The 253307-nt window shown below is 45.7% G+C and overlaps 3 protein-coding genes across 4 annotated transcripts; 2 read left to right on the top strand and 1 right to left on the bottom strand.

Annotated features, from left to right (window-relative positions):
* The first annotated feature begins 47233 nt into the window (after nucleotides 1-47233).
* INPP5A (inositol polyphosphate-5-phosphatase A) lies at nucleotides 47234-224175 on the top strand. 2 transcript variants are annotated; one of them, XM_062496501.1, is made up of 16 exons: nucleotides 47234-47308; nucleotides 88584-88625; nucleotides 96965-97065; nucleotides 97617-97704; nucleotides 136746-136809; nucleotides 140205-140308; nucleotides 147872-147924; nucleotides 151543-151662; nucleotides 166769-166853; nucleotides 194857-194952; nucleotides 195294-195368; nucleotides 207099-207172; nucleotides 218384-218495; nucleotides 222606-222674; nucleotides 223870-223957; nucleotides 224055-224175. In XM_062496501.1, the coding sequence occupies exons 1-15, from the start codon at nucleotides 47234-47236 to the stop codon at nucleotides 223948-223950; spliced, it is 1239 nt and encodes a 412-aa protein (XP_062352485.1). In that variant the 3' UTR covers nucleotides 223951-223957; nucleotides 224055-224175. The 2 variants fall into 2 exon arrangements, with proteins under 2 accessions (XP_062352485.1, XP_062352484.1); XM_062496500.1 differs by lacking the exons at nucleotides 223870-223957; nucleotides 224055-224175 and having other exon boundaries at nucleotides 222606-222821.
* Nucleotides 224176-227965: 3790 nt separating this feature from the next.
* NKX6-2 (NK6 homeobox 2) lies at nucleotides 227966-229700 on the bottom strand. Its single transcript, XM_062496604.1, has 3 exons — nucleotides 229286-229700; nucleotides 228850-229022; nucleotides 227966-228214 (listed from the first exon to the last, which is right to left on the bottom strand). Exons 1-3 carry the CDS (start codon nucleotides 229698-229700, stop codon nucleotides 227966-227968), a joined length of 837 nt encoding a protein of 278 aa, XP_062352588.1.
* Nucleotides 229701-243570: 13870 nt separating this feature from the next.
* Nucleotides 243571-250243, top strand: LOC134046254 (vertebrate ancient opsin-like). The gene is given in 5 exon segments (XM_062496587.1): nucleotides 243571-243931; nucleotides 245414-245624; nucleotides 246225-246342; nucleotides 248655-248894; nucleotides 250001-250243. Coding segments are annotated over 5 exon segments (1173 nt in total).
* The last annotated feature ends 3064 nt before the right edge of the window (nucleotides 250244-253307 follow it).

Raw genomic sequence — 253307 nt, 5'->3', positions numbered from 1 at the left:
GGCAGCCAGGAGCACCTGCCCTGGCCCTGGGCACCACAGGGGTTTGTGCCAGCTGCTCCAAGCCCTCCAGAACACAGGGAGTTACTGGGGCAGATGGTGCTTCACCCACACACCAGCTGCTGCTGTCAGGACATGTATGTGGAGGATGGGGCACGAGGCAGCGGCACAGAGCTGCTCTGATGGCTCAGCACATCCATCCACCACGGAATGGAGAACACAAGGTATTCTTGGCTTTCAGTATTTTAAGGTCTGGTTCCATAGCCCTAAAATAGCAGCTTTCCTTGTAATAAAACACCACAGTAGCTTAGGAGTGCCCAAAATAATCTATTTCCTAGCCCACATCTTAGAGCTGAGTAAGCAGATGAGCCACAGAGGGATAAAGCTTGCTGTGAATGGGATAATGGGCTTGGGATATTTGGGGTCACCTGAACACTGGGACACATCTTTTGTTGAGGGAGGCCCTTGTGGCAAACAGCCTCCCCTGAACTGCTGTTAATTGCCTCCAAGGTTCTGCTTCCTAGACTACACCATGGAAAACAGTTTTGTGAGAAGTGGAGCCCTGGGTCACCTTCAGCAGGGATTGGGGTGAAATGAACTCAGCATGTGGGGAGAGAAATGCTCAAGGGACCAGGGCAAGGATAAGGCCAGGGCTGTGGCAGTGGCTCCAGGGATGATGGCTCTGGTGACAATGGCTCCAGGGATGATGGCTCTGGTGCTGATGACTCTCACGGTCACCCACTCACCTCCCTGGGGGAAGGGGGAGATCAAGGCAAGGATGAGCCCAAGGGTGGGACTGCCTGGGCTCTGCCCAAAGCTGGTTTGCTCTGCTCTGCAGACTGGTCAGTTCAGAAAGTGCTGAGACTGAAGTGGTGCCTACAGCTGCTCCTGCCAAGGCATCACTTTGTCTCTGCAGCCCCCCATCCATGCCCCTGCAGGCTGCAGCTCATTACCCACCCTGGGCTGGGGTAAAACTGAATTGTACATTTGTGTCTTCATTGCCCTAACTCTGATCTGGCCTGTGAAGTAGGAGCAGAAGTAACTCCCTCAGGAGAAAGGGAGAAATAACCTCCTTTTTCTATTCTTCAGGCATGAGTCTACAGCCACAAGGAAAGGCGGATAATTACAAACTAGCTTCTGCAGGCAAATGAGATACTGAAACCCACTAATTATGTGTCTCCACCCAAACCCCAAGGTCCTGCAGCCAAGTTGCACTGGGTGGCTCAGGGCAGCCTCTGTGGGCACAGACTCCTACAGGCACACACCCACAGACAGGGCTACAGCTGCCCAGTCACTTTGGGAAACCCAAAGACATAAAATTACATTTGGGAGCATTTGCAAGGGGAAATGGGGAGGTTTGAATGCCCAGCAGTGTCTGCTGTGAGAGACTGGCAGTGGCACAAGACAGTACCCATGCACAGCACTACACACATTCCTTTGCTTTCTGATCCCAGGGGCCTTGGTGGCAAAAACTTGTGTTATTTTATGTTCCTCTGACATACAGGACTGAAGAGCTTCAGTGAAATTCCATATGGAATTCCGGGTTAAAACAAGGAGTGCTGCCTTATGCACAAGGTTTGGCAGTGAGCAGAGGACTTGTGGAGCTCTCAGAGCAGCTCTGGCTTTTCAGGGAGCTTGCTGCCCACACCAGAAGCACAGACAGTGGCACCAGCAGCTCCCCGTGGCTGGAGGGACCCAACCCGGGCAGCTGGCTGTGCTCACCAACTCATGCAAGCAGTATTCCTGTGGTGCCATGAACGTGGCAAAGGAAGGACCTGGGCAATCCTGGCAGCAGGCTTATGCTGAGCCCATCAGGGCACAGCCTCCCAGGAAACTCTCCTTGCACAAAAAATGTACTTTATTACAATAACTCTGCCCATGACACACCAGTACAGCCAGGGAAGATGCAGAGGCTGGCTGGATCTGGTGTTGCCTGCCCACAGGTGGGAGCAGCCAACCTGTCCCTCAGTGCCTGTGCCCACAAAACCAGTGGCCAGGGCAAGGAATGAAACCCCTGGCGACAATCTGAGAGGCTTGTTCCAAGGGCTGCACACGCTGGAAGAGAAGCCACAGAAAGGGCTCACTTGCATACTCATGGTTCAGGAGCCAGAGTGTTTCTGACAATTACAAATCCCTTCCCTGAAGCAGTGCAGGTCTCTGCTCCCATTCCATGCTCACTGTGCCCCCTGAGCTGGCAGCAGCTCCCCAGGTGCCCTGAGGAATATGGAACTTCTGTTAACTGTGAATATGGAAGAGAGCTTCTCCTGGGATCTGTGAGACCTGCCCTCACAGACACAGCCACATCTCATCACTTGGGACAGGACTCTCCAGTTCACACATCAAATACTTGGGTTATGCCAAACCCTTCCCTATCATGGTCTATGACACACTTCTGTAATTCCCTCATTTCCCATGTGAATGGGTGTTGGGAACAGGTTTGGGAATCAAGAGACAATGGTCAAACTTACAAATGGGGAAGCAGACAATTTTCCCCAAGAGTCTGGAGGAGTTCCAGTCAAGAGCTCGGTGGGGCCAGGCTGCATTTGGAGCAGCACATCCCAAAGCTGCCCTGTGGTTCCCAGGGAGCCCAGCCCATGCCCAGCAGATCCCAGAGCTGCCCTGTGGTTCCCCAGGAGCCCAGCCCATGCCCAGCAGATCCCAGAGCTGCCCTGTGGCTCCCAGGGAGCTCAGCTCATGCCCAGCAGATCCCAAAGCTGCTCTGTGGCTCCCAGGGAGCCCAGCCCATGCCCAGCAGATCCCAAAGCTGCCCTGTGGTTCCCCAGGAGCCCAGCCCATGCCCAGCAGATCCCAGAGCTGCCCTGTGGCTCCCAGGGAGCTCAGCTCATGCCCAGCAGGACAGAGCCCCTGGCCCCAGCCCCCAGGCTCAGTCAGCTCAGAGAGCTGTGAGCCAGCTCCCCCTGCCCAGCACACTGCCCCTTTCCTGTGGCTGGCCTGGCAACTGCTTGCACATCAGAAAACAATTTTGGATTAGAGCTATGTGCTTTTAAGCTATATTTGATATAATCAGTGTGCACTTCTCTCTATTTTAGAACATAATTTGTTGTGCTGTTGGACTGGCTTTCCTTTAATGTTCTTCCACAACCAGTTCATTGGAGGGATGGATCTGACCTGAGAAAGTGATCTGAGAAGAACCACCTCCCTTTCCTGTGAGCTGGGATCTCTCCAGCTGTTATCATGTTCTTTCTCACTTGCATGGGATCTCTCCATCCTTTATCACGTTATTTCTCACATTATCACTAAATGCAGACATTTTCCCAGTATCACATGGCAAAGCAGATGTGAATGTAAATCTCTCTCTGAAAAGGCTCAAATGAATAAGCATTTAAATAAGAATTTTATCCCGTGTCATAAAAAGAATTTCATGAAAACCCCACTGGTTTATGTGCAGGAACTGTATTTACTACAAGCAATTGAAGAAGAAATAAAATTCAACTTCAACCTGATTTTGATTTGCAAGTTATGAGAAATGTTTCTAGAAGGAGCTAATAAATGTGATAAATGCGCCTAGCAGTAATTGATCATTTATATAAAAAATTCTGGCAAACATTTAATTCCACTATTCATTAAAATGTTGCCCTTGTGAGACATAATCCATAAAAATGATCTATCTAATAACCAAGATGTCAGGGAGATGAGATTGAGGGTGAAGGTAACCTGGGATTCCAGGAGGCAAATTCCAAACGCTGGTTCCCTGCAGGGTTAATGTAGGTGGTGCCTGTGCCTGCCCAGCCCGGTGTAACAGATGAGGAACAGCCTCTCTCCCCCTTGCCTGACTATATGATTTTTAACCACCTCTGCACAATACAAGATTTGCGCTGCTGGGGAGAGCAGACACAAGTTCTGGACACGTTTTTCCTGGGCAGCTGCTGGGCTGCATTGTGAGCAGTGGCACGTCCTGCTGCAGCCCCCACTGCAGCCCAGTGTCACCTGAGGTCCCCAGAATGGCTCAGGTGCATGTCCTGTCACAGCCCCTGTGTCCTGGGAAGGCACACTTGGCTTCTCAGGTGATGCTTGAGGGGCCTGCCCAAGCTGTGGCTGAGGAGATCCGCCACCAAACCACTGCTGGGGCTTCAGGGTAGCCACAGGGGCATTAATGTGCCACATCCAGGTGTCCTGCACGTGGGGAAGGAGGGGCTGTGAAGGCAGGACAAGAACTGGGGATGGGATGGGATGGGATGGGATGGGATGGGATGGGATGGGATGGGATGGGATGGGATGGGATGGGATGGGATGGGATGGGATGGGATGGGATGGGATGGGTGGGAGCTGTGGGTGGCACGGATGCTGTGTGTGGTATGGGCAGTATGGACAGGATGGGCAGAGGAGCAGGGTGACTGCTGGGGTCAGTGCACAGTGTTGGGGCAGCACCAGCTGATGCCAAGGCAGAGCTTCTCACCTTGGGGTGTTCCCGGGGACTGCAGATCCCCCCCAGGGCTCTCAGGCCTGGGGGAGCACAGGCTGTGCCAGACATGCCCCCTGCTCTTACCTAAACCAAAATCCTCTTCAAGGCAGCCAAGAAAGACACTGCCTGGTAATTCTAATTAGTTGGAATGGCAGGAAAAAAATAAAACCAGTTAAGGACTAATCGCAGGGTTGCCCTAATTTAGGGAGTGATGTTCTCTTTCTGAGCAGATAAACAAAGGCAAGGGGTTTATCTTTGCTGGGAGCTGCAGTGCTTTAGGGAGGGACAGATCCCGTGGCCAAATCAGAGAGGAAATTCAACATTTCAACATGAGGTTTTTTGCCTCCTGTTTGTCCTTTTTTTCCAGTTTCTCTTCCCAGTAATCATGAAAGCCATGTGGATGTGGCCTCTGGAGACATGGGTTACTAGGGTCCTTAGCAGTGCTGGGAGAATGGTTGGACTTGGTGGTCTGAGAGGACTTTCTGGGCAGAAGTAATTCCTGATTTGCTACCTGAGACCTTCCCGGGAGCAGTATCTCATCACAGGCCCAGGGGCTGGTGCTGGCACAGGTCCTGTCTCAGCAGGCACTCCAGCACTGCTGCTGGTGCTCTCTGCTCCGAGGCTCTGACGCTGCAGTGTGCCTGGGAGAGAAGGAAGGTTCAGGCATCCCAGTGACCTGGGCCTGCACGTGTGTGCCAGCGTGATGCTGGTGCCTTTGGTTCCTATTCTAATTGCCACTTACAGGGCCATGCTGAGAGGGGAGGGGAGCAGGACTCCAGGCACAGGGAGAGAGAGGGGCTGATCGTGGCAGAAGACCAGGCTGCACAGGACAGGTAACCCTGCCATGCAGAAATGTCCTCCAGAGAATTGATTTCAGTAAGTTTTTACTCAATTAGTGTCTGCCTCAGGGCAGATGGATGTTCAGCTTCCCAGGGCACTGAGAACTGGCAGCCCTGACACAGGCTGATCTGTCCCTCCGTGTCCCTTGGGCTCATGACAACAAAACAGCCTCCCACTAGCACCTGGGACATAACCCAGCCTAAAAGAGGCAAGAAAGGTGGAATGTGGCTGGGTTTGTTATTTTTCAGTTAGCACAGAACCCCACTATTAGCCAGCATGGCACAGGTGGGGGAGAGCGAGGCGGGCACAGCCTGAGGCAGGGACAGGGACCGCCCACCCAAAGTCAGAGAGGTATCAAGCCATAGGCTGAGGAGCCTGGGGGACAGAATTGGACAGGCAGGTGGCTGGAGGGACAGGAGCTGAGTGGTGCTCAGTGGCTCTCAGAAGTGTTCTGAAGTGCTCGGAGGTTCTCAAAGGTGCACAGGGGTTCTGAGGTGCTCAGATGTTCTCAGAGGCTCTCAGACGAGCTCAGAGGTTCTCAGAGGTGCTCAGAGATTTTCAGAGGTGCTCAGTGCTGCTCAGAGGTGCTCAGAGGTTCTCAGAAGAGCTCAGAGGTTCTCAGAGGTGCTCAGAGATTCTCAGAGGTGCTCAGAAGAGCTCAGTGATTCTCAGTGCCCAAGCATATCTTGAGCTCTGACCAGATGGGCCAGTGACCATGTCAGTCCTCATGTCTCCTTAATGAGAGGGCAGGTTTATTTTAAGTAAATTGGGTTTTTCTCAGTTAATTCTGTTATTTCAGAGCTTTATGAAGAGCAAACATGACTGCCCTTTTGAAGGCACCATTTATATCATTATGCAACTGTACTGCAGAGCTCTGTTAGAGATTTTATGGTTTTCTGGACAAATTCTCCCATAAGAGAGACATGCATTCCCCAGAAATGTATTTGTGTGACATTACAGTGTTTTCTGGAAAACCTCAAGTCAGTTATGACAATTAAGTGGATCATGATCATTTTGAAGTACTGTGTGGGATCAAGGGGTGTAAAAGACATTCTCTGAAGAAAGCTTATTGCTGGGGCATTTCAGGCCGAGGTTGCAATGAAAGTTGACCTAATTAGACAATTTACAGATATTCAGTTACCTAATTTAAACTGGCTGCAGTGCAAGTGCCAAAAAAAAAAAAAAATCCCTTTACACCTCCCCTCTGCCAAGCCTTGTCTTTGGAAATTTATTATGTTTTAAAACACCACTAGAGCAGCATTCCAGGTTTATTTTTCATTTTAAAGCCATCACAGTGTGCTTCAGACAAGGTAGAGTTGCAGTCTCACAGAGCTGTTTCCAGGGAGCAGAGTGGCTCCCACAGCTCACCCTGAGCTGAGTGAAGCACCTGGAGGCACATCAAGGGGTCTCAGGGATTGACTGTCTTAAACCCATTTTGTTCAAGGATTCTGTGGAATTCCAGAATGTTTTGGGTTGGAAAAGCCCTTAAAGACCACCTGGTTCTAAACCCCTGTCACAGGCAGGGACAACTTCCACTAGACCAGATTGCTCCAAGCCCTGTCCATCCTGGCCTTGACAGCCCTTTCCATGAAAAAATGTTCCCTAATAACCAACCTAAATGTCCCCTGGCCCAGCCTGAGGCCGTTCCCTCTGCTCCTGTCCCTGTTCCCTAGAGCAGATCCCAGATCCCAAATCCCAAATCCCCCCCGGCTGTCCCCTCCTGTCAGGGACTTGTGCAGAGCCACAAGGTCCCCCCGAACCTCCTTTTCTCCAGGATGAGCTCCCCAAGTTCCCTCACCCAGTCCTCATCAGACTTGTGCTCCAGACCCTTCTCCAAGCTCTGCTGCCCTCCTTTGGACAGAGGTTTGGGGTCCTGTTAGCGCTGGGCTCCTCCTCCAGCTCTGCAGCTGCTCCATTAACTCGCTCAGTTCCCTTTTCCAGTGCCTCTTGGTTCATTTGTGTTTAGGGAGCTGAGCTTGGAAGTCAGGCTGGCAATGGGCATTAGATGTGGAGCAGTGTAATTTGGAAGTCCTGACAGATACACTCGATATTGTCAGCTCAGTGGTTGGGGTGCCTTCAGGGGTTTTATGGTCAGCACTGATGCTGTGACTCTTGTAACCTTCTCAGGTAACGTGTGTGCAAAAGGGCACAAGCCACGAGAGGAGGTGACACAGGCTGTCTCCCTGGGGAACAGCCTGCTGCAGATGGGAGTTATGTGCCTCTCGTTAGTCTCCAGTGACCCTGGTTCAATCCAGCCTTTTTCTAGCACAAGGAGCTGCTGGGGCCGTGCAGTCACTCTGGCTGCAGGTGCTGTGGGAGCAGCTTCAACAACAAATGCTGCCAGAGACCTTTGTGATAAGCAGCTATTCTGTACCATAATTTCTAACACTGAAATGCTGCAAAAGCAGCAGCTGACAGCGTGGATTAACTGAACATTGCTGGGGAAGGAGCATTGTTTCCTCTGCTCTGCATGCTGGGGAGCCAAGGCCAAGCCTTCCTGTGGGTGCAAGCCTGGGGTGCTTGGATCCATGTCCAAGTTTGATGGATCCGTGTCCAGTTTGACTGGCCAAGGAGGAAAATTAAAGAAATCCTGGCTGAAGTTTTACTCCAGTTCTCCCCAAGTTAGGTGGCTGATGGGATCACAGTGAAACAGCCAAGGGCAGCTGGGTTGAAATGGGATGGAAGAGCAGCAGCCCCTGGCAGAGGCTTCTCTGTGGAAGAACAGGAGGGAACAGATAAATAAATAAATATCAGATAAATCCTGACACCTGCAGTGTCTGCCTCTGGTCACTGCTCCAGGGGGTCCCAGCCCACACTGCCCTGTGTGCCCAACGCTGCAGTACCCTGTGAAAATGTGCCTGGTGCTCTGCCTGCTCTCACACCCACACCTCTCAGTGCCAGTTTGGGATGGGATGGGGATGCACTGGAGGCAGGAGGATGCTGGCCGCAAGCAGCGAAGCCAGGAGCACTGATTTCCTGAAGCTGCCTGTGTGAAATCTGCGTTGTTTGGAGGCATTCTGCAAACAGTCAGCTCTAATTTGTCTGATTTTAGTAAGACACTTTAAAATTATATTTTGTATTTTACAGCTGTACCGGTTGTGCAATTTGCAGTGGAAATACCCCCTTTATTCTAAAAAGTGTCTTCCTAGCTTTCATTTGAGGGCTTGGTACATGGCAGCTCCTGTGGAAGAGCTAGATTTAGAAAAGACCTGGAAATTTTGCTCTGTCCTTCAGCTCCAGAAGAGATGCCTGTCCGAGGGAACTGAGGTCAGTGGGACTGGCACCCACTTGGCCAGAATAACAGGACACAGGGAGAGGGAACTAAAAGCAGGCTTAATGCTGAAATGTCCAACTGGTGTTTGTAATCTGCAGAGCATTACACTGATCCCCTAAGCAGTGTGCGTGGGACTGTAATCCCTTTATGTAACTCCTGAGGAGGAAGCACTTACCCCTGAGCAGGGCTCTGCCCCACCGCCACATTAGCAGGTGCTGGGTGGGTGATGTGGTGGGAAAGAGGCAGCAGGGGGCTGTGGAAGGAAACTATTCCCTGTAAATCTATTGAGGTCTCTGAATGGGTCAGAGGGAGAGAGGGAGTGCTGTGTTCCGAAGAATGCACCTGGATTTCAAAGAGCTTTTAGTGGTTTTGCATCCAGAGCCTACAGTTGATGTCAGTTGTAGATCCCAGTGGGAAGAGAGAGTTGGTGTTAAAGGGAAAAAGACAAAACAAACAACACAAAACAAACAAAAATCCACCAACTCCCGGAACAAAACAAAAACTACAAAAAAAAACCCAACTGCAAAAGAGTGGGAGTGAGGTGCCACTGCCTGCTGACCATAACACAGTCATATGGGTACCAAGCAAAAAAAATACTGAGGAACTGCTCAAGGTGGGCAAAAAGAGAGAGGCAGAATAGAGGAAGATGAGGGAAGCTAGAGGCAGCAATGGGTTGTGGGGTGGCTGTGGGCAGTTGTGCAAGAGGTGTTGGCATCGCTGAGAATGCTCTGTCAAACACCAGCTCATCACTGCAGGGGCAGGGGAAATGCCAGGGAAACGCTGCCCGGGAAGGAGCTGGACTTCTCCAGGACATTACAGGGTCACAAAGTCACCAGCTGTTTCCGTAGTCTGACCTTCAGAATGCTGTGTTTTATCCCGAGGTACCAGGTCTGAGGGCACAGCCCAGCCAGGGGCTCTGTGCCATGCACTGATGCTGTGTCACATCCTTTGTCTCCTGGCATGTGCTACCCCTACCCCTGTGATCGTGCTGAGCACTTCTGGTAGAATCACCCACATAACCTGCTTGCACACTCATTTTTAGGCCACTGTTAACAAGTTTGTTCCATGTGTAACATGTCCCAAGTCTGTCACTTCCTAAAAACCTGCAGGACACTCACTCACAATAACTCACAATAAGTCACAGTAACTCACAGTAACTCACAGTAACTCACAATAACTTTGGCACGATCCGAGCCGAGGCTCTGGCAGACGTGGTGCTTTGATTTCAGGAAATCATCCCTGGAGCACTTCCCAGTGATCTGTGTGCAGGTTTCTGCAGGGGAGAGTGCTGTCCTGTCCGGATGGCAGAGCTGGGAACAGGGGCAGGCAGGGACAAAGGATCTTTTCCAGGAGAGATTGTTTGTGTTCCTGCAGGCAGAGGGAGTCTGAGCCTGCTTGGGACTAACTCACCTCGTTCTTCTGTGCTGATTCCCAAAGACTTCTGTAGGAGGAGGAAGAGGTTTCCAAACACAAACTCAGCCCAGGAGCAGCCGTGGAGTGCCCAGAGCCAGGCAGGGCTGGGCGACCCCGCGGGGCCCGTGCTGGTCACTGTGCTGGTCACACTGTGCTGGTCACATTGTACTGGTCACACTGTACTGGTCACTGTGCTGGTCACACTGTACTGGTCACTGTGCTGGTCACACTGTGCTGGTCACATTGTACTGGTCACACTGTACTGGTCACTGTGCTGGTCACACTGTACTGGTCACTGTGCTGGTCACACTGTACTGGTCACATTGTACTGGTCACACTGCACTGGTCACTGTGCTGGTCACTGTGCTGGTCACACTGTACTGGTCACACTGTGCTGGTCACTGTGCTGGTCACACTGTACTGGTCACACTGTACTGGTCACACTGTACTGGTCACACTGTACTGGTCACTGTGCTGGTCACACTGTACTGGTCACACTGTACTGGTCACTGCCTTTGCAAACAGAGCACAACCCTTCACCCTCCCCAGCACTCACTCCCATGGACACAGGAAAAATTGCTATATCAGCCGGTCCTCAAGCTTTTATTTTCTTGAACAGAACTGCATCCAGGTTTTATCTCCAAGGATTTTGGTAGGTGAAGAGCAGACCCTGCAGAGCTGCTGAGCAAGTGTGAGCAGTGAGTGGTGAGAGGTCACTGCCACAGGATCACAGCGCTGCACCAAGAGCTGAGTACAAACCATGCCGGGCTTTGTCCTCAGAAAGGATCTCCAAGGACTTACCTTCTGTACATTAGGGGTGCGCAAATGGCAAAGGCGTGATGAGAGGGGGAGTCACTCACTCCTGGCAGAGCTCAGGCTGACACCTCACACTGCTGTGAGCAGGAGCAAGTGCACAGGGCAGAGAACAAGTCCCACATTGCTTCCCAAACCTTGGCTGGGGACAAGCCTCGTGCTCAGATCCTGCAATGTCCCAGAGACTCCCACAAAGCTGTGACTGAGTTTTCCTTTCACACACTTGATGATTTTTTTCATGACTGTAAAATGCAGCAAAAAGCATAAATAACACCATAAACTCCAAGGGTGGGCCATTAGTCATCTGAAAAGCGTTCTCCCCTTTGAAATACAGTGGAGAGTGTCTCAGCAGAACATTTTGAAGCAATACAAATAGTGATGCCAATTCTTAGGAAGCAAACATCGATAAAATACCTTTTTTCTCTACATCAATATTGATAAACATGTCTTGAAAAGCTATAGCACTAAAGGTTAAAAAGTAAAATTAACTTGTGCCTATGAAATTCACTTCTTTTAATTTATGTTTATTCTTTGAAAACAACCATAAAAAGCTTCTTGTCATAATTTATTCTTGAAATGAGTATTGCCTCTTAAGTTTCCATAGTTACAGATGTTTCTGGGTTTGTAGTGTTTGCACAATTGACATTTACTGCACAGTGAAAAGCTCTGATTGATTTTTCTACCTGGAGAGGAGAGCACGAGCTCCAGGCGATACCCAGGATGTCCAGGGGCCAGGTTCTGGGGAACCCGGTGCTGGAACAACACAGGGCAACACCCATAAATAATGTGACAGCCACAAGGTGAGACGGTCAGCGGAGAGCAGTGGGGGGGGGGGGGGGGGGGGCAGCTGGTGCCCACCCATGGAGCCCAGGGCTGCCAGGACTGTCCTCATTGCTGCAGCTCCCAGGGACACTGGGCAGTGCCATGGCCCTGCACCTGGCACTGCCACCCCACACCTGGCAGTGGCACCATGACACAACCCCATGAACTCAGACATAGCTGGAGGACCCTGTTTCCCATCCTGCTCATGCTGCAAGCTCACTGGGATGGGGGAGAAGTGTTCCCAAGCTCATCCAGCATGGCTGGCTGTGTTTGTGAGGCTGCTGGGGATGCTGATATCTACACCAGCCATCCAAAGCAGCTGGTCCAGCCCCCCCACAACCAGCACTGTCCCCATGTGGAGTCTGCCCCTGTCCCTGGCTGTCACTGTGCCCTCTGCTCTCCCACAGCCAAACACACCCTGCAGGGAGCTCAGCTGGCCAAAAACACTACCAAAGAAAAAAGTATTTTCACTATTAATTATTTTTAAATGTCTTTTTAAGTGTTGGTCCTAAGCTAGCTATATTGACAGCAATCTTAAGTCCTAAAAGTGAAGATATGGATATATAGTGCATTAATTTTCTCACTTGCCTTGTTCCATCTTCTAAATAACAGGAAAAGATGACACATGTTGGGGATAAACAGCATCAATTTATACTGAGCAAAGTAAATCCATCCTCAGCTGCTGTAACTCATGGAACTGTTACTTCCGTAAAATATCTGAACTCTTTTTTCAAATGTAATCCCATTTCCTAAAAACGCCTCTCACTAGGATATTCTTTTTTCCCTCTTCCCTGGCTCTTTGATTATTTTCAGCTACTTCTAATCAGGCAACAATGAGATCAGTAGAGAAGTGTCTGGAGGAGAAAACAAGGTGGATTAAGGCATTAGGGCTGTAGCAAATCAGAAAAGGTTAGGAATTCCAATTTATAGTCCCAGAGGCTAATGCTGCTGAGCACTGCAAGAGCAGTTGAATGAGCCAATGTGAATGCCATCAGCTCAAACTTCTTGTCTCCCTAAATACGTTTTCCTCATCTCATTGTTACCCAGATACTACCTTTTTTTCTTTTTTTTTTCTTTCCTGTTTTGAGGAGATTCAGATCATGAGATAAAACCATATTATGAAAAGAGACATATGGTGTGTTTTGGGGGTAACTCCTGTTGGGAGGCTGCTCAGGGTTGTTCTGGGCTCCAGGGACCAGGCACAGGGGCTGTCAGGGATTCCTCTCTGTCAGGGGGTGCAGCCCTAAAGATATCTCTTTTAAAAAGCCACCCTTCTTCACAGACCTTATTCCTGTGCAAAGCCTTAATGATAACAGAAATTCCTTAAGAGAACTGAAATTACTTCTAAGAAGTATTAAATATGGCTGAAAAAGTGCTTAAACCTGATCTGGATTTGAGGGTACTTTAAGAATTAAAACACATTTTTCATGGAATGGTGACGGGAGTTTGTTTCCTGCATGGAGAGTTTCCTGGGAGCCCACAGGACTCATAAACTCAGTGGGGTTGGATTATTAACCACGACCATACAGCCTAACAGGAAGACTGGGGAACAGGAGCCAGAGTAAAGGTATTCCCACTGAGAGTCATGGTGGAAAGTGAAAAAAACTAAGAGAAAACACAAAGAGTGATGAGGACCGATTTTGAGTGTCAGGCAGGGTGAGAGAGCTCTGGGCACTGAGAGAGAGCTCTGGGCACTGAGAGAGAGCTCTGAGTACTGAGAGAGAGCTCTGGGTACTGAGAGAGAGCTCTGGGTACTGAGAGAGCTCTGGGCACTGAGAGAGAGCTCTGAGTACTGAGAGAGAGCTCTGGGTACTGAGAGAGAGCTCTGGGTACTGAGAGAGAGCTCTGGGTACTGAGAGAGCTCTGGGCACTGAGAGAGAGCTCTGGGCACTGAGAGAGAGCTCTGGGTACTGAGAGAGAGCTCTGGGCACTGAGAGAGAGCTCTGGGTACTGAGAGAGCTCTGGGCACTGAGAGAGAGCTCTGGGTACTGAGAGAGCTCTGGGCACTGAGAGAGAGCTCTGGGTACTGAGAGAGCTCTGGGCACTGAGAGAGAGCTCTGGGCACTGAGAGAGAGCTCTGGGTACTGAGAGAGCTCTGGGCACTGAGAGAGCTCTGGGTACTGAGAGAGCTCTGGGCACTGAGAGAGAGCTCTGGGCACTGAGAGAGAGCTCTGGGCACTGAGAGAGCTCTGGGCACTGAGAGAGAGCTCTGAATACTGAGAGAGCTCTGGGCACTGAGAGAGCTCTGGGCACTGAGAGAGAGCTCTGAATACTGAGAGAGCTCTGGGCACTGAGAGAGAGCTCTGGGCACTGAGAGAGCTCTGGGCACTGAGAGAGAGCTCTGAATACTGAGAGAGCTCTGGGCACTGAGAGAGAGCTCTGGGCACTGAGAGAGCTCTGGGCACTGAGAGAGAGCTCTGAATACTGAGAGAGCTCTGGGCACTGAGAGAGCTCTGGGCACTGAGAGAGAGCTCTGAATACTGAGAGAGCTCTGGGCACTGAGAGAGAGCTCTGGGCACTGAGAGAGAGCTCTGGGTACTGAGAGAGAGCTCTGAGTACTGAGAGAGCTCTGGGTACTGAGAGAGCTCTGGGCACTGAGAGAGAGCTCTGGGCACTGAGAGCTCTGAGCAGTGAGTGCAGTGTGAGCAGCACTCGAGTTTGATGTGCGGAAAGAAGAGGGAGAGTCAGAAATGGAGGGGCAGGAAAACTGCTGCCGTGTCCTGGGAGGCTTTGGTCAGTGCCAGGTGTTGGCATGCTGCCCTGTGTTACACCCCTCCTCAGTCTCCACATCTTCTACCTCAAAATTCAGCCTCCAGAGTAATCAGCAGCAATATTTCCAATAACAACAAAGGCTAAATTGGATTCTTTTTTTCTATTAATTTCTGGTTTTCAGCTCCTATGCTTTAATTACAGCTGGCAATTCCACAGAGCAGGGGTCATTGTTGGGCTGCGAGCAGCCCCAGCAGAGCTCAGCTGGGAGCACATGGAGGTGACTGGCAGGAGTCACTGAGCTGTCAGCAGGGAAATGACAGCAGTGGCTGCTGGGCTCAAGGCTGGTGCAGTGGCACTCCCTGCTCCATCTGCTGCCTCATCCCTCCTCACACAGGGCACAGAGCTGTGCTCCAGCCAGGGCTCAGGGCTCCACTGCCCCAGCCAACAACGTCTGCAGCATCTCCAGTCCCTCTTTCCCCACTGTTTCAAGCCTCAGATTTCAACCGGTGTTTATTTAAATTGGTTGGTCATAGCAGAGTTAATTTGTTTGAACGCTGAGCCAGAAACTCTTGGCAGCTGGACAGGAAAATCTCAAACAAACAAACAAAACCTCCTTAAACTGTAGGCATTGCTTAATTCTTCAGTCTTAAGTACAAAACACCTTAGAGAAATCATCAGTTCTGTAAGGATAATGAGGCCAGAGCTGTTTGATTCCAAGATACAGCCTTTGGGTTTTGGGTGCTCGTTGCTGTGGGCACAGCTCAGGGCTGGCACCGAGTGCCACAGAGCCCTGGGCACCTTCCCCACGGGACAGGGCATGAGCTGGGGCAGCCAAGCAGAAGCACATAGCATCTTTTCCTCTGCATTAATAACAAAAAGAAAAGAGAATAAAAAGCAAAACCAGGAGTCTCCTGTCTGTTGTACAGAAGCACACCCTCATTTTGGCAATGGACGTGAGTGCATGCACACACAGAATGGAAATGGGAGCAAGGAAGTGAAATTGGCTGAAAGGAAACATCCAGTATTTCCCCTTGGAATGCTTTCTACACAAATGCCCAGCTTGTGGATTTCATGCTGATTTGGTTACTGGTGCAGACTGAGGGTGATACCCTGAGGAAGTCTACGATAGCCAGTGGGGTAGGGGAGCCTTTGCAGGAACCCCATCTCAGCCAGTGCAGGATAACCCTGCGTGGCTCCGGGGACTCTGGGGGGCTCTGGCTGCTGCTGCAGGGTTCAGTGATGCCTTGGTGTCCCAGACTGTGCTTCCCTGCCAGGCCAGGGCCAGCTCTGGGGTTCTACCTGGCATGTGCTTGTTGAACTTGCACTCGGGAATATCCAACAGTCCAGACACAACATAGTCCCTAGAAAGTCTGTTCTGCCATCAGCTGAATTTACCACTGAGTTTCTTTGTGTGTAAACCCAACGTTTCTTGGCCAGGCTAAGCACACTGGGTTTGTTCTGAGGCTGCAGGATGAAGCCTTGTCCCTGTCCCCGTCCCTGTCCCTGTCTCTGTCCCTGTCCCTGTCCCTGTCCCTGTCCCTTCCTGACACCTCAGGGTGCTCCAGGCTGTGCTCCTGTGTTTGGCTCTGCAGCCCCAGCAGCCCAGTTCACCTCCTGTGGTTTCTGGTTATTATCCACTCTGTCCTAGGGACTGGGAGCCCTGCTGCCCTGCCCTTCACTGCCAGGCTGGTGGCCATGCTGGTCAGGCCAGCCCTGGGGACATGGTGCAGGTCCCTTCCTGCTCCTCTGCTGCCATGGTTTGCTCCTGGGCTGCTGAGGGCAGAGGGGAGCACTGCCGTGCCCTGGGGACAAGGGCAGCTCTGAGCGGCGACACCCCAGCCTTGGGCTGGCACCATGACATCTGCAGGGTGGCACCAGCCGTGGCCAGGCCAGCGTCCTGCCGTGCCACCACGTCCTCCCCACACAGATCTGGGGACAATCCTACTCCCCGGGATTCCTTAGGGAAAAACTGCTGATGCTGAAAAACCTCACAGGACTCGGTGATGCAAACAAACATCTGTCAGGATCCAGACTCAGAATCCCCGTCTGGTTTTACCTTGGCCCCAACACACTTGAACAAAGTTTTCAGAAGGAGAAGACTAATAAATCAAGACCATACTTCTGCAGGCCCTTCTCGAGGGAGCTGGTTAAAATTAGCAAGGAATGTGGGCCGGAGGAGCCCTCCCTCAGCCGCAGGGCTCGGCGTCGCAGCCAGCCCGGCCCGGCTCTTCCAAAAAAGGCCAGAACAGTTCTGGGCCCTGTGCTCAAACCCCACACACCCCACACACCCCACACATGGCACAGGTGCTGCCCTTCCCACCCGGAAAGTGGCTCCTGCCAGTGTGAGGAGAGGCTCACTCCAATTTAAATACTGGGAAAGGAGTGGGATGAGATGAACCCAGGTCCTTGTGGGCTTCAGGGGTTTTTCTACACATCACTAAATATTAATGGATCAATGAGCCCAAACAGATGAAGGGAGGCTGCTGAGACTGCTCCGTGAATCCCATCAGGAGGTGATGGAAGGAGCACCTTGGCCATGACAGCAGCCACAGCACGTAGCAAGGTCAAGGAAAAGTCCTCTGGATGTTCCAGAGCGAGGTCCTACAGTCCCAGGCATGCAGTAAAAAATCCTGATGGAGCCAGCAGTAGGCTTTGGGGAGGCAGGGACAGTGCTCAGACAACCCCAGGACACCTGCTCCCGGTGCAGGGAGGGCAGGAAGGGCTTCCCAGAATTTACTGCTTCTGCTTGATGGGAATTGAGCATGGAAAAGGATGTCTGGCTGCTGCATAACTCCACTGTGCAGGCAGCAGCTGGCACATCCTCCTCAGCACACAGTAAAGCCACCACGAGTTGCCCCGACCTTATGTGCTTCAAATGGCACACAGCAGCAGATCACCTCTGATGAGCAGATACCTGTTTCAAAAACTGCATGTCAGATTTTCCTGCTTGTTCCCAGGTAACAAAAAACCTGCACCTTTAAAAAAAAGCTTTCGTTTTTTCTGAAGAAAAGACACTGATGGTGGCACATTCACCAGGAACAGTGTCCAAGGCCAGGCTGGACAGGGCTTGGAGCAGCCTGCTTTAGTGGAAGGTGTCCCCGCCTGTGACAGGGGGTTGGAATGAGATGTGGGGTTGGAATGAGATGTCCCTTCCAGCCCAAACCAGTCTGTGATTCTCTGACTGATTCTATGCCAGCCAGGTGGCAGTGCCATCTGCTCCGTGTCTGCCACCACGTCACACAACTCACGGGAGAGGGGCACAAACGCTGAGAGGGGAACCAGACCAGGATCAGCTGCTGCATCCCTTCAGCGTCATCCCTTCAGTGTACTCTCCTGCTCCCGTGTGTGAGCGTGCAGGAGGTGGCACTGCCCTTCCCTGTCCCCACAGGGTGACATGGCTGTCACCACAGCTCCAGCCCACAGCAGCTCTGGGGCTTGCCACAGCCCTGTTTCTCTCCTCCAGAGTTCAAAGCAGGAGCACTGGAGAGAGCAGTGCCATGAGCCGGAACCCGAGGGCTCTCTTCACTATTGCCTTTCTATTTTAAGAACAGCAGATTATTGTTAATACATTTCTTGTGTTTGGTTTCTATCAGAGTCAGTTTGTTTAACTAATAGGCAGATTTATTTACTGAAAGGAGGAGGAAAGCAGCAGTTAAAAGCATACGGCAAATCCAGCAAATATTAATCTTGTCCCCAGAAAAACCACTGGCAGCACCTTGGAATTTTTTCAATTTTTCTACAAGGTCTTTAGATTGTAGTCAAAATAATGCCTTAATCTGCACATTCCCAACTCCAAGGTCTGGAACAGGAAGGGCTTGTGCTGAAGAGCAGTCTTTGCTGTAAAATGCAATGGAATTCATTGAGCAACTCAGGAACAGATGCCAAAAACGTAATTCCCATTTATCTCAACAGGAGATTCCTTACTGCTGCTCAGGGACTACAGTATAGGCACTTTTCCAATTTAAAAGAAAAAATCTCCAGCAAGAGAGGGCAACAATTCCAATTTAATTTTGCCCCCTCACTTCTACCAGACAGAGCAGATCCATTCTGTTTCTTGGAGACCACTAATATGAATATTATCCTGAAGCTAAAATTGACACTGACAAACTTTGACCATCCTGACACTCCCACAAAAATCAGTCAGACTGTTGATGTGAGTGATAACACACAATTACCACAGTTTATTTGGGATTAATGATTTATAGAACCACAGGTTCTCAGAATTTGGGTTTGAAGCCATGTGCAGGGCATCTTCCGCCAGCCCAGGTTGCCCAGAAGCTGCTGTACAGACAAGCACAGGATGTTTATCTGCCTTCTGTGACGCTGCGTGAAGGCACAAGGTGTGAGCATTACTGAAACATCCTTTCTCTCTGGGCTCACACATCGGGGACGGGTCAGGGAGGGGTGGGACACTTGCTCACTTTCTTAACCATTTCCCTTCTGAGTGCCCCAGGACACAGGATTGCATCTGGGCCAGCATCCAAGAAAAGTGAAATTAATTTGTACAGAACATAGAACAACCATTTCTTTGCTCACAGAATTTGTCAGAGCTGCCTTTCTCCTTCATTTGCTTTACAAAATGTTAATTTTGCTTAGCCTCCAACACACAGCATTTTCTAAAAGAGAACCATTTTATTCTCATTACAATGTTTATGTTAAGAGGAAGAATGAGCAGCTTTGTGACAAGAAAACATCTGAGTTTTCCAAAGAGGAGAGGAAAGCTGGCTGTCACGTATTGTTTTGCCATTCTCCTGTTTGCATGTCAGAATGATCTTTGTTAAAGGTTTGCAGATGAAACACTTGAGATCCATTTTTAGGCCCCAGCTGAAGGCAAGAAGCCGTGGCCAGGGTCACCACAGAGGGGGGAAGGACACGGTGCCACTCCTGCTCACATGCCATGGGCAATGCCAGGGGGCTCACCCACCTCCCTGCAGCTGCTGGCATACTCAGCTCTGAAGGAACGTGGATTTGCCCACAGCAAATCTTGTTCTGGATGTAGAGCTCAGCAGCTGTCTGGACTCACCTGTCCTAACCTGTTCTCAGTGTCCCTGCTCTGTGCAACCCCAGGTTTTCTGCCTGCAGAGCTGCGTGAGCTGTTCTGTCCTCTCCACAGTGGGACGAGGTTTTCCCAAGAGTGAGCTGCTCCCACTGCCCTCTGCAGTCTTGGGACCGCGGTTTGGGGTGCAGGCAGCAGCACCCCTCCTGTGATGACTCAAGGCACTCCATGGAAAAGTAGATGGGGAAATATTCCTGGTACCACCGTGGAGCTCAGGGCTGAGCCTGCTCTGCCAGTGGCACTCACCCAACAGTGCTCCCGCAGGTCACCCCAGTGGGGATACTCCCCCTCCTCAGGCCTCAGTGCAATTGGAATATCCACCTTCCCCAGGAAGTCCAAGAACCAGCCTTGGGCTCAGTTGTGTTGAGTTTCAGGCTTTCTTTTATTCAGGCCAATAGTTCTTACTTCTTTGATGCTGCTCTGTGCTCATCTTTTGTATGTTCATTTTACCCTCTTCCTGTTTTATATGTTCCCTAAAGCCACCAAATCAGAGACACGATGGGTTTGGCTTGCTGAACCCCAGTCTTTGTGTCCATCAAATACTTGTTATCTTCAGGACCCAACTGTTTCTCACCAAAAAGCTGAAAAGATGCTTGCACTCAGTCCTCAGGAGTCACCCTGTGCTCCCCATCCTCACAGGATCTCTGGTCCAAAGGGACAAGATTGATGCTTCCTCCTGTCACCTGCATCAGGCCTCTCTTCTCACAGCTTCAGGCACATCAGCCAATGTAAAACCCTGTCTTGATGAGTCAGAATCAGGCCTTGCTCTTCCTTGAACCAGCTGATCATTAAAGGAGACTTATTAATGGAGACATGTTAGTGATTTGAGAGGTCAACCATTTCCTCTTGTAAGTACAGAACAGCACCTGGGATGGCATCCATCCCAAAGGTGATGGTGCACTGATCTTCAGAAATCCAGGAAACTCTCCTGGTAATCCTGATTATCTGCTAATTTGAGCTGCATTTTTTCTGCTCTCTTTCACCCTCTTTATCTCCTTGCACTCTACAGTTTTTTTCCTTTGTCTGTGCTTCTCTCTCAGGAAGGCTGTGTTGGGAGAGCAGATTAAACCTTTACACAGGTGATTATGAATAAACATCTGTGAGATTTTGGTACGTTCCAGCAGCTTTAGCACATCTCCTGGAAGGTGCTGTCTGTGTGTGAAATACAACAGGCTCCATCTCAGCTCATCCAGCAAACTCCATCTATGGAGAAGTCACCTTCTTTCTGTGACTGTATTGAGTCCTCTTGATACCGGCTTTTGTTTGCTTCTTTTGTTATTTCCTGTTTGCACGGGCTGATAACCCTGCAAATCAGCCCCTGAACAAGAAATCTTGGAAGGGCTGGTTGTCTCTGACAGAGCCACAGCACCCAGACATGATCCATGGCTCTACCAATCATCCCCTGCACTTCTCTGGGGAAAGGCATCTGTCACAGCACTCTGCTTTGCATCCCTTCCAGCAGAACTAATGCATGCATCTCTGCAGAGTTCTTTCAGGCCTCTTTCCCAGCAGCTCTTTGAAGGGAAATACTCCAGCAGCTGAGCAGTGGCTGGATGCAGAGGCATGTGAAGCAGCCCTGAGAGTGCCAAAACAAACGAGCTTGTACAGTGGGAAAGCTCAGGCCTGCATCCCAGGGGTGAGTCCTTCCCTCCATAAATCCTTGCCAGCAGCACATGTTCCCTGCAACACAGTTTGGTTTGCGTTCACTTCACTGGATGCTCTGAAAAGCCAGATTCCAACACTCAGGTACATTTCACTCCCCTCTTGCTTGTCCCCACCTCCTGAGAAAACACAAAGCTGAACAGAAAGGAATGTGGTAAAGGTAGATACATGTTTATGCATTTAAATAACACACAGGAAAAAGAAATAGCATGAGTCAATGGTAAAGTAGTTGCAGAAAAGAGCACAAAAATAATCTCCATGACATCACCAACATCAAAGGCTGTGTATGACAGAAGGGCACAGAAGGTAGCATCGGGCACAGATGAAAGCACACCTGGGAAGGGCAGACAAGAGAAAGCAGCAGAGCTCGGTCACAGCAGCTGTGGAGGTGTCTCCCCAGGCACTGAAAGCCTCTTTGCTTGGAGAGCAGCCACAAGAGAACAAGGCTGAGCTGCTGCCCCTCTGTCAAAGGGGGCTGACCTGGCTGAGGAGAAAGGCAGCCTCTGTAAGGTTCCCTTCCCCGCACAGCCAGGGACCAGCTCTTGGTTCTGCTGGTACTTTTGTCTCCTGTGGAAAACCCCAAAGAAGTAAAGGCAGGAGCCCAGTGTGTGTCACAGCGAGCCCGTGCTCTGCCTGGCACCCCTCCGGGGGTCCCCTTGTCTGGAGGCAGTGCTGCAAGCCCCACACCTCGTGTGCTGCATGAGGATGGTGTTGATGCTCACAGCAACACGGGGTTTGGACAGAACAGAATTGTTTCAAGAATATCTGCTTTATATAAGTCTGAATGTTGTTTTAAAAAGTGAAAAATGCAGAAGACTAGTTATATTTGTTAACATTAGTGTAGAGGTAAGTGTGGGAAAGAAATGGCATATCTAAGGACTCAGGGGAAGGTGGGAGGGGCACAATCTAGGAATACGTGGATCTTTTTGCCAGAACCGTGGGTTGCATGTTCCTATTTAAATATGTTGTTAACGTCTTTATATAATTAATTTCTAAGCTGGTCACCATGGCAGCAATGGCAGACTCACATGAGTGAAAATAGACTTCAGCACAGATGAGACCAGAGAATAGCTGGATGTTGTTTTTGCCATCTCTACTGGTCTTGGATCCTGTAGTTCCCAGGAGAATTAGTTTCCCCAGCCAGGGCTGACTCCTTTGCCAAGCTTCTGGGAGCTTGGGTACCCTCTGCCTGCCTGGGATCACCTCCCAGGCATGGCAAAGAGCTCTTTTACATCACATTAAACTTAGGACCCAGACTCAGCTTTATTTCCATCTTCCCAGGTTTCTTTGGTCAGCAAAGACAAATTTGCTGCCACAACAACACAAAATCTCTGCCTGGTTTGTTTGGTTGGCACCCGTGTAAGGAGTAAATGAGCCCTCATCCTGTATCCTAAATCCAGCGGGGTGATCATCCCCAGGGACATCACCCAGCACTCAGAACATCATTTCCAAACCCTTCTGCCAGGGGTCTCAGGGGAGAACAAGGCAGGAAGAAGCTGATGACAGCACAGGGCTGTGGTCTCAGCTTTGGCACTAACCCCCTCAGCATCCCTCCCCATCAGCTGTGCCAGTCCTGTTTTCAAGGATGAAATATTCACAGCTGGAGAGGGGGAAGAACAGACACCCTTTGGAGCAGCTGAGTAGCTGGACATTAATTAAAACAAATCTAGGGATATTAAATTATCTGTGACTGGTTAATGACACTGCAGAAAGCTCGCCAGTGAGAGAATTATGATGTTACCATGGGCTCGTGGCACTGGCAAGGACAGCAAGAACAGACACGGACACCAGGATTTCTCACACAGAAGGAAAACCCCGAGGTGCTCCTGGAGTCCTGTAGGGAAGTGTCTGCAACGCTGGGGCCATCTGGCAGGGCCACCAGGAGGGGACACCAGGAGCCTCTCTGCTGACACCATCCTAATGCATGGGGGAAATGGGGCTTCCTTCACTCTCTGCCCTTTCTCCTTGAAGGAAATCCAGTGGAACATTTACATATGTCTACCTAAGTGTAAACAGAGAGTGGAAAAGGAAGTTTACCCCAAATGCAAAGAGAAACAGTTTTCCAAACAGGCCTTTTGCTGAGCCTCATCTAAATGAAGCAGCTGTGCTCGGCTATCCAGGGAAGGTCCAGGAGGGAGCTCTTTGCTGGGGGGTCACATGGGCACAGGATGCTGGGGATTTCACTGCTGCACTCAGAAAAAACTGACTGAGATCAGACTCATCGGGGATTAGGTAAATAAACTGCTTTCCTGTTCTGCATAGAGAGAGGCTGGACAGCCAGTCATTAGGCAGAAGAGAAAAAAACTAAAGCTAAAGAGGAAGGTGGTGTCAGCCCTTCATCCATTCCTAAACCACAGGTACCCAGCAGCAGCATTTCTGAAACACGGTTTTGATCAGAGGTAAATTTGCTTCCATGACCACGAAGGTTTCTGCCAGAGGCAAGGGCTGTCTCTCCAGGAAGGGAAGTTCAGCCAAAGGCTGTTCCGGGCTCGGTTTGTTTCCAGACCCACTGCACTAGTTTTCTACTCTTCACCAATTTCCATGTAATCTGATAGGGACTGAAGCGTGTCACCCAGCTGCAGGTTCCACTGAGAGGAGGCAGGAGGAGGTGAGCACAGCCAGGAGGGACCCCTGGCACTGGCACAGTGGCCACAGCTCTGAACGGACAGACGGACACTGCTGCAGAGAGATGGACACCGCTCCGGACAAACGGACACCGCTCCGGACAGACGGATGGACGGACAGTGCTCTCCAGCCCAGGCTCAGTCCTTGGGCAGGGACTGCCCGGTTCAGACCTGCTGCTCATTCCCAGTCTGCCCAGGGCCCTGGCATTAACGAGGTGATAACTTGGGCTCCCCAGCACAGGCTGGGCCGCAGCCCAGCACGCACAAAGTGAAGAACCAAACTATTTATGTTCCAGTTCCTACAGCTATTTTTAATACAGCTTCAGAGACTTGCTGTATTATCCTGCCTTTTAGTGTCTGCTTCTTTTCTTAATCTCATTTCCCCTGCCCTTTCTTTATCTTTGGATCAATTTATACCATCCTTTTTATCATACTCTAATCAGAACACACTTTATGATTTCAGATAAATGTAGTCATGGTAATTTTCCACTCCATTTAGGTCAAGTCAGGATGAAACAATTTTTTTAAATCTTATCTAGTAACCACCAGAAATGGCTCCTTGTTAAACTATCTGTCCCCTTGCTTTTCTAACTTTATTAGATTTTAATGTCAACTGTCAGTCTCCTTTTTTGGGTTCTTCAGGAAATCTGTTCTGCACTGAAAGCCAACCTGTCAACCCTGGAAGAAAGGCAGGGTGGCCCTTTTCCCAGCAGGGGTGGCTGATGGTGCTCTTCCATCCCTTTGGTCCCACAGGGACATCCATCCCCTGACCCCGCTCAGGCCACAGCAGCTGTGTGGCATCAGCCACACTGCCCCAACACAAATTCTTCACCATCTCAAACTGGCCCATAGGAGAGGGGCTCCCCAGCACCCACGTGCACAGGGAGTGGCCGGAGGAGGGCACGCAGCAGCACTATGGCAACCTGCACCAACCCACAGAGAGCTGGCACCTGCCCCCCACACCCCCTCTGGGGATGGCCATGTCTGGGATTTATCCATTTGGGGGTGCCTGGGAAGCTACAGCAGCTTTGGGAGAGGCAGCACAGGCTGGGGAGAAATCCCGTGCCTGAGCTCTGTCCCAGCGAGCCAAGCCCAGGTTCTGCTGCCATCACACCAAGGGTGGGGCTGTGGGCACTCCTGGTGACCCTGCCTGGGTTCAGCCATGGTGTGGGGACTTTTGGCATCTCCTGTGACCTTGGCTGGGGCTCCACTTGCTCTCTGCAGCCTGCTGAAATCTGCCTCACTCCTCTGAAGTATTTGGAGCAGGACTTTGTTAGCTTTGGGTGACACGTGCTGTCTGAGGTTTAATAACATCACTGAGATTAATATTACTCAGCTTTGCGCAAGCTCACAGAATGTTAACAATAATTTCATTTCATACTGCATGTTTTCAAAAGTATTTATGTGCCAAAGTGTCACACTGCTCCTCTGCTCTGTCCTCTGAGGATGGCGTTGGCTCCAGCTTTGAAGAGCAAATACCAAGCCCAGAGCTCCCACCTCCTTGCAAAGGTTAAGAACACATTCATCTGCTGCTCCTGGCTGGCTGGAGAGGGGCAGGACTCGGGGACTGGGATGAGGGCTCTGGCACAGCTCAGTCCCAGTTTGGCTACAGGACAGGACTCGGGGACTGGGATGAGGGCTCTGGCACAGCTCAGTCCCAGTTTGGCTACAGGGCAGGACTCGGGGACTGGGATGAGGGCTCTGGCACAGCTCAGTCCCAGTTTGGCTGCAGGGGGCTTTGGAGCTCTGCTGGTTCTGTTGTCCCCTTGCATTCAGTTCATATTCTGTTCACATCTGAAGGGTTGTTTTATTGAATATTGCAGCTATAGGCAAAGATATGTTCGAGACTTCTGAAGATGTGTGAAGACAGAAGTATTTGAGATAAACGTTACTTTTAAACCTCAGTGTAATTAGGGTAGTTAAATATTTTGACTTTAAAATCACAGTGGGATTGTTGGCCAGCATACTCTGAGGATGGACAGTGGAGCACAGATCCCCTGCAGATGAGGGGTTGGACAGAGTTTGGGCATCAGTGGAGCTTTGGGCAGGGAACAGCTCCTGTTCCTGGGGAACTGGGCACATCTGGCCCAGGTGGGTGCAAGGGCAGGGGAAGGAAGCCCCGTTCTGCAGGAACAGTTTTTGTTTGTTGGGAGCTCCAGGGCAAGCTGGAGGATGCAGCCCCTGGCTGTGGGATGGGGACTGGGCTGCCCCAGCTGGAACTGCCCCAAATGTGTCAGGTACCAAAATTCTGAGATGGTGTCCGAAGGTCTCATCATAGTCAGTGCCAGCACCTCTCTGCTGTTCACTTATGCGAGCTCCTCTAGAATAAAATAACACCTGTGCTCCCCAGAAGTCTACAGAATTTAAATTCTGTGGGTTACACCACAGATATTGCTGCCTAATAATTAAAGGTGGCAGCACTAGGCCCAAGAGTGCTAAAATCAAAGGGAAGCTAAAGGGAAATTTACTTGCTAATGCTTTTATTGGGCTCTAACAGCTGTCAAACCACGGCATAAAAGGCTTAAACTGTGTAATTTCTACTTTCAAAATGAAACTAGACTGGAAGAGAACAGAGTGCCTTAGCATTAATCTCTTGTCTTTCACTGAGCTACCTGAGACACACCAGGACTCTGCTGACTCCTCTTTCAAGGAGCCACCAGCCCTACACGACAAGATCCTGTGTCCCAGAAGGGTCAGTGAGGTGACTGAGGTCATTTAATCTGAAAAATCTCTCTAAAATCACCGAGTCCAACTGCTCCAACCGGCACTGCCAGCATCAGCACCGCCCCTGTCCCCAGGTGCCACATCCACATGGCTTTTATGTCCCCCCAGGAATGGTGACTCCACTGCTTCCCTGGGCAGCAGTGCTTGGCCTAGACAGTCCTTTCCAGACAGGAATTCTCCCTAATAGCCAACCTAAACCTTGCCTGGTGCAACTTCAGGGGTTTCCCTCTTGTTCTGCTGCTCTTTCCTTGGGAGAAGAGACCAAACAACACCCAGGGCTTTGCTGACCTGGGAGGGGGGGTAGCTTTCTAAGACATTTGTGACTTACCCAGGGAAGGAAGCTGACATGTGAGGGGACCTGATGCATCCAGCCCTTGCCAAGTTTCACATGTCTTGCTTTTACAACAAGAAAAGACAATGTCACATGTCCTTATGGCCCTCAGCTCCTCTTGCTCCGAGGGTGCCACTGACACTTGGAGGTGGAAAAGCCTCGTGCTGAGCCCTCCTGCCCAGCTGTGGTTACAGCAGCAGCAGCAGCTCTATGGAAACAGCTCTCGTGAAAACTGATTTAACGAGTTTAGAGCAACTGGCTGCTTGTTTTGGTCTGTGCTGTGACAGGGGAGAGGGGAACTGTTCATTTTAAGGTTTTAAGATTTCTTCTAGGTACAATTTAGGAAGTAAACAGCCTAAGACTTGAAGTGAATGTTATCAGGAGTATGGTGCTCTAATTATAATTGCATAACTCATATTTCAATTTTATGGGAATATTAAAAGGATTCCTGGGAGAATTTTGAACAGTCTAAAAGTGCAACAGCACAAAACCCAATAAACCTTGCCTTCTTTTGGAGGACATTTCCTTAAAGGGCCCTGCTCAGCTGCCAGAGCTGCAGCCTGTGCACAGCTGAAATTTCCTCAAAGTCCTCAAAACATAAACTGCTTCCACACCAGAATTTTCTCCCCTACACACTATGGAGTAATGATAGCTTTTGCTGTCAGGGGCTGGAATCCAGAGGACTCTGTGAGTGGATGCAATGTATAAATATTTTCAGTGCATGCCTGATTTGTATAGAATGCAAGATGTATTTATAGCCCTCATGAACACGAGATGGGTGTGAGCTGTGAGGGAGCCCTGTCTGTGTGGGCAGGGGCACTTGCTGACCTCCACAGCAAGGTCAGGGGGGTTGAGGGCAAGGAACACCATCAAACAAGGAGGCAGTGGGTCCCTGGAGCTCCATTTGTGCTGCAGCCCCAAGAGAACCAAACTGCCAGCACAAACGGGATGGGGACAGCCTGGAATGGCTGGCTGGCACCTCAGGGCTGATGCCTGGGGCTGGGGCCGGGGGGTGCCAAGGGCCAGGGCAGCCTGGGGAGCACAGGGCTGGGGTGCACAGTGCCCTGGGGTGATGGGGAGCCCTGCTGCTGCTCACAGGGAGCACATGTCACAGTGAAATTCAGAAGCTTTAACCAGAGTTCCCCAGCCCTTGTCTCTTCTGGTATCCAAACCCACCCTGTAGGAAATCCTGCCTGTGCTCCCTGGAGTGGCAGAGAGGAATGGAGGGAAGGAGGAAGGTAGGGGACAGGTCCCAGCTCCTGCACCCATGGCCTGGCAAAAAAGGAGCTGTAGCCCCCAGTCCTATCTGTCCCCCAGGTCCACTCAGCCCCTAAGATTCCACGGATCCTCAGGTGCCCCATCCACACCCCTGTTAGCAGAGTAACAAAGGCAAAATGTTGAAGCTTCATTCCCACTAAGAAATAAAAAATAACCTTAATATCTGGGCTGTCATCATCTTTTAGGTCTTCAGATACTGCTATTTCATGACTTGGGTATTTGTGCTCTAACTGCTTCACACCCTGAAGCACTTTCTGAAAGGAATTCATTTGGGAATCCTTCTCACAAGTAGGGTCTGCTGGCACGAGCGTGGGAGGAGACCAAGAAACCTGAGCAATACCTTGGCTTTCTTCACAGCTTCACTGCTTTTAGTTTTCAGGGCTAAATGGATTTTCTGAATCTCTAGTTATTGGTCTAATGAAACTGCAACATACTTACTGTGTTATTCATCTCGTTCTCCAGGCACTCTCAATCCTGACTCAGTCATAGTGGCAGTTCCTGCAGGGGAATATGAACTGGATCAAAAATCAGCTCTGAGATTGTAAACCTTCCCAGGAAAGGATTAAGCCTTGCCTAGAAGCAAAATTACATGTAATATTAACATGTTCATTTTGTTATGATTAATTTTAGACAAAATAAAGCTTAAATAATCAATTTCTGTACTACATTGCAATGCTCAGTTTTATATACTGAGAACCAGGGGACTGAGTGGGAACTGGGAACCAATCTGAAATGTGCTCTTGTGTGTAAATGCATGTACTAAATACAGGCACAGATTTAGGCGTATGAAAACGTTCCTGTGACCTTTCCTGTTCAGACACATCCTCCCTGTGTGCAGCTCATGGCTCCAAGCACAGCTCAGTCAGGGGATCCTGCAGGCAGGGGATGATTTTTGGGTAAAGTAGCACAAAGAGAGCCCTCCCCACCAAAATGCCACTCTCTGGAAATCACACTGACATCCCAACAAACGCCTGCTGCTGCAGAGCAAACGCTCCCACAGCTTTCTGTGCTGTGCCAAGACATCCATGCAAACCCTTTTGTACAAGTTTCCTCTGTTTCCTTTCCAGAAATTTTCTGGGCTTGCTCAGCCTATGCTAAGCTAAAAAATGAGAAGAAAAACTAACCCTAGGAGATGTTACCTTGTGAGGAACACAGTGTGGTCACACTGCCAGAAGAACTCCCCAGCCCACAGCAGAGGGAACGCAGCCCTGTGCTGATGCTCGTGGTGTGAGGGGTGGTTCCTCTTACAGCAGGAATGGCTCAAAGACCAAAGCAGACCCAGCTCAGGAGGGGAAGCAGGCTCAGGCCTGGCTGCAGGCACTGCAGTCTGTGTCCCTGGAGGAGCTGGGTCCCTCGGGGTCACAGCCTGCCTTGTGCCAGGGCCGTGTGCCTTTTCCTGGTGGCTCAGCTTTGTGAATCATCAGCTGCCACCTCCCCCAGGTGAGACAGGTGACAAACTGGGGCTTGTCCCCTGCACCCTCCAGGGCCTGGGTGCCTTCCCCCTGCTCCTGCCAGGACAAGGAATCTGCTACCACAGAGGGGCAAATCCTGAGAGCCAAAGAGCACTTCTGCCCAAGAGAATGTGATTTAGATGAACTATTCTTAGCTGGATCTAGTGGGAGTTGAAGAAGGAGAGTGTCTTCCAGGAGATGCAGAATACGACTCTATATCGGGCGCCAAAATCGGAGCAGATGCTTCCAATTACACTTAATTCACCTCAATTATAGAAAAAGTAAAGAAAACCAATTATAGTTACATTAAGAATATCCTTTCTCTGAAGTTACAAGTGTTTGGCACTGCAGACTGTCCGTGTTGAGGAGTGGGGACACTGTGACACAACCAGCCTGGGAGCACTTTGGGACCCTCTGCACACCCCTGCTGCTGCTGCACTGCTGCTGCACTACTGCACTACTGCCACACTGCTGCACTGCTGCCACACTGCCACGCTGCTGCGCTGCTGCTACACTGCTGCTGCTGCACTGCTGCCCCACTGCTGCACTGCTGCGCCGCTGCTGCACCGCTGCTGCACTACTGCTACACTGCTGCACTGCTGCTGCTGCACTGCTGCCACACTGCCGCACTGCTGCACCACTGCTGCGCTGCTGCTGCACTGCTGCTGCACTACTGCTGCTGCACTACTGCCACACTGCTGCACCACTGTTGCACTGCTGCTGCTGCTGCACTACTGCCACACTGCTGCACTGCTGCTGCTGCCCCAGGGACACAGCGCTGGCTGCAGGGAGGGTTTCACTGCACACTCCCTCTTTGGGGCACTTTATCCAGTGGCTGTTTCCTGGCATCAGCCAGCTTTAGGGTGTATTAATACATCCTGGAAGAAGTATTTTGTTGAAGTTCACACAATGATATGGTCTGGTGCTCATCCAGAGCATATTGTGCCTGGTGACAACAGCGTGTCACCCTGTTCAGGTGACAGAGGCTGACTCTGCCTGGAATCACAGCCCAGCTGCCTCACCACAGCACAGCCACGGCAAACAGGAACAGTCTGTAATGTGCTTGAGGCTGGGAGATGCTCCGGAGTGCCTGTGCTTCACATGTTCATCTCCTGCTTGGAGAGCAAGAGCTCTCCCAACTTCTGGGTGGTGCATCCCAGGTAGGCAAAGGAGCTCGTGTTGGCACACTGTGACTGCTCTGGGATGGCACTTCCTCAGGGCCAAGCCATGAGTCACTTTTTCCTCTGGCTTTTCTCTCTGACAGACTGTTTCCCACAGCCATCCTGCCCCATTTATCAGCTGGAGACAGACATCAAAGCTGGGGTTTGCCCCTGCTCCTCGCTCCTCAGGGAGGGCAGGCAGCTCCAGCTCAGCACCGGGGTGTCCCTGCTCAGCTCTTGGCTCTGCTGCAGCCAGAGGCTGCCAGGCACGAAGGGTCCATGGCCCACCCCATGTCCTAGCAGACCCCTGGCCCCCAGGCTCTTCCAGCTCTCCTGTGGTCCCAGACTAACTTGGGCCCCCATCCTCGTGCTGCAGGCTGGACAGCTTCTTGACATTTTGTCTTAAGGGGGGAAAAAGTTGTTCAGTCAGTGCTGATTTCCTAATTCAGTGTAACCTTTTCATATCCAGGCTAAGGACAGCTTGACATTTCCTCTGCATCCCAGGGAGAGGCTGCAAAGCCTCTCAGCTCTGCTCCTGATGCTGCTGCACATCTCTGTGACACATTGTGCATTGTCAAACATTTGGAAAATATTAAACTAATTTTTAAAGCCTTTGTTCACCCACTTGAGTCACTGTCGCGGAAAACCTGCAGGGCATTCCACTCTGCTCCGCCCACTCCTCCCCAAAATTCTCCAATTTACAGCTTCCCTGGCAGGGTGGGCAGGCCCTGGCACAGGGTGGAATTCCCAGATTTGCTGTGGCTGCCCCTGGATCCCTGGCAGTGCCCAAGGCCAGGTTGGACATTGGCGTTGGAGCCCCTGGGACAGTGGGAGGTGTCCCTGCCATGGCTGGGGTGGCACTGGGTGGGATTTAGGGTCCCTTCCAACCTAAACATTTCTGTGGTTCTGTGATTTTTCTCTAAAACATCAACAGAACCTTTTCAAGAGAGAAAGCAGGAAAGGGATATGTTATCCTTAGAGTAAGCACCAAAAGGAAGGGGAAAGGAAAGCTGTCTTTCAGTCATGGAAAAGCACCAATCTTGGCTCCCTTTTCCAAGCTTCCAGTGCTGTCTGAGCACCCTCCAGCAATTTAACACATGGCCAGTAACTGCTTTGTCCTTACCTATTGCTCTGCTCAAAGGCAAATATTATTTAACATGGCAGAGAAGTGTTTGAAAATAACATCTTGGATGAATTAACATTTCATGTCCAGGCTTGATTTGTTGTCCCTAGATAATGTAACAGGAACAAGCTTTTGCCAGGCTCTCCCGTGGACCCTTTATAGAATTGTGGGAACTTTTGAAGCCTCCCTTCATCTGAAAGTTCTGCAGGTGGTGCTGCTCCAAAAAGCAAAGGTATCTGTCACCTTGAATTAAATCACCATGTGGGAGATTAAAGGACAACTTTCCTTCCACGTCTCTGACTTCCCTTTTTGTTCCAGAATCAGCCTGTGTCCTGTTCCCAATTGAATAAGTAGATCTTTTTCCAAACCTTACAATTTGCAGAGAAACTTTACAGGCTGATTGTCCCTCAAACTGGCTGAAGTTGTTTCTCTTTTAATAACCATTTTTCAAGCTGCCAGCAGCTCTTAAAAGTAGTTTTGGATTAAAAAGAAAGAAGACATCCCAGGACTTCATGTTTCTAATTATGCTCCCAGAGAGCCTTGAAATTACTTTCATGAATCTATACCCAAAGCAGCCAAGTCTCTTGCTGCTCACCATGTTTCTGTCCTGATAAAAATCTATTCCCTTTAATGGGACTATTACTGTTTTTAAAAGGCTTACATAAGGGTAAGCCAGTGTGTGGTCTCCAGCTCATACCTCTTACTTGGTTTCAAACAGCTCTTGAAGGAACAGAACCAAGTTAGTTAAAATAAGGTTAAAAAGGCTTCTGACCAGGTAGAAAAAGGGGCAACAGATGCCCACCCATTGTCCACCCTTGGTCACAAGATGAGATGAACTCCTGAAGTGTTGAGAGTGCTGAGCTTTCTAAAGCCAAACACTCCTGGTGGACCCAAGATTCCCATTATCTGCAGGTCCTGGGTCCATCCACTGTCTGGAAAGAGAAGTGAAATAATATTGGCTATGCCAGGCTGGGGCCCAGCGCTCCTGAGCAAACCCACAGGAGCCAGCTGGGTCAGTTTGGAGAAAAAGTTATTCCTAAATAATTGTATTTACAATTGAGGGAATTGTGCCCTTATAACAAGTTTTCTGTTAAAGGCTGGATTTAGAAAAAGGCACTTTGCACTTAACCACATCCAGGTCTTGTCCATTCCTGTTCATCTCCATGGCCCTCAACAGTAACATGGGAAGTACACTTACCATATTTTAGGCTACCTGGTGAGCTGGCATCAGTCTCCAACATGGGCTGTCTCACAGAATTTTCAGGTGAAAGGAAGCACTGGATATTATTCTCAGATTCACTTTCCTCTACTAGTCTTCTTGGCAAAACTAGAAACAGGATCACGAGAATACTTTTCATCTGGTTATCTGTCTCTTGACAGCTCCTGAAAAAGAAAAATGAAGCTGTTTCTTTAAAATTGCAAACAATTTTGGCTGTGAGAGGGACAATAAACAATACAGGCTCATAAAGAAATTGAAATGCAGCTCTACAACTAAACTCATGGTGAGGTGTATGTGTGGATGGCTTCTGGAGCACAGGGAGGAGTAAGGAAGTACTCACTGAAAATAACCTCTGTCTTGCCTTGGAGTTACTCCAGTTCCTGTTCCTAGTTTCCTGCCTTCATGTTCTAGAGCAGAAGAAACAAAAGAGTGGTGCCTGCATCCATCCCTGCCTCTGCCTCTTCCTCTCTGGGCAGTCCCTCCACCAGAGCCCTGGGAGCTGTCAGAGCTGCAGGGAGCTGCTCTTGCTCAGCCATGGACATTTTGTGAGCAACTAACATGCTCTGTTCCTACTTCAGGAGATGGACAAACTTCTAAAAGCCATTTCCAAGGGTTTCTGTGGGGTGAAAGGTCCTGTTGGCAAGGAGCTGCTGCTGCAGTCCTCAGCAGAGAGCTGTGCTCAGCATTCCCTGCAGGTGAGGAGAGGTGGGTTTGGGAGCTGGGCACAGACTTTGCTTCAGGGCTGCTCTGACACTGATTCTCAGGGGCTGTGCCTGCTCCTGGGGAAAAGCTCTCCGTAAACCTGCTCAGTGGGATGCACAAGAGAGAAAAGGCAACTCTTTGGAGGAGCTGGCACTCAGTATGAGATGCTTTTGGTTTGGCACATTCCCTTGCTCCCTATCAGTGTAACCATGTGCAAAGTCCCAGCTAGAAGTGCTGTACCTGACCTGGACCGTGTACGTGGCCAGGAGCTGCCAGAGGATGGCAATTCTCATGCTTGCTTGCTGAAACACAAACACATCGCTGTGACAGCGGGGCTGGGTTCAGCTGGGCTTTGCAGGAGCCCAAAATCCATTTGCAAAGGGAGATGCTGCTCCTAGCACTAACACTCCCGGTGCTGCCATCCCACCGGGCGCAGAGGCTTCCCCCAGCTCCTGGCACGGCAGGGACACCTGGGACAGAGGCTCGGGGCAGTCAGCCCAGGTGGTGGCAGAGCAGCCCTGGGGCAGAGGGAGCAGAGAGCAGAGGCTGCTTGGGCAGGGGTGAGAGCCAGGGGTGGCTGACTCAGGGAGGGACCTGAGCATCGCTGCCTGCCGAGCAAACATCCCACATTCGGCTCAGCTCCAGAGCCCTCCGCTGAAGGTGAAGAGTGGCACCCACTGAGATCCCCAGGGGAGGTTCCAGCCCTCTGACGAGTTGTCCTGTGGCTGGAAAAAATCGAAGCTATTAAATAGAAAATTCAATTGACACAGGACTCCTGGCTGTGCACAAGCCACAACCTTGCACACGTGTGCAGGTGCTGGGTGGATAAAACCAACCCTCGCCTTGTGTTCATGTTTGCACATGGGGAATTGTAGGAAAACCCCACGCTGACTAATGACACAGGTATTCAGGACTAGAGCAAATAGCTGTGAATGCTGATTGAAGCAATCCATTGTCTCCACCACAAGCTGAATAAAAGTTCAACTTTGGCTCACTGTGAAGTTGTCATACTTTAAATAAAGTGGCACACTTGAACCGGAACAATTCATTGGCATTTGCTGTCAGGATCACTGTAATTCTCTCTCCTTTTTTTTTTTTTTTTGTGGGGTGGGTGGGGGCCGAAGATCCTTGCTGTCCAGCTATGGTTCCCAGCACAAGCAAGGTCTGTTATCTGAGGGTTTGGGTCTAGAACAGCAGCTGCCATCAAGCAGGAGTCACTCTGGGGGTCGTCTCCAGGGCACATTGCCCACTCTGCCCTGGCTATGGTGGATCCTTCCCTGGCCATTCACTGTCTGGTATGGTTCAACAGGTGTGTGTGTGTCCTCAGCATCACCCTCGGCTTCATCCTTGCCTTCATCCTTGGCTGTGCCTTCAGCTCAGTCATCTCTAGAAGACCTGCTTCCTCGTGGCTGCCCAGCTCCCCACTATTAACAGGATTTAGCTAATTAGCTGTGAGCAGTGCAGTTCTCCCTCACCAATGTGAAGGGTTTACTATTTTTATCTGACTCTGGATGTTTTTGGTTCCTAGGGGATTAAGGTCATAGGGCACATATTTATTCAGATGCTGGAATTCTTACATCGTTTTTCCATTACTCAGTTGGGAAGGAGGAGCCTCAGCCTTCAACTCCCTCTTCCTCCCTTCTGGCTGCTGGCCCTCCCTGCTCTGCATGGGAAGCCATTTCCTCTGAAACAAGAACGTTCTCTACTTTCACTAGTGGTACAGAAACCAAACAGCTTATTTTTAAACACAAGTGGTGTCCTAGGGAGCGACAGAGCCGTGCAGCCACTCCATGCAGTGCCCTGCTGTTTATCTGCAGCAGGAGAGTTTACTCCAAGCATTTTTGAAGCTATTGCTTCCATATGTTGCTGTAAAAGAAGGATTCTGCCTTGCAGGACAATGATATTTTCCTTCAGGAAAGCTCTCCGTGGGTACAACCCCAAAACCCCATGCCCTGAACTCTCTATGGCTGTGGTATTTCAGTGCTCCCAATGATGCAAAGCAGAGCCTGAGAACATTCCTGATGCACACACACCTCTGGTTAGCTGAGTCCCACCATGCCCTGAGCCAGACTGCTGCAAAGGAAGTTTCCATCCGTAGTTTTAACAGCAGTGGAAGCAGAGCATCCTTTCAAGAGCTGTCCCTGCATGGCTGCAGCCATTTCAGGGTTCAGCTGCTCCGTGATGGTGCAGCCTATGAGGGACAGTCTGCTTTCTGCTGCAGCAATCACACATGCTGTGAGGCATCTCCCACTAGTGTGCAGCATTTAAACATCCATGAGGGATATGACAGTGCCCAAGTGAGCAAGGTAAAACCACTGAGATTCAGGTGAGCCTCAGATCCTGCAGGAATTTCTGCAAGAATCTCAAGCTGGTCCTCACAGCTCTGCTTTCTGCTCTTAGGATAAATCATTACAGGTCTTTACATCTCTTTTCCAGATGAGCAAAACTACTGATCATGACTTTCCCTGCACATCCACTCATCTGCTGATCTGCACTGAGGGCCTTGCAAGGAACATGGTGATGCTGCTTTGATAGAGGTTCCCTAAAGACTCTGCTGGAGTGGAGGGGCCGAGCTCCTGCACCCTGGTCAGACATGCTCTAGAACTCATCTTTAGGTAAAATCTCCCAGCTGATGGCTCTGGGCTCAGGGAAGTTGTGCTGCTGTAGCTCAGGTGAGATCTATGTGTTTTGTAACACATCTTTGGCTGAGGATCCAAAACCCCACCAGGTTATGGTTTAGTCCTGATTTTCCGTTCATTCTGAGCTCATCTTTTATGATAAAATAATTTACAAATTATGGCCCATTTCCTCCCATCTTCCCACAGAGTAAAGGCCAGGTTGAACAGGGCTTGGATCAACCTGGCCCAGTGGAAGGTGTCCCTGCCCATGGCAGAAGGATGGAATGAGGTGAGCTTCAAGGTCTCTTCCAACTCAAAGCATTCTCTGATTCTATGATTTTATGAAAGTACACAAGTTGTTGGTCTTTAAAGCCTGCATCATCTCTGAGTCTTCTTTCTATCTCCTTCACACTGTGAAATATGCTACAAGATGAAAACGATTGGACAAAGAAGGCAGAGAAATATGGTACACATTTAACAATAATATTTCTATATAGAATTCCATAGTGTATTGAATCTATTTAATGAGTTTTCTAGATTAAGTAGAAGTCTGGGGAATTTTTATAATAATGCCATATCCCACAAAAATATCTATGGTCCTGGGAGAACAGACACCATGTTAATCTATTTCTTTAATGTTAGGTGATTAGGTAATAGCCTTTCTGCAGCAATGATATTGAGACTCTTTGTGTAATTCAGTTTAAAAGTTCTGTTCCTCCAGGCCTTCTCCATCCCAGCCTCAGAGCAGGGTAAAAGGGTGAAGGTGCCAGCAGATGTGCACCCTACAGGCTGCAGACAAAATTTATGGTATTGCCCATTCTCAACTACATCCAGATGTTTCTATTTCTGTGTATTTGTATGTGGGCAGTTCAGGGAGGGATTTCATGAGGAATGGCTCCTGCTTTGCCAGCCTGCTGCTGTGGAGCCCTGAGCTCCCTGGTTCTGTGGGGAGACACATCCCAGGACCTGCCTCCCTCCTGGGGTCCAGAGCCCAGCAGGACTCACTGCTGCCTTCACCTCGCTATCCCACCCTGGTGCCTTACCCACACTGCCTGGGGTTTTTAAACAGATTTCAGGAAAAGCAAATTTCTAGAAAAAGTTGGGTGCAGAAAAAGAACTGAAGTAATTCTGCTGAAGGCAGCAGGTTTGGCCTAATCACAGACACCCAAATTATATCATTGTTCTTGTTCGAAAGAAACCAAATTCTGAGAAACAGTAAGTGCCTTCAGTTATAAATTAATTGCTTCCATGTGTGAATTATTTGCTTATGAGAAGGGGAATTTCCTTGTCATGATCTTGGGAAGGGGCTGGGGCAGCCACACAGATCCCTCACTGACCCCTGCTGCCACCAGAGCATGTCCTGGTGCCCTGTGCAGCACCTGCAATCAGGGCTGCAATCCCAATATCCCTGCAGGGCTGCAATCCCCCTGTCCCTGCTCCTGGCCCCAGCTGCACACCCAGGACATTGGGACCACTCTGCATTGGAACCCACCCAGGACATTGGGACCACTCTGCATTGGAACCCACCCAGGACATTGGGACGCCCCCAGGACATTGAGACCCCCCAGGACATTGGGACCCCTCTGCATTGGGACCCCCCAGGGCAGTGGGACCCCTCCCTGCCCCGTGCCCCTGCAGCTCCTGCCCCGTGACCTCCCTTTGGCACACAGCACCCAGCCCTGCTGTCACCTGGGCACCAAGGCACCTGAGAGTCATCCACAGATATACAAAAACAATCCAGTTATGTGAAATGCCCGAAGGAGGGTTAATTCTTCTTATAATAAAATCCTTTGGGAAAGAGGGTTTTAAATTTTTTCATGAGGAAATTGCTCAGCATAAATTCTTAATTCCCTTCGTGTGTCACCATGCATCTCACGGGCCCCCTGTGGTTTCCTGAGATTTTTTCTGTATTTTTGTTGTTCTACCAGGTATAAATGGGCAATATAATAAATCCAGATTTTCAAAAAATAGTTTATAAATATTGTAATACCTGCTGTGTGAATATATTCATGCTCAACAAGCTCTGCTTTCTTCTGTGATGATTTTCCACACTAATCCCATGACACTGTGGTCTCAGTCGTTTTTTCTTTCTGCTTTATATGAGAGTGAGGGATTGGTACCATGGAGCAGAACTGGGCATTTCTTAATATCCCCTCAAGTCCCTCTTGGTCCTTTCCTGGTAGAATCAACTGCAAGTTCTCAACTTTTCTTTCTACACTCTTTACAGGAGATGGAGAAAATGGTGCAGTTCACGCCTTGTCTCACAGGTTGTTACTGGGTTCTGGGAGATTGTTACCCAGGAGAATGACCAATGATTTGTTGTTTAGATATCCTGCTTTCTCTAATCTCTTTCACATATTTATAAAATTTTCCATTTCACACCTTTCTATACACATAGCTTTTTTTTTCAGCCAAGACTAAACTTTAGCCAAGAGCAAACAGAGATAGTTCATCCTCAGCTGGCAGAGGCCCAAATCCAACTGTAATAAGTTTTGAATGCTCTCAGCAGAGAATCAGGGTCAGAGCTGCCCTGTTGCTGTGCCAGGGAATGGCCAGGTAAAGGTGTGGCTTTGAAAGCCATGTGTCCTTACTGTTCTACCAAAATGCCAATGGTTTTTAGCTAGTTCTTCACTTTTGTATCAACAAAAGATCCAGGAGACAGAACCCCAGTTTCACACTCTGCCTTGGAGAGCAGGACAGGGGAAAAAAAGCCAAAGATTTTCCTGTTTGTGCCAAGAGCACTCTGGCTGAGATGCTGAACTCACAGTACAGTCCCTGCCCAGCCACAGCCCGTGGTTCTGGGACAGACGGACACAGGCTGCTCAGTCTGGGGGCACACTGCTCATCCTGGGGATACACTGCTCATTCTGGGGTTACACTGCTCAGTCTGGGGGCACACTGCTCATTCTGGGGATACACTGCTCATCCTGGGGATACACTGCTCATCCTGGGGGCACACTGCTCATCCTGGGGATACACTGCTCATCCTGGGGATACACTGCTCATCCTGGGGGCACACTGCTCATCCTGGGGGCACACTGCTCATCCTGGGGATACACTGCTCATTCTGGGGATACACTGCTCGTTCTGGGGATACACTGCTCATTCTGGGGATACACTGCTCATCCTGGGGGCACACTGCTCATCCTGGGGATACACTGCTCATCCTGGGGATACACTGCTCATTCTGGGGATACACTGCTCAGTCTGGGGGCACACTGCTCATTCTGGGGATATACTGCTCATTCTGGGGATACACTGCTCAGTCTGGGGATACACTGCTCAGTCTGGGGGCACAGTGCTCATCCTGGGGATACACTGCTCATCCTGGGGATACACTGCTCATCCTGGGGGCACACTGCTCAGTCTGGGGGCACACTGCTCATTCTGGGGATACACTGCTCATCCTGGGGGCACACTGCTCATCCTGGGGATACACTGCTCATTCTGGGGATACACTGCTCATCCTGGGGATACACTGCTCAGTCTGGGGATACACTGCTCATCCTGGGGGCACACTGCTCATTCTGGGGATACACTGCTCATCCTGGGGATACACTGCTCATTCTGGGGATACACTGCTCACCCTGGGGGCACACTGCTCATACTGGGGGCACAGTGCTCATTCTGGGGATACACTGCTCATCCTGGGGATACACTGCTCACCCTGGGGGCACACTGCTCATACTGGGGGCACACTGCTCATTCTGGGGATACACTGCTCATCCTGGGGGCACACTGCTCATCCTGGGGATACACTGCTCATTCTGGGGATACACTGCTCATCCTGGGGGCACACTGCTCGTTCTGGGGATACACTGCTCATCCTGGGGATACACTGCTCATCCTGGGGGCACACTGCTCGTTCTGGGGATACACTGCTCATCCTGGGGGCACACTGCTCGTTCTGGGGATACACTGCTCATCCTGGGGATACACTGCTCATTCTGGGGATACACTGCTCATCCTGGGGGCACACTGCTCATCCTGGGGATACACTGCTCATCCTGGGGATACACTGCTCATTCTGGGGATACACTGCTCAGTCTGGGGATACACTGCTCATTCTGGGGATATACTGCTCATTCTGGGGATACACTGCTCATCCTGGGGATACACTGCTCATCCTGGGGGCACACTGCTCATCCTGGGGATACACTGCTCATCCTGGGGGCACACTGCTCAGTCTGGGGATACACTGCTCATCCTGGGGGCACACTGCTCATTCTGGGGTTACACTGCTCATCCTGGGGATACACTGCTCATCCTGGGGGCACACTGCTCATCCTGGGGATACACTGCTCATCCTGGGGATACACTGCTCATTCTGGGGATACACTGCTCATTCTGGGGTCACACTGCTCATCCTGGGGATACACTGCTCATTCTGGGGATACACTGCTCATCCTGGGGATACACTGCTCATTCTAGGGTCACACTGCTCATCCTGGGGATACACTGCTCATCCTGGGGTTACACTGCTCATTCTGGGATCACACTGCTCATTCTGGGGATACACTGCTCATCCTGGGGATACACTGCTCATCCTGGGGGCACACTGCTCATCCTGGGGATACACTGCTCATCCTGGGGTTACACTGCTCATTCTGGGGTCACACTGCTCATTCTCGGGGCACACTGCTCATCCTGGGAGCACACTGCTTTGCCTTGATCATCGATGACCTCCTGAGCTTCCTTGAGCAGAGCAGGGTCAGACTGGGGCACCTGGAGCAAACCCAGGGGAGTCAGAAGAGCGTTGCAGGTTCATTCACCAAAACTGTGCTCACAGAGTCAGAAGAATATTGCAGGTTCATTCACCAAAACTCTCTGTGCTGACACAAAGCCCCCAGGTGATGACACTGCCATCCCCCCTGTCCCTGCTGTCCCACTGGGAAAGCTGAGCTCAAAGCACTCAGGGGAACTGAAACCCACCATGGCAGCACCACATTTATTGTTATATTACAATAAATCACTACTCAACCCATATTTCTATTGCACAGATAAATGGTGTTGCAGCTTTCCAACACTTTCACAATTGCTGTTGCTTGGAATGAGGATTCCTGCTCCCGAGGGTGAGCAGTGCTGGGAATGGCATGGGTGATTTCCTAGGCACTGCCCTCCTACCCAACACTGCTTGTAAAGGGCAGCACCCTTGTGATGAGCAGTCCCTGCGCTCTCCTCCAGCAGCAGCTGCACCTCATTTATCTACAAAACACCCCAAAACAAAGCCTATACAATGCTTTAGGAATCTCAAGAAGTGTTTGCAAGGTGTGACTCTTTATGAGCTGTAAAAAGTAAATATTTGGATAGCATTTAGCAGACCAGAGGGATCCATCTGAGGCTAAATCCTTGTAAGGGAAAGAACTGTGAGAAGAGAATTAAATATGAAAAACTCAAAGAGGTGGAAGAATGTACAAAAAATCTTTTATTCGACAAAATGTTTAAAAACAGGAGCAGCAAACAGTTCAGGGGTAGGGTTGTTGTTTGGCTTCCACAATAATACTTCTTTTGGCTCAAGTTTAAAAGCTGAAAACTCTCTGTTAATCTTTATTTGGTGAGTGACAAATGCAGAAAGAACCATCTTAAACATGTGTAGGTTTTGTTTTGGTGTTAGAGGTGTTCCAGTAAGTTTAATTTGGAAATATTTATGTTACAACACTAAACACTGAAAGAAGCACCCCAAACACGTGTAGGTTTTGTTTTGTTGTTAGACGGGTTCCAGTAAGTTTCATTTGGATGTGTGTGAGAACAGTTCAAAGGCAGCCAGAGATGAAGGACCCACCAGAAAGTGAGAGCTCTGTGTGAGAACACCTGTGGGATGGGCAGCAGGGAACAGCAGCACAAGGGCAGAGCTAAGCTCTCCTCAGTGCCAGGGTTAGCCAGCAGCTCAGAGACCGCAGTGAGCTCCAGGAAATGCAGCAACAGCCACATCACTGCTGTGACACACAGCTCCACATCCCACTGTGCCAGTGAGCTCCCAGTGCTCATCCAGTAACTGGAAATACGTTTTAAAGGATGAAAAATCACTCGTTCACCTCATCCCCCTCACTCACATTGGCTGCTTGAGAAGTCTCCAGAGCACCGACGTGCCATGGAGACAGTCTCCAGAGCACCCAGTGACAGCAGCCATGGCCACAGAGCTGGGCAGTCAGAAATGTGACAGTGACAGGGATGCAGCTCCACTGGTAAGTGAGGAACTGTGGGGCACAAGTAAAATCATCCCCACTCTGACCCACAATGGGCTTTTGGCAATTTCTCTGCACCTGCCTGGACTTGAGAGTGATGAATGTGCATCATGGTCCCTGTGCAAAGAGCACACACCCCCAGGTACGAGGGGACAAGGCTCAACCTGCATTATCCCAAAACACTCAGAAGGCAAGAATGGGGAAGCTGATATTTCTGTCCCTGTAGTGCATTTAATCTTTACTGAAAGGTGCCCAGGCCTTGGGAGCTGCCAGGGAGGGTTGGAGTGCCCATCCCTGGAGGTGTCCCAGGAAATCCTGGAGGTGGCACTGAGTGCTCTGGGACAAGGTGGGGAGCAGGCACAGCTGATCCTAGAGGGCTTTTCCAACCAAATGATTCTGTGAATATAGCTGACATAGTTGAAGATGATTATCAGTGTGAACTTTCCTTATTGCTCAAGAGACTTTGGACACAGGCTCTTTAGCAAGCTCTGTTGCTACAAGAAGCCACTCACTGAGCTGATGCCAGGAACGCCTCCCTGAGAGCCCCTGGGTTAGTGCTGGGTGTCTGCCTCTGTCTCTTACATTGATAAACAGATGCTCACAAGCTGTCCAGGCACTGGGGATTACATTCTGGTTCTCACAGAGGGCTCAGTGATTCAGGAAACTGGACTGAGATCCTGCAGAGGTGCTGCTGCAGCAGTGCAGCTGTCTGCTGTCACAGGAGGGGATTTGTGAGTCCTCAGTTTTGTTCCCATGCATACCAGGCCTTTACTTTAGGATCCCTTTACCTGTGGACTTTGTCACTGATGGTGACAAACACTGACACAGCTGCCCAGGGTGGTGAAGGTGCAAACTTCACCATTTGCCCTTTCCCCACCTGCCCTGATCAACGTTGATCGCAGTGGGACGAGTGCTGCTTCCCGGCCTCACCCCACTGCAGGAGCTGCACCAGGCACCCACTGGGCTGCCCCTGCCAAAGAACAGCAGCAGCAGCAGCATCTCACTCCTAGAGCAGCTGGAAGAAACCGTCTCACTGAAGGCACCAGCCTGTGATGTCCTTTCTGCCCTGATTTACTCCGGTACGCTCAGCATAAAGTGAATCCCATCCTACCCACTGCAAGAGTGACAGAATGGCCAAAGGGACCCCCCTGCCATGGGCAAGGGCACCTTCACCAGACCAGGTTGTTCAGTGCTCCACCCAACCTGGCCTTGAACACTTCCAGGGATGGGGCAGCCACAACCTCTTTGAACAGCCTGTTCCAGTGTCTCACCACCCTCCCAGTGTACATTGTCCCTCCTGTAAATCACCCTGGCCGCAAGCGCAGAACAGAAACATCCACATCCACAACAAGCACACTGGAAAACATTGTGGTCCGCCTGGAAATTGCTTTTGAATAACAAATTCAGTAACTATATTTTATTTATTTGCTTTAAAGCAGCGTTTTCAGTGCATAGCATGGACTGCCACTGGATTCAGTGCTTGTTGGGATAAGGGACATCCACTCCAGGAAATACAAAGAATCTTTTCATCTGTGTCACAGACCTGATCAAACGCAGCATTTTAAAAAATAATTTTAGAAAAAGAAATGGCATTTGTAATGGTTATAGGAAACAGTTCACATCTGCCAGAAGTTACATTTATCCTTGTTGCCTCCCTCATGGCTCGGACCGTGAGCAGACACTGCAGGTGTGTGCCATCCTCCAGAGACAAAACAAGCAGCACCTATGTGCTGGGCTGTGAGCAGCTCCACTGGCTATCACCTGGAATTTCAGTCTTCAACTGATCACTTGCAGCTGCCCAGAACTGCCGCAAAAGGTTTTAAATTCAAATGGTGTTGGACACTGTAGATGGGAGTTCCACCCTCAGGGAAAATCTCGACAGCTCATGGGACCAATCCTTAGCGACGCTTAAAGATATTTAGGCTCCGTATCTAAGCCAAACCTGCAGACCATTTCCCCCTCATTGTAGCAAAGTTCCTTAGTAAAAACTAACCTGGCTCGAGCTCTCTTGCTCAGTCCAAGACTGGAAATACTCAGACTACGCGGTCTGGGTTTTAAGCACTGGCAAACGAGGAGCTGTGAAGGAAACTCGAGGCAGCCTTAGCGGCGTTTTCCCTGCAGTAACACACCGAGAGCTCCCACCGGCCTTCCAGCTCTGTGTGGGGAGGAAGAGAAGTGTCTGAGCCGCCTCTGAGCCTTGAGCCCGCGGGACCCAGCTCAGGGTCGGGGCCGGGACTGCTGGAGCTGCTGCGGGCACAGCTGGAGGCAGCCACGGCCCCTGCCCACCGAACACAGGCGCGGGGGCACTTCCACGCGTCGTGCCATCCCCCCAGAACCGTGCCATCCCCTCTGGGAGTTATCCTGCGCAGTGTGGGAAAGAAAGCACGGGCTCTACAGCACCCACTGAGCTTTAACATGCACGGCAGGACGCTTCACTCAGCCCTCACCTTTCGTGACTGCTTTACTCACTGCTCGTCTCCCCATTGCCACGGGAAAACTTACATGCAAACGGATTTGCCCGATTATTTTTTTTTCCCCACGCAGCACAGGTACAGATCTCGTTCATCCAAATTTAACAAGTACCAAACTATCAGCCCTGAACAATTTGCCTTGCAAACCAGCTCATGTCCCCTCTCTCTACCCTTTCCATCACAATTGTCCTGGCTTCTGGAGCAGCCTGGAATCCAGCTTCAATCATTCCTGCCACAGCTCACTGCTGGAGCTGCCCAGGCCGCACGTCTGGGCTGCTCTTGTCCCCTTCTCCGTGGGGATGGGGGATGTTCTGGGATGTTCTGTCTGGCCTGTGCTTCTCCACACACAGCCCTGCTCTCGGGTACCACTGCACCTCACTTGGCATTCAGCATTCCTTGCTTCCATGATAACCCTTCAGATAAAGCAGGTTCTTGGGAACTCATCTGAAAAAGCTTTATATGAAAATGCTGTGATACTTTATGTTCCTGTTTGCCAAGCTTTACCCACTGCTCTCTGTGCAGAAGGTGTGGGACTCACAGCCCACAGCCCAGGCATTGGCTGGACACTGCTGTACTCGTGTGCAGCTGTGATACTCTCACACTGCAGAACTTCCTCTGCTAAAATTGCTTTGCAATTGGCAAAGTCCCTGCAATCCCAGCGGCAACTCCTCACTGGGTTCTTTTCATTCTAGTTTCCTGTTCTTGAGCACTGCCAGACTTTTCACCTGGATGCCATATGGCTTGGGATCCCTTTCCAGCTGGCGTAATCTTGACACGGCTTCTTCCAGCGCACCCTGGCTTTGATGTAATCGCTGTTGGCTGAAAGCTGCAAGACTTGCCAAAAACACAACAGCAGCAAAAGTCCCTTCCACATTTTATTTTCTTTTTCGCCATCTGTGAATATATGAAGGCACACCAGGATGTTGTATTGGATCTGCTCACTTTCGACAGCTCTGATGGCTGCATCCATGTAAGATCACCATATTTACAGTGCAAATTTCTGCAGTGTTCTCAGGAGCTGCACAAAACCTTGGAAAAGACTTTCTAGAGATGTCCAGCACTGTTCATGTCTCCGCACTGCATCTATCTGTGTGCCACAGAACACTGGAGGTCATCCCATGGATGAGGTGGAATTTCAGAATTTCAGTATCTTTTCCATTTAATTGTATGTTTCATTTGTACCTTCTGACAAGGAAGGCCGGTGCTCAGGATCTGGCAGAGCTTCTGCCATTCCAGTTGCATCCCTGCCTGATAAAGTTTGCCACAGAGGAGACTTGAGAGAAGCGACCCATCATATCAGCCGAAGCCACTCGGGCTGTGCCCCGGCTGCCCAGCTCGGGCACGGGGCTCCCCGCCTTCTGTCCCTTTCTCGGAGCAGCCGTGAGACACGGACCACAGGGGATGTTCGGCGCAGAGCAGCGATGACCGATCTGTCATTTCTCGGGTTCCTTTGGCCAAGTTACCGGGCTGGTTCCTTCCGCAGCCGGGGTTGCCGTGAGCTGCGGGAGACTCCGGGGCACCGACGGACACCCCGGCGCAGGGCTCCGCTCCAGAGGCGTTCGCTGCCCGGGGACCGGCGGGATGCTTGTCCAGCATCGCCCCGCATCACTCAACATCGCCCCGTCCCCTCTCGGCACGGCCCTCCCGGGGCCGCGGCCGCTGCCCGCGCTCCGGGGCACACCCCCGGGGACAGACCCCGGGCGCCCGCCGGCCCTGGGGACCCGCTCCCCGCGGCTTCGCCCGCTCTTCACGCAGGTTGGGCACCGCGAGCCCCGCCCGGCCTCCGGGGAGCGCCCCGGACAGCGCAGCGCCCGCCGTGTCCCCCGGGCCGTGTCCCCCGGGCCGTGTCGCCGCCGAGGCGGGTGGGGTGCGGTGCGGGCGGATGCGCGCGCCCCGCCGCGTGGCGTTGCCCTTTTAAGAGCGGCGCGAGGCGGCCGTGACGTCGCGCGCGCACAGCGCTATCCCGGCGCGCCCGCCCGCCCGCACAGCCGGGAGCGGCGGCGGCACCGCGGAGCGCCCGGACCCGCCCCGGCACCGCCACCGGCCCCGCCGAGCCCCGAACGGCCCGCTCCGCCCCGCCGGCACCGCCGCCCTGCCATGCGCCGCGGCCCGGCGCCAGCCTCCGCCGGCGGGAGCCGTCCCGGCAGCAGCAGCGCGGCGGCGGGCGAGCGCTGAGCCGCGGCCCCGCAGGGCGCGGATGTTCGCGGGCTGCCGGCGCCGGGAGCTGTCGCTGCGCTGACGGGGCGGGCCCGGCGCCCCGCTCGCCGCAGCGTCCCGCGCCCGCCCCCGGGCTCCCCGCAGCGCCGCCGCTCCCGGCCGCGCTTCCGCCCGCGCCATGGCGGGGAAGGCGGCCGCGGCCGGCGCCGGGGTGCTCCTGGTCACCGCCAACGTGGGGTCCCTCTTTGACGATGTAAGTACCGCGGGCAGCCGGGGGCTCCGGGGGCCGCCGGTCGCGACCGCCGCCCCGAGCGCGGAGCCGGCGGCGCTGCGGGGCCCGGCCGCCGTCCCGGCCGCGGCCGGCGCTTCCCGGGGGTGGGGACGGCTCTGCCGGAGCCCGGGGCTGGGGCTGGGACCGGGACCGGGGCGGCGGCACGGCCGTGGGAGGGCCGGTGCGGTGCCCCTGTCCCCGGGGTGACACCGTGTGACACCCTGAGCAGCGTCCGGGGCTCCTCGGGGCAGCGGCGGAGCTCCCGAAGCGCCGTGCCCGCCTCCCGGCGCTCCTCCCCGGCTACGGGTACGGTGTGACACGAAAACGCAGCGTAATTTCTGTCCGGCGTGGTGTGAGGGCAAAGCTCGGGAGCGTTTCTCATCGCGGAGAATGGGGCAGAGGCCACAGCTGGCACAGGCGGGCAGAGCGAGGAGCGCTCGGTCTGGTCCGGTTCGGCTCCGGAATGGAGGCGGGTGTCGCTGACCTGGCCGGGCTCCCGCAGTCCGGGCTGTGCCCCGAGAGCCGCTGAAGCCAGCAACAAAGCCCCCCGGGCCGGGCAGCGCGCACACGGGGAGGGGAGCGTTCCCAGGGGTTTTCTCGTTATAAAGTAATGCACGTCTGGCAGGGAATTGGGTCCAGCCTTGCTCTGTGTGTTAGAGGGGCTTTGCTCAAAGCCCCACGCACAGGCCCCGAGGTGCGGTAACCCAAGGGGTTTTGGGTCTGGTCTTCAAAGTCTGCTTTGCTTCTTTGTCACTTTAAAGGCTGTTCTGACGGTCGCTCTTTGATTGTAACAGCTGCAGTCCAAGGATGCAGTTCACCTTTTCTTCAAGTTAAGTACTTTTAGTGTTACCACCGCAGTTACGCTTAAGCGTGTCACTTGGTGTTAAATGAGCGCTGTGGAAGCGTTCATTTCCTAGGGATTGCCGTGGTCGTGGCCTTGGGCACACACGGTGTCTGTGTGCGAGCGATGCCGGGGTGTTCGCTGGGGTTTCAGCAGGTGCTTCCTGCCTTTTTCCTGCTCCGTGGCCGGAGCCGAGGGGTGACGCGTGTGTGTCACCGAGCTCGGCACCCACAGGAGCCTGCGGCTCCGTGTGCCTCGGTGAGAGCAGTGTCACTGCAGGAATCCCTGGCTGCCAGACCCAGCCATTTCCTGCTTGTCCCTGCTCGCCGTGCAGCGTTTGCTCTGCCGGAGGGAACACCCTTCGGTTCTAGCCAGCGACTGCCTTGCCGTGAAAAATTGGGTTTTCTGCAGCGACAGAACTGGGCTTGTTTGGATAGCGTCACTGCGGGGTGGGAAATGAAAAGACTGCCCTGCACATCTGTGGTTGTGGTCCTGGTGTGTGGCTGCTGGAGTTGGGACCGGTGGCTCCTGCAGTCGCATTAGTGCGGTTTGGATGCAGGAAAGGTGACATTAACTGGGTTTGGGGACTTGGCTCTCGAGCTCTGTGTGGGAACTGTCAGTGGCTCTTCTGCTTGCTGGGCCCTTCCCATGCAGTCGAGGAAGATGTTCCTTTGATGTGACCTGGAATGACTTCAGTCCTGAACAAGGACTTGCTTTGATGGGCTGGAAAACCACTTCCCCTTCGTTTAAGCCATGTTTTGTATTTCTGATTTCAGTGGGTGATGTGTATTGTAATTAAACAATTTCAGTGGGATGCTGCCTGACCTGGAGCAGTGGCGTGCGCTGGCGCAGGGCAGTGCAGGAGCACTGGCAGGGCCAGGTATCCCACGCTCAGTCCTGCTGCCCCCCGTGCTGGGATCCCGTGTGCTCTGGGCAGCGTTCCCACCTGGAGCTCCAGGCAGGTGTCTGTGTAAGAGGCTGGCTCTGGGCAGGGGGCTCTGCAGGCTGGGGCTCTGCCCCCTCCCACCCAGCACATCCCGTGCTGCCTCTGTCTGCCCCTCTCCCTGAGTGGTGCCGTGTGGCAGCAGCATGGTTTGCACTCCAGGTGTGTTTTGTGTGAGCCCTTGTGTGTGCAAATGCTCTCAAGACCAGCATTTTATAGCTTTAAATACCTTTGGTACGCAGGTTTGCCTGGTGGGACAGTCTTTCCTAGGTCAGTGGTGTTGCTGACCTGCCTGTGCTTTTGCAAAGAGGAGAAAATAGGTTTTTCTGCTCTCTAGTTGCCAGAAGCAGGTTATGATAACGCAGGATTTTGCTCCTGCCAGCCATCCCCATCCACTAATTGCCTGTTCCAGTGGTGACCTGGGAGCTCATAAATAAACATGGCAAATTGAAGAGGGACTGAGCTGGGTTCATTTCATTTTATTTCTCTAGTAGTTTTGCTGCTTCATTAAAAATGTTAATGAAGTATTAGATCTTCAAATATTCTTCCAAGTTACATGAACATGTGCATCTCATTAATATGAATGTGTATGATTTTTTGTATCTCGGTGTTTACTTAAGCATTTAATGCTTCTTCCTATAGGATCATTTCCTGGTTTTGTCACAGAATACACAGTAAAAAAAAAAAAATGGAGTTCAGGCTACCCATGAGTCACTCTTTCTCTTTTTGCTCTTCTCTGATGCCCCTGCCTGTGGCAGGGGAATTCAATTAGATGATCTTTAAAAGTCCCTTCCAACCCAAACCTGTGATCCCATCTTCTCTTTCTCTCCCTCCCTGATTCCTTCCTCTCTCTCTGCACTGGCAAAATTTCACACGTACCTTGCAGTGAGCTGAGTGCTGTGGTGGGCACAGAATCCATTTGCCTGGCGCTGCGCTGCTTTTGCTGTACAGGGGTTTCATTTACGTCCTGAGGTTTTTTCCATTCTGCTGTATCCCCTTTCATTGTGCTTAGTGCTGCTGGTTTTTGTGTGCCAGACCCCTGGGAGAGGGGAGGCACTGTGGAAAGCTTCCCTCAGCACATGGCCAGTGCAGCACAGGAGCTGTGGCTGCTCCTGCTGCAGGGGGGCAGGTAGAGATCTTTGCAATTCAGTTGTTGTGGCTGCCCCAGAAGTTCTGTTTGTGTGTGCTGTGTGTTTATCTGGGTGCAGACACACATACTGGAAAAGCTCCCTGGTGCTCACACCTGAAAGCCAGGTCTGGCTCTGGGTCAGTTCCAGGTATCTGCCAATCTGGGCTGGTTGAGTGTCTCCATGAAGATTTTTAGGGAAAGGATTGAGGTGCCCAGCAGACATAGCTGTACATGTTCTGACATTTCTCCCTGGATTGGAAAAGTTCATTTGTCCCAGTTGTCTTTGAAGTTGCAATGTATGAGCCTAAATCAGGTCAGAGCTTCCGAAACTCTTCCATCTTCATGTACTGAATGTCTGCATTCCTAAATTCTCAGGACAGGTTTAGTCAGAACGGGTGTGCAAGGATGACAAGGTAGGTAGATGTTAACCAGAACGTGTTACTTTATTAGCTTAAAAGAGAAGGAGGGGAGAAGTGTGCCAGGGGATTGCTGTGTGGTGCTGATACCCAGGATTCTGAAGGACTAAGGACGTTACTGCCCTAGCTGTGCCCTGTTTTCTTTGACTCTACAGGACACTGGTCTTCATGTGACAGTGCCGTGGTAGGCAGTGAGCTTTGGCATTCTGAGGTGCCCTTCACCTCTCCACGTTTGGGTGAATGTGTCCCTTTTTCATACAATGCACAGAGGGCAGGGATGGAACTTCCTGGTTCAAACCCTGTTTGTAGTATTATTATGAATAAACTTATTCTTTAATTCTGAGTATGAACTTGAAGTATTCTTTACTTCTGTCAGAATCTGAAGTCTATACATTGAATTTGAAGTAGTAATAGTTCCCATAATAATTTTTCAAAACAGCCTGCCCTTCTGATGGGTGGTGATCACAGTGTAGTCTCTCTTTATCATGTCTGATGCTAATTTTCCGATTCTGAAGCAGTGGGTGTAAGTTTGTTTTGGTATTGGACATCTGTATTGGTATTAGCTGATAAATATAAGAGGTTTTTTGGCTTTCATTTTTTTTCTATTTTTTCCCCCATGAATAATTACTTGAATTTTGTGGAATGTTTCAAATGGGAAATGTATTAGTTACATTTTGATTTCTAAATAAGCATTAAGAGTAGCATGTTGCAATTCAAGGCATTCTCTCTTCAAATTACAGCTACAGCTATGACATCGAGTGAAAGGTAATACTTGATTCATTGTGACTTGTTAAAAGAAATTTGTTATTTCACTGCTGACTTAACCCATGGTCAGGCAGTTTTGATGTGACCTGGAGTGGAAGGTCAGAGCAGCCCAAGCTGTGCAGCTTAGGTGATGTTTCCCTGGGATGCTGCAGTGTGGGGCAGCGTTCCCGGGGTGGGCTGGCGTTGTGGCCAGGTGAGCCAAGAGCAGCAGCACTGGGGAGAGGGGAGCAGGTCTGGCTGTGCCAGCTCCATCCTCCTGTGCTGCCCAGAGCTGGGTGGGAGCTGGGCTGTGGCCAAGTGGGTCTGGCAGGGCTGGGCCTGGCACTGAGCACTTGGGATGGCTCACAGGCAGACACAGGGTTGGTGTTTTGCTCTCTCTGATGCTTCAGGATTGTGTGCTCACAGCTCAGACTTGTGTTTGAGGGCTGTGTGCTTCTTGAGCAATAACATAGAAGGCCAATGAAAAGTATTTTCCAATGTTCTCTGTGATGGGAGCTGCAGAAATAAGTGAGCTCCAACTTCTCTTTATCTGACTCTGCACTCTGTGCTTTCTAGTTCTGGTCGTTTCTGTGTCTGCTTTCTGGGGTTTTTTCTTGTTGTGGGAGGGGCAATGTTAGTTTCTTAAATATTGCTGCTGTCTTCTGTTTGTTTGGTTTTCTGTGGCAGACTCTCAGATGTTTTTCTTTCAGTTTCTGCCATGCTCATGTTTATGTTGTGTTTTAAGAGGTTTCTTGTTTGACTCCATTCTGCACTCCCTGTGCAGGAGGTGGAGCTTTGAGGTAGCCCTGGCGTTGTGTTCCCTGTACTATGACGCTGTGGAGAGGGATTTTGGTTTGGAAATCCTTCCCTGCTGCTTGTGTTCAGCGCTGGGCTGACGTGAGTGGGCTGTGGGCAGCCGTGCAGTGCAGCACAGTGCAGAGCAGCAGTGCCCAGGTGCCCTGTGCTCCACAGGTGTTTTCCCAGGTGTCCGGGGACAAGGAGCCAGTGCTGCTGCCTGGCACAGCTGAGGGCTGGTACCTGGCAGAAACTGCTCCCTGGTTTGTCTTTGGAGGGTGATGCAGCTCCACAGGGTCGCCGTCAATCCCTGTGCGTGCTGGGAGAGGAGCTGAGTGCTTGTCCTGGCCCACAGCTCCCTGGGGTCAGCTCCAGGGAAGGCTCTTGGCAGATCCCCAGGGATCCTCTCCCTGGGATGCCTGGCAGTGTTTGCTGGGGTCCCTGGTCACCAGTGCCCCCGGTCACTCAGAGCATCCCCAGCTCCGTGCCATGGCCCAGGGCGTGTGTCCTGCTCGCCCCCGGCCCGGCCCGGGCAGCCCCTGGGGTGTGCTCAGAGTCACAGCTGAGCGTGAGCTGCAGAGAAAATACCTAAAGGAGGACTTAAAGGGGAGCAAGACCCGAAGATGACCTGCAGTAAGGCAGTGGCAGGTTATTGTGCATCCACATACAGAATTTAAAGCTGTAATTTGCTGAAGATGACTGGAGCAGTAACAGTACAGGCAGCACAGAGGGTGGGGGTTTCCTCCAAGATCGAGTTGCATGCTTAAAAAATCCACTTTTTTCTTTAGCAAAAATCCAGCACTTTTTCTTTTTGGCAAATAGTTCTGCAGTTCTCTGAGCGAAAGAGTTTCCATTAAGATCGGGTGCAATGTTCAGCCTTCCTTAAGGAAGATGCTCAGAGGTTTATCTTAGATTATCTTTTTTTCCCATTGATTGTTATCACTGACAATAAGAAGCACATGGAACAGGAGGTAATAGTAGTGGCAAAGTGCATTGTAATTACACCTTTCTTTAAATGTGGTTTTATAGCAGTAGAGTTGGCATTTTGCAGCTTGTTGGGCTTCCACAAGTCATCAGTGTACCAGTGTGATGGTTTAAAAGGACTTAGTTCCTATTTTATTTCATATTTGAATATGAAATTATGCAGTATGGGTAGGGTACCATAGGAAGAAAGCTTTACACATAGGACTGATGTGTTTTTGTTTTTGGTTTTTTTTTTTGTTTTTTTTTTGTTTTTTTTTTAACTAGGACAAGCACTAGGCCATATTTTAAAGGTTTTGTTCCTGTTCCAAAGTTCTCATTATGAATTTTCCTACCACAAAATTTGATTTCAAAGACACAGAATACCAGTCAAGCCCTCCAATTTCATGATTTACATAAAAAGCTGATCTGTTCTTTGCTTACTATTTCTCCCTTTCCCCTTTTCTATTATTTATTTTGTCATATTGTTTATATATTCTACCCCCATTGATGTATTTCTTTTTACCTCAGACACTTCCTTTCCCTTTCTGGTACCATGCGTACTCACCTTCTCCTGAAAGTTCTTCCCTTACTCCTCATTTATGATTTAAAGTGAGTGACTTGAAGGAGCTTTTGGTTTTGTAGTTTTGTGGGTGCCTCGTACACAGTCAGGAGGGTGAGTGTGGCTGCCCTGAGCACACTTTTCTCTGCTGAAGAGGAGATCCCACCAGGTTCAACTCAGTTTCCTCTCCTCCATGGGCATGCCATGCCTTGGCATCTGAGTATCAAGACTGAAGGACCTTGGAAGACAAACCTGTGTGTTTGTGTGTCTCTGGAAGGTGTCTCTCCACCACCCTGTGCATGATCAGACTCTCACCTGGAATTGGAAGGGAAAAAAAGAAAGGCAGCCAGGTGTGATGCAAGCCAGCTCTATGCTTTTAGTATGGGGAAGCTCTCAAAATACATCTATGTATTACTGTAATTAATAATTTATCTGATATTCTCTAACCAGCTTTCACTCTTTGTGGACAATAGGAAGTGGTCATGGGAAAACTTCTGACTTGAGTGGCTGCTTGAATGGCCTCTCAGAGTCCTTTAGCATCCTTCTGGCATCTTTGTTACTGAAGTGGCATCTTCCCCTGCTGAAATTCCCATGGAAATAGATTATTTTTCATATTGTGGAGAAGGTCACATTAAGCACAATAATCATTATTCTGAGGAAGAGGGAGTATTAAAAGTAAATGTTACTTCAGCTGCTTTTCTTCCAATGGTGTGTAGTAGTTATTCAACACTCTTAGCACTACTATCAGTATTTGCACACAATTTTAAAATGTAAATATTTTATTTAATCACTTTAATGTCTAACACTTTTCCTGTTATTGGCAAAACTTGAAGTTAAAGCATGTATTGAAGCAAACAAAAGTGTTCATTGTTCTTAAGCAATATTTGAAGTCAGATGTAATTGATGGTTTTCATTAATGTCTTCAAGTTGTTAAGCACTCATCTTCATGAGTCAGTCAGCTGTAACAAATGATATCCTTGAGAACAGAACATTAAAGCTAAGAAGCAATTCACATGTGGTGGTGTCCCAGGGTTTGTCCTCTCCTGATCCCTTAGGGCTGGTTCCAGCAGCTCCTGGGTGTGACAGTCCCTGACACCTGGGTGTTTGTCACCCTGCAGCACAGCTGAGACTCTGGGCTGTGATTCATGGGACCCATGGCTCGGGGGTGTGCTCACAGGTGTCAAGGTGCAACATGGAGAGCTTTCCTTTCACTTGTTTTTTGTCACTGGAAGGGTTTTCTCTTCAGGTTTTGGTTTGTCTGCAGTAAAGCAGCTTCTGGTCTTTTTCTTGTACTGTTTCCCAAGTTGGTGAAAAGCTCTCCCACCTATATTCCTTGCCAGATCGTGCTGTCCCTGTCTCTTTTGTCTCTTCATCTTTTCCCTGGTTTCATCTTGGTTTCTTTCCTAATACAGTTCACAACCAGGAGCTCGAGTCAGGAGAGGCTTTAATGTCACACAGAATTGTAGCAGAGAGAGAAAGAAGGTGATGTGTGGTGTGCAGGGCTGCCTGCCCTGGGCTGAGCCCAGCCTGGGGTTCTGCTCAGCCACAGCTTTTGGATAAATTGTAGGTAAAGAAATCCTGGCTTCTCACACACAGGCTTTTTTTTCTGAGACAAACACATGGTTTTGCATTTGCCTGCTTCATGTATCTGTGCTGGAGGCTGCAGGCAGCTGGGCAACTCTGCACCCACCCCGCCTGGTGCAGGCTCTGTTCTCTCCGTGTGCCCTGAATTGTGTGGGCTTTCCTGCTCCTCACAGGTCACTGACAGCTCCAGAAGCACTGGAAGCATGGCATTTGCTCACATCCTGCTTGTGCTCAGTCTCTGAAAGCCAGAAGGAAAAAAATGTTGATTTGAGCTGGTTTGCATCTGGAAGCCATGCGCTGTTCCTCTTAGTTTACTGAATGGTGCTGGAATGAGGTGGTTTGGAGGTTTTCCCTTACTGTCGTGTTAAATTAGGCTCAAATTTGAAACCCATGGTGTTGGACTGCAGCACTCATGGCTGCAGATCTCCTGTGGGACACCAGTAGTCACCACAGTTCAGACAGGGACTGTGTGCCTGTGTTGTGCAGCAGCTGCCCTGGACTGTCCAACCCTCAAAACAGCCTGGAGAAAAAATAACTGCCTTCAGGGCAAAAGGTGTGCTGCAGGAGGAGTGGTGGTTAATGGTGGGAGTGCTGGGCTAGGCTCTGGAGATCAGGGCTCAATTTGCATTCAGCCAGGAGCATCCTGCATGTCCCAGAGCAGTGGCAGCAGATCCCCAGATGGCTGTCCCTGCCGCAGGGACATTCCTGTGCTGGGGACAGGCTGTGAGCACAGCATCCTGGTTTCCCTGTCCAAGAGGGGAGGTTTTGGGAGGAAGCTCTGGAGGTGCTGAAGCCAGTGCAGTGGAGGGCTGTGACGGCAGGTGAGTGTGGCTCTGCAGCTGGAGCAGGTGTGCAAACACAGAGCTGTGAGCACTGGCTTGTTGCTTCAGCTTTAGCTGAGAAAGCAGAAGAGCACCTCATGCAGCACAGCCTGTATGGGCATGCACCACCCAGCCTTACTGGAGAAGCTCCTGGCCAAACAATGGCTCAGATAATCAGAGCTGTGTGAGCCTTCTGCTTCACTGGAGCTTCTTGGCTTGCACGAGCTCAGAGCAAAACCAGCTCCATTTAGTTACGGGAGTGAGCACAAGCAGGGAAAGATGCTCTGTGTGGCTCTGTGCTCTGGTGAGGCTCACAGACACTGTTTACAGGATGTGGATAACGTCACCTTCTCTAGAACGTGCACCTTGCTACGAGGCCTCACTCACATCATCACGGGCTCTGAGTGTCATGGGAACCCAGGATCCAAAACCTGTTTGTTCCACTTTGTCTGAGGTGGAGCTGCCTCTACATGTTCACTCCTCACTTTCCATTTTCCACTGCATTCTTGAAAAGAAATTTTTTATTTGTCCTGGAATGCCTGAATGTGTTGGCAAGGTGCTGGGTGTTGATGGTTGGACTCTGGAGCATGTCTGTGCTGGGCTGGTGGCACTGCAGTGGGTGAGCAGTGAGAGCACACAGGCACTGGGAGCAGCAAATAATGCTGAATTCTTTCACTAAAGCCTTTGAAGTGATGTGGTGGGAGCTTGCTTTGAAGTTTTTTGTTTTCCTGGTGTGGCAAACTCCCTAAGTTTAGAGGCTTTATGAATTCTTTTGTAAAAGCAAAAGCAGTTTTTCTGTAGGAACAGCTCAGAACTGTACGCTGAACTCTGTGTGTCAAGTGAATATGAAAAGAACTGCTACAGCTACCACTCGAGGGAAGTCTGTACTCATGAAGTACCATCAGCCAGCATTGGCTCTGTTTTAATTACTTCAGAGTTTTTATCTAAGGACACGTTTGTGCTTCTCTCGGGCTCTCTGGGCAGAGAAGACCTTTCTGTGCCCTCCTGGGCAGACAGCTGTCACTGGGTTCAGCACTGCAGCAGATTTGCACAAAGAAGGTTCCCTTTGACAGGAGCTTTGGTTGTTTGTGTCCCTGACCTGACCATGCAAAATGTTTCTAAAAACTATCTGTTCAGAGTGAAAGTTTTGATCTAGAATTCCTATTGTGCTTTTTATTGGAGGAAGAAATTGAAAACCTGTTTAGGTGTTTTTTATATTTATTTTTAACTTCAAACGCCGCCAGGCACATGAAGAAGTCAAGAACTGGGTGGGACAGTATGGTAGGACCAACCCACGCACTTCAGAGGACTGGATGTGACCCAAAAAATCTTCTGCTAAAACAAGTTTATTTTTGTGAACTGGCAGTGTTGTTTTTCTGGGCTGGGAGGACAGGCCTCATCCTGGCTCCACTGCTCACCAGGCTCTGAAGCCAGTTCTCATTTCTCTTGTGGGACAGCCAGCCTTTTAGCAAAAAGGAAACAAGCCCTTTTCTCTTCAGCTGTCCTTACTAAATATTGAAGCATTTGTTATTTATGACCATTGTCCACCTTTTACTGATCTCAGAAAAGAAAGCTCTGTAGTTCCTTTCCCACTTTTTCCTAAATCATATGAATGTTGTGTGGATCTGCATGTTCCTGCAGGCTGTTAGGATCATTGTAGTGTCACTGCAGTGTGTGAACAGAGAGCTGTCTCCCAGGGTGAATGAAGAATGAATGGTATCAGTCAGGTGAAGGGAGACATCCTTGATAACTAAGTGAATTTCAGTGCAAGACTCAATTGTGTTTCTTAAAAATAATGAACTTCCGTTGGCATTCAGTGTTGTGTAATGAAAGTGCATATTAAACAGGTAAGGGTAAGAACTGCTGCACTCAGAGCAGTGCAGGGAGGGTCCATCAGGAGATGCCAGATTGTGGTCTCTCCATCACTGGAGTACTTGGAAGCCATCTGGACAAAGCTCTGAGCTCCTGGCTCTTGGGAGACTTTGCTTGAGCAGGGACTGGACCTCCAGAGCCCCACCATATTCTGTGACTCTGTAGCCAGACATTATACATTTTTTCCTTGGTTTTATCTTTTTGCTGATGCCATTGCCCCTTGCTTTCCAGTACTTGCTAGGGATGACAGCATACTTCTCTGTTTAACATTCTGTGGCAAATCCTCATTCCCTTTTTATCTGCATTTGTTGTGGATGTGGACCATTTCCAGATGCTTTGCAGAGTGACTGGTCTAGGAACTGGAACATGTGCGTGCTTTCCTAAAAGCTGGATGAAAACCATGCCTGGTGTCTGTCAGCTTGTAAAGTCTCTAAATACTGTGAGAGTTTCCTCATGCCCTCTTAGTGTGTGGGAACTGGAATCTCCAAGTCAGGCTCGCAGCTCTGATGGGTTTTGTTTGTTTGCTTTTCTGTTGATATTTCAGTAGCAAATAAATACACTGTTCCCAGTTACTTCAGAAGTGGGAGAGAGCCAGAAGAGCATTCCAAGTGCCCGAGACAGTGAGGGCAGTGGATCCGCAGGGTTTGCTGGCAGCTGATGTGGAATTTACCCCAAAATGAAGCTGGAACAGGGACACGTGCTGAGAAGTGATTCAAAAGCAGAGGAACTGCTACAGTTGAACATTTCTGTTCATCTTCCGCTGTGTCTGCAGCACTGCTGCTTTTTGCCTGAAGTGTGATTGGTCCAAACAACTATGCTGAGAACCGGGAAAAGACCAGGACAGAAAGTAAAAAGGAAGTATTCCTCTTGAGGCAGGGGTTGTTTTTGTTCAATCCCCGTGTCATGAACAGCACAGGAACTGCCTCTTACTTGGGAACGATTCAGCAGCACAGCCGGAGCTTCTGCCGGCGCTGTGGAGATGGACCGGGCCAGGATGGGCTGGAGAGGGGCCAGGATGGGCCAGCTAGGTTCAGCTAGGTTCAGCTTGGTTCAGAAGGACCGGGCTGGGATGGGCTGGAGAGGGGCCAGGATGGGCCAGCTAGGTTCAGCTTGGTTCAGCTTGGTTCAGAAGGACCGGGCTGGGATGGGCTGGAGAGGGGCCGGGATGGGCCGGCTAGGTTCAGCTTGGTTCAGAAGGACCGGGCCGGGATGGGCTGGCTAGGTTCAGCTCGGTTTGGCAGGACTGGGCCGGGATGGGCTGGCTAGGTTCAGCTTAGTTTGGCTGGAATGGGCTGGAGATGGGATGAGATGGGACGGGCTGCCTCGGCTCGGCAGGACCCTGCTCGCCCGCCGTGCTGCGGTGGCGATGCCGCTGGCAGTAGGGCAGGTTCAGACCCTTCCTTCCCTGGGCCGGGAATTCTGGAGCTGCTCCCAGAGGTGGCTCAGCTGCCTTGTGCTGTTACCTGAGCTGCAGCTGTGGGCCAGGGCAGGTTCTACAGGGCTGTGCTGGACAGCGGGGTGACGGGGATGGGGTTGGGGTGTGGAGCAGGGGATCCATGAGCTCCATGGCTGGGCATGCCAGGGATGAGGACAGGGTGTGCAGTCTCTTGGATTCTGTGGTTCCGTGGCTGAGGCACTCCAGGGATGGGGATGGGGTGTGGACTCTCCTGGGTTCCAAGGTTCCATGGCCAGGGCACTCCAGGGATGGGGTGTGGAGTCTCCTGGGTTCCATGGTTCCATGGCCAGGGCACTCCAGGGTTGGGGTGTGGAGTCTCCTGGGTTCCATGGTTCCATGGCCAGGGCACTCCAGGGTTGGGGTGTGGAGTCTCCTGGGTTCCATGGTTCCATGGCCAGGGCACTCCAGGGTTCCCGGGTGGTTTCTGGGCAGCGAGTGGCCCTGGTGGATCAGGGCCAGCACAGGTAGATTGGGCAGGGCTCACGGTACTCTAGGGAGTGACAGGAGGAGGAGGGCTGGTGGAGTCTCCTGGGGCCGTGGTTATCAGCAGTGCTGTCTCTCCATCTCCCCATTCCCCCTCTGCAACAAACAGCAAGCAGCTTTGCAGCTGTGTGAGTTCTTTGTTGGAGGAGTCTGTCCGTCCCATCTGCGGCTTGAGGTGGTGGCCATGGGTTGATCCTGAAAGCCTCTGCAGGGTCCTGTCCTAGAAACGGAGAGACACCTCTGTGCCACAGATCATAAATGCACAGGAGCTGCCCAGCTTTGAAGAGTTTGTGACTTTAGGTTCACCTCTGCAGTGGGATTCAGAAATGGGAACAAGGACTGGAGCAGAAGAGGATGGACAGGAGTCACAGCAATCTCCCTGGGGTGTCACACAAATACTGAAATGTTAATGCAGATCCTGGATAACAGTTGTTTAAAAAAAAGTTTTTAAGAAGCCAAACAAATAAAATTCTACCAAGAAAATCCCCCAAGCAAACTCCCAAATTCTCAGGCAGTTAAAAGTGAATGTTATGTGGCCTCATACTTGGCAGGAACTCTGTTACTGGTTTTTCTTCCAAACACAGGAATAAGCCAACTGCGAATCTCAGTTTTAGTGAAAAGCTGGGTTTTAGTGAAAAGCTGGCTTTGCTGAGGGGTCTGGAAGTGCTTGGGTCATGTTGCTGTGTTCCTTAGAGCTCCTCAGGTTTTCTTTGAGTATTGGAGAATATGTTAGCCATCATTTTGTTTGCATGAACCATGCACATGCTGACACTTCTGTGCGTCACACTGTCCTAGGGGGAGATAATTCCAGCTGCCCAGCTTTTCCAGTAGTATTTTAATTAATTGAAAAATGTGAGGTGTTTTCCTGAGATCTTGGCAGAACTGAAATTCTTACTTTGTCTTCACAGCACTTCTTTCAAAATCTCTTGATTAAATCCATGAACCTAAACGCTTTAAGAAAATGGAAGTTTTCATTAAATGGGCTTATAAAAAAGTCAGGAAGCTTATGAAGTTGTTTGTTAAAGTAGAAATTTCCTATTTCTGAAATGTGACGTTCACAAAGATGGCTTATTGGACTATTCCATGTGTTCTGTTTTTCATGCTTTTTCTTGCTTAAAATGGGTATTTTTCCTTTAGTACATATTTTAAGGTAAAGAATAGGAGGTGTATGGCATCAGTGCTTGTAGAGGAGAGGTGCTCTCAGCTTTCCTAGGCTGTTTCCTGATGTTTCAGGGCAGTGTACCCCTTTCTGTTGTGTGCCCAACCTGAGGTGTATCTGTCACTGTAAGTAAAATGATTTAGTAAGTAAAGTATGTCCTATAAAATTTCTGTGGTACTATGCAAGTATTTATTCTGTAGAGCATAAGCAAATAATAATGTGAAAATACAATAGGTGGATTTGCCAAAACCTCATCTGGAATTGGGGATTTACTTCATTTGACTTTTGTGTGTGTCTCTATGCACTAGCTGTGACTTGCCATGGGAGACAAATGGCTGCTTTTTCCAAACAATTTAAGTAACCATGAACTTAAATGGCATTTGTTAATGCATTTTGGAAATAAATGTTAGGTGTCTGAGAAGAGACAGTAGAAGCTGCGTTCTTGCCAAAGCTCTCAGTTCTGTGTCCAGGGAAGATGCTGCTTGGAGGTTTGTGTTTGCAGCAGTGAGACCTTGGCATCAACGCCCTGCTCACAGCTCAGCTGCTCTGGAGTTCGTGGTCTTTTCCTGGAGCTGTGACCTGTGCATGTTCCTGGGAAGGTGCCGCCCTGCTTGGCGCGCCCCAGAGGCTGGAGCTGTGCATTCGCATCTTCCTCTGATCCCTGAACCAAGGGATCTATGGGCAAACCGGCCTTTATTATCAAGTCAGCTTATGGCAAGTCATAAAAACTGCCTGGAAAGGTGCTGGCCTTGTGGCTGAAGGTGGTTGATAGAGCTGTTGAGCAGTCTGCACTAACCATTGCAGAGCTCTCTGCTCAGAACGCAGAGCCCTGCGTTACAGGGTTGGTTTTGGGTCTGGTTCCTGTTGTGGTCGCTGGGGCTGGGGCTGGTGGTGGGTGTGCCGCAATGGCCTGAGATGTGGAGAAATGGAGAAATAGCCCTGAGCCCAGCACTGCTGTCTCCCTGGGCACCCCGTGTTTGTCTATCAGTGCCTTCAGGTGTGCTCCAGCTGCGTTTATCTCCAGAGTTTAGAATGTGATGTGAACAGGGCACAATAAATACTAGCCCAGTGAACTGTGCTTTAAGTGAGTTATTAGAGGTGGTAAATCTCTTTGGTCCTTTTAATCCTCCCCTGGGTTTGGAAGGGTAATTCAGGCTCCATGGTAGTGAGTTTTCTTGGAGCAGTGTTGTCCCTTCTGTCTTGCACTTTTCTTTCCTTTTGTCATTGCTTGTGCTTCAGAGATGGATAAAGGAAGTTCTCGTGTCTAAAGCCACGTTGCATAAATACTTCTGTAGTATATTGCAAGAGGTACTGTGTTTAGGGATCTCAAACAGGAGAAACAAGTGAACTGAGCTCAGGTGGGATTTGTGATTAATTAATGTTATGGTGCCTGAAGAGCCCTAGGTACAACTGGCAGTATAAATGCCTTGTAAATAATAGAGTGTACTGAGGAGACGAGGTCTCAATATGGGAAAACAAACAGTTTGTAAAACCTCCCTAAAATTCAGTGTCTGATACAGAACCTGGAGCACACAAGTGTCTTACCTTCAGAGCAAATGCCAGAGGACGTGGCATGAGGAGAGAGTGTTTAAGTGTCTGGGGTACCTGTTAAGGGTTTAACTGGGGTATCTGTTAAGGGTTTAAGTGTCTGGGGTACCTGAGCAGTGGTGGCTGCTGTAAGCACAGCTCTGGGTGCCTGCTGCTGGCTCTGGGTGTGAGCACAGCTCTGGGTGCCTGCTGCTGGCTCTGGGGGCTGGATTTCGAGAGCCTGCTCTGCAGCTGTGCTGCTCCTTCCCATGAGATGCTGGCTTTTGCTTCAATACTCTAAGTAGGAGCAGAGGTGAGATTGTTTCAGGGAATGCTGTAGCATCAGCCAAGTGGCCGTGCTCTGCACGCTGTTTATTTTATTTGATTAGTGAATTAATGAGTTCCCCGTTAGCTGCTGTGTGTTGGGTGCCTGTCAGCTGCCCTCACTCAGTACCAGAGAGGCTCTCGGTGCTGGGCACGGTCTGCAGCTGGGTTTGCTGTGGAAGGGAAGGATGGCAAGAGCCATTTCTGGAAGAGCCTGTGCTCCCCATGGGACTCTGGAGATGGCTGTGCTGGGGGTTTATCAGCAGGTATGCTGATAAAATTGAGGGGCACAGCTCTCTGGAGCGTCCTCTCTGCACAGTGCCTGACGTTTTCTCCTCTGATAAACTGCAGAGCACAAACCAGGGCAGGGAGCAGAACTGCCCGGCTTTCACTGAGCAGTGCTTTGGACTTTTGCTGGAATTTATCGCTGCATCTTGTTTACTTCCTTGAGTGCTTTGCAAACACAGCAGCATCACATTTGGCCTTTAAAAAACAGGAGGCAATGTGCAATTTCTGTTCTGCCTCATTTTGTTTAATTGAATGTTTTTTGCAATGTGTCTGCCATCCTTGCTTGGCAAGGCCCGCTGAAATCTCTCGTCACAAGAAGCTCTGCGTGCCACCTGTGTGCTGAACTTTCTTTCAGTTTTCTTTCTCAAGCTGCTGTTCTTGTTTTAAGCTTGGCGCAGACATTCCCAGCACTGAGGTTTGTGAGAGCAGCCGTTCTTGGGTGAAGCTGCTGGCAGCCTCTGTGAGCAGAGGATGAGCCCAGAGCTCTGCTGCTCCATCATGGGGTGCTGGAGATAGCAGGGAAATGAAAACATGCCAGCTCCTGGATTTGTACCAAGTAACTGCTAGTTTTGCTACCTCAGCAGCGTTTAGGACTAGCATGTCTAGAATAGACCTTTTTTTAATTTGTCAAGCACAATGTGTTATTTTCAGGATAAACCAAGTTTAATACTGTGCTAGTTTTTAAACCTGACAAATAGCTAAAGACCCCAAGCCCAATTGCTGTATTCTTCCTTTAGATGATTTTTTTAGTTGGTTTGTTGAAGCAATGTGCATCTCTTGCACTGATGTCAGTTCTTCCTGCCTATCAGGGAGATGAACCATCCCATCTTTCTATTTAGTGAGCAGAAGGGTTAAAGAACACTTCTCAATTTGTGGATTTTCATCATGTTTTGAGCCTGGTCTCGGGTGTTTTAGAGCTGCTGAGCCTCACAGTTGTACAAATGGTTATAGCCAAAGGCTGGTGTGGGGCTCCCGTGCTCCTGCTGGATTCCATGTGGTGAAGCACTGGGGCACAGCCCTGCAGGTGTGACACTGGCAGCTGTGTGACACTGGCACCTGCGTCCCAGGGCTGTGCTTCAGAGGTCTGGGCTCAGCTTTGGATGAGCTTTTGGTTCCAGATGTCTCTTACCTAGCTGATTCCTGAGAGCACCATAACTTGGTATTTTGAGTGTTAGACATGAACTGTAATGGCAATCTTAATGAAAATTATGAGAAATTATTCATGCAACTTTTGACCTTGACACAGCTGCTTCTATTTCTTGCATAAATTAGGGAGTTTTCATTAAATATCACACAAAAGTGGTGATTGTGTAAAAGGGAAGACAGGAAAGGAAAGATGACAGGACTAATATCTGTAGTATCTGGTCTTACTGGTTTATCAGCTCTATCTATTTTTTTTAACTTGGCTGGTTAGCATGATGCTGTTACATCCAGTAATTTTTTTTTTTTTGATGGGAGATCTCATAAGGTTTATCTATGTAAGTAACTTCAGTGACCTCTCAAGCCTCTTGATGCAAAGAAAACAAGCAGGATTTTCCACAAAAATAAGCAGTGAAACCAAAATAGCTGCATTCAAAGTGAAACAGCTGAGGATTGGGTTGGAGGAAAAGGTGTGCATTATTCAGGAAGGAAGTAGGAAGCATTGGAATGAAGCTGTATGTGAATTCTCTCACCCTTCTGTATAACGATAACCCCGAAAGGTGATGTTTTACTATTTCTGCAAATATTTATTATATTAGACGGGATGATGTTTTAAACAAAGTAAAGCTCTTGATGAAATTTAGTGTAAGTTTCCATATGGAAACTATGTCAAGTATAATCAAAGCAGACAGGCAAACTATTAATAACTGTGCTTAGCAAATATTTTAAGGTCTTGATAAGACCTTTATGTGTTAGGGATTAATATGCTTTTTTCACTGAAATCACTTTTTCTCAAATTGTAATAATGACTGGAAAAGTGATTGTGTGAACATGGTCTGGCTGCATCACTGGCTGTAAAGGACTGGCCATGTGTGTTTCAAACTGCCATTCCATTCCCACGCTCCTTGGGAGCCTCTCCTGTGAGCTCTGTCTTACAGTGCAAATCATGTGGGTTTCCAGCTGATCCTCAAGCATCAGTGCTGTGACTGCACTTAACAGCTGCCTGAAAGTGCTGCTGGTGCTGGTTTTTAACTTTTTTTTTCCCTGAACCATCTCCTTGGACAGCTTTTGAAAATGGATAAATAAAGTTTTACACTCTAGTGCAATATTTTTACTGTATTTTGTTTGCCTTCATCAAGTATTGTGCATGATGTATCTAGACTGAGGGCACTGTATCGTCAGACTAAGGCTATAATGACAGAAACATGCATGTGCCTCGTGGTAAAACAGGAAAAAATAACCAGAAGGCTGGGTTTGGAGTGACAGGGTGCAGTGTTTACTAACTCTTACAGAGGAGCCCTTTTTCCATGGACTTCTGTGATGTAATTCAAGTGTTTTCAGTGCAGGGAGATACCTAACAGGATAAAATCTGCCATTTTGGTTTTTTTTTTCATCTTCCACAAAGGTTCTTTTGTGCCAAAGGGCTGAAATTCTGATAAATCCTTCTCTTTGGAAAGTGGTTTCAAGTAACTGTCTGTGGGACATGCTGTATATTAAGAGATGAATTCTGCAGTGAAATTATTGAAAAGCCAAAGCTCCAGGTAAAAACTTTGTGGCCAGGTACAGTGGTGGATGTGTGGATTGTGCAAGAGATTTTTGTTGGGTGGGAAACAGCCTCCTTCATTCACAGTTTGTCTTCATCCAGTCAATTTGGACATGACCTGATTCCTGATTTTTTTTCTCTTCCAACCTTCCCCTGGCTTCTCCCTTCTCTGTACTGCTTTGCAATCACTGATTAGGGCTGTGCCCTGAAAGTAGGTCCTTTTATTTTCCCTTGGCATCACATGTGGTCAAAGCACAGCAGCCAAGGTGGCACAAACAAAACGGGTGCAGCTGCTGGAACTCTTCCCAAACCTCATCCTGAAGATGCAGATTTCCATGGCAGTGAAGGAGGAATGGGACCAGAGCTTTTCCTGGGGTGCTGGACAGGTAACTGTGTTGCTCCTTTCAAGCACATATCCCTGGGAAAGCTCCCACTGAGGAACATCCTCTGTGCTGGTGAAGGGAACAGCAGATTGGACTTGTCCTACAAGCTGTTCCAGTGTCCCCATGTGCCTGTCTCAGGTGCCTGGCCAGCATGTTTTATTCATGTTTTGGGGCTGAGCTCCATTTCAGGTGTGCCAGCAGACTGGCTCTTGAGTGTTCCTCCCCTTGATTTGCAGCAAAGCCTGTGGGTTGCTTTATGCCATCATCTTTGTTCTTATCTCACCTAATTAACTCCCAGGCATTGCAGGAGCCCTTGGCAGTAATGATGCTTCCAGCTCTCCTGGAATCTGCTTTCTCTCAGCAATCTAATCTGCTGAGAATAGAAATATTTAATTTAAAAGTTCCACAGCCAGTATGCGGGAATGTAGGTGAAATTTGTCAGAGGCCAGCTGTAATGTTGTGGTTCTTTTTGAACTCTGAAAGCTATTGCAGAATGTTTGTATGTACTGACAGGAACGAGAAATGGGCAGGGGGAGGAGAGAAAGAGAGACAGAGAGAAAAGGAGACAGACTGCCTGTTCTAAATTATTTAAGAATGAGAGCCTCACAGAAACAGAGCTGCTGGGTTTTTAGAATCTACAGAAAACTCCTGTTAGTTGGTATCATGTGGGAGATTCATTGGAAGATTTCCATTAAGTATGGACTTAATGACTGGTTCTGGCTGCTGAGTTTAAGCCAAGCTGTACCTTTGGGATTGGTGGCACTGCTGCTGTGGGCAGTGTGGGAAGCCCTGGGAAGCCAAGGAAAGAAAGGATATTTGCAGGTGTGCCCTGGGTGAGGCTGTTAGCTGTTCTGCTGTGCCAGGGCGCAGATCTCGGGGAGCAGATGAGCAGTGTGACCCTGCTTTACCATGCCAGACTGAGCTGCACCCTGGTATTCAAGAGTCACAGGATGGGTTGGGATGGAAGGGACCCCAAGTCCCATCCATCCCAGCCCTGCCATGGCAGGGGCACCTCCCACTGTCCCAGGTGCTCCAACCCCAATGTCCAATCTGGCCTTGGGCACTGCCAGGGATCCAGGGGCAGCCACAGCTGCTCTGGGCACCCTGTGCCAGGGCCTGCCCACCCTGCCAGGGAAGAATTTCTCCAAAGCATCCGAACTAAATCTGCCCTCTGGCAGTGGGAAGCCATTCCCACTGTCCTGTCATTCCAGGCCAGTCCCTCTCCAGCTGTCTGGGAGCCCCTTTAGGCACGGGAAGGGGCTTTAAGCTCTCCCTGGATCCTTCTGTTCTTGAGGTTGGACAGCCCCAGTTCTCCCAGTCTGGCTCCAGAGCAGAGGGACTCCAGCCCTGGGATCAGCAGAGAAGCCTCCTCTGGACTTGCTCTAATATTTGGCAACACTGACTTCTTACAGGCAAACTCCTACTTTCCTCCTGTCCATGGAGTATCTCATGTGTCTGGACTTCTCTGGAATTCATAATGTGATTGATTGATTGATTGATTGCATATCTTCCCCCTTTTATTTTGGATGAGGAAATGCACAGTAAGTTTTTTCAGCTGGAAAAATTAGTTGAAACTGCCACTCTTGTTACTGATGTACATCCTCAAAACTGGACTGATTAAAAGTCTTTTGAAATCAGTAAGTTGATTGAAACCAGGTCCAGTAAATGGAGATAATATTCTTCTCTAAAATTCAGGGCTTGGATGGAGGGTGTCTGTGACCATGTGAGGACATGCAGAGGGATCTCACCTGGGATATCCAGCACTCAGCTGCTCAGGGCCATGGGTTTGAGGAGGGTGGTTTGGCTTTGTATTCATTTGCTTTTTATACTAAGGATGTTCTTGGGAAATTTCGTGATTTCTTATTTCAAAACGACCCTGTTGCCTGGTCTTTTAATATCTCTTACTGATGGTTGGAATATCCAGGTTTCTGCAAGGCTGTGCAGAGAATGTATTAATCGGGGATGATTTTTTGTTAAGTCTTCTATGCAGGGATGTTTTTTTTCTCTTTTTGTCTAGGTATCTTCTTTTGTACATGTCCTCATTTTTACACTGTACCATCCTTCCTCTTAGCATTTTTCGTGCTGTTCACATATCAGTAGAGCAATAGAACTCTAATTTTCAAACCCTTGTACTAAAATAGGACAACTCTTTCAGAAACATGCCAGTAACGTTTTCTTCTTGGGCTTTGGAAGAGTCAAAGCAGGCTCAGCTTTGCATCCTGAGGAACACCGTGGCATGTTGGATTTGTTGGGAGCCTGTTGGCACTGTCAGCAGGGCTGTGTGCCTGCAGTGTTCCTGGCTTTGAAGAATTGCTGTGTTTGAGGGTAAGATAGGAAATGGAATGAGTTCTTATGAGTTGTCCCATCCATCAGGATTAATCATTCCTAAGCAAGATCAGGAGCTGGTACTCAAGTGAAGCTCTGTGGAATACCTTGAGATAGAAGGCAGTGGTTTCTGTGGGTGTTTGCTCTCTAAAAAAGGAGTCTCCTCCCTTGTGGTCCCACGGGGAGCCCGGCTGGCAGTCCTTGGTGGCAGTCCCAGCCCTCTCTGAGCACCTCTGGAGGTGAGCTGGCTGCAGCCGTGGTCTCACCTTCATCGGGAGGTGACTGCAGAGCTCTGTGCAGTCCTGCTGATGTGGACACATCTGTGGGGATTGCCTGGTGCCATCTCTGTGCGAATCGCAGCTCCCCCTCGTATGGAAAAGGGGTTTTTGGAAAGGAAAGTATTTTTAGCTTGCCTGACTGAGCTGCAGCAGCTGGGAAGGTGGAGGGGCCAAACCAGGATTGGCAAAATCTTTTCAGGATTGACCCGCTCTGGATTTGAGCGTGCTGGATCCCAGCCTTGGCAGTGCCTTCCATCCCTCCCTGTATGCTGGGTCCCAGCAGCACTGCAGTGCCTCTGCCTGTGGCCAGCTGTGCAGGACACCGGGCTTTGTGCTGCCTTTGGCTGGGCTGGGCTCAGGTTTATATACAGCAGGATCACAAACTGTTCGGACATGAGCTGCCTGCTGGGTGTTGACAGGGGAAGGCTGCTTCCCTGCTGGTAGTAAGGCTGAGGAAAAGACTTTTTAACCTTAAGCTCAGACTCTCAATGTAGTAATAAACTCCAGATCTGTCCCTGTTACATTGATATCTTGCTCTTGTACAAAAGATGAGCCAGGGAGATGCCGCTACCCATACCAGGAAACAAATAAACCGTGCCTGGCTGTGGTGTAGAGCAGTGTCTGGTGCCAAAGGCTGGGGCAGAGCTGAGGGCAGTGTGGGGGAATGGGGGAATGGCCTCCTCCAGGAGGTGCCCGTGCCCACCTGGCAGCAGCTGGCATTGGCTCATGGCCACACTGAGGTTGTGCTGGCCACAAGTGGGGTCTGGGCAGTGGCTGTCTGCTGAGCCTGCCAGGGCACCCCTGTGTCCCAATTTACTCCTGTGTCGCAGGGGCCCAGGCTGGGCTGGCTGCACATCCCAGTACAGCTCTCCTGGCATCCTGGGCAGCAGCACCAGGGACATCTGGGTGCCTCCATTCAGTGTTCATCTGCTGAGAGACCAGACAAACCAGTTCAAAAGTTTAGAGTGTTTCACAGTTGGGAAGCCCAGGCAGATACGTTCCTGTTTTCCCTGTGGAATTCCTTTAGATACATACCTGTGCTGATTAATGCACTCTTCAGGACCTCTTTTTTTCTGATTTGGTTTCAAACACTGTCACAGAAATGGGACTTCCTCTAAAGGAAGACACTGAGCAAACTGGGGTGGTGGGGGGAATTTAGGGCAGGTCTTCTCAGCTCATGACCCCCAGCATGTCTCTCTTCCCCACCACCCTGCTGAAAAGCTGAATTCTGCATTCGTGGCTTTTGGTGGAAGTGATGCAGAGCTGAGTGCCGTGGGGCAGTCAGGGCAGATGTCCAGTGGTGGGAATGCACTGGAGTGACCCAGGTGCTCCTTGGCTGCTCCTCTGCACCTTCATGTCCCACATGTGCAGGGTGGGGCTGGCTGGGGCACCTGGCACATGTCACCCACCCAGGGGAAGGGACAGTGCCAGCTGCGGGGCCACTGTGCAGGGCACAGGCTGGGATGAGCTGCCTGCTGCCAGCTGACAGTGGATTTGGGACTTAGAGAAAATGTAAGCATTTCATGAGATCTGAAGCAAGTGGGGAACTGTTTGGGGGTTAATGCTGTCTAAGAAGAGAAGCTGCATCTGGGGATATTTCATGGCTTGCATTTCCCTGATATCCTGGATGGAATTCACTGCACTGCTCTCCTGCTGCTCTGCAGCCTGACAAAGCTGTTTGCTTGGGAGCAGCAAGCCTGATGTTCAGCATCTGTTCTAGCTTTGCCTTGGGCACTGTTGAGGTGTGTGCTAAGTGCTTGGTGTCTCTGTGGGAAATAATGTATCTTGGATAGTACGGGGTGAAGTGCAAATGTTAAAAAGTTAAAATGCTTCAAAAGCTCCAAAATGGACTTGGAGACCAAGTCCTCAATATTTTTATTGATACTTAAAAATTAATTCAGTTGGTATATTTGATGTGTTTCCTGTGGTGGAAATGTCTGTTTAATATCTCAAAAGATATGACACTTAGTTAAAAACGCTCTGTCTTTGCACTTTTATACTATTTGGTAGCAGTGATTTTGGAAAGTACCTGTTGATTCTGAACAGCAGCATTCAGACTACCTCGAGTTTGATTTTGTGGGCTAAATACCTGCCTAAGGCTGGAGTGTATCACTCCTGGTGGTTTCCTTTAGACAAGATTCAGCAGGCTCACTCCTATCAACAGTAAGGGGAAGAAATCTGGATTTTGTTCTTGTGTTGTCAACAAGAAATTGATAGGAAGGAATGTTTTGGGATGTGAGAGCCTTCTGAAAGAGAAGTAAAACCATAATGAGATGTTTGCATAGGTAACAGAAGACACAAAGGCCTCGTGCTGTTAAGTGTTTGCTAACTATTTACAGTAGATGCAAGATTTGGTCAGCGTGGGAACAATGGTGCTTTTCTGTCTCTGTTCCTTTCTGTTAATGGTTGGTGTGTCCAGCAGCCTCACTGAAGAGCTCTGAATAGCAGGCACTTGCCTCAACAATACACTTCTGTTCTGGAAGCCTAGGCTGCTTCCAGGATCACCTATGATGGAATTAGAAGGTATTTCCTGAGTAACCTTGACTCTTGAGTTTTCAGGCTGCTGAGTGGTTTTGTCTCTAGTTTGGTGGTTGTGTTTGAACTGCAAATGAAGAATTAAAAAAAAAAAGGTAATCCATATTTATCCGAGTTTTCTAGGAAACTCCTTAAAAATACTAATGAAGCTGGGGGTTTTTGTAATTAAAAAATGAAAATATTCCCTTTTGTAAATATGGAATTATGCTCTTAGACCCTTCTTGCTCATACTTTAACCGTATAATAATCCAACCTGAAATGGCAGATGAAGTAAAATAGATTTAATTAACTTTTGACCCTATCAACTTGCTTGGCTTTTTAAAGTCAGTGAAATCTTCACCTCAGTATTGGTAGTGCTAGTTTTGGTACACACTTGTTTCTGCTGCTGTTCCCTGCAAACTGTACAGTGTTGCTGTCTCCCCACTGTTTTTAATTAATTAATCCCAGCAGCACCATGGGCTGCCTTGCTGTTACAGCAAGAAGTGTCATTCAGAAATCTGCCAGTGCCAGAGTTTGCACCTCAAGGACTTTAATTCCTCATAGCAGATAGAGAGAGAGGCATGCAGGGGTACACCCACCCCATGTGTATAGGCACAATGTTCCTTTGGGGTCGGTGGATTTGCAGCCTGGAGCTGGAGCCCAGCTTGGTCAGATCCAGTGGTGGCCCTGAGCACCATTCCTAATGTTTAATTAACTCATGGCTAAATTTATCTGTGTGCTGTGGCTCTGTCTGGGATTTGAGAACCTGCCTGTGTACACTCCTGTCGTTGGGCTGTACACAGAATTACAGCTGGAAAGTCACAGCTGAAGGGGAGAGCCCAGCTGAGATGAGTAATGTGGGTCACCCCATCCCCAGCCCACGTGTGGGATGCTGAAGGGAGGAGCCCAGGCTGATGGATGCTCAGGGAACCCCAGCTGGGGTTTCCTGGGAATCTGCTGTTTTCATCCCGAGTGTTTTCTCACTGTAAAGCTGCACACAGGGGTGTGTCTGAAGATGCCACCAGAGCTGTGGGACAGGGCCAGCAGCTCCCAGAACAGCAGGGCCAGCCCTGCCCTGGGGTGCAGGACAGGGACAGGCTGCAGAAAACCAAGGTTCTGCTCCCTGGGCAAATGCCTTGCTCCACAAGGACATGAGTCCCTCTGGGTCTGCTGAGGTTCCCGTCACATCCCTGGTTTCTGGCTGGGGGCTCGGGAGCAGCACTTGGCAGCCACACATCAGTCAGATGAGGAGACAGACCCAAGGAGGGCTCCAGAGCCCTGCTGAGCCCTCGGGAATGGTCACAGCTTCATCATTTACTGTGTTCTGCACTCTGATCTGTAGGAACTGTGACGTGATCACCGTGGCTAATATCCTTCTGTCAGTTAAGATTGGAAATTGGAGAATGGGGAGGAAATTCTTGAGTTTTACAATGGTTCAGGCATTTGGTGTGCCCTTAAGGATCTCTGTTAAACACAAGAGCAGGTCTGTTTTGCGTGTATTAAGCTGTGCCCTGTCACTTTGAACTGTCAGTTCTGAAAATAGAGTAAATGACACTGAGCTCCAGTGTCAGTACCTTCATGGTGCACTTGTCACACGAGGACACCTGTGCTGGCAGCTCAGGTGGAAAATGAGCTCCTGAGCCCCAGAAAAAGAAATGTAGAAAACTTGATGTTTTGCTGTGCAATGTGGGATAAAGTTTGAAGCTTCTTCTTTGATGTGACTCTGGTGACTTCTGAAGTTGGATGGTGTACAGGGGTGGATGTAGCTAATCCCAGTGCATGAAACCTTTTTAGTTTTGAGTAGAAATATAAAACAGGTATATGACAGCCTGTATATACCAGATACTAAGAGTGCATTAATAGATAATTCCAGTTAGTTTTATTAACCTGTATCTGCAGTTGAGTAAATTTTGTGTTACTGTGGAAAATACCTGTGTGAAAACTTAAGAGGGAAACAAAATCCAGCTGGGCATGTAAGAAGGCTTCTAAGCACAGGGCAAGAAGAGAATCTTCACTTGTTCAGTTGTTTTCTTAAAATAACAAAGAAGTGCCCTCACTTGTGCTTCGCTTTATGAATAAAGGAAGTATTCCAGCGGTTGTGTACAGGTCTTTTTTGAGGGAGGAAATTGCATTTCTCGTGTGCATCTGAAGTTTAAGTCAGCATTCAGGTCAGCTATGAAAACTGCTCCTTTTGCCTTTGTGTGTCAGCGGGGTTTGGGGAGGACTTGGGGTGTGGCCAGGCTCTGCTCCTCATGGTGGGACACTGGTACGATACTGGTGACCCACTGGTGACACTGGCATGTGTGCCATGGGTGTGTTGGCAAAGTGCTGCTCCTCCAGGAGGACTGGTCTTGGTGAGAGACCAAGTTTTTAGTGCTGAGCTGCTTTGAAAAATGAAATCTGTTTTAAGGATGGAAACAGTTGCTATTGTTTAAACTAAATTAATGTGATGGTGAATTATTTGCTGTAGGTTTTGACAGTTTCCATAACTCTTTTCCTGTGGAATGGGCTGTAGATTGTGTTGGTGCTACGAAGTAGTTTGTCAATGTAGAAAAGTGCGGCACAGAGGAAAACATCACAGTGTAGAGAGTGTGATGCCCAGGGCTGCTCGAGGGTGGTGGTTCCTGAGCTGCAGCCTCCATTCCCCTCCCCATGCTGCCTGAGGCTCTCTGTTGGGAGCAGCTCCAGCCTGAGGACTGTGGGGCAGTTCCCAAGGGAATGGCAATTGGGTTGATCATCCTAATTCTCAGTCCTGAACTTAAGGACAGTTTTACCCTTGTTTTTAAAACAAAACTAACATATTTCAGCTAAATATGTGTTTCCAGAGCTCTCCTAGAGAAGCATATAGAAACATGTACAGGTGTCCTTTGTGGATGTGTCCCCAGACCTGCAGCATGGTCCTGAAATGCATGCTCATGCCATGGTAGCCAGAGATGCCATTGCAGTTCCATTTCTTTCAGGTGATCAGAGGAAACTCAAGGTGGCTTTTCCCAGTGTAACCCACCATTCATGTGGGACATTTCAAAATATGAAAAAAAAGAAAAATGTCATGGAGAAAAAGTCACTGAAGTTGTCCTTACTTTTTCTCAGAGTTTAATTGAAGCCTGAAGCCCATTTTCCTAAACAGGAAAAGAACCATTCCGCAGCACCGTGAGGAATGTTGATACTAGGTGAAGTGCGCTTCCTTGTGACAGAGAAAAATAGAGGTGTTACCTCACTGCAAACAGGATATCTCTGAATAGTTAGGTTTAAATATACAATATTTTCCATAGTGGCTTTGAATTCCTGGAGCCACGGACACAGAGTGAATTTTGGCTGCAGTGGTGTTACTGCTGCTTGTGGGGCGTTTCCACTGGTGCTTCACAGTGGCACACATTTGGTTTTAGTGTTGGACCAAGCCTGGTTGAATGAATGTGTCCACAGCGTGTTTGTGGAAATGGGATTTTGTGCTTGGCTTTTTCAGTTTCTCGTACACAGAACAGGGTTGTCACACCAGCTGCAGAATGTTCCAGGGCAGTGCAAGCTGCTCCTCACTGTGGGGTCCCCTCCCTTCCTGGGGTCCATCCCTGGGGCAGACTCACCCTCACTGCTAGTTACAGGGGATTGGAGATGGAAAGGAAGGTTTTCAGCTGAGGATGTCTTCCCTCTGTTCCTCCAAAGTCTGTCTTGACAGCAGCAGTGGATGGTGAATGTTGTGTAACAAAAGGGAGGGATTTTCTCTGGAACACTTTTCCTTCTGATAAACAGGTCCCAGAGGACATGCTCTTGCGGTGCTTGACTTGGGTTTTAATGTTCAGGCACACACTTAATCAAGTCCAGCGTGCCAGACTGTGCATGTACAGTAAGTTGGGAAGAGTTCAGTAGTTCTGGGGAAATGGATGCATCAATTCTCTTGCTGCAGTCTTGTCTCTCATCTGAGCAAGACATGGTTACAATGAAGAAAAACATTCCTGAGATGCAACTGCTAAATTGGAAGTGTCCATTCCTGGCTGTGTCTTGTGAATAATTTTGTAGATGGGTGTAGAAAAGCAAAGCGCTATTTATTGAGCTGGGGGAAAACACTTTTAGGTGTTTTTCATGTTTTGTTTTGTTTTGTTCCTTTACCTGTGGGTTTGTATATTGCTAAGCCATGTCATTTTTGTCCTGCTCTTTTTATCTGTGATGCTTTCTGCCAGTAGCAACTTCTCCATGAGCATAAGAATCTCTTCAGGAGTCCCACAGGAGTGGTTCTACCAACCCCAGTACAGACAATGTTTTTCTGGCTCCTCAAGTCCAAGCTGTTGTGACCTTGCTGTCCCTCTGCCAGGCTCATGGTCAGCCCTGCTGCTGCCTTGCTCAGGGTCTTGCTTTGCACTCGAGTACTGGGAAAGGCTTTTCCCAGCTTGTGTGTCACATCTGTCTGGGCTGTGCTCACACAGATCCAGTCTGTCACAGCTCTTTGCTCCTTGTCACATCACTTAGTTCACATTCCATTATTTTGAGGATAAGCTGCCCCACTTCATGTAAAGCCCCGTGGCTTGCTCAGCCTTGCCAAGACATTTTGTGTCAATAGTGGGAAATGGACTTCTGGTTGCAAGGTTTGTTTATTTGTTTTTGGCCAAAGCTTCCTGTCTTGATTACTGTCACATTGGATTTGCCAGGAGATTTTTTTGGCTCTATGGCAGGACATAGCCTTGTGGAAATGTACAGAACTTTCAGAGGGACACTGTAAAAATGGAGACGATTGAACAGCCTGCGTACTCGAACAACAGCCTTCTATGCTGGCTTCAGCCTGCTGAGCTCCCTGCATTCTCATGTTCTCCATTTAATATCATTTTAACATACATCTGCATATATAAAAATACATGTGTTTATAGTTAAAGGATTAGTTGGGGGATAGGCTGCAGTACCTGTGCTGGGTGTAGTGCCTGGCACACTGGGTACCACTGGCACCCCTCCTTGCTGTAATTTGGGATGTCAAAAGGCCCTGGGGGGAGCTGAGGAGTGTGTGCTGCAGCGAAAGCTCCCATGGAAGATGCAAGGAGGAATGAAGCTGCCAAACGTTTACCTGTGAAATGCAGTATGAGAATGTGAGTCCTACTGCAGGGGGATAGAGAGTGCCATAGATGGGGAGCAGATCGCAGGAGCCTTGGAGGAAAGGTGTCCTGGGCCACTGAGGTGGGTGGCACAACTCTCCCTCTGCCTGAGCAGTGAACCTTTGTGTCCCAACCACGGTGGTGCTTCACATTTCTGTCATTATGTGTGGAACTCTGCAATTTATTCTTGTTTGTCCAGCTCGCTGCCCTGCTTTGCCCTTTGACTTTGTGTGACACCAGTGCTGCTGAATAACAACCACACGTACAAAGGATGTTTGATAAAGCATGGCAAATAAATCTGCTTTTGTTTTTTATAAAAAGGACACTGAGAGTTAGTTTTTGCAGCAGTCTTTTGGAGCGGTGCAATCTGTCAGGTCACTGCTTGTGCAGGGAATGGAGTTTTGCTTTCTCTTCACACCTGGGGCTGGAGTTTGAGGTGTTCCTGTCCTTGTCATGGGATGATCAGGGCAGCACTGGGGGAGCTGCCAACCCCCTGCCTGGTACTGGAACTGCAGCAACAAACCTGAGATCAGGAGATCTGAGGCCTTACTCATTTGCTTTCTGGTTGTTTTACCTTAATGAAGGCTTGACTCATGTTTTCAAGTTCATATAGCCACAGAGAGAAATTGTGAGAAGTCACATTTTTCATAGGAATGATGTCTGAGGTATTCACCTGGCTATTGGAGTTGCCTTTAAAAAACAATTTTGAAAGGTCGAAATCACAAACAAAGCAAAAGCTGAGTGCTGAGGCAGTGCATGCAGCTGTAGGAGCTGGCTGTACTGGCAGGAAATGCCTGGAACTCAATAAATGGCAGGAACCTCAGTTCTTGGAATGAACTCCTGCTTTGCAGGTACTTGGTTACCTTCAGCAGGTGTGCTCTGAAAATGTGCTCTCATTTCTGTACTTGTCATTTGCTGCCTGATGGGATCCTTCCCTTTCACCAGTGTTTGGTGAAAATCTGCAGGAAGGTGCTTTGGGTCCTAATTCTGCCACACATAAGCATGAGGTTAGCTGTAGGACAGGGATGCTGTAGCTCAATGGCTGATTTTGTTTGGCAGAGTTATATTGAAATTTGTGAAAATAATAACCATTATTGCCCTTTGTTGATATCTGTCCCTGTTTTCAGTTAGTTTCAAACTAAAAGCCTCTTCCCTAAAGCCTGGAAAATTGTGCAGGAAATGCAGATGGGAAGTGATGGAAGCCCAGCAGCTCTTCCAAAACTTGCTGTGACAGCTCTTCTCTTTGCAAAAGAGTTAACAACTACCACTTTGGTTCTCAGCACCCTCTTTGCAGCCAGGAGGGTTTACATATTAAGATATTAATTACCTTTTGCTTCGCTAACCACTGGCCACACTGGTTTGACAGTGACTTAATCGATTAATCTATTCACAACTGTAAATGCATATTACAAGTAAACTTTTATTAGTAGACCTTTATTCAGGAGGAGCTGGGACTGTGTGTGTCCCGAGAGCTGTGAGAGCTTTGGTGGTCCCTTCTGGGGGTGGTCGCAGCACTCCTGGGCTGTCACATCCCCAGTGGTGCTGGGGGAAAGGATCCTTGTGGAATGCAGTGTCCTGCTGACTGTAAGGGGTCTGGAAGAGCTTGGCTGGGAGACAAGTGGAAATCGGGTAAGTATGCATCAGCAGTTAATGTGAAAAGAGGGAAGATGTAGAGCAGCTGTCCCAGGGACAGGAGCAGGATGGCAGAGCATCTGAGCTGTGCTGGGAGTGCTGCCCTCACAGCAAACTGTGCTTGTGTTCTGGAGCACAGAACATCTGGCCATGCACAGCAGGACCAGGGAACAAATTAAAGCTTTATCTTTTCATCTCTGGTTGTACTTGGATAACCTTTATTGCACCACTTTGGGCAAAAGCAAAGACTTTTGGGCTGGGTCTTCTATTTGAGTTTGTTGCCACTTGTTCTAGACAAGAAATGTACTCTGTTAGTTTTGTTTTCCTTGTTTGGGGGTCGTGGCACATACAGCTGGAGGTGTGGGAGCTCAGGAGCTCTGTGGGGCCAGGCTGGAAGGAGTTTGTGCAGGAGGGGAGGTCACTGCAGCCAGAGCCAGCGGTGGGGACGGTGCCTGCAGTGGGAGCTGAGGATGGCCAGGATTTGGTACCCACTGGGAAGTCCCAGCTTTGGAAAGCTCCAGCATCTTCCTTTCCCAGCCAGGTGTTTGAGTGGAAATAATCAGAGGGTTGCAGCAGCTGCAGTTTGGGTTACACAGCTGCTCACTGGTGCCCTGTGTCGTGGCAGCAGCACGTGGTTTGGAGACAGAACTGGAATTAGGTGCCACTGTTGGTGGCACAGTTTCTCCCGTGGGGTTGGGCACACAAACCTTGAGGTTGTTTGGGGTGTTAGGAGTGAGGTTTCCCTTTCCCAGGGAGAGCTGTGGGGTGCTCAGTGGAGAAGGGGCTCCAGGGAGTCTGTGCGGGGTTCTGTGCAGTGGGTGACACTTCCCAAAGTAAAACAACGTACAGACTTTGAGAGCTGAGCAAAGTCCACATGCTTCAAAACATAAAACGCTCGAGTGAATGGAAGCATTAGCACGAGGAGGAGCAGTCAGGGTCCTGTGAGGATGGAGTGCTGGCAGGGTGTCTTTCTGATCTGTGCTTGTTGCTTTGCGTATTTTAAACATTTATTTTCAGCAACGGTGGGTTTTTTTTCCCCTCAAGCCCAAGAGAAGCTGTGATCTCACTGTTGGTTATTTTGGTTTTGTGTTAGCAGAGTGTATTCATCCAGCCCTGCACACTGACACTCGGGCTGCTGTTGTCTGCCTGATGTTTCCTTCCTTTGGAGTCTATATTTAGTGTTAAACAGTATTCACTGTGGCACAGGGCTACAGGCAGTTCGCTTTCAAGCCAAAGGAAATGGTTCTCTTTAAGGATAAGAGTGAACAAGGGGCAGGATTTCCTGTGGAAACGCACCCACAGGAGAGCTGATTTTTACTTTGAAGTTAATGGCAAAAATGGCAAAGTGAAACCCTGAAAAGTTTCTGTGCATAGGAACGATTTTTATTTTGCCTGGAAAAGGAAGCCTGGGTCCAGGGAGGGGTGAGGAAGGGTCCGGGCAGGGGCTGCAGGGCTCAGGGATGCTCCAAACCCTACAGGGTGGGCAGAGCCCCCAGCTCCTACCAGCCTGAGCCCAGCACAGGTCACACGGAGCACCTGGGCAGGTGAGCGTGGGCAGGTGTTGGTGAGCCTGGTGAGGTGTTACGTGGTGTGTGTGCAGCCTCCGGGGCTCGTCCCAGGCTGGCTGGTGCTGCAGGGGTCCTTGGCCGTGGGGCAGAGTGGAGCACTGCAGTGTGGCGAGGAGCAGCTCGTGCCCCGGTGGGCGCTCTGGGCACGTTGGGCCAGCACCGGGACGTGCCTGTCCCCCCGGGCAGCCAGCCGGGGCTTTCTGCCTGCTCCGCTGCTGGGGGAGCTGCCCGAGACCCCGCAGCGGGCAGAGGGTTGCTCGGAGGCAGCAGTGAGGAAGGCTCGGTGCGCGGGGTTACAGTGCTGCTGTACCTGTCCCTGGCAAGGCCGGGTGAAGGTGTGCTTGCTGCCCAGCCTGCTCCTTCGGGAATGCCCGGCTGCTGCCCATGGGTCTCAGGGCACTGAAGGGTTTCTGCAATTCCAGAACTGCCAGCAGCGCTGCCTCTCTGACGCTGCAGTGACCTCAGGAATTAATATGATGTTGCGTGCATCAGTTTGGAATGTATTTTTTGTTTCATCCCATGTGTTTACTCTTTATTTCCTTGTTTCGTGAAAGCTGCCAAAATTCCATTTTATACTATAAAATGCATTTTCTGAGGGGTGGGGGATCAGGAAAGCGTTTTCTTTCAAAATGTACTGTGTTGGGGGTTTTTTGCTTGTTTTTCCACTGTAACAAGAGGATTCAGCCCTGCTTTATTATTGTAAGGTGTATTCTTACTGAAATCAGAAACAATGACTGTACATCCAGTTTTTATGTGTAGGAGCCCAAGGACCTTAGAACTGTGAATGGATCTAAGTAAGAGCAGGCTCTTTTCTTTCTCTTCTGGAGCTCAAACACAGTCTGTAAGTTATATAGACTCAAATTAATATGTGGAGATATCAGCATTCCAGACATCTAAAAATCACTGTTTCAGTATTGTTTGTTATTTAGATTTCCAAATGAACATAAATGCCAGACTTAAATGTATATCTGTTTTAAAAGCAGTAGTAGAGTGTCTGTGTATTTCATTTGAGATTTTACTTCTGCTGAACCTGGATGGATGAAACACTTCACTAAGGGCTGCACACATCTCTGCCAATTTATTTCTTTCTAAGTTTGTCTCTCTGCCAGATGTCTGATGGCCTTTTGTGGAAACTTAAGGGAGTATTGAGGGTGGTTATTTCCAGTTGCATATATCAGTTCTGGTGCTTTAGCTTCCTTGAAACTGCATCAGCAGTGTTTCATTAATTGAGCAAAACTGTTTTCCTTTCAGGGCTTTTTCTCTAAATTGTTTCTTCTGAGTTGTCCATGTTTTTGAATATTCCTGTTTCTCCTTGTATGCTTTATTTTTATAATAAAGAATCAACTAGATGTTTTCTTCATAAATTCTTACTCTTAACAGCAACTGCATGTTAAGTGCAATTGTAGCACCTAAACCTTGTTCTGGGCCATCCCAAGGGTGTAGGAAGGAAAAAGATCTCTCTCCTGAATAATCAAGATGTCAGTAACAATAAATATGGGACAACTGAGGCTTCCTGTGTTCGGTTGGTTTGTTGGTGGGTGGTTTCCCCCATCCTTCCTGTGTACAGCAAACCCGAAAGCTTTGCTTCTGCTCAAGGTCACCTGCTTGTGACAGCCAGCAGTGGAGGAGGGTGCTTCAGTGTCACCTGGCAGGACAAGAGTCCCCAGGTGCCTTCAGCTAAGCTGAGCAAGCTGTGACCACGCTGCTGTTGTGCACATGGCTTGTACCAGCCCTGCCTCACTCCCCAGGGCTGTCTGCCCTCAGCTGATGGGGCAGCGTGTGGCACGGACACCTTCCCTCTGGGAGGGCCACTGCAGTGTGAGTGCAGCGAGCCCAGCTGCCTCCTGAGCGCCAGCATGGCCAGCAGCATTCCCTGGGGGCTCTGTGCCATGGAGCTCTGTGCCATGGAGCCCTCAGCAGCCTCAGCGTGGCCAGCAGCATTCCCTGGGGGCTCTGTGCCATGGAGCTCTGTGCCATGGAGCCCTCAGCAGCCCCAGCGTGGCCAGCAGCATTCCCTGGGGGCTCTGTGCCATGGAGCTCTATGCCATGGAGCTCTGTGCCATGGAGCCCTCAGCAGCCCCAGCGTGGCCAGCAGCATTCCCTGGGGGCTCTGTGCCGTGGAGCTCTGTGCCATGGAGCCCTCAGCAGCCCCAGCGTGGCCAGCAGCATTCCCTGGGGGCTCTATGCCATGGAGCTCTGTGCCATGGAGCCCTTGGCAGCCCCAGCGTGGTCAGCAGCATTCCCTGGGGGCTCTGTGCCGTGGAGCTCTGTGCCATGGAGCCCTCAGCAGCCCCAGCGTGGTCAGCAGCATTCCCTGGGGGCTCTGTGCCATGGAGCTCTGTGCCATGGAGCTCTGTGCCATGGAGCCCTCAGCAGCCCCAGCGTGGCCAGCAGCATTCCCTGGGGGCTCTGTGCCATGGGACTCTGTGCCATTATAGCCTGGGGATGTTCTGTTCTGCTTCACTGTGCCAGCACAGCTGTGGACAGGTCTGCAGCTGGCACAGATTTCCATAGCACATTCATACCACATCTGGGATGCTTTCAAGCCTCCATCAAACCCAGCCCACAGGAAGAACTGTTTGGATCATTGGCCTTGAGTTCCTGGGAGAGGTGTGTCAAGATGGCACTGCTGCTCCCCTGTGCACGTTTCTGCACCGTGCAGATTTAAAAGAACAGTTGCAGATACCCCTGTTCAACCTGGGGGACTTTTAAAGATTTCACTTAAAACAAATACAGAAAGAAACCCTACAAATACACAGGACAGACCATGGTGGTGGTTCTGAGTGTGAATTTTGACAGGGATCTGTTTTATCTATCCACATGCAAAACAGATTAATTTGATTTAAACTGTTTCAGTTTTCCCTGTGTCATTCCAAAATCAGGATACAAAACAATGGGAAACTTGAGTGTATTAATGTGGTTAATCTTGCTATTACAGTTAGAGTTTGTGTGGTGTTGGATTAACTCTCGTTAATGCTCTTAACACGTTGGTTATTCAAATATCCAGGAGCTTTTAAGCTTTCAGTAAGATGTCAGTAATAGAAGTTAAATTTGAAGTACATGGGCAGTTGGCTGGGCTCAGGAGATTGAACATTCTGGACCTGTGTCACTCCAGTGTTTGTCAGTCCTTACCCAGCAGCGGTTCTGCCCTGTCCTGTGTGGGCTGTGCAGGGGCTGAGCCCTGGCCCTGCTCCTGCTGTGTTCTGTGCCAGGGCCAGCCCAGGCTGGGACCACCAGTGCCCGAGGATGAGCAGGGTCTGTGTGCTGTGTACCTGCAGGAGCCGTGGTTAAACACACTTCATGTTCCTTCATGTCTAAAGGTGTGTCTGTGTCTATGCTGGATCTGTGTAAGCCTGGTCGCTTTGCCATCAGAGCTACTGCATTAGTTTCTACACCAGCAATTCTGAAAATCTGCAGCTTTTTGTTGCTCCATCTCAGTATAATCTAATGTAATGCTTAAGAAAATTACCTGTTACATAAACTCTACTAAAAATTAGTATCTTCAATTAACTGTTCTGTGGGAATTATAATTGAAAGCCGAGCTACGTTAGTGCTTTTTCTTTTGTTCTGTGATGCTGGATTAGCCGAGAAGGGAATAGACTTGGGACAGACATTGATACTTTGTTTGGAGTATTATTGCATCACAGGTGGATTGGCTTGGACAGGGACTTTAAAGATAATTGCATTGCACCAATGTGCCATGAGCAAGGACACCTTCCAGCAGACCAGGGTGCTCCGAGCCCCATCCAACCTGGCCTTGGACACCTGGTGCTGGCTCTAAAGCTCCACAGCCTCAAGGTGGTTGGAGTGCAGTTTTCACCTTTCTGCTTGGCAGTTACAGACACTGTGTTACAAACTTGGGTACTGTATGTGATTGATGAACTTTCTTTGATTTAGTTGTTCTTATGGATGGCAGATTGCTTTTAGTCACTGTCCTGAATCATCATGTATTAGATGCAGACATTTCTTACGCTGAATTAGGTGACAATTTCAAGTTTGTCATGTAAACTTCACTTTTTCCGTTGGTAATGAGTAGTCTTCTGGTTTTACTTTTTCCTTTCCTATTTTCTTTGAAGGATATTTTTGAGTTGACCTTGTTCCTTTGTCTCCAGAGTTTAGGTGGGGCTCCTGAATATCCACACTGAGAACCTGAAACAGAGCTGCTCTTTGGGGCAGGAAATAAAATTCATGATCCTGTCCAACAGGCAGCGTGTTTGTGGTGCCCCCTCCTCTCTGTCCTGCCCTGTCCTGCCTGCAGGGAGCTGCTGGTCCCCCACCCTTCTGTCCCTTCCTCTCCTGTCCCTCCCTCTCCTGTCCCTCTTCTGTACCCCTTTCCTGGCACTTGTGCCCACTGGGCTCAAGGTTGCAGGGGACTCTACATCCCAACCTCCAAATTGAACTAAACTGGCAACACTTTTACTGACACAGATGTTCTTTATTAAAAAGCATTTGTTGTTGTATATATTTTCTATATTTTCACTTTCATGCCCACAGGAGATTTGTTTTACATGGGCTCAGTGCTTGTGCTGGGTCTGTGTCCTATCCAGGGAATGCTCCTTGGCTCATTGGCAGGGGTTTCTTGGTGCTGGCAGAGATTTGGTTGCTTTAAGGGCTGTGATGGCATCAACCTCATCAGTAGGAGCTGCTGAACACCTGGGGCTTGATTCAGCTGCTGCTGTAAGCTCCTGCCCCCAGCCTTGCTTTGGGGGCCATCTCTGTGATTCTGTGGTTGTTTTAGAGTCTTACAACATGTAAGATTGGTCAGTGAGGTTCTCGAGGGTTTGGAAGGTCTTGTCCAGAAGGGACAGCACATGCTGCCATTATTGTATAGACAGTAAAGACAGGTGGCTCTTCTCCTCTTTTCCCCTCCCCTGTCCTGGGTTGTTTGAGGAGCAACTAATAATTGTGGTTTGTGGCATGAAATATAATATATATATATATATAGATATATATATGTTACACACACACACTATCTATATAGATATATAGATAAATATATGTTGTACACACTCCTGCACCTGTGTATGTCTCTACATCCAGATCTTTTGAAGAGGTAGGCACTTGCTTCCCCACCCTTGCTCCTGTTGCATTACTCCTTACATTTCCCTCAGGTGTGGTAACTAAGCAGAGTAGTTCATTAACAGGACCCTGTTTGTGAATGCAGCATCCCTGGCTGGGCAGGGCTGTCCCTTGCTCTCTCACAGGGACAGGAGGTTTTGGTTGCTCCAGGAGGTGCTGATTTCTCCTGTGTACGGACTGCAGTTCACAGACAGCTCTGGCTGTGCAGGAGCACTGAGCCCTCAAGGCAGGCAGCACTGCTGGGTCTGTGTCTCAGTGTTCAGGTGAAAGTTTGGATTTTGAAGAATCTGCACTTTTCCTTCAATGATTTTTCTTGAACTCATAATTCTAGTTTTCCTGTTTGGTCCTGGTTGGTTTGCCTACATGGGCTTTGAAATGTGAACTCGTCATGTGGATGGAACGTGCATATTATCATCTTTTTGTTTGTCATTTAAGAGTGTAATGTTGGTACAAAACACCACATTAACAGTACCCAGCTGCTGGGGGGGTTTCCAGTATCATCTGTGTAGTTCAACAGAGCATAGCAACAGTGACGCTTACAAATCTATTTGAAAATAAAAAAAATAAATAAATCCAGTGGGTCTTTGAATATGTGTAAAGGATGCCTTTAAATTTACAAAAACTATATAAAAGATCAAAAGTATTGATCAAAAAATCATGATATAAATAATTCTGTCGAAACAATTGTGATGGTCAGTCAATGTTGATGGACTCAAAGTTTTTAGGAAGCCTGTGGCTGGTCAAACAGAACTTGATCAAAGGTTTTGCTTTTCATTAAATAAGCAGAAAACCAAGTTTAGTAAAGGTAGGGGGAAATAGCCTGTATTTCATATTTTTCTTGCTGTGCCCTGAAGGTTAGGATGGAAGGCTCTGGGTGCTGCCTGGGCTCTGTGGGGCTGAGGGATGCCCGGAGCCTTTTGGAACTCAGGTTCCAGTGATCCCTGAGCCCACGTGGGGCCCCTGGGGCTGTTTCAGTCAGTAAAAATTGGGGTGGTTGTGCCTTGTGTGTTCAGGCAGCGTGCAGAGTCCAAGTGGCCAGTTGTCTTCTGATGCATTTTGGAGCCCAGTTTTCACAAAGTGAGTCGAGATTTTTTCCTTTTAGTTTAAAAAATGAACCTATTCTTTGCTAAAAATAAACTTCATAAAATAGAACCTGCTTTCTATAATTTATCAGCTGTCTTCCATTTCCCTCTGAACAAAGCTGAAAAGAAATTTTCCAGGCTGTTAATTTAGTTTTATTTAGTTCTTTTTCCTTTTGAATGAAAGGCTCCTTACCCTGTCTAAATATATATTATTTTTCATTTTTTCTAAAGACTCGTTCCCATCTGAGTATATTTTTGCAACAGGCCTAAAGCTTTCCTGTTGGCTGTTGAATATTGAATTTTGTAGGAGATAGAAATACTGGGGAGAAGAGAGGCTGCCTGTATGTTGGATTTGAAAAGCCACTTGTTTTCGGGCTATTGCCAGCTCATGTGGTGTTCATGTGTTCACAAGCTGACTGGTTTTTCTTATAAACCTGACTGTTACAGTGACCAGTGGGGCATAAATAGACTTCAAGTGGAAACTCATCATGAAAAGAGGTAGTTTTAGTGGGATTTGGAATTCCAGGAAAAGGTCAAAACTGCTTTTAATTGCAGGGAGCAGCACACGCAGGACGCATGTCCTGTTTTTTAATATGGATCCCCTGTGGGGCTGCTGTCTGGAAGTTGTGCTTGTTTGAGGGAAGAATTTCTTTTGAGGAGGGTTTCTATTTGTGGCTCGGTGGAGTCGTGTGCCTGAAGAGTGGGCTGGGAGCAGAGCACAGGGGAATGGCAGAGTCTGGGGGGAGTTTGAGGAGCAGATTAGTCTGAGGAATCCATGCTGCCCACACTTGGTGTTCCAGGCAGGAGGGTGGGCACAGGGCAGGGTGGGCACAGGGCAGGGTGGGCGCCTGGGAGACACCTGCAGCACAGGCTGTGGCTCCTTCCAGGGGCAGGAGGGCTGGAGAGGGACTGGGGACAAGTTATGGAGGGACAGGGCACAGGGAATGGCTTCCACTGCCAGAGGGCAGGGAGGGATAAATGGGATTTTGGGAATTCCTGGCTGGGATGGTTTTCGCAGAGCAGCTGTGGATCCCCTGGATCCCTGGCAGTGCCCAAGGCCAGGTTGGACATTGGGGTTGGAGCACCTGGGACAGTGGGAGGTGTCCCTGCCATGGCTGGGGTGGCACTGGGTGGGATTTAGGGTCCCTTCCAACCTAAACATTTCTGTAATTTTCAGTATTCCAAATAAAGTGTTCATGTCTTTAAGTATTTTGCAGGGGAGAAGGACTGGATTCAACCAGCAGGAGCAGAGCTGGAGGTGGGGATGGCCAGAAAGAAAGAGTCTGATAAAGTGGGATTTGGATTAGTGACCCAGGAGAAATCGGTCCTTCAGTGAATGGGTACGAAAGGATTTAGCATCAAAGAGGACAGGAAAAAGATTAATTTCCATTATGTTACACAAAGAATGAGATAATTTAATGAAGGACAGAGTGTGGAGAGAAGGGATAGGAAGAAGTCCAAAGTCTGTGGAAGACATGAAATATAATGTGCCTATTTTTAGACAGAAAAATAAGAGGAAGATAAATTCTCTTTCTACTCGATTGTTATCTTCAGTCCTTCAAAACTTCAAATTGTTTCATTTATGTGAGGTGGCTGGAGAGGAGTCTTGAGACAGAGAGCTTGGTTACAGCGTTGTACCACAGAGTGGTGAAAGTGGAAGGAAAGGATGTGGTGGTGCCAGAGGAGCACTGCTGGAGGAGGGAACAGCACTGGGAGCCAGCAGAGCCCTCCTGAGCTGGGGGCACAGGGAGCAGCCAGAGGGCTCTGCCAGGGCAAGGACAGCCAGAGGGCTCTGCCAGGGCACAGGGGTCATGTTGTGGTGGCAGCCCCAGAGCCTTCCTTTGCACCCTCTCTTTTGGAACTGGTTACTGAGGAACTTAATGGGCACCTTCCAGGGCTGCTTCTGCTGCTCCAGTTTTTGTCTGGAAGTTGTCTCCAGCTGTGTGAAAATAGCACTCATGATGGGAGAGCAGAGCAGAAGAGAAGTTTCATGGCTCTGTATCTGCCTCTGGGCAGTTGATTGTCAGGGATGAGGTTCTGGTTTTCATTGTGAGAGGTTCTGCTGCCTCCCACTGATCTGGGACGTTCCTGCCACTGCTGTGACAATCAGACTCCTTCTGATTTGTGTTGTTACTCCCCCTTGGATGCAAAAATGATCCAGAAGTCTTGTTGTTGAAGATAAAGCTCGGCAAATCAGTTCTCTCCCTCTGTGATTATGTCTAGGCTGGGATCTGTGGCTGAAAAGACAGAACTTTGCACTTAACTGCAGTTATGGTGCTTCAATTTTCGTAACTTGTGGAGCAATCTGGAAATGCTTGTCCCAGTTTGTCCTTGGCAGGTCTGATGGGATGAGCACCCCAAAAGCAGTGTCACTGCTCTGATCCAACTTGTGTGAGGGAAATCGGGGTCACTTGAAACTCAGCTGCTGAAGTTTCTGATGCCCAGGTGGTGAATATTTCTCAGTGTACCATTGCCTGAGAACCCTGTGGGCATAAATGCTGTGCAGTCGTGTGCAAAATGCACATTTTTGGTGAGACTCAGAGGGGACTTGGGAATAAAAGGTGAGGTCTGGCCAGTGGCATCATGAAGGAGCATCCTCCTGTTTGTACTTTTTGCTTTCATTGGGAAGAAAGTTCCCTACTTGAATACCCTGAGGAAAGCAATGATAGCACAATATTGTTGTAAAAATAGATTTCTACTACTCTTAATTAATTTTTTGCATTTTGTTTTTCAGCCAGAAAATTTACAGAAGAATTGGCTTCGGGAATTTTATCAGGTAAGGTGAAGTTTATTTTTTCATGGAGTTCTGCGCATCTTTGTTTATTGACCTAATTAGTAATGTCAGGATATTTTGCTTTGTGAAGTGAAATGACTGTTTTACAGTGATTTTATTTTATAGTAAAAGACAGCCAGTCTCTTTCTGGATTTTTAAGTAATCATTACAAAAATCCAGCATATAAGCACAACTTATTCTCATCAACCATTTTATGCCTAAAAAGTGTACTCAGGTTTTACAATATTGACTTCAGTTTGGCATGAAATGGTCTTTTAAGTCTACTAAGATACATATTTGAGTACTTTAAAAAAAAAGCAAACAAACTTTTTCAAAGTCCGGTTTACCTTAAAATTTAAATATGGCAATTTTGGGTATTGGTATGCAATAAATCAGTCCTGTGTCTGCTCTTTCTTCACAATTTTCTTGTTTGGTAATGTGAAAATCTTGATATCGAACCCATGTTATAAAATGCTCTGTAACTTTCTGGTGTGAGGGGTTTTTTAAAGTACAGAACCCCTCTCACACTGTGTAATTTCAGTAGGGACTGGCTGAACTTGCTTTCTTTGTGCAGAAATTCAGCAATAAGGAGCAGGAGATGAGTGCTGCTGGGGCAGGGAGATGCCATTCCTGGGAAGAGTGAGAGCTGCTGTCACTGCTGGCAGAGCTGGGGAGTCCTGAGTGCCACAGTGTTTGCTTTGGAAGGGCCTGGAGGGGACCTTAAAGACTGTGGAGACCATGGAGACCCACACCCTGCCAGGGGCAGGGACACCCTCTGCCACTGCAGGTTGTGCCAAGCCCTGCCTGACCTGGCCATGGAAAAGTGCCACAGGATTTATACAGAAAAATAGTTCAACAACAAAAGTGTGTTGTTCAAATTTTAAAATGAAACTGTGTGCAGAAAATATGATTAGCAGTATTTCATCTTTTGCTTTTGTAATTGAAAGCATCTCATGAGTTTTTACATTCTCAGGTTACCAGTGCAGCCTGTGACCTTTATTACACTGATGTAAAAAACTGCAGTTCACTTTTACTGGCAAATGTAAGAGATTTGCGAAAATCCAAGGTGCAGTAATTTCTCTTACATTCTTTATTAGCTGCCAAGTTCAGATTGATCTTTTTGGTTTTCTTGCTTCTTGGTTGATCCCTGCTGTATGTACATGATGTACATGCTCTGTGTACACGGCGCAGGCGTCGCTGCTGCTTGTGATTCCAACCCTGCACAGCTTCAGGAAAAACTCTTCCTATGCAGGAAATACAAATAAACAGAGACAACTCTTTGTTTTTGGGGTTTTTTTTTTATTTTATTTTTTTAGATGGCCGCATGTTTTTTGGCATCACATTACTTACTTACGTACCTTTGTCAAGGAAAGTCTTTCTGTGTGCATTGTTTACTGAAGATGAGCGCTGCAGAAATGCTTCAGAATAGTTTGTGGAAAACAGGAAGAGGAGGGGAAGAGAGGGAGCTGCTGTTATCTTAGGGCAGGGAGCACTGACGTGTGACTGAACACGGTCTGTCTTTGGCCCAGTAAACATTATTGTGTGTACAGAATTGCAGAGAGGAATAAAACGATCCATTAATTGCAGGGTCCAGAGCAGGGAGAGTGTTGCTGAGGCAGACCCAAGCCCATCCCTCAGCTCTGGGGGTTCCCTGCAATCTGAGAACTGTATTTTAAAAAAGGAAAAGAAAGGAAAAATAGGTGAAGGACAAAGTTAGCAGTGCTGCCATGGCTGCTGCTGGCCTCGTCCTGCTTCCCCTCTGGGCTGGCTGCTCACACCACGCTCTCCAGCGCAGGAGGAAGTGCAACAAAACGTGACAAAAAGCTCCTTAGGGAAAAGGCAAACGTGCGTGTACCAAAAGTCACTGAGCAGCGTCTGGCTGAGCCCTCGGAGCCACCCGGACCCTCAGAGGGACTCCTGTGTCTGATCCCACGCGCTCTGGCTGGAACCTCTGGGAGCTGGGGCTCAGCAGCAGCTCTGGAAAATGATTCTGTGTGCCTCTTGTAAACCTGAAACCAGTTCCATTCTTCTGAGGAATTCAATTTGCATATGCAGTTGTGTCAGGGCAGTTTGCATAACTTCTGAGGATGAAGTGCTTGTGTAAGCAGTCACAACGTTCTCCACAGAAAAGGAAGCACCATTACCTCTCTAAGTTTAAAATGTTTCTAGAAATTAAACCCGTAATGTGTTTGAACAGATGTCGAAGAGCAGATTGGTTAAAGAGCATTTTGTGGGCTTGTTTCTAAGTTCCGGTAACTTCAAGTAATAATAGGGGTTTTATTTGCTGTCGTGGGTGAATACAAGTCATTTAAGTGTTACCATTGACTTCCATGCATGTGCATTTCCAAGGACATGCAGCTCCTGGCACAGCCATCCTGCCCTTGGCCTGGGTGCTGTTCAGGGCTGTGCCATCCCTCCTGTGCCCTGTGTCACCCTCCGTGCCACATGGTGCCACTTGAGCAGCCAAACCTGTGTTCCTGTCAGGGGTAGAAGCAAGCCCTGGGGGGGGAAGATGCTGCAAATCCCAGGGTGTTCAGAGCTGGCTCTGGTTTCTAATGTTCAAAGCAGAAAATTGTATTTGCAGTTGAAGACAATCTGCTGGAATCCAAACCAAAGGAAAAAGGCTTGTGAGCCAGTATGTCACAGTGTGGCCCTGTATTGGGATGTTCCTGGTAGTTGGGAGCTGCATGGGGTGGTGGGAAAGCTGCCTTACAGGAGGCAGGATGCAGTGAGGTCCTGCTGCTGGGGGCTGTGCCCATCTCCTAACTGCAGATAGGCGCTGGTAACTTGGGTCTGAAAGAGCTGGACTTGGACTCCTCCTTCCAGTAAAAATTCTTTTACTCCAAAAACCTACATTGGAAACAAGGACGGAAAGGGATTGTTGGAGGAGAGTGGAAACAGCCTGAGAACAGAGTTTTGGAGTGTTTAATGTGTGATGGGGAAAACTTCAGTTCTTACCAAGAGGTGGGATGATTGATGATCTAGATGTTAGTGTTTAACAAGCAGTGGGATGATTTGGGGAACTGGCTGCCATGCAAATGAGAATATTCACAGAATATACATGTGGGAATTTTGTCCCACTTGTGCCATGTGCCCGTGGTTTGCAGCCTCTGTGTCAGTGCACAGGAAAAATCCAGGGGAGCAAGCTCCAAGAATGTGAAGGAAGCTGTTTGCAAACAAAGGGTGTAGGAGCACAGAGGACTTTTATTGGCTTATTTCTTTACTCAGGACTCTTTTTCCTTTTCACTCCCTCCTTCCACATCCCTTGCCTTTTCTCTGTCTGCACTGGCCTCATGTTTGGGGCAGGAGCTGGAGCTATTGAAAATCTGTGCTGATTTTAGTAACAATCTTTTTGTGTTGCATTTGTGGCACATGGTCATTTTGGATGCAAACTTGGAGCCAGAGGGTTTTTTCCCCTAATGCAATTTTCCGTGTTGCCTGATGTGTTTGAGAGTATTTTGAGCCTTTATTTGTAGTAATACAGAAGTTAAAAGTTTACCTAATAGCTAAAAGTCATCCTGGTATAGCGGCGTGGGAACTCCATGTGTTACCCTTCAGAGAGAAGGAAGAAAAACAAACAAAAAAAGGCCAAAACCAACCCAATAAAAAAATCCCAAAACACAACAAAACCCCACCCAGCTACTCAAAGGTTGTTTAATTATTTTAGTCGACTTAATGCTGCCTTTTAAACTGGAGAGGGTGATTAAGGATTTTTTTAACTAGAGGGGGTGGAAGAACTCTGCTGCAGCCCTTTTTCAGAGGTTGCTTCCCTCAGGTGCAGCTGTTTGGGCTGTTTGTTGGTTTGTATCCATGGGCTGTGACCAGGGGAGGGGGATGCTGGTTCTGAGTGCCTGGTCCCCAGGAGGAGCCTCCTCTTCTTCAGGCTTAGAGAAATTGAAAATACTTGAAGTGCTTTAGGACCACACATGCTAAATTGTATTTCACAGCTCATAAGGAAGCTAAAGCTCATATTTTGCTATATTTTTTTGCTCATATTTTTTTAAAGCAATCCTATTTACACAACATCAAGGCTCAAGCTTCTCCAGTCTTTGCTTGGGTTGAGATCTGACTCTGGTGCCCTTGCCCCTGTGGCCACACTGCCCTCTGCCACAGGCCTGGCCAGCAGAGTGGGCTGTGTCCTGTCCTGGCTGCTGTCCCAGTTCCAGCCCAGGGTTCCTGACCCACCCTGCCATCCCTGGGGTCCCGTCCCCATCCCTGTCCAAACAGGCAAACACCTGCAGCAATGAGATGTCAACTTCACCAGTTCTGTGTTCATACTCTGCTGTGCTGGAGCATCTTGCTTAGTTACCCACATCCCCCAAAATAACTCCTGATTGTGGCTTCCTTTACGCTGTTTTTGCATATCCAGAAGTGAAAATAATGCCCAACTTTGTAAATACATTGTGCTGCTGTGGATGCAAATTCATTATTTATGTGGTCTCATGTATGATCTTTAACCTCTGGCAACTGGGAGTTTTCAGCTCTGAAGTATTCATTACTCATTATTATGTACTGTTTGTTCTTCCATATGAGTAGAAAACTAGTAAAAGGTAATGAAGCAGAGCCAATTTGCTTTTAGTTGGAGGGTACTTACTATATGAGAGGACATAACTAATATTCAGTATGTTCTAGTGGTTTAACCTGCAAGGAATGCCACAAGGACCTCCCTGCTATTAAGCCAATGCTGTTTCCCCATTAAAAATGACATATATATATTTTTATTTTTAATGCCCACTATGATTTCAAATTCTCAAGGATTTGTATGCAGACAAAAAAACCTGTGTCCTGCATCCTCAGAGCCTGGAAGTATTTTCTGTTGCTGCTTCAGCACAGTGGAGTTGTTCTCCAGTGCTGTCTCACTGCAGGACTCCCCATTCAGGGCTCCCTGTGACTGATGGTTCATGACTGTGAGATAGTTTGTGCCTAAATCTTACTTGGAATAGTTTATTATGTTTTTGTCTTACCAGTGTATATTTTCATGAGCTGTGTGAGAAGAGCTGCTACTGCAGCAGAGCCACAGCAGTTAAATGAGTTCAGTGCCAGATGCTCAGCACGTTCCTCAGTGGTGTGCTGCCTGGCACAGTGACAGTGACAGTGGCTGTGGCTGTGTTGGCTTTACAGGGTTGAACTCTTACAACTGCTTTCTGATGATGGTGACTTCAGAAAGCTCTCTGAGCAGACTTGGAATCAGGACGTGGAGTCTAGAGCTGATGTGGAGCAATAAAGCACATGGAGAATTGGGGTGCCCTGGTGTTAGGGTGCACATGTGAGCTCTGTTGCAGAGTTCTGCTTCACGGGCTAGCTTTGGTTAGCACTGCTCTCCAGACAGCAAACAAAAAAATCCAGCCAGGTAAATCAGTGTTGTCATTCACTGCTGCTGGCTCTGATGGCAGCCTGCTGCCAGTGCTCCCTTGGGCAGTGCCTTGGGAGAAAGGAGCATCTGTACAGGGATACCTTCTCAGCAACTGTGTCTTAGTTGTTTGTAAATCTGTAGTAGGAAATACATATCAGAGGAAAAGCATGTCCCAGTTAGTTGGGTGTAATTTCTTGCATTTCAGGTATGTTTTTAGACATCTGCTCTATCACCTGATTTTTAAAATTATTATTATTTTTTATTTTTATTTTTTAAGTTTTTTCATCCTCCTTCCCCCCAGTTAAACTTACTGTTGGGTCCTGCTCTGGCTCATTCTCTGTCCCTACTGATGAAGACATGCTTTAAAGCAAGTTGCTAATATCCCTGTTGGCAGAAGCCAGCATTAATGGTCTAATAGAATTGTTCAATGATCATCAAACACCTGAGTGGGAGTATTTGCTTTTTCCCTTCATCCAGTAACACTGCCTGCAGCTCACCTCAGAATGTTCCACCAGGCAGGTCAGTGCCAAGATGTTTCAGTGACTGGGAAGCTGAGGTACAGAGGAAGGGACTGCTGAAAATGACTCAGAAACCCACGGCAGGACATGCCCTTCCCTCTGCAGGGGTGACTGCAGTGGGCTGGCAGTGCTGCAGTTCCCTGTGTCACCCTCACCCAGCAGGACACCAGGTTCTCCTTGGCTTTGGTGTGCACAAACCTCTGCCAGGCTTCCCCTGGCTGGGCTCTGTGGCTGCAGTCCCACTGCCCTCTCTGCTGGTCCTGAGCCCCCTGGCCACTACCAGGGGCTGTGCCAGCACTGGTGGAGAGCAGTGCCCAGGGATGTCCCCGAGCAGGGACCAGCAGTGATGGAGAGCAGTGCCCAGGGATGTCCCCGAGCAGGGACCAGCACTGGTGGAGAGCAGTGCCCAGGGATGTCCCCGAGCAGGGACCAGCAGTGATGGAGAGCAGTGCCCAGGGATGTCCCCGAGCAGGGACCAGCACTGGTGGAGAGCAGTGCCCAGGGATGTCCCTGAGCAGGGACCAGCACTGGTGGAGAGCAGTGCCCAGGGATGTCCCCGAGCAGGGACCAGCACTGGTGGAGAGCAGTGCCCAGGGATGTCCCCGAGCAGGGACCAGCACTGGTGGAGAGCAGTGCCCAGGGATGTCCCTGAGCAGGGACCAGCACTGGTGGAGAGCAGTGCCCAGGGATGTCCCTGAGCAGGGACCAGCACTGGTGGAGAGCAGTGCCCAGGGATGTCCCTGAGCAGGGACCAGCACTGGTGGAGAGCAGTGCCCAGGGATGTCCCCGAGCAGGGACCAGCAGTGATGGAGAGCAGTGCCCAGGGATGTCCCTGAGCAGGGACCAGCAGTGATGGAGAGCAGGGACCAGGGATATCCCTGAGGAGGGGACGTGCTGGTGCTGAGCCTCGCTGCCCCTGGCCCTGTGCCAGGAAGCTGCTGAAGTTCAGATTTTGCTTTAATTCATTGTCTTTGAGCTTGATCATCTAATGAGATAATTTGTGTAGTCAGGAATGAAGGGTACACTCTGTCATCACATCAAATGGCAGTTTCTTTCCCCTGCTGTTTGAAAGAAACATCCACAACTTTTGTGGTGTCCCATCCCTGGAAATGTTCAAGGCCAGCTTGGGCAGAGCTTGGAGCATCCCACTGGAGTTTTCCTGGAAGGTTTCCCTGCCAGTGAGCTGTCATGAGATAAGCTTTAAGGTCCCTTTCAACTCAAACCATTCTGTGATTCCTAGAGACCTTTTAACAGTAATACTAGTCACTGTTGATTTAAATAATTAAAAGCAGGTCTGTGTCTGTGCCTTTTCAGAGTTGCAGGGCACCAGCAGCAACAGCAGAAAGGGAGAGCAGTCCCTTTTTTTAGCTGTTCTTTACTGTGTGGTGAGGTTTAGGGCCCTGCAGCCCCCGAGGCTAAGCACCCCCAGCTCTGCAGAGGAGCTGGTTTGTGATGGAGCTGGCAGCCACCCACTCTTCTCCCAGTGCCTGCGGGGACAGCGTGGCCTCTGCTGGATGGGGCAACCCAGTGCCACCCTCAGAAACCAGTGAATCCCATTTTGGATTTTAACAGTCCTCTCCCTGTATGCCTGCACTGGCACATTGCTGTTTCTGGACTGTTCCCTTTTGAAATGGAAGTTGTTCTGGAGCTTGTGCCCATTAATTCCCAATCAGGCATGGAATACAAGGTATAGAGACTCAATATCAACAGAAACATTTTGGATGTGGCATTTGCTGTTCTGAATAGAGACAGAAGAAAGTTCCATAGGACAGAGTGACACTGAATGTGTGTTCAAAACAGCAGCAAATTTATAAGCGCTATATTTGATTTGAGGTATGAGGAAAGATAAACATTCTAGGGTTTTGGTATGGTAATTGCATCCTAGGGCTGATCCAGATGTAGTATCTAAGATATTTGCAGTGTTCCAGACTTACACCTGGAATAGCATGAAGGACTTCCATGTCTTCTGTGTTAATGGGTCTGTATGTGCATCTGTTATTTAAATACTTTCGTAAATAAGGTACTCCATAAATATCAAACACAAGTGCCAAAGTGCTACTAAACAGCACTGAGAAATTTTGTAGAAGTGGAAAAAAATCCACTCTAGCAAATGAGTTGAGATGTTTGAACTCTACTACCTCCCAGACAAGGAATGGTTTGGTTCATCTTAATCACATCAAATCATCTTTGAGGGATGTTGGAAAAGTTTATTTATATTTTAAATATAAATAATAGAGTATTTATTTAAAAATATATATAGCCTAGGAACTAAGTCATAGCTTTAAAAAGGAAATATTAGTTAAGAATATTTGAGATAATGATTGGGTATTACGAATCTTTTCTCTGGATAGCAATGATGCTCGTTGTGCCAGTGTCACCTCTCAGGTGGAGCTGCCAGTCCTCCCTGCACACCCAGATCTGCTGTTCATGTGTGTGCCGAGCATTAAAACTCGCTTTTCTCTCTGCTCCAGGTTGTCCATGCACACAAGCCCCATTTCATGGCTTTACACTGTCAAGAATTCGGAGGGAAGAACTACGAAGCTTCGATGTCCCATGTGGACAAGTTTGTGAAGTAAGTGCTGGGGACATAGCCTGGCCCCCGAGCCGGGGACAAGGGCGGGAGCGATCAGTCGGTGGTGGGCCATGCCGGCATTATTTATCCCGGTTGAGTTTATCCCGATGTAATTAATTGATAATTGGTTTATAATTGATTGTTTCATCGGGCCGGGAGGGAGCCGCGGCCGCGCGCGCCCTCTGCTGGCGGCGGCGGGCACGGCCGGGTTCGGGCTGCGGCTCCAGAGCGCCAATCCCAAATTCCCAAATCCCCCAAATTCCCAAATCCCCCAAATCCCGAATGCCGGGAGACAAAACCCGCGCCCTTCGAGTCCTGTCCGAAGGGCCCCGGGAAGCTCGCGGTGCAGGAGGTGCAGCTGGTGAGATGAGATGAGATGAGATGAGATGAGATGAGATGAGATGAGATGAGATGAGATGAGGGCTGTGCCGGGGACACTCTGTCCCTGCGGGATTCCCGTGGGTGGTGCTGGGGATGTCCCAGCACAGGGCAGTGCTGGGGCAGTGCCCTGCATCTGCGTCTCCCTGTACACGTTTGGTCTTTTCTTTCAGAGAGCTGTTATCAAGTGATGCAATGAAAGACTACAACAGAGCTCGAGTTTATCTGGATGAGAACTATAAGTCACAGGAACATTTCACGGTAAATTTCTCTATTTCACAAATGTACTTCAGCCAAAGGTGAATTTCTTCTGTTTGGGATTTTTGATCCGTGGGGGACTGTGAGCTGTTTCCATCCTGACGACGATGATGTTTTTACTACTGGCAGTGTTTATTCTGTGTCATGTGTACATGCTGATTTCACAGAGCTGCATCCACACAAAACGAGCAGAATATCAGTGTGTGGACAGTGTTTTGTTTAAAATGGTTGTCAAAGGTTTTCTTTCCTCCCAACGCTAACTTTGGTGGTTCAGAGTCACCTTCCACTCCCGAGCCTGGCAGTGTCTGGCAGTGTGGGGTGGTGGCAGCGCTGAGTGCCGAGAGCCCGGCAGGGGCTCTGGGTTTGTGTAAGGGATCTCCAGAGCTGGTTCACAGCCTCCCTGGCCTGAGGCGGGGGGACAGCATGGTGACAGCAGCCACAGCACAGCTTTGCATGAGCACACGAGTGGTGTTCAGGTCCATGGAGGATGGTGTGTGTGGGGTTGGGGTTTTTCCTGCAGGGCACAAAGGCTTTGAGGTCAGTGCCGGGGCTGTGCATTGTGCCAACACCTCTGCTCTTTGTCCAAGTGATCCCTGCTAGGTTGTACAGGAGTAAACAACCCTTCGGAGGTCAATCAGTGACATCTCCCAGGGCAGAAGTTTCCTTCTCCCCCGGTTTGCTGCTCAGTGGCAGTGTGGCTCAGAGGAGCCTGGCTGGTGCTGCCCAGCAGCCAAAGACACAGCCTGGAACACAGTTCACACAATGACAAACGAGCTGCCAGCACACACACACGACCCCCAGCTCGGAGGTGTATAAGCTTGGGGAATAAGAACTTTGAAAGGTTTTTATTTCTTCATTTTTTAACAACTCTGGCTAGAAGCCCAGCTAAGATAAAACTGGAGGAGAAGAACCAGCAGGTTTTTTTCTCTTGCTCATCAGAGAAGATAAAAACAAGATTATCAGCTTTACTGAGCCTTAGTGGGACAAACCTCAGTCAGTGATGTTGAAACTGTACTCTGCAGAGGTTCAGAAAGTGCTGGTAGGTAAAAGCAGCAGGACAGAGCTATGTGTTCTGGAGTCACTCACAGGTCAGAGCTGCATCCAGGTGATCCCACACGCAGGGCAGGGGAGCTGCAAGGAGCTCTGCGTTTACTTCATCTGCCTTCAACCAGGTGAGCTCCAGAGCTCCCTTCCAGCCAAGACTTTTCTGTGACACAGGAAAAATGGATAATCATCTGTGGTCTTAATTTTGGAAACAGCAGAGAAGACAAATGCAATCCAAAACAAAATACAACTTTTTATGTTTGTTTAAGAATAGTCACAGTCCTTCATAGTACGGAGATTATTTTATGTAGCATGAAGTACATTGATTTTATTTGATTTGATGGCATTTTGGTGGATAAAAGGCTCTTACAGAGGTTGAACAGGAATCCCAGTTAGAGCATGTCTTGTTTATGTCACTGTGAAGAACCCTGGATTTTGCAAAGTCCCCCAGTTCAAGAGCTAATGTGGTTTCTTGTTTCACATACCAGCATTATTTTCTAGGCACTGTGTTTCTTGCAGTATTCCCCAACCACCTTTTTTTTTCTCCCTTCCTTGTCATAAATATTACTTTGCATTTTTGTTTTTTTTTTCTTCTGATCCTTTATTTACTCAAGATGGGCCTTCCAGGGGGAAAAAAGTTCTGCCAACATATTGATTCAATAAAGGGGGAGGGGAAAAAAAGACAGCTAGTACCAATGTTATGGAATTATGGAAATAATGTAACCAAAATAATATGGAAATAATTGTGGAAATAATGATGGAAACAATGTAACCAAAAGCATGTTCCTGTTGTTTGATTAAATACCATCTGTTGAAGTGGTGACTTTAAAGATACAAAATGGGTTTACAGAAGTGTTTGATGTGTACCACATGATTGTCTGTTTGTAACCTGTAAGAAACTTTTAGAGCTGAATCTGCTTAGTGTGGAAAAGGCAGAACCCAAAGGAAGAGCAGTTACTCAGTGATGTTTTGTGTTCCTATCACTGGGAGAAAATGCTGTGTGCTAGAGGGGTGTTTTATACTTCATTGTTAGACTGCAGTAGTAGTGGCTTAGAACCAAAGCCCAAAAAGCTGGAAAGGAGGGAGGGTGAGCTCCTTAATGTCCTGACGTGTTAGAGTCTGCATTTTGGCACTGAATGCTCTCAGTCCTCATTGACAGATCCCGCACTGCTGTCAGGAGTCAAAGATTCAGGGAGATGGCTTTTCACCATCTGGAGATGGTGTTCTCCAGCTCCTCTGCTCAGTGAGTAAGTGTGACTGTCTGAGCAGGGGTTTCACATGTGCTCTGTCCATTTAGGGTAACGTTTGGCTCTTATCTCCAGTGTGGTTTGCCTTGTACCATGTCATGTGTCTCCCTGTTTCCTTGTTAGTTCTGTTTGATTGCAAAGTTCTGTAACTTCTGTGGGCTTTTTTCCATGCCTTCTAAGGCACAGATTTGGCAGCATATGCTAACTTTGTCATTATATCATTGCTCTCTGAAATATAAATGTTTATCAGATGTACTGTTGTATAATGCTATTTGCTTTAGAAAGGGAGAAGCCCAAGTAGTTATAGTTTGGCTAACCTTTATCCCTGCTGCTCTCACATCCCCTTTTTTACCACTTCTGGCATCACTTCCTCTGTAAGGCTTTACTTGGCTTGGCTCCTGCAAAACTAAAGCAGACTTTGCTGCCCACAGTTACTCAGCTTGGCTGCTAGGACTGGCAGGAAGATCTGAGACAACACTGTCAGCAGCCTCTGTCTCCAGCTCACAGCAGCACAGGTGCAAATTCCACCTGAAAAATAAGAAACCAAGCGTGATAATGAGGTGTCTCTGGTGGAGCAACTTGGTTTTAAATACTAATAATCCACATTATATTAAGGATCAAAATGGATCATTTTGCATCACCCCAGACATAAAGTTTAATATCAGAATTTGTCATTTATGGTCACATATACAAAATCTGGTGTAGGAGCAGCTGGTTTTAGGTCTGGGATTTGTGGGGAGCGGGGTAGGTGCTGTGATGAGGGAGAGAGCTGTGGTTCAGTGGGTTGTGTTTGTTCTGCCAGGAGTGATGGTAGGGTGAGACTGCGTGGGATTTTCTGCTGCTCAGAACTTAACTAAACACATGCACGGAATAAACCCCAGAGCAGTGAGTGCAAGGCTGGGGAGGGTGCTGGGGCAGCAGGTCCCTGTCCCAGGGAGGGGGGTCAGGCTGGGAGTGGCAGCTTTGGGCACTGACTCCTGGCCCAAATCTTTCACTGGGGCCAGGGGAGCAGCAGGGGTCACAGGGGATGAAGCAGATCCTTCCCTTGGGAGAGGCACAGCTTTATCTGATTTAAAAATGAGCTGAAGTTGAATCTCTTGGCAGAGAGCTGCTGCGTTAGAGCTGATGCCTGTCAGCACTGGAAGGTGGCAGGGCTGGAGCTCAGAGCTTCCAGCAGTTATGGATGATGGTGCTGGGTGACAGCCTCCACAGGGCTGACAGTGGCTTCCCAGAAATTTCAGATTAACTAAACTGGCAGCTGTGCTGCTGTTCCAGTTCTGACTGGAAATACCAATAGCAGTCGAGTGTGGATAAACTGGCTCATGTGCTAAATTACAGACCCTCAAATAACTTGGCAAAGCTTTGTGAAACACAAACCTGTAAATCCCTGCTTGAAAGCATGGTACTTTCTTTTGTTGTATGAAATGTCATATAGGGGGCAGATCTTGATTTCTGTCAGAGAATGTACAGTTAATGAAAAGACAGATACAAGAAGACAGAAATAGGTAAAAATCTGAGAAGCTGAAAAATTTAGTGCATTGTGGTTTTTATTTATGACTATGCTGAATAGACTTCACTTGTAATAAAACAGGTCTTTGCGTTTCCATGGATTTTACCAAACATCCCATTATTTATATTCTCTGTTAATTTTATTGTACTTGGTATATCTCATGTAAGGGGTAAATTATAAATCTTACCACTTTTCTATGTGAAGAAATACTCAAAAATAGCTGAGTGTGTTGAACTTTGGCATGTCAGTATTTCTTATATAACCAAAGTTAATGGTAAATAAGATGATTTTTCTGGAATAAGAAAATGTACTGAAGGTAAATATCTATCAGAAATACATTGATGTTTTCATCAGATTCATAACTATTTTTGTATGAAAACATGTCAGTATAATCAGTGGCATTTTTATTCTAATTAGATCAAGTCTAGTTTTGTGCCTTGTGTTATTGATTTCTGGAGTGCTCATTCCAGGTCCTACATTGCTTAGCAAATCCTTGGCTTCCTTTTCATTATCCAGAGAAGGCGGAGGAAAGTCCTGTGTAGTGTAAAGCCTCCTTGCTGTGTTGAACACATGGTTTCTGTAGGTTGAGAGAGAATCTTTGCTAGAGTAAGTCAGTGCAGAGGGCTCTGGCAAAGCAGACCCCAAGGGTGAGCTGAGCACCAGCTCGTGCCTGCAGTGTCCAGGGAGCCTGCTGGGAGCTGGGCTGGGCACAGCCCTTAGGTGGTGGCAGAGGCATCTGCACAGTGGGCAACTGCTCTGCTGCCCAGTAGAGGTTTGTTTTTAAAAATAAACAGAGTTCTCCATTGTCTGTGTGCCTGCTCAGGCCCACAGGTGACCTCGCAATGAATAAATGCCGCTGGGCTCTACATGTGATGTGCTGAGGTTCCAGCCTCCTCCTCCTGATAACAGTGCAGTGCACTGCAGTTAGTTCATTGTATAGCAGGGTTTCATTCAAATTCCAAAAAAAAACCAAAACAAAAACTAACCTTTCAAAACCAGCATTTCTGACACTAGAGAGATGTGTTTAAACAACACCAGAGCCTCAAGCTGCAAGCAGAATTTTATTAATACCAATGAAGAGGAGAGGTTGCTGTGCTCACACAGCTTCCCACTTTCAGAGGGTGGGTTTGGTGAGATAATGATTGAAATGGAACTTCCCTGCAGTAACCACCTAGGGGATGGACAAGGGTAAGTTACAAATAAAGAATACAGTGGTAACAGGTGTTTTTCTGACAAGCCTTCTTCCCACAGCCCTGCCAAACCTGTGCTGCAGTTCCTGAGGCTGAGGGATTTGGGGTGCTGAAGGTGGCAGAGGCACCAGGCAGTCGCTGCCCATGTGGTCTCCTGCCACCTCTCCCCTGTCCATGGGGCACAGATCCTTGGGGATGTGTCACGGGGATGAGCTCAGTGTCCCTCTCGCTGCCCCTGCCTGTATGCTGCTGTTTGGTGGTGACCTGTCCAAGCTGTGTCCCCCTGTGTCCCCTGTCTGTGTCCCCCTGTCTGTGTCCCCCTGTGTCCCCTGTCTGTGTCCCCCTGTCTGTGATGCCAGGCTGTGCAGCACCCTCTGCTCCTCGCGGGAGGAGGGTGAGTGGGTGGGTGGCAGCAGGATGTGGCAATACTGAGGATAAAGCAAGTCCAGGCATTGCCAGGATGTACAGGAAAAGGTTGTGTGTTGTTTTTTTCCTCTGGGTTGTTTTTACTTTGCACACTCTGTAGTAGTGTTTTTCTAACGTGAAGTGGCTTTTACTGTCGGGTAGATAATGCACTGGTAGCCTGCAGCAGCATCTAGGGCAGCCTTTGCTCCAGTCACTATCCTTAAGAGCAATAACCTGAGCCAGCATGATGGGGGCTGCAGTGGGGAGAGTGGTCCTGAGAATACAGATGGACAACCTGTTATTCAAGTGTGTTATTGTGCCTTAAAATTATATCTGCTCGTTACTGAATGAATAGTAAAGTTAATTTTTGTTAGATTAATGATATTTGAGTAATATTTTTGGTTGAGCTGAGTTCAAATAATTGGCCATTAATTGAAAAAGGAAATTGAAATGAATTTATCTTGTACATAAATCCTGTCATAGTTATTAATGCGTCTTAGAAAATATCGTCCTGTTCCCAGAAATGGATGGTGTACACTGATTCTCCCGAGCTTATTAGCTCTGTCAGTTTAGAGTTTGGTTAAGTAAAAAAGATGATTTAGGAAGAGAGTCGTAATTGAATTGAATGTTGAGGGAATTCACATGGTGATGAGTTCTCAGCCCGCTTCTTCATTAAGTTTTACGGAATGCCGGGGCTTGGCAGAAAGGCAGGATTTCCCCAGGAGATGGAGCTGGAGCTCCAGGCTGCAGTGCCCAGGGCAGGCGCTGGATGCTCTGGAGGAGCCCCCGGAGTCCCGCACTGCAGCTGGGGACAGGCTGGGGACACACTGGGGACACACTGGGGACAGGCTGAGAACGTGCTGGGGACACACTGGGGACAGGCTGAGAACATGCTGGGGCACGCTAGGGACACGCTGGGGACAGGCTGGGGACACACTGGGGGCATGCTGGGGACAGGCTGAGAACATGCTGGGGACACGCTGGGGATACACTGGGAACATGCTGGGGACATGCTGGAGACACACACACACAGAGGGTGTCTTTCAGGGGCAGCACTCTGGCCCTGGGGAGGCTGGAGAAAGAGCTCTGCTGCTGCTGTGATGTTGATCACTGTCTTAGATTTGTCACTGTCACTGTGATCCACTGCTGAGCAGGAGACTCCAGAGTGTGTTTTCTTGCTTCTCGATTGCTGTAGTGTTTGAGTTCTCTTTTACTACTCACATGAACCTGTTTCCATCTTTTTTCCTCCTCCTTTCCACGGAAAGATAATTTGTACCAGTGTTTATTTTCATACTGTTACCTGTGACAATTATGCCAACCCAGAGAAGTAGGAATTTGTCTGAGCGGGTGGCAGCAGCAGTGCTTGGCAGAGATGTGATGATCTCTGGAGGAGGGTTGGAGACTGGGCTGTTCTGCAAGTGCAGGTGATGCCTCAGGAGGACCAGGAGTGTCATTCGGATTCTCTTCTCAAATTAACTCCTGTGAGGTTCATCCAGGGAAAAATTTTCTGGGATGGAGAAAAGTCCAGACTCCTTTTATAAGAGGTGCATATGAGAAACCTGCAAGTGTTCTGTCATCATCAGTCTCCTACATCACTCCTGAGCAAATGCTTCCCTCTGTCTCAGTGTTGTTTTGTTTTTCTTAAGTGATGAGTTAGTATTAATATTTTTAAACAAATCTTACTGTTCCAGTCCTTTGGATTTTTTTGTTGGTACTCAACGCACATGGGAGCATTTGTAAGGCTGGTGGCAGCAGAGCTCAGGTTGTGTGCGAGTGCTGGCTACTCAGATACTTGTGTGATCTTTGCTTTAGCCTAGTTCCATGATAAAAGGAATAAAACTGTTTGAAAAACACGATAGCTTTCCTTATAAAGGCCCTAAAATGCTAGAAGCAAATCTCCAGCCATGCACAGAAGTGCTTCTAGCGAGGTGTGTGTGGTACAGAAAGGGAAATGGAAGAGTTTTAACCCTGTTTGCAGGGAAAATGCAAAGTGGGATGGAGCCTCGTGGTGGCAGTGCCTGCCAGGGATCAGGCACTACACTTAGTGGAGACTCTGGTTCTGCACATTTTCCAGCAGTTCTTACCTCACTGTCTCCATCCTCATCATGTTCTTCGTATTCATTGTAACTCAGAATCTTGTCTCTTTACAGCCTCCTGCTTTTTCAGGAGTTTTGGTGAAATACACAGTTAGGGGCATCTTGAAATGTGTGTCACAAAGTTTGACCTCTTCATTAGCTTCTGTCTTCTTTTAATTGAACAAAAACCAGTCCGTGAAGGAAGTTGGTGAATGTCAAAGTTAATCCTACAGCCTCTGACCATAACCTGCAAAAATGGTTGTACAAGTATTATAATTCTGTGATGTGGACATTTACTTACAACCACCTGAGATGAAATCTCCCACTTAGTTTCTTAGGGAACTAAGTTGTCTGTTAGGTAATAGCTTCCAACCTCTTCTGGGTGGGAAATGGAATCTGAAAGGTGTTGCTCCAGCAGAATTTTCCTCTGGTTTTGAGTTGTCTTTTTTTCTATGCATTTTTGAAATACATCTCTTAACCCATCAGCAGAGTTCTTGCTGAGAGAACAGAGAGCAGAAAGGAAAGAGCAGAAAGGAGGGAGCAGAAAGGAGAGCAGAAAGGAGAGCAGAGGGTTGCTCGGTGTCTGTGGCCAGTGCCTAATACCTGAGCTGCTGCTGGCTGTGAGCGTTTGGGTTTGTGCTGTGGTCAGCACACTGGGAACACGTGTGGGGCACTGGAGTGTTGTGGAGTGCATCCACTTGAATCTAACCCTTCCCTTGTACCCACGGGGATCCTCCCAGCCTTGTGTTTGGACTGCGGGGCAGTGCTCAGCAGCCCTGTCTCTGTCCCAGCCCTGTCTCTGTCCCCTCCCTTTCTCTGTCCCAGCCCTTTCTCTGTCCCAGCCCTTTCTCTGTCCCATCCCTGTCACTGTCCCCTCCCTTTCTTTGTCCCAGCCCTTTCTCTGTCCCAGCCCTTTCTCTGGCACATCCCTGTCACTGTCCCATCCCTATCTCTGTCCCATCCCTGTCACTGTCCCCTCCCTGTCACTGTCCCAGCCCTGTCACTGTCCCCTCCCTGTCTCTGTCCCAGCCCTGTCTCTGTCCCATCCCTTGGGCGGGTCCCCAGCCCCTCACTGCCCCCCAGCTGCCCAGGCTCCTCACAGGGGCTGAGGGTTCAGGGCATTTTGTGTAAAGCTTTGCTAAGTGCTCATGGGGGTGTGGTGTATTTAATAGAACAGGACGAATGGTAATGGAAAACAGCGTTATCTGCTGAAGTATTTGAGGATCTGACACAAATAATACAGGAATGCTTTAAATTGACATTTTCAAAGCCCTACGTGGGGGGGCATCCTCATTAGAAATTTGGGCACCTAGTTGCCAAGTTTTGTCTTTTTACAGAAAAAAAGGCCTCAGGTATGGAGCAGTCAGAAATCCTGTTTGCATTTGTATGTGGTATGGTGAAGGGCAGGGCCAGTTACGCATTGGTCAGGCAGAGCCTTCATGTTATTAACAGCTGTTTTCAGGTAATGCATATATGGAATTTGGTTTGTGTGACAAAGTGTTTGACTTTGGAATAGCTCTGGCTTTCAAGAAAAGATGTGAGGTTGGAAAATATGAAAATAATTGCTTGAGAAATTATGAAACGCTGCTTAAGGCACTTGCTAATATGTTTGCCTGAGGTACTGAATTAATACTAAATAAGATATGTGTGACTGTAGAAAAATCAGACGTATGGTGTTTAGTGAAATTAATGGGTTTATTACTGTTTGAAATAATGTTATAATGCAGCATTTGTAGCCAAAAAGAAAGCAATGCACGAGACTGCTCACCCTGAACTGTGAACATGCCGTGGCAATTGGGTTTCACTGCACTGTTCACCCACCGTAGCATGCAGAAAGGCTGGGAGTGCAGCTGTTATTTCACACTGAAATAAAAACTCATGGGAGCAAAAGACGGAGTTGTGTTGTCACCTGATCATATCCCAGGATGTGGCTCTTGCTGTGGAAGGCACTGAACATCCCAGTTTCCAAGGGAAGAGTGGTGAGGTGGTGCTGAGTTGGGGTGAAGCCTGCAGGCTGTGCTGGTAGAGGCTGATGGCTGTGATTTCACTGATTTCAGCAGTGAGCCCTTCCCAGGACAGAAGGCAGTGCCAGAGCCCAGCAGACAGCCTGTGTTGCCTTCAGGAGCTGGGAGTGCTGAAATGCCTCAGACACATTCCCACTGCTCCCTAACATTTAGCAACGCCTGCAGCACACAGACCCAAACCAGAACCCTCTGACACTGAGGAAGTGTTTCCACTTCGTTTCAGAGGGCTTTCCAAGTATCTATTGATCAGTGTTCCCTAACAGCACAGAAATAATGTGTCTAATTTAACTGGCCACATGGAAGAGTATAGAAAAAACATTAGTTATCCCTTGAAAGGCTTGGAACGTCGATAGGAGGACATAACATTAATGACTTTCCTATACACAAGCTTCAAAAATGGCTAAATGAGGAAGAAATTACAAATTTATTTTCCTATAATTTCAGCAGTTGTCTTGTTTTACTGCACCAGTAAAGCATTAAGTAATGAAATGTCAAACAAGGAGTATTTTCCTGATAATTTTTCTGACATGCAAAGTGTGTGAAACAAAAGAGGAAAAGGTAGAAATGTGGGATTTCGTCATTTTGACAAATTTAGTGATTTTTACTCATGAATTCTGGCTGAGACACTGCTGCCTCTGTCCAAACAGTTCCAAATATTGCTGTTTGCTGAGTGGCTCACTGTACAGAAATAGCTTTGTGTCTCAGTTCTGGCCTTTACACTGAACACAGATTGCCATATTGGCAGTAATTTATTAGCATGTATAAATGTAGCAAAACAAAAGCAACTGATCATAGCCATTTTTTCAAATAAACAGGATAATTACCTGGTCTCTAGAGGCGGGTGGCAGCAGTTGCAGTTGGGAAGGGTTGTTATCTGTTCCCTTCTTTTGGTTGTGCATATCAAATTGTAAAGGAGTTTGGGGTTGGTTTCATTCTATTCCATATTTTCCAGGCGGATAAAATACGTTGTTGGAGAAAAATGTAAAATCTGGTTTCTCAATGAAGTAAAATCGCCATGAACACTGGTTCTAGGAGTGCTGGGCATTCCTCCTGGATTAGCCACAAATCCTTGCCAGTTGCTGTGTTCTGTGCAGGGGTCCCTCCGTGGCAGGGGTGGTGGGGGGCAAAGTGCTCTTATGCTTTGTAATAAGCATAGGAAAAATTGTGCTATAAACAGCAATTGGCATCTGAAAAGTAGATTCTGTTTCTTCCAAAAATAGGGTCAGTAAAAGAACAAAGTTTCATTTTGGACAGGAAAGGGCATCTGCCTGTCCAAGAGGGAACATCAAATGCTATAAATACCGTGGAACATGGAAATCTGTCTGGTACAGTGTTAGGGCTGATCTTTAATGTCTCTGAAAGTCAGCACATGCCAGTGGTGAGCTGGTCCATGTCCCTGGGACATGCCTGTAGGCATGCCTGAGCTACATGCCTGTAGCTCACGGACATGGAAGTTATGGGAGATAAGGATGCCCAGAAAATGGGCCAGAATTTATGTGGCCCTCATATTAAAATTCATAGTTGATGGTTTGGCCACTGGGAGTAGAGCAGTTTGGGGGGTTTGGAGCACAGAGTAAGGAGTCACCTAAGCAAAAGGAAGTCTGCATGGGTGGGTAATGTGTGAGAATGCTGGGAACAAAGTCCTCATGATCAGTATATGTATGTACCCTGGGGGGTAGAAGAAGACAAAGTAAATAATAACTTTAATCTAAAAAACCCAATCAAACCAACCGACACAAATACCAAAAAATCGCAACAAAACACAAAACCCTCTAACTCGTTTTGCAAGAATTTTTGTCTCTCTCAGCTAATTACAGTAATGGCTTACTAAACCCAGGCTTGGAAGGCTGCAGTCTTACAGTCTTGCAGTCCTGAAAAGGTCTCCAAAAAAGAGGCAGTATTTCTGTATTGACTCATTTCTTTGTGAAACAAAGAACAGACAGTGTGTATGTCTGCACTGGGACTCTCAGGCTGAGCCAGAGCTTATCTGCTGCACACACTCTGGACCCTCATTCCATGGGTGTGGCCTCTCTCCAGACTCACCTTGCAGGAGCAAGGACTCCTTTCTGCTGCTACCTCTGTGTGGCTTTTGGGCAGTAGTGGGAGAACACTTGCCAGTGGTGTTTTCTGTGGGAGTGCAAAACAGCTGCTTTGCTATAAATTTGTATTGACTGGTAATTTCTCCATGTAGACAAGGGTTATTCTTCTGTATGTGGAAATGATTTTTCGATGGACAAAAAAAAAAAAAAAAAAAAAGTATCTCCAGTGGTCCTGAAAGAGTGAAAAAAATCTGAGCTAAAAAAATTAGAACACTTGGAAAATACAACTTAAACTTAGATGAATCCTAAACCACATTGTAAAACTGGAGACAGTCATTTGGCAGTCATTTCTTAGGATTTCCAGTGCACCACAGCTCTGCTTCATTTTTTTGTCTTTAAGCATGAGCCAATAAAATACTGCGTGCATAGTGTTTGTAAGTCTTCAGAGATGCAGTGGGTGTTACCAGGCCAGTAAAATGCTGTGTGTCTGTGCTGGCTGAGCAGGAAGGATGTGTTCCTTAGCAAGGGTGATGGAGAAGTCTGGGGCGCATTATCCAAGGTATGTCTGCATCAAAGCACGTCCAGCGAAGGATGTTTTTCCAGCAGCCTTGGACGTGTCCTCAGTTTCCAGGTGAGAGATACCAACTCCCAAACTTGTTCCCTGCCAGGCTTCCAAGCAGCCCCTGGGAGCACCAGGATTCTAGGGCTAGTCTCAGGCAGGTTTTAGTCCTAATGCTATCGTAAGAGTAAAAAATGTCATTTGTCTGCCTGGATCATTTTGGTTTCTGACTGACCGAGATCAACAATCCAAGAATTCTTACTGAGTTGCGAGACTTAATTGGGAAATTAGATGCTTTGCGGTGGAATCAAAGGACTGTTCCTTCCAAAGTGTCACAGAAACACAGGTGACTGTGCACATGTTTGGGTTATTTGTAAGTCACTGCAGTTTTCCACTTCTTGAGTCTAGAAGGACTTTGGCCGGAGTTTAGAAGTGGGATCAGTCCCTGTCCATACAGCAGAGGCATGTCAGGGACGACGTGCTGGGGTGCTGTGCATGTCCCCTGAGCCCCAGGAAGTCTCCTTACCCTGACTTTGCAGGGCTGCTGTCAGTGAGCCAGAAGCTGCTGGCTTTCAGTTAATGTCATTACATAAAGCTGCTCCTTTAATATGACCTTTAGCTCAGATACATAATTTGGAGAAATAGTCCTGCATTTACTTTTCAGTTAGTATTCTGGAACACACCCCAGGAGGATGACTGTCATTTATCACTCTTCCAAGCACAGGACTTCATGAAGGCAATTTTTTAAAGAGTGTGAGCTATTAATTATGTTGAGAAAAGAATGTGTTCCTTGGAGCAGCCCGTCTTGCAGAGACACATTTCCTCCTTGTCTCTGCTGCTTGTTTTCTAAGACACACTAAGAAGACAGTGTGAGATTTCCCTATAAATGCTTCTTGCTGGTAGATGCTTTTCCCATTTTGCTATCTATCTGGTTTCAAGTGAGCTGTGCTTTTAAGTAGCTGATTACTGCACTAAATAACAAGTAACAGCTATGTTATCCTATCAACCAATGACTTCTGGGGGCTGGACATCACCATTTTGTTACCAAATCACTTGGGGTGTCAAATTAGTGCTTGGTTTTGAGTTGTTGTTCTGTCATCGTTCGAGTACTTTGTCCAGACAGCCTGCAGCAGTTACCTCTGCAGGGCACGCATCCCCAGGTAAGCCTGAGTCTTCCAGGCTCTGCCACCTCAGGTCCCACAGGGCTGTTCTGGTGCCACACACGTCCCATCCCTGACCTTCACATCACTGACCTGTGTGCAGTAAAACCTGCAGTCAGTGCTCTTCTCAGTATTTAGGAGCATCCGTCGTTTTTCCAAAGATCTCTCTTGGTGTTCGTGCAGCATCTGAGTCTTTTTCCCAGGCAGGGTGATGGTGCAGGGGAGGTTTGGAGCCCCAGGGAAGGTGGAAGGTGCCCGTGCAGCCGGTGTGTCCCAGTGCCCTGGAGGGCAGCCAGGCTGGGCTGGAGCACTCAGCAGTGCCCGTGGGTCCTGCTGGGCAAGGCAGGAGATGCTGGCCTGGCTCTGTGGCTCTCCCTGCCTGCTCCCCAGCCCAGCAGCACTGACTGACAGAGCCACCAGAGCCCACCAGCCCCTGAGCCTCAGGGATCCTCCCTCCTGCTTCCCCTGGACGCTCCGCTCCTTCCAGCCGCCAGAACAATATTTTGAAATTTATGGAAAATTAATTATCGATTACGGATGTGCCCTGGCTGAAGGAAGGTAAAAACGAATGGATGCATTTACGACGAGGGACGTAATCCGCTTTGTGAAACTGATTGTCTTTCGCTCTGCTCCTGCCCTCCCTTCCTTCCCCTTCTCTCTCATCCTGCCCCCTCCCCCTTCCCGTACACCGGGTAAGAGACAGCCCTGATAAAGTGGGAGAAGCAAGATTGGTTTTCTAAGGGCACCGGGCCCTTCATGACCAGGTAAATCATGGTCTGTCTGGAGCTGGGGCTGGGTGATGACCTGCTCCTGGTACCACGGCTCCGCGCCCCCCGTGGGACGCGATGATGTGCGCCCGTGCGGCTGCGGGGGGCTGCAGTGAAGGTGAAACTGTCATATCGATCTTTTTAGCACTAAAATATGAGCCACTTTACTCCGTTCCCCGATGCTGTGATGTGAAAAATAATAACTCGGATCCAAATTAAAAATATTGATCTCTGGAAGGTGTTGAAAGTAAATAAACACCTTCCGAAGTTTTCGGGTCAGCCAAGAAATGGTATTCAGCAATAAATGTGTCGGCATGTCAGAATCCAGGGTTCTTGATCTGTTTTTCCTTTCAAATTGATTTTTCATTACTTACTTCCTAAAAGTGTTGGAATTTGGTCCTCTACCGTTAAATCTTAGTGTTTGGGCAAATTATTTCTTTGGGGCTTATGAGGTGCTCCTAATCCACTCAGTCATTGATTGATTGATTTTTGACTCAATAAACTTGCATTACCCTTGCTTTATTTAAGGCTTCCATCATAATTTTTTGTACATTTAGGCTTGACTTTTTTATTTCCTTCTAACAGATGAGCTGACATTGGTCTATCAAACATGTGGGAAAACAATTGCCACAAGGTTAATTTTATTGCTAGCTCCATGCATTTTAAGTAGGTGCCAGGTATTTTCCACTCCAGGCTGATAAATTGCAGCTAAACCACTAAAGCATAAGAATGAACAGAAGCACTGTAACAACAACAATAGAAACCCCATAGAAATGCATCACAGAGCATAAGCATTAAATGGATTATTTTTGCTTCATTGGTTTAAGTTCATTTTACATCCGAGCAGCAGTAGGTATGCAGCAGTGGAATGAGCTCTTTAGTTGGGACTGGCTCAGCCCTGGCACTCCGCAGCATTGTGTACTCTGGGGGTGGAGGTGTTCAGGTCTTTCTGGTTAGTGGAAAGGATAAAATACAGTCACCTGCATTTTCAAAAAGTCATTTTCTCTGCAAAGCGGCCAGTTGAGTTTTAGATACCCAGGTGTTCTCCTGAAGAGGTTTAGTGGCGTTGCTGCTCTCTGGCAGCTGTTACAGGGCTCGGTGCTGAAAGGTGGCAGGAAAGGAGACCTGCAGTGGGCATGGGAGGGGCTCTTCCATGGACAGAGAGAGGAGTTTGGGCAGTGTTAAAAAAGACCCTGAAGCTGCTGGGTCTGTCCTGAGGAGCCCTCAGTGCACCCCAGCTGCCCCCGAGTCGCTGTTCCTACCTTCATGTGTTTCCATAGGCACAGGTTCCCATTCTGCAGTGATCCTTCCCTGGATTTACTAGCCAGGGCCTGACAGTTCAAATGCAGTTAAAGTAAGGTGTTTATTTTGTTTAATTCAAGGACACATGATCAATTAAGAGGAATAAAACTGGATCTCTGTAAATTACTTGTTGGAACTGATGGCAGTTTTGGTCATTGTGCACTTCCCTCCATAGCTGCATTTCATCAGCCAGGTTATTCATCAGCCGTTGTTAGTGTGCAGGAGTTTGATTAAAGTTGCTGGGGTTCATACTATTAATTCTTTTTAAAACCTGTATCAGTTTTTTTGGTATTCCTGTGACATGGCACATAAGCGTGCTCCCAGGGCTCTAAGGCTTACACATAGGAATCTGTAGGTACCACCAGCTCGCAGGTGGGGTTCCTCATGCCCCGGGAAATCTGGCAGTGTGCTTCATGTCCTTTCAGATCACTTGTGGTGAGGGTACAGGGGGGAAAAAAAAAAAAGAGTTTTTAATAATGTGAGTGTTGCAAATGCCGTCTGTAAACCTGATATTCTTCTCTTTGTGTGTGCTAAATGGCAAAGATCCTGTGTTTATTTTCAGGGATATTTTTTGACTGTGGGTTAATGGATATTCTTAGAGTTTGTTCATTAAAGGTCCAGTTCAGTAATCAAAAAAACGGGAAGGGAATAAGTCTTTAAGGGTGTAGGCCAGGGAACCAGTAAAAGAGCAAAAAAACACAGGTTCACATGCAGCAATGTAGAGATGGAAAGCAATAAAGAATGCTTAACAGTCTTTAAATGTTTTCTCCCTCCTTCATGGCTTTGCAGTCATTGTCCTGTGGGCATCTTTGACAGCTGTGTCTAACACAGGAGCACCAAAACTTTTCTCCTTTCCAATTTAAGAATATTTCCAAGTGGAAAAGCAATATTAGAGTCTTTTACTTTGGAAATCAGAGATCCCACTATCAGTCCCACTATCTATTTGGGTATTCTTTCTATTTTCAAAAATGTTTCTGTTTCATTGGCAAAAAGGAGAACTTTGAACGTCCTTGTCCTGCCACCTGATGATACCATTGCCAGGGTTGAGAGATCTCAGGGCAGGAGCATCCTCAGCCCCTGCAGCACTGTGGCAGTGCCTTGGTCACCTCACGTTGTCCTCAGCAACCTTCCCTCAGTTGTGATATTAAAAAAAACAAAACAGAATTCAACAGCTGTTTAGGTCTTGCTGGTTGTGTTTAGTTTGTCTATGTTAAGATCACTGCTTTGCCCAGCTTGTCTTTTAATTCAATCACTTGTCACTGGACTTTCCTAAAGAGTACGAAAAATCTGTAACTGACAGGCTGGCAAAAGTGTGTTGTGGTTGGACCATATATCAGGGCAAAAGGCAAATATGATTGAGTGCTGTGTCATGGCACCATGTGTGGGAAACAAATATTCTGCACGAAAACTAGAGGAGCAAACTGAAAATTTGTTAAGCTCTTAAAGAGCTTATGGGCTTGTTAGCATTTCCTGACAGAAGCCGCTGAAGCAGTGAACAGAAAAAGAAAGAGCCAAAGAGTCACAATGGTCAGTTGGGAATTCCGATTTGCAGTTTGTTCAATGTCCTGCTCCATACAGGCACTCGTGGCATGTGCTGGGATTGGGACAGGATGTGTCCTGGCACCTGGGAGCCTCTTCACTGCATGGTCTGAGACCCCTACAGCTGAGCAAGCATCACCTGTGTTGAGGGAGTTCATCAAGTTCCTTTTTGTCAAACTGTAGCAAAGTCTTAGTAATTTCTGATAAAATGCTGCTGTCCTTTGTGTGTTTGGATGGGTTCTGCTGAAGTGGCTGAACTCACAGTGTTTGGGTCTAACGTGGCCATCTGCTGCCTCACCAGAAAGAGTTTATTTGGGTTTACTTTGCCCAAGATGGGTACCTGATGTGAACAGCTCCCTGTGGAGCTGCCAGCATAGGACAAAGACCCTCCATCACCCAGCCCCTCATTACTGCAGGTGCTAAATGAACCAAATATGCACAGGAGGAATGAACATCAAGGTAGATAATAATCTGTTAAAGCACTTGGTTTTCCTTATCTTCTAACAGGTTAATAAAAACCTAGTAGAAAAAATCAGCTCATACTAGATATAGTGTTAAAAGAAAGAGTTGTTTTCCAGCAGAGCAGTGATGAGGATAAATAAATCTGATGGACCCCCAGTAATGTTTGGTTTGTTTCTACTGACCTGTGTTCTTTCTTTAAAAGCCTGCCAGTGCAATTCGAAAAGTAAGGTGAGGTTGAACACTTTTTGTATCTTCAACATCAAAGGTATGTTTAATAATTCTGAATGAATCTGTCACTTGGGGTGAATTTCACCTATGCTCCCTTCATTCTTCAGGCACTGAGATCAGTGATGATTATTAAGCTTTGCAAAGCCAACATGGGTCAACATGTGCATGATAAATGGAGCAATTATTGTACATAGGGAAACAATTAATGTGTTGCTCCATACGGTGGGATGTCCATTAACACGCCCTACTAGTAATGCAAGCCACAAAAGCTGTAGTAGCATGTGCCCACGTTTTAGGTGAGATACAAAGGATTCTAATCATCTATTCAGGCACTAATTTGAAGGTTGTATTTCTTTCTTTCTTTCTTTCTTTTCTTTCTTTCTTTTCTTTCTTTCTTTCTTTTCTTTCTTTCTTTCTTTCTTTCTTTCTTTTCTTTGCAGGCAGTGAGCTCTGCTCTGGACAGAGCAGTCAGGCAGCAGGACTGACAGGTCCCCATCTGTAGCCCTGCTCTGGTGAGCCATGCTCCCTTCTCTGCCTGCTGGGAGCAAGCTGGATGTTTCAGGAGAAGTGCCTTGTTCAATACTCTTAGCATGTTACTCCTGTTTAATATATATTCTGTGAATTCAGCTAGCTAGCTGTAGAATCCATATGTGGACTCATGTCTGGATTAATTTTTCTTACTGCGTGACGGGGGAAATATTTCAAGCTGTCATTGCAGATACTGCATAAAATTATTAAGCGCAATAATTTCACTGTGGTATGAAAACAGTGTTACTTCATACTTCCTAATTTAATTTTAAAACCCCTCCAGAAGATGTCAGTTTAATTTCCTCCTTCAAGTTTCTTGAGGAAGAACAACCCCTCCTTGAGACATGCATGCTTCCATACACTGTGGCAGCACCAGGTCTTCAGGGCTGTCACTACTGTGGGAAGAAGGAGGGTAAAGCAGAGTTTAAAGGAATTGGGGAATCCTAGAGTAACAGTACCCTCCCTGTTTAATGTGCTTTCTGGTCATTTTTTAAAGATAGCAGTTTAGGTCTGTTTTGGTGCAGAAGGTTTAGAATTTAAAGATTTCATTATCAGGGCAAAATGTAATTAACTCACAATGTCATTCATGTGGCCTCCCAGTTTGGAATCTGCAGCTATTCCTGCAGGAGAAAGATCTTTTTCCTTCCATCCAGTGGCACCTGGGACTTGGGTTTTTGCTGTGCCAGGGCAGCAGCTACTGTGTGAGGAGTGAGCAAGGGAGCACCAAGCCTACAGCACACCACTGCATCCGCTGCACTTCATTTCAGAGCTCTGTTTGTGCTAGAGTTAGCAAATTTAATATAAGAACTTCAGTTTGTTTTTAAAGCTCAATTCTTTCTTTCCGTTTTCTTCATCGTTTTGAAAATTTTTTAATAGTCTTTGGTTACCCTTTCAGGGTTCTTTGTTAGACAGTTCATTTAAGAAAATCTGCGGGTTGATAGATTTTCTGATTAAATACTTGAGACACAGTAGATGTTTTAATTGTCCTGAGATCCATTTTTCTTGAGAGTCTGTGGCAATGTCCAGTTTGCTTTTTAGAAACACTGATTGATGAATTCTGCTGTAATTTAAGCTAAAAGTTAATAAGACAGGCCTACATGGATCTGATGCAAGTTATTAGACCTGTAAGGCACTTTAATATATGCCATTTATTATTCAAAGAAGTGGAAGCCAAAAATGTTTCATGTGCACTAATAAAAATTCAATATAATTATTTCAGAGAACTTCGGGAAATGCAAACGGTCAGATAAACGGAATTTATTAAACAATGCCCAGTGCCAGGAATGCTGATGGAATCTCAGGCTGCTGGTACCTTTTCAGTAGGAGTATGATGCTGCTGAAACTTCCTTTGAGAAGAGGTTTTGGACTTTTCCTTACCATTGACTTAAAAACCATGACATCCGGTGTTTCACTTTTGCTCTCTGCTTCAAAATATAAAATGTTGATGGCTCTGTCCAGTGTTCTGCCCGAATTGCTGTGGATTTCTGTTTGCCAGGGTTAAAGATGAGCTCAGGTAACAATAGCTCAACTGCACTTTCCACTGCACAGGCCCCAAATCTAAACCCACTCCTATGGCTGTCTCATAAAGTTTAGGGTTTTCTACTATTAAAATCTTCCTTTGAAATAATAAATGACTACATGCTGTCAAGGTAGGGTCTGGAAAGGCCAGCACGTAGAATGGGCTGAGATTTCATCTGAGTGTAGTTGAGTTTTATAGATCTATTTATGAGATCCAATACTGTAATGATGTAATTTTACTTGTCTAATAAATGTAGCTGTACAACGAAGGATTGCAAACATTTCCATTGTGACCAAAATCCTTTAAACTGCAGCCACTTTGATCTTAGAGCTCATGCTATTTAATAAATGCTGGCCATTCTTCTAACAATCACAATTATTTAAAGGGTTTTCAAAAGGGATGGAGCAAATCAAATAAAACAATTACTGTTGTATCTCATTCTGAAGTTAAGTGTATTTTTTATGTGAGTCTTCTTTAGTGTCTCCTCCCAGTTTTCATCCATTATCACAATAATTGAGTTTGTAGCTGGAATTAAATTTATCAAATTGTGTTATCCTCTTTTGAAATTGGATAGGTATCCTGGCAGTGGGAGCTAGAAGTTAATCTGCTTTGCTAAAGCCTCCAGTGGCACAGCGGCAACAGGATTGAGAAGGCTCAAACATTTTCCTGTCACCCTGGACACGATGTAATTTCTCCTCAATCCCTTGTGCAAATAATGACATTTGAATCGAGCATTAACAGGCTTAATTACTTTAAAATTGTCATTTTAATTTACACTGATATAGTATTGATCATACAAGCAGAGATTAAGCTGTTCACTGGAGCAGATGATGGGGAATTAAACATTAAAGGGTCCTCGTGGGGCTGAGAGGCCGCCCAGAGAGTGCCAGGAGAGGAATGATATTTCTCCGTAATGAACTGGCGGCATGCAGGGACATGAATCTTTGGCCTACTGGAAAAAGGGAAATAATGGGGTTTGGGAAGCATTTGCAGGTTATTCATTCGCTGCCATGCACCAATTCTCCAGTGATTCATCCACCTCACCAACATTTATTTATCTAGCAAATTCAGGAGCTCTGACCTTTCTGCTAAGTACATTTAACATAAGACAGAGTGGAAGATTTCAGGTGTAACTTTTTACAAATATTAGTTATTGTTTCTTATTTCTGACTAATATTAAACAGAGTTATTTAATCTGCCATCCATACTTGCAGCCATTTGTGTGACTCATGATGAGCAGATGGACTTCATAAAGAGATCCAGGTATTGTGGGACTCGATGAGGTCCTCAAAGTCCTTGACCTCATTTAGTTACAGTCTGATTTTCTTCTTTGGCAAACCTGAATTGAAGTTAATTTAAGGCAAGCTGACATGAGTTTACATGGGTGATTATACAGCGTATAATAGCAAAAATGATGACTAATTCTTGTGAAACCTCCAACCTAAAAATGTCACCACTCTGGTAGGGAGCGTGCTTTAAAAGACCAGGCAGATGTATATAGAATATTTTAAGGCTAAAAATTCCATTTCAGTGATTTGGGTTTGTCTAATAATTTATTGAAATGTTGCTAGGAAACAAGTATTGCTGGTTTGATAATTTACAGTTCAAAGATTCAAAACTAAATGTGGATACTAAATTGCACAAAATTGATTTTGTGTTTTTATACATAGCAGCAAAGTTCTTTTTTTCCCTGTCCTGAGCTAGTAGGCTAGTTTTCCTTATGCCTTACACTTTATTTTTATCGGGGAAAACCATAACCAGTAGTGTAGCTATACAGCATACCGGGTGAATCAATCATTGCAATTCAAAATCAAGAATCTTCTTTCTGAAAATGGACATTTCTCTCACTTAAGAGAACAGTAGGGCCAGACCACCCCCATTGACTCCAGGCATTAATGTTTTTTAAATTTGGAAAATATGTAAATTCCCAAGGAAGCCTATTGAAGTCAATAGCTTCTATGGACTTGTTAGTGTAGCTTCCTTAGGAGGATCGTTTCTCTTGCATGTAACCAAGGGATTGGTTCTTAAAAGTAAGGAAGGTGATGCATTGTGGAAAGTTGAACTTTCTTATGGCTTACTTTTTTTTTTACTTTAATTGGAAAATGTTTTGAATAAAACTGTAATCTGTTGCTAGACAGGAAAGGGTATGGGGCTAGGGGTCTGAAACACTTAGCAATGATTTGTGCTTGTATTTCTTTTAAAAAAAACTTCTTTTTGAAAACTTACCTATTTCTTTATCCAAAAGGATGTTTTGACTGGAAGCTGGGGGAAGATCTTTGGGTTTGTTTTTTTGGTTTTTTGGGTTTTTTTTATTACAGACTTAGGAACATACTTGGTTGCTCTCAGTTCTGTGCTGGTTTGACTGATTTTGTAGGTTTAGTAGTTTTTGCTTGGAGATGCTGCTGTTTTCACTACAGCCTGCCCAGCTGAGCCCTGCACTGCCAGTGAAGAAGGCTGTTCTGTGCTGTTCTGTGCCGTGCTGGAGCAGCGTGCCTGGAAGGGCTCAGTGTGCTGAGCTGGGTGGGCAGGCACTGAGCTGCCCCAGCACTGCGGCCAGCGCTCGCTGCCTTGGGGTGCTGCGAGAGCTCCCGCCTGGCAAGTGTCTGTGTGTCCCTGTGTCCATATGTCCCTGTGTCTGTGTGTCCCTGTGCCCTCGTGTCTCTGTGTCCCTGAGTCCCTGTGTCCGTGTGTCCCCATGTCCCTGTGCCCTTGTGTCTCTGTGTCCCTGAGTCCCTGTGTCCATGTGTCCCCATGTCTGTGTGTCCCGGTGGCCATGTTTCTGTCCCTGTCTGTGGTTCCATCCCTGTCCGTGTTTCTGTCCCTGTCCATAGTTCCATCCCTGTCCGTAGTTCCATCCCTGTCTGTGACTTCATCCCTGTCCGTGGCTCCGTCCCTGTCCATGGTTCCGTCCCTGTCCGTGGTTCCGTGCCTGTCCATGTTTCTGTCCCTGTCCGTAGTTCTGTCCCTGTCTGTGGTTCCATCCCTGTCCGTGGCTCTGTCCCTGTCCGTGGTTCCATCCCTGCTGTCCAGAGTTCTGTCCCTGTCCGTGTTTCTGTCCCTGTCCATAGTTCCATCCCTGTCCATAGTTCCATCCCTGTCTGTGACTCCATCCCTGTCCGTGGCTCCGTCCCTGTCCATGGTTCCGTGCGTGGCCGGCGGCGCTGCCCTGCAGGCTGCGTCCATCTGAGTTGCGTGCAGGTAATGCATGGCTGCAGACACTGGTATAGACATCTGCAATGGCATTAAACGGCAGGAACGCTCCGTTTGTCTAAACAAGACAAAGCATGCAATGCGTTCATTTGACTCGAAACATGTAATTAGCATAACCCTTCTGGATGCTTGTTTTATCATTTGCAATACAGTAAATGATTGATTATTGTACTGTACCTTTTGAATGTCATTAACAGAATTGTTTTGTCCACTTGATTAATATGTTGCCTCAGCCTCAGAATAATCATATTAAACAAGGTTGCCTTGTTCCTTCTGGCTTGGAACATTCCTGTTTCCACGCACCATGTTCCCACTAAGGTCTTGAGCAGATTGTCTGTGGTGCATGTTGTTCACTCCAATATTTCAGGATATCTCCAGCTGGGAATCTCTCCCAGTGTATGGAATAGGCGTTGCCATAAAAATGTACTTTGTAAGTTAGTTAACTACTATCTTCTAAGTTCAGACACTGGGGGGGTGGAATTTGGGCGTTTTCACTGCAGTTCCTGTGACGGATCAAGCATCTGGTGTCCATACATGTTCAGATCTTTCAGATATTTTAGGTATTATGCAAGGGGTCTCCAGGGATCTGTCATCAGGGATCTCCAGTTTTGAATGTGTGAGCCATAAGACAGTAATGGTTTGTTTTATTTTCTGTCTTATTTTCTAAGCCAAACCAAATTACACAAAAACCTGAGCCCTGTTCTTTGCAAGAATCAGTATTATAGGTTTTCAGTTGTGTGATAAGTCACATTTGTGATCCATAAACTGTTGGCTGCATTAAATTGCTGACATCCCAGCAGCTGAACAGCTTTTGCTGCAGAGATATTATCTGATCTCAGATTAAGGAATGTTTCTTTGTATTGAACACATGCATTTTAACATATTTAGGCGTGAAGGCTGTTTATCAGATCTTAGTCCTAAATCCAGAAGTGAAAATGTTTATGGATTGGGCCAGTTGTTGCACAGCAGAGATCAGACCATGGGTGAGCCTTGTGTCCTGGTGCTTGTGCTGGGAGCAGCTGCCTCTCCTGAACTGGGCAGGGGCACGGGACACAGAGCTGGGCAGGAGACACAGAGCTGGGCAGGGGACACGGAGCTGGGCAGGGGACACAGAGCTGGGCAGGGGACACGGAGCTGGGCACGGGCAGGGGATACAGAGCTGGGCAGGAGACACAGAGCTGGGCAGGGGACACGGAGCTGGGCAGGGGCAGGGGATACAGAGCTGGGCAGGGGACACGGAGCTGGGCAGGGGACACGGAGCTGGGCAGGGGACACAGAGCTGGGCAGGGGACACGGAGCTGGGCAGGGGACACAGAGCTGGGCACGGGCAGGGGATACAGAGCTGGGCAGGGGACACAGAGCTGGGCAGGGGACACAGAGTGTCCCAGGAGTGGCACTGTGTGCAGCATGTGCCCTCATCTGTGCATCAGGAGATGTAAAAACACAGGATGCCTTGACAACAACATGTGAATGAAGCATAAACTTACGCTCCAGGATTAAGATTTAAGTTTCTGTCTATCTGGGTCAATGTTTGAGGTTACTAAGTGTTTGAGTCATTGAACTTTAAGACTGCATTCATCACAGCTTCCTAGACTAATATAAATTTCTTCCCATTAAGTCAATAAGCGTGGTTACATCAGACAGCAGTTCTGTCTAGAAACTAAGATTAACGTCCATCATAAAAGTGACATGAAGAGACAACTTGTTTGATTTATACAGACTATTTTTATCTTCTCAGTTTTAAAATAAATTTCAAGTTATTACTTCTATTTATATGGAAGTTTTCTTTCTCACTTCCACTATTATAGAAACTTTCCTTTCAGATGGTGGCTGCTTCATCATCCAGGTGTGAGCCTGTAGGACAAGGAGCCCTTCTTGTGGCTGTGCTAACAGCAGAACTGACTGATACCTTGCACTCCTTCAAAAGAACCCTTTTTGTTTAGGCCTTTTAATTAATGTGTTTTCAGTAAGAAAGCGTATTCCAGTTTAAAGTTAGAAATTTGTTTCCATTCAGCTGTGCTCAGATCAAAGTGTAAAAGCCCAGTAGTGCTGGTGGTGCAGCAGCACGGGGTGGCTCCTGAGCCCAGCTGGAATTCCAGGCTGGCTGAGCTGTGCCTCCCTCTTTGGGCTGTGCCTGAGCCCGTGGTGCCCTGCTCGGTGCCATCACTGCTGGTCCCACAGGAGTGCTGGCATCATCCTGAGCAGGAACAGATCTGCAGCTAATGCCCCTGGAAACTCCAGTAAAGTCAGGCCTCAGCTACAGCTTTGGAGGCTTCCAGTCCCCATCACCAAAGCTCCCTTTTATCAACCTCCATGTGATCAAGAAGCACAGAAGTTGCAGAGCCGGGAGTTTTATTTGTACGGTGGCCTTTTGTTATTGATGGATCATCTTCATACGTACGTTACAATGATCTGCTGTTCTTGAAATGCTTAAAATATATTTTCTTTACTATTTTCTAGCTCAAAGCTAGAAAACAGTGGCAATATGGTGATGTTAGCAAGGCCAAAAACATAGTTTGAGCAAGGCAGTGGTGACAGGACTAGTAAATGAAGTGACTTCACTTTTTGTATGGCCTATGGAGCCCTTTGGTTTTGTTTTTCTTTCTGAATTTGTTTTTTAGAAGTCAGGAATGCACATTAAAATGCTGTCTTTGTAAGCCAGACCCCCACCTGAAGCTTGTAAAGCCTTTGGGCACAGTTGTCTTGTTCAACACCTTGAATTCCCTTGTGGCAGTTCAACAGCTGGAGTTCATCTGATACACTCCTTTGCTTTCCAAAGGTAAAGCATGAATGGAAATGATGAATCACAGTTCCAAGCAAAATATGGCAAACACATTTCTAGCAGGTTCTTCCTGAACTGTTTGTGATGTTTTGTTTGTGAAATGAGCTTCTGCAGCAGGGAGGGTGGCATCCTCCCAAGTTCCCCCACCACAAAGCTGGATTTCTGCTTCAGGATAAATCCAAGCTGGTGTGCCTGGGCAGCTGGCAGATCTGGGCACTTCATCCTCATTCCCTGCTCGTCTCCAGGCTCTCAGCAGGACAAGCAGATCAGGAAGAGTGAGCCAGCATTTGCTTTCTCCTCGCTGTTCATGGGATGTCTGTCAAACTCACAGAATGAGTTCCCTGCACATTACAAGTGTTCTACTGCAGCCACAGAACCTCTGGAGTTTCTCTTCCTAGCATGATGTAGTTTTTTTGGGATTTCCACAGTGAGAAGCTGCCTTTGCTGGGAGCCCAGCCTTTGCTTGTCCCTGCTCTCATAGTGGGTGCTCTGGGAGTTGTCAGACTCCCCACTGCAGGACAAGGAGGAGGCAGTGGGAACAGGTCATAGCAAACCTTCCATGCAGAACTTGTAGGAGGTTGAGGCAAAAGAGCATTAAGGAGTCCTGTTTGCTGTATTAGAAGTGAGTCAGAGTGACTGTTCGTTGTTTGTTTTTGGGCAATTCAGTTGGATTGGCAGAATTTTCAGGGAATAATGTTCTTGTCTGCCATCAGAGTGGTGGAACATGCTTGTCTGTAACAAACTTCAAGTGAGTGTGCTAAATATTTTATAATTGCAATTAGTCAAGAATGAGTTCCTTTAAAATACTGCTATCTTAAAGCATCACACCACACAAACTGGGTATTTGTTCAAGTTGAGGTGCAGGCATGGCTGCTTTGGGGTGCACAAGACATGCCAGCTTTGCTTTGAGCTCTAAATCCAGGCTCTGCACTGTTCAGGACTTTGCAGTGCTGGTGCCAGCAGTTCCTCTGATCCTAAAAAACGCAGCCCAAGCAAAGTACTTACGAACGTACAAAATGCACAGTGTTATTGAAATTTTAAAAATCAATTAAAGCTTTTTTGTAATTGTCCACAGACATTGCATGCTCTGGTTGAATGGCAGTAGGTAATTTGTAAACTGGTTAGGTTCATTGTTGGCCATCTCTTAGAATTGATTGTCCTTTAATTAACTTATCTCTGTCATGCATGTAATGTGATTCCCAATAAAAATTACAGGATTTTAATTGAAATTGAAAAGTTCTGAAAGGTAGAAATAGAAATAATATGTATTATGTATGTACCTACTCCAAGTTGCATGGACATTCTGAAGAGACTTTAATAGCAAAGCAGGTTTTCCATGTGATTTAATTATCAATAGACTTAATTGAGTATTTAGATTAGAAGAGTATAATCTGGTTTATTTCATAAAGAAAGGCTTTACATCTTTATATCCTTATTGATTTGCCAATACCGTTTAATGAGTTTCAGTTCACAAAGTTACATTAGTTGAAATACATCTTTGGGATTGGTCCATGCTGCTTTATTTTTGGAAATGCAACCACTTGAAGAAAACACTGAGCATAATTCAAAGTTAATTACAATAAAATATTGCTCTGAAGTGTACATGAAGAAATGCAGAATGGCAGCATGCATTCGGTTATTCTGCATAATCCAGTTATTCTGTATAATTCCAGGAAAATTAGTTTTTTGTCAGTAATCCTGATGTTTTCTTATATTTGCTAAACCAAACATGCTGCACATGTTTTTATTTATGTTTTTTTTTTTTAGTTTGCACACACTGAAATTGTCTTAAGATTGTTCGTAACCGCGTTTTAAATATTTTTACTGAACTGTGACAGAGTAAAGTTGAATTGTTCTACTATTGCTGCTTTGGTTTATATCACTTCCTTTATGAAGTCAGTGCAGTAACTGGTGCAGAGGGCACAAGGGCTTAAAATACCTAATCACATAAATCACATTGCTCTTCATTTCAGTGAAGTGAAACCTGTTAGGAAATATCAGGTTTGACTCCTAGTTAGCAATAATAATAGTTTTTAAAAGCATATAATCTGCACCTTTGTGTCTAGCTGGACTGGCAGCATACAGAGCAGGGCAATGCAGTCACTGCACTGGGTCACTTTTGTTTGCTCACTCAGCCCAGTGACACGTACAAGGTTTAACACTTAAGTCTCTGTATTAACAGCATCAATGAAAGACAGAGAAAAGCTGTGAGAGAGACTTTCTGGTTTTTACTGTAAAATATTGTGTTAAATTGGAAAAAGTCAGTAGCTTTTCAAATATGGGCAGTTCTCATTGTATTTGTTACTCATGATGGGGATACAAGCAGGCACTGAAAACCTTTAGGTTTTGGTGTGTTCAGAGCTTTGACTTCTGCACGTTGCACAGGAGGCTGAGAGCAGAGCTGTGGGGAGGCTGTTCCAAGGGTTACAGCCACATTCCCCCTGTGCTAAGGGACTCCAGGTGTCCCCTGGGCGTGCCAGGCCCTGGGGCTGCTGTCCCCAGCTCGGGGCTGCAGGAATGAGGAGCAGGAGCTGGGGGTGATGTGCGCATCCTTGAGCAGCCAGCACACCCCTGAGCCTGGATGGGGATGGGGATGGGGATGGGGATGGAGCTGTGTCACCAGGGACAGACACTGGCATGGCTGTGACACCATGGATGGACACTGGCATTGCTGTGATACCATGGGTGGACACTGGCATGGCTGTGACACCATGGACAGACACTGGCATGGCTGTGACACCAGGGACAGACACTGGCATTGCTGTGATACCATGGGTGGACACTGGCATGGCTGTGACACCAGGGACAGACACTGGCAGGGCTGTGACACCATGGATGAACACTGGCATGGCTGTGACACCAAGGACAGACACTGGCATGGCTGTGACACCAGGGCCATACTGTCAGGCCCAGCTCAGGCTCATCTAAGCCAGAGCAGCCCAGTTTAGGGGCCAAACCCCAATGCTGTGCTGCTCCCAGCTCCAGCACTGTTACCTGGGCAGTGCCAGGTGGAATCCCAGAGTCCCAGAAAAGTTTGGATTGGAAGGGACCATCCAGTTCCAACTCCTGCCCCAGGCAGGCTAGTTCAGCTTGCTCAGACTGGGTTTCCAAGGAAGCACCTTTGTTCTGAATGTGGAAAGAGTGTTCTGAAATGACTTTGTGCAGGGCAGCGTGCTGAGGGGTTCTGCTTGAACTCATGCTTGAGTAGAATAATAACCATGTACAAAAAGAGTAGAGTAGAGTAGAGTAGAGTAGAGTAGAGTAGAGTAGAGAAAACCAGTAACCTTGTGGTTATTTTTTCTCACGTGGGTGTAGGCTTTGTTTGGATTCTGGCTTTGGCTCATGGTGGTCAGTGCTGTCACCAGCAGCATTCCTGGACAGCAGGTTTGCAGTTGTAGGTATTGGATTTGAGCTGTGCTACCCTTCTGGCTGTGGAGCTGCCCAGGAAGATTGGTGCAGAAGTACCAGCTCAGTGTAGCTCAGCCAAAGGCATCAGAGGGGTACAGTTGACATGATTAATAATCCCAGCTTCTCCAGCAGATTGCCATAGCATTGTGTTTTCCTTCTTCACCTGCGCAAGAAGGAGAAATGATGATTTCAGTGTCCTCAAGGTTGATGCCCTTGCAAGAAGCCGTTCTGTGCCTCAAACCCGTGACCCTCTTCTGAGGCTGCCTTGTTCTTCTGCAGTTCATCTTTGTTATGTTAATTTAAAAATTTAACAGGTTTATTAATCCTGCAGAATTTATTATAGTCAAACATGAGATATTATTAAGTTGCTATTGTACAGAGCATTTACCTTCACTGTTGGAATGACTTGTCCTCTGCATTGGCAGACACAGAAACATTCATTTTGTTTCCTAATTAGGAGAGCTGCAATCAGGAACCATGACAGGGTTCAGCTCCTCGGTGTACAGCATGCCAGGTTCCATAGTGCAGGCTTTATAAAATTCTCTTTAATTCAAGAACAGAATATCATTAACTTTGTAAGTGGATGAATACAATGGACAAGCAATTTAATTAACTTCTAACATTGGATGTTGGACAGGAGACAAAATGAAATTATGCACATATTTCTTATGCAGGCAGTCAACCTTGAAAGGGGCTTGATTGTAATGGGTCAGACAAGGGGACAGCTTTGTCCAATTATTTGATGTTTAGTCCTAGAATATAAAATTTGAAATTTAGTACTTTGTAAATCAATCATCTCTTATTTTGAGGCAGCTACAAAGGTTCTCTTATACACAGAACAGCCACCAGTGACTGTGACACGCTAAATACAACCTTTTACCACATGGTGCTTTCCTATTTGCAGATGACCTGTGTAATGCTAAATGAAACAGGCATTAATTCCTCCTCGTCAAATTGAATTTGTCATCTTGAGTGTATTATGTAAGAACATATCAGTGAAATACTGTATTGATTTAAAGTTTTCAAAATTAAAATTATTTAGCATCAACTCAGTGTAGTAGAAGTGACAGAGCTTACCAGTTTCCCCGGAGATAAAGTGCCTTTTTTAACTAAAAGAAAAGTGTGGTAAAGCATTGAACATCTATCAGCTGTTCCATCTGCTCAGAATCCCTGCAGGCTGGGTCCTGGATCCAGCAGTGCTGCTGAGGGCACAACCTGTCCTGTGTGACACCTGTGTGACACGTGTGTAACACATGTGTGACACCTGGGTGATACCCTTGTGACACCTGTGTGAAACGTGTGTGATACCTGTGTGACACGTGTGTGACACCTGTGTGATACCTGTGTGACACGTGTGTGACACCTCTGTGATACCCTTGTGACACCTGTGTGACACCCGTGTGATACCTGTGACACCCGTGTGACACGTGTGTGACGCTGGGGAGGTGGCTCTGCCAGCCCTGTCCCCTGCTCTGCAGGATGGGTTGTTACTGATGCTGCTGTCCCTGTTGGCTGCAAAAATAAATGTGAAGCATCATGGACAATACAGGTGGAAAACATTCTGCACCTGCATATTACCTTCAGAGAGTCAATCTCTATTTCTTGAAATTCAAGAAATGTTTCGACTATCCACATGATAAATCTGGACCTCTGGATAATTTTTTGAGCTTGTCAAGTATTTTTTACTTCCTCGAGGATATTTTTGGTTCTCCATAAGGTTCAACACTGAAATAACTGTGAGCATTTAGCTGTGTATCTTTTGAGAACTTCCGCTTATCCTCTGCTGTGCTCACAGCTAGAAATTGGACTTTCTTTGTGTCCCTTCCCATCCTGAGGAGCTGGTGAATATTCTGAGCGTGGCAGCGGTTTGGCCCTGGCTTTGAAGCCCTGGGCATGCTGAGCAGAGGTTTTGGCTCTGAGCACACTCAGCCCTTGCCATCAGCCCAGCACAGCCCTGGGCTGCAGCTCTGGATCCTGGATCCAGCAGCTCCTTCCTGCACTGGTGCAGAGCCAAGCTGGTGCCTCTTATCCTGATTGGGGCCTCCAGAGTGCTTGAGTAATAGAAATATTAAATAACAGCGTGATTAATGACTTTGTGAAGGCTCTACTTTGCCTTCAGGAATATTGATAAGTGGTGCTTTTTATAAGTGCTCAGCACACACACACTTCCTTTAGCTTGGGTTGGTTCCTAGGTCTGTCAGTAATCTTGGTTTTCAGAAAAAGAACCTCTGTCTGATATTTTTTTAAATTTAATTGATTTGTAATTAAAAGAGGAAATGTTCTTGTGAAATGTGTCAGTATCAAAAGTGGCATTAAATATTCTTTGTTCATGCATTAGGTTACTCATTTACTCACTGGACGTGTTTATATAAAGCTCAGAGGTTTTGTTCGTTAATTTTTCTCTTCTTAAATTAACTGGTCCCAAATAATCACTTGCCGTAAAATAATTACTAAGAGGTGATAGAGGTGGATTATGTTAGCTGAAGGTCCCTCATTTTTCTATTAATCTTCAGAATAGGAAAATGAAAGCTCCTAGGGCTACATTTTTTGTTCCAGAAAATGTGCCATGCTGGTTGCTGCTAGCAGAGACCTTTCTGAGGTATCTGTAATGACCAGGACTGCAAGCAGGTTCTTTTTTATGATGCTCTCTTGATTAAGCATTTAAATTACTTGGGATTTAGTTATCGTAGGATTTTTAAAATACTTCCTCCAGTCTGCCGGGTAGACAAGTCTCAACTTTAAATGAAACCTAAACAGGTAAACCCATCTGAATATACCAAAATCTTGTGAAAGAGACTAAAAATAAACAGTACATTATATAAAGCTATGTACAAACATTTACAGACCTGTTGTCTCCTCAATTATATTTAACTCTACTATTATAAAAGCAAAACAAATAAAAAGGGATTTATTTTTTTAATTATTTGTATTTTTTTAGTGGTAAAATCGTAGTGATTATCCCCCCTTAATAGTTCTAGTGTTACTGGTCTCACACTTGAGAAAGGGCTGCTCTGAAGAAAAGAAGGCAGAGTGAGGAAGCAGTGCTGGATGTTACAGGATGTTATTTCTGCTGGTGCTCCATGCCAGCTGCCAGCAGAGACTGTGGCACTAAGAGGAGTCAGGGATGTCTGGGCAGCACCGTGAGTGTTGTGGCAGCTCTCCGAGGCTGGGGACACGGCAGAGTGGGGTGAGCACAGAGCAGCCTGAGTGCAGGTGTACAGCTGGAAGAATCGGGCTGAAACATCCATGAAATATGTGGATTACAAATAAATGAGAATTTTTTAAGGCGGGAAAACTTCTAAAGACAAAACCAATATGTGGAAGTTATTTTAGAAATGCAGAAGGATATTTGGAGGTACGGATCTAATACAGTCAAGAAATTCCCAGGATTTAGGGACTCCTAGAACTGGACACCCATTTTTATCCCCACCAGCCGCACCTGCTGCTTCCAGAAGTCTCTAATGCCCCAACAAAATTGATTTAACTGGGAAGTGGGCACTGGACACACTGCTAAGATACATCTGCAGGTGCCTTCTTCACAACATGGGTATTACAAATAAAACACATGTATTTATGGACATTGCATGTTTAGATTATGATGCATAATATTGGCTTAGGTTTTATGGAGCAAGAGAATCTGCAGTGCCACTCCTGCCATGGTTTTATTCCTTCTGAGTGGACAGTTCCAGTTGGTTTAATGAAAATCTCATGTGGAGCTGAACAGGTGTTTTTAATATAGACAAAGAAATTTGAGAGAGTTTCTGAAGTTTGTCAGTGAGTATTTGGAGCCCACTCACTGGACACTTTATTAAAGGTGTAATTATTCAAATGCTGTTGCAGTGAGGTTGATAGGTGTGTTTGCAATGCAGAGCTGCAGGAGTGGGGTGGAATTGTTTGGAATGCTTGGATCGGGCTCCGTCTGTCTGTGCTTCAGGTGGAGCAGGGCTGTCCAGGCTGGCTCAATGGCACTTTGATTGTATGTGCTTTAGCTGATAAGTCTAATTCAGGAAATGATAAATTGCTGGACACCTAATTTGTTTGCAAATAAGAAGTGATAGAGTACTTTATAATGAGTCGAACAGTGTACCCAGCCTGTTTTTTTAACCTTGAATGGGTATTAGACGGTTGGTGTTAATGTGGCTGTGGATTGAGTGTGCACAGAACCGCAGCAGGAACGGTACCAAGCCTCGTGGGTGTCCCTGTTCAGATGTGCTGGATCCAGCCTGTACTGCAGCCTGCCCTTCCTTTGATTTTGGGAAAGTGGCAGTTGTATCAAAACCAACATTTTATGGCAAACTAAGGGCAGGTGTTTTCACAAAGTGTGTCCAAATAGCCACAAGGATCCAAGGTAGCTATGATCTGTTTCTCAGCAGAATTCCAGAGCTGTTGTCATGTGGCTGTACCTGTGTCAGGGTACCCTACAGAGCAGTGCCCCATCAGCTGAGGTTGTGTCAGGTACCCCCAGTCCCTGGGGCAGGAGGGCACCCACAGCCCTGCTGGGCTGGTGGCGAGCAGCCCCTGGGCAAAGGCAGCCACTGTGCTGGTCCAGGCCCCACTTTGTCCCAGTTTGGGTTTTTGTTTGAAGTCTTGTAAGCATCACTGGGACGTGGATGAGCCCAGACTGGGACAGAATTGATTGCAGCTCCAGTGTGACATTGCTGTCAGCCTGTCTGGGTGGCAGCAGCCACCAGTGCTGGGCTGGCCCTGACTGAGAGGTGGCCGCTCACAGACTCCATCTGGCTAATGGGAAACTAATGCTGCTCTTGATGTTCGGGTTTATAAACATGTGAAATACTTTTTTAATTGTTGGTAGCAAAGCAGGCGGGCAATCAATAGAGTCAGGCGTGCCAAACTCACTGTTGACATTCAGCAGAGCCAAAAAGGCTGGTAGGAGATAAGGGCTTCCTGTCAGCAGTGCTCGTGCTAATTCATATTCAGACATTGTCATGTTCCATGATAAATGAATTCCTTGAACTATATTGATATAGGAGGTTAAACATTGAAAAAGTTGGGCTGAACTTTGACTTTAAATATTCATTAAAGCTAATTATGGATTTTATGACTACATGAATTACAGTTTCTGTGTCATCATTGGCAATTTATTTTAAATATATTTAAAGCAATCTTTATATATTAACTGTCACATTTAGTGAGGTAGTGCAGTAAATGTTTACTCTGTACAGCAATTAAACTTTTATTAATCTGTTTCCTTTTTGCATTAAGTACCCATATTTTAAATGGTGGGCTTTAAAAAGAAATTATGCCAATTAACTGTTTAAAAAAACATATAGCTATTCAAATCTTCAAATTTTTGTGGCAAAATTTCTGTGTAATTAAAGGAATAGTGCTTTTAATAATGCTGGATGTCCAATCCATCAGAACCAATTGTTTCTCTTGCCATCAGCACTAGTTTTCCCAGATGAGTCTTTTCTGTATGGAATAATGAAGGAAATCTCTAATGAGTATCATTCTGGATCTTAATTAAATGCAGTGAATGTTCAACTTCAGTCTGCTAACAGGGAGAAGGTGCCTGTTTTTTTCTCCGTAATCCATTTCTGGGGGGATGTGAAGCTCTTCTGCGGAACGTGCTCACCTGAAGTCAGGTGTTGCTGTGTGTCTCTGGTGCAGTACAGGTGTGACGCACACCTGGGAGGAACAGCCATGTCCTTCTGGCAGCCCGGAAAAAGCTTTCAGTTAACAGCAGCACTGCCTGAGATAACATGGCTGGCCTTTCCCCGAGCTCCGGAGCGTTTCCATAAGGGCCATTCTCACAAAAGGCAGGATGTGTTTGTCTGTGTACCCTGCAGGTAGTGACCCTGATAGCAAAGGAGCTCCTGGCAGTTTACAGAGGGAATTGTCCATGCTGTGCCTGCAGGATCTTGGGTGCTGCTCCGACTGATTTCAGGGCTGTTAAAGCCAAGCTGTTGGTTTTAGTGAACAGGGGACAGCAGAAAAATCTGTTCTACCATCTTGTGTGTTTCTTAAGGACTTGGCCAAGCTACAAGTGAGTTTTGTTCATGGCTGTGCCACCTGACTTTCTGTCTTGGCACTGAGTTACTGGCAGTGCCTGTGTGGTATTTCCTCATGGCCAGGGTGTTGCTCTGAAGTGTTCCTGTACTTCTGGGCATAACTGGGCACATTAGACTCTGATGAAGTCCTTTCTGACCTGACAGCTCCTGACTTTATCAGTGGGGATAATCAAGGATTTATAGAATCATGGTTTGGGCTGGAAGGGAGCTCAGATCCCACCCAGTGCCACCCCTGCCATGGCAGGGACACCTCCCACTGTCCCAGGTGCTCCAACCCCAATGTCCAACCTGGCCTTGGGCATTGCCAGGGATCCAGGGGCAGCCACAGCAAATCTGGGAATTCCACCCTGTGCCAGGGCCTGCCCACCCTGCCAGGGAACAATTCCTGCCCAGTTCACCTGGCTGGTGAGTCCTGGGAATAACACATGCTGTCCCTGTGTCCCTGAAGCATAGGTTGGGCTGCTCTAGAATCTTCTGGTGGTACTGAGTACAATGACCTTGGTTCAGTTGCAGACCCAGGGGCTGCCAGGTTGGCCTCATGAGTTGGGAACTTTCTGATCTGAGCCTAACTGGGAGCCATCCATTCATCCCTCTGCCCTAAGGCCACTGAAGTAGAATTCCCCACTGGTGTGTGTTTGCAGACTGCTTGGAAAATCCAGCAGAGAAGCTGTGGCTACTGCCTGCATTCACTGCAGTGAGACACTGGGGCAGCAGAGCCTGTGCCATCCCCTGGGCAAGCCTTGGGGCAGCAGTGCTCCATGCAGGGGGCAGGTGTTGTGTGTGAGCCCTGAGCTCAGAAACTGGGGTGCTCTGGGTGCTGGAGATGAGCTCCTGCAGGCTGGTGTGTTCAGGGGGGAGTGCAGCTCTGTCTGGAGGGGCACAGTGCAGGAGGTGCATCGTCCCTGATGCGTGGGGATGTCCTTATTTTCCAGGTGTTAATTTTCCAGGGTTCTGCTCTAGAAGGGCTGTGGTGAAGTGGGCTGCAAGGTTTCAGGTGTGCTGTGGTGAGGCACTGATGTCGCTGGGACTGAGGAGGGGAGGGACAGTGACGGCATCACTGCTGAGCTTCCCTTTGAGTAGAAACACCTATTTACAGGTGGTGTGGAAAATTACTCCTAGCAGCAGAAGTCATCCATCTCAGCAACCTTTCAAGTGGAACAAATAGCTTTATTTCCTTATGTTTGAGATGTTTAAAAGTTAAGATGTTTGGGTGGTTTATAATCTATAATGTGTTCCTGTGTTGTATCACTTAGCTATTGTATGTGCTGCTGCTGCTGTTTGCACCAGTACTGCTTTTTTTCAAAGGAGACTGAAATTGTAAATAAGAAAATAAAGCAAAGCTCTTAGATTTTAAATTAATCTCATTTAACTTCATTGTTAAACTGACATTTTACAAGAAATAAATTTAATTAACATAATCGCCTTAACAAAAGGGTCTATTGCCTAGGCTCTGGAAGGTTTTTAAAATATATTTCATTGTGTTAGGACAGGGAGTTATTAGTGCATTCCATCACCTTTACAAGTTTACATTTATGTACCTAAGCCTGATTAAGTCTGTAATAATGCAGAAGATAGCGATAGCTGTAATTTCCATTCCATTATAGTTTTGATTCTTTTTAGTGGGGTGTTTGGAATTGCACAGTCCCAGCCAGTCTGAATGTTAGTGGTATCAGCTCCTGGAACTTGACAGTTATTTCATCACTGTCACAGATCCATTGTGCACGAGTAGTTGATACTCAGTGCCACAAGTGTAGACTATCAAACGAACCTCTGTTGCATAAGTCTTAAAAATTAGTTTTTAAAAATGAGATTAAAACTGTACAAAGTCAAGCAATGAGCAAATTGTGACACTCAGAAATTAAGTTGTAGCTTAAGCATGCATGGCAGTACTGTTTTTAATAGAGTTATGACGCCCTAAGTGAGGCAGGGTTTAGAGCATTTGTTCTTTCTTGGTTTACTTGTTGATGTGCTACACAGAGAAGCTTCAGAGTTCACAATTCTGTCACCTAGATTTAAATGGTTACCTGTTTTTAACATTATTTGTTGCACCTGATTTGGATCGGTCACTATTTCCAAATACTTTTTTTTTACTTATCCATAGATTTCCATCTCAGCATGGGGAAATCCAGTGAGAATGAAGGCAGGAGGTTGCCAGGAAGGTGGTGAGGGACAGGAGCAGCGGCTCAGAGGGAGGCAGGCTCCAGCTCAGGCGAGTTCTGAGTCTCCTGGGCAATGCCCTGAGACCCTGCATGGGACAGGGCTGGGGCTGGAGACTCCAGGCTCCTTTGCCAGCGTGGTTCTGCTGCCTGCCCTGTGGGCAGAAAGGAAAAGCTCACTGTACATCACTGAGATGCTACAGGTTGGCTGGATCACCATGTGTTACTGACATAGCCTAGGATTTCTGTTCCAGGATCCCTTTTCCATTTGCTTTTAAATTTTTCAGACTTGAGGCATTTGGGATGATGCTTTTCAGATGCTTGCCAAGGCTCCTTTCTTTTTCGTCTGAAGGCCACGTAAGGAAAAAAAAGCTGTATCCTTATACTGAGTTCTTAAAGAATATTATTATATAGCAAAATGTTACCTTTATATATGTCAGATTTTGCCCTACACATTGAAGAAACAGATGGGCCAGATGGGAATATCAGGTGGCAGTGTTTTTGTCCTGCATCAGGATTTATTCTCTCCTCGCCATGTGTCCTGCTTGCAGCACACTTAACCTTGAATCCTTCACAGGGATGTCTCCTGCAGTTCATTGTTCACCTCCTCCATGTTATAAAAAAGAAACCCAAAGGAATCTGCCTGGGTCACAGGGACATGTACTCATCAGTTAAACATGTGGCACTGTTTTCTGTTGGATGGACCAGTATGCCAAGGAGATGGGCAGGACCTCCTGGTTGTGCTTTTGACAAATCAGCAAATGTCTGATCTCTGGATGCGCAGCATTCATTAATAATGCAGCAGCCACCAGCCAAGCCCTGCTGTGCTGGGAGAGGCTTTGTTGTTGGAGAGGAGATGCAATGAAATTAAATCATCCTGTTTGGATCATGTGTTGCTTCTTTTATTCTTCTTAGTAAGAGTTTATCCAGTAACAGGCTGGGTTTTTCTCAGTTCCTGTTGGGTGCATCAGGTATATCTAAAAGCTCATCAAGTCATCCTTTTCATTTTTTTTCTTTTAAATATTACACCATAAAATCTATTTGCCCTGGTTATTTTTTTTTTTCTTTTTTACTTGATTTGCTCTCTTCTAATATGTAATTCTCCTGGAATTAGCTGGGGAAAAGCAGTAAATGACATGTCTGTGGACAGGACAAAGCCAGCAGCAAAGTGGTCCCTCTGTGTGTCCCCTGTGACACCAGACGGGACAGGAGGGACCCCTGTGAGCCCAGGGGAGGGCAGCCCTGCAGGGCACGGGAGAAGGGGCACCTGGAGAGGAGCCTGGAGCAGGAAGGCAAGGGGGGATGTTCCTCTGGAGGAATTGTTTCATTTCAGGGTAGGGATGAGCCACGTCAGGCTGTGTTGGGAGGTGGTGGAGCCTCTTCTGCAGAGGCTTTAGGTGCAAGTTAGAGAACTTGAAAATTGCCCTCGTTTCTTGTACCACATGTTCTAAAAGGTATGGGTTTGCTTTGAAAGTGAGGAAGAAGTTGTCAGGTTTTTATAACAGAATTGTTTATAAAAGTTATAAGAAAGGGTCTGTTTTTGGGGCTCAGAAAGGCATCTGTCTGTGTCACCAATCACATCTGTTTAGTGTTTAAATGTACACCTGGCAGTACCCTTATTGTGGTCAGGAAGCTGTTAGAGATCATCTTTATAATGACTGATGACATTTCAGAGAAGCAGCAAAATAAATTAATATTTTTATAAATCTTAGAAAATGTAAACATCAGTAATTTTATTTATTAATACCTAATTTCTTGAGTTTGAGGGTTTTTTTCTAATTGGGAAGCCTGATGCTCTTTTGGGTTTTGTTACCCAAAGTGTATATAATTCATGTTGGGGTTTTTTTTTGTTTTTTTACAGGCTCTAGGAAGTTTTTACTTTCTTCATGAATCTTTGAAAAACATCTACCAGTTTGATTTTAAAGGTAAGCAGAGGAATTAAATGCTTTTAATGGACAATTGGCTTTGTACATCAAGGCAGCTTTTCCATCCTCTTTTCTGGTTGTGGTGCCTGGCAGTGTTTCCATGTTATGCAGACTCCTGCAAAATGCAGGCAGTCCCTTGGTGACAGGTGTTGCTTTTCTTACCTTTTATAGACCCTTTAGAAGAAGTCAGTGGACCAGCCACAGGCTGCAAACCAGAGCATTAATCACTGCCATGCACCTTTGGGTCCACAGTGATCCCTGAGCATTTCTGAACTCTGAATGGCCACAAGATTCTTCCATGTAGATCAGATCCAGGACCAAGACCTTCACTGTCCAACAGTAATGGTCATTTTGCAAAGCAGCTGAGGTAGATTTATGGCTTGAATTACTTGGGAGCAGAGCAGGTAGCAGGAGGGTGGCTCTGTTTTAACCCACAGTGATCCTTCAGGTTGGAAGTCTTGCTGTGTCTTACAAGTCTGAAAGTAATGCTAGGCTATATATATTAAATATTAGAAATATCATAGAAAATTATTGAATGCTTTCATGAATATAGAAAAGATTACTAAATACTGTGTCATTTCAGTTGAGAAGTGTATCTATTTAATATGAAAATATCCTGAGCTTCATTTAGCTCACTGAGCTGAGTCACATTAACACTACATCTAGCATCCCATTAATGTGAGACACTGTTGAAATGGTAGTGACTGTGGACTGAACTAATTGTCATAATTATATAGATTAATTCTTTTTGTTCTCAGCAGACAGATTCTCTCTGCTCATGTAATTGAGAGTACATGGTCTTCCTGCCCTGAAATATTTGAACAGTAGTTCTGTGTGTGTACAATTCAAGACTTAGCCAGCATAAATCTTCTGTTACCACTGGTTTCAGTGCTGAAGCAACATTTTAGCTGTAATATCCCAGACGGATATTTTTATTTCTGACAAACCACAGGGGAGTTGGTGCTCCTGGGAGCTGTACCTGGGCTCTGTCCCTGGCAGGAGCAGATCTCAGATGCTCAGGGATGAAGTGTGGATGGGATGGGGACACTGGGGGAAGCTGGGGGGCTCCCGGGGGGACACTTTGCTGTAATCTGTGTGGCTGTTGATTCATTCTGCTGTGCAAATTCCTTTGTTGCCAGTGATGTGGGAGCTGTCTCAGCACACCTGAGCCCTCAGCTCCATCCCATCAGCACTGGAGGAGCAGCAGCAGTTCACCCCAAACTCCACCTGAAGGTCCCTCCCAATGGTCACAGACAGGAGATGTCTTGCTCCAGCAATACCTGACAGGCAAATGACAGCTGCTTTAGGAAAACAGGAGCTTTCTGCATTATTAGTCCTTTGTTGGCAGCTTATTTGCTACTGTACCGCTTTTATAAAAAAGTGTAAGAATTTTTACAAAAGTGAGAAAATGGAAGAAAAAAGTATAGAGGATACCAATTCACAGGAAAACAATAAACAGATGCTTGTTCCAGAAAAGAAATGCTTTAAATGGTCACTGTTTTGTTTTGCTTGGTAAAACCTTAGCTGAGCCAACTGGAATGTCATCTATGCTTATAAGGATGGGTTTGGCCCAAACATCATTTAGAAGGAAAAAACTCTTAATAAAACTCTGAGGAAATGGGTCAATTGCTGTTGTAAGTCACATGCTGTTCTTCTAACAGAGCAGAATCCATCTCCCAGCATAGGGTTTGTAAAATATGACTCCAAAGACTCCCATCTTTCAGGGGAAATGTAAAACTTGCCTCTTCTCTCATGACTATTGACATTTTCACAGTGTATTAAGCTCTTAAATCAGAAGCAAAATCCAAATGGATACAAACATTCTCTGCACAAAAATCATTATGAAATTCTGGTTCTGCTCAAAAGCGTGTAAAAAACCAGACATTTATACACAATTCAGTATTCCTGGAACATTGCTGTTGCTTTTCAAAATTCACTGCACAGTTGGATGTGACTGAATACAGACTGGAAAAAAAAGATTGTCGCTGCTTCTCAGATCTCAGGAAGACATACCTGCATTTTAACACAGGCACAGTTTTGTCCTGCAGCTTCACATATTATATGCTGCAGTGTAGATCTGTTGGGCTGTTTTCACAGTGGTCAGAGACCCAGAACTTTGCTTGCCCTTTAAACTAGTGCCCAGCTGTCTGTTCTGAAGGGATGTCCTCTAAGAGAGAGGGGTTAGGCCTGTTCCAGTCAACCACTTCTATTTGCAGCAAGGATCTAGTTCAGCACTTTACACTGCTGAGTCTTGGTCAGCAGTGGAGTGGCCCTGGGGTTACTTGGAGCAGGCTGTGCTGCCCTGGTGCTCTGCTCAGTCCTGCCCACGAGCCCTGGCTCACAGGGGTGGCAGTGCCATGGCAGGGATGGAGAGGGGCCTCCCTCTGCCAGCTGTTAGTAAAGTTCTCCCAGCAGTGCCTTCAGTCCTTACAGTTCTGCCAGGTCTTTTCTGTAATTCAAAAGGCATCAGGATCTCTTTGCTGGCACTGTTAAACTCGCTGAAAGAGGCACATCCATCCATGATCTACTCAGAATGATGTCAGATCAGTTTATCGGGATATTCACTTGTCCTGTGGGAGCCAGGCCTCAGAGGGGTTGGCACATAAAGAATAATAACTTTTTTTTTTCCCCCAAAGACATAGTGCTGCATTACAGTAAATGCTTCCTCAGATATCCAATAGGACTGAACAGTTTGAGACTCTTGATAATACTTGGAGTTTTTCTTTTATACATTCCCAGTTGAAACTGAATCGAGTTGAGTAGGTCCAGCATAATGGCAGCTGCACATCAGCTGTGTCAGAGGAGTTAAACTAAGTCAGGTTCTTGCCTTAGATAGGCTCTCATCAGGTGAGAACCAAGTATAAAGTGGATCAAGAAGGAGAACCTGTCATTCATGAGTTGAGTAGATACATAGGAGTCTGTGTTATTTCTGTCTATGATGAAACTGTTCATTAGAGACTTTGGAAAGTGATGTGCATCACCACTGAGTCTCTTGTACAAGTCCAATGCCCATTCCTGCTGAAAAACCCGTGCCTCATGTGCTGATGGCCAGAAAGGGTTGATCTGAAGGAGCCTGGGGGTTCCAGGGTCAGAGCAGCTGAGGTGGGATTTGAGTGCAAGGGTGTGCAGAGACCAGGCTCATGCTCAGAGCTCCAACACTTCACAGGGCTCTGCATAGTAGAAATGGCAAGACCATAACTGTATAACTTCTTGGTGTCTGATAGAAACAGGGGTGTTTATTTTCCCTCAGAACAGTTCAGTGCTTGCATGTCTTTGATAAGATCCTGTTATTTACCAGCTGTTTTGCAGATGCTTCTGCTTTGCCAATAAGAGTGAGAAGATGCTCATCATGTTCGAAGTTATGTATATTAATTTTGGCTTATCTTTCTTCCTAGCTAAGAAGTATAAAAAGGTTACTGGGAAAGAAATCTACTCTGACACTTTAGAAAGCACACCCATGCTGGAAAAAGAGAAGTTTCCACAGGATTATTTCCCTGAGGTATGTACAGAGCTGTGAAGCATTCCCAAATACTAGCTTTGATTCTGATTTCCTCTGGCTACTCTTGAGCAGCTCCTCTCAGTGATAAGGGCAGAATGGAATCTTGGAATTTTGTCCGTCGGTTTCTTGACACCTGTAATACATGTTCTAAGTCATGGCATGATGTACCAAATTCCAGTAAGAAATCCTTGTGGAGGGTGAGGACAGTGAGGAAAAGACTCATTTGTGGCTGTAAAGCCCAGGAGATGCTGCAGTGCCATGGCAGGACTGTCCCTGGAGCTATCCCAGGAACCCAGGGCTGTCCCTGGAGCTATCCCTGAAGCCCAGGGCTGTTCCTGGAGCTATCCCAGGAACCCAGGGCTGTTCCTAGAGCTGTCCCCGGAGCTGTCCCAGGAGCCCGGGGCTGTCCCAGGAGCTGTCCCAGGAACCCAGGGCCGGCCCTGAAGCTGTCCCAGGAGCTGTCCCAGGAGCCCTAGGGCTGGCTCTGGAGCTGTCCCTGGAGCTGTCCCTGGAGCTGTCCCTGGAACCCAGGGCTGGCCGAGGATCTGTCCCTGATGCAAGGGATGCCTGACCCAAACACACACTGGTGCTGGCCTCTAAGGCTGCCCTTGACCCCCTTTTGTGCTTGTTCTCAGCACAAAAGGGAGGTGCTGCAGCTTTGAGACTGATGGTCTTGTCAAATCCAGAAACACAAGCAGAGCTGAGGGGTTTCCTGCATTGCACATGCAAGTGCAGGCTCTCTTTTCTTTGATGTTTCCCTTAATTTTCTCAGTTCTAATTTCTTAAAAACACCTAGAACATGAGTGTTTAATGATCCAAGTGAATAAATTTGTTGAACTCCTGTAACATTTGTGGATCAAACAGGCATGTCACTACTTTAATAAAAGGAAGAACTAAATAAACTGCTAAAATTAATTTAGAATTTGTAAATATACACACTTAGAAATATTTACAGAGTGCTTATGTGCTTGGCAGAGTATTGCATAAACAGTTACAGGATTGAGAGGGTGAAGGTTCTTCATTTTCATTACATTGATACTAGATTATTTATTTTTATATATCAGTGCTGGAAGGAAAAGTGCCTTTGACATAATTTTGCAAAGCATTTACTTACTCTGAGTAAGCATCTCAAATACTTCTTTGAAGTTAAGAGTTACTTGATATTGAGGGAACTTGAGACATCTGCTCAGGTGTTTGTTCTTGTTGCAGTCACAGTGAGCTACAGCAGTGAGTGACTGCAGTGCTGTATAAGGTGACTGCAGTGCTGTATAAGGTGTGTGCAGTGCTGTATAAGGTGTGTGCAGTTCTATATAAGGTGACTGCAGTGCTGTATAAGGTGTGTGCAGTGATGTATAAGGTGTGTGCAGTGCTGTATAAGGTGTGTGAAGTTCTATATAAGGTGTGTGCAGTTCTATATAAGATGTGTGAAGTTCTATATAAGGTGTGTGCAGTTCTATATAAGGTGACTGCAGTGCTGTATAAGGTGTGTGCAGTGCTGTATAAGGTGACTGCAGTGCTGTATAAGGTGACTGCAGTGCTCTATAAGGTGACTGCAGTGCTATATAAGGTGGCTGCAGTGCTGTATAAGGTAACTGCAGTGCTCTATAAGGTGACTGCAGTGCTATAGGGTGGCTGCAGTGCAGAGAGCAGTGCTCAGCACCCTGAGTGCTCTCTCTGTGCCTCACAGCAGCAGCACAAGCTGTGCACTGCTCACTGATACCCAGGGAGGATGATTTTCTCCTGTATTTCCATCGCTGCTGTTGCTCCATGGTGGGACTGGCCAATCTGTGGCTCATTCAGTGTTGGTTCAGTCCTGTACCAACAATGCTTCAGAGTCTCCTGGAGCAATGGTTGGGTTTTGGGGGCTCTCCCACACAGTTTTGTGGAGCAGAAATGGTGCTTGTTCCTTGTGGGTGCTCAGGGGTTCCCAGATTCATGAGCAGCTGCAGCTCCTCCTCAGTGCACCCTCCTGTGCTGCTTTTGGATGGGGGCTGTGGGGTCTGTGGGGTCTGGAACTGGGGGAGCAGCCATTGGAAGCTGTGACACCCTCACTCTGCTCCCTTTGGTTCCAGGGCTTAAACCTCTCTCTAAGCAGAATCCTCTGTGTTTGACTGTCAGGGACAGTGTTTGCCTGGAGGAGGAGCAAACAGAAAAAGAGAAAATCTGCAAATACATGCAACTAAGTAATGAACAAATCTCTGAAGCACCTTGAAAGTTCAGTTGTGTTCCTACCCCGGCACAGTTTCTGGGCATGCTGCTGCAGCCAGAGCTGTGGAACAGGCTGAGCTCTGCACAGAGGGAGAGGAAAGGGGCACTGCAGGTGTGCAGGCATGTGAAGAACAGCTCACCTGCACTGCAGCTCTGCACCTCGTGTGCACACACCTGGCGTGTCCCAACTCAGGGTATTTTCATGTGATTTGAAAAGTCAGAAGAGAACTGCAGTGATTTTTAGACTACCCTGTTTCTCTTTGGAACTGGAGACCAAAAAGTGTCTCAAGCACACAGATGCAGCAATAGTGAAAAACAACAGGGAGATAGTTTTGGTTCTCATATGCATGTTTCTATAATAATTTCTATAAAATTAATCTTGCTATCACATGTTTTCTCTCTAGACAAATGTTTGTAATAGCAATAGCAATTAAAAGGCCACAAAGTAGTGTGTATTTTGGAAATTTGGGTTTACCCAGCAGAAGGCATGAACAGCATATGTGCCCAAACATTGCACTGACATGCTCTTACGTGTTTTAGCCAGACCTTTCATATCACATCTGCAATTTTTTGTGTGAGAAAAGGTTTAAGACTGATTTCTTTTTATTGCAGTTGTTTAAGGATGATCTAAAAGTAATTACAGTGATTGAGGCATAATGCAATTCAAAATAATTACAGCCCACTGCATATAAAACTAACAAAACTTTCTGCCTTGATTTATGGGTCCTCTTGGCAAGGCATAAACCTCAAATGATGCCTCTGGGAGCAACACTCTAGATAATGTTAGGCCATTTTAAAAAAAGCAGATTTGTGTAGTCTATCAGGCCTGAGTAATTTTTTTTTCTCATAGTGAGAAATTGGTTGTTATCATAGATCACAGATACTGCTCAAAGCTCTTATGAAAGATGAATTAATTTCACTAATGCTTTAATGCAAACCTTTCATGGAGGAGGCTGTATGGTGATAACCTTACTGCGGTCTCTCCTTTCTCAATTATGATTTATGTTGTCTTTTAGTAGATGAAACTGCCTGTATTCACAATCCATCTGCTGGCTAAAGGAATCCTATTAACAGAGGATCTGAGAAGAGACTTAATAATATAAGGTGAAAGATGTGGTATCCCCTTTCTGGGACCTGAAGTAGGATTTTTTTTTTTCCTATTTTAAAATGTAGATCACTCTCTGAGAGCATAAGATGACCTATGTCATCTTCACCTGGTTTTATGCTAGCTTACAGATTGTGTAGCAGCTAGTGACTATTTGTTAAAGTAAAAATAAAGACTGTTGATTTGAAATCTGCAATAAAAAGCAAATTTCTCTTTCCTCCTTCCCAAGCTATAGCTCTTCTTTACATTGTTTCCAAAACTTCCTGCATTCTGAATCCTTCATTTAGAAATACTAAAGCACATACACAATCCAAAAATCTCAAAGGTATGTTGTTCAGCTGCAGTGTGTATCTAAGCTGAGGATGGCTCTGCATATCAGAGCTGGTCAGCTCCAGCTCCTGGGCTGCTTTAGGAGTCCTGAAACCTTCTAACTTCTGCATTCCTAATATTAAATAGACAAGTTATTGGTAAGTGAATTATTTCCTGAAGTGAAAGGAATTAAATGTGTTCAAGTTATGAGTGACTAAAGGTATTTTGCAGGGTGAGGTATATACCAGCTGCATGATGAAACAAGTGTTATTTTACAGTACAGAGGCACAGGTGTTCCTGCTTTATTCAGCCTCAGCTCTGGCACCTTTTCCAGTGTGAGCTGAGGCTCTTGCTGGTCTCCTGTGCTCTGGGCCAGGTGAAAAGCCCAAACCCTCCTGGTTCTGCCCAGCACTTGTTGCTTTTTGGCATGACTCAGTCTAGAGCATTTTGGAGCTGCTGACTTCAAATAGTCACTGAAGCAGCTGATCTAAGGGCAGAGAGGAAGTAATTCTGAGGTAGGAGCTACATTGTACACTGTTTTTATGGCAAGTTGCCATAATGGAAATCTGTTTCCTGTCCAGTGAAACACTGAGTGCAGTGAGCAGGGGATGTGGGCTCCTGTGGAAGGCTCTGAGGAGGAGGAGTTCTCACCCTGCCAAGGAAGGCTGGTCAATGCTGGCTATTGCTCAGTGCCTTGCCTGCTCTTGCTGCCAGAATTTGGCTGATCCCAGTTTCAGGTTTCCCTCTGAGCTTTGGTGTTCCTTTAAAGAGCTGCAATTACACTGCAGTCATCACCACTTTAATATGTCTTTCCTTCATGCTCTGCTTTGTATGGTTGAATAAACCCTTTCTGGGTCACTATTTAATTTGATATGGTCCCCCTCAGTAAAATGATGGAGAAAAGATGAATTAAGGCTCTGTGCTGGTCATTATCAATCATGGTTTGTGTGCATTAGTTATTGCTCACAGTGCTTTTTGACATTAGCCCTCTCTAACCTCTCTCTTCATGTTAATGCTGCCTGGAGGTCCTTTCCCCTGATGTAGCAGGGGTTATTTATGTAGGTGGTGGTTCTGGGGGGTTTTAAAAGGTCAGCACAATCTCCTCAGGGACTCTATTCACAAAGGAAAAGCTGGCAGAATGTAACTACCAGTTTTAAAATTGTGATTTTAAAACCCATATTTTTTTGGTGAGGGCTTCAGACAGGGAGGTGTCAGAGCTCCAGTTACACCTTGGTAAAGTGCCTTGGTGGCAAAGTGGCCTCAAAGCAGTACTCAGGTGTGTGTGAGGAAGGCTTTGGTAGAAAAGTCTGTATTTTACACTGTCAGAAAGTACAAATTGTCTTGCAAATAGCTTTTTATTGGCTCATATTAAAGGGATCTGTTTGGAAGATAATCCAGAACCGTACTTGGGTGGCAGAGAAGGCCACCAGCATCCCAGTGTGGGCTGGGTCCCAGCAGGGGTTCTTCCATCCATGGGCACTGCAGGGCCACTCCTGAGCAAGGTCAAGTCTGCAGTGCCTGGTTTGGGATGTGGGAACCAGGAGAACAGAGCAGAGCAGAACAGAGCAAAACAGAGCAGAATAGAACAGAGCAGAACAGAGCAAAACAGAACAGAGCAGAGAAGAGCAGAACAGAAGAGAGCAGAGCAGAATAGAACAGAACAGAGCAGAACAGAACAGAGCAGAATAGAACAGAACAGAGCAGAGCAGAGCAGAATAGAGCAGAGCAGAGCAGAACGGAGCAGAGCAGAACAGAACAGAGCAGAGCAGAACAGAATAGAACAGAACAGAGCAGAGCAGAGCAGAGCAGAATAGAACAGAACAGAATAGAACAGAACAGAGCAGAGCAGAACAGAACGGAGCAGAGCAGAACAGAACAGAGCAGAGCAGAACAGAGCAGAGCAGAACAGAATAGAACCGAGCAGAATAGAACAGAACAGAACAGAATAGAACAGAACAAAGCAGAACAGAGCAGAGCAGAGCAGAACAGAATAGAACAGAGCAGAATAGAACAGAACAGAATAGAACAGAACAGAGCAGAGCAGAACAGAACGGAGCAGAGTAGAACAGAGCAGAATAGAACAGAACAGAATAGAACAGAACAGAATAGAACAGAGCAGAGCAGAGAAGTTGGCTGGAGCAGGACCCAGCAGACAGCCTGTCTGTCCCCAGGGAGGGGAGGGAGGGACAGGCTCCCAGGACAGCTGCCCTGGGGTGTGCAGGGGCAGCAGTTCTAGCAAGAGAAAATCTGATTTAATCTGGGAAAAGCTTCCACCAGGAGGTTAAACAGCAGGAGATGGGCCCAGACAGGTTGTGGCATCGCTGTTCTTGGGGATGCTCAAAACCCAGCTGAATATGACTCTAAGCAACATGTTCTGGTTGGGCCTGTTTTGGTGTTGCATCTTTTGAAGTACCTTTGCTGTTTTGCTGAAGAGGAAAATGGCAAATGATAAATGGCAGCTTGGTTGAAAACATTATATTGGACCACATCATAGTCTAGGACTACTTGATTTTAAGTTCTGTGTAGTTACATTTAACAAGGAAATGACAAAGCTCCCCTTTTTATATCAAGTTTAAATTTGAGCCAATTTTGAATGCTTTTGGCATGCAACTTTTTTTCATTGATTTCCTTTTGAATAAGTGCTGACATCTCCACTCGTAAGTGTGCCCTCATGAGCATCACAGAGGAGACCTTACTGGAGTGTGGGGTTTGTGATTCAGCAATGGATCCTGCCAGGAAAGATCAGAGTGTTTGCTTTCCAGCCAACCATCCCCTGCAGAAGAGGCTGACTTTTCACTCTTAAAAAAAATTTTCAAAAAAGTAGATTATAATTCAAATATATAATTCTTATGTCAGTGTTTCTGGTTGGTCTTGGCTGCAGTTGCTGTGCTTGTGCCTAAGGAGGAGGGGAGGGAGGTGGGTCCCTTTCCACTGAGGGGTGCCAGAAGATGCAGACTGGAATGGACAGGGCTTGGAGCAACACTGTCTCCTGGAAGGTGTCTCTGACCGCGGCGGAGGAACAAGGTGAAGGTCCCTTCCAACCCAAGCCAGACTGTGATTCTGTGATTCATTTTAAGACAGCCTGGTTTGGTCTCTGGAGGCCCTTCACTGTCTCAGCAGTGTTCAATTTGAAAAGGCCTCTGACTGGGGATGCTCTTCTGGGACCAGCCATTTATTCACAATAAGGAGTCACAGTCTTTTGCTACAGAACCATTGGCACCATTGTTTAGAACTGTGTGATGCAATATTCATTCCCAGAGCACATTAGCCCAGGCACACATGCATTGGGAACAGGGAATAAACAGGATGCAGAATCATGTCTTTTTATGGGAGGTTGTAGTTTGTGGCAGTGGTTCATCAGTGCTGCTGAAAAACCTCATTTTGTGTTGTAAGTGACACATATGGGCACGAGCTGAATTGTGGCTTCCTTGCCGATGGTGTGGTTATGATTAATGGAATCTTTTACCATTATTTAAATTCTTAACTTTTATAGAAATACTGGGTGGCTTGGCTCAACAAGAGAAATCGCTTTCTAGCAAATCTCATTCATTTTAATTTGATGTAAATCTCTGATGACATTTTACAGTTTAGGTAAAATTGCAAAGAAAACATTTGTGCATAGGCAATAAGAATTTGCTGGTTTAAGCTGGGCATAAATATAGTTGGAAAGCTTTCCTATTTGGTTATTTTTCATCTATAAACAACTGCCAGGGCTTTTATCAATTTGACATGTAACTTTGTAACTGCTGCAGGACCAAAAATATAATTAATTCCAGGATTTATAAAAGACAATATCTGTTTTAAAGGTGCCTCAGTTTGTGTTCAGTGCTTCTTGGTTATAATGTATGGGTGAGCTCTGCTCCGTTTTGTTCTGTCGCTACATTTCACTTCCACAGTGGTCTTTAGCTAAAGTGATTGGTTCTTATTCATTTATTTTTCAGTGCAAGTGGTCCAGAAAAGGTTTCATTCGAACAAGATGGTGTATTACTGATTGGTAAGTTGCATCTTTAAGTTGTTTCTGATTGCATGCGTTTTATGTATGTTTGTTTATGTGTGTTTGCTGTTTCAGGGAGGTGTTTCCATGTGATTGCTCTGTCACAGAGCAGGTGTCCACAGTCACTCATCACCTGCCGGGTGCTCAGTGGCTTGCAGCGGTGCTGACCAGCAGTGGTGTTGGTGCTCACACGTGGCACTGGGGGCCCGTGGGTGCAGCCCCAGGGCTCTGGGTCAGGCGCAGCTCGGTGCCTGTGGCAGGGCCAGGGTGGAGCTGACACCTGAGCCCTGCTGCTCACCTGGGCCAGGCACCACGGCCAGGCTGGTGCAGCCCTCGCCCCTGGGCTGCGCAAACAGCTTCTTCCATGGGCACTCCTGCAGATTTCTCTGAGCCTGCCTGGAAATCTGACCTTGCCTTTTTACCACAGAGTCTTAGTTCTGGTCTTTACTGCTTGCTTATGTTTGATGTTACAGTCACCTACGTGTACATGAACAGTCAAGACTTTTCCCTTCCTCGTGAGGTTGTTTCATGCCTTATAGTTGAAAGTTTGATTTTGAAATCTCATGAATGTTCATCTAGGCTGGCTTCTGAGTACTGAACACTGTTCTGGCTTTGTTGGCATAAGCATGTTTATTTAATTAAACAGTCTGTGAAAACAGAAAATGTCCCAGGTTTTTTCCTTTTACAGATCTCTGACCCAGAAATTGGGCAGGCGGTTGGGCGACAATGTAGGTTCATGTTCATTTTTTCAGATCCATACGTGTGGGGTGTGATTCCACACTAGGCAATTGCACAAGTGGGTATTAATATCCGATAGTAATCCTTCCTTTGCTCTTGTATCGTGACTTCCCTAGGTTCTATCTCTTCTGTCCTCTTGGATTTTCTTTCTGCTGAAAAAAAACAACATGAATTTATTTTTAGGCCTTTCCAAGGGAAAAAAAAAGTTATTCAGAGACAGATTTAGATGTAATGTTTTCTTGTGGGAGTATTAAAAAATGACATCCCTTGGATGTTTGGGTGAGTGTCTGTCAAGGGTGTCAAGGTTGGACAGTGAGGATGAGGAACCTCACAGCTTCTCCCAGTCTGTCATGAGCTGAGCCATGATAGTAGTTCTGTCTGGAATAATTTGCAATGATTTGCACATGCTCCAACAAGGTCTCATATGTTTCTAAGGGGAAATTGAAGGGATAAGTTTCAATGAACAATTTCTGAAGAATCAAAGTGAAATACCATGGAAAATACAAGGGATTATAAAATACACCTGAGGAGGTCTGAGTGCATAATGTGGCTCTTCAGGGTGTGATGAGTTTTTGTACCCAGTCTCTGTGTATATGAACAAAGTTCTGTGCATTGTCATAATAATGAAAACCAATTTCATAAATCAGGACTTTTGATCAATACATTTCTACATTCTAATAGCTCAATAAAAATAGAGCCCGGGCACTTGTTGTTAGTACTTCTGTGATAGTCCTTGAGGAGAACTGTTCATTTTCCCTACCTGGAACATATTGTTACAGAATGTACCTCATGCCACAAACAGGGGGCTCCCAAAAAACCAGAGAAGTGACCTTAACAGACTTCAGAGAAGTGTCCTTTTTCCTCCTCTGTGATCAGTGCTCTGCCATAGCTGAGTTTCTCTGTGAATCCAAATTCTTCAAATCCGTTATTCTTCATTAACTTACCTTTAGTGTGGACAAAGAACTAAAGAATCCCAGGAAACTCATGAGTTTTCACATTATGCGGAAATGAAAGAGAACTCCATCATTACATATACTTTTATTTTTGTGGGTTTTTTTACTATCCTGACTATCAGGTGAAGGTGTTTGCTTCTGTTCCAGTAGTTGTCAGTGTTAGTGTTTTAGCAGATGCAAGATAAGTCACTGAATGCATTACAGTTTTAAATATAGCTCACTTACATAGTTCATATTTGCTAGGGAGAGTGGAGTAGAGAATGCACTTACAGTATTTAGGTAGGGCACCAACCTTGGGAATGTTTGCAAGTGTATCAGTGGTCAGAATCAGCAACCAGAATAGTTTTGATGTTCTCAAGGAAGTAATACTGGAAGATGACAGGGAAAATGCAAAGCATTGCACTTTGAGAGGAGAATTTAAAAGCACCACTACTATTTTGGGAATAACTGACTCATTACCCCTGCTGGAGAAAAGGATCAAGGGAGAAGGAATTGAATATGGATCATTATTATCTTCCTGAGATGTGTTAATAGGTAGATCCTGTGAAGGACACGAAGGGAGAAGGCACAGAAATTGTTTTTGTGAGTGCTGCCAAGGCCTGTGATAGTGTTCTGTTTGGCTTCGAGTGCTGTGCTCTAGGTATGCTGGGAACAGGACAGGAGAGTCAGGAGTGGTGAAATGTTTAGGTAGGGGGTGAGAAACTCCGGCTGACCACAGCAGGGAAACTGGTTGCCCTGCAGAAGGGGCAGCAATCACTATAATTTGAAGGAAAATAGGTAATATGATGAAAATCTGAGTTTAAGGGCAAGGAAGTTGCAGGTGGAAAGTCCCTCACCAGTAAATTTTAAGAGCCAGGCATGTTTTAGACACATGGGGTGGGGTATAGATAGCTTTGCACATGGGTGAGCTGGTGATGTGGGACCTTCCTTGTGCTACAGGGATTCTTTCTGTTTGTCCTTCAGACCGACAGGACTGGATATCTTGAGCTGTCGTGTTTTGTAGTTCCATTATCATTATCTTTTTGTAAGAAGGTTAGTGGGACTCTCCCCATCAGTGTGGGTTCACTGGACAGGATGTGCTGTTCCCTGGAGCCAGAGATTTTCACCAGGATCTCTGCAGAGCCCTTTGTGCTGAGTGACCTGTGTGTCTGCCCGTGCTCTCCCTGTTCCCACTGCCACTGTTGCTGTGTCCAGGTCCATTCCCAGCTCTGCCATGGTCTGGGAAAGTTCCCTGAGCACAGCTTGGGGTTTCTGCTTGATGTCTGTGTCAGCCAGAGCCTGTCCATGCACTGCTGGCAGGCTGCAGGTAGACTTAGGGGGCTTAGGGGGCTTTTGTGGCCTGAACAAATATGTGCTTCTGTGGTGTCACAGGCATGGCCCCAGAGGAGCAGCAGGTTCCCTGGAGGTGCTGTGTGCACTGACTGCTGCTGGCTCATCATTCTTCACACTGGGACAGGTGCAGAGTCACAGTGATGGGATTTAGTCCCTAATGTCAGTCCCCAACATTCTCCTCTCAGTAGCTTTACCTGTTGTTTAGTGCAAAGCCACAGTTCTACTCCACACTTAGCTGCAGCTTTGAAAATAGAAGTTGTTTGCACATTCAATTTGGTTTTAAAAACATTTTAGTGAGAGGGTACTGCCAGATTTCTGGAATTGCAACTGACAAATGGCTTTTCATTTTCATGTTATACATCCTTTCTGCAAAAGACTTGATGGAGTCTTACCTGTGGGTAAGCTGTAGGCTTGTTGTCAGTCTCTGACAATTCTCTAATTATGGTAGCTTAATCTGCACAGTTCTTGTGAGTAAATATTGAAGTAACTTAAGACTGAATACACTAAGTGCTGTGTTGAATGCTTTGCTGATGCAACAAATGTTTTTTTTTCTTTTATCCTGAATCTTTTTTTTTTTTCCCTTTTTTTGTCATAGTGCCTTTGACTTGGTAAACATTCATCTTTTCCATGATGCTTCCAATTTAATTGCTTGGGAAACAAGCCCATCGGTTTACTCAGGAATACGGCATAAGGCTCTTGGCTATGTACTTGATAGGTATGTATTAGCCTTTCCTGGCCTCTTTCAATCTGTGTTCATGAGCAGCGTGTGAAAGATGTTTCAAATGGCACACTCAGAAATGTAGAGGGTTGTATTCTGTCACCTGACAGTGGTTACTGCTTGCCAGAGTTTTCTAGACAGTGCTGATTACAGATCACTGTATGACACTTATTCTTTAAAGCCAGATTTTTGATCTCAGGGAACCACTCTGAAGTCACCAGGATTGCAGAGTAGAAGCCACACTTATTTTCTAAATAGGTTTTAGGTAGATTAGCTTATTTTTAGGCTGTGTGGAGTCTACTGAAGCTGTCATTCAAGTGCATCGTCAGCTACAGAATACCAGAGTAATTCCAGTTGGAAGTGACCTCTGGAGGTCCCTCATTCATCCCCCTGCTCAGAGCAGGGCTGGCTCCAGCAGCTCGTCCAGCTGAGCTTTGAGCAGCTCCAGCATGGTGCCACACATTGCTGTGTTTGACTACCCTTACTGTGAAACTTTCTGTCCCTAGTACCCAGCCACAGTTTTCCTCCTAGTGGTTTGTGTCTATGGCCTGGATCTTTTGGCATGCATTGCTGAGCAAACTCTGGCTTTTTCCTCTCTGTAACTACCAAACAGATAAAGCAAGCAGCAGAGTCCTCAGGCAGACAATTTTTTGCAATCTGAACAAACCCAGGTCTTTCAGCATCTACTTGTGGGTCCGTCCACACGGAGCTGGAGTTCTTTAATCTCCACACCAGCTGCTACAGCAGACAGTTCATCTCAGCAGCAGCACAGCACTTGTATATAGTCACCCCTGGTGTTAATAGTGGGGGCTCTAATGGTATTACAGAGCTGGGTCCTCTGATGAGTGGTACAGCGCAGAGGAGTCCCAAAAATACTCAGAAATTTACAGCTGCCCTAACTATAAAGTCAGGAAAAGGACATCTTTCTCTTGATTAAGAGAAGGATGTTTCTGTGTGGGTATCAGTGTGTTGGCAGAGTGAACAGGTATTTCTCAGTCAGCTCCATGTTCACCTGAGAAACAGAATTTTAACATGTCCCTTCAGAACAGCCGTGGCACACACTGCAGTCCATGCACAGGGGGCAGCTTAAAGCCAACTGCTGAGCCTGGAAAGAATACAGAACCCGAGCACTTTGTTTCCTGCTCTTCTCCTGCCCCCAGCCCTGCTGTCCAGCAGCCCCTGGCCACGTGCCAGGGTTCAGTGCCAGTTCTTGAGATCCCTAGTGAGCGTGGGACCACTGCTGCTGTTCCCTGGAGCAGGGGCTGGGAAAGGGACACCTGGCCAGTGTCACCTCTGTCCTTCCCCAAAACGAGGAGTGGGGGTCCCAGCCCGAGGAGAGGAGAGGAGAGGAGAGGAGAGGAGAGGAGAGGAGAGGAGAGGAGAGGAGAGGAGAGGAGAGGAGAGGAGAGGAGAGGAGAGGAGAGGAGAGGAGAGGAGAGGAGAGGAGAGGAGAGGAGAGGAGAGGAGAGGAGAGGAGAGGAGAGGAGAGGAGAGCCTGGTGTCATGGGGATGCCCTGCCCAGGATGCTCTGCTGTGCTTTGCTGCCTGGCACCTGCTCACAACCTCTCTGGGCAGGCAGGGCCCTAAGGGATCCCTGTCCACACACAGCTCTCTGCTCTTCGGGCTCTCTCTGGCAAGAGCCTGGGAGTTACAGACACTCCTGAACAAAGCAGTTTATGTGTTGGAAAATACCTCATTGCCATTTTTCCCTATGTAGCTATTCACTGGGAAAGGTTCTGAAATGTTGCAGTGGAGTGTAAATGCCTTCCCAGTGGTGTTCTTTCTCAAGTTTCCTTCCTCTCTGTGGGGCTTCTGTCCTGTAAGGGCAGTAGATGGAATAGTAGAGACTGCCTTTCCCCCAGCAGGGGGCTGAGCAGGAATTTCTCCAAACAGGAATTTACCATCACCTTTGGGATGATCCAGGGGTGAACAGGAAAAAGCCAGTATCGCCTTTCTTTGGTATCACTTTGCAAAACCTGCTCAAACCATTCAAAAATGCTGGGGGCACTTGGAAGGATGGATAGGTAACATATATATAAATATATAAAAGATCCCTGATTTATGGAACAGGGACTGGGGAAGATCAGGATCTGCTCTCAGTGCAGTCTCAGTGCATACTCTTGGGTTCTGTTGCATAGAGCAGTATGGGATTTTTATTTCATTTTTTTCTTGGCTCCATTAGTTTCCTCTCCTTTTCTAATGCTTTGCACGAGGGAAACCTGTGCAAACCTTTTGCAATATTTATTGCACACTTGTTTGCAGCATGCAGTGTGCTTCATTAGCTGATTTTGGCTTTGGACCTCCCACGATGCCCTGGCCAGGGTAAGGTAGTAAGAGTGTAGTATTAGTGTCAGCTGTGGGTCAGGGATGTCACGATGGTATATCATTAAAATGTGACACTGCCAAAAACCCGGCCCAGCTCCGCTGTCCTTATAAAGGAGCCTTGGCTTTGGGGCTGCCCAGTGGCACAGCGAGCTCGCCGTGGATGAATTGTTCATTTTGAGGGAGCAGCCAGCCGCAGATCCGGACCTCCACCGAGCACTGATGGGCTGGGGGCACAAAGGGGGAGTTCTGCAGCACAGTGAATAATGGGAAGCCCCTTTCATCGGCAGGACTAACCTTTTGGCAGCCACCAGCACACTCTATTCTGATCTGCTGATTGGGGAGGACAATACACTGAAGCTTACTTTGAATGAATGCTGCCACCAACAGTGTCCCCATTCAGGGGCTTTGGGAACCATCTTTGGCCATTGTCCCCCAGCACTCCCTCAGACAGCAGGAAAAGGGAAAGTGAGAGCAGCTATAGGGGGGAAAAGTACTTCTTTTCTTGGCTTTAATCTCTCTTTAAAGCTTCATAGATCTACATTTCCAGCTGAGCTACTGGAGCTATGCAGTGTCAGATAAATACAGAAGAGAGAGGTTTCAAGCTGAGCTTTCAAATCCCCTTATCTGCATGAGCTAATAATGCAGATTTAGTGCTGTTAAAAACAGAGACTGATAAGTCTTTTCCTTTAAAGCCTTTAAACTGCTAAAGAGCATTTAACAGCGATGCAGTTCAAACCAAATGAACAATGCTGAGAAGGAAAACAGTTTAATGAGCTAAACCTTCACTGAATGAAACAGAAACACCTTCTCACAGTTGATTTAGGTCACTGTGGGAGTCAGTGAAAGCTCAGTTGTGTTCACGCTGCATCTTCATAAACATGAGTTATGTACAGCCTTTTATCTGGGCTACAGCTACCACAGGAGCTGGGGATGCAAACCAGAAGAGGGTTTGCAAATAAAGCTCAAACTGAGCAGTTCAACTGTTCAGATTGCCAGGGAAGTTACTATCTCCAGAATAATTTTAGGCACAAAGTTTTAATGCATAAGAAAAACGCTGTGCAACATCACAGCACTGGTGAATGGGAGGAAGTTGGGGAAAACCAAGGAAGAAGCATTTGGGGAATGATGCAAAGTTGTGCTAAAAGTTTTCTCCTGAGGAAGTCCGTTAGTAATCCTAATAGCATGTTTGAGGAGTAGAAAGGTTTGTTCTTTTAGCTTTAACAAAGCTTCTGCTTTAATGAAGTTAGTCCCAAAGCGATTTAACTTTAATAGCATTAAAATTAATTAAATAGAAAGAACACTTTTAAAGGCAGCTCACTGGTATGTGCTGAGCCAGATTGCATTTAATATTTGCCATTTAGCACAGGAGAAGATGTGGTGTCAGATTGTTGCTTTAAAGACCAAGAGGATTGGAATTATACTGTTGTTAAATAAATATTTGCTTGTATCTTTACAAATACATACACAGCGTATATGTAGAAAATTGAGGTGTGTAATGAGTCTGTGACAGCCCCAGTGTAAACCCAAACTGAGTCCCCAGAAGTCAGTTCTGTTGTTCCAGGTAGACACAGGTCAGCAGTCAAAACTGAATTTGCTTTGAAATGAGATAAGAACATCTGCTTTAGGTTTTGTAGGGAAAAAAAATTCTTCAAAGCACAATTTGGATAATTCCCATGTACAGTTAACACTCTGAGCATGATACTTGGCTTTTTGTATTTTCTGAACTTGGAGAGTATAAGCTGTAGGTGAGAGTAAGAGAGGAAAATAGTTTACATTTTGGTTTAATTTTTCTTGCATGTGTTGTTAGCTAATGCTTGTGCATTTCATATTAATTAACTGTATTGGCACTTTAATCATGTCATGTAGCCACTTGATGGGGAAAAGTGTATGGATGCAATACCCAGGCTGGGAGTGAGGAAGAAGCTGCAGGATAGGGCCCTGCAAGAGCGGAGAGGAGAGTTTGGGAAGGACAGGACGTGAAGGGTTAGCCTGAGCTCTGGCTCTTGGTGTGCCAGCAATCTAAACTTCCTGAAGTTATCTCGAGCATTGAGATCCATAAAATGAGTGTGGTTTTTTTTAATGAAAGTGACAGTGCTCTTCTGTTTTCTATTGAAATGTTCCCTGGCCTAGTTCAACAGAAACATTTTTACATTACAACTGTGAAATCTTGGCATAAAGCTCCCCTTTGTGCCCTTCATTATTTTCTCACAAATATAGTCCATTGTCACATAGCTGAAGTTAATTTGATCAACATTGGGACATTTAACTTTTATGTCCGGTCAAAGGAGCTGTTTCATGCTGATTTTGAGTATTGAAAAGAAATGATTGCCAGAAAAATAATGTTGCTATTAACAATTCAGAGCAATTAGTTTCCCAGGGAGAGGCGATGTGATGCACTGGCTCCACACAACTATTCTTTGTCATTTTATGGATGCTCATCAGTCAACTGTCACCTCTTCTCAAAGACCCCTCCAATCTAAATGTTTCTCTTTGGGCTTTTCCCAGAACTAGCAGCTGAATGAGCAAAAGAAAAGCCACTTAGTTTCTAGGCAAAGGAAAACTTCGCTCTAAAGATCTAGGTCATTTGGGAAGATCCTCAAAGCAGCTCGCTTTAGGAGAGCATGGGATTTTTTTTGGTTTGGTTTGGTTTTTACTTTATTTGTTTTTTGCCACAGTGATTCTAACATGAGCCTTCAAATGAGTAGTGAAATTTCTGTGTATTCAGATAGAAAGCACTCTCAGGGCAAATAACCCTTCCAGCCAAATGTCTTCTAACAAAGGTTTAAACCCCTGGATCAAATTCAAATCGAAGGCTTTTCATTAAACACCCAAAGCTCAGCTCATTAGTATTCAGTCATTCTCCCCCTTAAAGGAAGGTTAAGTGCTCTCAAAATTAGCGTGTTTGGATAATAATGCTCCTTAAAGAGTAAATCCAGCAAAATTGTCTTGTTATTCTCAGCCTGTCAGATACAGCCAAAGTCACTTTTCCTTACTACTTGTTTTTCTGCTGACTTGAGCTTTGGCATTTTTGATGCAGTTGTCAAAAAATCAACTTGCGTGTCCTTACTCTCTGCACAGACACATTTTGAATTTTATTTAGGTTATATTTTTAGCAGGAAAATATTTTTGTACTGGTATGCATTGTAATGGAAAGCATACACTAGTATAATTTTAAGGACACAATAAATCCAGTTCCATATCAAGTGAATGATAATTTTTTGTTATCCTAGTCAGTAATGTTGCCCTTACTCTGTTATTTTCAGCATTTGGAGCTATTTTTTATTTCCTTTTCTTTTTGGCTTTATAAACTGAACAGACTGTAATAAATTTTCAGTATTCATTATTCAAATGGTAAATATCTGATTTTTCTCTTATGATAAATCTGTGTGAACAGCACCAGGTTTGGAAGTGAAGATCTGAAATCCAAAATCCAGAACTTGAGATACTCGCAGGTATCACAGAGAAGGGTGTCATTTAAAGAAAAAGTCGAGTAGATGCACTACTAAGCCAGTTTTTGCTGTATCTGGCCAGTGTGAATAGAACTGGCTCTTTCAGAGGAAATGCTGCAGGTAAAGTTCTGAGGATTCCTGCAGAGGTTTTAGCCAGGTGTTTGTCCACACAGTCCCTGTCCAGCAGTGTGGATGTGGATCCTGGAAGTCTTGTGGCACTCAGATCCTCCACCTCATCTTCCCTAAGGGCTTTTTACTCCTTTTTGCCAGTTTTCCATCACCAGGATCTCCTGCTGGTTGCTGTGTCTGTGCTAGCAGAGTGCACAGGCAGGGTTGGGTTTGCTGTAACAGCCTTGCTCTCAGGAGAGCATGTGTAATCAAACGTGATGCAAGAAAAGAGAATAACCCTTAAAAAAAGAAGTTAATGCAAGTAACTTGTTGCCTGTCTGATTTTGCTCAGAAAGTGGCTTTATATGAGAATGTGCAGAGTGTGTCATGTTCTCACTGAGTTACGTTTCTCTCTTTACTGTAATTTGTTCCTGAGAGAGCCTGGAGGTGGACAAAGATAAGTCATTAGTGTCCAGCTAAAGGTGACACTGACATCAGCATCCATTGTGGTCTGTGCCTTTTCTAATCTCCTATCCTATAGCCATATCTTCTAGGATGGTTGTGATTCAATTAAGAAGAATCTATATGGGCTGTTGATTCAATTCTTATTCATTTGCAGAGAAATGAAAATAAATTGCTATTGTGATTTTATTTACAGTGCTGGCTGTGAGCTGATGCTGTGAGCTGATAGTTATAAAATGTAGAATGGTTGAAAGAGCCCCATTCTGCTCTCACTGGAGCCTGTGGGCACCTGGCCAGTAGCCACCTTGCAGATTTTGACTCCCTTAAGGTGGGAGCACTGTGGGAGGAGGCTGTGGGCTCTGCATCCTGTGTTCCATGTCCTGGAAAGATTCAATCATCCCTCACAGGGAAATGCTCAGCTGGGAGGGACAGGGCTTCCAGCCACTGGTGGCCTGGGCAGGAGCTGAGAGGTTGTGGCTGCCTGGGCAGGCACTGCTCAGGGCTGGACAGGTGAGTCCACGTGGCTGCCTCACCTGTCGTGGAGTTCTTTGTCTTCATTCCAGCAGTGCTGGGTTTAAGATGCACCCAAGAGTCCGTTCCTCACTCCAACAGGAAAATGAGTCCTGCTCCTTTTATATCCACTAGAATTTTAATTGTTCAAACCTAATGTTGACAGCTCTTAACTTTTTTGAAGGCCATGCTCTTTGGAAAGGGGGTTGTTCCCTTCTCTTTAGCACTTCAAACGTTTCTGTCCTCACCCCTTTTTTTGTTCCCTCTCTTAGCTTTTGGTGCTCCACTGTAGTGTGATTTTCAAAGGGATAATGTAAAATTGGTTGCTCATGAGCTTTTCTCAGCATCGAGCATTGTTTAGTCCTTTGTTAGTGAATTCTCTCTCGGTCTGAGCCATTTGCATTGCCTTTTTCTAGAAACATTTGGGTTTATTTTTAATTCACAGTGGCCCTGAGCCCAGCTGTTACCCAGGCTGGATGGTGGGAGCCTGCAGGTCCCCATCACTGGCAGCTCTCTGTGGATGATGTGGCCTGTGTCCTGTCACCATCTGCTGCCCATGCAGCCAGCACAGGAGATGGAACTGGAAAAATGCTTGTTGTAGGTCTGGCAAGACCCAGATCTGGCAAAATTCCTTAACAATCGCAGCGCCATTCCTATCCATGAGCTGTTTAGGACAGACAGTGCCTTTGGCCTGAGTTTCTCTAGCTACATCACAGAAAATACTTTTCTAAGCCTTAACAGTGGATCAGTATCCTATGGCCACATATCCTGGTTATTTCTGTCTCACTGTTTGTACTTTTGACACTAAGTGACCACAGGATTTTGGCTTTGCTCCCCACATTTGAGGCCTGTGGAACAAAAAGGAACAGCTGGGATGTCTTGGGCTTCATGCAGAAAGAGAGGGCAGTTACCTCTTGTCGGCTGAGCACCAAGTGTCACCAGCCCTGACGAGCTCAGAAGCTATGTGGAAGGACCTTAATATTCCATGATAAAGCAAAGATTCAAAAAGACATACAGTTTCTCTGGTTTCTTCTTATAGTTTTGTCTTGTATCAGCTGAAGAGCATAAAAATTTCTTTGTATGATAACGCCGATGCTGTAGTGCTCTGTTGTCCTGTAGCAGAACTGACAAGTCCTTACATCATTATCCAGGGCTGCTATTTCATTAGGCGAATGTCAGTGTCAGGTAAGATCATGGGTTTGTCAATATAATGAAAATACCAGTCAAGTGAGGAAAAAGTCACAATTTTCCAGCTCTAAAAATTGATTTTTATTGCTCTTCTAGTAATCCTTTCTTTGGATTAAGTATTTATTATTGATGTGGTCTTTCTTTTAATCTTAATAGCTGCTGACATTGTAATTAATTAAAAAATACAACATTTTTGCCCAAATGGCACTATATTGAAATTAAAAGTGAACATCACATATTAGTTAAACAGCCCTGGCAAATGTCTTGAGTGCTAAGATGATTGCCTAAGCTTCTTGACAATTCCCTTCATCTTGCTGTATGGTGCTTGACCTTTTGCGATATTTTGGTGTTATTAATAGGTTTTAGCCATTATATCAGAAAGAACAAGGCACAAAAATATTATAAACGTTATCTTTTTAATGACAGCACTACACCACCTTGGGCATGCCAATGAAGGCACTTTCATTATGGCTTTTGAGGCACACTTAAATTATCAGTCACCAGGTAACTTGTACTCAGAACTGATGAGGGGTTTTCTGGAATTTGTCTTCAAATGTATATCTGAAATTGCAAAAGGGTGTGAGCTGAGCACCATCAGAGCTGCAGAGGAAGGTAGTACATGGGAGAGGACAGGGTTCTCTTTCAAAGCTCTCTGTGAAACCTTTGCTGGAGGGGACCAGTTCTCCAGGTGCAGGTGTTTGAATTCTTCTCTGAGTAAAACTTAAAAAAGAAAAAGCAATGCAGATAGGAACAGCAGAAATCCAAATGGTCTGGGTTGGTGTATGCCAAAACCTGTATTTCCATCCTCTTGGCCTTCAGTTCCTTGATGGGGCTGTAGCAGTCATGTTTCATGTTTGTCGTTCCTGAACTTTCCACCAGAAGTCACTGCAGGAGCTGTTGCTGCCTCTGGCATTACAGATCCCTGGAGAAGAGGGTGTGTGTAACCTTGTCATCCAAAGGTCACCTGCCACCCCCAGCCAGCTCTTGGCTTCTGCCAGCAGGACGGCCAAGCCACTTTTCTGAAGGTCGCCTTTTCTGAAGGATCCCAGGCGGGATCCTGGCTGGGCAGGAAAGGGGAGTGGATGGCGTCACGGCACAGTGGCTCCTGCCATGGACGGGGTCGAGGGGCCGGGCACAGCGAGTGCCCCAGGGCTTCCCTGGACGCTTCACCCCGTGTGAGAGGATTTTCACAGCCCTGTGGGGACCCAGCCCAGCTCTGCTGCTGCTCTGTCCACTCCAAACAGAGCCTGTGGCTCCCAGCTCTGCACAGGTCAGCAGTAAACAGAGTGAGCAGTTTGTCCTGAGAGATGATGGTCACACTGGGAGGGAACTGGTCCTCTTGTCTCAGTGTGTTACTTGTGATCTTCATACTCCTGCACTAAGGAGAGGACATTTTATACAGGCAGTCTTATGTTAAGGTCCCTTCCAACCCAAAGCATTCTTTGATTCTCTGTCCTTTGTAAAAGCTTTTGTGTCTGTAACTTCCACATGTGGATAGCGCACAGAAATATAAATAGGTTGTGGAGAGATGTGTGAGAAAGATGGAGCAGCTCATATTAGCTGGTATTTATCCTAAACACATTTAGTTATTATAAAAATTTGCTCACTGAATAAAATATGCCTTGACCTTTGGATTGTTTCTTCCCAAGAAATGTGACAGTGTCCCTCCTTCGCCCCCATTCAGCCTGCTTGGCAGAGCTGCACGGTTTTGTTTTGTTTTGTTATGTTATTGTTGTGTTTTAAAAAAACCAAAACCCTCAAGCCCCTCTTTTCAGCAGTGTCAAGTTAGGATGAATTGGCCAGGGAGGCATGTTTATAGACTGTGTGAAGAACTTTGTCTTTGTGTGGGAATGCTGGTGACACTGGTACAGCTTGCCTGAATGAACTGTGATGCCGTGGCTAATAAGGTGTCCTGCTGAGCGGTGCTGCAGCCTCCCTCAGACCTCCCGCCTAATGCCATTCAGCTCCAGCTCAGTGGAGCTAATTTTTCCCATTCCCTCAATTCTTTAGGCCTCCTTACAAACAGAAAAGTCAACTTTCACACCGAGGAGAAGATAAGTGCTTTAGGAAATAATCGTGTAAACAGAATGTTACCTTCTGACCTGCTGCTGATACCTTGGTCTGGGACAAAACCCAGCTGGCTATTGCATTCGACATGGCTATTAAAGGAATAATGCTGCTGATCCTCCTTACAAAGTGCCCTGAGAAACGGTTTAGCCAAATCACAGTGCCTCTTGTCACACTGAATCATGTTCAGCTGCTCTCTTCCATGACCAAACTGCTGATATTTAACTGCTTCTTTGTCTTCTCCATTCTGTGAAGAGGGGACAGCATAGGAGAGGAAAAGTAGGAAAGCAAGGGAAAGTTGATCCTCTAATTTTCTGGCTAAATGTCAATGCTTTGAAGTATGTGTATAGTGCCCCATAGAGCATTTATAAAAGAAGGTGCATTTCATCAAGTAACTTTATTTTTAGCTGCTACAATGAGTACTTTGAAATAAACTGCAAAAGGATTTCAGAGATTCCAATTGAACAGAATTGTTCACTTTAGGACTGCCCTGAACTCTGTTGCCCTGCAACTGAAATTAATGAACAAGCCCAGACTCCAGTAGTATTGAGAAGAGGAACCTCTGCCTCTTCCTTGTTCTACTCTTGGTAGGGATCTGACATTTCCTAAGTTGCTTTGAGGAAACCTTGGCACCCAGGCTGAGAGGTCTGTCCTTACGGCAGAGGAGTTTGAGGTGCCCAGGCCCCTGCCATGGCACCTGGGTGACCTCTGCCTTGAGCCCCCTCCCATCCCAGCCAGGCTGAGCCTGTTCAGCAACACAGCTCAGGGAGGTCAGAGGTTCCTCATCATTCACCTGATGCCCCCAGAATAAGAGATGGTTTTGTCACAGGACGGTGTGTCCGGGTCTGCCAGACCAAAGCCTCTGCTGAGGGAATGAAATGGGTCTTGCTCAAAGCCTGACTGACACAGCAGGGCAAGGATGTCTCCAGTGCAACACAGGAGCTTCTTTCTGGGCCTGTAAAGATCTTGCATTACTTACTTACTCTCACCCAGAGTGAGCCAAATAGAAGTTGTTAGACCAAAAGAAGAATTATATGTATTTATTTTGCAGCAAATAAATTGCAGGAGCAATTTAGTGTTAATTTGCAGTGACAGTCAAGTTTGCTCCTTAAAAAAAGTACAAATCGTGGATTTAACTCATCAAAACATTTCAGCATGGGGATAAGTTGGACTGTAAACTCTACTTGAAAGTAACAATTGCTTGAATGTTTTCTTCTCTTACTGCCCTGTCATGCCTAAAAAGCTCTTTGGCTCTTTCATTCAATTTGTCTGCCACTTCTCAAAATACAAGATGTGAAGACAAACAGACACCCATTCAGTGCAGAAAACTTTCAGTGTGGTGCCATCAATTAAAAATGTAGAATTAGTTTGAAACTGGCAAAACAGTGAAGGTAATGTGTTCCAGGCATGAAGAATCTGTTATCAAGGACTCCCTGTGCGGTAACAAGTTCTGTGCTTTTGAAACTGGTGGAGGAGAAATCATCTGTGGTGTTTATAGTTGTGTTCTCTGAAGTTTACCAGGGACAGCATTAAGCCCAGATGGGTGCATGCTTTTTTTCCCAGTGCAGCTGATTTGCCAGTTTGTTATATTGGTTGATTTGCCAGTTTCTTATATTGATTTCCAAAACATACAGAAGTAAAGATCTTTCTTTGGTATGTTTTAAAACATGTTAAAAACTTTTTTCCCGTAAGCGATTCCTTCCAGAACAAGAGCAAAGGATGAGAAGGGTGAATGTGTTCTTCCACGCTTTCCAAAATGAAGACTTCTCTTTCTGGCAAAGAAAGGCTGGCTGTCATCTGTTGGAAAAGTTTTCTGTTTCATTTGCATTCGAGTTTTGGATCCACTCTGACCCCCTGTCCCCTGCTGATGGCCTCGCACAGGTCACAACAGCAGTGTGGCCAGCAGTGGCATTGGGGACATGCTGTGTGTGCTGGCAGGCAGAATGGTGGGAGGGAAGTGCCTGTGCCTTCTGCACAGTCATGAAATCTTTAACTGATAATCACCTGTAGTGTCAAAAGCTATTTGAAGTTGTACAGGAATAGAGCCTTTGGGTGTGCCAAAACCCTTTGGGATGAGCTGGTGAAAGTTGTTAAAGGAAATGGCACTGAGTCCTCCCATGAAAACCATAGGATTTATACTGGTGACATGGGCTGGCTGTTTTCTTTTTATATGGTTCAGATTTATCACTTCATTGAGTGATTCATGGTGGCAATTTAAAGGACTATTTGATTCATGGTTAAAGGAAGGATATTTTTTCGAAACAAAAAGCGAAGGAGAATGACATAGATTTGGAAGCCTTCCTAGTTTTTCTGCAAGTGCTCATTCTTTTTTTTTTTTTAATATGTCTTCTGAATTCTCAGTTGCCTGTACACATGTTGAACTGTACATATTTATGGCTTAGAACATGGAAACACAAAGAACAGAGGACTTTAGTTTAGCTCTCACCCCAGTCCCAAGACCTTCCCTGTGTCCCTGGCCAGACTGGCTGTTGGCAGTGCCCCATTTCTGTCCCAGTGCCCTCAGTGACAGGCAGCTTTTCTGCACCTTCCCAGGGCAGGGGACATTGCAGTACTCTTCTTTATTGCCAGCATCTTTGCAGACTTGGGGTCTGACTCTGAAAGCACAGTCAGGAAAACCGGTCCTTGTGCCATTGATTCAGGGCAGTTTTAGGCACCAGGAAATGTTTTGGCACACAGCTATCAGATTTCCAAACTGCTGAAAGACGTCTAAGATTCAGGACAAATAATAAGCTCCACTTATTAAGTTGAGTCACTTGAAGGAATTTTCATTGTTAGGGACCCCACATCACTTAGTAAGTACATAAATGTGTGCATGCTTTGAGGTGTTGCTGCTGGGAAATTTCTTGTGCACCTGAATTAAATTCACCACCTGTGAAAAGAGATGTGTCAGAAGCCACTTGGAGCATCATTCTGGAGAAGCAACATTTGAACTCTGTCGTGAGACTCTATTTCTAAAATGTCCAGCACAACAAGCTATAAGGGGAGAAACTGGATAAAATTATCAGTTGTAGAGCTGGCATTGATTTGTATGCAAATCATGTTTAAATCAGGTAATGTGCAGGACTATGAAATGGCTGAGTTTTAATTAATTGATCAGAAGCAGACTGATCAGCTGCTTCAGTCATCAGTCTGGAGACATTTTCACAGACAATTTTGGGAATAGTCTGTTTATTTGGAAAATCTGTCTGCATAATTCAATCACAGGCATGGTTCTCATAATCCCAATTTGTTTCAAGAGGCCTTCAATGGCCCTTGATGGCATTCCTGAAGTATTTGTCACTCCTCTGTCAGCAGTAAATGGCAACAAGTAGAGCCAAAGCTGATACTTGACTCAGGATAGCTGGAAAAGCAGAAGTCTGTTTTTCTGATGTGGAAGTTTCAGATACGATTCTGCAATGATAGTGTTAGCAAACTGTGGCAATGTAAATGGTTTAACTTTTAAGTTCTTATTTTCCTTCAATTTTCCACGGGGGCACTAATCAAATTAATGTTTTGTGTAGGTCAGGAGTGACAGGTTTTTCTCAGGGATGCTGGGAGCTGACAGTGGGCAATATTTATTAACAGTGCCTGCAATAATCTGTCAGCTAAATGGTGGATTGGAGATTTTCATAGCAGAAACAGATAAGTCTTTGCAGGAGATTTTCTTCAAATGATCAGTGTCTTAGGCCCAATGCACACGATTTTCTCCATAGTATAATATTCCTTATGTAACAGATTACTGTTGATGAAAACTGTGAGATGCTTTCAGAGGAGAAGCAGTATCTCATATCAGATCCAGTGTTACAACTTTCCCTATAGCTTTGAGGTTAAAGAGATGTAATGCCAGAACTAAAAGCCATCTGAAACAAATTGAATTTGAAACAATTCCTCCTGACCAGCACTGCTGGACAGTGCTTTACCTGACAGTGTAATGCTCACATGTTGATGTGTTCCCAGAATGTTCACAGCCTATTGCCTGCATTCATTCCTTAGTTCTCACGTCTTGCACACCCAGGGGGGTTCTGAGCATTTTGTCTGTATGAATTCTTTGTGTCTCTGGCAGTCAAGTTTTGGGTGTTTCATACCTTTCTCAGCCACTGATAGGAGATGAATTATATTGATTCCTGGTTTGAAAATAAGTGTGACTTGGTGGTTTTCTAAATGCCAAGATCTCTGGAAGAGGTAAAATTGTGTGTTGTTGAGAGTACCTCCCAACTATTGTTAATAATAGATCAGCTAATAATATAATGACAGTTTTTAATAATACAAGATTTGAAAGATGGATAGTAATGCCATATCTCCCTGGGTAGGACTGAGCAAAGGCTTGAGGAAAAAGTCAATCTTCACAGCTGGAGCAATTACTTGTTAGGTGTTACCTACAGCCTCAGCAAAAATGTGCTGTGAGCAGCACAGAGAGCTGTCTTGAGAGAACTGTAGCCAGTCTGGGAACCTCAGGGATCCTCAGAGTGTCAGATGGGATGATGGATGTCTGGCCCTACCATGTCATTCCTCATGAGATTCACAAAGTACCCAAAAACACTGGTAACGTTGCTTATGTGTCAGTGAGCTCAGACATACTCTGAACTCACCGTTCAGTCAGCATTCCTAATTCTTACCTGCCCAAAGCCATATCCTTAAACTTTCCAAGGTCTGAAGGAGCTCCACGACACCCTCAAGGTTTCCATGGTCCCCAAATGCCACTTCTGCATGATTTGTGTGAACTGCTGCAAATGTGCTTTCCCCCAGCTTGCTCTGTCAGCCAGGCATGGAAAATCAGGTGCACTGTTGTACAGGGGCTGGAGATAGAATTGCCTAAGTAAAGAAAATCAACTGGAAAATATGGTTAATATATTGGTCCTGTATAAACTGCTAGTTTTGATGGTTCCAATAATTATTTCTGAGACTGTGCTTAAGGTTAACATGTGTGTCTTTGTACTTTCTTGCATATATGTAAAGCTGAATGACAGGTTTGTTCTGTTTTCATTTTTTTCCAGAATTATAGATCAGCGGTTTGAGAAAGTTTCGTATTTTGTCTTTGGAGATTTCAACTTTAGACTGGATGCCAAAGCAGTCGTAGAGGTAGGACTTCTCTTTTTCTTCTGTTGTAGACCCTACCAGGTTTGATTTCTCTTTTGTTTTTTCCCATGTAGAAAATGTAACAGTGACTTAACAAAGTAATGTTAGTGTTGACGTCAGACTTGGCCAAGACTACTTCTAACAGGAACATCCAGCAAGTAGCTAACAATGTGTGGTTGTGACTTTTGCCATCTCCTTATAGCTCACAGTGAGTCAGAATAATTTCCTGCAGGCAGAGGAAGTGCTGCAGTACCTTCCTACTCTGAGAAAAAACAAGAGGCATTTCCTAAATATCTGTGATAGAACGCCACGCTTTTATAGTACAGGCAGTCAGTACAGACCGTTGTGCCAGTAGCATCTTGATGTTAGGGGTGACTGGGAGATTTGGATAAAGCCAAAAGAATGTACTAAACCCTTTTCATTATGAGTTGAGATAACCCATTATGAGTTGAGATAACCTTGACTTGAATGCTCAAGCTCCAGGTAAGTTGGTGTCAGAAATAACACCCAGACTGAAAAACAGCTTAATCTTACGGTTTTCCCATTTTAATTCCCTGAGGTATTGCAGTGTCTTTTTTGCATCCTTGAGGGTAGGCATGTATCTTTTGAGCCAAAAGTTTTTATTTTGTAAATCAAACTGTGGGAAATGTCCTGTGTGCCAAAGGCTGGCTTCCCCCATTCAGGTGTGGTGCTGTTCTCCTTCCTTACCTGATGAGGAGTCCATCTGTTGAAAAAACAGGAGTTTGATGTTACAGCATTGCCTATGGAACCAATAACTTCTTCTTGGAATCCTTTCTGTAGGGCAGTCATTTAGCCAAGAAGCTTAAAGCATAGCTGAAGTGAAAGTCAAGTCACTAATTCAGAATATTAATCTACTGCATTTCATACTTCATACTGCATTTGTTAAGGGTTAAAACCTGCTCTGCTACCCTGTGGCTGCCATAGTTATCAGTGTTCAGAGATCACTTGACAGTGATCACTTCAAAGAACTATTATGCCATTTTTCTTCACTGGTGGTGTGATGGTGTTACTGAGGATGTTGCTGTCTGAGAGCCCCTGTCAGTCACACTGCAATAGATTTACCTCCTGCACTCAGCACTGATGAAGGGTGCCCCCAGATTTTCCTGGGTTTCACACTGCCAGCAGTCTGCAGGACTGAAACTGCAGAGTGCTTGCTTTGGTACCAATACGTTAGCATTTCTATGTTCATATCTGTGAGTTTCCAAATCATCCCCATCAAACAAAAAAAGTGTCACTAACCCCAAATTATGGAAAGTGAGTGGGCTGCAGAGCAAGTAGGGTGAACCCAGGGGGTTCTGAGCCTGACACAGTGCTCTGCATCTTGGGAATGCCTTACCCCTACTGGTTAATGTTGCTGCATGAGCACACAAAAGGTGTAATTGGAAGATTAATCAAATTCATTTTCTCATTCTTCCTACCTAATATTCAGGCCTATGTGAGTGTTCAAAGCACTAGAATAATACAGACTTTCTACTGATTTTTTTTTTAAAGTAGCATAGCCCAGTAATCAGAACTTTACCCAGCCACTCTGCAATGTTAATTAGGCATAATTGAAGTTGATTCAGAAACTTTCACTTACAGTTTATACATGGACAGCTGAAGTCACAGTTTGTTCTGTAGTGTTCTGTACTTGGTGCAGTTTATAAATCTGTGTGTCAGTAGACCCCAAAGCTGTAAGAAACAGTTGTCTGATGTGTATGGGACTGCTCTAGACACCAGGACATCTTGAGGGAGTTAATACTCAGTGTACAGCACTGGCAGTAAGGGCTGGCTCCTAGGTGACACATCAGTTCCTAAAGTAGAATTTAGGAAGGACAGAGCCATAGGCCACCTCTGGAGGGAGTTGTACTGGATAGGACCTGGTGGTCTGGTTGTGTTTAAGATCCAGGCCCAAATCACAAACAGCTTGTGAAGGCTGTGACTCCAGTGTGCCATTTTTCTGGGGCTGGCAGAATGCTGTGACCATGGCCGTGTACTGCTGGCAGTGGCACAGCAGGAGCAGCCAGAGCTGCTTTGTGCCACAGGCTCAGTGCCAGCCCCAGGGTGAGCCCCTGCTCAGCCGGGAGCCTCCCTCTCCAAAGGCTGTCCCAATCCCTTCTGGTATTTAAACATGTGCCCATGTAAATGGGTATTAACCACTCTCTGGACTATTCAACAGTGGAGTTAATACTGGGAATTGTAAGGGTTAATCCATTGACCTGTCATCTTTGTGTATGTTACTAAATTTATCTCTGCTTTTCTTGCTGACCTTTTGAATTCCCTCTTGAGACCACAGCTGCTGAAGGCTTGAACACTGAGATGCTATGAGCAATACTTGTGTTGTGTAAATGCAGACCGTGGTTACATCATAAAGATGTAAAGTGTTTGTAAAAATTTCCCAATTAAGCTATTTAAAGGGAGAATCTGAGAGCTGTTCAGAATGTGGAGTCCAGACCCTGATGTGCAGTGTCCTAAATCAGATGCAAAAAATGTTGTGCTTATTCATTCATAATTAATGTACTATAAATCATTAATATGTAATTTATTGAACACTTTTGGGAGCCTTTATTTGAAGTCACATTGATGTCCTTGCTAGGAAAACCTGCTTTCTGTTGTTGGAGTCATCCAGGGGGAGGCTGTTCTGGCACGTGGGAAGTGCCAGGTGCTGTTGCTGAGGTGGCACCAGTGAATCTTCCAGCTGTGTTTCCTGGGCAGCTCCTGCCTTTGGCAGCATCCCTGGGGCCAGATCCCAGCACATCCCACTGGGACTGTGCAGCTGAGCTGGGGGCCAGTTTCTCTCTTTAAGGAAGGTGAATCCAGTGCTTTATCATTGTAAAACATCCAGAAAATCCTCCGTTAGAGTCCAGCCTGTAGGAGGACACCACCCTGCTCCAGCCAGCAAAAACAGCCCTTGTAGTTACAAAATGTATTTAGTAAGACAGTAACTGCAGAAGGAAGATCTACATTTCCTCGGGTTTTGGTCACCTCAAGGTGTGCTGTAAGACCTGAATCTTCTGTCTGACAGCCAGGTAAATTCACTTAATCCTGTATTGGCAAAGGTGGCTGAGGATTTGCAGCTGTTTAAACTCAAAATTTTGCCTACTGATTTTTTTTTTAAATGCTAGACTTCTCTGGGTGTTACAGTATTCTGATTATTTTCCCGCTGCTTTCAGATACCTTGCAGCACATCTATTCCCAGCACATATGGAAGTGTTTGCAACATATGAAAAACTATATAAACTTCTATATAGGTTCCAGTATGAATTCTAGTCTATACCTATAGCTTCTCTGCAGTTTTTCTAGTACAAGTGTTGTCACAGCATTTCACAGAAACATGAACTTGTGATGTTTCTTCATGTAGGAGACAGCTTTCTTATAATTTTTCCAGAAGTTCTGCTTTCCTCTTTCAAAGCTAACACAGATCACTGTAATCTCTGCACTTACCAGAAGTACATTGCAACTATATCGTTGCATGTGTGCCAAAGGTACCTTTTCTGTTTCTGGAAAGTTGTCTTCTAAAATTCAGTAGAAAGGAGATTTGATGAGGTGATTTCAAAGAAATCTGCAGCAGTAGTGAGACATACTGTAGTCTGAACTTGAAGAATATTCCAGAAATTTAATTGTTACTATGAGTAAGTGTTTTGGTTCTTTAAGAGGTAATACATTACATGCCTGAAAGTTCTGGAATAAGACAACTTGGCTGTCACTTGAATAAAACCAGGATACTAGAATCTCTGAACAGCCTAAAAGTAAGAGGGGAACAGGAGTTTGTGGGGGGATGAATGAGGGGGTTTATTACCAAGAACTGACGAGGTCCTGCTATTTTTGTTTGAGGTGAGAAATGAGAGAAATGAAGGGACTGTGAGTGACCACATGGAAGAAGTAAGTTAATTCTCTCGGCTGTGGTGGCTCCTGCAGATCTCATGGGATTTCCTGCTGTGATAGGTCCAAGGCCACTCTGAACTCCACTTTCACCTCATTTTTAAATGTAAACGACTTACTAGCATCTCTTACTTACTGCAACCTGCACAAGCAGGTGCTGGTGTAAGTGTGGGAGCAGATGCTGGTGTCGTGTCTCTCCCTGTGGCTCCTGGTGGCCCTGTGGCAGTGCAGTGGAGTGTGTGGGGATGCCACATGCAGGGCACCCTTTCCTCTTCTGTGTTAGAGAAGGTGCAAAAAAAAGAGATTTCCCATTCCAGCTGGCCTAGGCACTGTGCTGGAACTTGGGGCTGCTTCTGTCCTGTGCCTGTCCCAGCCCAAAGCATCCCAGCTCCCAGCTCTGGCTCTGCTTATCCAGAGGAGTATTTCTGCTCCTGTCCCAGTTTACCACTCTGGCTCTGTTTTAGTCACCATTCAAGTGTTTTAGGTGGGTTTAGACCAGGAAGGGTATTTTCTTTCAGTCATCTGGCCATAGTAACAATCTGTATTAGTCTCTGAGAATTACTTTAATATTTAAAGAAGTTATTCATTGAAACTCTAAACTATAAGTCTTCCTCGTCCAGTACATCAATTTTAGGAAAGTATAAACAGGCCTAAGAAACTGGGCTCATTTTAACTGTTTGGGAGTAAAACTCTTTCTGAGACTGCTGATTCAGGAGTCTCTTAGAAAAGTACCTTGTACTTCCAAGAAAAAAGAATTTAAAATTGTGTGCTCCTCAGTCCCAAGAGCAGCAGCTCAGTAATGAGTTCAGTTTGTCAGGCTTTGGGAGAAAGTCATATTAATCACAAAATCCATTTGCTCAAGGTAAACCATAGCCTTGCCTTGTATCCAGGAAAAAAACAGGTTTTATTTTTTCCTCACTAAAGCACATTTTGTTAGGGTTGGTAGTATCTTGGTAAGCTGGAGCAGGATTAAGTGAATTGTATATGAAAATTTATAAAGGTAGCAACAGAAGTGGTATTTCAGGATTCCAGACATTTTGGCCTATAAACAGCTTTCAAGCTCTACCTGCAGAAAAAGAAGTCATGTCCTCATCTTAAAACTCAGAATTAACCTTGTTTGCCCACCCTGTCTGCTCCATGGGTTACAGTCAACCAGAATTTTTCCTTCCTAGACTTCTGCCTTTGATAAGCCAGGACTGGAATTGCTGATTAAATGCTTTTTAAAAGGTAATAACTGCTCATAAGAATTTACATGTCTGGCTCCATCATTCACTTGCAAAGTGCCTCTCTGCCACCTCTGACCATGTGATTTTATATTATCTGATAAAATAGGAACTTCATTCTGACTTGACTTTTTAGCTCCCACTGTATTGCTGATGCTGCAGTGAATCCCATAATTTCCATTTGATCACTCTGTCTTGGCACAACTTGGTCTTTCATTGTGAACAAGCCAGCAGGGGTATGGAATCCCTTTATCCAGCATGCTTGTGCCAGCAGAACTTGGAGGAGCACTCCTGGCACTGCCACCATGTGTGCTTAAAATGGGGACCTCTTCCTCTGAGACATCACTTGCTCTTTTGAAAAAACATCTCTGGTTCAAAATAAAAGCTGATGAGCAACTTTTCACATCTGAATAACTGACTTCTATTTTACTCAAATCTGAAGAAATATTTTAAGTTGAATTCGTTTCATCCCAGGCATTGGACACTAACAAGGATCTTTGCAAACTCCAGCCAACAAATGATCCGTTAGTAATTGTTATGAAAAAGATTAATAGTTAATTAGGAAATCATAACTGATCTGAAAAGCTGATTCAAGTGAGGTAGTCAGGCGATGAATGGATGTGGAGACTTCATTATCTCCTCCTTGGTACAGACGTGCTTTCCTGGACAAAACCAAGGTCACCTATCAGCATGAGGCTCTTGCTGTCCTTGTGCATTCAGGAGACACCACCAACCACCTGGCTGTCTTGTCAGGTGCAAATGTGTGTGTGTGTGTGTGTGTGTGTGTGTGTGTGTGTGTGTGTGTGTGTGTGTGTTTAATGTAGGTAATAAGTAATATTTGCACAAGATGCTTTGAATGCATCAGGGAAAGGGCATGAAAGAATTGGACATTCTTGTTGTTAGAAACACACCAATAATGTTCTTTTTAAAAAATTCTGACTTATTTTGCTTTGAGAAACAAGTAAAATTCCATTGCATTAAAAATACTGACATGGTATAAAAAGCAAGTTTATGTTGTTGTGGCCATACTTAACTGTGCCTCCCTGTTCCAAACCAAACCAGACTGTTACCTTTCATGGGCAGTGATAGCAGGCTGGTTGTCACTGATACCATTTGGGATATCAGGTGCAACCATTTAATTCATGGCCAAGTGGTGGGCTCCATAGTAGCTGAGAGTTCCCTTCCTCCTGCAAAGTGATACTAAACCATTCCTGTAAGAGGAAAAACACATTGCTTTATTCCTGAGATAAACCAGCACATCATGGAATTAATCAATAGCTTACAAGTTTCAGGTCATGTTTTCATTCCAGTTAGGAAAGCATGTAAAATCCTGGATTGGTTTTATAATCTCAAACAGTTCACTGTAAAAGCCTTCCTCTCATAAAGATTTTAATATTCTTTACAAGCTCAAATGTTTCTAGGAAATGCTGGAAACAGGATCCTTTGTAAAATGAAAGTGTAATAAAGATTTGTTAAATTAAAATGCATACAATTTCAGGTCTAATAAGGAGAGCTTTATTGATGTAGGTAAATGGCAGCAACACATCTGAGGCACCTGCTAAATGTTCATTATAAACTACTGTCACAGACATTGTGATGAGTTTTATATTGTAGCCAGACTTACAAAAAGCATGCAGATTGCTTCCCCAATGGGCTGGATATATTTACTTAACAGTGTAGTTAATTGCAATTATTTATTTTCCAGTGATTACAAATGGCCTCTGCGTTAAAGGTACATGTGGCTACCAGGAATTATTCAATTACCTCTCTTCTCAGTAGTCTCAGGCAAAGGCGAGCTGGGATTCCCAGAGGCCAGACTGCAGTGCATTAACTCAATCTGCTCCGCAGCTTTCTGCCGGGCCAAGCTCTGGAGCCACGAGTCCTCTCAGCACAGCAAGCTTGAGAAACGCTCATTACCCTGCAGCTGATTTTTTGACATCTTTCATTCCATACTGATGCTGCCACACGTATTGGCAAGATTCATAGGAGGTTAATTAAATCCATCTTCAAAACAATGAGGGGCCAATGAGCCATATCCCCATTGCAATAGTAAATTAAATGATGCAATTGTTTCTGCTTCCATCACAGATAAGGGGAGAGATGAGTGAAGGGATTGTTCTCTGGCTGCCTCCTCTGGGGCCCCAGAGGGTCTCAGGGCGTGTGGGCAGAAACCTTTTTAATTTGTGGCTGCAGGAAGGGATGGCAGTGCTCTCAGCAGGCAGAGTCCTGCACAGCATTATCCTGTGTAGGATGACTGTGAAAACTGAGTTTATGGCTCTGTGTAAATGGGGTTTATCCAGTGTAGGATGACTGTGAAAATGGAGTTCATAGCTCTGTGTAAAGGGGGTTTATCCTATGTAGGATGACTGTACAAATGGGGTTTATCCTGTGTAGGATGGCTCTGTACAAATGGGGTTTATCCTGTGTAGGATGACTGTACAAATGGGGTTTATCCTGTGCAGGATGGCTCTGTACAAACAGGGCCCCTTGGTACTGGTGCCAAGCACTTCACAGCCTCAGGTGCAAGTTCAGACAAACGTGGTGACAGAGCAGAACAAAGAAGATGATACATTCATCAAACCTGCATTGCCTGCTCCATAATTAAAACATACACAAATTAAATACAATTATCTGCCTAACAGGGCTGGGCCTCCTTCAGCTGGTGAATGGCACAGTCTGTGTGCTGTACCCCGAGGTGCGGGTGTCACAGTGTCACAGTCTGTGTGTGTGTGTCTGTGTGTGTGTGTGTGTGTGTGTGTGTGTGTGTGTGTGTGCCCTCAGCTGGCAGCTGTGCCCTGGGCTGGCAGTGACAGCGGTGCCAGCAGTGCCATCCCCAGCCCCACACCTGCCACCATCACCTGCAGGGACGCTGGCATGGGGCACCCTGCGGTGGTGGCTGTCACCGGGGCGCCTGTGGCACCTGAGAGCTCCTGACACATGATCAGGTCTCTGCAGGCACCTGGCAGCTTTCCCCGGGCTGCCAGCTCCAGAGGCTTCATGCACATGCACAAGAACAGCCTCAGCCTGGGCTGCAGGTGATGCAGTGATGATGCAGCAATGATGCAGTGGTGCTGATGCAGTGATGCTGATGCAGTGATGCTGATACAGTGATCATGCAGTGATGCTGATGCAGTGCTCATGCCAAGCCAGGGACCCCCTGCAGCCTGCCCAGGTGGAACTGTACCTGTCTGTCTGCAGGAGGAAGTTGGTGCCTGCTGCAGGACACACTGAAATGTGTTTGCCAAACTTTTCAACGTGCCCAGGGCTTTTCCCCTGTGATGTGGGGAGCATTGGAGTCGGAATATGGGGAGCAGTTTATCCCCAGAATATGGGGAGCAGTTCATCCCAGGCTTACCTTCAGTTCAAGCAGGGACACTCATCTGTTCTCAGGCAGGGCAAGAGGGCTCATGGCGCAACAGGGACTGTGGCTAGAAAAACATACATATAACCAGCCAGTCATAACAGCTGGACTTCAAACTTAAAGTTACCTAGGCAGGTGTTTGAATAACTCAGTGGAGTATTGTAATGCATAATGCAAATCTGTAAGAAGTACTTTAATAAAGCCACCTGTTAATTGGTTTTTTACTTATTTCTAGTGTAGAAACTTACCAGCTCAAATAGGGCAAAACATCACCTGGGTAGATACTATAAAATCCCCTTTTAAATAGTTATTTCATTTACAAAACGCATTCTTTTTACATTTCAGTTTATTCCTGGGTGTTACTGCAATACAAAATTCTAACATCTGTCATGCGCTAGTATTTGAAAGGCGCCCACTGATGATGTAAAACAAAAGGCAGGGGGAAAGGGATGCTTACACTCTGCATATTTGCAGTGTATGAAAAACCTGTGTATACCTATTTTCACTGCCATACATGGAAGTCTAGGGGGAGTTTGTTTCCAAAAACATCACACTGTGTATTACAGACTCGTATTTTGCTTGCTTATCAGAAACAAAATTGGGTAGAAAGAATTTGGTATCTATGTGAAAAATCAAGGAACAGGATCATATTTGCCTCTATCATCAGCAACTGCTGTTCCAATGGCAAATTATATTCTTGAGTTGGAGTCAGAAATACAGTGAGAGTTGATGAACTGAATGCATACAATCTCTGGATGTGTGTGCAGCTATGTTAAAACATAAAGAAATTTCTTTACCTGAAGATAGTAAGTCTCAAAAGTTGTAGCACTAAGAAACCAAGATAGATAATTTGTTGAAAAAGAAAGACTTTATTTTTATTTAGATTTGACCAGTGCTAAATATGGTCAGCTTCAGGGGGAACGGACAAATGGTGATGCCTAAATATGTAAAGCTCATTTGTGGTAGGATATCGTATGGGCTGGGCAGCAAATGATGGTGGTTAGAGACACCAGTTGCTGTTGCATTAAATCGTTGGGCTTGTAATTGAAATCTTGATCACATGTGTTTCCATTGCAGTTAAAGGCACCTTAGCCAAGCTGTGATTGTCTGAACTGTCTGGACAGATACAGCCCCGCAGCCTCCCCAGCTGGGGTTTGTGCCTGTCACAGTGGGACAGGAGCCTCCTGGTTTGGGGCATCTTTGTGAGATCCCTGCAGTGAAGCTGTTGGAATAAAGGTGTTCAGAATATTGCTGGCTTACACCTTGCAGTGCAGGCATGCACATACATACGTGTGTTGCTCTTTGGCAGACAGATTTTCTATTTGTTTCTCTTCCTTCCAGCTTCTCCAGGCCTCTCTGCACTAAAGCAGGCAAATGGACCTGGTCCTTCTTTCACTGTAAATCAGTATAGACCGCAGTATTAATTTTAATTTTACTAATTTTAAGAAAGTCCAGGAAGCACACCCTGAACTGCTTAGCACCATGGAGTAAGCATTTGCAGCTTGTTCATTTCTCTCTTTCATGGTTTTTGCTCTCACAGTTCTGTAGCAGAGGGGAAAGACAGGACAGCAGCTTCTGTTCCTCAACCCCTCTGAGGAGGATTCACACAGTGGTAGTTTTGAAAAAAATTGTATTGGATACAGGTATCTACTGTATTTTATCACATGCATTGTTAAGTGAAACTTTGACTTTCTAATCTACATGATGTGTCTGCAAATATACCTTTATTGGTATCGATGATACAAACAGCAATTTTACCTTTGTCAGAATAGGATTTCCCATAATGTTCTATTTTTTCCCAGTCCCAATTTGAGATGAGAATTTGACATTCCAAAGCAAAATATTCAAAGTGGAAATCAAGGAATCTCAAATCAGCTGTAATAATTGCAGTAACATTTAGGTTGCTCCTTCTCCAAGGAAAGAAAGATAAATCTTCCTGGCCCTTTATGTAGTCATGCAGCAATGGCTTCATCTTTGTCTGGTACCACATGGCAAGAAAGGTTCTCCATGCCCTGCACTGCATGAAACACCTCCTCAATCTGTTGCCTTATCCAGGAGATCAAACTTGTTTCTTCTCACACAGAGGCCAAAAGAATAGGAAGGGGGCAGGATGCAAGTTCTTGCAGTGACTGAGACATTACCTCCTGTGAAAATTTTTTCATCCTATCTCCACCTTATTAAAATCCAACCCTGAATTCTCGCATTGCTGTTTAAACAGGAAGTGTGTTAGGATGTAATTTACAGCTCTTTCAAACTTTCACAAGGGTAATTAATGTGTAGTATTTTAGTATGTAAAGCTATTAAAGGGTTAAAACCAATTGTATTAAGAGAGATTATAGGATCTCTATCACATGTTGTTTATCTGATCAACAGTTAACAATTTAAGACAGTATTATCCTAGTAAAAAGAAGATTTGTTTCAAATACTGACATAAACATCCCCTCATAATAGTGGCTTTTCATTTACTGCATTGCAATGTACCATAAGCTTAAAGGCACAACAGCTTCTTTGTGTGTCTCAATAATGCCTGTCCAGAGTGATGTCAGTCAATTTTTGACCTATACAGTCTGATGTTATTCTCAACGATCATGGAATGGATTTTTTTTTTTAAATGAGTGAAGAGTATGCCAATAAAATCCTTGAGAATTATCATATTTCTTCATGGTATCTTCCTCTGGAAGAAAAAGGTATATTACCTTGGTATATGACACATGGACCTTTCTGTGAAGTCATGTTCTGGCTTCTGCTGGTTTTTGTTGTTTTCTTTGTAGCTGACTTTCCACACTAAACAATAAACACTAACAATTAAATAGCACTTTCTGGTAAAGGTAGGAAAAGAATCAGTATATACAAAAGAGCCCCCTGGTAGGAACAGATCCTGAGTTCAGCCTCTGTGATGGCACTTCTGGGATCCCATATAAAGTGTTTGACCCTTGTGCTCCTTGGGAGCTGTTCCTGCAAGGTGGGAGGAAAGGCTGTGGAGTGTGCCAGGGTTCATTTCGGGTGCGCAGGATGCCTGGGGGGGTTCCTGGGCATCCCCCATCCCAAGCCAGGCAGAGAAGAGGCAGTGCTCTGACCCAGCAGCACAGAAGATGTGCTCAGCCTCTGCTGCTTGCCTGTCACAAAAGGGGGCAGTGAGCTTCCTGGGGGAAACACCTTCCTGAGCTCCGAGTGAGACACATCCATCTGCTCGGCCCTCGGCAGGGCCGCAGCAGGAACACGCACTGAGGCTCAGTTCTGCCACAAGCCCAGTGCAGGGGCTGAGAGCAGCTGCAGGTGATTCCCATCATCTCCTGTCCAGCTCTGAGCACAGCATGCAGCTCCTGGCAGCTGCTCGTTTGCTCTCCAGCCTCGGGAAGTCTGGGATGGATGATGATGCGCTGCTGCTAGCTGCATCCAGCTCTGCTGCTCACAGCAGGTTCTGCATTCCTGCGTGGCACTCACATCCACTACTCCCTCAGACACAGGAAAGAAATGCATGTACTGCTGCAACTCGTTCTGGAGATCACACCGTGCTTCTAAAATGCTACTTCTAGATTATTTTTATTCATATTACCCTAATGGGTCCCTGAAAATTAAACCAGATGTAATTTTTTGTTTGTTTTCAGCTGAATGCAGTGTAACTGTAGTGCTGTCAGTAAGCTTGCAGAGCACAAACATAACCTGAATTGAGTTGGACTTCAGTGTGGATCCTGTATTTCCCCCTCAGTGTCATTTGGGGCTTTTTCAGTCACGGAGTCTCTGGAGTGCAGCTCCTGAGCTGCTCTTGGAGAAGCATCATTCAGCTGCACTGCTGTCTGTCTCTTCCCTTCAGAGGGAAGTGGGAGGATCACAGGAGGTGGCACTGTGCTACCCCATCATCACCAGCTCCAGAGGACTCACGTGTGTGCTCAATGCTTGAGTGACAACAGCTGAACTAAAGCAAACCAGAGGTCCAGAGTATACAAGAGATTTAAATTGAGATTGCCGAAGTGGGATGGAAATTTGTTTTTCTTCTGTCTGCTGGGTTTTTTACATTATATAAAATAAATACTAGATGATAATTGCTAGTATGGTGCCTTGTATTGATTTAATTCAATAAGCAACTTCATCTCTACCTTTTGTATGCACTTGCTTTAATATATATGCATTATGAAGGCAGTGATTCAAAGTCTTTAGGAAATCAATACCCAGACAGGATTCTGTTCTTCAAATATTGACAGTAGAATAACTTTAAGAAACAATGACAGACAATAAAAGTGGGGTTAGACAAAATGAAGGCTGCAATTCTTCTGTTGTTAGGCTGTGCAGAGGGCTCACACCACTGCCTGATGCTGCATATTAAATGTGCTTCATCAAACAGCTGATGTTGGCCCTTTGCTGTCAGAATTTCGGGTGAAACCTGTGACCACTGGAATAAAAAGCCAGTTTCTGCCAATGAGTCCTATACAGATGGCTGCTTCATCTGAATTTTTTGCCAATAACTTGCACAGATTTCTTTCAGCCATGTGCACTGGGAAGATACAGAAGGGTATTTATAGACTGTTAGCATTAATATTGTTCCCACCTTTGATAATTTCTCCAGAACTAAATGGAACTTGCACTGAAGCTGGGGAATTACACATACTTTACTGTTCAGATCTATGTACTGGTTCATAGTGGTTTGGAGTGGTAATTTTAAAATCCTTTAATATGGGCAGCTCCATTTCCTGTGCACTGAGTATACTTCTCAGAAGTTAAAGTATGTCCTTTATGGAGTAAAACATGTCACAGTTAGTGCAAACTTCACTGGTTACTTAGTTGGTAGCACTTCTGAAATCACATTGTAGTAGATAGTTCAGCACTGCAGCTACAAGTAATACTGCATTATTAGCACTCATGCAGAAAAGGCATTCTCTCAGTGCCATTCAAAACCATAGTCTGTTCTGGTTGTCTCACTCTGAAATATCTGGAGGCAGTCCAAAAATTCAGATGGGTATAAATTTTCTTTCCCTTAGGTGTGGACAGCTTATGAAGGATAGCTCCTTATAGTATTACCCTGTTTGTAAATGTCATTGAAAGAGTCAGCCTCATTTTTTTTCTGTCTTTTATTTTTGCAGTTTTAACAAGTGCTGAATTTCACAAGGATGTCAGTATTGTAGCCATAAAAGATCCAAGAGCTCTGTTCACATCTGGAAGTAGAAAAATCATTAAGCTTTTCCCTGAATGTACTGGAAATCTCCTAAACTTGACATGTTTGTGTCTAATTTTAAAAGGAAGGAAAGTTTTTAGCCACTGATGCCTGAGTGATGTTTCCTGACAGATCAGTCAGGAGAAGGAGTTTAAAGAGTAAATTGCTAAAGAGTAGGAATGTCTGATTGTAATTGCCCATCTGTAACCAACAGGCTTGAAAGTTGGTTTAGAACAAACTGGTGTACCTGGGACATTACAGAATTTTAGGAGAAGAGTACATTTGTTCCTGTAGTTGAGGGGGAAGAAAGGAAGGAAGGAAATGCTGAGCAAGGTTTTCAATAGCTGAAGTCTCATTAGCTTGATGTTCATTTCAGACAACCTAATGCAAGACTGGGTAATGAGAAGAAAATTGAGAAAGAAAATGCAGTCACAAATCATGCTTGAACAAGGAAGTTTGACCTGAGATTAACAACTTGGATGAAGGTGGTGAAGTGAAATCAAGTGATCCTATGGCGAGATGGGTTTGTGGCAAACATCAGTGTTTAACGTAGTGTTTGGCTGTGTTGCACGTGCAGGAGCACCAAGGGGTCAGTGGCAGAGCTGTGACAGACACCAAACAGCCGAACCTCAGCTCCCACAGCAATGCCAGGGCATAATCATTCATGCATCTTTAGGTAAATTGATTGTAATTGCCTATTTGACTTTGCATGTGGCTGCTGAGCCCGTGTATTGAAATCCACTGCACACCTCCACTCCATGCATTGCAAAGTCATGGTTTGGTGTGAGGGGAGATCAAGGCCCTCTGTCCTCTTAGCCAGACCTGAGTGCCGAGGAGTTGTTTTTAGAGCTTGTAGGGTCAGCTTTGCTGAACCTTGCTTTATTAGAGGTCCACTCCATTAACTCAGATAACCCTTGCCAGTAGGTCAGAGGGTATCCCAGGAGTTTGCAGTCAGAGGCTGTGGTTTCTTACTTTGCTGTGTTCGCAGCAATGTTCTGCTTCCTTTTGTGTCTGAGGGATGTTTAGAAGCTGCTAACAGACAATTTAAAATTAACAATCATATGTGGGAAATCAGCCACTAGAGTGATCAGTCAGTGGTTCTGTTCATGGAGTGGCTGCCAGCGGAACTGGTGAGTGTCCTGTGTGTTACCAGGAGGTTGTGCCTTTCTGAAGGTTTGTTCAGTCAAAGAGGTACCATTTGCTTCAGTTGAGGATGTAATCAGTGCCATGTAGGATCTGCTATGTATACTTAGACTAGACAAATACCCAGTCTCTTCTGGATGGAGTTTCAACCTGTAATTTCTTAGTTTCCTGAGCAGACTTAGATACCTTCAGTCTCAGCTTTGTTGGTCATTAAAATAATTCCTACTGAGTTTGATGCTGGTGGAAAAAGATTCCACTTCTGTATTTCCTTACTGTGTGAGTCTCATTGATGCTAATAACTATCAAGTTAAATCTGCACCTGACCACAGGCAGCTGATGGAACATTCCTTTTAGCCATCCACTGTATCCCTGATAGAGACAATCAATAGGTAAAATTATGCAAATGAGCAGAGTTCGAGTGAGGGCTACCCTAAACAGGACTTAAGCTATGCACCATCCTTTGTGCCAAATTTTTCAGGGTTTTTTCTCCTGTAATGAATACATGTATTTTGTGCATTGAAGCATGGCACAGGGCCTTTTGGATGGCAGGCTCTTCAAGAGAGAGGAAGAGAGTTTTAATCACAAAAGCAGAAACTTCAGTCTGAGGAATGATTCCACACTTTGTTTCGTTTGTAAATGCTGCGTTTTGGCTTTTGTAAAACAGAACCCAAGTCCAATTCAGGACAGCGCTTCAGGGATTCTTTCCATGGGGCTTTTTGAGTCTGAAATAGTGCACATGAAAAGAACAGGAGATTGAACATAAGTTGTTCCAACAGCCAGTCTAAGATTTTTTCCAATCAAGATTCTTTGAGCATATTCCTCTTTGTTGTGCTGTAAGCTGCTTTTAAAATAATGGCATTAGCCTATATTTCAAGGCTTCGCTGGGTGTTTCCAGCTCTGGTGATTAGTTACAAGAAATAGAAATGCCTGCATTGTAACCTTTTAATGGCTGTGGGAGACTTGTAAACCAAGTTGAGATTTAAGCAATTTGTAGATTTCAAAATGAGCTGTAGAGTTCATTGAGAAGGAAAAATGCATCATTGAAATTCATGGTGCCACTTTGGTTTTCTTAGCTGAGATTTATCAGTGAAAGCCATATTGCTTTCCCTTTTCCTTTATTTTAAAACTCTTCAATACATTGTTTTTAAGGTCCATTTCTTTTACAAGCTTTTTCTTTCAGCTCACTCAGGGTGTTGGGTCCTATGAACATCTGTTTGTGCCTAAGATCAGCCAGGACCTGGACTGTACCCTGCCTCCCTCCTCCCCTTTGTTTCCAGAGGCTTTTGTTTCCGATTTCATGCTATCAGAGGGGCTGCATGTTTTCCTGTGTGAAGTTGTCAGAGAGATAAAAGCACAGGAGCAGGGTCACATTTGGAGGGATGGGCATGAAAAATTGGTAAAATGTATCTTGAGGGCCACCCACAAGACTTGCCTAAAGAAATTCAAAAGTAGAGAGTAGAATTGTAAGTTTAAAATAGTGCAAATTCTGGGGTGGAATAAGTAGTAATGAAGTAGGCATTTAACTGGCAGAAATCTCTTAGTCAGATTTACAGTTGAGTGACTTATTCCTGTTAGGTAGCTTGAGAGTCTCTGGTTAGACTTCGTTACATAGAAAATGCCATCATGTCCATTGTGCTGCCTGCCCACGTCCCCTCAGTATGACAGTGAGAAGTTTTAAAGCCAGTTTCACCTTTCAGTCAGCAGAGCTCACTGGGGAAACAAGAAGCAGCACTGGAGGTTTCTGCCTGTCCAGAATTTTCAGTACAGAATCACAGAATCATTAGCTTGTATGATAGAAGACCTGCAAGAAGTACAGTAAGGAGGAGGATGATGATGATAGAAAGACAAATAGTGCATCTTAATTAGCCTAATGAAGCACCTCTTCCAGTAGGGCAGCAGGGTACTGTCCTTGTACCTGTGGCTGTGGTTTGTAGTGCTGCAAACCATGGTCAGTCAAGACAGTTACTCTTTTGTCTGGCTTGAGTTGCAGAAGTGGCACCCTGGTTTGGGAAAAGGCAGGGTGCTTCATGTGGTGGCAGGAGGGCAGAATAGCTGCAGTCACACAGCCGAGCTCTTCCCCACCTGCAGTGACACAGCAGGGAGAGTTTGCAGGTGTCCTGCAGGTGTGCTCTGCAGGGACTGGACAGCCAGGAGAGAGCTGTGCCTGCCTGTCCCTGACTTAGTGGCAGCAGAACTAAAGCAGTGCCTTGCTAGTTTATTTGGTTTATGATTTTAATTTCACTTCGGTCTCTACCAGGTATGAAATGAAGAAAATGGTATAAATGGTTTAACAGTCCTGGCTTAGGTCAGGAATTCACTAAGATGATTATGGTTACTTTTGTTCTAGAAGCTTGTAATGAGGATTTTGTTGAAGCACATGATGAGAAAACAAGTGAAATAGGTAAGTTGTGTTTTTTCCAAGGCAACTGATAGATAAGGGATGCCAAGCAAGGTATTATCCTGCTGCCATATTGCTTTTGAATTACTAAATTATATATGTGATACAAATCAGCCCAATACTGGAATTTTAAGAAGTATTTTTTCCAAAGAGACTTTTTTTTTCTTTAAATGCATAAATTATTTGCAATTTAATATGACAAACTAAACGTACATTCTGAGTTTTGCTGAATTTAGCAACATTTTTGGCTATGGAGATTCATCAGGGGAACACTAATATGCAGACTTTTTTCCATTTTGCTAATATAGGAGAAGACATTGCTAAATATGCTTTGGTTATTATTGAATTTATATCCTTTATGGTAGTACTTTTGGATATTAATTTGCTCATAAATATAAATAGAAGAAAGCAGCAACACTGTGAAGTGTGTAACAGTTGTGGAGGTGAGTTTAAAGAAGACCACTCCATGGGTGTTTCTGGCTTATTAGCACTGGTATTTTAGCCTGCAGTGCCTTTGGCCAGGGCTCTGGTCCCACTACAGGAGTGGCTGTGGAAGTGACATCCATCCCCTGGCAGCTCGTGTCTGGTGGCACAGGGGGACCTGCCCCTCTGGGTGATGAGGGGTGGCCAGGGCTACCCTGATTTCTATCATGTCCCTGTGCCCTGTGTCCCCGTGCCCTGTGCCAGGTGAGCTGAGCACACACATCCTCACACCAGCTGTGAGCAGACACCTGGGCAGGAATCCCGCCAGTTTTGAGGAGAAAAGGATAATCTCTTGCTTTCTCAGCACACTGACCACCGTGTTTTCATGTCTTTCAGCACTTCACATATTGCTTGAGGAACTTAAATGCTGCTGGTAGCATCCATTGCTGGTCTAATGGGTATAAATTCTTTTTCTACAAATCACAACTTTCTTATACCGGCAGTTTTCTTTGGCATACCTGTATAATTTTGGATGGGTTAAAGAATTTATTTTGTTTAACTCTGTCTTAAAAGGGAGAAGAAGAAAGGCTAGAGTAAAAATTAATAGCACATCTTAAAATCTATTACAACATTTCTCTTTTTTCTGACTAAAAGTGAGTGGAAAAGGCCTCAGTAGAGGAAATAAAGAAGTTATTACAACTTCTACTATTTTGTAGAGTATGAAAAAGCTTTCTGTATGTTAAACAGTCTTGTGGACATCTGGCATGATTGGTTTTAATCTGCTGACTAAAAAGTCAGGATTAAATCTTGCTTTACACCTCTTTGTATTGCGGTCAGTAAAGTGACAGAGCTGCCCTGAAACAATGGCACTACTTATTCCACCCAATATGCCATGTGGTAGATCACCCCCTTTTTCAGCACCACTTCTCTGCAAAGACAATGAAGCATCTGGTGAGGTTTTCCTGTGTCCAGGATATTTTTTGTCAGTAATTTCACTCAGCCGCTCTGCTTAGCTCTCCCTCGGTGCTACTTTTTGAGATGGGGTTTGCCAAATCCAGTGGCAAGAGGTCAGTAGGGCAAAGTGATGAATTTTTATGTGCCTGTTCCTTGTGTTTCTGCTCAGTCATGATTCTTTGCGCGCTGTGCTGCCTCTGAAAGGGAGCCACAGTGAGCAATTTGTCCTGCCAGGCTGGGGAGAATGGGGAGGCAGATGAGTTAAAGTAGCGTGTATGAGTGCGGACAGAGCTGCGCACAAATGTTTTCTGATGGCAGAACAGAATCCTCCTGTCACTATTCAGCGCCACAGGGGCTTGGGAGATTTGTAGCCTGTTGGCTTTCGATCAAGTGACAAATGAATTTAACAGCACTTAAAGATACAGCAGAAAGAATAGCACTTCACAAGGCAGCCCCAGCTGCGAGCTCTAAAATGATGCTGCATTAACACTTCTGTACTCATGTGTCTCACATATTTGAATCTTGGTTTGCTCAATGAAAAGGATTTCATCTCTGTTTCAGAAACTCTCTAGAATGAACTTTCTGGTGGTTTGGCCCAGTCAGGTCCCATCCCCTGCCGGGAGGTCTTTGTTACAAGCAGGAGGACCCTGGTTGCCTCATTTCTTGCAGAGCTTTCTGTCCTCACTCAGTGGTGGGGTCGAATGAGCCAGGGATCAGCATTCATTGCAGGGTTAAATCCCTCTGAATCCCCAGCCAGTGCTGTGAAGTTGCTGTTCCTCCAAGTTGTTCTGTTTGAGCAACTGTGCCCTTAGTTTGTCTTGGGGCTCTTGGTCCTGAGCCTTGGAGCTGTCAGTGCAGACCATGTCCTGGGGTCCTGAACACTGCTGTACTGCACAACACCTTGCTCTCACACCATCACACACACCAGAAAGAACTCAGACTGCATCACCAGGTTGGTGAACAGAGGCAGTACATAGAACATGCCACCCAGTTTCCTCTATCCACATTGACTGTTTTATCCCCCAGATGTTTTTCTGTGATGCCAGTCCTTACTGGGTGTGGGATGTGTACACATGGTGATCTGTCTGTCCATCTTAGCCTTCACCAAGGAGAATATATCAAACATTGGGTGTGAATACAGGCTCCTGGAAATGGGGGAAGTCCATGGTGGCCTGGGTGTTGTAGGAGAAGCATCAGCCTGCTGGTGGGCAGCGTGCCTGGGGACTGCGCAGCAGCCCAGCTGTGGCCAGGGTGCTGCAGCAGCAGCCAGGTGCTGGGCACCTGCAGAACCACAGGGGTGGGAGAGGGACAGTTCAGCAGTCCAACCTCATGGCTCTCAGAGCTCTTCAAATACAACTAGCTATAAAGGATTGTTTGAACTTACAGGCTGCTGGACTCATATTCCATTTCAAAAGTGAGTAAAGCAGCAAATGATGGTGAACCAAACAGGGAGTATGTCAATGAGAAATAAATGAGATATGAGAGGCTAAAAAGGAGCTGAGTCAAAAGAGACTGGACAAACAAAACAACGGGAAAAATACAGTAAAGAAATAGTTCACATGCTGCATCAGGGAGGCATCACCTGGTCAGCAAAGTTTTAGTCTCACCATAACACCATGCAGCATGTTTCAGTTATCAACGCAGTGAATCCTGCATTCCCAGCTTGATGGTCTGGAAACCAGGTGCAGTGATCTGAAAATTATTTTCCTGTTACATTTGTTTCCATAAAAAGTAAAGTTAACTTGGAGGGGTTTTCTTTTTCCCTGTAGATAGAAAACAGTGGAAGAACACAGAGATCTCTTCCACTTTGCTGTACATGCTCATGATCACTGGATGAGCTGGAGGGCATTCATCCATTCAGGGGAGCACATGTCCATCCAGGAGGGTGTGTGTCCGTCCAGGAGGGTTCATGTCCATCCAGGAGGGTGTGTGTCCATCCAGGAGGGTTCATGTCCATCCAGGAGGGTTTGTGTCCATCCAGGAGGGTGTGTGTCCACCCAGGAGGGTTCGTGTCCATCCAGGAGGGCTCGTGTCCATCCAGGAGGGTGTGTGTCCACCCAGGAGGGTTCATGTCCATCCAGGAGGCCATGTGTCCACCCAGGAGGGTTCGTGTCCATCCAGGAGGGTTTGTGTCCATCCAGGAGGGTTTGTGTCCATCCAGTGTGGTTTGTGTCCATCCAGGAGGGTTTGTGTCCATCCAGGAGGGCTCGTGTCCATCCGGGAGGGTGTGTGTCCGTTCAGGAGGGCTCATGTTGGTCCCACTGTTGTGCTTAGGCTTAGCAAGAGTCCAAGTCTGAGCTGCTGTGACTTGTGCCTCCTGCAAGTCACTTACCTGTTCCACATCTCAAATCCCATCTTTTTTAAGAGATTAAGGAATTTTTTTGCTGTTTTGCATAATAGGAAGAAGAAAAAAGTTTTTTATTTCTTTATTATTTCTAATTTTGTGATAAAAAGTATTTGGTGCCTGCCTCGGGACATCTAGATTTTAGGTACGTATATAATTTGATTTCAGAGTTTCCCAACACTACATGTTTTAAAAGTCAGCTCCCAATTATACCTGCTGCTGAGAGTCTACTATGTGGGAGCCAAGGGGTCATATTCTCCAAAGGTTAAGCCTTGAACTTGAGCTGTGTCACACCATTGATCTTGTAAAAAACTCCCCATTATTTTAAAGGGCAAACTGCTGAATTTACTCTGTTTGGGAGTGCTGGTTGGAGTGTTGTGGGCTTGCTGCTGGCTCTGAGGTCGGGTGGGAGTGTGGGGCACTCGGGGCTGGCTGTGCTGGGCTGTGGTGTGCTGTGCTGTGCTGTGCTGTGCTGGGCTGTGCTGTGCTGTGCTGTGCTGGGCTGTGCTGGGCTGGGCTGGGCTGGGCTGTGGTGTGCTGTGCTGTGCTGTGCTGTGCTGGGCTGGGCTGTACTGGGCTGGGCTGTGCTGTGCTGTGCTGTGCTGTGCTGTGCTGGGCTGGGCTGGGCTGGGCTGTGCTGGGCTGGGCTGGGCTGGGCTGTACTGGGCTGTGCTGTGCTGTGCTGTGCTGGGCTGTACTGGGCTGTGCTGTGCTGTGCTGTGCTGGGCTGGTCTGGGCTGGGCTGGGCTGGGCTGTTCTGGGCTGTGCTGTGCTGTGCTGGGCTGGGCTGGGCTGTTCTGGGCTGTGCTGTGCTGTGCTGTGCTGTGCTGTGCTGTGCTGTGCTGGGCTGGGCTGTGCTGGGCTGTGCTGTGCTGGGCTGTGCTGTGCTGGGCTGTGCTGTGTGTGCTCTGCTGTGCTGGGCTGGGCTGTGTCAGGACCTGAGCTCCCTACAAGGCTTGAGGAGAATGAAGCTGACAGACTACAGTGGCTGCAGAGCCCAGTGTTGAAAGTAACTCAAGAAGCAGCGCATAATTTTTCTTAGGTGTTGGCTTAAATTTTTGCTTCTTGGTGGTATTGCTGCTGTGTTTGATTTCTTATGGCTGTAAGAGCCCATGGAATTTGGAGGCAGCAGAAACATAAACACCATCAGTGCAAACATAGGCAAATGTTACCACTCAAAACAAAGGCAACTGCAAGGCACACGGGAGCAGTTGGGGCTCACAGGCTGTTTTGCTTTTAAAATGAAGAGCAATAGAGGTTCTTAGTCTGCAAGTTAGATGAAAGCAAGTTTAGCTATAAGGAGAGAAGCTGCCTCTTATTCCGCTCCTGAATTCAAGAGAGCAGGGGATTTTATGTTTCTCTACAGAAACAGATTTACATCAGAGATTCTGTGTGCTTCATCAAAGTCTTTGCTGAAGAAACAATACACCCAGTCCTCTGCTTGGTCAGCTGGAGTGGAAGAGTGTAAGTGCTCTGAAGGTTTCCAACAAGGAATTTCTCAAGCTGGCATTACTGAATGGCCAAAGTAGAAAAAATAATGGAAGATAGGTAACAACATCTGAGTAGAACTGAAGAGGATTGCACCTTATGGGACAAGACATATATATTGCCTTTATGCAGAGAATTTTCAGTTTCCTTAGGAGCAGTTGGACTGTACCAGTTTCTGTAATTATGAAAAAGCAAATATTTCTCTTTGCATACTCCCTCAGGACTACTTGACATCAAGTAGCAATACAAAATTATTTAGAAGGAGGGACAGGAGGAGGCAAGAGATTTTTCTGGCAGATTGCTTCCAAGTTCCAGATCTTGTAGTGCTGTGGGTTTATCTGGATCTGATCAAAGTCCTGAATGCGTATTATTGATGTCTGATGTCAGCAAGTGGATTTAAATTAAGTTCTTAAAAACAGAGCAGGGGACCCCTTTACCTTTGTCCACAGAGACCCTGCACAGTTCTGTGTCCTGATTCACACAGGTGCAGACAGCTCCAGGTGAATTCTTTGTGAATCACTGTGTGCATGCTTTGCTGAACTCAGGCTTGAGATCACAGTCAAGAAAATGAAATGAGAGAATACAAAAAGATATGCAACCTGACCAGAGAGAGAGAGAAAACAAGAAGGCAATCAGCATGCAGGGGAATATGGAAAAGGAGTTCTCACCTGGTCTGTAATCTTGGAGAATCTGGGAGGCAGAGGCCTTTGGTTATTAATTCAGATTATTTTCTGAAGAAGAAAATTAAAAAAGAAAGCCATCATTGCCACCAACTGTTGGCACAGAGCAAAGCTACTGAGGCCAGAGGCCATGGTCAGGGACCTCAGGACTCCCTGCAGACCTGGGGAAGGGCAGGCTGTGCCACCAGCCCACGGCACTGGGCCAGCTGTTCCAGCTGTGGCCAGCTGTTCCAGCTGTGAGCCGGCCACTCCAGTGCCCATCCCTGCCCCTGGGGGTCTCAGCAGCATGCTGTGGGAAGCCTGGCTCGCTGCCTCCTGAGCAAACAGGAAAAATTGGCTGTAACAAGCCTCCATTTCAATGGCAAGGTAGAATTTAAAAAGCACAGTGTCACCTGACCTATAGCTAAATGCACAACTCTCACTGAGTCAGAAAGTTATATGTAACTTTGTTTTTCTCACTTGCAAATTTTATTTCTCTGATATCATGTGACTCGGGGAATTTGCTGTTGTTGTATTCCAAATATCCGGGAAATTGTGTCATCTCCTCGGAGGTAAGGAGGAGCCCAAACAAGACAGATGTTCCTGTTATTCCCAAAGTAGCAAATTTTTTACCTTGCTGATTGTTTCAAGTACAATTTGCATCCAGATAATTTTTTTTAAAATTATTATTCTAATTTAATAAGTGACAGATTGATTTTGGTCTTGAGCAGCATTTCAGTAGTGTTTCACTTTAATAATTAGATGACACATGTATGTCTGTCTTTTCTGTTCTTCCAGAATCTACAGAGTGTATAACTGAAAAAAAAAAAAAAAGTGTCTTAAATTTGGTTGATTTGATTGCTCATGTGCTCAAGACCTTATTTCACTTGGCTCCTGTTAGGAGTCTTCAGACTCTGCACTTCTCTCCTAGCACTCACAGCCACGAGCTCATGTGTCACGAGCTCATGTGTCAATCTGTGTACCTTACTGCAAATTCCAGTGGCAAGTATTGCTAAACTTCTTTAGCTGTAAAGGGGCAATGTATATATATTCTATTTTCTCTTCTGTTTTTTATGAAGAATTCAAAGTAATGTTAAGTCCTAAGAAGAGTATTCAAATAATAGAGACCAATAATACAAATCTTTAGCATCAGTGGATGGATGCAGTGGGACAGGGTGAGTCTCTAGGTGCCTGAATACCGCATTTTGGGGGATTTCCCTCCCACCCCCCAAAAATTATTGAGGGACTTACAAGCATGTAATAGCTCAAACATCAGGAGGTGGGCGCAGAGTCTGAAGGATGTTCAGAAGGCAGGAGTGTGGAATCAGTGAAAAGTCAGCTGCAGTTTTCAGCCAAGCAGGAAGCAGCAGTGCAGTCCACAGCTGCTCACAGTGTTCCCTTATAAACACAATATAAAGTGTACGTACACAATGTAAAGTGTATGCCTGTATCCCTATTTACTGTAAGTATGCAGAAATGGAGTATTAAATACTTTGATTTTTGGTGTATATAGGGGAGCAGATGTATTTTGAAGGTGTGTAATGCTGTAAATCAACAGCATAATTCTGAGAATTGCCGAGTTTAGAAGAAGTTCCAGATTTGTCCATTTTAAATATAAAATACATTTCCTCCTAGCCTTGTGTAACAGGATGTTGTTATTACATTCTAAGGCCGTTGTCAGGAAAGTTGTTACTATGTTTTACAATTCATTACACATTAATTATCGCAAAGGGTTATTTCAGAAGTGCTACAAAGCATCTACCTGTGTAGAGTATGGGAAAACAGGAATGAGATATGGCTGTGTTTGCTAGGGAAAAGATGGCTACTGTGCCCTTTCTCAGCTTTGAATACAGCTCTCCTGCAAGCTTTTTTAACCAAATCTTGTTCCAAAGAAAAAAAGATGGGTTTTAAAAAAAAAAATATGTAGCGTTTGGTTTCCCCTCTTCTGCCCTTATAAAAATATACCTTTGAGGGAATACCCAGCAAGGAGCAGTGAGTTTTCATAGCGTTTTGATTTTCTTTGCTAGCAACAAAAAATCCCTTCATAAGCAGACTTGCCTAAAAAGGCACATGGTCCTGAAAGTTTTCTGCTTGGGTGACTTCGACTGTGCAGAAATTGAAAGGAGGAGAAAAAAAGGAGTGCCTCCAGCTTGTATAAGAAATGAACCTTTTCCCAATCACTTTTGTCTGTGAATAAGGTAACTTTTTGTGTGTGTGAAATTTGAAAGCAATAAGGTATGTGGGTCCTTTCTCTGTATTGGTTCTCAAGAGTCGATCGCGGGGTTTTTCTTTTGGAGCCGGCCTGACGTTGTGAGATAAAGCAGCTCAGGGAAAAAATGTTCTCAAGCAGATGCCTTTAAGAGACAGAAATCATGAATTTGTTGAATTGCAACCACTCTGGGGGTGGCTACAATGACTTTTTGACAGTGACAGTAACTCTGCCGTGTCTTTTCGAGCCCTTCTTTGGCCCATTCACTCTGGAAAGCTGCTTAAGCGCACTTAAGCGCATTAGCATTTGGATGCTTGGGGACCGTATTGACCCTCATTTGGAAAGTTTAAATGAGTGAAAGATGGAGCGATTTGTTGGGGCTTTAGAAACCAGCTTTAGAGAGCTGCGGGTTTTCCGCTCTGGTTTGTTCGGGTGCTTGTTCTAATCTGGTGTGCTGTTTGAAGGGACCAGACTGATTTGTGACACATGAGCCCAAAGCCTCTTTTTTCGGGCTTGACCCGATTATCTGATCTGTGGTCTGAATTTCAATCAGCCGCGGAGGGAGCGAGGTTGGGAATGGCTCTTGCTGGATTAGCTCACTGCTCCGTACGGACGCAGATGGCAGAGCTGGCACTGCCTGGGGAGCAGACAAAGGCTGCCCTGGTGCCAGGGAGCAGCTCGGGAGGAGCTCCGTGCTGGAACTGGGGGGTCCCGGGGGTGCAGATCCCACCACGGCCCAGCATGGCCCTGGTCCTGCCGGGCAGGGTGACTTTAACCAGCGTGTTCCCATCCTGTCTGTCCTCTCCCAAGCCTTCAGAGCAGCCCCTGAAGTCCCGCGGAGGAGACGGTGACGTTCTCAGAGCAGCCCGTGCCCGTGCCAGGGACGCCTGCGATGGCACACACAGACACCTGCAGCTCTTCTGGTGCTGTGAGTGGGCCCGGTGCTTTAGGGTAAACCCAGAGTGACGTGGACGTGGCACGGCTTTTGGGGAGGGAGGAAACAGTCAGGAAAAGTTTGTCAGAAGTGGACATTATTTGTTCAGTGAGATGGGGAATCAACACCTGTTACATTCACAAACTTGTAAGAAAAATAACGGATTTGTGGGTTACTTGTTACTTGTTAAAAAAAAGTTACAAGTTACTTGTTAAAAAAAAAGCGCTCAACTCACTGCTTTTTATTTGTTCTGTGCCGATAGGCGAGGGCCTTTATCAAGGATCAAATTTTTATCAAATGGGAGCAAAATGTCCATTGACAGATTGTTCCCATTCTGGCACTGGGATCCTCAGCTGAGATCTGAAGTATTTGGAAGCAGATGGATTTTTGTTTAAATACATTTTCAGCATGTATTTCTGACTTCAGGAGAAGGCAAGAATGGGGAAAGGAGAAGTAGTTCATGATATTGTGTCTGGTAGACACTGCACCTCTGATAATCCAAATATAAGTATTTCTGTCATGGAGAGATAGAACCTTGTAGTAAGATGTGGAAGACTATACCACAGAACATACTTATTTTACAAATTAATATTATGCAAAATGAAAACCTTTTGTCTGGCTATTATGAAAAGGAATGAGGTGCGCAGAGCAGGGAAGTCACCTCTTTGCCTCTCCTTGACTCAGTTATTTAGCAAAAACCACTTTTCTTAAGAGCCTCTAGCAAGGTAAGGTTTTATTCAGAAGGAAGGTCTTTGCCAGTGCCCATACCCAGGGCTGTGCACAGATCCTGGCAGCAGCTGTGCCTCAGAAGCAGCCCTGCATGCTGAGTTGCCTCCCAGGTGTGGGGACACTTCTGTGTCTTTGAACAATGCCCAATTTGAACCATTTCTTCAATTCCTGACTTTTTCCTGGTGGCTCTCAGCAGCCAGGCAGAGGGGCATGAGGAGCTTTGCACAGCATCCAGGAACCTTGCCCAGGCAGGAAGGCTGCAGAGTACTTTGTGAAATGTGGCCAGTTAATTTGTTAATATGGAGATCCCTGCATTTCAAAGTACTTCACATTCTTAAAACTTCCCTAACTGCTTTGCTGAAAGCTCTAGATTTTCACCTGCTGCCCTGCATGGAGGCAGCCCTTTGAGCAGCCCATTTCATGTTATTCCCCACTACCTGTGCAACTGGGTCCCAGCCTGACCAGTGACCAATGGGTCAACACTTGCATGGAAATTCATACCTCTGTGCCTGATAAAATGTTGGTTCATAATATGTTTTAGGCACCAGTACTCAGAATATCTAGACATGTGATGTCTCTTATTTAAAAGAGGGAATTTGCTATGCGAAGTAAACTGTGAAAATTGCTGTCAGATTGTGTAAGCATTTTTGGGACTTGCAAAGTGTACTTGTAACATGAGTTTACAGGACCAAGGGTTAACTCGCAGAACTGTAGTGTCAATGTCGTTATCAGCTCTTAAGAATCAGCAGAAAACCTGGTCATTTTCTGTAAGCAGTGCTTTGGAGGATGTTTGCAAGTAATGTGTGGTACAGCATACAGGGATACCTGTGAAAGAACCTGCCTGCATGGTACAAGATGAATGTCTGTTTGCCTTTCCTGATTGATATTTTCTTAATATTGCCTGTTTCTCTCCAAGTGGTAATTCAGTTTATTGTTTCAAGTCCATTATGTGTGAAAGTGACTTAAATTAGCAATGCTTTGTATTTTGACCTATGGCAAATTGTGTTTCATGGGGGGCATTGAAGATACATCTGTTGATAATGTTCAGTTAAATCTGGTCTTCTGCTGCATATAAGCTTGTTTCCCTTTCTCCCCTTATGTTTTCCTTAGACACTATGTGCAAAGGCCACAATGCAGACCATCCGGGCAGCTGACACAAATGAAGTAGTCAAGCTAATATTTCGTGAATCTGATAATGACCGAAAGGTAAACAACTTAATGCTCTTGGCACCCCTATGTAAATAGAAACAGTGTTGAATGTTCATTTTCTTTTCTACAAAGCATGAATATAGTTGTTCCAAACTGATAATGTAAAGGGAGGGGAGGATATAGATTGTCACACCTAATGCTCAGTTAATTGGATCTGTTTAAGTGATTGCCAGCCAAGCAAATGGGCAAGCTGACAAGGGGCTTTGGACATGTGGAAATGTGTGGTTTTAAAGGGCTGTGTGCCTCTGAAAGGGTCATTGCCAGCAGCTGGCTGTTGAGTCACTGAGTCTAAGAGCTTTGCTGACCTTTCTCCCTATTTTTTTTTTTTTTTTGTTTAGGTTATGCTGCAATTAGAAAAGAAGCTCTTTGACTATTTTAATCAAGATGTATTTAGAGACAACAATGGCACTGCGGTAAGTTCACTGCTAAACCCTTATAAAGGAGTAAACTGGGAACTCACATACAAATTACATTTCTCTAACCAGCCCTTTTTATCCTTATCACCCCTCCTGTCTGCAGAATGAGAAGAGATAATTCAGTCAACACAAACTCCAGATTTCTTCATAACTTAGCCAGTTATTCTGTGTACAGACTCTTAACTTTCGCGTTTGCCTTCTTTTTCGTAGAAAAATACTGTAAATTAAATGTACACAACAATTCACTTTTCTTGTCTGTCCTCTAGTCTGCATTTCTTCAAACATCCTGTTTTTCTTCCTAGCTCCTCACTGTGCATCACACAGCAACTTAGAAAAAGTCTTAAATGCAAAGCCCTTCTGAAAATACCTGGGTCTTCTAAGTGTACAAAAATATAGTAGAAAAAATATAGTAGAAACATAAGAGTAAGTAGAATAGCAATCTCAAGCTCTGCAGCAGACTGTCACTGTTTGGACAAGCATACAGGGCTTTCCAGGAGGATTAAGCAGACAGGGAACACAAACACTGATTTGTCATAAGGACTCTAATTTTTCTGTGGAGACGGGCATCGTATTTTCTTTAATGTGATTTTATTTCAAGTGGTAACTACTTCATTTTGGAAAAGCTGTATATCACTGCTTGCAGCTTTCTCCATTTCGTCCAGAGTTCCTAGGAGTTACGCATCCAGGGGAATGCAGGGAGGGCCCTGGTCCCCACTCCCAGTTTAGCTGCACTCTGTAGCAGTCACACAGCGTCCCTCCCGGGGCACATTGCAGCTTTGTGCCTGGGGATGGCTTGTGCATGGGATCCATGGCTCTGCAACTCTCTCCTCTCCTGCCAATGGCTCATTCTCTCACTGCTCACAGAGAGCCGGGCTGGTGGAGGGCTGTCTGCAGGGCTCTAGGGCATGGAAGGCAGCTGATGCCCTGGTACCCCCTCTGATTTTAAGTTGGCTTCAGCTGGGACATTGATTCCATGTGAGATCTGAGATTGCACTCATTTGTTGGGGTCAGAGGAGTTTGGTGAATCAGAGCCATGAGAGGTGAAGATCTGATTCCCCTCAGTGCTTGCTGCTGTCCCACAGCGTGGCTCCTATGGCCTCACTGCGGGGTTCCTCAGTGGGCAGTGTACCTTCAGATGCACTTACTGTCAGTTTGGGGTTGTTTGGTTTCAATTCACAAGGTGAATGCATCCCCGGGAAATATTTAATGTTTCTTTCACTGATGTTTTGCGTTTCTGGGGACATTTAATTCAAAGCAATAAGTCTCCTCCCAATTCCTTTTTCCACATTAATCACATTCTTGACCCAGGTTTTTCCTCTATGTGTATTATTATGATAACTTTTTCCAGTTTTTTCAAAAAAACTCAAGTATTTGTCATTTGTGTTTTCCCCCAGTGCATTCCCGAAGCTGTGTAAAGCTTTTCTTGGTGCTTGTTTGCCATGTCCTAGTGGTACTTTGGGTGACTGCTGCTTGATTTACATACAGGGCTGTGGGGTGTGAAGGTACAGGCAGAGTCCCACTGAAACACATTCCATTTCAAAATCAGTAGTAATTTCTTTCATGCATCAAGAAGTGGGAAATCTTCCAGATCAAACATGGAAGAAAGAGATAAACGATATAATGAGCCATTGGAGATAATCTAATCTTCATGGTCTAGTTAAACACGCAGCACCATGATCACTAAAAACAAACTACCTATCTAAAACGATAAATGTCTCTGTGCCGAATTCAACCCAAAAAATCCATCGCATCCTTCATCAACCACTGGTCTTGTACCAGCCTGACAGAAATTTAATTCAAGCTGGCTCCTGAAAATAATTATTGTATTTTAAGAGTAGTAATCATTGGTCGGGACATGATTGAATGTGTCCATGCCTATTGACTTTTTCTATGATTTATAGCTTTGTGTAGTCGATATTCCCATCGAAATTGTATAATTAATTATAAGTGGGGCTGTCAGGTCTGCAGGATGGAGTGCCCTGATGAGTATTTGGGAAGATTAAATTTTCCTTAGCTATACCAATGCAAGGCTTGGGAATTTTCACAGCACTGGGGCTGTTGGATAAAGATGTTTTCTGTGTGTTTAGCAACTGCTTTGGCTCAAAATCCATTGATTTTTCAGAGGGCATTTTTTTATCAGTGCCGTGTCTCTTCAGTAACATTGGAATGTGTACGGATGTGACAAGACCAGACAAATATTTATTATCAACAGGCTATTTTATCATTGTCCATGCGCAGTTATTCCTTCCTTTTTACGTTGTAATCAACAAAAAGAATCTTAATATACATTTATAAAAATGTTTATTTTTTATAAAACAACTGATATAGATACAAATCACCTGTTTAAAAGAAATTCAGTTTGAAATGCTTACTATAATCTCTTGGGTCCAATTTTTCCAAACTAATCTGTAGCTTATTCAGACTTATCTGTAGTTTATTCCTAAGTTAGCTTAGCAATTACCTATATTGATTACCTCAGAGTGCAATGACCGTTCCGTATCATTGTATTTCAGAAAGAAACACCCAGATTTACCCCATTCTGTGGTGATAGGAAAAAAGATAAAGCCTGTTTGAAAGCATCTGTTGCAATAATGCAGAAGCATTTGATTTAATTGCTGTTTTGTGAATCGTAGGTGAGAGCTGTGGTCCATCGGTCGGACCAGGGTGCGAGTCCATAGCCCCCAGAGCTGTCCTGAGTGGGGATCAGGGGAGGCTGTTTCAGAGCAGCCTGAGAGAGGTGGGCAGGGGAGGTGCAGCATGCAGAGCTCCTTCCATCTTGGCATCACACAGGTCCGGTGCAAGCTGTTGCTTTTCGATCAGCAAAAGCTCAGCACCTGTGACCTGGATGGCAGCACGCAGCCGGGCTGTGCTGATGGGCTCCATGGTGTCCTCCTGCTCTGGGGGCTTGCCCATGAGCGGTGGGAAAGCACAAATGAGGCTTCTCACACCTTCCCAGAGGCAGCAGCCCCTGACTGGGAGCCGCCACATCACCCCTCTGTGCTCCTGCTCCTCTTCTGCCCGGCAGGTGAGAGCTCCCTGCAGCCCTGCCTGGATTTCCTGGCGGGGTCTGCGGGGCTGAGCTCATCCACTCTGCCTCACCAGCGTGGCACTCACACAAAACATGGCTGTAACTTTGCATTTCCAGCCCTTAAGTAATAAAAATCAGTATGACAGTGCTCCCAGGAGAGGGGCAGAGGGTTCTTGAATGAGCCTACATTTTTACCAGGTATTTGCAGATTCTTTAATTGTTTGTGATAGATCAGGCTATAAGTGGGGTTTTTTTTCAAAAGGAGTTCCCTGTTAATTTCAAAACAATCAAAAGAAAAACAAGCCAAGGATAATTATGTAATGAAAAAAATATAATCAAGTTATTGACTTGTACCAAAGAACCATAAGCTAAATTGTATTTCGTCAGTAGTCAATTAAATAAATATAAAGTAAGAATGTAAAACCCATCAGGAATCATTTTATAATCTTTAACTGCAATTAGAAATGAGGAATGGCACCAACATTCCTACCTTTCCTATGATCTGTATTAAAGAATCAGTCCAGGTAAGAGCTAATGCACTGTTCTCAGGATTTTGACCACAGCTGTGTAGTAAAAAGTGATCAGTGAATTAATTGTCTTAAGAGTGGAACCTGATGATATTCATGCTAAAATCATGTTCTCTTTTTTCTACTGATCTTTGTGGAAGTTGGTGACTAATAGTGGAGCTGTGCTTGCCCTGATGGTCCTGCTGTCCCTTATGGGCTGGGCTGCTGCACACAGCTCCAGGATCACCAGAGGGTTCAGAGGGCACTGGTGGTGTACCAGCATTCATTCCAAACCAGATCCAAGAATGTTATGCTGAGAAGCCCAGTGATTCCCAGCCTAGATTTTCATGGAATGGAAGTGGTTCTATTTCTTACTTTAATTGTGCTATTTGCTCTGCACCAAGCTCTCTTGGTGCAGAGGGCAAACTGTGAACTCTTATGGAGAGTGTGTTCCAATTCAGTTTCCCTTCACAGAGTAAATTCCCTTTATTCTGTGTGTTCAGCCTCAACTGCTGTGGTATGAGAAGAAAAGTATAATGTGCTATAAGAAGAGATTGAGTTAAAGGCCTTGTTTTCCCTCTGAGAAGTAGTGATTTAAAGTGATCCATTGTCATGCTAGTTAACTTAGAGATGTTACTGCAAACAGTTCAAGATTCAGGCAAACATACTTTTAAATTTTAAGCAATTTATTGGGGGGAAATAGTGTGTATTCCCAGGAAATCCTGAAATGATACATAAATTGAGCAGGAAGATACAGTCTACAAGGGACCCCTATTAAGATTTTTGTGAGAATATGTATGCTTATGAAGATTAAGGATCTGGCGTCACTGAAAATGTATTAATCAACAGACAAGATATAGCACAATGCACTCTTCCCAATGGCCTTGGCTCTGACCCTTTTAAAGATAATGGGAATACTGTCCACTAGGAACTAGATTAGGACGATCAAGTGCATTTCATCAGGGTATGACTTGAACCATGATCCCAGAGGTGAAAAGGCAGAGGTTTATCCACTGAGCCAACCAGCCCCTGTCCAGATAAAATCTTGAATATGATGTATAAGGGCAAATTAGGGTAGAGAAGGGAAATTGATTGCTTAGGACCATTGCTACCTCAGACTGGTCATAAGGAAATCCTGCCTGTCCTGAAACTGCTTCTTTTATTTAAGATAGTCTTCTGAGAGGCCTGATTTTCATGAAGTATTTATAGGAAAATGGCTGCATGCTCTGTGTCTTTATTCAGAAGCAGCATTCCTGTGTTTAGAATTGCATTTGCTTAAATTAGTGATTAGTTGATATGCCACTGGATAAACTGCAAAACGAGAAATGACAGAGATAGGAAAAAATATGACCAATAAATTGTTCTCACTAGCAGAACATAAATGTAAATCCAGATTGCACAAGCAAGTCAATCCAGATGTGTTGGGTTAGCTGTTTGCTGCAAGCTTCAAATAGATAAATTATTCTGATGTAAAATGTGTACATAGCACAAAGTTACAATTATTATTTCATGGCCTTTTCCCCCATCCTGTTCTATACAGCTGCTGTACAGACTAAAGATAATTCAGGTATACTGTAATACATTTATTTTTTATGTATTGGTTCTTGTATGAGTGTAGCCAGGAGAGTAGGTTCAGCATCTGTATTTGCACTCTGTAATCCACCTTGTAGTATGATCTGGTAACGTGCTTTGGCCCTTTTTAACCTGTGTGATGTGGAAGAGAATATCCAGGTAGAAAATGTTTGCACCTGCATTCCAGTCCCCAAGTTTGTGGGTCTCACCATCATCCCTTAAAGTTAATATCTGTGCACCATGCCAAAGCTGCCACATCTTGCCCGAAGTCTACGGCAAGCCAAATAAAAATAGAAAGGTGTTTAATTGTTTTATTCGCCATCTCTCTGCAGTAGCTCAATCTTCTGCTCTCCAGGCACCCCTGATAACCTCCCAGATGAAAGCTTGCATGCACAAAGGATTGCACAGAGAAAAGCAAATACTAAGTTGAACTTGAAAAGTTATACTTGAGGACGCTTTCATACAAGGCTCAGCTAGAGATGAAAGTGGGGTACCCAGCTGTGAGGATGAGAGGTGGGTTCTGGTCCCTGGCCTGTGTGTTTTTGTTACAGAGGTGTGGGGAGCACAGGCTGCATCCTCTCTGCTGCTCCCAGGAAATGAATCCCTGCTGGAAGAGCAGCTCCCAGGTTTGGTGTCTGGGAGTTCCCAGTGACCTTGGGAGACGCCTGACTCTGAGGGCAGCAGGTGAATGATGGGAGCTCCCCACACCCCTCCGGGGCACACCCAGCACTGATGTGCCTCTGTGGTCCTGCCTATTCCCCAGAACACTCAGGCCAGCCAAGCCTGGGGAAATCTTCAACCCACAGTGGGACTTTTGCCCAAGAAATGTAAGAAACATTTCATAGTCGTTCCTCAAGAAAATTCTATTTTTAACCACCCTACAAGTAATAATAAAACTGCATTCTCCATATTTCATGCTTTTGCCAAATTGCAGCTCACAGGCAACTGTGTAACAGAATAGTGCGTGGTGGTTTGGACTCCCAAGTGGGACAAACTAATGTTTCACAGTAACAGATATATAAAGTTTAATGAAATAATCCATTGAGTGTGTCATATTTGCAAGCTGGATATTTCTAATTAAAGTCTTCCAGTTTTAAAGACAGCATCCACTCAGTCATTCCTGACATTTTGAAGGAGCTTTGTCACAAGCTGTTGTGCATAGTGTATGAATTCTTACGATAATATTTAATGTCTGTCCCGGTAAAGTTGTGAAAATGACAATTCGCATGAATGCATTTTTCCAGAGTCAATTTTCTTTTAATTCAAGGTAAGCACTGGAATCCCAGGAGAGTGACCAACAGAATCCATTTTTCCCTCAGGAAATGGAAAGCGTGTGTTCAGCTGTGACCAGCTGGTGGTCCCAGGGCTCAGCCACGGGCCCCTGGGCCGCACCGCCCTCACATCGGCTTGATGACCTGGAGAGCAGATCCCTGTTGGAGGAGCTGGGTGCAGCAGGGGTGCTGGGGCTGCAGGGCCTGCGGGACCTGTGGGCACAGGGCAGCTGAGGGATGGCTGCAGTCCACTGCTGCAGGGCAGCGTTTGGCCAGGGAGCCCTTGGGGTGTGGAAGGAGCTTCTGTGGTCAGCAGAAAGTCCACTGCTGCTGCACAGGTGGGAGCCCAGGCTTAATCTGTGTCAGTGCTTTTATTCATCCCTTACATATACTTAGTCTTCTCATGGAGGACTGATTTCCTAAGTAGCGCCATAGGTTCTGATTTCTGGTGGTGTTTTTTTTCAAGTAACAGAAGTCTCACAGGATAAGATCTGGGTTCTCTGCTGCACATTGCAGAACAGGGGGTGGCTGAGCCCTTGGAACTGTCAGCAGGGTGTTTGCCTGACAGCTCATCCCTCGCAGTAGTGTCAGCCCTCAGTGCTGCTAGCCACGCCGTGCTGTGCCTCATCCCCTCGTGCTGAGAGCAATCTCTTTGGTGCCATTTCTCTGTGTGCCATAGATCCACACTTATGTGGGTGTTTGTGATTTGACAACACTGCCATTCAGGATATATAGATAGATATGTGCAGAAATATAATACTATAGAAAAACAGCAGAAGTGGCACATTTATATTCAGTGATTTGGGATTTTTTTCTGTGAAATATGATTTTAAAGACTGTCAATGAGAAAAAAGAAGATTAAGATTTAAGATATATAGTAATAGATCATTTTACATAGTCTTTGTTAGAGAAGGAAGTAGCTTTAAAAATCAGGCAGAGTTGTGTATGATATTTTCATGGATAAGTGGGAAGGATCAGCATTTCCACAGGCTTTTACCTGAAGTCAGTAGACTGCTGAATCAGTTTTTAAATAATTTGCTGTGACTGGAAAGATGGATAGAATTACTGTCTTTCCAATGTCTCTTGGAAAAAATAGTGTGCTCCGCAGGACTGGCAAAGGAAGTTACAATGACCAGGGTCCACATGTTTTAATTCTCTGAGGTCACTTCTGTGTGCTCATCTCCTCTTTTTGGTCTGAAACTTCATTTCCCTTTCACAGCTGTGAATTCTCTTGTGGGTCCTGCAGATGGATTTGATAAATGCTGCTAATATCACCTCCTGATCTACCAGTGCTCTGACTTTGGTCTGTAGGTCTTGATGAGTAATTGCCATTGTTCTACTCCAATGACTGAATTAAGTTGCCCTGTTTGAAGGGGTTCATAGGTGTATGGTTTTAGCCAAGGTGGCCCATTGCAGTGTACCCAATAGATGCTGACCTTTTATCAGTGCCTCATTGCTTTAAATTGAAGCAGGCAGAACCTTGGTTTCTGCAACTTCCTAAACTCTCTTATAACCCTTTGATTACTGGCAAGCTGCATAATGTAGAAATTTAGAATTTTGTGCACTGCTTTCTCCTCCACCCTGGCACATAAATGCATGTTACAGCGCTGCCCAAAAAAGGGGAGCAAAAAGTGAGGCTCCTTCAGCAGGTTTTACAGAATACACAGCACCCTAGGAAACCAGCAGTTTGGATAATTCCCTTAGGAGATGATGGGCACTGCAGCTGACACAGACACCAGTCCTGAATGCTTTTAATTCTCCTCAAATTAAATAGGAAATATCCTTTACTGCAAATGAAGTCATTCCTACACATACTGCCTGGCTGCATTCCCCACAGTGTGGTGTCACAGTGACTCACAGGTACTAGCTAACTAATGATACACTGGATGGATGGATGGATGGATGGATGGATGGATGGATGGATGGATGGATGGATGGATGGATGGATGGTATTTTAATTTAGGTGTTCATCAAACATTCCTGTTGGGCTGGTCACTGGACAATGTAGAGCAAACATCTTGATGTATCATCAGCTCGGTGTTGGAGCAGATAAAACATAGACCCTGCATCATATTCACTCTTATTTAGGTATAAATACATTGGTGAAACTGTGTTTGGAGAAAAAGAAATCTTCTGAAAACTGCCTATGACATATAATTCTGAAATGATCTGCCAGTCACAGCATTTTAAAATCTCTGTGTAGTTGCTCAAATTACCACAGTGTGACATGTAACACCTCAGAGATTTGGTTCTTAAGGATGATATTATTATGAGTAAATTAAATAGAATAATATATTGATTTTTAGCATTCAAACTTATTTTTTTTGTAATTTTTAAGACATTTAGAGTGACAGACATACTCATGTTTCCTGTTCAAGCAATGACATTATTCATGGTGCTGATTAATGGTACAGTATGGAAATGAGTGAGCAGTTTGTGGTAAAATTGCCATGAAAGGAATATGTTCCAGGTGGGGTTTTTTAAAGACAATGTTTGATGCTTTAAATGTAAAGGCATTACCTGTGAAATTCTGACTGCTCCTCCATATCATCTTGCCCATGTTAGTTTTCATCCATTTTCTGTCATGCCAGGTTGCTCCAGGCACCTGTGTACCTGTCCTAAAGCAGATAGAATTGACTGGTGCCCATGTCAGGCTCCATGCCTTCTCTTACTAAAGTTGCTTTCAGGGCAAGTGACATTTCTAATTGTTTGTGACAAGACCCAGTGAACACCTTGCACTTGCATCAAAAATATTGCATTTTGAGATTACAGTCTTAAATGAGAATGCAAGTGCTTTGCACACACACAAAAAAAATCACTAAAACATGCTCTTCTACTGAACAGAATAACTGCAGTTTTCTCAAAGTGCACAGTTTTCATCATCTTCCTTTCCTCTCCTCACTGCCTGCAGTGCTGCAGAGAGGTTGTAGGGGTTCCCACTGCTCACCCTGAGCACACAGATGACCTGTCCTTGCCCTCCCAAGAGCGAGCAGCTGTCTATCTGCACACGTGGTGGATGTGTTTGGACAGAGGGGGACTGTGACACAGTACCTGTATAACTAGGAAAAATAATTTATAGAAGTTCATGGTTATTTAATATACTGCAAGAAGTAAAATCTTTTGCAAATAATCCAGTAAAAATACCTGTCTGTTTTTCACAGCGAGATGAATTCTTCACCATGAGCATTCCCTAAATCCTTCTAGGCACCTAGCTGGGCTTTGGCTTCAGGTTGAAGCTGTCCCTTTACCTGGGGGAACTTGGGAAACTGGCAGCACAGTACACAATGCTGTCTTGTTTCTGTTATCTGTCACCAGTGTCAGCAGCTCATCTGCATAGCACAGACACTACATACACAGCTTCATCAAACAAGCACAGCAGAAACTTCTGTGGATAATAATGCACATCCAGATGCTTAGTTCTCTGAACCCCAGGCCTGAGTTTGCAAGTATCATCATAGCAAGAATGATCTGAACGTATAAAACTTTGAAAATGTGAATTGGTGTGAGAGGACAATGCCTCTATTGAACTTCGCCAACCCTTGGGGTGCCCATGAGTAATTTATACCATTGTGTTCTGTGGAGCATTGTTCTTTCATTCAGTCCTCACAGTTTAACACTTCAGAAACAGCCTTTCTCCTCCCTCCCCTTCCCTACTCTGAGCTGTTTACTTAGAACCGTAGGAAACATGTACACACATACATTTCAATTAATAGTATTAACTGGGGATGGCAACTTGTTTTCCTATCCCAGATTCACATAGGTTGATATATTTAAGGTGAAGACACATGGGGCAGGGAAGGGATGGTAACATTTGTTTTCATAGCCAGTGTGTGTGTATTGTGGCTACCAATCTGTTCTGCTTACTGGAATACAGAATCACAGTCTGGAAATGTTCATGGTGGTGGAAACATCCATTTATTCTTCAAGTATGTTAAGGTTGCTTCGGTTAGACCAGTGAGTGCTGGACCATCCAGACATTTTTAGGGTTGAGTATAGTATTAGATACATAGTGTAAGTTGTCACACAGATATTTTGAAATATTTATCCAAACTTATTAAATTCTCAGGCTTTCCATCAGATGTTAAAACAAGCATAGATTGTCGCAGTTATTGGTATTGGGGAATCTTTTCCAGCAGGGAAGCTCCATCATCTGGCATCTTCATGTGAAGGTACCTACACCTGGCAGCGTGGCAGGAGAGGCTGCAGAGAGCTGGGGCAGCTCTCAGTGGAGAGGGAGCTAATCAGCAGTGCAGGTGGTTCAGGTAGCTGCTTTTCACACAGATAATTAATGTGTACAAGTAGCTGCTAATTGCACATTTCAGGAATGATTTATGAGGTGACAGAGGGGAAAGAGGGACACGATCTAATTTCTTTGGGAACCTCTGCCATTCACACAATGGTATCGGCACAGCTGTGAGATGGGACATGATTAATGAACAGTGGGCAAACACTGGTGGTGTGGGACAGTGCTGGGACACTCCTCAGAGCCAGGGCTAGCACTGTGTGCATGAGGAGCTTTTGTCTTGAGCTTGCAGTTCCCTGGGCCATGGGGCTGCACCCCGGCCAGGTTCTGCAGTGAGACAGAGCAATGATGGGTTTAACAGGGGCAGTTATTGAGTTGTTGTGAGTGGGTTTGTGTTTATTAACAAAGAGTGTGGATATTTATTCTCTCTGTAGAGGTCCAGGGGAAAACAAATGTGGCTGGAACTAATATTTATACAGAATATTAAATCGAGACTTAGGAACATCTCTGTTAAACACGTTTTTCTGTGGCTGTGTCTTGGCTGCTGCCTGGGAGCACCCTTTAGCTGCTGTCACAGTTCCCTCTGTCTGCTGTCTGCCCTGCACCATCCAGAGCAGTGCTCAGGAACTCTGCTGGCTTTGCTGGGAAGAGTCCTGTGCACATCCTTGTGGTTGTTGTACCTGCTGATCTGCACCAAAGATAATACCGAGTAATATGATGCATTTCACTGGCATTCTCGTGGGCTGGTTAGCATATCAGTTTGCTGTTCTTTTTTAATGCTAATCTGGTTTATTTCTGAAAAGATCGCTCATGAAATTTGTAGCCTTCCTGCTGTGTAAGTGCACTTGCCGGCAGAGCTGTGAAGAGCTAGTGTTACAACTTTCACTGAGGAAAATGAATGTTTCAACACTTTTCTCAAGGCACTGTTTATGTATCAAAATAGTCCAGACCATTTTGCACTGTGTTATAAAAATTATTCTGCCGAGGCTGTACCTCAAGCTGTGTGTGATCATAGTCTCTTTTTATTTCCTTTTATATAATGTAGTATTTTTAAATTGCTGCAGTTCAACATTAAAGAGTGAATGCATTTATTTCTATCTTTTATAGCTTTTAGAATTTGACAGAGAGCTGTCAGTCTTTAAAGACAGATTGTATGAACTGGACATCTCATTTCCTCCCAGGTAAGATTCATATGTAATCCATTTATTTAACTAGCTACAGCATAATTGTTACTTGCAGTGTTGGTAAAATGTGAATGTTCCCATATTTATTGCAGAAATTATAATGATCTCTGTTCCTTTCATGATTGTTTATTCTCCCCACATCCCCTCCATCACTAATAAAACACATGCCAGTAGTGCTCTGTAGCTCTTCATTAAGGTTCTGCTGATCCTGTCTTTTATAGCTGCTCTTAAAACAGACCTGGCAGAGTTGTGTGCTCAGAGATGTGGAAGGACTTTTAAGCACTGGGCCCAGACCACCTGTTAAATCACATTACTGCAACCATAAAGACAGTCTTTGCCTCAAGCTGTTTGATGACTGCGAGCAGTGGCATCACTACTGCCATCACTCAGGGAAATCCAGGAAGAATATCAGGAAAGAGGACAGGAACTTAGATTCTGCTTTTTCAGGTTCAGTAAACATCATATAACTATTAAGGCTGTTAGAATAAATTGGCTGGCTTAATACACATGCATGATTTTGGTCAGCCTGAGGTATCCCTGAGGTGTTTCAGCCATGAATGGACAACTTTTGCTGTCATACAGAACCAAGCATTTTGCAAATGACAGTCATATTCAGGAGAGATCTGTGGAAGATTTGGTGCCATTTTATACATGTATGGTCCTTTTCCAAGAATGAGCAAGTGAAATATCACAGTTGCTTTCAAGGGAAAGAAACACTGCACTCACAAAGAAAAAGTTCAAAAAATATTAGAAAAAAGGCAAATAAAACTATGCTTTATATATACTTCTTTGTTAATATATATAATATGTTTAAATACTGCTATTTTATACCTCGTGGACAGATAGAAAAGTATGGTGTTTTGGCATACACTAAGAAAAAATTTGGGAAGCTTGCCTTTTGTGATCATAATCTCATTACTTCTCACCAGCCAGCTGTGATACTGATTTGTATTGATCCCCTGGGACACTGGAAGTATGCACAGAGCTACCACCACTCTAAATTGTCCTTATTGATTGAGTATGACAACAGCAGAGCAGCAGGGTGCGTACATCCCTGAGTGTGTCTCGCTCATCATGTATCTGGTCCGGGTAGATGAAGGTGAGGGGAAGTGATACCATTTTTATACCATACATACTCTTCTACTTCTTTTCTCCAACATTAGTGCTTTCAGCCAGAGCAAGGCTTGCCAGAAATACATTGTTCCATGAACAGTTTTCAGCTTCTTCAGACCACTCTGAAGCTCTGTCAGAGCTTTTTTGGTGTCATGCTCCCCTCAAGCAGAGATCAGGAATTAGGTGTCAGTAGTCTCTGTGTGTTTTAGTTCTGCTCACTCTGTTTCCTTCTTAACAACTAGATAATAGTAATAATAATAAATAGTTTTTAAAAATTATATACTGAAAGATGGCATGTATATATAAAGAGCAAACTAGCTTTACATGCTCTTTTAACACATCCCTTCTTGTTTTCTGTTATGAGGCAAGGACATTATATCGCCCATCCCGTGGTCCTTGCACAGCCACAGGCTCAGTAATGTATTTTTAACAGAAATACTTTATTACTATTTTTAATAATACATAATTTTTGGCAGGTATAAATAATTATATAATACTTCTATGAGATTTACAGTTACAAATTGAATTTGTATCTGTAAATGGAATGGCATTAAGGCAGCACAGCAGATTAATGTTCCTGCATATGCAAAGGAGTTTCCACAGGGTCTTGACAGACTCTTTGTTACTGCACATTATCTTCAGGATTTGTTAGTTAATTTGAATGTGGGAAGGATTGGAGAGCCACTTCTGAGCTCTCCTACAGCTACATCTAAAAACAGCATCTCTGCAGACATACCTAGGGAACTCAAAACTAATCTACTGCTCTTCCCCTGTGCAATACTGCCATTTAAGACCAAATGTCTGCTTGATGTGCTGTGAATTCTTCCTCCTGCCTGGGTGACCATGGTACAGAGGGAGGGGTGCTCAGGTAGTCACTGATTAGAACCGTCTAGAACAAAGGCTTGACTGAGCTCAAGGGTTCCTCCAACCCAAACCATTCCTTCATTCTGTGATTTTATAGCGCTGACAGCATCTGCAGACCTGTCAGTTATATCCTCTCTGTTCAGCAGCCCTAAAGCATTTCCTAAACTTCTCATCAATTCTGCGTTCCTTTTAATTCTTTAATTCTTTATGTGCCTAAGCCATACCAGCTCACCACCTGTATGCCTGTGCCCAGAGGAGCATGCCAGGGATGCAGTGAATGAACATCCAGGGAAAAGAGGCTCATCCCACCTGCTCTGGACCCAGATCTGCTGCTGCTGTGTCCCCAGGGCCTCCCAGCACGTTCTGTCCCGGGTCCTTGGAGCCTGCAGGGCAGTGGCAGGAGGACAACCTGGGCCAGGCATTCCTCTGTCCCTCTCCAGAGCCCACCCTTCCCTCACAAGCCCTTCCTCTGTCCTGCTGAGACATGCGAAAGGTGAGGGCATCATGGGAGGGAAGCCACAGTTTAACCAGGAGCCACGGGCTATGTGCCAGATCTGCTCTGTTAGGCAACCTGTAAAAAAACTTTCCAACAGGGTATTCTCCAGACATTATTCACCTGTTATTCACTACTATATTACTTTATTTTGAGGTCTTTTTTTATATAATGAATATTCATGTTTTCATCTTGTTACCCTCTGTGATCTAGTGTAGCCTGTAGCAACCCAAGCCATGGGAGACTAAACACAATTTAGAATTTTAAACTCTGTAAGCTCTGTCACTCACGGGCTGAACAGTCTGGCTATGAGCAAACAGCGCAGTGTGTGAGGCTGCAAAGGGCTTCATGGTAGTCAACAATCACTGCAAAAGGCAGGAGGTGTGAAAAAAAGAAGTGAAGACATTGTGGTCTGTCAATATACAGGTGGGCAATTGTTACCTTTATCGCTGCTCTCCATTAATTATTGTAATTATTCTTGTAGCTGTTGTATAGCAAAGATAGGAGCTGTCTTTACCAGGAGTTCACACCCACATACAAGGTTTGCTCTCAGATAAGGCTGCATGCACAGCAATCTCATGTATTAATCATTCTCTTAAAGTGACCTATTCTTGTTTGTTGTTGAATTAGGCTGTCATGTAATTTACTGGTTGGACATATGTTTGTGTCTTAGATACCCTCTGTGTAATATTTGTCTCGAGCAGACCCTCTGCACTGCCAGTGTCCTGGCTTTTGATGCCTCAGAGCAGCAGACAGGTCGAATCTCATTTACTCTCGGCAGAGTGTTCCTCCTTTGGAATTCTCTCTTGCACTGTTTCCTTATTCTCCAAAAATCTTATTTAGTCCGTAAAATATTTTTTCTCCACCTCGTGTTTTGTCCCATGACCCTTGTCTGTTCTAGAAGGTTACACAAGGACATGTATTTTTCTGGTCTGATTTGCACTGAGCCAGCCTGCTCTGCCTGAAAGCAAAGCCCAGAGCACTCCCTTGATCCTTCCCTTCTGCAGAGACCATTCAGAGCAGAACCTCTGGGTGCCATTGCACAGAGCCCCAAGATCATCCTTGGGTGTGAAATGGAAGGAGAAGATGATGGCTTAGGTGTCAACAGGCTGCCCTTCCTTTCCAGTGTTCTCACTCACTGCCTCTCTGCATGTTCTCTGATCATACAGACTGCCTGCTGGCAGGGCAGGGCAGCACTCATTTCCTAGAACATCTCCTCAGTAATGCTGCTGGCTCCTGTTGTCTCACAAAAGGGGAGTTAGGCACTCAGTTTAAAAAGCCCTAGGTTATTTTTAGGCTTGCATTATCAGTTATTTCTACAACTTCCTTTTTTTTTTTCAATTAAGAAGTATTTTCCACTGAACAGAAATACTTCAGACTCATACATTCACTGTAAAACACCTTCCAGGTGTTAGTGAGGTATCTGAAATCTCCCATGGATCTCAGCCCCCAAGAAAAAAATTCCCACCTGACATGATGCAGTTGTCTAGGTGCTTCCAGCATTTAAGGCTGAAGCACAGAAACAACTTCCCACCTGGAAGCAGAAAGACAGCTGTCTTTTCCTCCAAAAGATTTAGAATTTAATCATCAAAATGTTTTTTCAGACAGATCTTGTCTATGTGTTTCTACTCACATTAAACCAGTGCCACTCTCACCAATTCTCAATTTTCAAATTGAAATAGGGTGTTTCTTTATTTTGTGAGGAACTGGAGAGCATTCCCCAAGGTTTGGTTTAAGAAATTGTGGCAAAGGGGAAAAGAAAGGAAAGAAAATGAAGTAAAAAAGTTTGAAATAATTACTCTACACCATGTGTAAGGTAAAACCTCTACAGACCACTCTGCAAGCAGAAAATAAAGCATATTCTAAAGAATTTACGGTCCTTGCTGCCATCCAGGCTGTCCTATCTGAATGTACTGCTGAAAAGACCATTTTGGAGCCTGAACCCTGACCCATTCCTTGCCTCAGCTTCCCAGTTATTTATTTCCAATATGAGACTTTGTAAATTTTAACCCCAAAGTAATGTACTTTTGAGAAGTACAGGTAGGTTATTCCCAGAAAAGTCATCGAGCTCAATCACAGTCATATATAGTAACATCAGGCTGTTCTGGTGTAACAAGTCAGCACTGGGTCCTTCCCGACAAGCCAACATCATTCATAATTCCATTTATCCACCTGTAACGGTTACAGTATTGCACACATTGCGTGGGGTACAGCATTACCATTATTAAAGCAATAGAGTGCATCACTCAGTGCTCACTTGCTGAGGCACTGGTATTGCCAAATAATCCATTTTAGTATTTCCAAATCACCCGGTTTTGCCAGCTGGGGCTCCCCAGGGCTCTGGGGTCAAGGGGCAGAGCACAGTGTGCCCATCAGCCATGCGTCAGCTCTGGCCCCAGGCAGGTCCCACATCCCAGGTGTCCTCCTCATCACCAGGCTTTGGCCACAGGGTGGTTTTCAGCAGCAAGGGGAGATTGTCACTATGGACAGCATTGTGGATGAATGTTCTTCACAGAAGGTGAAGGGTTGCATTATGCGCTCTGCAAAAAGAAATAGGCTCTGTGTTTTTGTATTTTTTTAACTGGAAAAGGTCCTGAGACACTGGTGATACAGAATGCTCTGAAGCATATTACAGACCAGTAAAGAAGGGTGTTAAGGCAAGGAGCAATATGCCCAGCAGAAATCTGTAGAAAGGATTGTGATAAAAATGCCATGTTGTTAACCCTCCTGTTTTGTGCTGTGCCCAGACTCAGGGCTCAGTCCTGCTAACCCGTCCTGCCCTTCGCCGCCGGTTTGCCTGGTGACCCCTGTCCCATTGTCACCTTTGACTCCCATTGTTGGTGCTATCACCATGGTGTTCCTGGAGCCTGTGCAAGTAGCAGCTGTTTAACACATTGCTCTATAACTACTGTTTGCAGGGCTCTGTTTGCCCTCCTGATTTGGCTGAAGTGAGACATGTATCGTGGCCAGTTGGCTCGCAGAGCATCACCAAGGCTTAGGAGTGTTTTGGTACCTCTGAAGCAGATAATCTAATTCAAACAGCAATGTGTCGTACTGCTCAGCTTAGATTTGCTGCCTAAGATGAGCATATGAAGATAAATTACATGGGGTCATTTGTTAGGAAGAGATTTAGGGAATCCAGCTCTCCCTTTCAGGTTCAGGAAAATAAAAAATGCTAATTCAATTTTGGGGAAGAAACTAACACTCTAGTAGCTGACAAAAATTAGATGTCACCCTTTGATTGGTCGAATGGTATTTTGTTGAAATCACACTTATGTACCAGCTCACATTAATTCTGACTGTAAATTAAAAATATCAAAATATTTTTTATTTATATATTTGGCCTCAAAACTTTCAGAGCACTCAAAGGTTGTATTGGCAGTCCACTTTCACCATCCTTTCCTCAGATAAAGTATCTTAGACAATCTGAGAGCACATCAGAGCTGAAAGTAAATCAATCCAACATTTTCTCAGAAAATATGAAAATAGTAAATAATTTTCTTATGAAGAGTGGTTGAGGGTTTTCCCCTTTTGAAGTTCTCTGTCGATGTCATATGTAAATAGAAAGACCTAAAAGTGAGAAAAGGTTTAGTAAATGTGAGTACTCATACCTAAGTTCAAAAATTAAATGAACCAAATCAAAATTGTCTCTCAGCTCTTCCCATAAAGAGCTCAGTTTTCATTAATAGTTCTATCCCATCTCAAATACTTTGTATTGTAAAAGAAACTATACAAAATGTGGGGACAATTGACAGATGAGCAAGCACAAGGAGTTTTTGATCAGGAGGCATTTCCACTCCCTGAAACATGATAAAGTTTGCTAAATGATCTGCATTTGAACCCAGGTGTAGGCTGCAGAGTTGTTCAGAATGACCTTTACTGGACTAGAAGAGATCAAATAGCTGAATTTCGCCCACAGTTGCCTAGTGAGCACTGCCACAGTTCCTAGAGCAGCACTGGCTGTGCAGTGTGCTGTGCACAGGGCAGGGTCCCCCAGCATAGCTGGAGCACAGCTGGAGCTCACTGCCTGTGGCAGCCACAGGTAGCACCCTCCAGAGGAACGAACGGCTTCCTGTCAGAAATGCATCTCACCCGTCTCACTAACAGATTTTATCCATGCTTACACAAGAGAAGAGTTCATTAGGAGCATTTTTCCTAACTGGAAATGCCAGTTAAGGAGGCATTTATATACACAGCCTTGTTGGCTTGTGTTGGAGTTAAGGCACTGCTGACAGCATGGTTTACGATGTTGGACGACTTTTCACCCTGCAGTAAGCATTTCTGGAAAGGTGTCTTATCATCTCTGACAATACCTGTTAACAGTAGTGCTCTGATATTACTGACCCTCTTTGACAGCTTATTTTCCCCAAACAGTTGCCAAGTAGTTCTCATCCTTATTGTGTGCGACAACAGTAGTCCATTGGATGGCCTGCTCCTTATTAACAGAGTAGGTTAGCAATTCATCAAAATGTTTGGTTAAATTTCAAAAATATTAAACATTATATTAATGATGTTGCTGGAAAGGAAGTTTTATTCAGAAAATCCACCTGACAATAATCCTGATTAAATAAGTGTAACTGAAACAAAGTTTGTGAAATAGGGTGGAAAAGCAGCTAGAAGCTGTATCTTGAGAAAGAGTAAATCCTAAACAACTGCAGATAAATTGTGCAAGATTTTTACATGGATGCTCCAGAGCTGTATGTCTGTGCATCATCCAGGAGCATGCACAGCCAAAGTGTATTTTGTATAATTCTGCTGGCTGGCATACACAGAGAATAACAGTCTCTTTTTGCTATTAATTACCCTACTAACATCAGTGGTTAAGGCCCTAATTTCCAACTTTGCCACTGTTTTAAATCGGGCATAAAATTTGTTCCCCAGGGAATTCCCCATTTCCCCACTGTATTTTTAAACAGATGTAATATAGTGTGTGTAGAAAAGTGTGTAACTGTACAGAATACTACAGAAGTGTGTACCTCCTTACACACTCCAGCACCTGTATATGTTACCATTATAGCTGTTTATCATTTGTGTTTCTGTGGTACCTAGAGGCCTTTATCTGTTATGTCATCATTTTTCCATGAGCACTCCCTATTAATTCTCAAGATCACTGTTTTCTGTGCATTACACAAGGTAGATTGTGATTGAGGCAGAATGCTAATGGAAGGAAAATAAATAATACGTTCTTTCCTGTCTAATTATGGGACAGAGAGAGCTGGTATTCCCTTTTTCTCTGCCACAGTCTTTGTCCTGGTAGTCAAGACTAATGATGGAAGCACAGAAGGATGGCACGATACTTCCCCACCAGGAGGTTGATACTGGAATTTTAAAGTTTTGATTGTTTGGTATAGAGTCCTTGAATTTCTTTTTATTAGATCTGCAGTTATTTTTGTCAAATCTCTAAGTATTTCTACAATTCACAAATCAGAAAATCTGTTGACTAGAATTACTAAGTAAGTTTTGAACTGAGATCTGGGAGTTCCTTACTTGCCTGGAGTGAATGTGTTAAAAGAGGCTGGAGATGTCACCAGAACAAATCTAATTTAATGCCCTTGATCACAGACAGTCTTATTCCTAATGTCTTTTGGAAGACGGGTATTACAAGAATAGTTCTGCTTTTTTCATGCACACAAGCTTAAATTCACAGTAATTTTTAAGAAATTATGCCTAATGGCAAAGAAGCATATTTTTAATATTTTAATTTTAATAATATGCTGTGCTGGCCTGACCCTGGGAGCACCCAGGGGCTGCTGCTGGGGCCTGGCTCTGGCTCTGGCTCTGGGTGTGAAACAAGTCCTGCCTCAGCAGCCACTTCTGAGCCTTTGGGCATTTTCCTGAACTCTTTGATTCTGCAAGATCTTTCTGTTACGGCTTCATCAGGAGCATCATCCTTCCTGAAACACCTGCACGTCTGTAGGCTCCTCCTTCCACTGCTGCCCTTGACTGGGTTTAAATCTTATCAGATGGTGGGAAGACATCCAGAGGAAGCAACGTTATGTAAGACACCAGAGTATCCTTGGGGATAAGACCCTTAAAAACACTCCAAAGAAGCAGAAGCTTCTGAGTTCACATGCAGATGATTCTGGAAGCAGTCACACTATTTTCATGCCACTGTTCACTTAGCTATGGAAGAGGATGATGGAGACGAGTTCTGGGGTCCATAGTGTTTGAAAAGTTTTGTTCTGGAATAGTAAACATTCAGCAGCACGTTTTACAAAAACTTCTTCAGAGCTTTTATTTGCTAAAATCTATTTAAGATCAATGACATGTAATAAACTAAAATATCTCTGCAACTCAGAAAGACACAGAAAAAAGAATCCCTCATGGGAATTTTGAGCCATATTTAGCTATTTGAGCCCATCTACCACTATTTGAGCCCGTCTACAAAATAATTTTGCTTATTCCAAAGTGTTTGTGACCCCTCTAGAGCATGAAGGAGGAGAGCAAATAGTTTTCCCGATTTTGGGGGCATGTATCTTGTTAGGATTTTTTATTATGTTAGTGTCAGCATCTCACTGAGATGAGGACTTCCACTCACCGAGGGATGGATGGAGGGAGGGAGCTTTTTTCATTGGAGTGCAATGAGACAGAGCACTCCATGCTTCTTGCTTCCTTCGAAGGATTCTTTCTTATAAAAAGAAGAGCTTGCCTCGCATTATTATATTAAATTATTACCTACAGGTCATTTTGCCTGGATAATTTTGCAGCATTTATTTTCATCTCTGTCCCAGCCATTAGAAGTCTGATTTGTCAAAGATACTTTTAAACTACAGTAACTTTTAGACTGGGTGGTCAGTGCTAAGGACCTTGAAAAATTGGCAGAAGTTTTCACCCTGTGAAAACATTAAGATAAATAAAGCAAATTGATAAATACCATTTCATAGAATATAGACTCTAGGATTTAATGCTCTAACACATAGCAGTAACAGATCATTCCAGGTATGGAACATCATATTTCAAAAGCCATACAGTTAATGCTGTAAGAGGAAGGATTATATGAAATATGATTGATTCTTATACCTTTATGTCATAAAAAGAAGCTTCAGTTACGTGGGGTTCTGGAGTAAGTAAAGTAAGAGGTTACAAGAAAAAGTCAACCCTTAAGCTGCAGACAAAGAGCTTCAACTACCAATGTAGTATTACATCATCAAAATAGTTGACAGACACTCAGAAATAAGCTGTACTTCTGTATGTCAGTGAAGCAGCAAATTGAATTCTCATAATATGTTTTGAAAATGAGTCTTGTTAGGTTTGATGAGGTGGAAAACGTACGGAGATCACTGGTTTGTTCCAATACATTCAGTACGCTTTTCTTGGATGTTTGCCATGGCTAATCTTTTTAATGGCAGTGTAGCTTGTAAACCCATTTGGTCGAGAGCTGTATGTCTCCGTTTCAGAGTATCACACCAAGCAGGATGGTAAATAAGTTTCTCTTCAAGCATGCAAACCCTTTTTTTACAATACCAGAAATTATGTTTTAAGATACATTATCAGAAAAACCTCAGTATTTCCTTTATGAATTCAGAGAGGAGCAGAATAAAATGCAAATGTCTTTTCAAATACACTCACACATACATATGTAGATGTTTGGGGCTTTTAAGAGTTTTATGAAGCGCAGGCTTCAGTTGATTCAGGCCCAATATTCAAGAAGTTGAGCCTGTCACAAACCCTCTGGATTTCTCCAAAACCCCCTCTTAGTTACTCCCACATGCCGTTTTGGAAATGCAATGTCTAAGAAAACAGTGGGCCTTACAGTGTGATGAGCCGTCATCGAAGCCAAAGTCCTGTCTTAATCAGCTGATGAGAATATTTGGATGAGACATGAAAAATTCTGGCCTCAGCTTGTTGATGTTGAGCCAGAGATTGCCATTCAGGTGCTTCAGGTGATCTCAGCCCATGGGCTCACACAGGTCTGTTACCTCTAATTATATTCTGTAGATTAAAGTAAACACTCTCTGTTGCCCTTTAAGTTAGAATGCACTGGACATGTCATAGGATGTTTATGATGGCCCCAGAGTGTAACTACCATTTAATCTGCTTCTATTCAAGATGTCTTTACAAAATAACATACTTAACTGAATTTCATAGGTATGGGATCTTCTGTAGTCAGCATCACTTTCTTTAAATCACATTTCTGATTCCTTGGTTCTGAAGAAATCTCCTGTGAAGCCTGCTGTCTTGTCTTTTTTTCTGTCACCCTTAAAGAATCCATACAGGAGAGGTTTGTGTACAGCTGCAGTAATTCCAGCACTCTGAACTCTGTTTTCTGTTAAATTATTCCTAGATAACACCCCTTGAGAGAATCCTGTGAAGAAATCGCACAAAATGAGCTTTTTTTCCTCTACATTTCATTTTTCAACTTCTTCATGTGCATTTTCTGTAGTCTCTTGTCTACTTTCAAGTTGTTGTTGAACTGATTTTTGTACTTCCACACAGATAAACAGTTTGCTGTCTTTAAATGCTCTCACATGCAAATGCACAAGGTAGGAGGTGAGAGTTTGGAAGCTGTGTGTCTTAACTTGTTAACCATACAGTAGAGTTGTAGATCTGAGAGAGATGTAGAGAAAGAGCACATGCAAAGGAAAGAGGGAGGAGAAAAGAAATATAAATATGTCCAAGTGTCTGGAAGAGCTGCTTTTTAACAGTGAAGTTTTTTAAGTAGTATGGCCCTTTGAGCCAGAAGTTTCAGGCTGTTTTGCCAAGAGTCATTGATGGTTGTGTTTGGGATTTGTTTGCAGTTATCCCTACAGCGAGGACTCTAGCCAGGGAAGGCAGTACATGAATACGAGATGTCCAGCCTGGTGCGACAGAATCCTGATGTCCCACTCAGCCAAGGAACTCATTCTGAAAGTAAGTACAGACCTACAGCCCTCAAAGCCTCCACACTGCATTTATCTGCACCAAAGGTGGGTAGGGCTGAAGGACTCTGTCCTTGAGTTTGCCTGTAGCAAACACTTGCCAAGCTAGAGTCAGCACACCATGGTAGTAAATGGAGGGGTGTGCCTCCAGTGCTTTGCACCCTGGAAGGGGGATTTGTCCCCATAAACCTGCTAACAGTGGCTAAAAGATGAGATTTCACAAGCACTTCTTTTGGTATCTGAGCTGCCAATGATGGTGACTGACTGTCTTCTGTCCTGTGCCTCTTCTGTGCATAGCATCGGGAGACTGACTTTAAAGTCTTGCTTTAAAGGCTTGCTTTAAAGATAATAATAGAAAATAAAAAGCCCCTATAAAAGTCCCCATTAGTCCCCCAGCCCAGTCCACCCCACAGTGACACAAGCAACAGCACTGTCCCTACCAGGGATTCAGGAGGGATGCAGACGGGAGCAGGTACAAGGGGCTGCTGGCTAAGGAGTCACGCAGTTGAGGGAAAAACCTGAGTTACCAGAGTGGTAGATTTCCTAAGGGACTCCCAAGAATATGTCAAGCCCTACACAGTCCAAATCTCTCACCGTCCCCTGAATGAGGATAGTCTCCAGCAGGTAGGATCTTAATTTTGGTATGCCAATTAGGTGCCTAAATTTAGACATTCCATTAGAGCTTCAGAGATAAGCTTGTGCAACATTTTTACAACATGCCATTCGTCTTTTTTAGTGTTTATAAGATAGGGTTAGGGTTAGTTGGTGATGCTCGAGCCTTCCAGTTTTCTGTCATTTGCTCTCTCCTTCTTGTTCCACTCTGCCCTCTTCCTTTTCTTGGAAGCACTGGTCAGCTGGTTACCTGTGCCAGCTTCCACTGCCTGTGTGCGTGCTCCTGGCACCCAGCCCCCTGTCCTGATGACACTGGTTCTACAGGGCCAAGAACAGATCAGGAAATGGGATAAGAGATGTCCCCCACTTCTCTGTGCTCTGAGCTGGCCAGCTGGCAGTGGCCATGGGCAGCTGCAGAAATGGATGTGCTGCAGTGAGGTTGGCTTGCTGGCCAGACTGTATGACTCTTAACAGATTTAACTGAACCCAAAATTGCCAAAAGTCATGTGTCTGCCTGTGTGCTTCTGTATAATTAATGCAGTTTAGTGGGAGTGAATTACAGAAAATAATCTTCCAAGTAAGTCAGTGTTCTATAGCTTCATGGCTTTTTTTTTCCCAGTTTAAACTAATTACACCTTTGAAACTTGCTCTCCTGAAGTTTATAACCTTCTTTTTCTCTCTCATCGGGGTTATTTATCTCATGATTAGACTGTTTGCTTTGCAGTATATAACTCACTGAAAGGCTGGGAACGTGTTTTCCACAGCTACTCGAATTTCAAGTCAATTCACTTCCTCACGTGTTTAATGTGTAAAAACGGTCTGCATGACATCATGAAATTTTGCCTGAAATTTTAGACAATGCACATACTGCCGCATTCAGTAAAAAAAAAAAAAAGTGAAGCCTAAGGGCAATACAGGCTTTATAGTCAAATAGTAATGTCAAAATCAGTGTTATTTATTCTTCTTTTATAAAATACCATATGAGAAAGTGAGACTTTACCCAAAATGTTACCAATAGTGCTTGGCGACCATGAAATTCCTAAAGAACAAAGGATTAAAACCATGAAAAGAGTGGCCAATGAGGGAAGATTTTTTTTTTTTTTAAGCTATGAATAAGGAGATAGAAGTGTACACAAAAGCTTGAAGAGTGTAAACAGTACAGAGGGAAAGGAATTCTTTCTGATTATCTGGAGGGCTATAACTTGGATATAATGGGAGAAAATTAAACAAGGGAAAACAAAGTTAGAGCACTGAAGAAGTTTGTAACTGTGAGGTCAGTTAAAATTTCCAGCCTCTGTGTAACAGAAACCCCAGCAGCTGGATCGTTCAAAGCTCACCTTTAGAAGTGCACATAACTCTGTCTCTGGAGCTTTGCATTTGCAAATTATGGGAGGCAGTTTGGGACATCTCCAGAAGCTCCTTTGCAAAGTGACAGGTGCTGCTGAGGCCAGGCTGGGCTTTAACTCCAAACCAACGTAAACTTAGCTTATCCAGCCCAAAGCCAGACTGGGATTCTGCCCATAAAACCTAATGAAAATAGTAATTAGAAAAGAATGCCAAACTGATAGAGGAAAGGGCAAAATGACCCTACAGGTTTCTGTGGGTCTATGCAAGAAGCAGTGTTGGCCTTGACTGAGAATTTACTCCACTGCAGAGACCTATACTTCAAAGCTTTTAAAAGAACTCTGAAGAAAGCAAAAGCAAATTTTAATTAACTGATTACACTGTTAAAAAATCCTTGAAGTATAAATGTATATGAATTTTTAAAAATTTTTTCAGTTGTAACCATCTATTAAATATTCTTATGCAGGTAGTTATTTTGCCGTATTCATTTTTCTTACAGGCAATTAAAGTGTTTATTTTTCTGCCTAGGCAATTCTATATTTTATTTCAAACAAAAATTGTAGTAAATCTGCATTTAAATCCTAGGTAAAGAAAGGATAGGGTGCACAAATTGCCGCTGTACATAGTGCTCAGCTACACAGTAGGCATTACAGATTGTACTGACATGGGGCTGTAAACAGCTTTCATGCAACATCATCTATCATGCCATGGTCGGTTACCTCACCATCATGTTATTTTATGCTTCCTGAGCCCTAAACCACCAAAGGTTGCCCACTGCTCGGGCGCTGCGCTGATGCCTGATCGCATGAAGTAATGAATGCTCAGCCAAGTGTATATTGTTTCTGCTTGTGCACTGCTGTAATTTGTTTATCTGTCTAAAGATTATGCAGTTGAAAATCCACAATTTTATGCTGCCTTTGTAAATTATCAAGTCGCTTTTGATGAATGTATCCCCACTTCCGATGCTGGTGGCATTATGATCTTGAAATATTGGAAAGTGCTCATGCATACAATGCAGAAGGTTATGTTTTCATATTTTTGGCAGACAACCGTGCTGTAAAGTAAATCTGACCTTAAGCTTCCTTACTGCATTAAAGATAATTCAGTTTTAACTTTATAGTCCTAAATGCTAGTGTTTATATAAAGTTATTGCCCAGTCAAACTTGACTGATTACAGATGAGGAAGTCTTGGCTGTTTCCTACAAAATAAATTAGTATTGCCAACTAGTTTAAAGCCCTTCTACAATTGTATTAGAGACTGGAGAGTGTGCAGATAACAGATTTAATTAGCTTATAGAAATTGTTTAGCACAAAGAGAAATCATTTTGTATGGCTATGTGTTTATATTTATTCCTGAAGTAGTGTGCTAGACAATCAAAATAGCTCCTCCAAATCACGTTTATTGCAGACAGCAGAAAGATGAGTACATATTATTATTCATTAGGATAAAAATGCTAAAGAAGTCAGTGTATAAGGGTAAAGTTCAACATGGAACAAAATGAAAGTAATTCATAATGGAGACTGCGGGAATGTCATCCGTCATTTGCTGCTTTTCTTAAAATCACTGAATGCTTTTTTTCAGATGTAGAAATTTATCTCAGAAATGGTTAAAGATTATACTCATAACCTGAAAGTAATCATTCATCTCTCTGAACATTTAAAATCCCCTTTATGATGAAATCAAATACTGTTATAAGGCAACATGGATTGTATTTAATTCAAAGAACATTTATCTCACCTAATGCAATAAAAATTGTGTTGTTCTTAAAAAAAGGACTGGCCAAATGTGCTTGCTGCATTTTGCAGCAGAAGCCTGGAATGCAACTACGAGTCACTCATTTCCCTTAGTACAGTTAGCCACGAGTGTTTCCCAAGGTCCCATAAGCAGGGAGGAGGCACAGAGATCTCAGGGAGTTTTTTATGCAGGCAGTCTGCACAAATTACTGCAAGCAGTACTGGGCATAAAAGTTCATTTTACACATTCTTTCTCTGGAGAAGCCAAGCAAAGATGTATTATATCACCTCATCCAGAAACTGGTTTCACTATTTGCACAGTATTTCCAATGTTCCTTTTGGTGTGAAATCTGGAGAATTCTTGGACTGACTAGTGTTTTGTTGTGTTCTGTTTTTTTTTTTTTTTAACTAGTCAGAAAATGATGAGAAGATAGTAATATATGACCACATTGGGCCAAATGTCTGCATGGGGGATCACAAGGTAATTAAATTAAACATTTTAGTATTTTATCTTCTAAGTTTTTTATTAGGAAGGAGAATGTATGCACTAGGTTCTATTAACTGTAAGTCAGCTGTATCTCTGCCCTATTTTTAAGTCACACCTTGAAAATGTTTCAAAGTGGAATTCAGCTGCAGTCAGTCTGTGTATCAGAATAGCTGCTTGTAGGAAATCAAAGAACAGGACAACGGGTGCTAGAATGAAAGCAGGGTATGGTGCAAGTGAAGAGGAGCAGCCATCTGTACCCTTAAAACTCTTCTAGCAAAACACAAGTGATTTCATTGGGTTATCAGTATACTTACAAAGCATAGCTTCAGCGAGGTTGATGCATAGGTGCTTATTAGTAAAAGAACATATTGGCAGTTACATGTTCAACAAGTGATAAAAAGAATACAGAAAAAGGATAAACAATTACATAAATACCAGTTGTTGAAATTAATAAAATACCTGAATTCTACTGTCTTCTTTGCTGAAGATACCGGATGGAAACCTAAGTTAGAAATACAATAAAACAGAGTATTTGCTTTCTTTGAAAAAGCCAATTGAGGAGTAGGAGTTAACCTCTGAAAGCTGATCTAAAAACAGCATTGAGGCTCTTGAATGATAATTCAAAGAGGGATAGTGGGTAATTGTATATGTGGATGCATGTGTACACACAAATCTGAACTCACAAATACATACCCCTATTTAATTCCATGGTCAGAGTTCTTGTGAGACAGACAATTGTTTTCTAAGGAAAAATACACTTAAGGCATTTGGTCTAGAATTGTCCAAGATTTTAAAATAGAGCAACTTACTAACTTATGCAGTAAACAAAAAGCTCTGGGTCAACCAGTTCAGAAAAAGCAGTTTTTGTTTCCTTCATCACCAAAGTGGTGCAGCACTCTTACAGAAGGGAGATGTGTATGGGACCTGAGCCTCTTCCCACAGAAACCTGTGGAAAATTTTCCCTTAGGTTTCAGTGGGAGCAGAAAACTGTGAGGACATGATGTTGTTCCTTTGTGCATTTTGTAATTAGATTAATTCAAAAACCTGTTGCAACATTTTGTTTCTGGTCATAGGGAAGTTTGGGCTTTTTTTTTTTTTTTGTATTTACTACTGACTGTAAAGAAACAAAAAAAACCCACAAACGTATATTTCAAATATGTAACTTCTATTTTTCCCTGACTTGCTGCAGCCTGTGTTCCTGTCCTTTCGAATAGCTGCTGGGGCAGGTAAACCTATTGCAAATGTGCACAAGTGTTGTGTCGTGCAGTGATGTGGTGGTAAATATCATCTTTTTTCTTTAAGTTTCTATTACATTTTCTACATCATTTCCCCTGTGTTTATCTTTCTTTTTTAAAAATGCCAATTCTGCAACAGGAAAAAGATGCCTACGAGGTGAGAAGATTTTCCGTGAAACCACACTGTAGCCAGGAGGGAAGGCAGCACACTGAAATCTGTAATCCTAACAGCTGTATTGATAAATCCAGTTCTGAGTGCCACACTTTTAGACTGCTGATCGTACACTATGCTTCAGCATCTGGACTCTGTTCAAGAGAAGCCTCACATACCTCACTGTCTTGTATGTTCATGTGACATCAAGTAGAAATGTGGAATTATTTTTTATATATATGTCACAGTTCTGTTGCCAAAACTCTAAATAGACAGCAGAGATGTTACGTATTCTAGATTTCACAACCTTCAACTTTTAATAAGTGTTTGTCGATGTGGAAGAGCTATTTCAGCATATTACAAACTTTTAAAGGTATCATACCCATTATATATCTTTACCATTTTGGGATATTGTACATTGGATTGTATAGATAGAGCTATTGATGGTTCTAAATGGTATTTTCTTTTTTGACTAAGGCTTATGGTTTGTGTTTTAGTTTTACTATTTTGGTTTTCATTTTTTAATTTTTTTTCTCATTTTATTTACTATACTGCCATGTTACATGGTTTTTGAATCACACAGCAGCTGCTTTCTATACATACATATATATGTGTGTGTATATATATGTATGTATGTGTATATATACACAGATATATAAATAATTTATAAACCTGACCAAAACTTATGCTAAATATACTTTCCAATATGAATGCTTGAGAGTGCCATATCAGCAGTAAGTATTGGAGTCTTAGCAGGTTTAGTTAAGTGTACATCAACAACCAACATTTATATAATAAATAATATATAGCAGTGCCATCCTGGATACAGATATATAGTATACTATATAGCATATATATTAGCAGTTTCACTTTGCTACTCCTATAATCTCTTCTTTCTATGTAATATTAAGGATTGAATGTGAAGTTCTTAGCTAGGTTTGGGTGTAACTTTACAGAATTTTGTAAACTGTTTTTGTCCGTCTTTTGTTACTGTTTTATGGTGCCATATTCTGTATTGAAACAATAACAACACGGGAGAAGAAAACAATAGTCTGCTTCAAGTAGCAACCGTATTGGACACAGACTGTATTTATACAGCATTAAAGAAAGAAAAAAAAAAACATCAACCCAACTGTAAATTTTCCTGGTTAGTAGCTCAGTGCAGCCTACAATATAGTTTTGTTACAGACATTTTCCTCCCACCACTAAATACAACATTAAAAGGTGATTAGGGAGTCTGTTGATGAAACACAAATGTATGTTTTATTGATTTAATTTAGAACACTACGGAGTTCATGGACTGCGTGATGGCATTAGATTGATGCTTGATTTTAGTATAAATCACTACCATTGGAAATGATTTGATGTCTGCTTGCAGAGTTTTCTCAACAGTACAGCCCAGTTTATAGCAAGTATTGTTGCCCAAAGGGTGTCTGCAGCTCTGTATTGTTACTGTGCCATGTTGCATTATAACCACACAGTAATTCTATTTAAACGAACTCAATTCATGATAACTCTGAAGGCCTTTAGAAATGAGTACTCTGGTTCTCAAGCAATAAAACTAATCATGGTGAACATGGCTGTGTCTGCCCCTTTAATTTGGTGACTACAGGGAAATTTTTAAATTGTCACATTTCTTATTGAGATACCTTTTAATCTGCCAATTAACGATGTGTTTTTCACATGAAAACCTCTATAGGATGCAGTTCTGGTGTTAATCAAAACACAATACAAACCGAGTAAAAGGCACTGAGGAGCTGGTATGGGAGCGCTGATGAGAGGAAGGTGATGCAGCTTTACGAGCTGTTCACAAGATTCTAGTCCTCAGCAGGTCAGTAAATGTGCCACCATAAACTCCTCCGTGATTATCGCCAGTTTCAGAAGAAACATCTCTAGCCTTTTCCAGCAGGGATCGAAGCCCCAAGTACAGATGAACTGGCTGTAGCCCGAAGTTCCCCGGGGCTGCAGCGGTGACCTGCCGGGGTGAGGTGCTGAGAACGCCCCGAACCGAACCCGCAGAAATTCATAAAACACAACTTCGGCATTTTAACAGGCCGGGAGGCCAATGCGGGGCTGCGGAGTGAGGCGAGCCGGGCCGATGGCAGCGGGCGGCTCGGGCCGTGGCCCCGAGCTAACAGTCCCGCGCTGCCTCGGAGCCCCCTGCTCCCGTTACGCCCCCTCCGAGCTCGTTTCCTTTAAGAACTTTGGGAAGAGGCAGGGGGGAATGGTTAGCCTCGGGCGCTGGTGCTTTTATGCAGCCACTTCCCCACAGGGGCCCGAGCACAGGCCCGGGCTCGGCGCGCTCGCAGCCGTTCTAAGACCAGACCCTCAGTTCGATTTATCCGCTCTGTAACCGCGGCAGAGCTGGGCGCAGCCCCGTTCGGGGAGCAGGGACCTGCGGGACTCCCCGCAGGAGAGAAGGGAATTACGCACAGGGAGCGGGGGCAGAGCCGCTCCGCTGCGGGCCCGTGGCGTGCGCCACACGCGGGGAGCTGCTGCCGGCTCAGTGGGGGCCGAGGCACCGAGAGGGCGAGCAGGGGAGGCCCGGGCGCGGCCCTCGGCGATGCGGGGAGCCAGGTGCGTGCAGAGCGGGGCACTGCGGTGCTGGAGGCGCTGGGTCCCGCACCGGTCGCTGGCTGCTAGGCAGGGGCAGCAGGAGCGCCCGCGGTGCGGCCTCTCGCTGCTTTTGCTCCGGCTGCGACACGGGAAAAGAGATGCTCTCCTTCTTTTAAAAAACAAAACAAAAACAAACAAAAAAAAGTCTTAACAACGCAAGCGGCTCACAGGCGCCCGGACTCGCGTGTGCCAAGGGGAGAAACGTGGAGTCCCGGGTGTCTGGGAGCGCTTGGGCGGGCGCGGAACCACGCGAAGCCCAGCCCAGAAGCCCGGTTCGGGCACCAGAAGCCCGGTTCGGGCACGGCCTAGGAGGGTGCTGGAGCTCGCAGGCCGCCGCCGCGGATCTCAGCTTCGGCCTCGGGTTTTTGCCGCGGCCGGTACTCCGGCAGAGCAATGAAATGGATCCTAGCCCTTATCTTCCCCTCTCCGGAGCGGACCCTAGCACCCGCCCGAAGCGCTGCAGGGGCAGTTCGGGCTGCACGCTCAGCCCCGGCTCTCTCTCCTCTCCGGGCCTGTCGGGCAGTCCCACGGCGCGGGTTCCCGTGCCGCAGGGGACGGGGCTCTCCCGGCTCAGCCCGCCCTCCCCCGGACGCAGCTGCTCCTTTTCCTTTGCGGAGCAGCATCGGGCAGCACCCTGTAGAAGCTCTGGTGTCCCCGGCCCCTGGCACAGAAATGTGGGAAGAAACTCGCTAAAGGAGAAGGTTGTTAAATAATTTATTGATTTATAACAAAGCCTTTCCAACACGTGTGGAGACATTCTAATGTAAAATCAAGTGTCCATTTTCATCTCGTGCTTTTTTGGGGGCATTGGGGGGTTTTTTTGTGGTTGTTTTTTTGTTTGGTTTTTTTTTTGTATTATTAAGCATAAAATCCAGAGGCAGGAGAAATGAAACTGCCAAAACACTGAGGGACGGAGTGAAAGAAAACTGCCGTTTTTACACTAGAAATATACATCACAAAATCTGAAATTTACTATATACAAAGTGGCTGAGCTCAGATTTGGGACCGATAGAAAACGTAACAAAACCTGATTGTTAGGAGCAGGAAATTAACAGGAAAGCTAAAGGAAATAGCGGGAAACAGTAAAGGGACACAAAACCCAAAAAGTTGAAAAAATTTCTCAGAAATTTACATCGATGAGAAAGAAAATAAATTCATAACTTATTCTGTAAAAATATATATACATTTCACATACATCTTAGGCTGTACAACACACCACTTCAAACACCCAGTTTTCACTCACCCCCGCCGTGCTGCCCGGTGCGGCCGTCGGCCCCGCGCCCTCACAACGTATCCGAGCTGGTGCTGCAGGGGCTGACGAGGGACAGGTTCGTGGATTTGTGCTTTTTCAATAGCCTCGTGATTTTTTCATCGTCTGAGTTGGGGTCCAGGGGCTTGTTGTATTCGTCATCGTCCTCATTGTCCGAGCTCTCCTTCAGCTTCTCTGTCTCCGAGTCGTGCTTCTTCTTTGCCGAGGCCATCTCTGCCGCGTGTCTCTTCCGCCACTTGGTCCGTCTGTTCTGGAACCAAACCTGGGCACCGGCACCGGGCACAGCTCAGCCACAGCCTCGGCCCCGCGTCTGCTCCCGCTGACCCCATCCCATGCGCACCGCGGGGCTGCGGGCACTCGGAGCAGAGCCTCGGAGGGCTCCTGGGAAGGGGGCACCCCACTGGGGACCCCTGCGGGGCTGCACGACGATTAAATAAGCAGCTTCCCAGAACAGTCGTTTGTTGAAAACAGAATACCATAGCCAGAAAAAAATAAGTATTTTTGACTTACAGTGCTGCCCCAACACTCAGATGCACCTGCAGGCCAAGTGCCAGTGGACACGATGCTCGTGGAAAAGTGACCCTTTAAAAAAAATTACCTGCGGGGGGCTTTTTGTCGTTGTTGTGATGGGGGGTTTTATTAAATATAATGTGTCTATATTTTAAATCGTTTGCAGCATAGAGAGCTCTAAGCACAAAATAGGTAGAAATTAGCCTAAAATTTATCCAATATCGAAATGTAACTTTAATTCTAGCTGATTCTTAAAAAAAAAAAAAAAAAAAAAATCCCTGAATAATTGGGCAGTGTTCGTGGCTGCTAGTAATTACCGACATGGCAGAAAGCGGCCGCGGCAAGGGAAGGGAGCGGGAGAGGTGGAAGCCCGCAAGACGAACCTACCTTCACCTGGCTCTCAGTCATCCCCAGGGAGTAGGCGAGCCGGGCGCGCTCCGGTCCTGCCAAGTATTTTGTCTGTTCGAAGGTTTTCTCTAAAGCGAATATCTGCTGCCCAGAGAAAGTCGGTCGAGAGTGCTTCTTCTTGCCGTCCTTGTCCAAAACCATCCCAGTCTGAGCTGGAAGCGGAGAAAGAGCTGCGTCAGGGATGAACTGTGCCCTGCCCCCGGCCCGCAGCCAGGCCCCGCCAGGCGCTGCGGAGCCGCTTCGGGAGTCCGTCGGCTTTAAAGCGGGGCTCGGTCCGGGACAGACCGAGTGACCCGCACCGGGCCTTGCTGCCGCCCGCCCCGGCCACCGCGCTCATCCGCCGGCTTGGGGCCGCCCCGGCTCTGGACCCCAGGCCGCCTGCTCCCCGCGCCCTGCAAGAACCGGCCGCACTTACCGGGACAGGTGAGCCGGGGGTCTCTCCAGGGAGAGCCTTGCACCACTCCCGGCCAGAAAATAGGCGGCCGTCCCGGCAGCTCCGCCAGCGGCTTCGGGTAGCGGGAGACGGCAGCGGGGCTGAAGTACATCCCGGCCGAGGCCGCCAGCCCGTTGATGCGGGGCAGGCCGCCCAGCAGGTTGCTGGCACTGCCCACGGGCCGCCCCAGGATGTCGCTGATTCCGTGCGGTGTCCCCAAGGGGAGCTGAGTGTTGAGTCCGCCCAGGGCCGGCGCCTTGAAACCGGAGGGGTTCTGCAGGGCGTAGGGGAACAGGGAGGTCTTCATCTCGGCCATGTTGTGCAGCGCGGCTAGAGGCGCACTGCTAAGGACGAATGCGCTCTGGCGATTAGCATCCATCTGTCCCACCGCTAACATCTGCGGGCATCAGCAAGCGTGGGTCCTTCCCAGTCGCGCCGCGGCCGCTCCGGTGGGGACCCTCGCCGGGAGCCCGGCCGCGGGCGGGACGGGCTCCTCGCCGCTCACGGGATCTCAACGACAGCAAGAGACGAAGTTTGTCGGGAAGCAGGAAAATCCCAGCGCCTGCCCGCCTACTCCCGCGGCGCGCACCTCCAAAGTCCAGGCTGAAGAGCGGCGAAAGCCGAGCCGGGACAGCGCGGCGAAAACAACAGACCGTGAATCCCGGGAGAAAGAGCCCCCACCGACGGCGCGTCCCGGCGGACTACGGGCAACGCGCCCCACGCGCGATCCGGCGGGAGAGGGATGCGGAACCCGCAGCTCCGCGCGTCGCCCCGACCGCGTGTCCGGCGGCCGCGGGGACGCTCCGCGCCGCGCCCCGCGCGCAGATAACCGCGCGGGCACCTGCGCGCCCCGCGCCCATTGGGCGGCCACCGCCCCGCGCCGCCAACACCGCCCAATCGGCGGGCGGCGCGCGCCTCCACCTCGATACGTCACGGCCGGGCCGAGCCGTGGGAGCGCGCGGGGCTGCACGTGGCCGCGCCGCGCCCGACGGGACCCCCGGCCCCGGCCCGGCCCGCTCTGTCCCGCTCTGCCCCGGCCCGGCCCGGCCCGGCCCGGCCCGCTCTGCCCCGCCCCGCCCCGCCCGGCCCGGCCCGGCCCGGCCCGCTCTGCCCCGCCCCGCCCCGCCCGGCCCGGCCCGGCCCGGCCCGCTCTGTCGCGCTCCGCGCCCGCCCCGCCCCGCCGGCCCGGCCCGGCCCGGCCCGGCCCGGCCCGGCCCGGCCCGCTCTGCCCCGCCCCGCCCGGCCCGGCCCGGCCCGCTCTGTCCCGCTCTGCCCCGCCCCGCCCGGCCCGCTCTGTCCCGCTCTGCCCCGCCGGCAGCCAGCGGCTACACACCTCCCACTCGCCGCGTTGGGCCCCTCCCGCCGGGCGGGGACCCGCAGACACGGCCGGCGCCTCACCGAGCAGCCGAGCACTGACCGCGGGCCCCCGGCGGCTGCGCTGTCCCGGAGCACTGAGCGGTAATACCCGCCCCGATCGGGTAACCGGCTCCGTCTTCAGCTGCGCAGCAGCCGTTCCTCGCGTTAGAACCCAACGTTTTTAAAACTGTTGTAAAAAATTATATTGGGAATAATTGTCTTGTTCAAATTTGTTGCCTATTCTGAAACCCACTGGCCTTCTTTCCTTCCTTCCTTGCTTCGACCCGACCCGACCCGACCCGACCTGATGTAGGGGTATAGCCCCTGGTCTTTAAAGGGAGAAAAACCACGGAACCAAGCTCGTTCGAATAAATAAAATGACCAGAGATATTCCTAATCGAAAACAAAATTAATTATCAAGATAAGAATAATTCTGATTTCAGGCTTATGCAGAAAATAATTCCGGAAACTAGTTATAGCATGTTTTCCGCCTTACAACTGCTTTCTGCTACAGGTTTCATACATTGTTATCCAAGGAAAACGTTGACCACAACAAGCAGGGAACTAAATATTTCCAAAGCGTTCATAAAGTAATCACGAATGGACTTGATCATATCAGGACAATTATTAAAAGAGTGGTCCTTTGGATGTGGTCATGTCTGCCGTCAGAATCGTTTACAGGTGAACAGCGTTTCGTTTAACCTGTAACAAGACCGTAATGTCAGTGTACATTTGGGAAGTAATTATTCGGGCTCGTCCATGATCTTTGTTTTCAATCGCTGGAGTTACGGGCTGTAACAATCCGTGCGTCTTGTTCTGCGCATCTTTGTAAAAAGCTTAACGTACAAATGTGAGATTAAAAACGACGCTGCGCTAAAGAAGGTTTATAAACGACTTCATCGCTTTTCCCTCTGTCTTTTGCAACCAGCATCAGCGGAGGGAACAGTCACGGTGTATCGGGGTTTGTGAGGAGAGCCTCATGAACTCTGCAGGCTCGTTTCCGCGACGCCTGCGTACGTTGGGAAGGGGCTGGCAGTGCCACCTGCTCCCCCCGCCACTGGCGAGGCCGCAGCTCACGGCGGCGTTGAAAGCTGCTGCAGGTGGCCGCAGACGGGGCTGATCGGCCGTCCGGAGAGTCTTGGCTTCAGCCGGGGATCGGGCACCACCCGTCCCGGGCAGGCGGTGCCGGAACGCGGCTAGCCCGCGGCTTGGCTCGGTCTCTGCCAGCCCGTGCCTCTCAGGGGTGTAGACCGCCGGGTTTGCCCGCATCCCTCCGATCTGCCCGCCCTAGTGCGGTGCTGGGTGCTGCGGTGCCCGCCTAGCCCGCAGATCTTGCGGCTCTGAATGCCGACCCCGCGGCTCTGAGCGGCTCGGCTCGGCTCGCCTCGGCTGCCGAGAGGGACGCCTCCCGCCCCGCCCGGCCGGGGGCCGGGTGCCGATCCAGGCGCAGGCGGCCGGCAGCCGCTCACCCGGCAGCGGCCCCTCCGGGACGCCGCTTCCTTGCGCGGGACCAATGGAACAAGGTAAGCGCTGCGGCGGGGCGACACCGTGCCCCGCCCGCCCTTGACTGGAGTGCTCGTCGCTGGGCTGCCGTGCCGCCGGTAGCGGAGGGCCGGAGGGGAGTGCAGCGTCCTCCTGAGCGGCTGCCGCCTGCTCCCCCGGGACACCCGAGGGTGGCCGTATCAGGGTCGTGTCCGTGTCCGTGTCCGTGTCTGTGTCTGTGTCCGTGTGTCCCGCCGCCGCCAGGAGCGCGCACAGCTCGACGCGCGTCGCCCCCGGCGGCCTCCGGATCGCGGGGGCCGCTGGCCCTACGGGGGGCTGCTGCCTCGGGAGCCTCGCCTATCGGTGTACGGGTCCCGGGGGCAAAGCCAAAGCCTCCTGCTCTGGCTAAAGCCTCGGAGTCCGGCTGGCGGTTTGTATGTTATCAGTGACACTTGTTGCACATTAGTGGTGCATTTGTCCGTTTTGTCCAGTTTGTCAACTGGCTTTCCTGAAATATCAGGATTGAAAAAACCCTCGTTTTTCCACGTGGAAGTGTGTGGGGTTTATCTCCGTAGATCCCGCGGGGTGATAAATCTACTTTTGCGTCTGCTCTTCCGACGAGGTGTGAAACCGAAAGAGGAGACCACGGGGACGCGAGCATCAGCGAGTGTCTCCGGCTCCCCGCCCCCGGGCTGCTCGCGAATCCCCTCTCCGCACCGCTGCTCCCTCTCCGCGATGCTGTTGAGCCCCAGGGTCAAGGACTCCCCTAGCCCTTAGGCAAACTCCGTTCCGGGTGCAAAGCTCGTTCCCCTCGGAGATGTCGCAGTGGCCGGGCAATGCTCGGGGCCACAGCACCGGCCGCTACTCTCGCCCTGGCCCCGGCCTGGGCCTCGGCCTCTGACTGCTCGCCCCCGGGCTCAGCGCAGCGCCCGCAGTCAAGCCCGACAGCCTCTCGCAGTGGAGAGATGGTGTCCGTAAAGTAAGTCGGGGATTCCGACTCGAAGGGTCAGCGCCTCAGCGGCTGCCGGACCACTTGCTCTCTCAGGTGCTTCCTCCGATGGCCGAGCAGAAGTTACTGATGGAGGGGATACTCGAGCAGGTAGAAACCAGCCCGAAATGGTTGTCACGGCCGGTGCGGGTGAGTCCGGCAGCGCTGCAGCGCGTCCGGTCGGGCGGGCACGCCATCGGCACTGTTTGTGTCTCCTGTTTCGGAACGTTCATTTCGGCGGAGGAGAGCAGGGCGGGGCCGCCGGCAGCGCGGTCACCTGTCCGGATTGGACCGAGGGCAGCGCGGTCACCTGTCCGGGATGGACCGAGGGCAGCACGGTCACCTGTCCGGGATGGACCGAGGGCAGCGCGGTCACCTGTCCGGGCCGGGCCGAGGCCAGCGCGGTCACCTGTCCGGGATGGACCGAGGGCAGCGCGGTCACCTGTCCGGGCCGGGCCGCGCCCCCCCCGCGCCCCCCGGGTCCTTCCCGGTCTCCTCGGCCCGCCGCCGCCCCCTGGCGGGTCCGGGAGCCCGGCCGGTGCACCGAGCGGTTCGTCCACCCGCCCCGCCGGGCCCGGTGCCGCCGTTTCCCTCCGTGCCGAATGTGTTGTGAGGACGGTGAGACGGGGCTAAGGCTCGGGGGGTTCCGGGAGACTTGCGCGGGTGCCCCGGAGCTGTTCCCGCGGGCGGTGAGACCTGCGGCATTGATGCACTCGCCGGGCATAGTTACAGGCAGAGCAAAGCATGAATTCCCACCGCTAGAAGTTAACGATCGTTTTGCTTTGCAAAAATGAAAAATTAAATCGGTAACATTTCTTTAAAAGGACATAGAAACAAAGCTGATATCAGTAACATCGAATTAGTCTGGAACTTACACATTCCAGCATGCAAAAAGGAAGAGTATTGCAGTACGTGGACCAGAATTAAATTCTATAGTACAAATAACTTCAGACAAGTTTTGTTTAACCTGCTGATAGCATTTTTGCTGTTGTTGTTTTGGGTTTTTTTTTTTGTTGTTTTTGTTTGTTTGGTGGGGGTTTTTGTTGTTGTTTTGTTTTTAGTTTGTTTTTTGTTATGCATACAGCCAAAGTACCTTTTCTTGTAGCTTCTGTGCATCTGAAAATGTCTGAGAGGTTGTGGACTAGAAGAAAATAAGCGACGAATAGATTCCCCACTGTATTATACATTATTACAAAGTGCAGCTGTAAAATCCATGTTAAAACAGAATGATTGAGGAAGCAGGAGCTCGGAGCAGCTTGCCGCCCAGGTTTCCTTTCCTGGGTTACTCTGCGGCTGATGGAGGTACCAGTGGAGAAGCGACGGTAATGATACTGTTGAAAAGAGTTACATAGAGCAACAGTGACAAGGGAGCAGGAAAATCCGCGTCCTGGCCCTGCGACGATGCTGTCTCCCTGGGTTCTTTAAGTATGGACGCTGCTTCTTCACAGCGTATCTAAAAGAGATCCATGTATTTAAAAATGAGGGGTCCTTTTGCTTAATAATTTAGTCAGTGGAAAACACAGTAATTTTAGACCAGATGATCTCTGTTGAAACATCTTCACAGGATGATATATGTTCTGGGAAAGGCCATATTTAATATTTTCCATTATAATCCTTGGCACAAAAGGTTGGAATCTGCTAATGGTACAGAGCCGAGGGTGTTCATAGTCTAAAGCAGCAAGAAGAGAAACTGTGTGACCTTGAGAACAGTGTGACAGAATTGTGAAGGAATGTAAAAATTCTTATTTCTAACCGATGTCTTCCTGGGAAGCCAGTTAACTTCAGGTACCAAGCACATAGATGAGACTGCTTTTTAGATCTTTCTAGAAAGAAGAAAAAAGGCTCAGTGTGTGTTACAATCTTGTAAGTCTCTAAGGTTTTAATGTCATTATTGGGGCGGAGGGAGAGCTATATATAAAAATACGTAAAAAAACTTATTCTTGATGAAGACTAGAGTGAGATTTTATAAGTACCATGAGGAAATTTGCAGTGCCTCAGTGTGAACTGGTCTGCTTTGAATTTTAAGCCACAAGTTTTTGAATCTCTGGAAAACATGAATTAGGTTTAAGGAAAGTTTCTGATGTTATAATCAATAATCATTACTGTAAATATTGATGGAAAATAGCATGGACATAATTTTATACATATTTTTAGGGCAAGTAATGGAACAGTATTTTTGAAGGTGAAACTTCTGAGAGCTATAAGATAAGCAGTTAGTAGCATTAGTTTTGTTCTGTGTTGTGTATCTTGACAGATACACAGATACAGTTCTCTCTGTTGTGTATCTTGTGTATCTTAACAAGGACATGGTGGGCAGGGTGGGAGTGTTTTTTTGGTTTAATGTCCTTTTCAGAGTGAAGGGCTTTTCCTACCCTAGTCAATCTCAGATTCAGTTCATGGTGGACTGAACTGTTGTTGCAGCTTCCAGCACCACCAATACCAGCAGATCACTAGGATTGCTGACATTTCCTCGGGACTTTGATTTTTTTCCTTCTGTCTGGGGAAGCCCTGGTTTACCTGTCCCTTTTCTACTGCCAGTGGCTTAGATGGTTGTTATTATTAAGAGCATTGAGTTTTTAGATCATGTCAAACTTATTGTCCATGCACCAACCCTCTCCCACTTCCCTTGTTCCTCCAATGCTGTTCTTTTCCTATTTGTCTCCACTCTAATAGTTTATCCTTTTAATGAGAGAAGGCTGCAAATTATTCTTTCTAAGTGAGATAAACCCTTGTGAGCTCTATTTTATCTAATCAAGACTGGGAAGTCGTTTGCCCTTATTTGTATTAAACGGATGTATATACTTTACCGCAAGTCATTAGTGCTATAAAGAGATTGCTGTCCTATTGATAGCCTGGATGGGGAACTCAGGAGTAATTTGCCAATAAATAAAGAGTGTGCTTATAAGCACTATTGATTCTCTCCGAGCCACAGAGAATTGTTTTGTTAGTAAAACTCTTCCTGAATGTGTAAGTGAGGTTGAGAAAAAAAAGTGTAGGGATTACTGAAAGCAGAGAGGACTAGGGTATGACTTGGGGTGAGAACCTTACATTGTTTTTCTTTGAAAGGTACAGTTTGGAAAGACAGGTGACAAAAATGTGACAGTGATTTTTCTGGCCATCCTCGGAAATCTCAAAGGCAATCCTTAGAAAACTGAAGGGTTAGAATAGCATTTCATATGGTACATGATTTCAGAGTGATCAAAGAGTTCCCCAAATCATAATGAAAGATAATGAAAGTATCATTTGCATAGGAAATGAAAGATCTGTGATATTCAAATTCCTTTTGTCCTGTCTGGGTTTTGCAACAGTTTGAAAATGCTTTTCTGAGGTGTTTGAGGGATATTTCAACATATGCTGTTAGACAGCTATTAGAAGTCAATTCAGGAGCAGGTAAGAAGAGGAACAGTGTAGTTCTGATCTGGAGGACAGCAGAGTCCATTTGTTGTTAGTTGGGAAAAGAATGGATTACTCAGGGCTATGATGCTTGCACTGTCTTGTGTATTTCTTCCATATTCACACAGCTTGCTGAAAATTAGTATTATTTACAGAGCTGTTTTCCAAGAAAGACAACAGGACAGAACTGAACAGAGAAAAGGCCAAAGTCACAGTGCAGTGGTGTTCTCTGTGAAACCATGTTCAGTGGTGGGAGTCCCACCATCTTCAGAGAACATATTCCATGATGTAATTTATATTTGTAAGCTGATTCCTTTCAGGCTATTCGTTTAAGAGTATCTCAAAAGAATAACAAATTACATTGTTACTTCAACTTTGGCAAATCTTTCAATTTTTAATTGTGGAAAGTTAGAAGATTCTCCTGGTGAGGTGCTGGTCTTCCTCACATTTTTTAGAAGAAGACATAAAACAGTGATAAATGAGCATACATCTACCATTTAGTTATGCAAGACACAATACTGGAATTGCCCTGACTGTGGAGCAGTAGATCAGTTAAATAATATCCATTTTATATTGTTACTTTTAGTAACGACAACAACAAAAAGTATTGGACTGACGCACATTAAAGATATTCTGTGTCTTCAGGAAGCTGATTTCTTCAGACTAAAATGACAGTATGATTTCAGAAAGTTCCAGCTTATATTACAAATGCATTATATACTGCTTTGTTCCTGCAATTTTCCTCATAATTAAGACTTATGCTACTCGTGAATGTATCTCTGAAATTCTATGGTATCTGGTGGGGGTGAGGGGTTTGGTTGGTTGGTTATGGTTTGGACTTTGTTTTGGTTTCTTTGAACACGTTATGTTCCAAAAATCTCTTACAGTATTAATTATGTCTTCTGCCATTAGGTTTTATCTTCTTTTTTAGATCTCTTTCCTTCTATTATTTTTTGTTCGTACATTCAGTGACGATGTTATTTAAGGGTTAGGGGTTTTTTTGACATTTGTTACATGTATTCGACAGTATTTAAAAATTAAAGAAGGCTTTTTAAAAATCAGGTGTTGTCAGAACACTTAACAAAAGAACCTTTCTTGGGAACAAAACTGCTTATGCTGTGATTTGCCTTCCATACTCACCCAGTCTGCTGAAATTTGCATTATCTAGAGCTGTCTTTCTAGGAAAGACAATAGGACAGGATTGAATTTATACCACCTGAGGGCACTGTAATACTATTTACTTTAATTTTCAGGGCAAATACAAAAGGGTAGTGTTTGAAATGGTCCCCATTTTATTTCCTCTTATGATTACTATCAGCTTCTGAAACAAGCATTATCACTGAAATGAATGAATAGTATTAATAAAGATGTGTTGTTGAAGGCAGGTATCTTGGAAAGAAGGCCATCCTTTTCTATAATTTTTTTTTCCTTGTATCCGCTGTAGAATGATGGTAATTTAAAACAAAATGCTATTAGTAGTTTAAATTATGTGTTTCTAGTGTGGCAGTGATTGCTGTATAAAATGAAATTGTGTAGTTTGGAAAAGACCTCCAAGACCAGGGAGTCCAAGTGTTAACCAAGAACCACTTCATTCTCCACTGAACTGTACTCCTGGGCTGCAGTTCTGGCTGTTTACCTTTGCTGCCTCTTGTCTGCATGCAGAAAAGTGCAGAGCTGATGTAAAAGCACCCAGTGATTTTGCTTTGTCCATGTACTTACACTTATTCTACTCAGCTAGAATAGAATCAAAGCTAGAATCAAACTGACTGGTTTGGGTTGGAAGGGACCTTGAAGATCATCCAGTTCTAAAAGCAGGGAATGCCATAGGCAGGAACTCTTTCCGCTAGACTGGGTTGTTTGGAAAATATAAAGAAGTGAGAAACAGCAGCAGTAAAAAGCTTCCTGCATGGACAATCCTGATGTGGCTCATTTTCTCTTTCTTGCCAGGTTTACTTTCTACACTGCCATCTCTCTCTTTTCTTTAGTCTTCACTGTTTTTCTGTCTGCTCTCTAGTAATTTGATTTCATCATCTTGTTATTTTCCCTGCTGTGCAGGAAGAAGGTCTCCAAGTATGGTTCCAATAAGAAGGGCTCTGGGCAGGTCAGGAGTTCCTCTGCAGGGAGAGGGGCTTCCAGAGGTCACAGCCTTTGGCACTGCTCACTCCTCCCTCCTTACAACAAAGTGGCTGAACTCTCCCAGTGTATATTCACCTGAAATCACATCCTGGAGCCTTTTTGTTCTCTTTGTACAACAGGAAACACAATGAAACCTTCATGTCAGAAACTAGATAGTATTTATGATTTTGTTAGAATAATAACCATGTGTATTTCCACCAGAAAAGTGCCTCAAAACTGTGCTTCTTCTGTTTGGTCATTTCAGCAATCCAGGAGTACATTCAGGAAGAGTTCTATAGATGATACATTCTACAATGACCAATTTGACTGACATAAATAATACTTTTAATTAGTATTATTTTTAATATGTGTATGGTAATTTTCAATTTGTGTATGCTAGCTGGATTAACAAGGGAATGATACTGTTTCTTTTGCAGTTGAAGACAGAAGTGAACGAGCTCAACTGTGTTTTGCACAACAGCATTTCTTAGAAAACATAATGGAAAACAGAAAGTTGTGTCAGATAAAATAGCTTAAAAATACAATGGAATAACACATTGAGAAAACATTCCACATTAAAGAAAAATGAAAGTTAAAAAGGGATTTTAAAAGCTTCATTTAAAGACAACTTTACCTTTAAAAGGCATGGTTATTTAAGCGATCTTAGCTCTTCCAATAAGGCAATTCCAATAAAACAGAAAAAGACAAGAATGTTCTCTGTAATTGTCCTCTTGGTTTGTATGTCTTGTCTTTCTAGATACTGTAGTATCTTGAAGCAGTGAGATGAGATTAATCTCTTGCAGAGACTTTCCTCCCTTGAAGTCTCGTAATTATTTTATTTCACTGAAGTCACCAATAAAAAATATTGAATTTACATTCCTGAAATCTGACAAGGAGGTTAGGTTTTGCTCTAGTGAGAGACTGAATTACTTTGAAGAAGATAAGTGCTGTGTTTTGCAGCAGGTGTTCATTGAATGAAATAGATGTTTGGGCAGTTTTATTTTTAGCAGATTCTTTTACATGTGGTCCTAGCAAGCACTTTCCAGTGATATTCTATCAGCATGGAATGTAACTTTTTTCCTTATATACACTCTGTATATAAAATAATGAGGCTTAACTTTACTTTCACACATTCCAATGTGCACTTTCTATCCTCTCACAAGTCAAATGACCAATGCATCCTTTTTTTTTAATTCCTTCTTCTTTTTTTTTTCCCCCGGCATTAATTTTTGCTCGTTTGGCATCCAATTTGCCAAATGAATTATGACAGTAATTCTTTCTTCTGTGCTGTTGCTTCACTTTATTCCACACTATGTAGTCAGGTTTTCTGGGTGTCATTCTTCTCTCCCACTGCCCACTGTTTTGTTAATGAAAGATAAGATTTATTTATGGTGATTAAAATAATTCTGACTAGTATTACATTCATTTTAACTCAGATAAACTGAACTGCAAAAAAATACATGTATCTTGTAATCACTTATGCAGAATGTAAGGACTTTTTAACTGTTGATGATATTGAAAAATTCTGTATGGACTTCCATTTGGAAGGAACAAAATTACTAACAAAATTTGTCACTGGAACAAAAAAAGAAAATTACTAAGAAACAGTACTTTTAAGATCTCATGGAAAGAAGGGTTCAAATGGACCTTCTCAAAGGGAGAAAAAATTGTGGAAAGATATTACAGTTGTTTCTTTCCAAACAAAAACATTTAGAAAATGTCTACTTCAATAAGAAAGATAATTAGAATGGTAAATTAGACATCTGTAAATGTGAAGAAGGCAAAAAAACATCATGCATTTTGAAGATGAAATCCTTTTTTTCTCTGTAAAGACACTATTTCTCTCGAAGTACATACATCCTAATTTATCCACAGGTCAGGCAGAAGGAGATGTGCTTAGTGTCTGTCTGTCAGTGGTTAATGCAGAAGAGGAAATGCCTCTCTCAGTGTATGCACACCCAGCAGAACGGAGGGGAGAACCCTGTGCTGTCAAAGGTTCCCCTTATCAAGGGCTGCAAGCCTGCCCATCCCCCAGGCCAGTTCCATAGCCAGAGTTCTGTGGCCCTGGCAGTGCCAAATCAGCTCAGTCAGAGCTGCTTGCTAGTCACTTATCAAGTTGTATAATGTGCTGAATTTTTTCCATGTGTAGAGAAGCTTACTTTGTGCTGGGTCTCAGTGCTACCCTGACTATTCTGGCTCTTCTTCTCAGCCTGTGCTTTTGCAGTTCCCTATGGTTATATAGGTAAACTATGACTATGTACTGGGATGAAATAATTCTGGTAGAAAAGTCAGCAAGACCAGGATGGTTATCTTTGTGCACCGCCTTTCACCATGTCAAATTTATAGTCAGTCCACCCTGCATCCTTGTCTGAGAAAGCCTCATGTCCTCTCTCAACACTCTTCCTTTGCTTTTCTCTCCAAAGCACTGAGTAACAGAGCTATTGTGGGATTTCACACACAGGATGTCTTGGGCAGGCTAAGTTTATCTGCCAGATTTCTGCTGATGCTCTGAAGCAGTCAGTGCAATTTTTGCTGTTTTGAATCTGAAGGACTGCTTAGCAAACTTCTATCTACAGTTCCATAGCTCCTGGCTCTCCAGGCTGGTGACCAGCTGTGTGATCCTCTGGCAGTCCCTCTCCAGGCTGCATGCCTCTGACCTGCTGGGCCAGAAAGGAGTGTTGCCACTGCAGCATTCCCACAGCACCAGGAAAAGGTGGTGTCATTGGTCCTTCTGTGTATCCTTACCAATCCTCTTCACGCCCTCTTTGCCCTGATTTAATGGGACTCACTTTTGGTGATGGAATTAAATGGCACTTGGAACAGTATACACCTTCATTTAATGGGCTGCAAGATATGCAAACTTTTTATTTAGGGCTGCAATAAATACCATTGTTTAAAAAATTAACCCTGAACAATCTGATGCATACAGGAACATATATCTGTGACATTTGTGCTAGGAATAAGAGAGTCACTGAGTGGGGTAGTCATTGTTCTTTTTTTCATGGAGCTTTGTGTATGATGAAGTGACATATAGCTTGGTTTGTACAGGACCTAAACTCTCTTAAAGTAGTATCTCAGAACATTTTACTTTTTTCTCATAAATTCTCAGCAACAAATGCTGTATTTCAGTACAAATACAAAAATAATTTTATTAGGTAAAACCTAATTCAATGGGCAAGACAGTACCTAAAAGATGTTATGCCCCCAGAAAAATCCAATCACAGGCAATTATGAGCTCCATTGACACTGGAGGAAACAAGAGATGTGGTTGCTAACTTCTGGTGCATCTGAAAAGGAAGTACTCTGGAAATATTTCTGTATTCATTAAAGCACCTGCAAGTGTATTCAGTTTGTAGAAATGGAACTTATCTTCAGATCAGTCCTACTTGGGGAAACTATCTGCAAGGAGACTGAAAGTATTTATTTACTGATAGGGCAGGAGAAAAAGAAAAGCCCCTTTAATTTTTCAAATTTCATACTGATCTTTTCAAAATGAGCAAAAAGATACAGAAATGTTTTATGTAAGCTCTTGAATACTCTTAAAAATATCCAAAAATTGCTATTTAGAGCAGAAGTACATATTAAGTCATGTAGGATCAAGTCAGGGTCAAATGTGGATTTCATAATTGAAATACATATTTGCAATTAACTTTCAGTAATGATTCAGTTCTTACTATTCTGTTAAATTCCATCAGTTTAATCATTGGATGACATGTTTAAGCAATAAACTGACAACTCCCAGCAAAATGGTACAGCACATACAGTTCTTCATGTCAGCAATATGCAGTCAAATCCTCTCACCAGCTACCTGGGCTACAGGAATTGTTTTGGGTTATGATAGATTCAGTTGTTGGTATGAAGCAAAAAATTCGGTTGCTTTTGTTTCTGTTGATGCTAATTTTCTGGTTTAAATATTGTAATTAAATTTAGTAGGCTTTCAGAACATTTTTCAATCATCATCAGATCTAATAAAGCAAGACTACTTCTCAGAAGCCAAGCTAAAAGTAATGCATTTTGGGGCTAGAAATTATCATCAGAACTTCACTAAATATGATGTATATAATGAGGCCCCATGTGTATTGCATGTACCACTGCAGCCAGATGTAGGTTACCTTTACATCAGTCATTATAAAGGTTTCTGAACAAGTGAAATATTTAGAACACTTATTTTCATTTATTGATTATCTGGGATAGTCAGGTTGATTGAGAAAAAAATAACTCCTTTGCAAAGAGACAGTGGGATCTAATCTTGTGAAGCTAGAGGAAAGGAGTCCCTAGGCCAGGTTTTTGCTCCATGCTGGTTCCATGTGTTGCCTGATCTGTTGGTTTCTCAAGGTCTGTAGAGGAAAGTTCATCCGTGGAGAATTCTTTGAGAACCACCCGATGAGAAGGTTCAGTATAATGTCAAACATCACATTATTCTGATTTCAACATTTACAGTCCCTTTTCTCAAATTCCTGTAAGCTCTCTGGCTCACCACAGACATGTCCCTCTCAGCTTTCCTTTTAAAGTGCTGAAAAGTGTGGGAGGCTCCCAAGCAAACACTGACTTTTTTCCCAATGGAGCAGGGCTGAGCTGAGGCGTATTTCAGCACTGCTGGCTGCTGCAGGCGGAGCAAACCTGCAGCTTCTACAGCTGGGCTCTGCTACAGATAAATGCACAGCTGCAGTGAGAGAGAGGCAGTGGGCAGAGAGTGCCAGAAGTTGCTCTAAGAGATATTCTTGCTAATCCCTGTTCCCATTTTCACTCTGCAGCACTAAACTTTCCTCCAACCAAAACATTTTTTCCTAGATTATTATTGGAGAGCAGAAGAAGGGGGAGTTTGTTCACACTTTTGTTGGAGAGAGCAAAAATCTCCTTTTAATCCTGAATATTATTTACAGATTTGAAACTCCAATATTGTATGATATTATTTTTGCTACAGAACAAAGTAATGGATGCATTCAGAGAACTTGAAAATGGGTCACTCTTGTCCAGTTACTCTGCTCCTGCTGGATGGGATCCCTTCTGTCGTCCCTTGGACTCCATCCAGCCCTGGCAGTTCAGCCTTCTGGCAGCAGTAATGCTGGTGGTGACCTCCCTGTCACTTGCTGAGAACCTGGCTGTAATCCTGGTAACTATTAAGTTCAAGCAATTGAGACAACCTGTCAATTATATTATAGTCAATTTGTCTGTGGCTGATTTCCTGGTCTCACTGACTGGTGGTACCATCAGCTTTTTAACAAATCTAAAAGGTTATTTTTTTATGGGATACTGAACTTGCGTACTGGAAGGATTTGCTGTCACATTTTTTGGTAAGCTTGATTTTGTTTGTAGTTGTATGTTGTTTTCCTTCAACTTCCTTTAATGTATTCTACTGCAGCTTCCTAAGTCACTGACTTTGCATGTCTTTGAGTTCACTGGAATTTTCCCCTGTTACATATATTCTGTGGTGAAGAGTGAACAATTTATCTCTCTGTCCCTGTCATATATACGGCCTGTTGCACGTGTACTGATCATTGAATATGTTTTATAGAATGAGGAAAAGCTTGCCAATAGCATAACAGTGTTGTGGAGCTTATGGGAAAACAATTTCAGGAAAAGATCCTTATGTGTAGCTATTTTCAATATTTGTATTTAGGTGTGTGTATATATGGATAACTAAGAGAGAGAGAAAAAGAGTGAGTGGCTGCCCATAAACTGTGCAAAATCTCAGGGCACAGAACATCTTGCGTTCCCTGTGCTCCAGGGGCTCTGAGGAGCAGGGACACACCTCTAACAGTCAGTTTGCACACCTACATCTTCTTGTGATTTTCTTTTCATGGCTTTGTTCACTTACTACAAAAAAATATTAGAAGTACTCTAAGAGGAAAAATCCTCACCACACAGTACCCTGTGTAAATACACCTCTGCAGAATAAATGGGATATTAGTTTAAAATGGGGCATCTACTCACTTGAGACAGACATTCATTCCTACATCCTGTCCCTGTTTCTGAAGCTGCATTAAGACACAGTAATGCTTGTCCCTGCTCTAAATCACACACAGTGCTGATACTCAGCCTCAAAGGGAGCCCCACAGCTGCTCTCTGCCTGTTTAGGCTAGACAGAGGGAATATCAGTGAGGGACAATGCTTCTACATCAGTTTATGACATGAAAGCTGTGTCCTATGGAGAAAAATCAGGCTAATTCGAGATTTTGGTGTTCCACCAGGTATTATGTGCCTAAATTGATAATTTGATGTTGTGGGCAGCTGTCTGAAGGTTTGAGTTTTCTGATAGCCTTAAATCATTTTTGCAAAGGTAATGTTTTGAAGATTTTAGTTAACTAATTTGGATGCTACACATAGTTTGCATCTTTTCAGAGTAGAACTGAATGAAAAATGTAAGTTCTAATCACTTAACTGATTAGCTCCTTGGTTTTGTAGCCCTTATACTTTAGACTGGCAAACTAGACAAATGTGAAATTCTTATGCTTTTCATTAGTATTAGAATCATGCACATAAATTGCTCATCCTTTCATAACTTGTATTGATAGAAAAGGTATCTGATGTTGTGGGTAGTCAAAGAGTGTAACTGGTTGCCCAGAGTGGTTGTGGAGTCTCCATCTCCAAAGATACTCAAAACCCAGCTGGACTTGGTTCTGAACAACCTGCTAGATGGACAGTGCTTGGCAGGGAATGATGACCTCCAGAGATGCTTTTCAAAATAAACAGGTCAGGGTTTCTGTAATCTGGGATGGTGCTTGCTGTCCAGTAATCTCCCCTGACTTGATGCTGGCTGTGCTCTCTCGCTGCAGGCATTGTAGCTCTCTGGTCTCTTGCCCTGCTGGCTTTCGAGCGGTACGTTGTCATCTGCCGCCCGCTGAGAAATGCGCGCTTGAGGGGGAAGCATGCAGCTCTGGCTATTGTCTTTGTGTGGAGTTTTTCCTTCATTTGGACCATTCCACCAACAGTTGGTTGGAGCAGTTACACCACCAGTAAGATTGGAACTACTTGTGAGCCTAACTGGTAAGGCCACTCTCACAGAGTGTGGTAAAAATAGGAAACTTGCAGCTCAGGATGCCTCAGGGCCAGGAATTTAAAGGAGAGGGTTAAAGATTATGTCAATCTCTGGGGAAAAGCAGATGTAAAGAAAGCCGTAATAAAAGTAATAAAATTTTTATATGATGAGTTTCTAAAACAAAATTTCTGAAGGGTGGAGCCTCCACCTCTAATGGAAATAATCACCCTAGACCTTGTGCTTTTTGTCAGGAGTCAAAGGACAAAGAGATTTTTTTCACAAGAGTGGATGAAGCTCTGAGCAAGGTCTGATCCCGTGGCTGGCTCTGCTTGGAGCAGGAGGTTGGAGTACACGTCCCTTCCCACCTAATCAGCCTCACAGGTCTTTGGTGCTGTACCTATAGTTGTAGGATCCTCCCCTAGCCTCCAGGCAGGGAGATGGCCCAGTGCCCCATCTGTGATATGAGTGGAGCTGCAAAGGGGCACGTTGACTAAAAACATTTGACAAAAATACTAGTGGCATCTTTGAAAATAAAGATTAATATTCCAAGAAAATAATAAGAACATGTAGTAGTAATACACACCCAAGGTATTTTGTATTTTATACAGGTACTCAGGAGCCTATGCTGACCGTACGTACATTATTACATTCTTCACCACGTATTTTATAGTACCCTTATTGGTGATTTTGGTATCCTATGGAAAATTGGTGCAGAAGATAAAAAAGGTAAGAAGAAGCACTCAGAAGTAAACTTTGAAAATATGTATGCAGGCAAAAGTTTGGAATTACTGTGTTGGATTTTCAATAAAGATCAGACACAAGCAGACCAGATTTGCAGGAAGCAAACACACTCGGTTACATCCCTTGTTACATAATTATCCTTACTTACACACAGAAATTCATGCTGTGGCTAGAAGTGATGTAAGGTATGGAGTTTGCATCATTTATCAATACATCTCATTAGTCAAACATCACACAAATGAAAGAATGTCTACCTCATAAATAAACAGAACGATTCAGTACTGCTTTATTCACAATTGTACTTCACTTCAGAGACATTTCATAAGACTCAAACCAGACAAATTAGAATGCAGCTTAAAATGACTGCAGTTTTAAGAGTGCTACTACTTAGTAATATGCTCAAAATAAGATGTAGTCCTTGTAAATAATGCAATGCTGTTGAATAAACAAAATATTAGATTGTCCAGGAATATTTAAAACATTTGAGAAATGCTTTTGAATTTTCTTTACTGTTTGTGCTGCAAAAAGTGACAGAGAAGACAATAGAACAGGAAAATTCTTATTTGGTACAGGATTTGGGACAAGATTTTGGGACAATATTGATATTTCTATTTACTGCAAAGCTCTGAAAAGCCAGTACCTGCAACATAATCTGTAAATCTATAATGAATTGCTATATGGTTATATCTCAAAACTAAGCTCATTTTCAAAAATCTGGCTACAGTGAACAGAGAGAGACCAAGCATCAGAACTGGTGTCTTGGTGTTCCCAACCATCCCTTTTCACGCATTTTGTCCCACAGTTGTCACAGTGGAGGTTTGCTCCTGAGTGGTCCTGGAGTCTGCCAGTCCCTCAGTCCCAGGGACCCCAGCTTTACAATGTCAATCAAAGCTTTCACTGCAATGTCTAAAAAGATGAAAGAAAATAAACTTTGGGAAAATAACAAATTAGCGATTGACATTGGAGGTAAAATATTATGGCAGTATTCCTTTGTTTGGAAGATAAAGCACCAGCATGGTTTTTGTTATCAGTATTTAGAGAAAAGGAAAAGCTGTATGTGAAAAAAAGACCAGGCTGATATGAGACAAAGATGAAACAGCTGAAAGTGCAAGAAAGGAGATTGTGTGCCTTTTCCAGAGGACTGCACTTCTACTGAAAGGGAGGCTAGGCTGCTCTCTGGGTATGCATACGTGAAAAAATGCTATAGAAATCTCATCAATTGGCAGGGAATATCTTAGCAGTACCAAACACAGCCTTTGTTAATGCCTAATAACTTGCAGCTATTGTAATAATTCATTATTATTATTATTATTATTGTTATTGTTATTGTTATTATAATTGTTGTTGTTGTTATTATGTTTATATTTCGTAAAAACTGACATGGATTACAACTTTCTACAGAGGTGAGGACATTGCCTTTCCTAGGAGGTGCTTCTCTAGCTCTTTAAGTATAAATATGTTGAATTCTCTGAGTGCAGTACGAAAGTTATTAGAGAAAATGTCTCCATAGAGTTGTAACATTACTGCAGGAAGATAAAAGGCCATGTTAGGCAAACAAATCTTATTTCATTAGAATGTAATATTGAAAGACCTGGCATCAGGTTTTTCTGGTTAATACAGAGCTATTAATTATTCCTCATGTAAAATAACATTTCATAACAGTGCCTTGTTTCACTAAGTCATCAGAAACCAAACAGGCATGTTTCCCAGATAGATGCTGTTTGGCATCAGCTAATCTCTTTATGAATATCTGTCTTCAGCTTCTTGCATGATCACTGAGGAAAAGAGGGAGAGCATTCCTACTAAATGCCCCAATCCCACTTTAATTCTGCTACCATTAGATCGTAATTGCTTTTCTGGGGAAGGCCATAAAGCACCACTGAGCCAGACAGACTCCCCTGTCTGTGTGAATGTGTGGGTGTGAATGTGCCCCTCTGTTGGAGGTTGCACAGCCTCAGCAGCATGATGTCTGTAATACCCATGTCAGACACCAGTTGTCTGCAAAAGCTACATGGAATAGAAAGTGCTTGAATTCAGCTCCCTATCTGCTTATGACTCACCATGATGCCCTTCTTTTTCACTTTGACAATAAAAACGTAAAAATACTTAAGTAAAGCAAAATTTACTAATGCTGGTATATGGTAATTGATGTCCCTCAGCAGTAACTTCAGCACCTATCCCCTGGATCTTCCCCAAGCAGGTCTTTCCTTCCATCATGGCAACTGGACAGCTCACTAAAGTCACTGGCTGGACACCTTGCTGTTTGTTTTCTAGCATGTTTTCTCTTTTCTTGAAAGGTGTCAGATGCACAAGGCAGGCTTGGAACTACCAGAGGACCTGAAAGACAAGTGACTAGAATGGTTGTTTTTATGATCATTGCCTTTCTAATCTGCTGGATGCCATACGCTACCTTTTCTATCCTAGTCACTGCATATCCCTCCATTGAGCTGGATCCTTGTCTGGCAGCAATTCCGGCTTTCTTTTCCAAAACAGCCACCATTTATAATCCAATTATTTATGTCTTTATGAACAAACAGGTACTGTATTCTCTCAGAATGTCTCTAACACTCATATTTTGCTATTTTGTCTAGCTTTATAATTAATTATTTCTACCTACCTATGTGTTAGCTAACAAGCATTACAATATCCAGCAGTTAGAATGACAAAATAATCTGCCTGGTGGAAGATAACGTAAACCTCTGAGCATTATTGAAATATAAGTGTTAATAATTATTAGGTTTAGATATTATAAAGGAAAATCAGCTCTTAGGGAACATGAATTAGTTTACTGCATGAAAATTATGTTCTCAAGACTGTCCCAGTATATTTCAATAATTCTTTAGGAATGCAACACCAGTAAGTTGATCTTGAGGTGGGGTGCACATTTTCAAAGCTTGAATTTATCTTGGGGAAATGAGGCATTTGTGGTTTATGTGCAGGGGGTAGAAATATTGCACATACCCATTTAACAGGGAACTTTCTTCTCTGGAATGAGGGCAGAAGATGGGATGCAGAAAAATAGGAATTGACATGGGGATGAACCAGAGTGCTGTGTGCTCACAGTGATAACAGGCATGATAATAAACATGGGCAGATTTCTGCAATGAATGCAGCAACTGAGAGTGGTGGCATGAAGAACATAAATTAAATAAAGAAAAATAGTTAAGTGACTGTTGAATAAGAAATTACAGATTTATTTATCCAGTCCTGCTGAGAGAGCTATTGTTTATGTCACATCTTGTGGACAGCACCCTGATCTCCCAAACCATGTAGACGTGTGCTATACTTTACCCTGTTTGTGGATAAGAGCAACAAAAACCAATCTTTGAGTAGCCAGGAATTTAGTATATGAAAGCATGAGTCTGGAGAAATGGCCAATTACGTCCATTAGATATGATTAACTAGAAGCAGAAAAGAAAAATTATTTTTTAGATTGACTCTTTTCAGAACGTGGGTAATTTTTAAGTTTGGATTTCTTCATGGTGGCGCAGGCAAATATATTTTATGGGGTTATTTCTTTATATTCCCAACTGATTAATGAGAGAATTTCCAACACTTTTAGCTATTACGAAGATTGATTTATAGAACTGTATTAAAATTTCTCATGTGTTTTGATCGATCTCCTGTTTTTTCAACTTTTTAGTTCAGGCAGTGTCTGATTCAAATGTTCAGTTGCAGTGCCATAGGGACTGCAGAGTCCAACATGAACCTGACTTCAGAGGGAGCAGTGCTAACCCAGGACAGAAGAGGCAGTGAGATGTCCCCTGTGGCAGTTCACAACACGGTTTCCAAGAGGAAAACTGCAGATGAACACAGAAGCCAACAATGTTTGGCTCTGTTGACAACTTCAGAAAACAGAATGTGTCCCATGTTAAGTGGGAGATGATATTGTTCATGCAATGCTACAGTGTATTTCATTGTTACAGTCACCTAAAATAAAGTTTTGTTGGCACTGGGGTCAGGATGGTCCAATGGACACCAGCTTCCAAGGTCCCTCAGTGTGTGTAAGAGCTTCTTGGCTCTACAGGTGCAGTCAAACACCCAGCCATAAGGTGAGTCCCTTCCTCCACTGCATTCCTCTTCCCAATCCACAACCAACTTGCAGCAGGTAGTGGCACTACACTGCTGTGTCTCTTTCCCTCCAGTCCTAAAGTCCCTGGTTCTGCTTAAGTCACATCCTCACTGCTTTTATTGGGCTGCTGATTCCAGAACAAATTATTAACTTGTTTTTACATCTCCACTTTCAGAAGCGAGGACTATAACACAAATATTGTTTCTGTAAACAGTGAAAACTAACGGAAATTGTCAGCTTTCTGTGGCTGCAATCCATCTCATATTTAATTCACACAATGAAGTGCAGCAATACACTTAGCTTTAGTGGAATGTCACTTGCAAATGAAAAGCCAAACCAGGTTATGAGTGTAATTAAGACAGACTTCTGTTTTACACAGTGTTTGGGATCATTGTATGAAATGTTGCCAGGAACTATGCTTGTGCTTGTGCTAAGGCACATTGGAATTTTAATCCTATATAAAATCTGTCTTTAACTGAATGCATTTTAGGAGAGAAGGCAAAGGCTGACTGTATTTAGATGCTTTAGGATGGAAAACCATTATTTCTAGGGAAGATATTAGTACAATGCGAGTTGAAAGAAATGTTGTTCTATAGTGGTATAGAGAAGTTACACTAGCTCCACCATGTACAGGCCTTAGCTATAGAAATGTGATATGGAATAAATCATTCATGGTTCTTCAAACTTCAAAACTTTTTTGAAGTTTTACTTAAAAAAACCCCCAGAATATTTATTTTATACAGAACAAAGAAATTTTGTTTCTATCAGATATTTTTCTGCTTTCTGTTAATTTAATATTTGAAAAACTATGTTGCCTTGAAAAAGAGTGGGACTATCTGAGATACCTGTGGTCAAAGCCAGTCCCTGAGCAGCACCTTCCTGACTTGGAAGTCAAGAAACATTCCTGCAGCAGCTGGAGATGCTGGGGCATCAGGAAAAGGTAACACAGACACAGAGCACAAAGCATCTGCTGAAATGCTGGTGTGTTGCAGAGCCTGGTTTTTGTATGATTCCCCTGCTCCTGGAGGTGAGCTGAAGCTTCCTGCTGGGGTGGAGGGACAGGCACAGGAGGGTGTCCCTGAGCCACTCTGGCCTTGGCATGCCCAAGAACTGCTTAGCCATCTCCTCCTGCTTGTAGGCCCTCTCAGCACTCACACCCATGAACAGGCATGCTCTTTGTTTTGCATCTTACAAAAGCCCTTTGTACAAGGTGTCCTTTGCAGAAGAGGAGATGTTAGGAAGCACTGGACCCTTTCCTGTTTACTGATTAGAAGGATGTTCAGATTCCAATGCCCTGATTTAATTTTGGAGTGGTAATATCCAAAGAGAGGACTCAGTCTATAAATAATATCATGAGCTTCACATGTGAGAAGTCACTGCAAAAGACTGCACAGTTTTCCTATTCATCTCACAAAATTTCATGAGGTGGCTGCCTTTTACAGTGTAATTTTGGCTTGAACTTTTACAAGGCTCAGTCTTAAACCCAAATGTTGATCCTTATTCTGAAAGGCACATTCTTTACCATTCTTTAATCCTGTGTTATCTGTAGCAGAACAATGAACAGATGTATATGTCTTTTAAAAATGTTTTAGAAATACTGTGAGATAGGAAGACTACGGCATTCAGTTTTTAATTTATGCATATTTTTGTGCTCATTATTCCTTTAAAACAGTCAGATATAATTTGAAAGTGAAAATTCTTGCATTTAAGACTCAGATTTTCTCTTTCAAGGATATATTGACCTAGGTTAATCACAAGTTAATGGTATTACATATATTAAATCATAAAGAATTGGCAGAAGTGCTAGTGTTTAATTAAAAGCAACAGAATTATTTTATCTCCTGAGAAGGTGAGGATATATAAAGCATAGATCTGTAGTACAAAATAAAGCAACAAAACTTAAGTAATTGCAAAGAAAAAAACAATGTAAAAATGCATGGAAATGATGTAAAAATGCATGGGAAACAGTAGAAAACAGCAAGCTGTCCGTATGAGATTGAAACAAGGAATAATAGTATCAATAGGTATTTTCATTTTAAAATGTCTTCAGTAATGCTTTTCAGGAGGTGGAGGGTACCTTTATATCTTTTTTTCCTATGTACTGGACAGAGAGTACATTTTAAAATGTGTGAACACCTTGACACATTGTCATAGTGGGCCAACCAGAACAGCATCAGCCTGGGAGCAAAATATTACAGGGTCCCCAGGAGCTGGTGGTCAAGTCTTTCAACGGAATAAAATAAAAAAAATTTTAGAGCCAGAAACAAAACTAGAGGCAAGGGAGAGGGCTTTTTTTTTTTTTTTTTCAGAGTTGTGCACAGTGATTAAAGGGACACGTTTTTGGAGTGTGTGGTAAGAGCATCACATGAATATTTTACTGTACACAAAAAGTAACTTAGGCAGTGGATGGTTTTAAGACCCTAAGATTTCATTAATATGAGGTGTGAACACTGCCAAAGTCAGCTTGCTTACGCTTGATTGGGAGCTAATAAACAGCATCTTGTGCCCTTGAATTTTCATTTTGCCACCAAGAATATGCCTAGAAATCATCTTTCTTAAAAAAAAAAAAAAAAAATTACAGCATTGTCTACAGTTTGCAAAACTAGCAATGTAACACTACACCACTTTGTGATCATTGCATTTTAATGATGCAACCTGGAGAAAGATCGTGCTCTTACTACAAGCCTTCCATGGCATAGGACAATAATTGCCTCATATTTTTTCTTCAAAATGTCAGCAATACTTTATCAATCTACTTGTTTGTAACAAAAATAGTTGCCTTTTTTGTTTGTTTGTTTGTTTTTTAATATATATTATGGTTTCCGTAAGAGTTACTGTTGTGTTATGAGGTCATGTTGGCTCTTTTGGGATAACAGTT

The sequence above is a fragment of the Cinclus cinclus genome, chromosome 7 (assembly GCF_963662255.1).
Source record: "Cinclus cinclus chromosome 7, bCinCin1.1, whole genome shotgun sequence".
NCBI lineage: Eukaryota > Metazoa > Chordata > Aves > Passeriformes > Cinclidae > Cinclus > Cinclus cinclus.
Note: the sequence above shows the minus strand (reverse complement) of the source record. Positions and strands in the feature narration are given on the sequence as shown.

Bases quoted from the DNA above. Each gene is read 5' to 3' on its own strand.
- NKX6-2 (XM_062496604.1), bottom strand. From the start codon at position 229,700: ATGTTAGCGGTGGGACAGATGGATGCTAATCGCCAGAGCGCATTCGTC. The intron at 229,023-229,285 runs GTAAGTGCGGCC...CTCCGCTTCCAG, and splicing joins CCCCCGGCTCACCTGTCCCG to CTCAGACTGGGATGGTTTTG. The intron at 228,215-228,849 runs GTAGGTTCGTCT...GCCGGTGCCCAG, and splicing joins TGACTGAGAGCCAGGTGAAG to GTTTGGTTCCAGAACAGACG.
- INPP5A (XM_062496500.1), top strand. From the start codon at position 47,234: ATGGCGGGGAAGGCGGCCGCGGCCGGCGCCGGGGTGCTCCTGGTCACC. The intron at 136,810-140,204 runs GTAAGCAGAGGA...CTTTCTTCCTAG, and splicing joins CTACCAGTTTGATTTTAAAG to CTAAGAAGTATAAAAAGGTT. The intron at 194,953-195,293 runs GTAAACAACTTA...TTTTTTGTTTAG, and splicing joins AATCTGATAATGACCGAAAG to GTTATGCTGCAATTAGAAAA.